This window comes from Saccoglossus kowalevskii, chromosome 4 (genome assembly GCF_978046115.1).
Source record: "Saccoglossus kowalevskii chromosome 4, keSacKowa6.1, whole genome shotgun sequence".
Taxonomy (NCBI): domain Eukaryota; kingdom Metazoa; phylum Hemichordata; class Enteropneusta; family Harrimaniidae; genus Saccoglossus; species Saccoglossus kowalevskii.
Window position 1 is genome coordinate 4,947,700 of NC_140644.1, and position 285,827 is coordinate 5,233,526.

The 285,827-nt window shown below is 34.7% G+C and overlaps 3 protein-coding genes and 5 long non-coding RNA genes across 8 annotated transcripts; 2 read left to right on the top strand and 6 right to left on the bottom strand.

Annotated features, from left to right (window-relative positions):
- Positions 1-487: 487 nt before the first annotated feature.
- LOC146746206 (galactose-3-O-sulfotransferase 3-like) lies at positions 488-1,240 on the bottom strand. The gene has a single exon (XM_085498212.1). It carries the CDS (start codon positions 1,238-1,240, stop codon positions 488-490), a length of 753 nt encoding a protein of 250 aa, XP_085354338.1.
- An 8,748-nt stretch (positions 1,241-9,988) lies between these two features.
- Positions 9,989-11,721, top strand: LOC146746207 (uncharacterized). The gene is made up of 2 exons (XR_014929136.1): positions 9,989-10,100; positions 11,620-11,721. It is a non-coding gene; the product is annotated as an uncharacterized LOC146746207 (long non-coding RNA).
- LOC146746208 (uncharacterized) lies at positions 11,489-27,145 on the bottom strand. The gene is made up of 2 exons (XR_014929135.1): positions 26,911-27,145; positions 11,489-11,822 (listed from the first exon to the last, which is right to left on the bottom strand). It is a non-coding gene; the product is annotated as an uncharacterized LOC146746208 (long non-coding RNA).
- Positions 27,146-33,440: 6,295 nt separating this feature from the next.
- On the bottom strand, positions 33,441-36,906 carry LOC146746209 (uncharacterized). The gene is made up of 2 exons (XR_014929137.1): positions 36,820-36,906; positions 33,441-33,564 (listed from the first exon to the last, which is right to left on the bottom strand). It is a non-coding gene; the product is annotated as an uncharacterized LOC146746209 (long non-coding RNA).
- A 12,371-nt stretch (positions 36,907-49,277) lies between these two features.
- Positions 49,278-233,469, bottom strand: LOC100366978 (uncharacterized). Its single transcript, XM_085497673.1, has 19 exons — positions 232,912-233,469; positions 190,891-191,014; positions 188,778-189,656; positions 162,192-162,254; positions 152,159-152,248; positions 150,365-150,404; positions 140,131-140,188; positions 111,935-111,995; positions 105,919-105,971; positions 67,831-67,987; positions 65,471-66,760; positions 61,244-61,353; positions 60,173-60,559; positions 59,840-59,903; positions 59,329-59,465; positions 58,741-58,812; positions 57,716-57,871; positions 56,763-57,052; positions 49,278-55,722 (listed from the first exon to the last, which is right to left on the bottom strand). Exons 1-19 carry the CDS (start codon positions 232,932-232,934, stop codon positions 55,601-55,603), a joined length of 4,176 nt encoding a protein of 1,391 aa, XP_085353799.1. The 5' UTR covers positions 232,935-233,469; the 3' UTR covers positions 49,278-55,600.
- LOC146746210 (uncharacterized) lies at positions 166,140-166,954 on the top strand. The gene is made up of 2 exons (XR_014929076.1): positions 166,140-166,286; positions 166,781-166,954. It is a non-coding gene; the product is annotated as an uncharacterized LOC146746210 (long non-coding RNA).
- An 8,786-nt stretch (positions 233,470-242,255) lies between the features above and the next one.
- On the bottom strand, positions 242,256-284,284 carry LOC100367134 (uncharacterized). Its single transcript, XM_002737981.4, has 14 exons — positions 284,243-284,284; positions 284,094-284,130; positions 282,865-282,947; positions 272,326-272,467; positions 268,438-268,539; positions 266,215-266,286; positions 264,235-264,428; positions 260,176-260,275; positions 259,413-259,523; positions 258,929-259,030; positions 256,256-256,418; positions 254,205-254,384; positions 247,017-247,141; positions 242,256-246,477 (listed from the first exon to the last, which is right to left on the bottom strand). Exons 1-14 carry the CDS (start codon positions 284,275-284,277, stop codon positions 246,403-246,405), a joined length of 1,521 nt encoding a protein of 506 aa, XP_002738027.1. The 5' UTR covers positions 284,278-284,284; the 3' UTR covers positions 242,256-246,402.
- On the bottom strand, positions 278,563-279,774 carry LOC146746211 (uncharacterized). The gene is made up of 2 exons (XR_014929138.1): positions 279,605-279,774; positions 278,563-278,726 (listed from the first exon to the last, which is right to left on the bottom strand). It is a non-coding gene; the product is annotated as an uncharacterized LOC146746211 (long non-coding RNA).
- Positions 284,285-285,827: the final 1,543 nt, after the last annotated feature.

The window sequence follows — 285,827 nt, forward strand, 5'->3', positions numbered from 1 at the left end:
TGTAAATTTCATTTAGTTTAAACAATTTTGAGTCTAATAAATATGGCTGGAAAATTGTATTAATGAAAGAAAATGGATTTAATTATTTGTTGCCGTTATGGCTTTCTGAATTTAATTTTGAAAGACAATATTTTAATAAAGTGACTCCTTCAATTATATTGGTACTGGCTTATTATGTTGGATGAATCAGACATTGCCGTCAATTAAGCTAAGCTAGAAAGGTTAATCACACAAACATAAGAGTGTTCTAATCCTGGTGTAGATTTGTACTATGATAGCGAAATACCTCGGCTATCATTGTTTCTATATGTCAATATGACAAGGAACTAGCCATTCTGTCATCAGCTAAGCATGCTCAAATACGAGTATATTACAATCTTATTCAAGACTCCCACAAAATTCATCACAAATAACAATGTACTGGTGCATACAACAGATAAATTAACTGTACATGTAGGAATTATTAAAAAACAAAAGATCTGTAAATTCATACAAGTTGGCATTTTTCTGCTAGTTCCTCAATCGCACTTTGCTTTCTTGACTTTTGATTGCGTATTGCCAGTTTTCGCAATTGAGGTGTGTCATTCAACAGTTTCCAACAAAAGCTACCAATATCGTCATCCGTGTTGAGTGAACATTCGCGTGTAGCTTGTTCAGCTGTTTCTCGAAATCTCCTCAAATCTGCATCAAAATCGCCACGATAGTTTCTGATTCTCTCCCATAATGTATTATTGAAATGCTCGTATAAGAGCACGTCCGCTCGATTCCATGCACGTATATTTTTCTCCATACCTGTGGTAACGGTTTTTCTTTTTCTACTTTTCTTTGTAATGTAGTATATAATATCATTGTCATCCCAGCACATCAATTGTTTTAACACGACTAAAGATTCATCATAATGCTCCAAAATTATTGCGAAATCAATCTCTTTGTCTATTCGTTGGATTGCGAGCTTTATACTCGTTTCATTGTCTTGTTCATTCTCCTCGAACCGTGTATTTAAAAACCACATCTGTCCATTTCTGTGTTGGTGGTGTTCATCCGTAAAATGGGTGTAATTATCAATGTGTTCGATGTATTGACGGAATGGATCGGCGTACTCGAGCAAAGGACGGGCAAATTTGAAGTAGTAAAATGCTGAAGGAAGCTGGCTATATGGAGATCTAAGAATAGTTAAATATTTAGCATCTGGTATTATACCATCCATCCAAGTTCTATTATAGCGCAAATGCATTGCCATATAGTCGAGGCCACTTAGATTAGAGCAAATATAATTTTTGATATCGTACGCTGCAGTATATAAATTATTGTTCAGTCCGTATCTTATCAAAATGTTCGCTGTCGTACTACCTCCTGTTTTCATTGTCTTTATGAAAATGTATCGAGACACTGGTTTACACTGAGTATTGCTGTCATTGACATTGAGCTCATTCGTACTTTCAATCAAATGCGTTCCGGCTGTTTCAGTCTGCGAATAGAATTAAATCATGATGTTATCACCAATATAAGAAGAATAGTTCATTTCAGAATTAGCAAAGAATAAGAGTGCCCACAACGAATTAAAGAATGAACGGATATGAATCACGAGAACAAACCAATATACCGGACTAGTTTTATTATAACAATAAATGTGTGATTAACAATACATGGTGCATTTACCAGTGTTGTATAATATAATTAATGAGATCTGCAACACACTATTCAGTTGTATTGATGATGCATGCTTGCGTTTTCAAAAATAATCAGTCTAATAACATCCTATCAATACATTTTGAAATAAAATATGTTATTTATACACATTGAAATATATATCATATACTCACATATTGAGACAGCTGTTGTCCAAACGTCAGGTTTTTATCTAGTAAACCAGGTACATAGAAGCGCATTGAATGTGTATTCGACTGATATATCCACGCCACTTCACAGAAGCAGAAAAGTGATGAGAGAAAAACAACGAACAGAAAAAGGTATCGACGTGACATTGTTAAATAAAACAACAACCCAATTACACACGCTCATGGGTAAGTGATGTGTGGTGATTAAAATAGGCGATGATGTGGAGGACAAATGATGGTGAATTAATCTACATATTAAACTGAATGGAAGTAATTAGTGTGATTTGTATTCACCATGGACACGCTATGTGTGTTTTATTTTGAACGTTTTACACGTCCGTGATATAAGTTTGGACTGTTTGTGTTACTGCACTTATTTTGTTTCAACGTGTCATCAGTGAGTCAACATAGAAATATCTATCGTTTAGTATCGTATTGTGTCTTTTGGTTTACGGGTAAAATAAAAAGAGATTACATAAAACACCTTGAAACCCGTAGGCAGACCGGTGGCACAGGTTTGCGCGTTCTAAGGGACAATTAACTTGAAACACGAAAAAAGTACGTTGTAATGTGTGCACAAATAAGACAAAACCCATGGCTTCTGTGCGTGTTGTAAACTTTATAATTACAATGCACTTGTGTTCTTGAATGTCGATATTGACAAACCAAATTTCTGTTTTAAGGCATTTCGTACTGAGAAGAGATTCTCCCAGTCACTTTTATAATAAAATGCGAAGTTGGTTTTCCTGGATTTTAACAGTGCATTCTCTACCGTCCACATATTCTGAACTTCAGACAATTCGGTTCACATTCAGTTTTAGGCCTCGACTTGATACTGCGTATACAAATTCCCATAAAAAGTCTGGGTGAATCAGTCGCGAGTCGACCTCATGACAAAACGAACACTTATCTAACCTATTCAGACGAGTTTTGAAAAGAAATCTCCTCGTTGAAAAGGCATCATGGGAAATACGGCAATGTACATCCCTATCCTTTTTAATAACTTCGTAACAATTCTTGAAATCTGTTTTACCGTTTTCAGGCAGTCTAAGTATGTCACGCCAGGGGTATCCAGTTTTTGTGGGCGCTGTCTGATGATAAGAGTATGTAGTGGTAAATCCAGCTCGTCAGAAAAGTGCAGCTCAAAACTATGATGTGAAAGAAGCAGATTTTCTGCGCCTTCAGAACTACATCATTGGCGGCACAAGGTTATTAAAAGGCGGGGTCGTCGCGCCACGCATGCGCGAGATATGGGTCTAATATAAACAAAGATGGCGACTTTGACGGTTGCGCAGAAGAACGAATACAAACTGAGAGGTTGACGTAATTTGTTGGTTATTGGGAGGTAATGCAGGAGTCACCGGTTATCAGTGCACGTCGCACCCTTGTGGCGCGATGATTACCGCCCTTTAAAGCGGTAAATAAAAGCGGGGGAGTCTGCGCATGCGTCAGATGACCATAGCGTGTCATTGTTTACAAACAGGCGTCTACACATGAGCCTTTGCGTTTTCAGCGTGTGTTGTTATTGTCGGTTGGGGGCTCAATTCCCGCGCGTGCGCAGGTGACGACCCACCCGCTTTAACTGCGATGAATCCAGACTATTACAGCGGGCGCAAAATATTTACAAACACCAAACTCCTGCATCAAAGTGGGCAATTACCGTGGGAATTTGAAACATCCTCAGACGTTTTCCTAGACGTTCCAGTGAACGTCGTAGACGCAATAAACAATGGTGGCGGAACGGTCGGCCCTTCGAAAAAAAATTGGAGGCCCTCGAAAATCAAGCTGAAACCCTTTGTGTTACAAAATTTGTCCCTCAAATTGCAGAAAATAACGTTTCTGGTGGTCTAGATTTCAAAATTTTTAAGCGGGGGGGGGCATGCCCGAACCCTAAGGTCGCACCTTCGGCGGGAAGTTGGCGAGCAGATCTCCCCCCCCCCCCCCCAAGCAAAATTTCGTGCCGCCGCCTCTGATAAAGCATGGAGGTAAAAGAGAATCTGGGTAAAGTTACATACACGCCTACGTGACAGCTAATCAAAACACCGGATCACACTTTCAGATGGGTTCAACTATTACATTTAGTAAGCGTTCAATATCAAGATTTGTTGAAGGGATAGTGGCTAGGACCATAATATTGATGATGCATTTGAGCATCGCCATGGCACGCGTAGAACCCTCACAGCCTAAAAGCGGATTTCGTAGCAAGTAGATATCGCGGGGAGTAAGACTTTGTCACAGTAACTTGTTGAGAATTAAAGTTGTATATGTCTGTAACAACTGGTGCTATTCTGGGAATACCATCTTTAGGGGCTGTTAATTTGCCCTTATGATTTATGCAGTTGCTCTGGCAGGGGTTCCTAAATAAGACCCATGCTCTGATAAAAGCCCCTGTTTTCTTAAACCAAGAAACATTTTACCATCATGCCATACTTATATACAGCTAAGTTAGTGACATATTGTAAGTAATGATCTTATTGGTGTTGCATAGTTGAATATTGTTTATTGAAACAATTTTACAATATAGATAAGGAATTATAATACAAAACAAATAGCTCCCACCACCAATTATATATAATGTGTACATATTTTAATACATTAAAATATTAATTAGAGAATTAGAGAATATTAATTAGAGAATTTATTATATAATCTGGACAAAAGAAATCAATATTTTTCCTTGCCATAATGATACATTTTTCCCTATCCGTGTAACTTCAATCCTAATAATTGAGAACGGAGAGCCATTTATTGGAGGAACAGAGCATGTTTTAGCATATTCTATATTCACCAAAAAACAAGGTTGCCACATGTTTCTAGGCACAACGAACTTGAAACAAAAGAAACATGCCAATCCAAACGACCTGTGTCTTATCGCCTTTGCCTTTCCGAGCAAAAAACGTCGTGGCCAAAAATAGGATAGATTATTTATTAGAGGCGCCCGGCGAACCCACTCAGTGATAATAACCCAGGGGTGAGAAATCATTTACGGCGATAGCGACGGTAATTGCGACCCAATCGATATTGGCAAGATTCCGGGAAACGTTATGACCAGTGAGGAACAAAACCGTTGTGCTTTCTTTTATGGAGGACATGCTCCCGGGGAACAATTCTTCTTGATGTGATTCACTCCGACGTGGCAAAAGTCAAGGATAATTAAAATTGGCGACAAAGGGGAAAAACATTGTTATACTAATTACTTTTTCCGCCAACGTTTTGTTTTAATTTACCCGGCGATAGCTACGTAAATTGGGATCAAAACAATCACCAATACGTAATTGAAGGTAAATAAACACGCGAGGCATAAAAAACTGTTTCAAGTCGTAGCATGAAGTAGGGGACTAAATCATTAACTTTTGAGGGGAATGGAAGTTACTCACTTTTGAGGGTGTCATAACAATCTTGGATGAAAACCGTATTTATGTTATGAAAAAGTGACCCCTTGAACGTACTTTAGTACAAATTAATTATTTGTTTGATTGCTTAACGCTTTTAGGTTCATGTGTGGCAATTTTGAGTGCATATACCTAAGCGGCCGTTCCTCAGCAAATAATTTAGACTAGGCATGTTCCGTGCCAAAATCGCAAATATTATCACATCCTTACTTAGTCTTACTTAATATCCATTCTGACACGTTCGCTGTCTATTTTGGATGGCTAAAGTTCATCAAAAGCAACTCCGAAAGCAACAATGGCCGGGACAGCACCAGCCTAGTGTACCAGATGACAATTCATGCGCAGTGTCGTTGCGCAACAGTTTCAGTGACGTCGTCCATGTGATATACCATGTAATATCCGTTTTCCGAGTCTCAACCAGTCACATCATGCGTAACAAAAGTGAGATGTGGTAATATTTAATTGTTATCGGACAATTTATTATTTCATGTATACATACATATGCTCGTTCATTTATTAAATAATATTTTGAACGTTTCAAACAAAAATAAACCTTGTTTAAAAAATCATCTCTAACATATAATGAAATTACCCTCGGGAGAACAGTTTAGATTTAAATGCAGTTTTTTGATTCTGAGCTCATCGTTGACTACAATTATTGATTATTCGCCTTTTCGTAGGTGAAAATGTGTGCGAATGATCGCCAAGGAAGTTGGACTAGCGATGGCAACGGATTGGGCGGCATTTCTTCATGGTTGGATACGTTCCGACAGGAGTAGTGGCCGTCGTCGATTGAAGTCTACACAAGAAACCGTGGCTGCAAGGTCCCTAACTTACCAGCTGAGAGAATTAGGTATATGTAAAAAATCTTGCGCTCGTGGTAATGAAAAAACGCCTCAGCTATAAAACATTTTGTGAACAAAGTGATTCCATGTTGTTCCATGCAACAAGTTCAGTCCAGTTCTGTCAAGTGTAAGTTACATTATTCCCAAAATAAAAATCCAATAGTTTCAGCTGCACACACTGTTCCGTTCGATATTTGGAGTTAGATGTACGCTCGTAAACACGAAGCCAACTAGTAAGTGATCTAACATCTTGCTCGCGAAATATTCCATGTCGCATAATCAGTGATTAGAGTGTTGAGTCTGCTGTAAGTTATGACTAATCTTTCAATTTTGAAGTAGTGGTTTAATAGCTATGACGTAGAGAACAGTGGACATAAAACAACCTATCAAATGCCTTTTTTGACAAATGTCCTTTGACAACATCGGCAACTTGAAGTTGCGACGAATCAATGCTGCGACGAATAAGATTATTTTAAATTAAGATCGTTTAGACACTGATGTCGCACATGCGTAGCGAGTCTTTGATTTTGTGTTGAACAAGGCGTGCAACAGTAGCTGCCTAAGAGCGGTGTATCATGGGCAGTACAACCTTCAATGGCTTGGATTTCATTTCCAAGTATTATTATGCATTTATCTTGTTTGAGCGCGCTATATTGTGTAAATAATTTAATAACATCATTGCGCAAAATCGCAAGATCCATACACGACACAGGACTTTTGTTATTACTACTGCAAATGGCGATGTTGATGTGAACAGGGGAATGATCAGATTTTTTACGTGGCGATTGAATATCAACAAGCATCGGTGTATGGTGGATTTTGGCATTTGGTCTTGATGCGATAGCCATCTTTGTGGACGATAAACGTCACTTTCATAAAACGGGCGTTATCCCCGTTCGTGTTTTCTGGTTGGTCAGAGAGATCGAAACTTAATTAGATCTCACAGTTTTGTCAGTTTGACTTGAAATTATTTTAATTATTTCTTTACGACCAAAAGGATGTCTGGGCTTATTTCTAAAGCTTTGCATTCTCGGATAATTACATCCTTAGTGAGAAATACTGACTGTGATTGAATATATGTGCCGTACTCATCCTGCTTGACATCGTTGTAATATGAAAACAAAACTTACTATCTATACGCCTCGGCACATTTGTTAATAAACAACTGATAAACGTAGTGTGAAAGTTTCACTTGGATTAAACAACAATTGTGAGAGCTATTTAGATTTGAACTTCCCTGAAAAACTGAAAAAAACAAGTGAAGATAATGGTTAATTTGCATAACCATTCACTCCGAAAGAATCGTGCTAATGCTCAAAATTAGAATGTAACAGTCCCAAATGTAAACCTATTATCGTTTTGTAAAATGTTAAATATAGTGCATAATATGGAGATTCCGGCTTTACTTTGTTTCACCGTGTTTCTTTCTTATTATTTATGTACAGCCTTGCTAAATCTCGCTAAGCATTCAAAAGAGAGAATAATTGTAACTCTGTTTTTTATATGTTAAAATCGTTTTTGAGTATGCTCCACTATTGACAATGCTGCGAAATATTAACAGTCTATAGCTGAGACTGCCTGGGTAATAAAAAGCAAAACAAATCGCTTCAAAGTGCCCCCGTTCCTCAGGTGTCTATGTTTATGTTAAAGGGAAAAATTAGAAATACGGGATGGAATTTCATGACCTCCTTGCACGATGTCATGACTTTCGAGGTCACTGGCATCATAGTGGAGCCGCTATTTTCAATTTTATTCATGTTACAAATTTACCAGTCGTATTGGTTTTGGAGCTCACGTGGCGATAAAACAAACACAATATTGAAAAAATATATATATTAATCGAAACTTTAAACAAGGGTCTACCGAAATATATATAGGTTTGGTGGTTTCACGTACGCACTTTTTTTCAATTTGTAGATCGCCAATAATTTGGCTACCTTAAACCATATGACAAGGTTCATTTATTCGGTCATCGCTTCACCATTATTCTCACTATAATTCACTGTCGACGAAAGCACAACGGTGCGTGGTATGTTGCGTTTCCATGCTAAATGGAACATGAATTCAAGTGGTTCAAGTTTCCATCATGGGGAAATCAAACGAGAATTTGCCTGTTTTTTGTTTTCATTTAAGGGATTGGTCAGTTACTTTGGCCTAGGGGGTCGGCAGATTCCATTTTGCCAGCTGTAAATCTCAGTTGACCCACCCCCTATCAAATAAAAAAAAAGTGGGTGACCCCCCCCCCCACACACACACACATTATATTTTAAAACTTAAAACATGCTGACTCCCCTAAAAAAACAAAGAAACATTAACAGTTTTGGCTCTGACATGATTACAAAATGTATTATATGTGCATTGAAAATATCATGGTTTGCCATAATTTTGACATAATTTTTTAGCGTTTGCATTTAATAGACCTTAGGAGGGGAGGGGAAGCATAAAGCCAAAAAATGACTACAGAAAAGGCTGCAGGAAGGAGGGAAATCTATTCTGCTAAAGATAGTAAATAAAAGCAAAGCTGTGGAGTACTTACTCGATAATCGCCCTTATAAGATAGGAAAAGAGGATTTGAATCTAGGCGGTTTGAACTCTTTGAAAACTAAGTTGGATTCAAAATATCTTTCATATCTTATAGACCAGGAAAGCTTTACACCCGAAGCACAGTCTGTGCTTATGAAAACAAAGGAAACTTTGATTTGTGCTTAAATTTGTGTTGGATTTTGGTATTTTACAGAGCAAAATATGCATATTTAAAAGTTAAAAAAACAAAAAAAACTATTTATTTATTTTTTTCATCATTTATTTTAATTTATATATCAGCATTTTCACAAATTTAACTTTTTTGATTTGCTGAACAAAAACTGTCACTGCTCTTTGTACTAATTGCTGTGTTGTCTTTCCGTCTCCTGTTATAATTGGATAAATCCAGTAAATATCTTATACAATAGTGACTTCAGACTTTAAATAAAATCAGCATATCAGCAGCACATGGACTTGGGATGTGTTTAAAACTTAACTGTATAATTGGGGTTCTAGCCGCATTGCATAATCTGCTAGTTATTTGGCAACTTTAACCTCAAAATATTTAGCCTATAACATTTCTTGTATCAACAAATTTATAGGCAATATAGATAATAGTTATTATTAAGAACACATTTGTACGATTAACTTTTTTATTGTTTGTTCTGAAATAAAATTTTTAAAAATATATGCATGAGCGCGTGTGTGAATTCTGGAAAACATGATATCAAAAACAGGGTGACCCCCCTACTCACACAATCAAAAACAGGGTAACCCCTCCTACTGATCCACCGTCCCCCCCCCCTAGGCCGAAGTAACTGACCAATCCCTAAAGGACGGTGGTCCATAGCGACGTACACAACGCGCGTAAAATACATTGTTTGTTTACATGAAATTCGAACACACGCTGCGCGCCCTTTAAAGCGCGTTGGTCATCGCGCAGCGCGTGTTCGAATTTCAAGTAAATAAACAATGTATTTTACACGCTTTGTATACGTCGCTATGAGTCCTAAGAACAGGACGCGGCACGACGACTGCCGCCCTTATGGTCGTCCAAGTGTTTCAAAAATGGCTAGATTAAATCGAGGACGCTATTGTAATTTCATGCACGATAAAACTCATTTGGGTATGCTGAATTTGTATTCGACAACGCTAAATTTTCATTGGTGCACGCTAAATTTTCATTGGTATGAGTTAAAATTATCGAACATGCTAAGTTCCATTGGTAACGTTAATAATATGGCTCCAGCTAAACTTGGATTCGATAGTGCTGACAAAATCGAGATCGCTAACAAAAATCGATAGCGCTAACAAAAATTCGATAGCGATAGAAATTTTCTAGGGAGCTAATTATTGCACACAAAGTTAAGGTGTCTCAATCTTTAACCCAGAAATAATATTTGTAAATCTAGGCCATTGTTTGCAGCGCGCGTTTCTGAATGGAGCCGATTTTGAAAGAACTTGGGATGGGATCCCTTCTATCCCATTTTATTAAGGAAGAGGTAAGGGAATGTCGATTTTTTTACTAGTTATACTTTACGTATCAGGCGTAATTTCGTTTTGGTCACGAGCGAAAGAACTGCGTACAGAAGAAATGTCCGGACATCGGGACAAGATGTACGTTGTTTCTGTTACAGTCACTTGTTACCTATAACATAGAGCTAGAAAGCTTCTAGCTGCGGTTCCGTAGCTCTTTGGTGCGACCTACAATCGAATTTCGCCCTAACAATTTCATTTGGACGTCTTCTTTTTAATTTTGTTGTTGTACGTCGAACATGAGCCGGTCAGAGTCAGTCACGTAAATAATGCGGTCGGCAACATAGGGCTATGATTCCACAGCTAGAAAGCTCCATGCCTATAACAAGTCTTTTATTAACAATCTGAGGTCCGTACCGCCCCTACTACGCATAAAAATAGACTATAGTCCGATTGTTAATAAAAGACTTGTTATAGGAAACAAGTGACTGTGCTTTCTGTGATTTTGAAGCAGACGTGTATAATGCCAATTTTAGTCACGGCGATTCCGATGAGAGTAGAATTATAATCAAAATGTTATTATTTTTACCAGATCTTAACTCACCAAAAACAAATAATTTCTTTAATTTAAAAGTATTAACGACTGACATGGGCACGGTTTTTCTGTAGATTTAGACTTGTTTTTAATTTACATTATCAAACAAGGGGTGTCAACAGTCAATGTCATAAAGCTGGCGATGTTATAAATGCCTCATTAATATACATTTTTATAAATCTGAATGAATGGTAGCAATCATATTCAAAATCAAAATGAGGTGCAGTTAACTCGCTCATTGTAATTGATGAGTGGTTTGATTTTCCATGGTGATTTAACCCTTTCCCTCCAAATAAACTTCTACAGATTTGTTGAGTAATCATGACTTTTGGGGTATTTCAATACTAGTATTTCAATAAACAATATTATAGTTCAACTATATTTATTTACCTCACACAGATACATAAATACAACAAGTCATTGTCAATGGCATAGTCCCTGTCATGTTTTTAGTGACTGTCAAACAATGAAAAGCATAGTCAAATTATGTTTAAATATTGGGATAGTATTTAGCATATTAAAACAATGCTTGATCAATAATCAACGTGCACACTGTGGTGCCATCAGACGTGCCTAAAAAACAGTTGATGACATGTTCAATTTTTGCAATTTTATCCACTGACAAGGCTGGAATGGTTGATTTTAACCAGTAACACATGCAAAAACATATAAATACTTCTTGCATTTCTCAAAAGTTTGCCAACTTTCTTTAAGAAGGAAGATTTCAGGACTTGCACCCATTTGAAGGGAGTCAAAAATTCATCATAAAAATTTTATATACGAAATAAATATATATATGAAATAAAGTCATAAACATCATTCAGTCATGCTCTACTTTAATTTTCAGCTAGTTCACAAAACTAGAAATAAAGAGTACTACTTAGGATGCTGAGATGTTTGATGCAGTTATATTGCAATACATTACGTTTAATACAAAATTTTATTTACAGATAACCCCAGAAATGGTGTCTTGACAGCCGATGACTGGTTAAAGATTGGGGTTACCATCGAAAAAAGATTAAAAATTATTGAGAGGTGTAGAGCTTTTGTAGGTGGGTGATCTTCATTCTTGTCAATCAACTGTGCAAGGACTGTTTACATTGAAACTGGTCTGAATTATGTATTCTTCTCTGACAACTTTGATAATTTTTATCTAGAAAATGAAGAAGAAGGAGAAATTGAAAGAAAAGTTCCAAATATATTTAGAAGACGAGAGTCTGTGTCATGCCGTGCAACAGAAGCAGGTTTGATGGCCAATAAAGCCATTGATAAATTAAAGTGTAGTTTTGAAAGTGGTGTATAAAGAAAGAAAGGCTTCCGTAAAGGCAGAGACAAAATCATCTCAGCCCCCAAAAAGTTTGCATCTGTGAAAGAAGAGCAGAAGCGTCTCATTGCATTAGCATGTCCAGTAGACACAGATGATGATGATGACTATGATAGAAAAGTGACCGAAGACAAAATATTATTTGATGGAATGATGGTGTTTAAACATGATTTTAGTGAATCTGAAATCAGGGAGGAAATAGTTGAGCAACTGAGATTGAAATGTAATTCATTAACAGATTTTTCTTGTGTTGTTTCCTCTGATTTTTCCTTCACACGTGTAATTAACCGCAAAATACGTACTATTGATGGGCACCCAAAGCTAGATGGTAAAGGTATCACCAAAGTATATCCCACTGGCAGTGTGTATGTGCAACTAAAGAAGGATTTCAGGGTTTTCAGTGTAAGGAAATATACCAGTAGTTTTTATAATATATCTCTGTATAGATTAATTTCATGCAGTGTAGATTGTTATGTACCAATTACAATAACAAATACAATGTCATAATGACAATTTGTATTGCCACTGATTTTTCTGTGCATGTGTTTTTTCAGATAAACAGTGATGAGGAAGAACAACCTGATGGGAACAAAAAGATGAATAACGAGCAGATAAATGAGATAGTGGTTAGTGTGTTATATTGGTTTGACATAGTTAATTAATATGTATGCTATTATAAGTTAATAGCATCTAAGATGCAAGAATTCTAAAGTCACTAATTACTTTTGTTCATGTTTATTGGATTTCATCATACATATTTATGTTTGTACCGGTAGAAGCCACATATTCAGTCTAAAACATCTACTATCGACCCATCTACATCTGGTTCTTCTACTACTCCTGGTTCGTCTCTTATACCTCTAGCTGGTCCACATACTGATACTTCTGGTACATCTGTTATCCCTTGTGTTTCTGCCATCCCTGGTCCATCTGTCATTCCTGGTCCATCTGCTATGCCTGGTACACCTACTGTACCTGGTGCATCTGCTATACCTGTCATACCTGGTACATCTGCTCTACCTGGTACATCTGCCATACCTGGTACATCTGCTCTACCTGGTACATCTGCTTTACCTGGTACATCTGCTCTACCTGGTACATCTGCTCTAACATCTGCCCTATCTGCCATACCTGGTACATCTGCTCCAACTGGTACATCTGTCATACCTGGTACATCTGCCATGTTTGGTACATCTGTCATACCTGTTACATCTACCATACCTGGTACATCTGCCATACCTGGTACATCTGCCATACCTTGTACATCTGCCATACCTGGTACATCTGCCATACCTGGTACATCTGCCATACCTGGTACATCTGCTCCACCTGGTACATCTGCTATACCTGGTACAACTGCCATACCTGGTACAACTGCCATACCTGGTACATCTGCCATACCTGGTACATCTGCTCCACCTGGTACATCTGCTATACATGGTACAACTGCCATACCTGGTACTTCTGATATGCCTGATCCATTTATATCGCAGGTATTTGTCTATACTATATTGATATAGTACATAATTTATTTATTGTTAGCCAGTATTTAATTAAGTACATATAAAAACTAATACATGAAAGTATGCATGTATAAAACTAAGTGTCTGATCATGTTGTCCATTTTAGTAGCCTTGGCGATAGAAATTGCTTCCTTGTCCACTTACAATTATCACATGAGAGCCAGCTGTCTACAACTTTTAGAAGAACTATTGTTGGGCTTGACTAACCAATAATCACATAGCTCTTTATTGCTATGTTCACACGGCCATTTTTGCTGGCTCGATAAATGCTGTTATGTGAACGTAGCATATATTGTGATACAATGTGTGTTCATTTCTGCTAAGAAAATTTAGAAATTAAGCCTGTTTTAAAGCTGTAGTTTGTGAGTCAATTTTGGATAAAGCCAGTGGTTGTTACTGGCTACTAGTATATTATTTGCTTGATAACTGGAAGTCAGAAGGTAAATATCCATCTCTTCTTTCTCTCTTCTATCTTAGGAAAAATTGTTGACATTAAATAGTGCATTTCTGGATATGCCAATAATGAAGATCAGGAAATTACTTGAGGATCAACGGGGAGACATGGACAGAGTGGCAAATTTCTTGTTAGATGTGACAAGTAAGTGGATAACCCATTAAAAAAAATCAGGATACTGTAACCTGGCAAACAACATATTGTCAGGTTATAACTTAGGTTGTATTTTCTCTCTGGTCAGTTTGGAAATAATAAATCAAACAACATGTTTATTCATGAGAAGGCCTATAGACCATGTTTATTCATGAGAAGGCCTATAGACCATGTTTATTCATGAGAAGGCCTATAGACCATGTTTATTCATGAGAAGGCCTATAGACCATGTTTATTCATGAGAAGGCCTATAGACCATGTTTATTCATGAGAAGGCCTATAGACCATGTTTACTCATGAGAAGGCCTATAGACCATGTTTATTCATAGAAGGCCTATAGACCATGTTTATTCATGAGAAGGCCTATAGACCATGTTTATTCATGAGAAGGCCTATAGACCATGTTTATTCATGAGAAGGCCTATAGACCATGTTTATTCATGAGAAGGCCTATAGACCATGTTTATTCATGAGAAGGCCTATAGACCATGTTTATTCATGAGAAGGCCTACAGACCATGTTTATTTTGAATTTAGCAACCTAGCTGTGTCTGCTGTAAATTTGAAAGATTATTTCTATTATAAACTCCTGTTGAGAGTCAAGTACTTTTGATCTAAACAAGTGAAGTTGCATCTGCCAACATGCTTTAGTTTTGTTTGTGGGTGTTGTATCATTTACTTCTATTTTGTAGCCTCTGGTGAAGTTCCTGATATTGTAGTTTCAGATAATAGTGATGATGATATTGATCACTATGGGACGGTGAATATGAAACTTGCAGGTATGTTTTTTTGACACACCTATTAAATGCAGTGTTTTATTTGCATGATTCATCAATACTAGTATTTGTTTGTTGAAACATGATTACTAGGTGTTGATTTCTCTAAACCCTTTCAACTGTTGGGATTTATGAATGTAACAGTGCAACATCTGGTTGGAATACACATATGTATATCATGGATTGTGCCTCTGGTGTCAATGAGTGTACTCATGAATGTAACCTGAATGTAATTGAATTTTATTGAAAGTCTGTGATAAGTAACTGTCTTGTCTGCCTTTCTTCATTAGTGGGTTATCTAAACATTCTAAAAATAATTTGCAATGAATTGATAGCTCAAAACTCGGTAGGGAGGATAAGTGAACATGTCAAATTTAGAGCAAGCAGAAATGTCAATATCATGATACTAGTAATACATTTATTTCCAATACATTTATAACATATTTGAGCTTTCTTTAAAATCTAATTTCCAATATTTATCTCAAAATATTGTATCAGCCTTGTTGATGGCCATGTTAGTGTAACACACATTGTAATGGTCACTATCTAAGTTTTGATAGATTGAATGCAGTACATTAGAGTCAACAAAGATCTAAACTAACTGGTGTACATAATACAAAGAAAAAAAATACCTTCTTGATATCACTGATGTTCAACTCCATATGACTTTAACCAGAGTTAGTAATCATTGTTTTAAAATTGAAACAGACATAAACAGATTGCAGTTAATTCTAGAATATGTGATCAATGTACACAAAACAAAAATGAAAATGAAAACACTCTCTTATGAATTGCCCAGCATAGTGTTATTACACATAATATGTTCCTGCAAATATACTAGCACTATGCCACTGTACAGTGACATTTAACAGTATTGGTACATTATTTTATTTATTTCAGATGACCCAATACAGGCATTATCATTTTACAGGCGAATTCAGAAAGATGACAAAGCTAAATCAACCAAATTTTTGATTGAAAGAGATGATGAGGATATTGATATAAACCTAATAAGCCTATACAAAGGATCCATAAATATGTCATCCCCATTGAAGGTTCGGTTTGTAGGTAGGTTAAGATATCCCATGCACTTTTTACTATATTTCAGTTTCAAAAAGGTATTGCAAATTGTGTTGATTGTTTTCATTTCATTTCATTTGTATTTGATATTCACTACATTTTTTGTCTTATATCAATGTTTTTAATAGGTGAATTGGGAGTTGGACTTGGCCCTTTGAGAGAATTGTTTGACATTCTGAGTGATCGATTATCACATGGGTTTCATTTGCCTGATTTATTGACAGGTTAGTTCCACAGTATAGGCACACTGCATAATTAATGATACGTGAAGGGAACAGAAAGTTAATTCTAAGTAATTTACAGACAGGTACAAACAAAGTTCGTAATTGCAATACAAATACAAAATCTTGAAAATGCTTTGGCCATTATTTATATTGGAAAAGGTTTTGGTTCAATTCCATACTCAATTAGGTATTCTTTTCAAATGTTTTAATTAATTTTTAAGGCTTGTTTGGGTAAATTTTGAGACTGGGTCTTTATAAGAAACTCACAATGCACTAGCATACAACATACGATACCGATACAACTGGTCAATTTGGTACTGAGGACCTGACTGATAGATAAAGTGAAAAAATTAATTCAACATTTCAACAAAGATAGCAAAAAGCTGATTTTAATCTAAGATTTGTGACTATGATTCTTGCTGGAAGGGGGACACTATGGTACCAATTTTTCTCAAAATTGGGATTGAACTTTGACCTACTTCTACATGTCTCAGAATCCCAAAAAAATTAGACATAGTGTTTACATGGCCAGATATTTTTATGAAGTTTTCTGAAAAGCCTTTTTAAAGCTTTCTTTGAGATTATAGATTGACAGTTGTACATGTACATGTTGTAATATGTAGATTAATCTGCAATTAGTTTATGGTGTTTCTAAAAGTACTTGTTATAACATAGCACAATGTCTGTAAGTGTAAGTAAGTAAATCTTTATTGCTATCGTATCCCATTTGAGATCTTGACATGAAATACAATAAAGTCAGATACATGTAATAAAAAAGAAAGAAAAAAACAAATAAAAGGAAATACTAATAATACTGTAAATAAATTAAGTAAATACATATCTCAAAATAAGAAATAGTAAATGAATAATTGTAATACAATGCATAATGTAAATAAATTTAAATTTGTGTGTTTTTGAGGCAGCTGGTACTGAAGTTATTTTTTGATTTTCTGCTCTCTAAGCATAAAGCAAGTATAAATGTGTTTTGAAACGTCTTTAATTATGTGATCGTTTTTATTATTCAATATGTTTATTAATGTCTCTCCATGCATTTTATGTTTAGTAAAAAGGCTGGTTCTTTCTTTATCATATAGCTGGCACGTGAAAAGGAAATGTTTCTCATCTTCAATTTCTCCAAGATCACAGACAGGGCATATTCTATCAGAGATGGAGATGTTTTTGTATCTGCCTGATTCAATCTGTAAACGGTGGGCACTTATTCTAAATTTAGTCATTGCAGCACGATATAGTGGATGTTTAATTATTTGGAGGCATTTCTCAAAAGAAAAATCAGTTTTTATTTTTCTGTATGTTCTCAATTTGTTTTTGTGATGCACGCCCTTATCATCATCAAACATGCATTCTTTACTTTTTTTCTGGAATTGCATTTTAAGTTTTTCTGTAATGTTTTCAATAACATTATTTCTGTATTTAATTTCTCCATCTTTCCAGATATTACTTTTCACACCAGATACCCAGTTTTGAGTGCCAGAGTCATGCATCTTTATACCTACATGTAGCTTGTATGCTTCATATACTAATGTATTTTCAGGCATTTCTTGAACCCTCATCCAATATTTGATCAATTGTTTTATACCCTGTATTGTAAGAGGGTACCTCCCTAATTCAATTAAACATGGCAAGTTTGAGGCTCTGCTGTTCACATTCAATAAAAACTTGCAGAATTTGGTATGGAGTTTTTCCATGAGTGTTGTCAAATTCCAGAGCTGTTTTGTGTGTGCAATAATATCACTATCTTTATGGTGATTTCATTCTCTTTTAGGTGTTAGTAAAACACGCCTTTTTGATGGTCAGGACAACCATCTGGTTCCAACGACTAACTCAGCAGTTCTTGAGAATGAAATTATGAAAGTCACTGGCAGGATGATTGGCCATGGAATTTTAAATGGTTTGCCCATTGTATATGGTATATCACCAGCGATAACTAGCTATATGATTAATGGTGATTGTGGTACAAATATATGCATCGATGATGTTCCAGACTTGGATGTTCGTGAAATCATAATTGCGGTATGCAACTTATTCTTTTTTTGTAAAACAAGATGAATTCCTTTTTTCAGCTTCGCTCTGAACGAAGTTGAGCGGAGCTTGTAGTATTACTGATTGCCGGTTGGCGGCGGCGTCGTCATCAACTTTACATTTTCAACTTCTTCTTAAAAACAAAATGTATAGCTGTGAAAATCTCTCAGATTTATTCATGTAAAAATCTTAAATTCTCAATTTTTGGTGAATATTTTTGTTATTTTTGGTAAAAACTGATATTTTCATCTACTTGTTAAAAACCGCAAGTCTGATTGTTTTGATAATATATATATATAGGTACCTCAGGTAGACCTCTCTCAGATTTGTTCATTTTGTGAAGATATATCGTTCTTCAGTTATCTGGTTTTGATAAAAAGTTATATTTTTCGACTTTTTGTTGAAAACAGCAAGTCAGACTGCTTTACTATACATATTGTTCATTTTCTAATGATATCTTCGGTTCTTAAATTGAAATGTTCATTGATAACAGCGGAGCTATCTCAGCCGACAGTTTGCTAGTTTTTGTGAAAAGTTTATAATGATATTATTATGAAAAAATATCTTGTTGTTACCCTTATTAGATGATTGATGAGGCTGACATGCCAACTAAAGTTATACCTGATGAATTAAGAGTGAGATGTCAACCACTGCTTGATCATACTTCTTTGCCGTTTATGTGTAAAAATAATATAGCATGGATTATTCACCGATTGCTTGTTCACCAGGTATGTATGTTGCCAGTTGTTAGTTGGTTTGTCAGTAAATCAGCGATGAATCATTGATCAGTTGTGTGTGTAAAGTATGGATTCAAGTATTATAGTGCCTCTATGTAGTTATTACTTTTGGTGAGTAAACAGTGCAAGTCATGCATTAAGGTAGCGAGACTATTATTTGTGTTGAAAATTACGATTTTCACATTTATTTATTAATTGATGAAATGCACTATAAACTTTCATGTGATAAAGTCAACATAACATAGAATGTCATGTAAGTTAGTTAAAATGTAGATTTTCTGAAGGGAAGCAAGGCAGCCTCAGTAGTGTTTTCCAAAATCAACAACACAGGTTTAATCTGTGTGCCTATAAGTTTCAAAGATAAACTCAAGACAAAGCAATGTTAGGATGTGTTATCAGTAGCTATCTGACACACAATTAGTGTTTCCAAACATTTGAGTGGTTTTTCTCCGCCCCTATTTGTTTCACAGATTAGTCATTTGCATATGAATGTGTCAGACACAAGGTCACACAGCCACTGAAAAAAATCATTGATTTTGGTGTTTTCATATGCCGAATTTATCCAATTATAGATATCCCATTCCTTTATTTTGTTGGTTTCCAATAGCCTTACACATTTGGATGTCCCTACACATGTTAAAACAGACCTTAATGGGAAAACAAATTGATTGTGCCGATAAACAAGCTTGAAAATCTTTGCTGTTACTTCATGGACGTTTTCTAGGAGTTTATGTTTTTCAAAATACAAGGTCTTTAACAAAAAATAACGTACACTTATTGTCGTCGGATTAACACCAAATTTTCACAGCTTTAAGGTGACAGTGAGAGGAACTTGAATGTGTCCAGACAAACTATTTCATCGATTATTTACCAACGAGTTGTGGTTTGAGTTGGGGGCAATGCGACTAAAACAATAATTGAAATTCAGCACACTATTTTTTAAAACTCGTTGCTTGAATAAAACTGACCAGACACATTCAATTTACCAGACTATTGAACAACTAGGAAAAGTGAAAAAGATACTTCTGATCGCCAGTATAAATGCGTAATTATTTTTTTTTACAGAAAAAGTAATTTTTCACCTTTGGTTGAGTAACGCTTCGTAGAATGCAGATACGGACATGCAAAATACACTTGTAAAAACCTTGAAGTCTGGCGATTCTAAAAATATATACTTTCCTGGGTCTATTTGTAGTCATTTAGTCACAATTAAAGGATGAAAACAAGTATGCAAATAATAGTCCCGCTACCTTAAGCGAGTATGATGATGGACAGAACTCAAATATACATGGACTAATAAGCAGATCTGACATTCTTTCTACTAAGTTCTGTATACAAACATTGGTGAAGAAATAAACTTGAAATAAAAAAATGCTACATAATATTCCTAATCTAATCAGCAATACGTTATGTTTTTAAGGTAATTGACAGCAGATTGGTTTCCATAAATCAACTAAAAGATGGAATGCAAGAAGTACAGTTGATTACATTTAAAAAAAAACAATTCATCAGCCTTAAAACTGGTATTTCCATCAATTTCTTGTAAAGTTGTAAATACAGATGATATTTTGGCCTTGATAAAGTATGAAGAAGAAGAACTAGAAATGAAGAAGATCTTTGAGAAGTTTTTAAGAGGTTTGTTCTTCAATTGTTGAATTTTTTACTCCCATGTGTGTTGTGTCTGTATGTATGTATGTATGTATGTGTGTGTGTGCATGTATGTGTGTCTGCTGTTCTACTAATATCTCAAGAACCATACACCGGTTTTTGATGAAACTTGGTATATAAATGCCCTGAAATTATGCACAGATTTTATTACTTTGGGGTGAAAATCCCTGCACATTAATTACATAATTTGCATGATAATTAACTAATTTTTAGCTCTCCCATGACTGTTCCACTGATATTTTGAGTACTGATCATCACATTTCAATGAATCTAGAATTATGCAGACACCAATTAGTTTTTGGTAAATATTTATGCATAATAATCATTTAATTTGCATAATTAATATATTTTCAACTTTCATACTAATTATTCCATCCCAATGCCACATGGTACAATGATGCTCTATACAGAAACCTGATTAGTTTTGGGCTCAAATCTGTTCATATTAATTCTCTAATTAGCAGAATAATTCATAATTTTTTGGTTCTCATCACATTTCAATAAAACTTGGTTACATTGTGCAGACCTTGTTAGTTTTACACTCAAATCATTTCATATTAATTTTCTGATGTGCATAATTAGTTTTTCAGCTTTTCCATCAACATCTCAAGTACAGGTAATTTCAAATTCATTTTTAATGTGCCTCTAATGCTCTCAGCATGTGAGTTTTTTCAAAGATTTCTTTGATTTCATGTACGGCATCATGCAGTTTGGGCCAAATAAAAGCCAAATAATATATATCAAAAATATATCCCAAACTTGATGGTTTGAAATTTTGGAGCTGATAGACATGACTTTCATATTGGTTGGGATGGCCATACAGATTCAAATGAGTGAAAAATAGATTTGTCATGTAACTTGCATGTAATAGTCTTTTTGTCGAACTGTTCACAACCCCATGTTTATTAATGTTGTAATTTACTGACATTGTGTGTATCCTTGTTTGTTGTTGCAGACAAGAATTGCGATTTGAAGCAACTTGTACGATTTTGGACAGGCTGGTCCATGCTACCATTGGATGATTCATTATATGTCAACTTCCATAAAGAACGATTTCCAAAGTCAGCAACATGTCTAAATACATTGACATTGCCAGTTACATCAGATTATGAGCAATTCAAATCGATTATGTTGTTGGCCATAAGAGAGACCAATTTTGGTTTAATTTAACTTAGTGTTGCAAAATTATTCGGGATATTCAATTGTTTTCTGTCAGTTACTATCAATTTCACTTACACATCATTTTTTGTGACTTGAATAAATAATATGGCTGATTAGTTACCATGTTAAAAGTTGTGTTAAATAAAATTGAGATAAATATATTTCACATGTCTTTGTTTTTGTTTGACTGTGTGTATACATACAAGCATGCCTGAAGCTATGAGACTCCTTTCACAGAAAGAAATTAAAAGTTATGTAATACAGAAAATAACAGTACTAGTGATTCTGTTTATAATAAAACATCTGTTAAAAAAAAACAAATAAAAACTTTAAAACTACCATACTAGTATATAAATATAAAAGGCATGAAGCTCCAAAAATGAAGAAATACAATACCAGTACTATTTGGGAAATACTGTTCCACTGGTCACGAGAAAAGAAAGACTGCTGAAACACCTAATTACAATACAAAGACCACATGCAAATGTGTTGAAGAGGTCATTATTATGACGATGTATCGTCAAGTGGGGCTAAATCCGAATAAACTTGATTAGTTTCTGGTTGAATTCAATGCATATAAATTAACTGAATTTAATTGTCTTCACTTTTCACAGATTTCAATGAAACTTGGTATATAGATGTTTTGGGATAATAGTGTTAATTAGTTTTTGTTTAAAACCCATGTATAATAATGACCATTTTTTTTAATATACTATTAAATAGATTTCAATGAAGCTTGGTACATGGATTTAATGGGATAATGCACAGACCTGATTAGTTTTGGGTTGAAATACATGAATATAAACCTAATTGGCATATAAATTAGCCAGTATTAAAATTAATTTTTTAACCAACCACTCGTCAGATTCAATGAAACTTGATACATGTAGAAGCTTAAGGATAAGCCATATAAATGTTCAGTTTAGGGTTAAATTTTGTCCTTACTAATTACCTAATTTGCTTAAATTAACCAATTTAGTGGTGCTCCAAATATTTCGAGTACCTTTCATCAAATTTTATTAAAACTAGGTACATAGATGCTTTTAGTTAATCCACAGATCTGATTGAAACCATGAATATTAATAATTATTTACCTGTTATTAGTTTCCTGTTTGTTTCTTAATATGTACAACTGTAATGTACTGTTGTAGATAGGGACATGCAAACAGTGCTATTATTCTGACAAGATATATAACCAAAATATTAAGTCATCATATATGGTCATTTTTTCATTAAATATTCATAATTGTTAAACCATGGTAATTGGCAGCCGTTTTCTCTATGAGAAGCACATAAATAATGGGCAAAGACAAATTTTTGGTAAAAATAAATATATTTCAATGATTTCATGCAATAAACACAATGCTTTATGTGTTATGAAAATGTGTTTCTAATATAGTAATAAATACAGTAATCTTTATTCATGCCTCCCAATACCTTCAAAGCTACCTTTGATTTTATATGCACATGAGAAGCACCAAATGCAAAGTATAGAAACCCTAAGGTTGAAAATATTTCCAACAGAAGTTCACTACAGAATGGTGAGCAAATGGTTCTTCACTCTCAAATATATATCTTTTCCATAACAGTCACTGACATCAGTTGGATCAAAATTGTCAGTTAGATCATTAATTTGTTCTTCTGTAAGTGGCAGGTCTATTTCCGGTATTGCAACATCTCCCTCATCAAATGTATTTGGCCCTGGTTCGTTTCGATCTACTCCATACATGCATCCATCAGCATCGTGATCAATATTCCAAAATGAAGAAACGCCAGTCTGCTGAGAGTTAGCTGATGACACCATACCTGCAGACCACATCTGATTTGGAGAAAGATTATGTTCAGTACGTAAAGCATGACAGTTCCAACCAGCTGCCCATTCACTCAACATGTTGTTAATTCTGGGTAAATAAACATAGTGTAGAGCATAGACATCAATCTGGGAAGCTGGATCCAAGTCATGGGTTCCTTCCATATCATAAAATAACCAATAAAATGTGTGTACAACATGGGTAAATACGTCCCGTCATAATCTCTCAATTCTTTGGTTGTGTACACTACGGCCAGCAATGTGGCTACCTCTACCAACACCTCTCTCTCTTACCATCATTCGTGCAACTTCAACATTTTCCAGACCTTTGTCTGATCGAACATGTGATGGCATTCCATACTTGTCAATCGATTCTCTGAAAAGATTAGCAACAGTTTCTGCTCTATTGTTGGAAGCACAGCTTAAATAGGTTATCATCCTTGAATACCCATCAATGCCACCATGAATGACTAACCTCCATCGAATAAGTGCATAGTCGCCATCAATATGCCACAGCGCATTAGGCCCAGGCACAGAATATTGTCTTCTACAAATTACAGTCATTCGTCTAAGTGCAACATTAACTGGACTGACTGTAACCATGGCATGTCTGATCCTTTCCCTCTGTATATGTAGCCCTCTGCTTTTGAGAACACCTTTCAGCATAACCAGTCCAGAGTTTGAATAATCGTGCACCAGTTCTTCCATTACATCCTCTAACTCAGCATCTGTAATGTTACTGTATTTCAACTGACATATGCCAAACTCTTGACATCTTCGCCACAGCGTGGTACGACTACAAAGCAACATTTTTGAAATTGTACTCAGGGAAAAACCAATTCCAAACAAGCTTTCTATCTGGGCTTTATCAATATCTAGCCTTGGTCTTCCCCTGTCTCTTTGGTTTGAACTTTCATCCAAAACTACATTAACTGGACCAATTGCATTTTGATTGGCATATGTCATCTTCTGAAAACTATTTTCCCAGAATTCTACAAAATACAGCAAGCTTCTAGATAAGGTTTCCCATGATGGTAATATATCAGGACTAGATTCAATGGGTAGTCGTTGAATTATTAGATCACAAGTCTCCAGCATGCAATACAACCTATTTAGAATAAAAAATTGAAAACACAATATTTCATTGACAATTGATCTGCTTATAAATGCATAACATACATGTATGTAATCCAGTGATAATTAGTGTATTATTTAATATAAGTTATGTGATATAAGGATCTGTGCTCTAAACATCTATTGCGATCATTAGAATTGAAGCAAGTCTACTGTGTTTACAATACAACTCACTGTACCAAGATTGATATCAGTTTGACATACAAACCAAACATGTAGGGAATAGTTCTGACATAATTATTTTGGTTAGTTGATACAACAAAAAAACACATTGTGGTTCCTATGAAACACTTTTCAAAAATATAATTGAACTCTGGTGATCTTGCCCTTTATCATAGTTTGTTTCAATATGAATATGCATTTTCATAATTAATTTTGAATACAAACAAGTTTTAGGATTGAAACAGCAGTGGGGAATCAGTCTACAAAATCATGTTGATTGATGTAAATATCTTACAAAAACATTGGTGTCTGATTTAATTAATTATTTTAAGAGACATCATTTCTAGCTTTATTCAAAGTAATTCAAATGCCTCATCTGAGTCTCAGAAAAAAGTGCTGCATTTAGACATGAATAGATTTGTAAAACATGCAAGATAACAGAAAGTCTTAGCTGGCTTTCGCTCAAGTATTTTGTACAAGCGTCTGTCAAAAATTCACTGAGACAAATATGAACTGCCTTATTATATTTATTATGTGACTACTGTATTATTTGAAAAGTAAAAAAAAAAAACCTACAGGAATAACTATCATGTTGCAAGCTCTGCTTTGTATGCAAATCAACTATAATAGTTATAGTGATTGGATTACTAGTACATAGAAAGTATATGGTTAATCAGAGTTGACATCGTATATGACAATGGACAGATGTTGAATTGCCAAGGAATGGTGTCCAGTGGAGAGAAAAGTCAACAGTACTGTCGCCTCCTGAGAATCTATATCTTCAAACACTGCAATTTTTGTTTATGAAGTGCGTTCTTAAATCAGTATTATAAAAGCTCTATCATTCTGTTCTAATAGCTGAAACAAATTCCTGTGAATTTTGATTTTCAAAATGTATATACTATATTTATATACAAAAAAATGTTTTGTTGAATGAACTGTAACAGAATATATATATTTTTGAGTACAATTTTCTTTTCAAGATGTGGATGCAACGTTCTGCTTTTTATGTGTTTTTATGTATTGTTTTTGTTTTGATAACTTTGGACTAAACAGATTTTTTGTTGGCTTCAGATCTTGATCAAAATTTTGGCACCCAATTCATAGGAGTGGTTATATCGATTATCTGACATCTTGTTTCTGTTAAAATTTTACTGGTAGATTTTCAAATGTGTATCACTATGGCATTGAAACTTAGTCTAGTATTCCATGAGATTTGGGAGATACATTACCAATGATATTATTACAAGATAAATGATTTGCTTCATTGAGCACATACAACAATGCATATCTCCTACTTGGAACACTGACCTTTGACCTTTGGTAAAATCTGATGATATTTAATTTGTTGTGATCAGCAGAAACAAAGCGACTGTAGTTCCACTTTAATGGATCATATATAGAGAATAACAATTAGCTAATTAAAAACACTGAAATCCTTGAAATGTGATTTGTAATGAAAACGCATAATGATAATGCATGAAACCATCAGCGACAATATTCAAAAAAAAGTTTTTTTTCAAAAATAATTTATTTGGTCTTTAAACCAGCCTATGTGTTGGAATTTTAGGAGGTGACTAGATGGAAAAGTCAAAATTCTCAACAAGGACCAATCAGATTTGCAGATCAAGGATGTAATATGGAAAATATGATGATTAAATGTCACTGCAAGATGCATGTGATAACAAAAGTCATCCAATAATTATTCACTGGACCTTTAGTTTAGATATAAACAGCTTTTATTATATAATAGGCATCTATTATCTAAATTGAGTCTGTAAGTTCATGGCTAAGTTGTTTTATAAACCTTTGTGAATCATTGTCATCTTTAGTCACCATCTGGAAAATAGATCTGTCTTTTTCTTCCAATAACTGGATTAGTCATACTTTACATCGTACACACATAAATGATATTAGTGTAAGAGTTCTGCACGGTACTGTATCCAAGTGAGGGTACGATAATATACTGTTATTATTACATGAACATCTTCTCTACCTTGAAATTTGCTGGAGTTTATGCAGCTCTCTTGGTCGTGTTATACGTTGCAACCTTGAAGTATGGTTTTCAACCACCATTGCATCTACTTCTCCTTCATGCGAGTTCATTAACCTCAATGTTTCGGCGACAATGGACGACATTTCGTCAAGCAGTCTTTCATCTGCCATGATATTGAAATCGATCGTTTTGATAAAAAGTAGTTTTCCCCGATCTCTTCATTATACTTCCGGGTTAAAGATTGAGACACCTTAACTTTGTGCGCAATATTTAGCTCCCTAGAAAATTTCTATCGCTATCGAATTTTTGTTATCGCTATCGATTTTTGTTAGCGCTCTCGATTTTTTCAGCACTATCGAATCCAAGTTTAGCTGGCGCTATATTATTAACGTTACCAATGGAACTTAGCATGTTCGATAATTTTAACTCATACCAATGAAAATTTAGCGTTGTCGAATACAAATTCAGCATACCCAAATGAGTTTTAACGTGCACGAAATAAAAATAGCGTCCTCGATTTAATCTAGCCATTTTTGAAACACTTGGACGACCATACGCCCTTAAAGCTATGATGTGATGTTGGAGGACAAAATCTATTGGTTTAATCTTGAAATTGTTAGGCTCGTCTGTGTAGGAACGCTGATTGCCGCGCCCAATCAAATTATTCAACTTAACTTAGGCCAAATAGTACAAAAGTACAAAAACGCCGTGCATGTTGAGTTTTGCATAAAAGACGGTCGATACAAGTGTCGGGTGGATTAATCGCAATGTGACACTAGCCATGTTGTTGCACACATTGTCATCAGAATAATTGTGTTATGCGAGTGATGCCCACTTCTGTCACCCTGCAATGGGGAGTTATAATACGTATTACTGACACGGGTGAATGTCGTAATTATTTGTTTTAGTCAGATAATAGTCACTGGATTTTGGACTGCCTCTATCCACATTTACTGCAAAAGTCGGTAAAAAAAGTTCGATCATGATAATTGATTGTACTAGATTGAGCCAAGTGACTCGATTACACAGTTAAAGCAGTTCGCATCACTGTTAAGCACCGAAGACGACCGCAAAGCAATACTAATTTATATTATAAGCATAACAGGCTGGTATTAAGGCTTACTAGATTAACACAGACAGGATATCTTGATTTTGGAGGTAGCAGAACATGAGTGGACAATTCCAGAAATGGTGGGACTCTGAACTGTTTTTTTCCCATGTCAACCTTGACATTGCACACAAAAGATTTTTAGGTTGACTCATACATTATGTAGATCGAGGAATAAACAAATGTAGATTCAGAAATTGATTTTTATTTTGTAATGCGTATAGTTAACTTATTTATAACATCCAATCAAATGCAACATAAATTATATTAATTGTGACTAACAATTGATTGAGACACAAAACAATACGCCATACATAAGTATTATTAAATCTTTCTTGCAGTATACCATATTTAGAAAAACAACAAGAAATGACATATGAATTCAAGACACTAGAATAGCTTCGGCGTATAAGTTTAGAGAACATAACATGATAACTTAAAATACAGATATGTGTAAGATGATAAAATTACTACAATGATCCTGTTGTTACTTATACAAAGACGAGTATAGTGCAAAAAGGGCTTGTTTCGCGTCAAATTTCAATGACATGTTGTGTGTTCCTTCCTAGAGTCGCAGTAACCTCTCTTACCCGGAGTAGGACACGTTTTATGTGATTGTTAGTTCTGGAAATGGTTGATGTGGTAATTGAGTGATCACATTTTTTTTTCAGGCGGATCACGTGATTTGTACCGATCACTATTTCAAAATTGTGTGGATCAGAAGGAAACTCAAGAGTGTTGATTGCGTCGATCGAATTTCGTTTTTGGTTGGTGATAGATATCAATATCCTGGCGATGTTTTTGCACTTTCAAACCATAGACCATCATCAATAGCTGATACGCGTCAGAGATATTCGCATAGTAATATTAATTATTGTTTTGTTGAAAGTGTTAAAATTAATTGTAGCTGGTCCCATGACACTATCGATTAAAGTAAACTAACTCAGTTGCAGCATGGAGCCATTAAACATGGTATTTCCACTATTCACATTTACCTTTATATTATCATAGCTCATATCAAAACATGTATCTAAAATGAAAACAGAGTTAAAAAGAGATTCTTTGGTGAAAATAGACTGTGGCATTTTTGTTTATAATTGTCTGATAGAACACTTCTGACATAGACTTATACGTCACAAATATGAACAGAGAGTAAGAACGATGTCAATGGCAAAAAAAGCAGTTGACCTTTTCCCAGTTCACTCAAACGTTCCATTCTGCCGTGTGAGGGCGTTGCAAATATGTCAATCACGCTTCTCGAACTTATATCGGGAATTTGCGCATCGTGGGCACAAAAATCAATATGGCGACTACCGCGATGTGAGTGCATTAACAGAATCGCAACTCTATCACTTAAACTCGTTCATTTGACACATTTTTCTGACATTTGTCAAAATAATGTCATTATTTGAAAAATGAAAAAAATTCACAAAATATGGGGGAAATATGACAAAGAATGTCGTGATTTCACATCCCTAAGAAGGGGGCAAGGGGGTAGCTAGTACAGTTTTACGGGAAATAAAAAGGGCTTTTTAGAATTTACAAGGAAGAAAAGACGTTTTTCTACAGTTTACAGTGAAAATTGAATTTTGCGGTAAATTGTGTCACTTCTAGTCGTTTTACATTTTTGAAAATGTAATTTCCCTGGGTTATTTTTTACGACTTTTTTTATTTGGATGTAAATTCTTGTACGTACCGGGGAAAATGACACATTTTTACAGTGTACGAAAAAATATATTTGTTTGATTACGTTGTACGTCTAACCTGTGATTACAGAATTACGAAATTTATTTTTTTCAATTTACGTTGTACGAACAAAAAAATATTGCAATTACGTTGAACGAAAATAACCTATGACCCCCCCCCCCTCAAGAAGACGCGTAGTGTTAAGGGGCATTGATATTCCAGTCAAAGTAGATTACAAATGTTACCGCTCTTCAATTCACGTGGATGATGACAGTTATTGGCGGATTACGAAATGTAGCAAAGTCACAGCATTTACTTTGATCGATACTCGTTTACTATCTATTGGTCTCCGAGTAGGTGCGAGAATTTGTACGCAAATACACGAAAACTATAAAACAGTGATGTCTATTTCTGAGAAAAATACGAAAACAAGCAAATTTTCACTTGTTGGGTGAAAACAATAAAAATCAAGCGAAGAAATTAGATAATTCATTGTTAATTACTTTTTGGCTAAGAATTTGATTATGAATACTCAGTGTGGAATGATACAGATTTGTTAAATATGTTTCTCTATATCGTGTCCCGTACGTTCTGATGAATGGCCGAAAGTCAGTGTATACAACGATCGTATTTTCACGAGCGAGACGAGTGAAAATACAGAATGGAAAATACACCGCGTCACTCATGAAAATAACTTCAATACCCCCCCCCCCCATATACACACACACACACACATACTTGTATTGCAAAATGTTCCGAGGACTTCATTGGATTAACTTTTAATATAGTTGAATTAACTTTTAATATAGTTGCGATATGAACTCGATTAAAACGCGTTCCTATATAGGGTTGCGTTTTAATTGGAGTTTAATTAAACTCAATTACAATGCAATACAATGGAGAATTGCATTTTAATTAGGTTTAATTAAACAAGAGTTGAATATCCCGTGACTGAACATAGAAATGTTTGCGAAGCTTAGGTTTAGTATCGGGGTAAGGTATGGTACAATTATATTAATATTAATATAACGTGAACCATACCTTCCCCCGATACTAAACCTAAGCTACGCAAAACGTATTAATAATCGAATTAACTATTAATATAAATTATGTTTTCCGAGGACTATGAAAAAGGTCCTCGGAAGGTGTGTATGTCCTCGGAAGTAGCTATATATATGTATTTTTGTCCTCGCAACATATAGCAATCCAAGTACACACACACACACACACACACACACACACACACACACACACACACACACACACACACACACACACACACACACACACACACAAATGCCAGGACGAAGCCATGAAGTTCTGCTATTAATAATATGTTCAGACGCGCCCGCCCACAGTGTCAACGGTAATTATACCGACTGATAAAGGCAGTAAACAGAAAAAAAATCAATAGCTTTTCAAAATCAAAACACAATAATTCATCGCAATTGCGTGATACATGGTGACCATAGTTAAGACTAATTTAACATCGGCACCAAAGACTATAATTGCATCCACAGGTTTGGATCATGTGATTTGTATATCGATCATTAAATAATATACTAATTTGCATATCGCAGTTTCCGATGTTGTATAATATTCATTAAGAAGTATTTTCAGCGCACACCCCGTCGAATATTACACAAATACTAAAGAATTTGCACATCGACAGTGAAAATACCGAGTATATTTTCAAAAGTGCAATAAAGCAAACTGCAGTACTTATGAAATAATAAACATAGTAAGTCGTATTAACGGAAATTATTATACATCTGTCACCGTAACGCCATAAGTTGCAGCGTGCCGTAATTTTGCGGTATTTTACGGGGTATTTTCATACTACCATATTTGGAAATGCGAATTCCAAATATGGAATGATTACGCGCGTAAGCGTCCTCGAATAATAAAAACAAACATGGCTGCCACCAGGATTTGACCGGACTCCATACAAAGAAGTTCGGTGATTCTGTTCAAAACTTTTTGGATTTCGGCATTTCCATGATGTATCCTTGAAGGGAAAAGATGTATAATAATAAGGTTATTACTCAGACAGTACACTGTCGCATCGACCTCCGCTACGCGTCGGTCGATACTGCAGCTGTACTGTCTTCGTGCATACTTTGAGGTATCTTCGTAATAACCTTATATTAATGTGAAATATTTTCAGTTAGCAATTAAATGCCTGCAAATTAGCTAGGTAGTTTTGAACTTATTTTGAGTATGTTGCCCTGAAGAGAGAATGTTTGAGGCAATATACAATTCATGTGTGATCTTCTAAAAATCCAGGAAACCTTTTTTAAAAGATGGTTCAAACAACAATAATGACTCGTTCTATTTTATTAAAAAAATGTTTATTCAGTTGCAGTGGTTGGTTGCAATATATGCAACAACCGCCCTAACTACAATTCTGTTATCGGATTGAGTGTTATCTAAGTTTGTCAGTTTGAGTGTGTGCATCCCAGGACGCACACCCATAGTTGTTATGGTAACCAGACCACATTGTTTATTCAATGCATTGATGTCTCTCTTTATAATTACTGGTGGTTGGTTGTCTATCTGAGCAATTGCCGTGCAAGACGCACAATTTGCTGTGATACCGACAGAAAAATTTGAGTTCTTGTGATGATTGATATGAAAAGGGAAACTGAATGATGCATTCACGTGTCTACATTCCCAGTAGCCCTTTACGTCAGCTCGGTCAAAGCCTGATGTGTCCATTTCATTGTATTTACATCCGTCATTCCACTCAGGTTTGATGTTATGATCGTCACCATACTTTTCACGGGAAAATCTCGATTTTACGGTCGTCCAACACTGGGAATGTTCAAACCCTAAGGAATCCAAAATTGGAGCCACGGACAATATGTCAATTGTAGTATTTGATTTGGTATGTGAGCTAGTTACAACTTTCTGTAATGTTTCCAAAATTAGATAACTTGTGAATATACCAATCATTTCGTGAGATTTTTTATTGGGGTGTTTACGTGTGTCATTTTGATTCCATAGATCATCAGCTTTACCATTCAATATCATTGGACATACTGCAATACGCTGACTTATTGATGGGATATCGTAGTGTTTACTGAGGGGAACACTCCCAGCAGTCTCAGCGCTCGCACAGCTTCGGTCAACAATCATTCTACCACTCACGAAATTGATGTAAATTAATTGGGGGTTTTGAGGTAAAGAATATATAAATCGTGTCAATGCTTCCTGTCCAACTGGAGATTCGTCATTAATTGCAAACTCCCAAAGAAATAGATCAATGTCATTACCATCTATAAAAGTGTCGAAACATAGTAAACACTCTATACTGGTCAGTGCACCCACTGCTCCGTTAATGACCTCGACATCGATTCCGATGAGCCTCTGTAATGAATCTGCTATTGTATATGCGTAAACATCGCGCCAACGTGAAAGACCCCCTCCAGCTGATATCGATCCCCCAATAACACCAATTTTCAACGTTCTACCCGTAGTCAGTACGTTTTCAATTAATGCAACAAATCTGTCCATAGAAGTGTTGTGTGAAAGTGACTTTCTCAGCATGTCATCTGAAATTCGCAATGATTTCTTTTTAGCTTCAAGTACCAATCGTTCCTCGGAAAAGCGACCACTATGTTGGAGCAATTCTCGAATTCGTGTTTTGTCATATGATAAATGGTCGTGCGTTTTATGTCCTACTTGAACGTTGTTATTATTTTTTTTATTATGGCCAAAATAATCGGCACTCGTATTTCTATTCCTTGTCAACATTTGTGTCCTCGCCAATTTGAAGTGATAATACGGCATCAATGAATAAATTATGATACTGGCGCTTGCACATATCAAAAGCGTTAACCGAATCCTGCGGTTCATGTCTGCAAATTGAAGGAGAATTTCGATTATCAGTAATGACTATAATAAACGATCGTAACAAACAGTTGACATACGAATGACGTGCATAGGACAACTTCAGTGTGCATATAGAAACAATGTTTTGTTCGATGTACTGGTAATATTATCATTTTGTTTTAGCTCGGTGGCATAACACAGAGGTGGCGGCACGATATGTTGCATGGTGGGGGGGTGGTCTGCTCACCAACCTTACAAGGGTGTCCAGGGCATATTCCTGCTTAACAATTTTGAAATCTAGACCCCCTGAAATGATCTTTGTTGCATTTTGAGAGGCAAATTTTGCTGACACAAAGAGTTTCAGCTTGATTTTGGAAGGGCGACGCCCCCTCAACCTTTTTTTTTCGAGGAGGCTGTCCCCCTGTGCCGCCACCACAGTAGCACGGATACTAGCAATTATTGGCCCATTGCAATTGCTATCAGTATTTCTAAATTATGTGAAGTTATCCTTTTGACTAGATGTGATAAGTATTTGGAAACTAGTGTTCAACAATTTGGGTTTAAAGAATGTCACTCAACTGAAATATGTATGTTTATTTTAAAAGAAATTATTAATTTCTATAAATGTCATAACAGCCCAATTTTTATGTGATTTTTAGATGCGTCAAAAACCTTTGATAGGGTTAATCATTGCTCAAAAGCTTCTTAATATGATAATGTCTATTTCTATAGTTACAGTATTGGTGTTCTGGTACAGAAATCAATCATTTTCTGTCAATGGGGTCCACTACGTTTGCACTATTTCATGTTTTGAACGGCGTCAGACAAGGTGATATTGTGTTGCCCCGTTTATTCAATATGTATATGGATGGCTTGAACGATCGCTTAGTAAATCGACAAGTTGTTTGTTATTTGGACGGTCAGTGTATGAACCATCTAGAATAAGCAGACGACATTGTGATGATCTGTCCTTTAGTTGAAGGGCTCAACTTTCTGGTTGATGAATGTTGCATGTATGCAACTACCCATCGCGTTATTTTCAAACCTAAAAAGTCAGTTTGTATTTCTGTATTTCCACCACAATTTAGAATTCATCGTCTTTCTAAGTATTTTAAATGGATCTGTAGTAGAATGTGTAGAGTGGCACTCATATTTGGATGTTGTCGTAAACAATCGCAATGAAGACTCTGATGATATTAATTCACAGATAAAATGTTTTTACGCCAGGGCGGACAGTCTTATTCGCAAATTTGCCCACAGCTCATCATCTGTCAAACTGAAATGTTATGTGAAATTATCTAATCTCATTTGTAGTCTGCTCATACCAAATGACAATATAATAGTGTTTGTGTGGTATACAATTATGCACTCAAAATCTTGGTCACGATTCCAGTGTGACTCAAACCTACTTTTATAATTAAATGAGGCGAAGAGAAGAAAGACAATGGCTAACCTTTACCTAAGAACTATGACTAGTAGAAAAACGTTGGTTGTAACTATATTAAGCACAAATGTGATGATATTTAGCAGAAACTTGCATAGTTGATTGGGGAATGTTTTTTTAAATCATGTTTGTATCTGTACTTATTTATTCACTGCGTTGACGATGTACTTGCTTTAATTTTAAATTGTATCAGCTGGCTCTCGAATGATAATAATAATAATATCAGAATATTGTTTTAGTTGGTTATATTCCATAATATATCGGAATTTGACTAATTTACTAACGCTTCATTAACATTGGACACCCCTTTACTCGGTATAACTTACCTGATTCTTTTGCAGATATATGTGTTTAAAAAACATGTTAAAGAAAATACTTCATTTCAATTTAAATTATACAATTTAGATTAGAAACAATATATATGATAGGGTACTAGTAGGTTATCATACGAACGCATATCTGATAACACATTTGAACACCATTTGAAAACCGTTTGAGAAACACAATATTTTATTGAGTTAAAACAACACGAGTTGATTATGTTAATCCCCATAAATATGCGACAAAAAAGCCACCTACAAAATAAATACACATTATACGCAATGAGCACGTACCAACGCCATGTACAACCATGTATATAAGTATATTACAGAATTTAGTCTACTCGCGAACTAAGTGGTTAATAAAGTTTATTAAACAGGCTGGTATTCGGTGAATAATGAGGTGAGGACAGAGCGGGGTTCATGTTAATACACTCCACGCACACTACAAATTAACAGTTATTGCGTCGGTGACATTTCGTGACGTTCTAGGTATAGATTTGGTGACAATCTCGGACAAGAAAAGACGAGATATTTGTACTCCTCAGAATAAACCAAGTTTACATCAAACGCATGCCTTCTGAGATCAACTATGACATTTCTACAAGAAATATCTGCAAAACAACTTTACACTAAATATTGTCTTTAGACTTGTCTTTACTCATATGAATATTTATAACCATAGACTTGTCAAGCGGAATGTTTCTGTAAAATGTAGAAGGTTTTACCTGGTAAATTGAGAATGTCTTACTTTCATTTACAGTTGACAGCAAATTATCATATGTGAACTATACTTTTGTAGTTATGTCAATATCATTCGAGGGTAAAATTGAAAAAAAGCTTCTTTAACTAAATTTGATTTAAACACTGATCGGAGTGTTTGCTGAAGCAAACCAGTTGGTGTGTTGGGTGTCGCAACAAGAAACAAGTTGCACCCGTACATTTAATCTATTCGAACATGCAAGGTCGCCAGACATGTCTCGATTAACACAGAAAGGAAATATCTTTCTCAACAAAAGTGAAAACTGAAGAAGACCTAAATAAGGATAGTTCATTTATTTTCTCAGTAGTTAAATTCTTTCCTTCATTCATAACCACAATGACATTTAGAATAATAGGATGGTGCGACCTAATATAAATTGCCGCTTTAACCACTGTATTGGATGGCGGCTTGTGACACAACGAATCGCGATATGTGACACGTTGCAATCAGACAAAAAAAAAACATATTAATTCAATCGAATATAATTGATTTTTTTTTTGTAAAAATGTTGTGAAAATAATATTACTTTCGCATATACGTAAATATTGTATATATGTGTTATATGACCTTTTTAAGGACACGGTCATACAAAATATGGCAACGAACGCTAACAGTCGAGATATTTCGAATTTATATTTATATTTATAATAAAAATATTTAGATACTGTATTCTGCGTAATTTATTGATAAAATTATAATATGCATCATAATGGTTATTTCACACAAGTAATAAATCTGGAACAATGATACTCACCTGCAACTTTGTTAGGACAATATATTTGACGTACGTTGTATGCGGTGAGCTGAAGAGAAAATTCACTTGCCTGTAAACTAGCATGTTGTTCGGCTTAACTCGAGCAGATGTCGTACCCCCCTAGCGAGGAGTTAAATATGTACATACATTACAGCCAAATCGTATACATACAGTACTCATTCCGCCCAACCTCCCGCTTTTATCGCTTTTTTTCCGACCGCTTATCGCTTAATTTCCGACCGCTCGCTGCTTTCCGACCGGAAACCGACCGCTTTTTTTCCGCTCGCTCGCGTTCGCTTTTGTTCGCTCGCTCGCTTGCTTTTGTTCGCTCGCTCGCTCGCTCCTGCTATGGCTGGCTTCAGAAACATCGTCCGCTTGCCAACCGACCGCTGGAGTAACAATGATCGTACATTGTATGTATAAACTTAAGTTTTTATTCGTAATAAATTTAGGTTTTAATGACGATTCAAAACACAACGCCTATTGCTTCTCTGTTTTGGAACAAAGACGCCTTCAAATCACTTGACACATTGTAACGTTTGCTACGCAAGTCGAACTGTGACCTGTATTTACATATTTACGTCCTAGTGTGTGTAGTTCAAGCAGCTATATAACTGGTCAATCGCGATATGTATTGAGTACTAGTATTTGTGTGTTGTGTGTATGTTTCTGTGTGTGATTTTGACTAAATTTATTCCGAGCGGCGCTCAAAATAATTTGACACTTTATTTGCGAACGCAACTCACACTATGACCCTTACTCAATTTGCATAAGTAATACGAATGCTGTAGTTCAGAAAAACTATTGGTTAACTTTTGTTCGTGTCTGGGTGCGCAAAACAAAACTGCACATATAATTATCGCATAGCTGAATTCTACAAATCAATTGAACTTAAACTACTAGTATAATGACTGTGACGATTAATCGCCTGTCTGAGTACATGCGGCGACGAATTATTGGATTGGCAGCAGCCGGACGAAAAATGAAAAAGATCTCGGAACAGTTAATTTGTTGAGGAAAACAAAACAAGCGCAGCCAGTGATACATTTTGAAAACAAAAAAATACAAAATAAACGCAATCAGAGGCGCCGACCACGCGCGTTGGAAATAAATAAAACGTGTTGTGACAGTCTCACCAAACTCTTTCACTCGCGCAATATAATTATGTTATTTCCCAAAGCACTTATATTTAATACATTGACGACACCGCAAGATAAATGTAAATCAGACTTGTAATTACTAGTAACTCTACTCGAACGCAATGTTGATCACTGTAAAAGTGGATAAATTCGAACCGTCATCAAATTCAAAATTCAAGCGATCTCGTTGAATGTCAAAAATAAACTCGATGTTTAGAAAGACAAAAACACCAACATATTAGAGTGCAAAAAAAGTTAGCAGCAAAGAACGAGAAGTGCATGTGGGAAAGCGATGAGTGAACTCGAGGAAAATTATGCTGATGTGAGAACAAGCCATGTACCCGCGGAGTACTCGCTAAAACATCGAGAAAATGTGCCATTTCAAAGGGCACCCTTACAAATAATGTCTGCGATTGTGTGAACATGATAACGTGCAAACAAGGAACAGATCTCGTGGTCCACCAAGGAAACTTAGCGATGACGCAGTTTTAGATGTATACGGCTGTTGAAAACAGAGACTCCTTCGATCTCATATAAGCAGGTTCACGTTGATGTATCATTTTCAACTATTACCAACAACGCTATGATAATAAAGACATTGTGAAATTCTTTTGTTTTTGTAATATTCGTGTGTAATCAGTAATTATGAAAAAAAATTATGGGTACATATGGAATACATTTCGTTATGAAATATTCCTAATATCAATTTCTAAATTATCTTGTCAAAATCAGTTTTTTTTCCAGGGTTTTTCCCCCAAAACGAAAGAATTTCATAATGTCGGGACCGAGAAGTTTTTTTTATTATTTATTGGGAACGGAAAGTCTTTATCGTAGTGCTTCGCCTCGGTTGACAATGAGCTCTTCGGGTTGCTAAAACTGTTTGTCCACCTTTGTTGGGGTGAACATTTGTATTATTATACTGAATAAATCTTAGAACAGAATTGGTGGCACTCAATCATGGCAATCTTCCAGGTCATCGTTAGAAAGATTTTCGGAGGCAAATTTAATCTTGAAGGATTGCAGGAAATTGACCCTTACCGATTCATATTTATGAATTAATCGGGATTCAGGTACCATAGTGTTTGTAACAGAAAAAAAAAACGCTTTCGCGTGGGATTTTTCATGCAAACATTGTGAATGGTTCCCCGACACTGATTCCTTTTTAACTTTCAATTGTTCTAAGTCGCGGCAAACCCTGCTCATGACCGGAGACGTCGTCGAGACGCAGGTGCGATTCCTCTTAGCAACGCGTTCTATTTATTTCCAAAGCGTGTGGTCGGCGCCTTTGATTGCGTTTATTTTGTTTTTTTATTCACGTAATCTATCACTGGCAGCGTTTGTTTTGTCGCGTCTCACAACTTAATGTCCAAGCTGACTTTGTTTTGGCTGTAAGTGAACTACGTACAGCTCATGAAAGTATTTCGCCCAGAGTTCGCAAAAAACGGAATACTCTGCAAAATTTGAATCTTTTATTTTATAACGAGACATTGGGCGCAAAAATAAAAACCATAATTGTAATTCAACAAGTTTATGTAACGTGTTAGTCCGCTTGCCAGCCGCCTAGTTAAAAAACGCGATCTCCATTGATGTCGGCTTCGACAACTTCGGACAAGTAAGGTGGGCGCTGGCTGACATTGCATTTGCAAGTATTGTATTTGTTTGACAAATTGTACACTACTGTCATTCTATAACAATCGATTGGTCGTTTTTTTCACAGTCTTACTATTCCTGCAGATATTCTTCAATTGTTATAGGTGCCATAGATTTACATAACTACAACTTGACCCGTGTTAAACCCAAACCATGCGTGCATGACAACCGTCACCCTACACACGGTTACCGTACTCTACAGTAGACAATTTTCGCTCTCCACCAAAAATTGAATGGTTTTATTTCATATTAGTTGTGTCTGTGTCAGTGTCGTATTTGATTTCACATCTTTGGTTCGATCTTGTTTATGGTGGACATTATTACTACGCTTATGTATTATTACCAATTTTATATGGCCGTGTGATCCACCGTATTTTTTCAACGGTCGTTCTATAAATTTTTGATTAACATCATAAAAACAAAAATGACACACTTGTACATGAAACAGTAGGTAATGAACTGTAAATGCGGGCGGTTGCGCTGTCAGGCGAGCGATTGCGCGAGCGAGCGATTGCGCGAGCGGATACTTCCGGATTTGCGCGGTCGAAAAAAAAGCGGAAATTGCGCGGTCGAATTGAACAAAGCGAGCGAAAAAAAAGCGATCGAAATCCGGAAGCGGGCGGGAGGTTGGGCGAAATGTGTACTGTATGACGGGTTTACGTAAAGCGTGGTTTCCATTTGGCAATGAATATAAAATTGGTATTTTAATCCGTACATGTTTATGTTGAGACTTACATGTTCGCTGGCCGATTTAGATGCTAGCAAAATAACCCAGGGTTTGCCGTTGAAACTGACATTGCATAGCAACGGAATCACGGCAAACACTTCGCCACTGCAGGAAAACGCGATACTTAGCATATCACACTGAAAAACATAAAGAACATACGAAACCGCATGGCAATGGTGGCGCTATTTATACTTGCTGGATATATACTGATTGACGTCAACATTGAGGGACATCCGGTCGTGTGTTTTTTTTTACACTGAAAAATATTAATCTACAAATACACGTCAGTAAACGTGTTATACCCTGAATTTGACAAGGTTATAGAATTTTCTACAAACCCTCCATTGCGGTTTCGCTGAATCGTGTTACGAAAAGCTGTATTTCACTGCAGTTAAATTGAGTCATTTGATTGGGCGTGCCGAGGAGCTGGCGCCACCAATCAGCGTTGCTGTATCATAAATGTGAACGTCTGGGGTTCTCACATATTAAAACAATGGCGGCGTGTAGGCTTTGCGCTGATTCACCCAGAGTCAAGAACAGAAGGGTCTATATTCGTTGACACGTTTCCAAAATGTTTTATTCCAACGTTGAAAATTGTTTGTGGGCAAGTGAATGACGATGGAATGTCTAAATGTTTGTGCAAACATATCGATTTGCCCGATTCGATTTCGTTGCAACAAATACATCATTTGCCTAAGATACAGCACTAAGCGCTTTCTTTTGATCGTCAGAAAACTCGTCCACAGCGCAAAAAGCTAGCAACACGTTGATTTCTATATTCCAAGATTTTAATTTTACCAAGTAGTGTGTAGTTTCTATCATGAGTTCTGATTGGGTAATGCAAATGAGCCCAAGTGAATCTTATAATCGTTTGAGGGCGTGCGACATACAGTCAATCGTGGTGAAATCTGCCAAGGGTTAATGTTGAGGCTTCGGCCGAATAAATGGTCCTTGGCTGACGAAGATGACATATCAAAAGAAAAATGCCAACTATCACAGTCAAACGATCCGTTGGAGGTAATATTAAGCCAACCGCTAACAGAATTCACGAGGTATTAGAAACCGAAATTATCATCTAACTGCAAGGCCGTCATTCGTTGCCTCCATATACTGAATACAATCCATCGGTTCCAGGCCTATATACAGAATTCACTAAACCAAATGTGAGACAACAGACAGAGAATGCTTTTAAAATTAATAAAAAAATCCTTACTACTCTTATGAAATAATTATTACACTAAATCAATTAAGCACTTCACATGTGTTGTCTCAGCGATATGTTCTATTTAGGGTTTCGATATAAACAAAAACCTAACCTAGGTGGTAACCCAGGATTAAATACATAATAATAGTATATCATATGGGCACAAAATAATACTCCTCATCTAATATATTTAATATAGCACTGTTTACTATGGTCAGGCAATTATCAGTCGTTAACACTTTCAATAACACTGAATATTGATTATAATAAGTACACTGTAGACAGTATTTCGTGAAACATTCCAATGTCATTATTTATACTGTAAATGTATTAGAATATGTTATCTACAGAAATCTGTAGACAGAACATGATAAATAACAATTGTACAATATTGTTATCTTGGAAATTCCAAACCAAAACATACACCATGTTTTTTTTTCTGAAATGTAAACTAACATCATGTGTAATTTACTTCAAATATATATGGTGTTAGTGATATACAATAAAGCGCATCTGTATTGTCTCTGTGTCTTCGGACTAGATCTTTACATCACCTTACTACTATTGGTAATTGTCTAACTGCGTCTGGAAAGCCAGGTAATCTCCATGACATGATAGAGGTTTTGTTATAAGATGTTCGAAAAAACTTGACAAAAAAAGACCATCTCGAAGTTGCGCTACCTATAAAATAATCAGCTCCTGAAATGAATGAATGAATGAATGAATGAGTAAATAAGTAAGGAAGCACGCGACCAAACAAAAGCACGAGTGAATAAACAAACAAACAAACCAATGTCCAGTATATTACTTACTTTGTGCTATTTCTTGTTCTATCAACGACCAAACATAATTGTCCTCTTTGTATTTGGCCGGTAATTTGATATCATTTTCAGTTTTCACATTGGAAAATATTTCCTTTAATATTGTAACCATTTCCTAAGAAAATAAGTCATTAGATAATTTGATCTTTGTGTGTTTATTTATTAATATAATCTGCTTACAATAAAATAAAATAATATTTAAATCGATTAGAACGATTCGCACTTTTAAAACATAAATATTTTTAATTACATACGTGTTTGTACTCTGGTGTGGCAATATACAAGTTGGTGATATTTTTCTGCTTGAGATAATTTTTTACAGCGACAGCAATATCCATGCTCATTTCAGAAAGTATATTCAAACTCTTCTGTGTTCCTTCAGAGCAATGTAAATCATACATAGTTTCGCTGCAACTAACAACAGATTAAGTTGTGAGTATTAGATACTTAAAATAAATCGTCCCTACAATGGGTCTATGTGCGGTGGTAGTTCTGTGAACGGACATTCCTGAATTGTTATTACCGACATTACAAACTGTTATATATATATAGTGTCAATTACTTACTATTCAGCAGTTTTGTTCCGCCAATGAAACACAGCGAATTGTAATTTTCCAAATAACTGATTGATAGCAGTAACAGCCATTTCTTTGATATAAGACGCCTTCATCATATTATGACCAATTTTTTGGATTATGTTGTTATAAACGGGCTCTTGAAAATCTGTAGGAAATTTCGTCGTTTGTATGGTTGTAAGATAAATTATACATCTTACATTGTTGGAAATATTGAGTGGATGTTCACTTAGACCTTCCTGATAAGCTCGTACCTTGACCCCTGATGGGAATCGTATTCCGGGAACGTACCTCTGCATTAATTGTGCATTTCGATCATATATCTTTATTTTGTAATCGGCGTTCGACGCGTTGATATCCGTGTATCCAAGTAACACACTTTCTGGCGAAATGTTTCTACCACAGTTATCAATGAACTCTTCTATTGTAGCTAACCCTACAATCCGTTTAAGACGTCTATAATCAAATGTTTCATTGATGTTTCGTTTAACGGAGGCATCTTGTAAATGGTTGTTATGGAACGGTACTGTCACAATAGACCGATTCTGATGCATCGCAAAAACAAGACCGCTGGCAAATGGCAAATACTGACCGCCACAAGGACCACCACCATAGAAGATTAGTGGGAATAGATACCTCCGAGATAATCTGTCATTTGAGCCTCTTAGTTTTGGAATTATATTAGGTTCATTTAAGTATGTATCCTGTATACGATTTGACAAATTTTGTGCTTTGCTGGAGTCATTAAGTCTTGAACGAGTGTTAGATGTTCTGGTTGCTTCTGGTGAATGTAATTGAATCATCTGCTTATTATATGACGTCCTGGTTGGATATTTCCATTTTGGGAATGATGACTGATTTGAAACAGAAACAAAAACATTATGTTTATTTACAGTTTTGCTGTTACAGTTAGGCGCAAATTCTCAGTAGTTTAGGACACTGCACAGTAACATCTAGGCAATTTACTTTCTAAACACTACAGTACAGCGACTGACAATTCAAGGGCGGTGGTCTTCGCGCCGCGTCCTGTTCGATGTGGGACTCGAAGCGACGTCACACAGCACGTGTAAAATATACATGGTTTGTTTACGCGAAAACGTTTTGATTTAACTTGATATCCGAAGCAGTTCAAAGCAATAATAGGAAAGACTAACACTACATATACTTACAGTTGACTTAAACATTGTAGCGCCCGTGTAAACCAATAATATATATATTCCGAGAAAGGAAAGAGATGGAATAAGCATAACCTTGTAATTCATTGTGTTTTGAGATCGCTGGTAATACATTCTAGAGCGGAGACAAATCAAAGTGGGAGTGACAGCAAATACCGTGTTGCCACGTGTTACCCACTACAAATCGAGAACTAATTATAAGCTGTGCAAACCGAAGTAGATAATCCCAACTGCTCATCGTAGCATGGGTAACATACTGTGGTAAACGTTTTAATCTTGAATTTAGGCCTTTTCAGACAAATACGAAAATAAATAGAAGAAAAGAAAAAACAATTTAGTGATAATGATAGTGAGAATAGGGGGAGCCATGGAGAAGAAAAAACTGAAACAAATAACCTAAAGTAAATAACACCATGTCATATATTACGTCAGTTATCAGAAGCAATTAGTTCATAAAATACTATATAATCAATGCATATATTCACAATGCAATGACATAACTCAATAAAATACATATGTGTGTGTGTGTGTGTGTGTGTGTGTGTGTGTGTGTGTGTGTGTGTGTGTGTGTGTAAATTCATTGTGGTAAAAGAAAATAGTGTTTGTTTATAAGTTTCAAAAATCTTGAGCAAGTGATGCAGATTTTTAAAATATAGTCCAATGGTGGTATAACATCAGGTATGAATTGTGATATTCGGTTGTGAGTCGCGAGTTAATATGTTCTATGTAAGCGATAATTAGTATCACCTGATACATGATAAGTCAAGCTGGCAATTGTTAATTAATTACAAAATAAACGGGGTGGAAATTGGACTACATAATCTCAATTTGAGTGGATTAAACCTGGTGCTAACTTAATCTTATAATATTTAATTACGTTTAATCACGTAGGGGACATGTTCGTGATACGTTCTTTCATATAAATACATATTTTCTAGTTGTACTGTTTAGTCAAATGATTCAAGTAAAATATAATGCGTGATTAGCAAATACACAAAATATATTCTTGGTTACATAGATCATATTTATTTTACTGTTTTAAATTATACATACAGTTTGCGATGTTCGAATACACAGCATCTTACGACAGTATGCTCGGTAGAAGAATTAAAAGACCGCAACATCTTTTGCGATGTATAATAATATCATATACAAAATACAATTTGAAAAATGATATTCTTGTATAGCTTCTATTCCATTATTACTAGCTTATGTTAACATTTTAGTCAGTGTTTTTATCATTGCATGAATAATATACGTGACTAAGTGTTGTTTTGATTCACATTACATGCAATTATAATCTTTCGAAGTTGGTCCTCGAAGTTGGTCCACTTATATCTAAATTTAAATCGTCCTTAACCACCTTATCACTGTTCAAACTTTGCAATCATTAAGGGCGATTTGAATTATTGCGGTTAAATTAACAAAACCTGAAATATCTTGGGGGGAAAAATAAGTGGGCACTGAAAAAATTCATCTTTGGCGCAATTCAATTTACTATGAAGAAGAAAATCATGACAATTTTGCGAATTTTCATATGCCCGATGCTACCCTGAATTGGCCTTAATATATATGTCCTCTAATAGTGTAAATTGGCGATGTAGAATACAATACTAACATATGGAACACACTATGGCGATGGATTAGGAAATAAAACAAAAACAAGCCACCATGGAATGTAGAAAAATTACTGTTTTAGGTGAATATGCATTCTTACAATGACATTGCACATGCATTTTCCACAACAATGGATATGATGTCATATTTTACCCATAACTCATTATGATATGAACTATTGTAAAGTGCAATGCATGAATGTGTGAAGATTTTACATCCGGGGGCGTAAAACTTTACCCTTTTAAAACAATGACAGTTGAAAGCAGCATTAGTTCTGTTGATTAATGTATTGATATTGGATAATAGTCAATAGTTTACAAAAGTGAACAACTCGGAGTAATTATTTATATATGATAATGCAACAAATAAATAAAAACAAAAAATGGGAAAGATAAAAGTGAAAATTATGTTATGTTTCGCGAGCAAATGAAAATGTGATTCTATTCGTTGCTACCTATTACAAACTTTCGTTCGGGCAAAAAAAAAATGAATGTGGAATAAATAATGTATGGGCAATTTAAAACATAAATGCACGCCATTTCCCGGTAACAAGAGTTCGTGGCCATTTTCATTTTGCCTAAAACACATGTTGCAAAGTGTGGTTACGGATGCGCGTCATTGGATTTGTCCAGCAGCTGAGCTTATAAAGTAACACGAATACACATCCTGGTGACAGTTGTTTCAGTGTTTAAGTCGTCATTTTTGACAACTGGTAACTGTTATTATCTTGCATTTATAACAGCATAGCATAGACACTATATATATGGTCGTGTGTATCGTGATATTACATGGAAATACGCGCTATTTTTTCCCTAACAAAGGTTTATTGCCTTTGTCATTAATGCTTTCATTTCAGGATTTGTTCAGGTCTAGACATGCACGAAAACACATGCATAGTTCATATGAGGTCATCATAGCTAACCTCAATTCCGAATGCCGACAACTCATGCAGTGTTCGTTGTAATTTGCGATAATTGCCTTATCTCTGTCAGAAATACCCGTATTAAAATGATTGTCAGTTATTTTATTGCTTCTCCATCACTACGGCGTTAGTTTATAATTTGAACTCTGCTTTTTAATGGTCTACTTTTTATAATATATAGCCAGTTTTCAATTGAGTCCAGCCTTTAAATGACCTACTTTGCATAATATTTAGTCAGTTTTTAATTTAACTCTGTTTTTAATGGCCTACTTTTTATAATATATAGCCAGTTTCCAATTTAACTCTGCCTTTAAATGACCTACTCTTTATAATATATAGCAAGTTTTCAATTGAGCCCAGCCTTTAAATTATATACTTTTTATAATATATAGCCAGTTTCCAATTTAACTCTACCTTTAAATGACCTACTTTTTATAGTATATAGCCAGTTTTCAATTGAACTCTGCCTTTAAATGACCTACTTTTCATAATATATAGCCAGTTTTCAATTGAACCCTGCCTTTAAATGACCTACTTTTTATAATATATAGCCAGTTTTCAATTGAGCCCAGCCTTTAAATGACCTACTTTTTATAATATATAGCTAGTTTTCAATTGAACCCTGCCTTTAAATGACCTACTTTACATAATATATAGCCAGTTTTCAATTGAACTTTGCATAATATTTAATCGATTTATAATTGAACTCTGCATTTTAATGGCCTACTTTGCATAATATGCTCCACATTCAAACGCCGAAATGCTAAGCATTTCACGCGAGGGACTCCATACTTTCTGTCCCGGCGTTCGCGACCGACTGTTGACAGTCTATTCAGTTTTCAATTGAACTATGCCTTGTAATGAACTACTTTGCATAATATTTAGCCAGCGGACCAGATTGCTGTTAAATGGCGACAATCATCGCTTAATTAAATGAACTATTTGGGGAACATTGAAACATGAAATAAAACTGTGACACAAACTAGACCAACTTGATTCACCTGATACGATACATTATGTATGTATGTACAAATGTCTAAATTAATGTTGTATATGTATACGTTTTGAATATTTAATAAAGAATATTTAACAGTGTATAAATCACAAATTTATGCCAAAATAGCTTATACATCTCCGCATTTGATATTTTGCCATTCGTTTCTTTTCAGTCTTTGTGTTTGTGTACTTGATTGATTAGACTGGAGGTTTGAATTAATTGCAACTCTGAGGACCGATGCTACAAAAGCAGTCAGGATTTATCGACGTTAGCTCACAGGTAGGTGAAGAGCTGCCAAAATGGTGTATTGGTAAAGTGTGAACATCGACTCTGAATCTTCTGCAGAACGAACTTTGGATCATTAAAATCTATTATGATATCAAATCTAATATGGCCGACATAGATGAGACACAGGGATGCCTATTGAATCTATCTGTATTAAGGAAACAATTACTTCTAAATATTTGAGATACCGATCTATAGAGAAATGATTCTGAATTAAAGTAGAGTAGTGATACGATTTGTGAATGTTCAAAAAATAAGTACATTCCATTTGTCCATGTAGTGTATTCAAAGTTATGAATGTGAATGAAGTTGTTTCAAAAAGTAAGAACAAGTTTTTACAGTAACTCTAGACTTTATTTACCGACTGTCAACGTTACGTTCCAGACATTGCACGACTTTACTGACTTTCCATTCTTCATTATCCAGATTCCACGCGAATTTACCGACTTTACAGGCATCGTTTCCGATTTGGAAAGTTCTTTGCGACTATGCACACAACTTTGGTAACACATTTAATCGACCATGCAAGTAACATTACTGGCTTTCTACATTCCTTACTTTTCACGCAAATTTACCGATTGTGCAAGTAATTTTACCAACTTTCCAGGCAACTTCATTCTTTTCACACAGATTTACCTAATTTCGACACAACTTTACTGACTTTCCATGCATAATCACACATTTATCAACTGTTCAAGCAAGATTATCTACTTTCAAAGCAACTTTAACAGCTTTCATGAAACTTCACACCAATTTTGGATGTTATTTTCGGACACTGCATGCCACACTACTTTAGTGACTTGCTGCACAACTTGACAGACCTCGCCATTTCTTACTTTCTACAGAACTTTTCTGACTTTTCATGCAACTTTACCGAATTTACCAGTTAAAAGGCAGAGTTCAATTGGAAAAAACTAAATATTATGTAAAGTAGTTCAATCCAAAACTCATGGGGTATATAGATTATCTGAAAAGCCATGTACAAATATCAATTCCTCAGGCCCTGTACGAGGACATTATTCAAAGAAATCTGCTTAGTGGTCCATGAAAGATCAACTAAAAATAAATATATTTATTTATTTATAAATATATAATTATGTAATTAAGCATAGATTTAAACAGAAAAGGTCTGTGGATTTTCACAGAGCACTATGTACCAAGTTTTAATTGAAATCTGATAAGTGGTTATTGAACTATCAGGGGAACATACACAGACACAGACACACTCGCACACAGACAAAGAGCCAACAGCAAAGACAGACAGAGAGCCAACAGTTAAGATAGACCGGAAAAAGTCCTTTTGTGTGACTTGGCACATTGAAGTAAAGAATTACTCGTACAATGTATTTATGAAAAATTCACACACTTTGAAGTGTTCTGTTTAATAATAATAATAATAATAGTAATAATAATAATAATAATGAACAAATTTGAAGTTATTAGAATATTCAACAATTTATATTCATATTGCATTTGTATAGTAACCTAACCTCCTCGGAAATACACGAGAAGGGGAAACAATAAAAAAAAAATACTTATGCTCTGTACACAGATAGGGAAAGAGCCCAGATAAAGAATCTAATAGTAGTTTACATAGAAATAATGAAAACACAACAGAGAAAACATTCAGTACATTTTGAATCATTTACATTGAATAGGGAATTGTAAAAAATGTACAAAAAAAGACATCGAACAACATATACACATCTTATTAAATTGAATCTGCTGAACAGAATAATATAAGAAAAAATTATCAGAAATAATAATGTACAATTCTAAAGATAATGATGAAAGAGATTTCAGACATAAATCTGTGTAGGCAACATTGATGAAAGGCAGTTACAGCCCCCTTGGCAGCAGGTAAACTTTTAAGAAAATAGTTTCTGGCAGGATTTTTTTTTCATAAAAATAAATAAATCTGTGATATGGAAAGTTAGTTGTGAGAATAGTCAATTTATTATAACTGGGAAGGGTTAGCCATCAAAACAGGGCAGGTTCATTTGAGCAATTAGTTCAAATAAATATTTTTAAAAAAATATCTCATTACAATATACCCCCATAAAATGCAACTTTTTTTGAAGCAAATAATGATGAGTGCAATGATCAGACTCTTGGGTACAGAAAACCAACTAACCATCAAGGGGTAATAGCTTTGGTCAAATAGTGTAACCATGGAAACTAACATGCGATTGCTGTACCATTGCTTACATAAAAAATAGAGGGCACTGCTTTGACAGAAAGACGTGTAATTCTGATTGGTATAGCCTCTTCAATGATCAACCAAACCTATCATATGATTACATACAAAACGAATCTCTCTTAAATAAGAAATAAACAGTGAAGATACAAGCACATAGATGAAAGGTCACAGAATTAAGTCAGGCAATAGCACTGCATAGATGTGGCCAATAAAGTTATTTGATCAGCAAAGTGAATTTAAATTTACATTATTTGCAAAGCACATAAAGCCCCATGTCTGTACACTATTGAATTTGGTTGGACAGGTCCAGGAAATAATTTGTACAATTATGCTGAATTCGCCAAATATGATCAGTTAGAATTTCCCCATAATTCAACGACAATCATCTACATATCATGTGATAATGTTTAGCCAATCACAGTTAAGAATACTAACTGATAGGCACTACATGGTAAAAATTAAACAGTTCATTTTGTGATGCAGACCTGTGTATACATAAAGAAAAGTGTATATTATTGAGAAAATGTGGTTTGTACAGTCACTACAGTTGATTGCAATTGAATCAAAATATGGCAGTATTCAGAGAAACAGATGTAATTGATTTAAGCAGAAGTAACAGGACCATATTTGGAAATAGTTAAGTCACATGACCTACAATAATTACAGCAGCTGGATTTATTTAGTGTTCTGAACAAGTTTCTAGTAGCTGCTTAAAAAAGGCAGACTTGTATAAAGTAAGTAAGTTAGGGGGTGCATTTGTTTTTTTCTCTCACACTCAAGAAAACTTAAGATGACATGATAGAAACCTATGTGCCATTCCACTTGTTACATGCCAGTCCACTTATGCCTAGGTACAATGCTAGTAATATCTCATTACACATTCAGATTTATGCAAATATTAACACATTATGGGATATGAAATAAAATATTCTATGTTCATTTGCTGTGCCTAGTCATCTGGTCTGTTTTCATTTAACCTATCATCTAGCCAGTAGAACATCAAGTTGATTCGCAACTAAAGTGGTGTATAGTAAGTTCCAAGCATCACATCAATTCAACATTACATGTACCATGTATTGTATTGATTCTAGGCTAGAGTGGCGTATCACAAGTACAGTGGAACATCAGCAGGTCACATTCATGACCTCTAAAGGTCATGCACCCTGGTACTTTCATTAATATGAAAATCAAAATTTTAAATGTTATTGATATTTCAGCAAGATTTCCTTGATTTGACTGTTCCTTTCAACTATTGAGTAGAATGTTAGGAACAAAAAAACACATTAAAATGACCAAATTATGCAAGTTTGTGATGTCATACCAATGAAAGTACCAGGATGTTTGAACTTTAGGGGTCATGAAAAGTACCAGGATGTTTGACCTTTAGGGGTCATGAAAAGTACCAGGATGTTTGACCTTTATAGGTTAATATAGCCTATTCTGGACAAGATAGTAAGTGAATACAACATATTTATATATCACTTGGCTGGTAATGCTAAACAGAAATGTAAATGTTACTTCACAGGGAGATGAATCCTAAAAGTGATACAAATTTTAATCTGAACATTTTCACAAAACAGTTATTCCATACAGAATTGTGTGATGAAATGAATTTCAAGTAGTTATATAAACATCTACAAGTGGTATTCTTTTTTTACTATCTGTTTTCACCTTTCTAGTGGTTTCCATAATACAAATAAATAACTGTTCAACTTTGTATGCATATTTTGTCCAAAATGTTCATATTAACGAAAACTAGGCCAGGCCCATAAACAATTGCTCTAGGAATTTTTCAAAAAGTGGTTTGTTTGTTTTTTGGAGATTGCAGGATTTTGGTAAAACTAGGCATTGGTGGCAATGCTGAACATTCATGGGGTTTTCACTGGAAAAATCTGCCAAGCAATACTACCAATAAAGTTTCTAGTTCTCTGGTTGCTAGGAACTGTATAAGTGTTTTAGTTACACCATTTTGATGCTTTGAGCAATTTCACTAGATTTCACTGCCAGGAAAACCCAAAAAATTTTTTTTGCAATTTGACATGTTCATATGAATTTGATTATGTGGATGTTACTTGTTTGTTTGTTATTCATTTATACAGGTTTTCTGGTTGACTTTAAAAATTATCTATATTTTATCCACATCGCTGATGCCAGACATAATATACTTTGTGATATCTCAGAAATTCACATGTAAATTGTAAAATACCCAGTTCTGAAGTTCTGAGGGTCAATAGTCAAGTAAATCTATCTTGATTGATTGATTGATTATGAAACCAATAAAAAAATCAATCAGTGTATGCAGTAACTTTGCAACCAGAGAATTCAAAAACTTGTCTATTGATTAACGCATTTCTGTAACAAAGAAAGATTTACCTACATAGAATATAGCAAAACTGCAATAGGAAAAAGATCATGAATAAAACCTTGTATCAAAATGAATAACAATTTGAGACTTGAAAAGACTCGCAATCCAACGCATACATTAATTACAGTTTGTTGTTAATTCAAGAATGCAAGAAATCATTTGTTTTTATTTTCTGGAAAATGCTTGCATTGTTTGATGCAAAATAAAATAAATAAAAAGTGAGATGGTTTGATGTAAATGTCACGAATGATTGAACAAAATAGTAGCAATTACTAGGTGGAATTAGTCAACCTGCTGCAGGTAAATGATTACTGTTATGGTGCCTTATAAACGAAAACTAAAATTTATAGAAAAAACATACTCATAATTCAACTAAATCTTATTATAGAGACAATTTGTGAATAAATGAAAATACCCATTATGACAAATCTGTTCATTTTATGTTTAATTTTTTAAATATAACCGCAAAAAGGAAGAATAGTGTAGAAGAAGCAATATGTGTATGGTTCAGCAATAAGAATTATGGAATGTGGACAGATGCTGAGATGTATATTATTTGGCAGAAAGTGCAAACAAAAGTAAAGCCTATCATTTGTGTAATAGTTTCAAAGTGTAATTTATAGTAAACATCCTGTGAGATGTGATACTGTACTCAAAGTTTTTTGCATTTAATCTGTTCCTAATGGTTTATTAAAATCACTTATTTTCACATCACCTTGATTCTGTGTTTATGTCAATGTTAATTTTAGGCTTATCACCACCAGTTTCCACTTTCCTTCAGAAGACTGGGGAAAAAATAGCCACTTTTTTGGAGTAAAAACAAAAAATTGACTGAAATTTTGTCTGTTGGCTCAAAAATTAGGGTTCATTTCCAGAAATATTGAAGAATATAAGAAAAAGTGCAGAATAATTTGGGCGAGAAAGTTTGGTGAAGAAAAGGCTAAGTGTTAGACTTATCATTTGTGGTAGTCTGTGTTTTCAGACAAATCCTGGCAAAACAGAAACAGCAGGATTTAACATAGACAGGTTGTGGTCAACCAAACATACCAACAAGTAAAACATGAATAAATAACATGATTTTCAGTTTCATCCCATTCACTGAAGTTTTCCTGGTTCAACCATTTGAATGCAATCATTTTTCCAGCCAAATTGTAGATACAACATTTTACAAATTATTTAATAATTTCTTGGCTGATTCTATATAGACCAAATGAACATAATTTTCCATTGCTTAAAAAGTGTCAATTGAATTTTCTCTTGTGTGAAAAGGGAAAACAGACGATTTAGGCACTCAAATGGCTCAGAATAATTCAGAGATGGTTTTTACAATGATTATATTTGTTGAGTTGCCAAATAGACCATTAAGAAGCGGAAATAAGTTTATGGTAACAGTTACAGTACCAACTTCTGGAGCTGCAACAAGTTCTGATTTCAGTTCAGCTATAGCCAATGGTAATACATGTATGGACATGTAATGCGCATAATTTAGGTCAAAGGTGATTCTATTTTGCATATTATAAATATCTTGAAACTTCTTTAATTTTCATAAAATACTAATTTATGCAAGTTTTGTTGAGTCTGAGAAAATTGTATAATGTCGCCGCATTGTTGTCTTTTAGACACAGCGACTTTTGCAAGAATTTGTCACCATAAACGTCTCTCAAATTACAGTTCACAGTTTCTTCCATGTGGTTTCAAAATACTTCTCTGATTTAAAACAAAAAGTTATCTAGCTTGTACCCTCATGTTAGAGTTTTATAGTATAAAGGATGATCTGAGTAAGGGTAACCATGATATAATTGTAAATTTATAAGTGCATAGAAAAGAAAATATGTCGTCTCAAAATGAAATGCAGCAAAAGAGATGAACTTCTATGTAGTGATAAAGGGTAAGTGAGTGCACATAACAAGCTGAGTTAACAAATCACATTTAGCAATCCCTCTCATTCAGTATAAAACAAATTCTATTCCCCTACTAGTAATTTTTGAAAAAATTTGTTTTTCCTAGAAAAAGTTCATATTTGATAGTAGGCAAATTTCTTTAAAAATAGATTTTGCTTTCTTTGTATGCAGTGCAAACACTTTACATGACTTATCATAATAAATAGTAAAAGACATTTGACCTTGGCAATCAAGCATTGTGTCCAACTGTTACACAATTTTGGCGGACTGATATCAATTTATTTGCATTCATAATTACATACTTTAAATGAAGAAAAAAAAGCTTTTCTTGTTTATCTTTTCAAGCTTTTTTTCTTATTATAGTTTTTTTGTTTTCTTTTTTACAAAATAAAATATCAGTTGATATAGGACTTAAAGTCAAGTACACAAAAATCTTATCAACTTTTTTTTCACAAAAATACATAAACAAATTGCAGACATATTTAATCTTTCTACGTCGGATTTAAGAAAAGTATCCCAGAAAAAAAAAACATATATTATTTTTTATAATAATATTAATTATGCAAACAATGTCCTTGTGCATGTAAGGAGTACAGTATATTTAATATAACAAAATGATTTTTTCTCTGTATTTTTTCAAAAAAAACTAAAAAACTGTAGCCATACTTAGTAGGCAAGGTATTAATAAGTGATGTCATGTGGTCGCAGAAATGGAATCCATTGTGAAGAGATCTTATTTAGTATTCCATGGCAAGTATTTCAGTGAGTGAGTACAGACACAGTTGTTCAAGAATATATGCATACACAATTTGCATTGTTCGCACTATGTCAACTTTCATGTACATTTTTTCTGATTGTGTCAACATCCCAATGCTAGATTATGATTGCACTGGAATGAAATAGGACACACCAAGGAACATGTTTACAGAGATCTCTCCCTCCCCTCATTAGGTGTTTTCCAATGCAAGGGAGAGGATTCATGTGACCTACTCATGCATATTTCATTGGCTGGGGAGTTTGGCAGGCATAAAATTGGTCATTTAAAGGGGGGGTCATGTGACCATGCATATTCACTTGTGATTGGTAGCATGACCGGTCAGAAACAACTGAATAAAAATCTCCATAAATATTAAATAGAAATATCTGTAATGACAGTGGATTCATTAAACTCTCTTGCTTGAAACATTGGAGAACGACACATCACTAGAGACCTGTCGCTATTGAGCGAAGCCGATGAAGCCCAAGGCGGACATATCGAACCAGATCCAAAATACTGCTATGAAAAGTGAGATGTCCACACTCAATGTCCAACCCTCTGAAGAACTCTGTTGGAAGGAGAAATGATGAAATGGAATTAACAAGAGCTAACACCGATGAAAAGGCTTAATATATAATAAATAAAATATGTAATAGATGTGGATCTAAACCGGGGGAGGGGTGATTGGCACGAGATAGTGCCATCTGATCTGAATGGAACGTTTCGAAGTCAGTCGTTCATAGCCCATTGTAAAAGCAACATCGCCCATTTTACGAACAAATGAAATAATTTCAGCGATTTCTTTACAAAATAATTCTCAACAGAAACATTTCATAGAAAAATACAGGCTCTAAAATTCTGTCTATTGCAATACAATTCAATCGACAACCAGTTTGACGTCACAATATTTTGCTGGAGCCCGAGTTCTACGCGTGATTTTATTGCGTTCTATTTCAAACTGCACATGCACACACACACACTGTGATTTCTCGAAATGCATACTAATTAGGTAACTTGTCACTGATAAAAGCCATTGAAAACATTTTGCGCAATTTTGAGCAATAGTGAAATATAAACGTGCATCAGTATTCTCTATGAATTTCGTAATTTGCTATGATCAGGGTAAAGAATAAACCTGTGGTTACTTTCAACAGTTTGCTGGAGTCTGATCAAAAACATGTCTCAAAATAACGTCTTTACATTAGTATTTCGGTTATTTTTTAACGATAGAATCAGTCAATTTAAAACTGTCATGTATGTTATCGGAAAGCATTTTGGCACAATTTTACTGAAAAGACCAGTTTGTCAATGTCATGAATATTAATTTATGCAAATGAGACAATTATTTCAACCAATCGTGTCATGCAACTCCAACCCCCCCCCCCACCCCACCCCACCCCCTGATCTAAACATAAAATTACATTTACTGAACTCTTAAAACATTAAAATAGTACTAAGCTGATTACAGACACACCAGTCTTTACATGGTTCAAATATTACATAAATAAAACTGTGCCTCAGAACATCTCATGGAAAAAATACCTCTTAGGGATATTTTTAATCACATATGCCTGAACAGTGCATGGAAAAAAACTCAAATAAATATACCTTCATTCTCTTTCTGAAGTTCATCAGCTTGTTCCCAAAGGTCATGACTTGATAATAAATAATTTGTATAAACCGTCTGTTGCTGCATAATGGTGTGAATTCGTTGTGGAATGGTGACCGTTGCATGTGCTGCAGACGGGGTGGCCATACCATTGGTCATACGAGCAGAAGAGGCTTGCGTGACTGAGAGGTACCCGTCTCCATTATTACTACTAAGGCTACCAACAGAACCGATACTACCAGCAGGGGATGGTGTCGGTGACATTGGTGACGGTGTCCCAGTAGTACTCCTAACAACAACAATATAGTTCTAATTTAATATTTTGATGAAGTACCATTAAAAAAAAAACTTCCGATACAACTCGATGTAAATTTGTAAATTAATTTTCACTGATAGACACCAATACTTGAATGTTTTCGGCAATAATAACTGACACTCATTTATCAGTTAATTAATATGTCTAAACAAAAACTGTTCATAAACAAGCTGCTCTCTGATTGGTCTGACTTTTAAGTGTCAGAGTTAAATACCCAATCAGACACAATCTTATAAGCAGCTTTGAATTTTGATGACAGATTGCACTATTTAGAGATGTATTTTTCCCAATTGGAAGTATAGAAAACTTCTTTTCTTCAGATGTATGCAATATCTAAGCAATATATTACACTTTCTGAATACATAATTTCATAATTCAACTAAACTTTTCAAAATTTATAACCAAGTCATTTATTTAGGTTTGTCTTGCACGTCATGAAGTATATAAGTTAAATAACCCTGGATAAAAAATCCACTTTCTACAAAACTGTCATATAAGCATAACAAATGAAAGAAAATATGACAAAGTGACTTTGACGGTTATTATGATATGTACACTTCTAGAAAATGAAAAATGTATTTAATAATGTATACTGCGACTGGTAAATGAATATAGACAAAAGAATAATTAACATACTTGGCATTCCAATTAGGTTGATATGGTGATGGTGCCTGTGCATTTGTAGGCTTGGTAGGTGTCTTGAAGTGGTCCGTTAAAATCTTGGAAAATTTCATTGCATTGTCCTTTTTTAATTTAAACATTTTGTTGCAGAGTAAGGCTTGGCATCTCATGCTGCAATACAGTAGTAACATGTTATAATGTGAGTGAAGACATTCTATGTGTTACTGTAAAGGGGGTAATTATTCACTGGGTTTTAATTTACCTTATTTCGCTGACTGGAAAAATGCGCTAAATTAAAACACAGTGAATATGTAAAATTTAGCATAGAACACATTATCTAAATGACGAAACCGTGAATTTACATGTAAAACCTACTGAATATGCCTGAAATGGTAAATCAGTGAAATTTAAACCCAGTTAAAATTAGTCATTTTACAGTATTTCATTGGTTTATTAAAGATACTTACAAAAATAACTGTAGCAACAGGATGTAGTCATAATGCAGCACATAAATTTCATGTTAACAATGTATGTTTAAAGCGTGCGAGGGAGGGGGGGGGTCCTCACCTGCGCATGTGTGTCATTGTCATTGTTTACAAACAAGCATCTACCCATGAGCTTTTGCATTTTTAGTGTGTCTAGTTATCATCGCTTGGGACCCAATTCTTGCGTGTGTGCAGGTGACGACTCTCCCACTTTAATATACACACATTGTATATATTTTATGTGGGGTTGTGTTGTCATCAATAATTCTGGTATACCAAATTATATCATATGATAATCATGGTAACAATGGGTAGTACTCTTAGCATTTTGGTGTTAATAATTTCCAAATTCGCTCTATTAGAAGCGCATCCCCATTAGAGGTGAATTTAAGGCAACAGTACTATATACTGAATTATTAAAATACAACATTTTGACCAAAGACACACCTCTGCTGTTTATGTGAGCGCATGAACCACTAATAGAGCTAATAATGTACATTTAGATGAGACACTATTATGGCCATATATAACATGAGAAGTAAAGCCTATACATACCATAGGACTGCTAGTTTTTTATCTATCCCGCCAGTGTCTAAGCCATGGTTTACTGTGTATCTCATAATATATCTGAAAATCAACAAATCATGCTTAGATTTGAGACAATGAGAGCAGCCACTTTGGGGATAATCAGTGAACATCGATCAAATAGTGATAAAACAACGAGCTTCTTGAAAGATATAATTCTGTTATTTGCGATGCAAATCAAATATATCCAATCAATTAGCCATTTTAAGATAACATAAGTATTCACTAGAATTAGAATTGCCAGCACTGTATGAAATAGTCTGATAGCTGTTTTATCACCATGTCATAATAATCATATAACAAAATCAGCTTGCAATCACGAGGGGCCTCTTATGACAGAATGACCCTCCATTTCACACCACGAGGGGCCTCTTATGACAGAATGACCCTCCATTTCACATCACGAGGGGCCTCTTATGACAGAATGACCCTCCATTTCACATCAGATTTGAATTCAACTTACCATTTTGATATTCACATTATACATTATGCGAATGGGATTGGGGAACCAAACTTTCTTTTTAAATTACAGTTTAGAACATCAGAAATAAAACTTACTTTATGAGATCTGACGTCTCTGAGTACATGTTAAACGGTGATGATCTGCTCTCTGAGTCCGTCTCTATAGCATTACTGCACTTAATAAATGATAGGACTGCATCTACATAAGTCAAGGCTTTGGCAATCTTGTCAACCTAGAATGCAATATCATGATGGCATGAACACATGAAGAAGTCTGGGCTAACAATATGATCCTCCCAGATTATACTGTAAAGCATTAATTATTCACTGGGTGTTAATTTCCCTATTTTAGCTGCTAATTAAAATCAACCAAATTAAATCAACTTGAACCTGTAAAGTAACAATAAAACTCATTGTTTCCTAGATAAAATCATGAAATTAAAACACAGTGAATATGCTCAATACTTCAAATTCGTGAAATTAAATTTCAGTGAAAATAAATGGTTTTACAGTAGTGCTCCACAAATGCAGGTCTATCATTGACATACATTATCCTGTTGCGTAAATGGATCGTCCTCAAAATTATACCGATTATAAAATATCTTACCTGTACGTCAGCTGCATGCTTCAATTCTTTGGCCTCAGCACAATAATGATCGGCAGGATATTGTCTACAGAAAATATTTAACATTTAATATTCAAGCATGTCAATACAAGGACGATTCCGCTAAATGAATATACATGTAATCATTGACTGTGTATGAGGTAGCAGTAAGCAACCATTTAGCTCTTTCTCACTACAACTGTGAGGGCGCTAATCAGCTACAAATTACTTTGAGTCAAGCTGATAACTTCTCAAATCCATGAATCAAACCAACACTTGCAGGATTATTAAAAAAACAATTATCGCTATAAATACGATTCAGATCAACAGACGTACGTCTCATCAAACTCTGTTTTGATAGGTTTCCTTTCCTGGTGCCTCCTCTCAGGACCATCAAGATGAACTCCACCAGCGATGGCACTCCAATCATTGCCTGCTTTATGTCCATTACTTTGGTGTGCAGACGTCAGACCCACAGCTTTGGGACTTTCACTTGTTATAGTCCTAATTTCAGGTGTGTCCCAGTCTCTGCGTTTAAGTTTATTATCATGTTTAGTGTCACCTATACTGTGGTCACGTTTAGTTTTTTTCCTTGGCGGACTGTCTTTTTCTTTTTTCACACTATTTGTACTTTGAATGCTTGTATTACTTGATCGTCTTTCTGATAACCTTCTTGGGTGTTTACGATCCCATTCGTGACTATCCTCCGCTTTCACACCAATCCTATAAAAACATAAGTTTATAAACTTTAAATACAATCAACATTTTCCATACATAGTTCAAACAAGTCCAGTTTCTCAAAGCAGCCCGGCCAATTTCTTTACAGGTGCTTAGGAAGTCTCAAAAAGCTCAATCAATTTAGAAATGATCAACTCCAGATGCAAGTTGTGGCCATAACAATTATTTATCATGGCTCTTTAAGAACTAAAATCAATTCAAAACAATGTCTTCTTGGATTCTTGCTGTTGTCTATACTGTTTTGCATTAACAATTTCTCACTTAAAATACATGTACCTATTACTTGTGCATTAAGGGAAAAACACTAAGACTCTGTTTTTTTTTAGATTCTTTTGGCTCATCTATGGAGGCTCTCAGCAGAAGAAATGTTAATGTACAAGTAAAATAATTTATTTTAGCTGAAATTAATTTTCACTGAAAAGACGTTTTTTGTATTGAATTTATTTTTCACTGATTTAATGAGTTGAATGTAAAATATAGGAAAAAAGGTATATTCGCTGGATTTTATTTTAACTGAATCAGTTCCTTCAGTGAAAATAGCAAAAATTTATTCCAAGCGAAAATAAAGTATTTTACAGTAAAGTTAGTTTATTCAGTAGCAATAAACAAATGAGTGGTGTATTTTTTTTGTATACAGTGTCATACAATCAAATTACTAGAGTGACTTACTCCTTATTCTCTGGTTCAGGCTTCTCTATTGTTGGTGATTTAGAGATGATATCATGCTCTTTCTTGATTTTCTTTGTTTCAGTAGCACAATCAGGTTTATCATCTTTTCTCTACCCAAAGAGAAAAAAAATCATTTTAACTTTGAGTCTAATCCAGTTGATATGACAGAAGCTAAAAGTATACATTGTCATTGCAGTGCGCCCTCACCAGTTACTAAATAATGATCTTCCTTGTTATTGTGAATTGCCTGATTTATAAATGATGGTTAAATAGCGCCCTCATAGAGTCCCAAGAAGAAATGTAGATATTTGTTTATACAATGTATATTATCTAAAATACAATACAGCAGGATTCACTCAATGATTAAAAGGAATTCAGCTATTAAAACAGAAGGAAATAACTGCAAGCAGCATTGGTTAAAGTTGTCAACAGAGGGTGCACTATCTGATGTCCAACATAACAATTCTCTGTGAAAACATGCTTTCTCATTATTTATTCACAATAAACATTCTGTTTGACGAGAAACAACACTGAGGTCAGATATGGTTTCAAATGATTCATTGGGTCTATATAAACATTTTGACATTTGAAGATACATATAAATTGTGACACCCCCCCCCCCCCCAATTTTTTTCTTCTGGTGCACTGGTATATTTCTCACACAAAAAAATGGTGAAATAAAATGCTGGATCTCCTAACCTTGAATATAGAATATAAAATGCTCCCAATTTAAAAATAAACTAGAAAACCTGATTCTATATAGGACAAAACACAGTATAGATTAAGAAGACTTTGGGTAACTTTGATCTAAGAACCAGATTCAATAGGAAATGTATGTATCAGCGGATACAGAAACAAACATACAAGAGACAAATACACTGCACCACTGAAACCTGCACTGAAAAACTCATCAAATATTAATAATCCAGCATTTATGAATGCAAACAATATAAAATATCTTTTTTTACAAGCTAAGTTAATTAGGGTTAACAAGAAGAGATAAAAGAAACCTGTGCCATTAAACAAGTGAGCATCTTAAAGTCAAGCAGGGTTTGCGCTAGTGTCTCGGCAAGACGAGTCCCACTTACAGAATTTTAAGAAATAGAAATTTGACCCTGGATAACTTTATTAGAAATTGGACCCCAGCTTGCCTGAAAAACTGGGTCCCTCTTCAATAATTGGAGTCTGGGAAGCAAAATATGGGGTTAACGCAATCCCTACAAGGTAATTATTAATTAATTACATATGGAAAATGATTAGAAGAATAGTTTGAACGATGTATAGTCAATTTTTTCTGCATTTTTTTCAAAAACTCTGATTAACCTTTTCACCACCAGTTTCCCTTTTTTTCATCACAAATTCACAAAGTAGTCCTGTTTATAGTTTGCACTTTCCTTCGGAAAATTGAGACAAAAATAGCCAAATTTTGAAATAAAAACTGAAAATTTACTCAAATTTTCTGTGTTGGCTCCAAAATTAGGGTTCATTTCTAGAAATAATGTAGAATATAAGAAAATAGAACAGAAAAATTTGGCTGAGAAAGTCAGGTGGTGAAAATGTTAAGACCTTGTTAAGACGATGAGAGATTGTATCAATTTGATGAATTAAATAAAAAAAACACAAAAATAACAAAATAATGTCAAGAGAGAAATAGCGGTGTTATCAAAGTAAATAAGAAAAAGAAGCTTTGTTTAAATAGGAAAGTACAACAATTTAGTTTTCAAAATTATTATTAGATGCAATTTTACTCAATGCTCATAACAGGTTTAGCTCTTTATTCAGGGTGCTTTCGACACTAAAGCAACGGGTGCATAAGAAAAGAAATAAACAGGAGTGACAATGCTTAGAAAAGGCTGCAGTTTGTTAGGTATTCCGTCTGATACTAATCAGGGCTAATGGAATGTTATAGTATATATGAATGTAGTGAGGGCAATTTCTCATGAAAGCACTTGTGAAGCTATTATCCCCTGTTAGGATTTACTTAATAGGTCCATTAAAGGGTAGTGACTGTCATAAAGACATAGGGCAGTGAATTTTTATATTGACATATTTAATGGCATATGGACAGAGACAATCATACATGTTGATAACTGAGGTACAATATATACCGGGGTAGCACATAATAATACAGGCTTGTAAGGGAAGGAGGAATGGAGAAAAAATTTTATACATTGTTTTATTTATTGATACAGATTAGAATTCCAAAATAATATTGTAGATTCGATTTCATGATAATAAATAATTTGTTAGCAGGAAAGGGCAAGGTATTGATGTTACGAGATTCACAGTCAGTGATGGTGATATTAGTAATTACCTGTACATTAACTATGCCATGTATGGGTAAAGCAATATAAAGTAAATTGAGTGTTTTCCCAATGAGATATACTCATAGGTAATTGTTAGAACATAATCACTCTTTTACAACAGATGTGAAAAATTATATCTAAATTAATTTTAACATATACTTCAATCAAACAAAAGTAAGTGCCCCCAATAACGAAATAGAATTACTGGTAAATGAAATAATTTGCATATACCAGTAAATAAATAAATTTGAACTAATTTGCATAAAATAAACATGTACATGAAACACAAGATTGATTTTTTTTGCCTAATTGAAAAACAGAGTTCTGTACACCAATGGAAAGCTTCAAGGTACGTCTCATTGTTTAAACTGACCTAGCACAGATTGAGGGCAAAGCTGCATTCATATTGTTAGGCTACCCTTTCAACCCCATGTAGTATTGCAAATGAAATAACCCACAAGCAATAAAACAAATAGATCAATCATTTTTCAATGCCAGAGGTCCGTGCAGTATCTCGAATAAAATGTCACTGATTGCATGAGAAAAAAAAACAAAAAAAACAACGCATGTACCAGTATATTTATATTATAAAAATCACTCTTCGCTTTTTCTTTTTCTTTTTCAAATTTACAAAAAATACAAATATATTTATAAACTTTATGTATATTATTTTTACTTTTAGTTTATTTTTGCTATATTATTAACAAACGTAACTACAGAGCTTATGACAAATCAGTAACAATTTGTAAACCCTGATTGAATTTTCTGCACAAAATAAATTCCAGTAAACAAAAACATTATAAATATGCAAGAATGACACATCATTAAATTCTATTAAATTTGGTTGCCTTGGCAATTTGAACACTCCCAAAATAAACTTGCATTATTTTTTAGAGACATATACTCAATATGAAATTACGTCCATTTGGTCTACAATATATATATATTTGATGGCAGGGAATCACAGATTGAGGGCGATGTACATGTTTTCCACAAAACCTGAACTGAAATAAATTGTAATAATTCTTCTAAACACAGAGAGGTGTTTTTTTAGGTATGTAATTAGATTTAACATATGTACATGCCTAAATGCATAACTATGAAACAATAATCACAGGGCCACTTAACATGGTAACCTCCATTTCAAACAAAATACTAGTAACTATGAAATATTGTCCACTTATTCTACCTATCTCTTTTGCAAGAGCATTTCAAATTACCAATGTTAAGCTTGAGTAAGATTAGAAATAAATGATTGGCACAGATCTCTAGGCAAGCCAAAGTCTAGCATGGCAGCATTAAATTGATTGTGAAGACAGTCGGTGAAGCGAGAAATTCTCAAAGTTCTCCAGGTTTGCACAGTAATGAATTGTGACTGGAGGAAAGCAATCAGCGAGTGTGGCATCTATATACAAAATGCCATTACATCATTAAAACTCAGACTACTCTTCATTTGACCCCCAATCTATATTTGTATTAGTTGTGTAACAATATTTTGAAAAAATCGTTAAGCGAATATAATTTACAATTGATTAGGAAAGATTTAAACTTCATTAAATGCATGACGCATAGATTTTCTATTTTCGCATGTCTTTTGCCTGAACATTGAACACAAGGTAAAAAAGAGTTCATTGATTTTAGAGTGGCATGAAACAGTTGACGCAAGCAAAAACTATATCATATTTGCCTCGTTTAGAAACCAATAGAAGTGCACGCAAGTCAACAGTTGCATTATTGCAAACTGGATCATTAAAATATAACGTTTTCTTAACGTGGTAGTGTATGTGCTTACATAAATAGCCGAAACGAACCTATGTTAAAATAAGTCATAATTTAATGATCTAATGTGCAATTGATGCAACTATTGACTTGCATGACAAATATAATATATTTGAAGTCAAGGTCTTTGATATGTACTCACCTGTTCCTGTTTGCGTTTCGGAATCTTCTTCAGCTTTGGCGGTTTCTCCTCCACAGCACTTGAAGTTATAATTGGAGGGTTTCCACTGAAACTCGTAGACTCCTCTATCTCTTTTTTCACCGAGACTTTAGTGGGAACTTTAGCAATAAGTGAGAGATCAAGCTTGACAACAAGCGATGGAATCCCATTAACATACTCAATCTTGGAAAGTTGCTGACAAGCAGATGATGAAAGGAATGGTTTAGTTGGCGTCAAGGTAGGCATATGCCGGAAGTCCTCATTTTGAATTGGTGATAGCAATGGCTCTGGAAGTGCAACGTCTTTGCCAATTTCGCTGATCACCACTTTAAGTCCAGTATTAATTTCAACTTTTGCTTTCTCGGATGATTTCTTACCACTGCTACTTTTGTCTTTCGTTTTGGTCTTACTGGGAGTTGTTGATTTTGAGCATTTCGTATGACTTGGGGTCATAGTCAGTGAGGATGAGGATGAAGATGACAGACTTTTAATGCTTGTATTTTGTAATGATTTGTCAGGAGAACTTGTATTGACCACATCAATACTCGCATCAGAGTCTGAATCACTGTCGTCACTGACAAACGCTTTTGACTTGTAATATTTCTCCCCTTTCGTACTACTAGCTGTAGGTTTCTTGCTTTTTTTGTCACTTTGTTTGGGAGTTGAGGGCTTGTCAGACCTCGGAGTTGATTGTTTTGGAGTCTTTGGTTTCACATCAGTCTTTTTCTCATGAGACTTAGTGGTTTGTTTGTTTGTTTTACCCTTAGAGTCTTTCGTTTTTCCTTTCACAGGAGTAGTTTTTGAACCACACCCACCCTCAGCTGCTTTTTCAACACTTGATTTCTTAATTGAACTCATTTTCTTACCAGACTTATTTGCCGCTGATTTAACATTACTTTTACTTGTGGATGCCTTTCCCGGTGATTTCCCCTTGGATATTGTTTTGGATGGCACCTTCACTTTCAACTTAATCAACCCATTTGGTTTGTTCTTTTCAACTTGGTCCAAATCATTCAACCCACCACCAGGATCAAAACCTTGTTGCTCTGTGTCGCTAAAGTCCCTAGTGTCGAAGCCGTTGCTGCTGTCCCCACATTCCAACAGCTTACTCGGAGAATTCCTAGGAGCGCTGACAGCTTCACGGTTTGAAGAATTTGAACTGATGATTCCAGGTTTTGGGTGGTATTTATTGTTTTGGGAAGCACTTCCAGGAGATGCCTTTGTTTTCTGTACTGCAGCAGCACTAAAAAATGGCGCCAAACACCATTTACGCTGCAGGAAGAAGAAAAAAGTAAGATCCAGAATATATTGCACAAAAGGCCTGTCTGAGTGGCACCACAAGAGGTTAAGAATAGCAGCCAATTTGAATTTAAATTGAGGCAAACACTTTTTACCTTTCCAAGATTTTTGTTCAAGGAGGGTTGGATCGAATTCAATATTATTTCAATTATCAGGCCATTACAATACAGAACATGAAAACAATTGTCAGGTGACCAAATAAAAGACTCCACTTTCTGGGGTTAGATGTTATATTAATTTCTCTTAACAAAATGTTTTACTCAAGGAAGACAAAACAAAATACTGAAAAAAAATCATATATTATATATGAATTGAAATATTGCATTGCCATATACTTAATAGCTACAAAACTTGAATTTATATACCATAATGCATTGCTACATTTTCTATCCCACAATTCATTGCCATATACTCAATAGCTACAAAGCTTGAATTTATATACCATAATGCATTGCTACATTTTCTATCCCACAATGCATTGCCATATACTCCATAGCTACAAAACTTGAATTTATATACCATAATGCATTGCTACATTTTCTATCCCACAATGCATTGCCATATACTCAATAGCTACAAAACTTAAATTTATATACCATAATGCATTGCTACATTTTCTATCCCACAATGCATTGCCATATACTCAATAGCTACAAAACTTGAATTTATATACCATAATGCATTGCTACATTTTCTATCCCACAATTCATTGCCATATACTCAATAGCTACAAAACTTGAATTTATATACCATAATGCATTGCTACATTTTCTATCCCACAATGCATTGCCATATACTCAATAGCTACAAAACTTGAATTTATATACCATAATGCATTGCTACATTTTCTATCCCACAATGCATTGCCATATACTCAATAGCTACAGAACTTGAATTTATATACCATAATGCATTGCTACAGTTTCTATCCCACAATGCATTGCCATACAGTACAGCTCAAAACTCAGTACGCTCAGTAGATGTAAAACTGGAATTTGTATCCCACACCTCATTGTTCAAAAACAAATTCAGGCGATTCTTACCTCTTTTTGTAAAGGCGAAGGAGAGGGAGAAGCATTATCACTTGAGCTGCTTTCACTATCTGAATCACTTCCCGAACTACTCTCATCTTCAGACTCGCTGGATGAGCTACCACTATTACTTGATGAGGGACTTCGCGGTCTAGTTGCTGGCGAGTGCCTGAAAGATAATTATTATTGTTTTGTAAATATACTTAGTCTTAGGAATGTTTTTTTTATAGTCCCTCACAACAATTTGGTACATACACAAAGCTATATTTAAACATGCTTGCTCTCACCCATGGTACCCAGAATACATCCCATACTGCATTTCATTTCACACAGACATGCTCAGACAATTGCACAAAAACTCACAGCACACGTACAGTTTCTAAAGACATATACAACGAGCGAAATGCAATGCACACTTTTACAGCATATGGAAATTCCTTTCTGTTTCTTTTCTTGAAGAAACCAATAAAGGTTACCATGAAAATACGAGCCGGTATTGTTGAGAAAAACAACATTTCCGCCTCAATGGCTTTAACTCTTCTAACAGGGCAAGGGACGCAGCCAATGGAACAAAAAGCAAACAAAGTAAATGTACGAATCACCAAATTTGTGTGCTGAGAAAAGCAGGATGAAACGTGAGGGTGAAACATGTGTGCCTAATTTACTCTATTCTACACACAATTTGTACATTCAAAATTTAGTATATGAACATAGACATTTATTTACATTGCCTAGAATTGCAAACATAATTTTTGGGAAATTATCATCTCTGACATTGTGTCTCAGTTGTTTGCTATACAACAACCCGGATGTCATATGGACGAGAATATAACCAGATGTTTTAGAAGAGAATATAACCAGATGTTTTAGAAGAGACATAAGTGAAGCAGGAAATCAGATGCTATACTATAAATAGATCTAGTGTAATCGATCAAATAAGATTATTTACTATAAGACTATTAATATTCACTAAAAGTCAACATGACAGGTACTATTGTATGCTACAAAACCTGGTATATTTGAGGGCAATCCAAGGAAAAAAATCCTCTAAATTTTCTGACTCTCTAAATAAAGTACCACAGTGACAAGTTTTTACCTGAAATTTTGTATCATTCTAAGCACTGTTGAAAGATTATTGTAAAATACATTATTTTCACTTGGAATTAATTTTTACTGAAGGGGTTATTCAGTGAAACTAAAATCCAGCAAATATACGAAAGACTTCAGAATAGTCGCGTTTTGTTCAACTAATGTCTGAATTACATGCAGCATAACCCTAAAGCTAGTCACGCACCATCACACCATCACGTTTGATATGGTACCCTGTTCGTTAACGAAATTCAACACTTGGTGACCATGGCAATTTAAGGCTCTGTTAAATACAAACAAAATTAATTCTTTTACATACGTTTTGGATTTTATATTTAAAACAGAATTCAGTTTAAAAATACCCGAGCTGTAAGACATGGTTGACAACTGTAACTTGCATGTAACAAGTGGTGGGATACATACACTTATTGACACCAAAAGTTGTGTGCATATCAGCGATAAATGACGATTGTAATAAGGAAGCCTTTGCACAGGAGTAACAATTACCCTTTATACTGTACACAGTTTGTATAGATAGCTGCAGGGCTTGTAAACTAATACTTTACAGAGTGGTACCAGTGTATTCACCCCATGTAGCCAGCAGCACTGTGCTATACTTGTCAAATACAGACACACTATCAATGCAGCCAGTCACCCGAAAAGTTTCACTCATTGTCACAGAGAAATTGAAGTTTGTAATTTGTACACAAACTTAATACTTAATAGTAGTATATAATTCCTGCAATATAATCTGTCAGGTTTAATCAGCTAGGATTCATTATCAAAAAATAGCGATATTTTATCTGACAATAAATAAGAAAATTGAAAATATTATACTTGCTACCGATATAGTAGAAATATAGAGCTTTGTTTTGGTTTTTCTTTTGCCTGCTTTCTTTATTGTGCAGCTTTATGGAGAATTAAACAAGGAAATGATTCAATAAATATTATTATTAATAATATTATTATCTGTCACCGTAACAACCTAAATTTCAGCGTATTTTACGAGATATTTTCATCCTACCATATTAGGAAATGCGAATTCCAAATAAGGAATGATTACACGCGTAAGCGTCCTCTAATAATAAAAACAAACATGGCTGCCACCAAGGTTTGCCCGGACTCCATACAAAGAAGTTCGCTGATTCTGTTCTAAACTTTTTGGATTTCGGCATTCCCATGATGTATCCTTGGAAGGAAAAGATGTATAATAATAAGGTTATTATCAATTATTCATAAGATTTATATTACTACAAATTATTACTACTGAAAGAGTAGATTGCAATTGTGGGAAACAAAACAAAACATTTGTTAGGAACAACCCTAGAGTAACAGAATACAGTAGCATTGCATCCCTGTATTAGCCACACATCTGGATAAAAACAACATAGATTGGCAACTGTAAAGAGCAAAAAAATAAAATAAACAAAAAGAAGCATAACTACCTAGAGGGGAAACAGCAAAGTAAAATGTCAAACATACAGACTGATGTAGTATTTTCTTTAATGTACAAAGATGCTGCGAGCACTTAAATCTTAAACTCCTGTCGTCTGGCTTATTCAATTTGCTACAACTTTCCCAAATTGAAGAATCACGTATAGTAGAGCACAAAGATACATAATAGTAGGTTTTCAGCCTGGTAAAAGTAATATCATTATTTTAAATTACATTTGTACTCAACAACCCAACAAGTATGATATGTAAACTATTTTACTAGTGGGGTCTGAAAAGCAACATGCAAATTTAATTTGTAATTTATGATTTTTTTTCGTTATTGATATATATATTTTATTATGTATATTATACACATAATTGTTTTTTTCTTCTTCAATATTTGCCATTTCAACAACTGACATAAATAGCATGAATGAAACGTCGATTAATAATAAAAAAAACAATGATCCGTATAGAGTCAATACTGTGTGTGCAGATAGGTGGCTGAATGTATTATCAGGGTGGCACAGCTATTACAGGAGACAAAAGCACCATTGCTGGTACCCGGATACATTGCTTCAGGTACACTCAATATTGTAGAAAGCAATCAGGTATTATATAGAAAATCAATTTCCAAAAATGCAAAACCTGATTGCCCTCAACCTCAGTTTATTCAGGTATGTATAAAAAAAAAAAACTTTCAAGATAAGCAACTTACATGTATTATTTTCAGAGTACATTTGTGTATGTATATCCTTTCATTGAATTGTGTAATTTATTTGAATACGAGCTGAAAACATCAATGATAAAGCAATATTTTTGCATTTATTTTTCTTATAATAAAAGAAACAAATGAAGTTGTAGAAACACAAAATTTAAATTCACATATTCTCAATATCATTATCACAATACAGCATGAAAGAATAAAACAATTGAAGATAATCCAAGAAACCAAAATATAGAGTGAATATAAATCTACAGATTAAAGTTTTCTCAATGCGGAGAATTTTTTTCCTCCCAACAGAGTGAATCTCTTCCAAAAATGATTTCATGCACTACTAGCGCAACCTCGTCATTTACTTAGAAATTGCCAACAATCTAACTTAATATCAAAGGGCAGATAGGGATTAGACACATGAAATACCGCCACAAAACTCACTTTCACGCACCAATGATACCACCCAGCACTACCATTATAAAGCCAGTGAGTGTAATTCACTCAATTTTAAAGTCATGCAGTCAGACAAAGAATTCAGAATTCACCATGTTCTAAACTGTTGAGGTCAGAGGCAGGGAAGTGACCTCTGTATCGTGCTACATAGAGAAGAATGCCCAGTAGAACCACTATGTCTGCATTCTGACAAATCTTTTTTTTTTAAAAGGCCAGCAACATGTTTCTGCAGAAACACTGGTTCAAAGGCGGGAGGGGACAGACACTCTTGTGTTAGTGTGGATATAACTCATCTGGTATGCACTACCTAGAGACAAGTGAATAGCTGCTGAGTTGACATACCAACGACTATGTCAGGGCAGTGTCTTACCAGGGATACCACAATGGAATGCTTACATACTATTATTAAGGTTTATCGGGAAAAGAGCACAATGTTAACTGTATACAATATATCACAAACTCTGGTCACACCTAGAACAATAATTAAAAGCATAGGGTTGCTTGAATAGATGGAAAAGCCAGATGCTGTTTAATACTGTATACAACAAATATCTTAGTTTTTAATTTGGCAAAATTTGTGGTTGTTTTTTCTTCCAAAGATTTTAGGTGTAATTGTTTAAGGTTACCCATAGATGTGGTAAAAAATAAATGTTTTTGTAAAAGTTTATATTCAAAATAGTTGAATGGTGCTCAGATCTTGCTTATCTGCAATTATGACATTTAATTCACAGCGGCTGGGATTGGTCAGACAACTATTTTGATTTTCTGAATAAACTTTTTTGTTTTGTAACACGCATCCATGAGCATTGTTACCAGCAAATGTTTGATTTAAGATTTTCCTATTAAATTAGGATTATGATTATGTTTGTTTTAAAGTGCGCTCGCCCTCTTATTCATTTTTTTGTTGTATTGTTGCAGCAAATCTGAAGGGGGCATATGTATTAGGAATGTTCACTAAGATCTATGTATTTTATGACATAAAATATGTAACATGTTGTATAATTGCACATGGATTTTTCGAAGGAGTATGTTGACATGGAGTTTGTGAAACTGTTATCTGAACAATGATTCATGGGTAATTTGAAACTATAGTGAACAGAGGGGGGAGGGTCAATGATTAACACATCGCCTGAAAGCAGAATATCTAAAATGAATGAGAAAACAACGGGTCAGGAAATGTGTTAACCATTTGAAAAATATATTACTTTCCCTCCCCTAATGTAAACTGCTATAATATTGCAAGAGTCAAATTTATTGCAAATTTCACGACAGTGTCTTCACAAATGCCACAATATCCTTGAATAACAAAAATTTCTAGCAGTGAAATACTCTGGGGTCCAACGACATGGAGCATCAGTGACGTCAGCAAAACATTGTATTCACTATAACAATAAAATCATCAAATAATGAACGTTCCGAGCAGAAACAAATTAATGGATTACAGTATTCACCACATATGGAACAGGGGGAAACATTTTATTTAAAGGAGTTAATAATTTTTTCTAACACAATCATATACATAGCTGTATAGTATAATTATAGCTGATCCGGGATCCGGGATCCAGTCACCATAGTCTCATTGTTAAGTGGTTAACGAGCACTAAACGCCATATTTTAAGATCTGACATTTATATTACTAAAAGAAACACAGTTGATAAATGTATCATGTTGAAAATTTGACAAGTATGATGTAAAAATTCAATAACTGGTATCCCTCCTGGTGATGGTAATGGTCACATAATTACGTTAATGATTTATACTTAGGGAACAACCAATTATTCTAATGTGGGGAAAAGATGCATTTTGTATATTCACCTAGGTGACAGTTTATATCATAAACAATACGTACATAACTGGCGCATAAATGGATTCTATTTGTAGAGTAAAATTAATTAAATATATTTTAACATACTGGAGCAAAAAATGCTGGAGCATCTGTTCTCTAATTTAATGATTTCATAGCAAAGCCTTTAATTCTCTGATGTAAATCAGATTTAGAAGCTGAATATTAATGACCGTTTACTTTATATAAAACTGCCATAGTACTGTAAAATACTTTATTTTCGCTTGGAATTAATTTTCGCTGAAGGGATGACTCAGTGAAAATAAAATCCAGCGAATATACCTTTTTTTCTATATTTTACATTCAACTTGTAAAAAATTAGTGAAAATTAATTCCATACAAAACACCCGAAATGTCTTTTCAGCAAAAATTTATTCCAGCTAAAATAAAGTATTTTACAGTATCTAGTTGTACAAAAAGGTGGGAGCTACCTGGGTAGTTCTGAATTTGATTCCTGGAGTTGACTGTTTACTCAGCCGGATAAATCCTGCCATCAAAACATGTGATATTTGGTGAGAGAGACTGGTCTGCACACATGCGCTTACAATTAGCGCATAGAAAAAAAAAATGTCAGGGGAAACAGATGTCGCTTGGAACAAAAATATTTTTAAAAAAGTAAGAAGTGCACATGGCTGAAAAACAATGATTTTAATCGGGCAGCCGCAAGATATATATCGTAATATGTAACTAATTCCTGCTATTTCCTAATACATTTCAATAACTGTAGTGAAAAACGAGAAACTGCCAATCAGAAATCATCAATCTGTTCATGTGACTAAACAGGGATGACAGCTTGAATAGAAACACAGCAACCAGCACGTCACTTTCTCTTCATCTCAAATTTGGGTCATCTCATTTGCAACGCAGGTTATTAAAATACATCAGCACTTATCTAACGCATCTTTCTGCAGCCGGCAGTTTATCTAATGTTAGCTGAAAATAGAATGCAAATGTGTGATCCTAGTAGCGGCTGCCAGATGGATGCTAACACATAACACCAATTCTCGGCTCGGCAGTCATGCTGCTTTCAAACCGTTGTACAAATAATAATAGCTGGATCAGATGGCAGATAATTAGAGTGAAATATCCTTGCATACTATATTCTTGATATTATAAATTCCTGTGAAGGTTAACAAGGTCAATTTTATAAATATACTATATCAAAGTGATTGCAAACATGTGAAAAATGTTTTGTTTTTTTGATAATGTAAAATAAATTTATGAGTTAAGTTAAAATTCAAATAAACTGCCATGTAATAATATTTTGAATAATCATATATATAGCGGCAGAAATAGTAATGAAATGTTCAATTAAAATACTATATACAGAATGAGAACAAATAATTTGGTTAGTAGGTCATTTTTATTTTGTAGATTAGAATCTAAAAATTAATCAGTCAAAATTATTACTGTTCACACTAGCTACTTGCCAATTCTGCAAATATGACTCAATACATGAATTAACAAAATGTTAACTTAGCTAAAGTGTTAACAATCTCTTTGTGAAAATATAATTAGGGAAATTACAGATTAGTTAAATTATCTAATTTAGAATACTAACTGAAAATACATGTCTTATAGTAATTAGTATCTAACCTGGTTGGGCTGGTGAGATCCCTGATCTATCCACACAAATTGTAAAAAAATACAAGAATGTATGAATTAACAGTAGATTAACTAAGGGCTAGTTCTGTAATCAGTAATGCTCTTTCAAGGTAGTTATTTAAGTATTAAATACAACAAGTACTACTAACCACCTACTTGTGTCACCATTGACACCTGGAACAATAATTTGACTGTCATATACATTTGTAACTTTGACATTTCCGCCTGCATATCACTCACACATCATTATTTACTATGCATTAATTTTGTACTCAACACAGACAATTTTAAATCATTTAAGATACCATTATTCTACCCTAAATTGCTTTAATTTTACCCAAAAAATTCTGGAATTAGTGAAAATCAAGAAACTTTCAGGCACTGAAAATCTTTCTTAGGTTCCAAAACACCCAGTGTCAGTGACTTTTACAACATTTTGACTTCAATAATGCCATAAAATCCTGAAATGGCAATTATTTCTATTAATTAAAATTAAACTGTTTACAGTACATATTAGCAGTGGACCATTTTCTTTTTTCTGTTCAAGAAATCAGTTTTCTAGTCTTAGCCAAATAATTCTAAATGTCCCCCATTTCCCCCAGAGTAGATCATAGACCATAGCAAGCAGATTACTCCCTGGGAAATTATTCTTAGAAAGTGGTATATCACACCAACTATTTCCATAGTAAAGATATACTGGTAGTCTCTGTTATATTTATTATTGAGTATTTTAGCCATGCATTTCTGACAGGTCGAGGCAAAGGTTACATGCACACCAGTACAATCAAATTGATGTCAACCGTTTTTAATTAGATCAAGGGAATCATACAAGTATATGTTAACAATTATGGCTTACAGACATTTTCAGGCATTGGGTTTCATCAGCCATATTTGACTAACAAGCAATAACAAACTGATAGACTATCTAATGTCTTTGTTGGACTAAATCACTTTGGATACATCATTAAAGCAACACAAAATGGCAGCCAGTCTGCCATTTACCACTGAATCAAATAAACTACAGGTTTTCTTAAAGTAAATTCATCTTTTTTTAGAACAAATGACAAATAGTCAGATAAAAAAGATTCCATCACCTCCGAAACAAGTTTGTATGTGCATGAATACAGACAGAAATACAAGATGGTTACAACTGTCACTGTTTTTAACCCTTATTCTGCCAGTCCCTTGTACTTGTACATTGACTTGACCAGTTGAGGGTTATCCTATACATTTCGCACAAATGATTTAACTTTTAGAATAAACGAACAAATGAACAAATATATGAAAGTGGAATTTTCCAATTAGCATGCCCCTGTCAAAACAGTTTGCAATCAATTATCTACCTGAGTCAATAACACAGCTATTAAAGTCAAGTTGTTAGTATCCACATGAGTAATCTTGGTTATATTATAACAATCTCACTTGGATAGTCAATCTCATTATCTCTACACTGTCACATGTATTGTACTATAGGTTAGAGGCAATTCAAGCTTTAATGATATGAGATTAGATTGCCATTGATTACACAGCCAATGTAATATGCCTCAACACAAGATAGTTTTCTTTTTTTTCAAAATTAATTTGAACCATACTTGATATGATACATTACTGTCATATCACTGGAGGGCCAGGTTACCTTTATTATAAATAGTAGTTAATCACTAGATATTTTGTATCATTGTATAGCCTTAATGTAACAAAATACATCTAATTAATGACTCCCATTCTTAGTTTTTATTTGATCACAAAAAAACAAGGTAAATTAATTTATAATCAGCTACATTTGGCTTAAGCACAAACAAGTTTTAACTTTGCTTTATTTACTGTATTTGTATTACTTCCCAATTTATTTGTAGTTATTAGACCTTTTAAATTTGTAGTTATTTTTAGTTGTTTGTCTTGTCTTACATTTTATTTTATTATTACCTTATTGCATCATAGACCTTGTTTTCTAAGTTAGGTAATAAACTATTAATATAGTATATTTTATTTTAACTGAAATTTACTCAATCAAATGAACATGAATATATAAAATTGCAATTTTTTAACAGACAAATTTGTGAAAAATAAAAAAAAGTGATAATAACCCTTTGAGCGTCAGTGACAACTTCCGGCACCATCTAGAAAATGATTTTGTAAGGTCTGCTTCACCCCACATGAAATGTTGATAAAAATAGAAAAACCTTTTGATCAAAAACTAAAAGTAATAATATGTGAAACTGTCTGTATAATCCAAAATGATGATGAAATTTTAATGACAATGACAATGTTTGGGACAAATTTCAATAAAAGTCAAAGTTATATATACTGTTACAGTAGTAGATTTAAGGTAGCAGAATAGTTTTTTTGGCACTTTTCACATTTTTTTTTGAAAATCACACAAATAGCTCCCTAAGGCATGCTACATGCATTGGTGTATTTATTTTATTGAAAGAAAAATATCTTGTACAAGTAAAGTGGTTTTTTTCTTGTTTGCAAACAAATTGCCAAGTTTTTGTTTATCCAGTGTACACCCAACTAGTGCATCTCATTAATATGCATGGTTTACAAACATAACTGAACTGAGGGTAAATAGTTTTAAGTTGGGCCACTTTCTTTATTTGCTATTTACAAACAACTGATAAGATATCTGTTTGTAGTTTACACACAGCTGATAAGATGTGTGCACTGCTGCTTTTCTAGATGAGGAAGTATAGCAAAGACAAAACAATCGCTTTTGAAACACAACAAATTTTGAATAAACAAAAAAGTACATGAATGTACCACTTCAATGTAATTATGTCTTAACAGAATAAAAACTTACAATAAATTTCTGTAATATTTTTTCTTGGCTTTGTCATTGAAAGGTGTCTGACCACAGGGTTACTTTATTACAGTCCAGAAGTAGTTACATTTGGGGGGGGGGGCTCCCTTTGCATTGCATGAAAATTCTGATAACAGGCCACAAACTACATGTAAAGGTTGATCAATGATAAGAATATGCTTGGACCTGGTTTATACGATCCCCATGTCAGAAGAGTTTTAACCAAGTAGGCATACATGCATGCTTTGGTTTTTCTAAATTCCTAAATTATGTTACATGTAATAAATCTGTCTGATAAATACTTGGTTGTTTTATCTAATGTACTCATGCGAACAAAATGCACGGCAACGAAATAGTAGCGTGCCAACCCCCCCCCCCCCCCCCCCCCCCCCAGGCCAACGTCTTGACATAGGATATGGGCCAGTGTTTCACGCACGGCAAGGGTTGACTTTTTGGTACGACTTTGGTAAAAAATAAAAGTATCATCTAAAATCTAGTTAGTTTTTATAGATGATAACAGTGAGTCCGGTTACAATTAAATTTTGAAGAGATTTATCTACAAGTATAAGACCCGAGGTTACTGCGACGGTAAAACTCTGTTTTGCGGGATTTAATTGTTAATAGCACAGGAAATGCTACATGCCGGCATACACCACTGGGTCACATTTTACAATTATTTCATTCACACCAATTAAAAAGCAGGGCAGCTTCCTTCATTAATGTGCAAAATATGCAAAGAAGGAGAGGGTCATCAGTATTCATTAGTTTAGTTTAGTTGTCATTCACTAATTATGAACGAGATAGTAAGCACGCGAAAATTTCCAAAAAAAAAAAAAGAAAGCGAGGAAGAAAGAAGAAAAACGTCAACAGAATGATCACTCCTGTCAAAAAGATGTTGAAAGAGACGATGCTGGGTTCGTACAGAACAGATTTCCCCGTCGAAACCAGTGTCAGCCATGAAGTGGGCGAAGAAAGTTTTACCATGAATCAGACTTCAATATAGTGGGTGATACTCCTGTTCAAAACGTTCGAGAGATGTCTGTATCTCGCAGGAAAATATTGTTACCTTCGGACGTAGAAGAAGAAAACAAGAGTGAATGTCACGACCGTTTGTTTGAAGACAGAGAGATTCGACTCGTTGACATGGCACTGTTGAATGGTGCCCTAGATAAAGCGATTTGTCAATTTTGCAAAGTAGGCAATATCTCAATAGTGGAGCACAGGCGTCACGGTCTGGACAATCAGCTTGAAATCCTTTGCACGCAAGGCGATTGTATTCGATCAAAACTGAGCCCGCCTAGCTTCCCGTCATCCCGAAAGAAGGGAGCAGTATTCAAAATAAATAGAAAGGCTGCCATTGAAATGTGAGCGATTACCCCACAGCCGCCATTTCATTTGCTATCGTATGCTGCGCAAGTTGGCGTCGGAGACTTCGAAACTCGTGGCATGCTTGAACTAATAAGTTTACAAACACAACGGCCCAAAAATAAATTTAATTTATTTGCAAACACTTCAACTGCCAAGTGTAGTGTCTGTATTGTTTGTTACTCGCAAACAGAACCGCCCACTTTGCATAATCCAAGCTTTAATGAATGACGTCACCGTTCGTTATCAGAACAGACCATCACAAAACTCCATAGCGTGAAAGAAAATGGTCAAAAAACAAAGTTTTTCACATATATAAATGTCGGTTCATGATTTTTCTCAAAAACAACTTTCAAAGTATTTCATTTACAATTAGCCCATGTAAATTTTGCTGCTAAAACGGGAGTTAACGTTGATTTAAGTTTGAAATCATAAAAGTGCCGATTTCTCGGTGTTTGGTTTCTGACAATTACTGTTGACCTAATTTTAAATAGCGTTTCAGTGAATAGCGCTACGATGTCGCCATTTAGTTTTTCTTACTCTTGGATATGTTGGCTTCATATCCGTATTTACATTTTTGCGAAATTCTATTGCGTTTTTTCACAAACCTCGCGCAAACCATCGATATACACAAACTTTAACACCAAAAAACGTGCTTGCAATTTGTGATTTTCGGAAAGGAAAAAAATACTTAATGCAAAAATAGAAATACGGATTTAAACTTCATGACCTTTGCTTCAAAACAGTGTAAAGTTTTTGATCGCATGAATGACTGTAGAGATGACAATTAAAATTGTATTCACGTTAGTTAAATTATCAGCCCCGCTGATTTTCAGAACCATGTGACGCTAAAACAAACACAATGTTCACAAAATATTAATAATAGGAAAATACAAGTCAAGAGCTTTCCAAACATATATAGATTGTATGGTTTCTTGTACAATTTATTCCGATTATAGGTGTTTACATTTTTCATGCAAAAAAACTATCCTCCTACCTTAAGGTGTTTTCTGTCTAATTATTGGCATTTGAAATGAAAAAAAAATGGTCCAACAGATAGATGTTGAAGAAAACAGCCAGATAAGCAATGTCATGGTGTGGTACATGTTGAAAGGGAAGCTGTCATTCCCTGGGATAGCACTAAATGCAATTGTTGATGTATGTACACGTGTATTGGATAGGCACTTCTAAAGCATGTGGAACAAATACAGTATATGATCCTCAAGTTGAATAATTGAGCTCAGGCTTTCTACCTGCTATTGTATTTGTAAAATTGTATATAGCCAGTTTATCTTGAATAAAGCTACAAGTGTCTCTAACCTGTCAACACAAGGTGATAGCGAATACTGATTTCTTATCTCAGTACAGGGTTTCCCTGTAAATACACTGTGCTACATTAGAACAGTCTTTAGTGTTGGGGTGGTCTATATTTCTGTCAGCACTTTAATTATTTGATATTAAGTCAAGCAATATGTGTGAAAGCAATTTCTGTGACAGATTTCTAGCACCTGAGTACCTCTGCATTTCAATTTACTGCAACTATAAATTAATATCATAGGAATTTATTCATGAAAGCAGTAGGTGAGCACCCTTTGACCACAAAGACCACCTATGATCATATTTCACAAGATAAGCATCATTAATTTATTTCCATGTTTTTTTTGTGTTTTTTTACACAGTTATATAATCACGAACCTATTGTAGGTTGATGGGAAATTATGATCGAAAAAAAAAAAAAAAAAAAATTTTATAATAATACACACAAATGTGTAAAATATTGCACCAAATTTCGGCAATGATAAATACTGTATCCAAAATTAACAACTCGTATCATACTTGCTCTACCATATATTTTCTACCTGTATTAGTTGCACATGCAGATGGTAAAAATAATTAATATTTTAATAATTTAGTATTGAACCAATGTGATTTTGGGGTTTTTATATAGTCTTGGGATTATTATGTGAAATGATAATGAATATGAATATGCATGAATTGAATTGTTGTAAACATTTTAGGATTTGTTCTGATTTGATTTGGGAATTACATTAATTTGAAATGAATCTTTGTCAATTACACAAGCTAGTATTCAAGTGATGGCAAATCAAATTTACACAAACAATCAAATGGGGAACCAAAACAATTGTCAACACTTGCATGGCTGAAAGTAATTAATACTTTGATGTTTACTAAACATTTTTCAGACTATCTAATATTTTAAATAATAATCAACAACATTTAGGATTGATTTCAGAGAGCAACAGCAGCAGATTACATTTTTAATAATATCATGATTGATAATTTATCCCCAGATTGTTTTCAGTCTTTCTGTCAGTTTTTAAGATTTACCTAAAAATGTTAAACATTTATATTTAATAAGTGAATAAAGTGAGGTATGTTTTATTCCAATTATTGTACTCTTAAAAAGCTATCTAATTATCATGCTTGTTATAGGTGAGCACCGTGGGATGATTTGTTTACATTTTTGACAAACCAGCATGCTCGGTGATTAGCACTAGATTGCGTTCTGCTGCGACAACACAGCCTGTAAGTTGTTTTATAACCAGGGACAGGGACACTCACGTACGTGTAATTGATAACAGAAGAAAATAATATTTTATTTTTGTGTGAACTAGTTTTTGTCAACCAGCCACTGCCAATACGCATGCAAAACATAAACAACTATAAATTAGAGCTCAAGTTGTCTGGTTTTTAAAAACAAGGCAATTAATACCATGTGCAAATGTTATGTAGTTACGTTATCAGTTTAATTCTTTCTGGGAAATTTTACATGTTTTGGCAGAAGCCAGTTAGTTTCAATGTTGAATTGCATCAATCGGTTCTGAACCTTGCACAGTAGTTACGTATTAAGGAAAACTATTCAAGTTACGTTTTACATAAATCAAGCATTTAAGTTACTGGTATGTGATTACGTAAATGATAGAGGTGTATAAAGTACACTTCTATTCTATGATTGGAGATGTGCTTTTGATATAGAAAATACAGTAATCTTAAAAAAAATACAACTCTAAAAATATTACAAATACATTGTCTACCAATACCCTAATAGTAATTTCATGATGGAAATAAACCGGTCAATAACCTTCTTGATCTACGTATTATTTTCTTATAATAGAGCAGAATGTCTAACTGTTATTGAATACAACTGTAAATGATTCAGTGAAAACAAAATCAAGCGAAAATTCTTTTTTTCCAATATTTTACATTTAACTCGTCAAAAATCAGTGAAAATAAAATCCATACAAAACACCCAAAAAGTCTTTTCAGTGCAAATTAATTCCAGCTAAAATAAATTATTTTATAGTATTTTGAGAATTTAAAGTGGGCGTCACAAAAATTTTTGTCAAAAAAAAAAGAAAAAAAGAAAGAAATTCGGTGTTGTAATGCATCTCTCATGTTCTTATTCAAAAATAAAAACAATATAGCATTTCAAATATAAGCGTTGGTATTTTAAATATTAAAAAATAATATATGGGGGGGGGGGGCAAATATCAACATAAAAACCAACAAGCTGGGAACAGGGTAAAATGTAAATAAACAATAAAACCAGAGTTGTACAAAGTAACTGATAGCAAGAGGAGGGCAAAGGTCAGAGAGTTAAATTTAGTTTGTATCATGGTAATGTTTTGACAACTCAATTTTAACACTACAACACGCACACAGCAAACTATAGTGCTACAGGACACCAAATTAGATAAATAAATAATTAATAAGTAATAAATTAAGACTATACCTTCATTCAAGTGTGACACTTTGAGTTAATCTTGCTATTGAACTTACAGTACACTGATCAACAGTAATCACATCCAATATATTCTAAAGACTAATTTTAATAGTTATATTTTAATACTTTCCCTGTCTCTATGCCTGTATGTGAATCCCTTGAAGGGACAATTATTGTCTGCACATATGACTTGTTCTTTGCTGGCGAGGTTAGTAGTACTAAGGTAAATCACTTACTATGTTGACCTAATCAGATTAGTATTTATTTGTGAAGACCTGAACAGTCATCAAATAGAAGATAAGATACCATCCTCTATTTACAGAAACCCACACACTGAGTTGACACCGCAATATTGCTGAATCTGTTAAGGTAGCACAGAATCAACTCCTGTTATACACTATTCAATAGGCAGTAAAAGAAAAAAAGCAATAAGATGAGCGGCACATATACAGCACAATAATAGTCTCGCTGCCTTTGTTTGTCTGCTATATTTATAAGAAACTGATGAAAAACCTGTGACCACCCGGCAGTCAAGTACTTTGATGTATGTAGCTAGTAATGTATATAATGAATGCATCCCGGTGGAAGCACTTAGCTGTACACATATATACATTCACCTACACTATGTCTGCCAGCCTGCCTGGCAAGCCGTCTCATCAATGTCCTCACAGCCAGCAATGCTGCCGACTATCGTTTACTTACTGGTAGTGGAGATAGGTCTTCAAGTACAGCGAAGTCGGCTTTTTATCCTGGCCATTCATTCTATTCACAAATAACGATCCCCTTTACTACCAAGTGAAGGCACACAATGAAGTCCGCTGCATTCATTTACTACTTAACTCATTCTCCTTTACACAGGATAAAATAAAAGCAGTCTCTTGAGCATGCTCAGTAGCACCACATTGGGTGTACTGCATTATGGGATAGGAATGGCTGATGTCAATATCTGTGGCAGCACCAAGATTTATGACTACTCCAGTAGGACTGACGGTTGCCATAGCAACATGACATAGTGACTAGGAAACCGGGAAGCATAGAAAGAATTTGTGGGGCAGTGAAATTGTCAAATTTGACACCCATTACTGTAATGGATTGTACAAAAACCACCCAGAAGTTGTGTTTATTTATGGATCTGGATAGAAACTGAACTAATGACATCATACAAACTACATGGAATCTATTACATAGTGTCTACTATTTCTACATAAAAAACAAATCTGACTTGAAGGAAAACAAAATTTAATTCTGCATAACAGCAATTTTTTTTTAACACTCCTCATAAGCCTAGCCATTTTTAATTCAACATAACAATATTTTCAAAAAGGCCAATTTAATTTTCAGAATCTCACTGATAATAAAATACAATATATTATACTATAAGCTAAAATGTCTCACAATGATAAAAAAAAAACAATTTTGTTGTAAGAGAAACGTGACCTTTTTCTCTTGCTGCAATGCAGAATATTTTTTTTCAAAGGAAACCAAGTTTAAAATTAAAATTACATTATGCAATTTTAAAACAAAGAATTTAGTAATAAAAGGTTACAACCTGTTAAAACTCAAGGTTAAATAATTTCCAAGGAAGTAAAAGCTACCAAAGTAAAGCAATAAACCACAATGTAATTAGATTATAGGCCGGATGTATAGATTTTCAGACAAGCTCAACCAACCAGGCGGTAATCATCTAGGCATTCGGCATTCCTATATAGTCTCAATGTAGCAGGTCATAAAAATTCATGAGAGTTCGCGATCTGTCCACAAAACAGGAAACCACACAAGACCGTACAAATATTAAGCAATCTAGCTGCAACTCCAGCTGATGTACAGTTACTGTGCTTGTCATATTTTCATTATATTGCTGCTTGGAGTGATTGCACAAGATAGCAACTGTGACAAGCAGATGAACTACTTAATTGAAACAAAGCTACATCTTGGTCAGGTTGACAGATGAACACCATTACAAATAAGACAGAGACAATCAAACTATTTGGGTGACTTTTAATAACATGAACACCGGCACCTAACCATGAATGAACAACAAAAAAAAGATGACTAAACAGGAACCACAAAAAGAGACCGACAAACAAAACAACTGAGGGCCAAAATAAAATTGGACCAGGTGTTGCAACGCATAGCTGAGAAAAGTCATTCGCTGAATGGAAATCTAGTTAAAGTAAACTGGCAGTTACTTGAGATTGCTTAGCTTATCAGGTTCTGTATAGACTAATGACAATTAAGACTTGGATCAAATGGACTCATTGCATATTAGGAGACAAGTGTAAGACACCCGAGACATTAATAAGTCATTTCACTTATTTTGTCCAATATTATTAACCTCTCTTTTCAACAGATCTGATTAAATAAATTATGTTTATAAAATCAATGTCTGACATTTTAATGTACATGTAGTCAGACTAGCTGCTAACTCTGTATATTAGAGTAACACCAGGTGTTATTTTTATACATGTACAGGTTTTTAAGCCCAAGATGAGAATTTGTTGTACTAAATTAAAACCGACTGAAAATCCAGCATATGTGTAGTTGCATCTGAGTTCAAGTTATGCCATGATAGTGATCAATTTTCAATAAGCGGGGTTGAGCATTAAAAATGGCTTTAATACCAGGAGTCAATCGGAAGATATCAGGGGGGGGGGTGATAGGTCAAGTCAGATCAACTGATATTAAATGCAACATATTTCAGAAACAGTTTTGTTAAATTAGTTAAAAAAAAAAAAAAAAAACAGTTATCAAATGATTGATCACATCTAAGGTCAAGCAAATATGATTTATTTATTTACTTGCAATAAATCAATCAAGTATAATTATTATCAAATCCAACATGGATGTCGAATCATAAATCAATCAAGCATAATTATTATCAAATGCAAAATGGCTGTCAAATCATAAATCAATCATGTATAATTACGAGTATTATCAAATCTAACATGGCTATCTCATCATAGGGAAATTTAGTAGATAGAGAATACCTCCTGAGTGATGCTTCAATATCAAATTTATCAAACGAGTGTCGTATCAAAGTAAAGGGTAGTAAAGGGGATTGTTATTTGTGAATAGAATGAATGGCCAGGAAAAAGCCAACTTTGCTAAACGTGTTTAATACATCTGATAGGGTCACTAATTTCATATCCTATATCACCACCCATATAAACATTAGGCAACTTTTGAAGACGAAACACTAACACAGTGATCACAAATTTAAGACATCCCAGAGCGTTTTGGCTCAAGTACATAAACGGTCACAGTTTACGAACGAGACTACTACCAGTATACCTATTGTTAGAAGAAATATATTTATTTTTGAGTCATCACTATAATTACAGTTAATTACTAATTTTGGAGTCAATTGTAACTGTGGCCTTGGAAATCGCCACTAGACACCAGTTTAACAAATTTCTGCGCACAGTGAAGTTGAGTCTGCATTTGAAATGACATCGGAAACCAGAAATAATATGATTCATAATAATAATTCAATAAATATTGAGATTGTCAGACTTGATGTCAAAAGTTCAATCCGCTTGCATCAACCAATTTTTATTACATAAAATTACATAAAATTTTATTACACTGCTGTATTACATGGAACAGACATGATATATAGGATAAAAAATATCATCAAATCCAACATGGCTGCCTTTACGCCCTCTTTGACAAAAATGACAGCTGGGTCTTATTTTTTTTTAAATATAATGCAATTGATGATGTAATACCAGCAATTTTCCATTGAAGCCAATTTATAAAAACAGATGTAAAACTTACAGCTGTCATTCATATTCATAAAAATATAAAATATTAAAATATATTTGGGTGAGAACCAGCCACAGATGTTAATTGTTTATTATTATTTAGCAGAGAGGAGGACAGAAGCAAAAAAAAATTATTAATTTTATAATTCTACAAATAATTTTAGTAAACCTTATGACTGGTATTCAATATGGTAATCCTTTTAATTTTTAATGCTGGCTATTTTTGCGACATCAGGATTTTATGGCATTTGTGAAGAGAAAATGTTGTCACTGTCATGTTGTAGAAGCCCAGAGCAATTTTCACCACGTCAAAATTTCGCCAGATTTTGTCTCTTGCGAAATAAAAGCAATTTATAGAAACCTAATGTTGGCATTTTTAGAGCCTCATTCATTTTCAAAGTATGAGGTGAAGAAAAAAATATATTACTTGAATGTGACAATTCTGAGAAAATATTACAAGGTGAGTGGAAATAGTTTGAAGTAAAACATGGTAACTAAAACAAATTGACAGAAGTGAATGTGTTCCCAAGTATCTGCGTTACAGATAAACTCATTACGCTGTACATTAGATAAAGTACAAATGACAGTGTTTTTGCCACCATGAGGCCTAATCCATTTTCATTTGCACTGCTGGCTATGTTCTATTACATTCAGTGTATAACCATTCATATTCCTGCAATCTGTGAAATGGCCACATCTGCTATCGGGAAATTAAAAACTTGCACAGACTTGTGTCTTTTCTTTAGCAGTATTATGCCCGAGGGCTGCTAATGTGTTACAAGAAATACTTTCTATATGTTATCTGGAATCTTATTATAGAGCAGAATCTAGTGTAATATATATAGAGCCTCAATTTGATATGTAAGTGCTCCAGGATTGTCCACTTCTTGCATAATATCGCCTTTTTTCTGGGTACATATCAAACATAGGTACAACATCATACAATAATATCAATATTCCAGAAGAATTGAAAAGTGATGTCCAGATATTTGAAATAATATGAGTTCAAGAGAAGACATACTAATAAAACAAGTTGGTGAATAGTTATACAAAATATTCAAAATCAGAAATAACAATAACTGACATTTTACTTATACTTTAGTTTTATATGTATTGTACTTTATTACAAACATTTCATTGCTGTCAACCAATGGAAACTATTTCTAAGGGATTGGTCAGTTACTTCGGCCTAGGGGGGGTCGGTGGATCAGTAGGGGGGTTACCCTGTTTTTGATTGTGCGAATAGGAGGGGGGGTCACCCTGTTTTTGATATCATATTTTACAGAGTTCACACACACTCATGCATATATTTTTAAAAATTTAATTTCAGAACAAACGATAAAAAGTTAATCGTACAAATGTGTTCTTAATAATAACTATTACCTATATTGCCTATAAATTTGTTGATGCAAAAAATGTTATAGGCTAAATATTTTGAGGTTAAAGTTGCCAAATAACTAACAGATTATGCAATGCGGCTAGAACCCCAATTATACAGTTAAGTTTTAAACACATCCCAAGTCCATGTGCTGCTGATATCAGATTATTTTATTTAAAGTCTGAAGTCACTCACCATTGCATAAGATATTTACTGGATTTATCCAATTATAACAGGAGACAGAAAGACAACACAGCAATTAGTACAAAGAGCAGTGACAGTTAAAAGTTAAATTTGTGAAAATGCTGATATATAAATAAAAATATAAGGGCGTATATCAAGCAAGTACTCCACAGCTTTGCTTTTATTTACTATCTTTAGCAACATAGATTTCCCTCCTTCCTGCAGCCTTTTCTGTAGTCATTTTTTGGCTTTATGCTTCCCCTCCCCTCCTAAGGTCTATTAAATACAAACGTTAAAAATTATGTCAAAATTATGGCAAACCATGATATTTTCAATGCACATATAATACATTTTGTAATTATGTTAAAGCCAAAACTGTTAATGTTTCTTCGTTTTTTTAGGGGGGGTGTCAGCATGTTTTAAGTTTTAAAATATACCGGGTAATGTTTTTTTTGGGGGGGGGGGGGGGGTCATCCACTTTTTTTTGTTTGATAGGGGGTGGGTCAACTGAGATTTACAGCTGGCAAAATGGAATCTGCCCCCCCCCCCCCCAGGCCTAAGTAACTGACCAATCCCTAAGGATGCAATAATTTCTTTATTATTTTATATTTTATATACAGCCATGAATATGATCAACATGTACCTAACCTACATGTACCAGGTACACTGGTGATTTATAAACCTATAATCTGTGGTACCCTAAGAAAATAAAGGATGACTCGAAGATGTAATGTAGAGTCTCAAATTATTTCAAGTTTTATGAGTTTCAAAATTATCTTTGATACAGACAGTGTATTTTTGATTGTTTTTTTTTTTTTAAAACTACGATGAAATAAGCAAATAATGAAATTATCAGTAATACTTTCATCACCATGGTTACTTTGTCTTCCGCATATTGTTGAAATCTGGTTAATACAAGTTTTGAATATGAAACTTTTTGAATAAGAGTAAATTTTGAGTGGGAAATTGAAACTGCATTTGAAATAATATTGGAAAAGAGGGTAGACAAATTTTACTTTTCAAATACAGTTTTGGGGCAGAATTAAACAATGTAGGAAAGCTGGTGAATTGCACTGCCTCATCTCTTTACGCTAATATCGGTGTTGAATCAAAAAAATGTCCAACACTCAGACTATTTCAATTATAAACTTCACACCTTGCTCCACCACTAATAAGATATAATTGCAGACAAATTTAACACAAAGCAGTAGAAACTTTAAGTTGATTTGATTTATTAATATTGATCTAGACGCCGTACTTGAATCGCAGGTGTACCATATTACCTGACTGAATAAACATAGCATTAATTAAAGAATGGCAGGGAGAGTACAATTAATCACAGCCTCCAAGCATGCAAACCTACAAAATGCAAAATTACCTTTGGTTTTCCCAAGAAAAGATATTTACTAAAGCCTACAGATGTTGATTGACCTTTTTCAGCTTGGGTTTCTTTCCTTTTGTTACTTTGGTCACACATTAATCTTGTTGTGTGCGTAGATTAAGGCTGAGGAAAGCGCAAATTATATAACATCCTTGCAGTATTGTAAAGAGAGCTTTGGGGGCAATTGTTTCTTTGTTAGGCGGGCTCTTGAGAGCAACAAAGCAAAGGACCCGACAAAGTAAATGCTAGCAGCAAGGCAATCTATAAGCCAAATACTAATAGTGAAGTGGTCAGCTTTTTCAACAAAACAAGGTGTCTAATGATTTGACTAACTTGACATCACCCTGACTTGTTAGCTTTCTTTTTCTTTTTCTTTACAGATGCTTCGTTTAAGCATTTTGTTGGCTGAATGAATGCAAACGCTTGAAAACAAACTATTTGAAGAACTAACTTACTTGTAGTTATTGTGCTGATAAACACGCGTGTCACAATTAAAATAATTATTTTCACCTGGAATCTATTTTTATTTGAGTAAATCAATAACAATATTATTAGTGAATATGCATTCCACTTGCAAATTACTATTTATAGGAACAACAATAATGCACTAGAAGAAAGCCAGAGATGAAATTTCATTCAATGCTTTTATGCAAAATTCTAAATAAATTCATATATTCAGCCTAAACAGATTAAAACAGTGATTCTCACACAAGAAAATGTTTTATGTATACAACTTTTGAAAGTCTGCAAGGAATAAGTAGATAAGATTATATACCAATCTTGAATTAAACCGATAAACCAATTGAAAGCCCTTTAGCAAATAAAAACTTGAGCTGCAATGTCAACTGACTTCTAGTAAAATCATTCAGCATTTAGGATTTACAAATGATTATTTATCAATTACAACTCACTTATAAATTACCTTTTTTATTGAAATCAAAACCAATGACGAAAATAGCATCTTCATATTTTCTCTTATTCTTATTGAAACCAGTGGATTTAGCCTTCCAATTGAGTCTATAGCACACACATACACATACCCAGGGTCCCTACCAACCCATTTTTAGTGTTCAATCCCCGGTAGGATTTAATCTACCCCGGTAAGATCTGTTAATCATGAGTCTGATGCTACAACCACTACCTGTCAACATTTGAAGTTAAAGATAGACGAAATAGAAACCAGCAAACTCTGTTTCAATTCAATTCTTATATTCACTTTGGCTACATGTGACTAGCAGCCGGCAGTCGTGTTTTAATGATTGCGCACGAAAGACAAGCTGACAACTGACAAGAAAAAGAAGAAATCACTAAAGACTGAGTGAAGTTGATAAACACCGTTATATTGTTGAAACATCACATACATTACAGCTGACACTTGACACAGTGTCTAGAAAGCAAATTGCTAAAATCATTCATTCAAATCACACATGTCACTTGCAGCAATTGCACCAATAACTAATTACCTGTAAGTTATACATTCCATCAAATTAGGAAAAAACACACACATGTATGGATAGTGTCATGCAAGCTAACGCTTTCTTAAATAATGAAAATTTATTAATATATTTTGGTTGAAAATGAATGTAACTTTGTTCGGGAATGTGTAAAATATAAATACCTGGAAGAACAACTTATATGGCAACAATGTATAAACAAAGATGGAGCTCCATCTCAATTCTCCCATGAAGGAAGTAATGGATTATTAAATAATAATATTTTTATAATAAGGTATACATTGTATAATGAATAGTTCTCCACACACATCTGAAAAAACCTACAAAATAAATTTAGCATAAAGAAAAGACATTGCTTTTAGCCATACTCCCCCCCTTCCTTGTTTCCCATCATTGTTACCATGGCAACTGCATGTTTCTACCTCATCAAGCACAACGCCCAGAGGCTTGTATGTAAATATCACTATCAGATTTTAGGACAAGAGTAATTTTGATTACTAATACAGGCATTCTGGAAAGAGGGGGAAAAAAAAGAACAACGGCAGAATTGCCATGTATTGCGGCATGGTAGAAAGATTTAATGAAGATGTCATTAAAAAATGCATTGAATGTTGAAATGTCAAAAGGTGATCGAGAGAGATAAATATTAGATCTATTCTCCTAATAATAGTAATATTATCTGGAAGTGATACACTTTATATCCAATATTGTTTACACTCTATAACCAAAGGCTTTCCTCTCTCTCCCACTTACCAAGATTAATTTGTATACCTAAACATCAAATCTCAACAACTACAGCATCCTTTGATTTTTCAAACCAAGGCCACACAAATCAGTTATAAATAGTATGGAAACATTAGTACTTTTATTACCAAACTTCCTGTATCAAAAGCATGCATCAAAAACTGTGAAATACTTTATTTTCGCTGAAATTAATTTTCGCTGAAAAGGCTTTTTGGGCGTTTTATATGGAATTTATTTTCACTGATTTTTGATGAGTTTAATGTGAAATATAGGGGAAAAAAGTATATTCGCTGGATTTCATTTTCACGGAATCATCCTTTCAGCGAAAATGGTGAAAATAAATTCCAAGCGAAAATAAAGTATGTATTCTACAGTACTAGTAGTAACATATGTAACTTATCACCTCCAGAAACTTACACATGTGAATCCGTTAATTTACAATTTGTATCTAATCCATGATAGTCTATAGCCACAATGACTCAAAATGAGTCTTCAATCAATATCAATCTAAGAAGTATTAAACAAGCACACAATTCAATTTTCTTCGCAAAAAACATGTTATTATACATCATCTGTCATCGTAATGCCATAAGTTACAGTGTGCCGTAATTTTGCGATATTTTACGGGGGTATTTTCATTCTAATATATTAGGAAATGCGAATTCCAAATATAGAATGATTACGCACGTAATTCTAATAATAAAAACAAACATGGCTGCCACCAGGGTTTTGATCGGACTCCATACAGATTATGTTCTAAACGTTTTTGATTTTGATACCTCAAAGTATGTACTCAGACAGTACGCCCGTCGCATGGACATCCGCTGTGCGTCGGCCGATACTGTCGCTGTACTTTCGTTGTGCATACTTTGAGGCACATTGTATCTTCATAATAACCTTATAATACAATCAATCCCATAAGCATGTGCAATGTTATGGTACATTATGTTGATTTAGTTGCAATAATAATAATAAATACTTTATGAAATCATATCTTCATTTGGAATTTAGATGAAAATACAATCAAGTTGGAGCATTTGAAAAAATGTTCGTTTGTTTTAAGGCTTGTAGTTTTACTTCTTAAAGTGAAGCTCTTTTATTTACCCCCCCCCCCCCCCCCGAGAATAATTCAAGCAATACAGGATAATATGATCATTGCTATGGCATCTAGATAAGAATTGTAAACATTCCAACACATGTAGGAATCCCTTGTTGGGCTCTACTGATGTAAAGACTGTTGACTCAGCTCATGAATATTCATGATGATCAGAGTGATGGAACATTTTATTTTAAAGGAGGGGGATTAAGCATTACAGACAGTGAGACGGTCGTTTGTATCACAGATTCTACAATATTGTAGAGACTATGTTCTATTTTGTGCAATATCATGTATTACCTAAATAAACTAAATTAAAATGCTTAGTTGAGAAGATAATTTCAATTGAGTATAAACATTCTGTATTATATCAAAATTACAGAGGTAAAAATACTAAGTATGCCAGAAACAGTATTAATTTGATATTCTAGACAGAACAGAAAGACGAAATTGACCCGAGGTATGGACTAGTGATTCATGATACATTGTATCAATTAAGTTACATTGGAAAACAAATCATGATGACAAATAGTGTCGACGAGCAATAAAGATCTGAATGCTCTATTTTCAGTTTACAAGAACGTTGAGAGTACGATTATGTAAGGTCAGTCGCGGGGTGAACTACTAAATGATTTTAGAATTTACTATCATACCGCCATTTTGTTTCTGACAACAAAACAGCAAAATTAGCTGTTAATGTTGCTGTTTCGGTGTGCAAAACAGTATGGCGGTGACAGAATATTTATTTATAATTGATGACAGATTCATTATATACATTATCAGCATGGTTTCAAACGATTACATATTACTAGTAAACAGATAGGTCAAGATTTAGATATTTGAGTAGTTAAATGTGGAAAAGATGTGCCACTTCTTCCCATTGGCTCTCACTGCCAAATATAAAAGTACTGATCCAATCACAAAACTTCTTTTATACATGTAAGACGATTGAGTGAATAATCCATCTTTTTATTGGCTAATGAGAGTATGTATTTCAATTGATTTAGCCAATGAAAGATGCTCATATTGCATCCCTAGTGGTGGCAGTCCAAACAGAATGTTTGAAATTTTTATTCCCAAGTTATGACCAAAGGGAACAAGAAATTTAAGTAGAAATGGGAATTCAATTACCCAAATAAAAGCACCCCATTACAAAAACTCCCTATTTATCAAAACACTACAAAAAAATAAACAGACCCCAACCAGACCACTTTCACCCAACACACATTAAATGCACTAAGCATATGGCACCATATTTATTCACATTTGGCACCATGTCACACAGAGCGTTGAATGATTACAAATATTGATAAATGATGTTCATAATTGTTTTACCACACTAGACTCAGATTTATAGCAAATTTAGTTATCACAAGCATAAGTATGTGGCATGTAGTAATTAAAGCCTGTGTGATTTACAAGTTCCTGACAGGGTATTGGTCAGAGGCTATAAATACATCACCCTCCAATTACACCCTTGAGATTGACCATAAAGCAATTTACAAGTGGATGACCTTTCTCACTTGACCTTTAAGGCTATCTCTCTGTGTGAAGTGATTTGAACTTTGAGGACATAAACCCCTATAAAGTATATTTTTGAAAACTTGAAAATGGCCATAATTTGCAGAGGCTGTATTTTCCAGTAAATTTACAAGACTTGTAATTCTGGGTTATATTACACAGTATCAATAAAGAAACCAAAAAAACAAATTTTTATTATTATTTTGAACAAAAAACCTTGTATAGTATGCATAGCCAATGTAAAATTTATAGTCAGTCCTTTTAGAATTAATTATTGATTAGAAAGTAGCAATAAATTTGAACAGTCTTTAATAGGTAAAAATTGATTAATTATTAAAGCGCCAGACATTGAAAGTAGTTTGTAAAACAAACCTACAGGTCATATGATTTTGTTTTATAATTAGATACCATTAAACAAGTATACTGCAAACTGCTTTTATTTTCGCGGAAGACAAATTTTCTCAGAACAAAAATTATGGAGCAGTGACAATTTCTCTGGGGGATTCTATTCAATTTCTCTGACTTCCGTTGAATTTTGTCTTCACAAATGCCATAAAATTATCAAATTGCTAATACTTCCGAAGTGAAAGTAATACAGTTGTACCTTCAATCTTTATCACTTAACAATGCATGTTATATGATTGGCCACGTGGAAGATATGAATATATTATTTCAAAGTAAATTCGCTATTAAAACTACATCTATTTCATTAATTACCTTATACTCTAAGTCCACTTGAAATTTTGCCAAAATAACAAGGAGTATTTTAAATATTATCATGTCATTTTATTTTCTGAAAGTAATGCTTTGTATGATGGAAATCTTCAATACTTGTACGTGTAAAGAACAGAGGCCATGCTTCAGTTTGGAACCTACACACTATGACAATTATTGTCTATGGTAGACCGAGCATGAAAACTGTACCAGCTTTTTACCTGGTCAACAGACACCGGCAGTATTTCTATTTCACACTGCTCTGCACTTATATTCATTGACAGTAAATAAACGTTTTTTGGACTCCTTAGGGTGGCCATTCACTCTACTTAAAAACTGCAACCAACAGGGGTACTGAACAGTAGATGAAACAGCCAGCTGACTGCTAACCAGTAAAAAAAATTGTCATAATTTTTAATGAAAAAATCACGAACGAAGCTCGATTGAAAACAGCAAATTTGTAAAATTGAAAAAACGTAAGAAAATATTATTAATGAATGATGAAATATTGATAGTTTAAGAGGATAACAAATGGGTGATGGATTAAGTTTTTTCAATTTTTACACATGATTGGTCAAGTGTTAGCCACCTGCTCTCTTTAATGAAGTAACAAACAAATAAACACATAATATTAGTAATACAGTTAACCGCTCAAACTTTTTTAGACAAATTTTAAAAAATTTGCAGCAGTGAAAACTACTATGGGGTTTTGAAACAAATAATGTCAGTGATATTGGCCAATTTTGTTAAAACCTAAAAACTAAAAACTAAACCTAAAATAGACAAATTTTGTAGCAGTGAAAAATTATTTGGGTGTCCTAGAAAGTGAAAATTAGATGATTTACAATATGCATATGTACTGGTACAAGCAATCAGGATATATTAGTTGGTTAATTAAGGAGATTATTTTCAGTCAGGTTGTTCAAACAAGACAATAAAAATATCTATAAATTAACATACAAATTGGTACGCATCAGCAATATACACTGAAACTCACAAAAAATAGCTCACAGTGTGAAATGGAACGTTATCAAGTAAACACGAATACATAAATAAATGAGAGGAATTAAATTATATAGACCAGCAGGGCAATTGTGGAAGGCAGGTATCAACTCATTTCAAGTTAATGATATAGATTATATCATGTACTAGTAGCAGATGCAAGTATAAAACTATAAATTCACTCATGTGGCATCTACGAGTAAATTAACATGATTAAGAAAGAACTATTGTAGTCTCTGTAAATCAGGCGTGATTATTGCGCTGTAATAAAATACAACTGATCAAACGACCACACATACATAACTGCAACAACCATAAACTATAATAACCTAGAATATAACTCATAGATTCTTGTATACAGTCATGTAAGCTACAATAGAGTAACATTCAATTTTAAAATTTCTTTGTAGACAGTTTCTATTTTCCAGAGTAGAAAACTAGAAATTGATCATGTCGGTACTAAATGAGAAGTGTACAACTATTACCAAAGTGTCAGGTTTCTTGTACACCATATAATGGGGTGATTAACAAGGATATGTACAATGACAAATGTGCTTGTTGATATTCAGCATACACTACATGTATAATATGAGGAGGGGGGGGGGTGAAATGTAATGTTATGTAATTGACAACTACCAAATAATGGTCCCTATTCCCCAGCAGCAGTATATCAATTTCCCTAGATCACCCACAGGCAAGGAGAAAAATAGACAATTGCATTTTTTTTCTACAGAGCTTTGCTTGGCAATACTACCTTTCTAACTGCTGCAGGAAAACCTTTAAATAATTAAACTTTTCAGTTACATAATATAAGTTGATTACTTTTAAAGAAATTCAGTTACATTACATGTACATGACAAAAAAAAAATGCACAAGATAATCAAATTCCTTGATTCAATATTTAGTTCCAGTAAAATTGGAAAATATCCGAGAATAAAAGATAAAGAAAAAAATGAAATGTAATCTCACGGTATGGTCGTTACACAGCATAGTAGATATTAATAAAAGCCTCTATTGTCAAGATTACATAACACAAAAAACGTACTACTCACTACATTCTAGAAACATCATTTCAATCTACTCTATAAAGCAGACATATTTTAGCTACAATCCATCTCTTTCGTTCTAATAATCACTGGGATGAAAAAATTATTAATTCTATTATTTAACAATTTATTTTGTATGAAACCAAAGATTGGAATGGGGAAGGCTACATGTAGTTAGTTTAGCAATAGGTTTCAGTATGAAGTTTTCAAGTGATTCATTTAAAGCTGAGGTAGATAAAGAAATCTTGCATACAGCAAAGGATGTTTTATTTTAATGTTGTGTTTGTAACATGAAATATAGACATACCGAGTACTTTACAAAACAAAATAGATATACATGTAGGCAGTCATATAACAATATAGTAAATAAAGTATGATTGCCCCCTCAAACTCTCTAAGAGCACCCCCTTCCATTCCGCATGAACAAACTCCACCACACCCTTCGTGTGTAACCCCTCCACATTCTCCAAGTGCAGCCCCTCCACATTCTCCAAGTAAACCCACCCCCAAATTATCTATGAGTAACAGCTCCGCATTTTCTATAAGTAAACCGCCTACCCATCAGTATTCTCCAAGAGTAAAATCCCAGTTATTCAAAAATACAACGCTTACAGAGCTACAAAATAATGTATAGCTTATGGATGTAAACATGTGCAGGCCAGTTGGCAACAATGTGAACAAGTGACACCTACATTGACAGAATACACAGGTGAGTGGGGTATAATCTATGGTATTCTGCAGCACTAACTCAAACACTTGCAAGATCAAATCTAGCATCAGTGGACAACATCTGGAAGAGATCACTGAGAGTCTTAGGATAAGTGAAGACCAGTAAGAAGTTGAATATGATTTATTGGTCTGCATTCACTAAGATTCCCTGCTTAGCGCCTAGTATAATGCAGATCAACTGCCATAAAAAGGACTATTCATTGCGTTTACTGCCAACCCCTTGTATTGTATAAGGCCAATTTCCATGTCCCAAGGGGAAAATTTCATAGCAGTCAAACTGCAACAAGGTGTCTTCCAGACAGGAAGTGGACTTTCAGTAACTGAAATTTAAACTTCGTAAAAAGCAAAATTATTAAATCATTTTTCTGGTGAAAACAATTTTTGGAAGACTCTCAGAAAAGCACTTTTTGTAAAATATAAAACTTCAACTAGTATTGAGAATTAGCTAAAAATGCCCAAGTAAAATCTAACTTACAAAAAAAAATATGTTTACAATGTTGAGTCTCTATTACAAATACTGTACAAATTAATTCAGTCTATTAATTTGTGCACTTATTCATTTAAAAAGAACAATTAATATATGTATCCTTTCAATTTACTGTGTTAAAAAAATCAAATTAGCGGTGACCTAGTTTTTGCTTTATCAGGGCGATGTACCCAAAATTTTTATCAAATTACTTAAAAACATATTTTTCAATAGAGTAATATTCCACAAGTAGTTTTTTTTTTTTTCTTCAAATTAATCTCAGTTCAGATTTGTTTTTTAAACCCCTGGGGTTAATATTGTAAAATCTGTATTAGAAGCCGCATCCTTATTAGAAGTCGCATCCTTATTAGAAGTCGCATCCTTATTAGAAGTCGCATCCTTATTAGAAGTCGCATCCTTATTAGAAGTCGCATCCTTATTAGAAGCCGCATCCTTATTAGAAGTCGCATCCTTATTAGAAGCCGCATCCTTATTAGAAGTCGCATCCTTATTAGAAGCCGCATCCTTATTAGAAGCCGCATCCTTATTAGAAGTCGCATCCTTATTAGAAGTCGCATCCTTATTAGAAGTCGCATCCTTATTAGAAGTCGCATCCTTATTAGAAGCAGCATCCTTATTAGAAGCCGCATCCTTATTAGAAGCCGCATCCTTATTAGAAGCCGCATCCTTATTAGAAGCCGCATCCTTATTAGAAGTCGCACCAATTCTTTTTGAATAACTAAGAACCAAAAATTCACCATTTCTCATACATGTATGTGTAGATGCTCTAATAGAAGCCACATCCTATCTGTTGCATTGTACACTTTTAATAGAAATTGCAGCTTCTAATTTTACAGTAATAGTCAACAGCAGATCAGTGTTAAAATAAGTTTTTTTTTTTTTTTTTTTTTGTTTTTTTAAATATTTTTGTGCCAGGCAACAGTTCTGGACATTGAATGTCACTGTTGTCTTTCCTGACTTTTTTTTTGTATGTGCAAATTGCAAGTGTTAAAAAAAGTTTGTGGGAGTCAGTCATGTGGTATTTGAACATGTTGAAATTACAGTCAGAATTCTATCAACATGCCCACTTCACTATGGTGATACATTTACGATAACCTTACAGAATTTCAAGTAAAATACTGATTTATGTGAACCTGATATGTTCACAGGAAATCAAAAGTGAATATATCCCATGATCATAACATTGACAATATCCATATACATAACAACTTCAATATCCCTATCAGCACTGTGTAACCATGGCAACTACTCACGTTTAGGATGAAGCAACTTAAAACAGTTTTAATCTCGCAAGAAAGGAATTTCGCACAGTGACATTCTGACCCCAATGACGCCATTAAATCATCAAATTACGACAATTCAAAGCGGTTTACAATATTCTCGGTAGCAAAGTTGTGACGCCGCCGTATGGGTTTAGAGTTTGCCAGTCACAATTCTGTCTCCTGCCATGGTTAAACATCTAGTTACTCAAATTATTATTGAACAGGGAGTCGTTACACCCAGCTGAGTCTGCAGAACATATCATATCACTTATAACGAACATAAGTTATTGATAATTCATACTATTTAAAATAATAATTAGAGGGCACACTGCCAGTCAATGATTGTAACAACTGAAGGGTAAACATGCCAATGCTATATTTCTCAGGAAACGTGACTCAGGATGACAGAGACTGACCAATATCCTGACTCCTCCCTTAAACAAAGTTGGTTGAAGAGTTACACACACATAAGTATATTGTACAGGTTTGATAATTTGTTAACTGCTGTGTTTAGTTTCTAATTCATTGCTGGATTCCATCCATAATTATAAACATGATGCCTAGTGTACAATATGGTGTGTCATATCAATTAGTCTTTAAATGCAGTAAAGCCAAATGATGATCAATGCACCATGCTGTCTTCAGGGGTCAAAGGGCACACTGGGCTTGTGCAAAACAGTCCTAAACATGTTTGATCAATCATGGTAAAATTAGAACAAGACTTCATCCTTGCTTACATCTGACCTAAGATGTTCATATATTTGACAATTTTGGTAGCTCAAGCTGAAATTATAATAATATTTTAGTCTGAATCTAGCAATCTGATTGGGTGAAGTATGGTCTTATATCAACTGTATATTTATTTTTATCTCTTCTTTTTTGTAGTTTTTGTTTTGTTTCTAAGAATTTGACTATGTTCTATTCAAAATGAATGTCAATAAAGTTATTATTATTACTGTATTATATCTGGCACTAAACTAAATATCAATCTGAATGAAGATCGCACAACTGTGAGCAGTGTTCATAGCCATTACTGGTGAGCAAAAGTGAAACCAGGTACAAGCAATAATACAAAATAGTATTTCCAACACTCTGTTAGTATCTCCCTCCAAATATGCTAACTTTGCCATTTACAACCTCTAAATACATACTCATAGTGCCTTAAAAACAACACACAGTGATTGACTTAGGCAATATATCAATTCTTTATTTCTTATTTACTGTAAACTACTTTAACTTGACCAAAGATAAATATCATGGGGCAAAACTTTTGTAGAATCATAAAAATCTTAATGAAAGGACCACCAGCTGATTTTTTTTTTCTTTTTTTGGATTCCCTACATCATTCCTATAAATCGCGCTCTCTAGTGACAGAAGACCGCCCTCTAAGACAGAACACCGCCTTCTAATGATGTCAAAATGGTGTACAAGAAAGCAATTGTCATTTAAATTGACAATTCTATTTAGATTATTTGTTCTTTGCACTTTCGCTATCTACAATATAGTAACATTCCTTAAAACATATCTCCCCTTTTGGGGAAAATATAAATGAAAGATGTATGTCAGTGAGTGAAACAAGTCATATTAAATCAAGAATACAATATAAGCAATTTTCAGTTGATGTCGCTTCTATTGGAGATAAGTTTCTATTATTTTACCCCAAATGAGTAAAATAACACGTTTAATTTTCGCTGCTGAGAATTTTCACAATTTGAAAATTCTATGGCATTTATTGAGACAAAATTTCGTGAAATTCATTGACAGTGTCTTATGATCCTCAGACAAATATTTGATGCAAGAAAGTGTAATAATTTTACTGCCTCAAGAAATTAAAAAAAAAAATTCTTTATTGAAATTAAATCAATTTACAGTATATCACATGATGCGTTTTAATTATAATTTCACGCTAAATGACCATTTGCATGTTCGGTATTTTGAATGCTATTGTTAAGATATTGGCAACCATATTGGTGGTCTTTCAACTGTTTTTATAACATGTAGAAGATCACAAGGCAGAGCACTAATTACAATCCATAACGGGAAATTAATTTTGCTTCCAAATAACCAGATAAGATTGCAGTGATGTTCTAAGGCCTTATGTATAATATAACTATCACATTAATATCTGAGAAATTACAATTCACTATACCCATTACTTACAGTTAAGATCACCGCAAAAATCTAATTTGTACACTCTGTGGTATGTCTATACGCAAAAAATGCAATGTTTTCACAAGATTATAACAGTGCAACAGTATGGAGGTATTGTTAACTAATAGTATATTCAATAATCAATGTATATATGGATGGACTATAGCTTAATAGTTCAGTTAATTGTCAATATTGTAAAAGCTAAGGCGTTTTTGTATGACATCACTGTTATAAATAGAGGGAGAAATAAAGGCCGCAAGCTACAAGATAGCTGTGTTGCCTATACACCTATTGAAGGTGTTCAACAGAATTGTTGACGAAAAAGCCAGTGGATTTAAATAGAGAACCGATGTCCTTTGTATAATCAGTCAGATGAGACTGAAAGCAATGAACAAACCAATTTACTTGCACATTATTTCCACTCACTGCGCAGTGGGTGTTAATTTAAGTTCAAAGGTTGTGACAAGGCTACATAACAATCAAGTGATTGTACACAAAGATTTATGTAAATGTTATACCCTAAGAAAATCTGCTTTTCAATTCAACTATCTTGTCTTAATTGCAAAAGAAAAAAAAAAATGTAAATTAAAGCTCTTTTAAAATATTAAAAAAAAAAAAAAATATTGTACTGTTTTATGAAAGGAGAAATAAATATATAAAGCAGGTTTTTTTTTAGATGATAGCTAATAATGAAAATAAAAAAGATTTTTCTGGGAAATGTAAAAATGGTATGTTCAGTAAAAAGCTAAACATGTAGAATATTACATTACAGGGTACGTCATGGATTAACCAGAAACTGAGATGATACAAAAAAATCATGCAAATTATTTTTGTCCCTTCAATGATTTTTTAGCTAGACCCCCCACCCCCACAAGGAAGTACATTTAGCTGTAAGAATTTTTTTTCTATCCAGTATAATATGTAGATGCCCTTTTTATGAATATTTTTTTTTTTTGGAGGATTTTTTTTTTTTTTTTTTCTCTGCGCACATTTGTTTTCCCTAAATTTAGCCTACTTCTAGAGTTTTAATGATCAGCCCCTTATCGGCAGAATAAATCAAGTATCCGGTGGGAAGAGGATAACAACAGTAAACAAGAAGCCATGGGAATTTAGTAATATCTAATCAAAATTGTGCTTAATGACTATGAAAATAACCTGTCTGCACTGAAGATACAAATATATTCATTAAATAACTAAACACCGCTATCATAATATTTTAATGAAGGTTTCATTGATTTCAGCCCAGATACAGTCTAGCAAGGGGATTTGTACAAGTGTCATACTGCAAGGCAATAATGTTTTCATTAATAATTTAAAACACTACAGAGTGAGTGCAAATGAATGTACACTCAGATAAATCAACAGACATTACTTTGATCTTTATAACAATTCTGTATTCAAAATTGATGGCTTAGCAAGGGCAGTTGTTTTCTCAGGTTATAAATCACCTACTATCAATTTATCAAAGGAGTACATTTACTAAAATATTACCTGTAATATTAGCATAACCTGTGTAAAACGGTAATCTTTTACTAGCTTAAAGTACACATAAAATCGAATGCACTCCGACTGGGTTGGGAAAATAATTATATTGATATTTTTAAAAATTGTGAATAATTAAGCTTATGTTTTCACAGAGAATAAAACTGTTTCACAAACCATGTAAAAAAATAGAGGCCAAAACAACAGGAAATCATTTTTTGCATCATTTCTATTATTAATAATAATCTTTATTATATTTTTTTGCCTGAATACACTGATGTAATAAAATTTATCTTTATCTCCTTCTGATTATTAATAATAGTGACAATCCTATGCATTAAATGACAAATTTTCAGAATTCAATTTTAAATATTACATCCACCCGATATAGTCAATTCATTATTTCCTTCATGTAATTTCCTGAATTTACATAAACACGGCTAAATTTACATAAACACGACCCCTAAAATGTTTACAGGACTACACATAAATACCACTACTATCGGTATATGCTGAATCAGTTTTGATTTTGTAAGGAACAAAATTTTGTAAAATTCGCTAGTCAGTAAAAATCACAACATTGTGTGAAATTCGCTAGTCAGTAAAAATCACAACATTTTGTGAAATTCGCTAGTCAGTAAAAATCACAACATTTTGTGAAATTCGCTAGTCAGTAAAAATCACAACATTTTGTAGCAGAGAAAATTTGTCTGGAGTCTGTGAAGTATCAGAGACTTTCATGAAATTTTCTTCTCAACAAATGTTATAAAATCCTGAAATTGCAAATTTTATAGCAGTAAAAATTAAACAGTTTACAAGAGTGCCCCTCTTATTTACTTGAAATGTGAAGCTGAAATAATAAAGCAGCCTCAATTGAATTCAGTTTATAGATGAGACAATTACTGAGCAACACTGAGGGAATTCCTGACCTTGACACCAGAGAACATACAGTACACTGTTTATTTGTTTTGCTTACACTCTATAGGTATCAAATTATTTCTCAAAAAGAGACTAGAATATTTTATTTTAATGCTTGTATTAAAACTGCTTTAAAAAATAAGAATATATTGCTTTCATTTCATAGCTTTGGTTGATTTTACTGAGCAATTTTAAGTCTTTTATAGAGTAGACACAGATGTAACGAAATGACCTGCCAACCATTGTTGTTATGTACAGTTTAACTCACCTCATGGAAGGCATTACAGAACACTTGGTAAATGACTAAGGTAGTACAAACAAATCTGAATAATATTAAAACTGACATAGTTACTATAGAAGGGCTCTGCTCAACAGGGACAACTGGTTGTAAGTCCGGTATACTATAAACGAAGCCAAACAAAGCAGAGTCTGGTATTTGCATACATAATGAACTTTCCTTGGTACAGCACAGTGCTGTCCAGTCCTTCTCCGGTGGGCGGATTGTCTTACAGGGGATAAAAAGCCAGTGCAAGCTAAAACATCCCGCCATTGTGAACAACATGTCGGCTTTCACCAGACAGAATGAGGTGCACGTAAAACGATACAATATGCGAGTAAATACTCTAATGACAACACAACCTGGTACAGAACAACAACATTCACATGATAAACACCATTGGAACCACTCGGTTTTGGTACACGTCTGCTACAAATGGAGTCACCTACTCCTATTTAGTGAAGAAGCACTCCTCATAAACTCATTGATTTTTTTTAACAAACATAATAACTAGTAAGCATAAAAATCAAGATAGGTTTTCACTCTCGTTTAGACAGAGTATACTTTTACACGCTTACTAATTACTATACACACAGAGACGTTAAATCATTCACACCACAGACAAAGCCGATATAATGACATAAAAAGTGTGTGGACTTTTAAACACACTAAACATAACAAAAGACGTGTCATTAAAATATATGTGGTGACACAATACCATGCGTATGGTCACACACTTATACATTGATTGTCCCTTCGATCTGCATGCACACAAACATACACAGTACAAGTAGTTGCGTTTACGTGCTTCACATCACATGTATGACACTATGAAATTGAAATATACTAGAAAACATGTAAAAGGGAGAAATTGATCATTGATCAAATTACATTGCTAGTTATTACATGTTCATGATGCATTACTGTCTATTTTATGATTATGCATTCCTGTGTCAATTTGTAACTCCTTAGCTCATACAAAACAGGGGGGCCCAAAACAGACAGTATCCCACACAGTAGGATGGTACGTGACAGACAGCATACTTATAAATATATGCACAAAGAGGGAGAGGGGTGGTGCATGTTTGCGCAACCACAACATGAGATACAATGTCAGAAATCACCCACAAATATTTGCGTAACCATAGTACAGAGAAAGAAGAGAACACAATCCAATTATTAAAATCAAAATGGGTTTTCCACTATTCCCTCCTACACACACACATTTTCATACAGTATAAATCAACACCAGTCATCCTGCTATAAACAGTAGACCACACTATCCAGGCTTAAATACCAGACATCCCAGGGGGTTGGGTCATTACCAATAGGCAATCCAGATTGGTAGTGACCAACTGCTGTATTTTTAGCAGACTAAGAGACTGATATACAGTGTTGATACTGTGGCACAACAGGGAAGGGGGATTAAACACATAACAGAAGCAGGCCATCCTACCTCATTGCTGTAGTGGTGGTCTCAGTTACAGTGTGACGACCTTCAACTGCTTTCTGTGTGAATAAAAAAAAAAAAAAATCAAAAAGCTGAAGAAAGCATACAACTGTTAGTGAGTAATGAGTGTACTGACAGAGCCACACAGCAAGTAATTTGTCAGACATAGAATGGTGTAGGGGCAACTCACCAGCATAATACAGTCCTATTCATTTCCACTGATTGTTGTTGTTCATTTATCGAGCACTCGCCACTGCAGATAAGGTCCATGGACGTTTTGCCAGACAAACTGTTACAAGCCAGCAGTTTAATTCAGATTTTTTTTTGTAGCTGTATGTTGTCTTATGCATAACAAAGCTTTATTCAGGGATCAGATTACCTTACAATGCAAATGAATCCATTCTGACTTGGCAGCCAATTGAAAAGACACCCCAAAAGTGGGACATACCAACAACAAAAAATATGTAGGGTAGGGTGGGTCACTAATTGAGGGGCAGTGCACAATTTGCATCAAACCGCAAAAACATAATAAAGTTTGAACTTGCAAAATATTACAGCAGCAAATCAATGCATATCAGAACACATACAAGCTACATCTTTTGAAGATATTGTTAGTTGTCTGACAAAATGCCTGTAGACTAATTTTTTATTTATAATAAATCCCAATATTATTCTAATAATTTTTCTGATAGTAACATCTCAACACACAGTACCACCCACCCCCCATCAACAATTATTGAGCATAGCTAACAAAATAACTGTCTGCAGTGAGGTGTATAAACATAGTCAGGCGTAGAGTTTCAGCCACAATTAAGATATGTAGGGCTTTTGAATTGAATACACATTTTTCTATTCACTTAGAAATTTAATACTTTACACTTCCCTGGTCTATTTGTCTACATTTTTTTTACAGAATGCAAAATCCTTTCTGAGATGTAAACAACTTATCGACAAAAATATATGACTTCATACATTTCGCTGTTTATGCAGAGAGAGGGACAGATGACATGGCAAGGGAAGACATGTGAAGGAAATACAGAAGAAAATCCAAACAATTTAATAAACATTATTTCAATTTCTAAATTTTAAAATAATCTTAGACATGTATTTATTTATTTATTTATTTATTTATTTATTTATCTATTTATCTAAACCTTTAAATCAAGAACACAGGGATATTGTATTTCATTCTCTGCAGAATAAACTAATAAGATGAATGTTATCTGGTCTTCAGTCAAGCTTATATTTAATGACTGTAGAGGGAGTGCTCTATCATATTACATGACATGAATAAAGCAAAGCAATCAGTGCAAATGAAATATATCTCATATATACAACCATTCAGTAAGCATTATTGGGCAAAACCCACCCGCTGTTATTTGGAGATATAACAGTTTTAATCAAGCCAGAGATTTCCGCAATATTCAATGCATTGCTATTGCAATACCTTTTCAGAATAGAAAAAAAAATATCGGCATTTCCAGATGTGTGTGTTTAACTTATCATTATTATTTATTTATTAAAAAAATCGAGTAATATTTCATCTGATAATAATTTTGTGCTCTATTTTTTTGACAAACACAGATGTACTGCATGTGCTCTAATAATTTGGTATAGTCTGTAAAGTACTTTGTTTTCACTTGGAATTTAATTCGCAATTTTCGCTGAAAGGGTGATTGAGTGAAAATAAAATCCAGTGAATATACCTTTTCAACCTATATTTTACAAATCGAAAGTCTTTTCAGCAAAAATAAAATGCAGCTCAAATTAAGTATTTTACAGTACTTTAAAACCGCAAAATGTCTTTGCTACAGAAGAAATATAGAATTTGTTGCTATATTATGAGAATTCACTTAGATATTTAAGTGTTTTGTACCTAACAACAGTAAAACATTCAAAGATTAGTACCATTTTGGCGTTAAAATAACTACAGTTAAGAAAAGAAATTACCACTAACAAAAGTTGTTGAATTTTATGCCTATAATTATTTTTTTTAAATGAAGAATAAGACATGGGAAAATGCAATTGAAGACACTTGGCTACATTTTAATAATTGAAATCCAGGCAGATTCAAAATAAAGTGGCAAATATTCTCAACACATAATTAAGACTACATTGATTAAGTAAACAATTATTTGTTCTCAATCTCAAATGTATTTTATTTATTTTTGTTAAACACCAGAAAGAAGCAAATTAATATCGGAATCCTTGGGCTATATTATGTCAGTAAATAAATGATATAATACATGACCTTAAGACTAAAAAGGTCACAATGCTGTTATGTACAGAATAGATATCAATACATCAACTACATGTATATACATAATAATAAAAATATTTATCAATAGTTTATGCAATTCACATCCTTAACTGAATTTTTTTTTTTTACATATTGTTAGTTAATCGTTAATTTAATAGTTTGTTTCTAAATGCCCTTAGTAAAAAAAAAATTAATCAAATTTTAAAATGATACATTTTTGTTTTAATTCAGTCAGCAGAGATCAACGTTCATTGGAAGTATTTTAGAACTGTTTTGCATACAAAATAGCAATAATAATAGTTCAAATGAAACAGTTTGTAATGATAAACTGATAGCAATGTTTTTTAGCAAGTGATCCCCTGGAATACATCATGATATGATTTTGAGGGGATGTCTACTGGGAGGAGGTGGCATTGACATGCTGGACCATGACTACTGGGAGGAGGTGGCATTGAAATGCTGGACCATGACTACTGGGAGGAGGTGGCATTGACATGCTGGACCATGACTACTGGGAGGAGGTGGCATTGACATGCTGGACCATGACTACTGGGAGGAGGTGGCATTGACATGCTGGACCATGACTACTGGGAGGAGGTGGCATTGACATGCTGGACCATGACTACTGGGAGGAGGTGGCATTGACATGCTGGACCATGACTACTGGGAGGAGGTGGCATTGACATGCTAGACCATGACTACTGGGAGGAGGTGGCATTGACATGCTAGACCATGACTACTGGGAGGAGGTGGCATTGACATGCTAGACCATGACTACTGGGAGGAGGTGGCATTGACATGCTGGACCATGACTACTGGGAGGAGGTGGCATTGACACGCTGGACCATGACTACTGGGAGGAGGTGGCATTGACATGCTAGACCATGACTACTGGGAGGAGGTGGCATTGACATGCTGAACCATGACTACTGGGAGGAGGTGGCATTGACATGCTGAACCATGACTACTGGGAGGAGGTGGCATTGACATGTTGGACCATGACTACTGGGAGGAGGTGGCATTGACATGCTGGACCATGACTACTGGGAGGAGGTGGTATTGACATGCTGAACCATGACTACTGGGAGGAGGTGGCATTGACATGTTGGACCATGACTACTGGGAGGAGGTGGTATTGACATGCTGAACCATGACTACTGGGAGGAGGTGGTATTGACATGCTGAACCATGACTACTGGGAGGAGGTGGCATTGACATGCTGGACCATGACTACTGGGAGGAGGTGGCATTGACATGCTGGACCATGACTACTGGGAGGAGGTGGCATTGACACGCTGGACCATGACTACTGGGAGGAGGTGGCATTGACATACTGGACCATGACTACTGGGAGGAGGTGGTATTGACATGCTGAACCATGACTACTGGGAGGAGGTGGCATTGACACGCTGGACCATGACTACTGGGAGGAGGTGGCATTGACATGCTGGACCATGACTACTGGGAGGAGGTGGCATTGACAGGCTGAAGCATGACTACTGGGAGGAGGTGGCATTGACATGCTGGACCATGACTACTGGGAGGAGGTGGCATTGAAATGCTGGACCATGACTACTGGGAGGAGGTGGTATTGACATGCTGAACCATGACTACTGGGAGGAGGTGGCATTGACATGTTGGACCATGACTACTGGGAGGAGGTGACATTGACATGCTGGACCATGACTACTGGGAGGAGGTGGCATTGACATGCTGAAGCATGACTACTGGGAGGAGGTGGCATTGACATGCTGGACCATGACTACTGGGAGGAGGTGGCATTGACATGTTGGACCATGACTACTGGGAGGAGGTGGCATTGACATGCTGAACCATGACTACTGGGAGGAGGTGGCATTGACATGCTGAACCATGACTACTAAGAGGAGGTGGTGGTATTGACATGCTGGACCATGACTACTGGGAGGAGGTGGCATTGACACGCTGGACCATGACTACTGGGAGGAGGTGGCATTAACATGATAGACCATGACTACTGGGAGGAGGTGGCATTGACATGCTGAACCATGACTACTGGGAGGAGGTGGCATTGACATGCTGAACCATGACTACTGGGAGGAGGTGGCATTGACATGTTGGACCATGACTACTGGGAGGAGGTGGCATTGACATGTTGGACCATGACTACTGGGAGGAGGTGGCATTGACACGCTGTACCATGACTACTGGGAGGAAGTGGCATTGACATGTTGGACCATGACTACTGGGAGGAGGTGGCATTGACATGCTGGACCATGACTACTGGGAGGAGGTGGCATTGACATGCTGAACCATGACTACTGGGAGGAGGTGGCATTGACATGCTGGACCATGACTACTGGGAGGAGGTGGCATTGACATGCTGAACCATGACTACTGGGAGGAGGTGGCATTGACATGCTGGACCATGACTACTGGGAGGAGGTGGCATTGCCATGCTGGACCATGATTACTGGGAGGAGGTGGCATTGACATGCTGGACCATGACTACTGGGAGGAGGTGGCATTGACATGTTGGACCATGACTACTGGGAGGAGGTGGCATTGACATGCTAGACCATGATAGATTGGTATAATATTGCAATAATGATGGATGGGTCGTTTTTTTTTCACAGTAAAACCCAGTAATAATGTAGACAGACAACAAGCATTGGTGTTAAGCTCACAATGGCCGTGAAGCTTAAATTGTAAAAACAATGCCCTATTGCCCAATACTTATTATTTCTACAGCTACAATTCAGTGGACAGAAAAAATGCATAATGAGCCCACAATCATAGAATGAAAACTCGATGATGAGTTATTTATATCATTGATAAACTTCTACTGGTACTTGGATACATAAATATAAAATTCCCCAGGAATACATCCTGATATGATTTTGAGGTGATGTCCACCAAGAGGGGGTGATGTCTACTGAGAGGAGGTGGCGTTGACATGCTGGACCATAATAGATTGGTAGATAGGAAAAGTAGGATAATTGCATACCTCGGATCTAGTGGGAACCTAATTTGCAGTTGTTTGTATTCACTGTGAATAGCCATGAATTAAGATTTCATCCCTCTCAATCAATAATGGAATGTCCCATACTAAAAGTCCAACAGCAGGATTACACCACTGTACGAGGTGAATAGGGGGGTTTAGAGTTATGGGCTAATTAGCTAACCAAGGTGTTTTGATATTCTAATTGCTAGACACTTGAAGTTCACTAAAAAATGGCACACATGAATAGCAAGCTTATTTATTTGATATCCAGTCAGAGATGTATAATACATAAAGCCTGGGGCAATAAAAAGACTTTAAGTGGGGTTGGCAGAACTAAAGATAGGAGGGGACAAACCAGTTTAGTAGGCAGACCCTTATGGTACAAATACAATGGGGGTGTGGAATCTGGTTAAAATCAAAGGCCCAAAGCTGTATTGAAGTTAGTCAAATGCTTCTAAAATGTCCAAATACTCACAGAATAGAGTAATACAATTAGGTAAATATTCTGCAGCCCCTTCTCTATCCATATATACACACACAATTCTACTGCAGATATTTTCATTTCCAAATGCATTATTATTATTTATTGTGCTAAAATACAGTTTCCTCACTTCTCTAGATACACTTGTATACCAGGGCTTGGACTTCATGAAGGCTTAGATGCCCAATGATGCCTTTGTAGTGTTTGCCTCCAAATGGCATAGCTACAGGAATATTGTTCCTCAGAAATTCAAACCCTGCTATATATATTACTGGTACATATATTATCTAAATCTCACCTCATCCTCGCTGTCATCATCACTAATGAGTAGGTCAGCACTCAAGTCATGGGCTTGTGTTCTACAAAATAAAAAGAGAACATCATATGATAGTATACAAGCTTTTTTGCATGCAATATACCAGAGTACAAAACCAGCAGTTGTATGGCTGCCTGAGCAACTCTTTATGTGACAACCAAATCCTGAAACTGGTTACGCATTTTTTTTCTCTAGAAATCACAATTTGTATATGCCATATTGATAGTCCTGAACAGCATCATCATTTCGATGGAAAAATCTTCAGTTTTAAAATTAGTTCTTGTCTCCAGATACATGTAGATAAACTAGTAAACCAGAAATTTGAAATTTGTTTTGATTAAGAACCAATAAAAATTATTGTACAATTACATTTTCATGTGGATAACCAGTTTTTCCAGAGTGGTTGTATGTTTTTTAATTTCAACCTATTTATATTTGAGAATACCTGTAAGTACCCATATATGTACATAGCATATTCACAGGTGAACATTCAGACAATAAACATCATGTATACATGTATACCATTCCCTTTGTCAAAACGTATTATGATGTAGACAGATTTTATACATCAAACCGTCAATAAAAGCTATTTTCGGTTTACATGTGTATGTGAACTATGGACAGTACTGTTATGTATAACACAATTTAGTTTAAAAAGCTGAATGACAAAATTATAAAATATTTCCAAAAACAAGTTGAATCAGAACAGAAGAAAATCAATGGATCACAAGAACATTTCAACAACAGCAATAACAACATTAACACCACCACCACCACCAACAACAACAACCTCCTCCTTATCTCACTGTTCTTACCCACTCTGATAAGTAATGGTTTATTCCAAAAGTTGGCCTCCTCATAGAAATGAAACAGTGGAACATGTAAAATTACCTGGAATAGCAATTTCTGAATAAATAGTATTTACAGGACAAACAACATCGGGATTCACACTGATCATATACTTGGAAAGAGCTGATAATGCAGATTACAGCACCATTAATTCAAACAGCAGACATACTTGGACACAACAAGCCAATTGAAAAGAAGAAATGGCATACGATAACAAAGTCTATGTTCACAAACCCCTGCCATTATTGAAACGCAAGCAAGCGGAACAAGGCATATTTTACTCTAATAACAGTGGACCAGGCCAATAGTAACGGCACTAAAACAACAAACGATAAAGTGCGGTCAGAGAACAATCACTATGGAATGGCGTTGGTTTCAGCTGATCTACATCACCGAAAAGACACATGTTTCGTTCACGTGTGCATAGCTATAACTACACCCATGAATAGAGGCGCCACTCTTGACCGATCAGCTAAATACGTTCTAAAGTTGGTCAATAGAAATTTGTAAACACAGGTAAACAAATTGAGTGTCAGATAAACACAGATAAGGTTAGCCAACTATTTAACAATTGATTGGGGATGTTAACCCACCAAAAGTGGGGAAAGTAGTATAGATAAAGTGGATAAGAATGTGGACATGTTGACTAGTAACCTAGTAAATTATGGCTTCCATTAAGGGGTTGACCCATAAGAAACTTGGGGGGGGGGGGGGGTTCCACAGGTAAACAAAATGACAAAAATTTATATAAAAAGAAAATCTTACTCAAAACTTACTGAGAGAAGAAATAAAATAATTTACACAGATTTTGCACAATCTCCTCTCCCGCAAATTATAATGGTTTAAAACATAGTCGGCAGAAATGCCTGAACAGGAACAAAATTGAACTAAAATTTAATCATCACCTTTTCAACCATACTATATAATTACAATTCAATTTTCCCTTTCAAAATTTGGGTTCCTGTTACATCATAATTTTTTTTTTAAATACATACAATAGCACAGATATTGGTGAACATCACTGTAAATGTAGCGATTAAAAGGTGAAGACATTGGACTTCCATAACATACCCATACTAATCATGCACAGATCAGCGAGTCTGTGCAAGGTATTGTGTTAAACACAATTGACTATTTTTACACCACGAAATACCAGAAAAAGTCTGTGTTTGACTTTGTTAATATTATAATCATTTTGTTTCTTCAGCTAACATTATCCTTTGACTAAATACTTTACTTTCATTGAATGTTCTGGGGCCACACCATGACATATTAATTCACCTATATTATAATTGATCACCATTGGTCTCAAAACATTCACTGTTTCAGAAAATCAGCAGTGCACCAAAACATTTCTCAACCGGCAATTTGAGCACTGGGATATTTCTGCTAGATTCATATAATACCGGGTGGTCTCTTCATTAACAGTGTTTAGATAGGACAAGGATTTGCTAGGATTGTACTACTTTAAAGCACAGACATATGGGTGACATACTGGAAACTTTATACTCAGTTGGTATGCATTTATTGGTTGTAGCAACTAAACAAACACTGTACTTGATCCTTTCCTAAGAAAGGTACTTTACTTTTAATACATATATATATATGGAGACAAGATGTTAACCACAATCTATCGGTAGTATTTAAAGAATTAGAAATTACCAGTTATTGCTGAAATGCTGAGACATTGGTGTGAGTAAAAAGGGGGGGGGGGTGTAAAAGGGGGAATCAAGGAAGTAAGGGAAAATTGGCGCAGGGGTTTGGGCGAAGAAAGCCTTTGGCTCAAGTGAGAATCAGTGCACCCTCTGTAGTCCATTTGATGAACTGTACGCAATTCATTACACTAATTCACTGACATGTCATTGACACAAAAGAAAATAGTACATTGATATAGTGGTCTTGAAAAACATCTTACGAAAGTTACATAATTAGTGACTTGGAAAAACAAAATCCATCCTGTTAGAAGACAGACAGACAGATAGATCGATAGATAGATTTACATGTCAAATCGGAACTGTTTTTATCTTTGATAACAATAAATCTAATCTACCTACATCAGACATTCCAAAATTCAGGTATCAACTTATAAACAATAATTATAATGAATTAAATTTGTCAGCTAAATTAACTCAAAGATTGAGTTTAAATCAATTGAGGAAATCAGTGAACACTGCGCTTCCACAAGATGGTTATCACATAGAATGTGACCTCAGTGGCTCCGTACTCCACTGAAAGCTCAAATGTCTACATTGGACATTCTCTGCGCACATATGCCACCTTTCATGCTTTTTTTATATTTATTTACCAATTTCCCATCATTTTGTCCAGGGAATGTGGTTGCCATGACAACCAAAATCAATCTGCATGCAATTATTTCCAATTCATTGGTTTTGAGAGCGGGAAAACATTACCTGTGAAACCTGCAATTAAATCAAGGTAGTCCATAACAAAGTGGTCTGACTAGCACTATTTTTCTTCTCATTAAAAAATACATCAATTTGATGTCCACACGCAAATATCAGAACCACAAGGCTTCCATTAGCACCTTCATTATAGCTTACTACATTAAAGCCATTCTGTTATTGACAGAGTTTTTAAATTTCAATGAGTGCTGATTTGAAATAGAAGATTTAATATAACGAAGCAAAAACCTACAAAGAGTATCGATAATAGATTGCCAGCATGGAAATCTTCTGCGAGGGCTGCTTGTAATACAACAAACACACACACATTTTGGTTTCAGTTTAAAACACGCTTCCTGTCGGGATGTATCGTCAACCGTGTGATCTTGACGTCATACAACCAGAGGGAGAACGCAAGTAGTTCTGATTTATTCTGAATAATCACAAAAGCTATTCATCAAATTCAGCATAGATTGGAAAGCAATTTTCCCTTCTCCTATTTATATCTATTTTTAGGCTCTTTTCTCACACAAAAGAGCTCTTCAAAATGCATAGCAATGTAATACTTACAACTCAACTTTACAACAGGCAACACCTATATAATTATTTATATGAGCATTACCTATAGCCTAAACCAAAAATCCTGATTTTATAGCTACCAGGGATGAATCAATTTATAAAAAAAAAAAAAAAAACTACAAATCACATTTTCTGCCCGATTTTAAAAGCCGATGGCTGTCACGCCACATATGCACAACATATATATGAACAAAGATGGCGACTTTAACTGTTGCGCAGAACAACAAGTACAAATATGTTACCAAGCTTTAACAATTAAGGTGGTTGGAAGGTATCGAAGAGTCACGGGTGGTAATTCGTTCTTGTCGTACCCAGCTCAAAACTCGTACTTGTGATTTCCTTTAGAAGAGTGCATTGAATTGTGGGAAAATTAATGTTTATCAACACAAATGTTGTACATGTGTGGCACGGCAACCATCAACCTTTAAAACAAGGCTTCTTTTATTTTCTGAGTTCTAATTTCCATGTCTCCATTTGTGAAAGTTCATGTTATGAATTTACATCACTTTGTGAGATGGCTGACATGTATTAGGATTTGGAAGCTAACAATTTAATTATTATCTTGGTTTCCATGGCAACAATTAATGGTATTATTTGTTTTACAATTCTCCTTTGAGTGGCTATCATTTTTCCTGCCAAAATCTTAGATATTTTTTTTTTTAAATTTCAATAATTTTTTTTTGAAATCAGCATTTTTAAAACGATTATGTAGGTTCATTTTGTGAAATAAGACATTAGGGTTCTAGGTCAATGTTGTCTGCAGATATTGAAATGCAACTGTCCTAGCCATCCTGTGATTTGAATTGATTTGATTTGATTTGATTTGATTTGATTTGATTTGATTTGGGAAGAAAAACAAATGTTTCATATTTTAAATTCAAAGACAACTAATCAATCTTGTGGTGGTGACTAATGCCGTCTGAGGAAACTTTCAACACTCATCTCAAAAGAATTATGTAAATACATTTTTACTAACAAATGGTAAATATTTTGGTAGTTTGGGACACGAGTTTAACATGTGTTGAATGCCGGTCTTAGTGATAGATCATTGCAAGACATTCTTATATACAGTTACAGTATATAAACAGTAAATGCCTTCTCAACAGTACCAAGATTATTTATTTTCATTCCAGAAAGAAATAAAAATGTTTACAGTTACCGAGAACTGAACAATTTTCATTCTCAGATTCTAAATGCAATGGCTCGTGGAGATGGATTAAAACAACACAATTTATCAGTCATTATTTTGACTTCTAGCTATCATGGCAACTGGCCTCTATTGACTTAGGTACCATATTGTCCAGGTCACAACTACAATCAGAGAGTTGGATCAGCTGCTACTAAGTCTGTATGTGAGGTTGGTGCGACATTGCTCACACACATGTTTACAGACATACTTGTCTGTGTAATTTTTTTACCCCCTACACTTATTCTCAAAACTGTTAAACTTATATTATGCTGATGTAAAATAGAGTTACCGTAGTTCAGGTGTATATGAAAGTATAAAGTAATAAAGTAACATTGTTACCAAGGGAAGTCATATGCATAACCATAATCCATTGTGGGTAAATAATAATTGCAAGGATTTCACCACCTGGGGTTGAGGCTACAAAGCATGGATTGTGGATGCATTGTGGGTAATTACCAGAATCCTGCCACTTGGGGTTGCGGCTACTAAGCATAGATTGTGGGTGCATTGTGGGTAATTACCAGAATCCTGCCACCTGGGGTTGCGGCTACTAAGCATAGATTGTGGATGCATTGTGGGTAATTACTAGAATCTTTCCACCCAGGGTTGCGGCTACTAAGCATGGATTTCAGATTTGTTTATTCTTTTCAACTTATAAAAGATCTTTCAAGTTTACTCAAAAACAATCTCGGTAGGTATCAACTTTCTGCTACTTTTCACAGTCATGCTATTTCTCAGGATAATTTGACAAATTTACTTTCATTTTACAAATTTGGATTTTCAGTTACCTATGCTTAAAAACATTTTAATCCATACTATACAAAATCAAGAATTCTGTCAGCAATTTAAATATACAGATCACTGCAGAAAGGTAAACACTTTGATAGCTTCCTGCAATGCAATATGTCTAAGACACACACCGCCATGCAGGAGATCCGAGAGTAATCAGCGACAAGGCAAAATATAGAGATACATCAAGTAACCTAGAATCACCTTTGATTAGCCTACACTTCAGGCAAACAATCAAGACCAATGACACTAATAACTTGGAAACCATATCAAGATTTTTAAACACACATAGCCTGGCAAGATACTGTATTGGTTCGATGCACCACTGCTTTACTAACGGTGTGTAAAGGACTAGATTTCCTACTAGACTACGCTTCACTGCTTGGAATGATCATTTTATTTTTATTGATATGCTTCAGTGGGCTCATATTTCATTTAATACTTTAATTCTATTTGTATATATTATAGCTAATTAGACTGCACTATAGGTAATTAAGTACACAATTCAGTGAGGTTTTTTTTAATGAAGATGACACTCTGAATTCAACCTTAAGATTGAGTTGTAGGTTCATACATCTTCTTACAAACCCATTATAATTATATTGCAGTAGTACATTAAGTTTATTTATATAGTTTTCAATCCTTCTTTGCTATGAATATCCGGATTTTTCACATTGATGGCGCTTTAATTTCTAGTGCCAGAATGAGGCTGGGATTTAGTCGACATCTCAAAAAAACATGCAATTGTTCATTGCTATGGTGATAACTATTTGTCAAAGATGCAAAATGTTTGGCAAATTGTGGTTATTATTTTGTTGTCTAAGTTTCCAAAAAGCTACTTTTTCATTTCAAGAACTTATCAGCAGTCTAGTAGACCTTACAGAATTGTCCGTACAATTGTCAAAATGAATAGCCTATACTACTATTCAGTTAGTGGGACATGTGATCAGCATTGTATGGCATATTTATTGCACAGATAAGCATTACATGCCATATTCATCAGCTAATAGACTGTAATTTTTATAGCTACTGAAAACTGGATAGTTTTGTATATTATCTTTATTACTCTGTGTGTACCATTGTATAATGTAACATGTAAGTAGTATCAGTGCATCCATTACCTGAAATGTACCTATGGCATTATCAATCAATTCAAAATATAACTGGCTGCAAATAATAGCCAATGTTTTGTTTTTAGCTTTTTTTTTTGTAAACTACCATGATCAAAAGGTACATAAATTATAATGTAATCAAAATTACTCTTCTTTGGTAACTATGATTGGTTTCCATGGCAACCAAAGTGTACAATGTTTCCAAGGTAAACAGTTTATGCATGGCTGTAGCAACCATTATTTCCGCATACCAACGGGTGCCATGGCTACATTCCATGAACAATGCAGAATGATAAGACACGCACAGCTGGGAATATACATTTTCTTTGAAAACAAGTTTGTAAAACAAGTCCTGTCATGAAAGAGTCCCTCTTGTTCAATAGTAAACAAAACTGAATTACGGTATGTCAGCCATTTTAAATGAGAACAAATAACAAAATTTGACTCCAATCTGAAATTAATTTATCAAGGTCCCATCATGTTCAATGTATGTACCAAAGCTTGAATGATAGTTGTCCCTGTATGACAGAGATCCAAGTACTGAAATTCTTGATTTTAATGCATTTGGCCATCTTGAATCAGATCATGAAACAAGCACATGTCTTTCAAGATGTATGTGCATAATTTGAAAACTACGTCTGCAGGCATGTCCCAAGATACAGATGGTTGTGTATGAAAATGCATGCATACAGACACATGCACACAGAGGTCAATTTAGAAGTTTTCATTTTGGTCTGGTTCACTCATTGGGAAGCCATTTTGTTGATACACATAAACAACTTAAAGGGCGGTAGTCGTAGCGCTGCACATGCACGAGATATGGATCGCGATTATGATTGTAGCCCGCACCAACTTGAACAACTTGAGAGGTTACCAAGCTTTAATTAAGTACTTTATTTTGATGTTTGGAAGGTATCGAAAGAGTCGCCAGCGGTAATTAGTGCAAGTGACGCCTAGGGCAAAACTCGTACTCGCGATTTCATTAGAAAAGCGCATTGGATTATGGGAAAGCAATGTTTATCAAAACAAATGTCGCACATGCGCGGTGCGAGGACTATCACCTTGTAAGAAGAACAATCTACTTCTGCACTGGAGAAGATCAGTACTCTATTATGATAAATAGATAAATAGGTTTTTGTAATGAGATGGAATAATAGTGATTCTAAGTATGTAAATAATTTGAAATCGTCCAAAAAAATTGTTTCTAGCAATAATTGGATTACCTAATTGCGAGTTGTATTAAGTTACATAGCAGATGAGATATGAATAAAACTCGACGAGACACAAAGTACGGGGGGGGGGGAGCAATGCCAATTGATGGTACTGATATCAATGTGGTCAGTATGAATAGAGCTATTTCATAATTATATAGTCAATCAACATATTATTGTAATATCTGAAGATAGTAAGTTTACACAAGGTAGTTTAATATTCATCGTTGCTCAAGGCAGACTGTGTCTCAATGTAAATTCTGACAGGAATTACAAATTATTGATTTTTTTTGTATAAAATTGATTTTATTTCTCTCACTAGCATACTAACTGGTTAAAATGTCTGGGTGCATGAAGAATACATCAAAACTGTTGGAGGACAAGAGGCTATATTTTCTAGTGTTGTCAATGAATTAAAACCATTGTAAAAATTAAATTTGATGGTAAGTAGGTCAATTTCTTAAAATGAAAAATGAGGTTATGAAGAAACAGATGTCTGTGAATAAAGAGTAAACGCTCTGTGAAATATTCATAAATTTATAATACAGTTTATCCCGATTTTACCAAACAATTTCTACATCAATTGCTTATTACCACGATTATCAATTGTATAAGTGATTGTACATATGTTCAGTGACCTGATTTTATTTAATATGTACATGTGGTTTGTAGCGGTTTCTATAATCTATGAAAATGCTACATATTTTTTCCCCCATAAAAGATCAGTAATCGTAATACTTTCTGACATATTACATTAATCTACTGTACAGACGTACCTACCGGTGTGTATATGTGTATATATATATATATATATATATATATATATATATCATATTTTTAATTTTAATTGTTTTATGCTTGTTATATAGAAATGATTTTAGAAATAATTTTATGAAAGAGAAAGTTATGTCATGACATGACACAGTCCCACATTGTTCAAATACCTGCCAGTCAGACAATTTTAATTTGATCTGAAAAAAATTATTTACTTGAAGTCACATCTATACTACGTCTCAAAGAACAGAGCTCCAAGTAATAACAGACACCAAGCATTGAAGCAAGTAATTAATCCTTTTTACCTGGCTTGATCAATACTAATGTATTAGTGACCAAAGAACTGCTTTTTAGATTTTTGTCAATAATATTGATCAGTTTAGCAAGATGTTGGCACTTAGAAGCGTAACAAGCGCATGAAACAGAAAAAGTTTCTTTATATGATTTATTTTTCTCCTACAGGTGTTTTATTTCACATGGTTTACAGCCATGACACACAAAGATAACACTGTCTTTAATATTTATCTTCCAGTGATTTACAAGACATGTAACAACCAACGTATTCATTTGTATGTTCTTAGTGTTGTATCATTCATGATTGAAGCTCAAACATTTTGCATTATTTACATTGTTTTCTCATCTGTGACATGGTAATCTGGTATTTTTACTGCACACTGCACCCAACACAGAAGAAACTGTTAGTGACCACCTCTATACAAGGACCACTTGCCTATAATGACCAATTTCAGGCAACATATAGCAACACACACACACACAGTCAGAATGCCGTGAATATTTTAAAGCATGACTTCATGTATACGGTATAAGATTAGGACACCTGCAGCTAAATGCTTTACTTTGCAAGACGGTAATCTCTCAGTTAAAGAATCTCATCACTTACGGCCCTATCACCATGGAAATACATCTTATCACCATGGAAATAATACCAAATGATGAGCTACAATCTTCAGTTTACTCTGACAACTTCTCCAGGGTAAAGACGTTTGTTATCATTAATTATTAATAAAATAGCATCCACCTAGCACCTTGTGCTGATTTCCACTACACCTTCTTATAGAATTTAACATCTGTGGCTCATAGAAACACAGCCATTAATACTGCATGGTAGGCACATTCAAGTTAATATCACCAATACAGCTGTCACATGACAATACCATAGAATAGTAAAATTATTCTAACAGATGATTGGTCACTCTTGTGTATATTATTATTCTTTTCACCACCAGTTCCCTCTTTATATCACAAATTCACAAAATAGTCCTGTTTATAGTCTGGACTTTCCTTCAGAAGATTTGGACAAAAATAGACATTTTTTTTTTGAGTAAAAACTGAAAATTAACTCAAATTTTGTCTGTTGGCTTCAAAATTAGGGCTTATTTCCAGAAAAATTGAAGAACATAAGAAATAAGAGCAGGAAAATGTGGGAGAGAAAGTCTGGTGGCATATTCACTACATTACAACAGCTATTTAAATAGATGCAACCAGTAATTTTGTATTACCAGCAACCTGACGGTTGAAATAATAAGAACATTGTGGTAGCCAAGTCAAAAACAAATTGTTCAAAAAAATAATGTACAACTCTAATATCAAAGCAATCAGGTTGGTAGTGTTCAAGAAGAATTCTAAAATCCACCCAAGGTACATACATACCAAATATCAAATCAATTGCATACAAATTCACCCAACTTCAAATATATATTTATTTATTCATATATGATTCATCTGCTCATTCATTCAGGTATGATCTTATTGATAAAAAAAATCAATGTAATATATTCAGCAGCAATAACATTGTATTTATTCTATGAAACATATCCGTACACAACAGGATTCAGTTTTAGTAAAAGTATTAAATTTTCATCATTGATATATACTATGCTGAAGTGAAACTGAAAAAGATGACAAGGAAATGCCCATGAGCTATTCAGATCAGACATGAGGTACTAAAATAATAATTTTAGTTTTAAAAATAAATAAACTAGCTGTTTTATACATATGGTTGTAATACACAGCAGATACAGGTACATGTTTTCTAATTGGTTATTTACTTTGGTTGAGTAAGCAATCAGTAATACTTAATTTAATTGCAAACCCTCCATCTGATTTTTACAAACAAGTGGGAATAAGAAAAAAAATTTAATTATCAGATCTTTTGACCTTCCAATTATAATTTTTCTCACCAAAACATTGGTGTCACTTATTGCCAATTTGTGCATTATTTTCTGCAATTCTATGATATTTTTATAGACCAAATAGATTTCTAATAGTACAGGTCTTATAACAATTTTGGAAAACAAAATTATCTTGGTTTTATTTTGTGAATTATGACAAACCAAAGTTTACTTCGGTGCTCAAAAGATTTAACTAAAATGATAAATCAGGAAAGCATCTGATAACTGAAGAGACATTTCCAGTTATTATTACATTACCAATTATTTTTGTTCATGGATAATGGATATCATGAATAGATAAGTTATTGAACTTTATTAATTATTGAAAGAATCATATGAACCTTTTACAGGCCAATTTATGTCCTTACATAGATTAGGACGGAATATTATTGGTACATCTGTACTTTCAGTAGAGGTAGTTTTTATTATCGCAAAAATACATGACACGCTAAAAACACATTAGGTAATTGGAATTTTCACATGAAATATTACAGATAATCATTTATTTAATTCATATAATGCCAAATTACGAGTTGGGTGTTGATCAGAGTGTTGTACCTAGCTAGCAAAGCAGCCACATTGCTGTGATCTATATTGAAAGTAGACCTGTTGGATACTTCTATTACTCATATGAAGAAGATACAAACAAACTCAGAATAGATAGGTTACACACTTGCACATCATATTAGTGTATCCAATACCAGATATAAATGTCAATATATTAATGACGTATATATCACCAAGCTTATACCTACATCGGATTTCATTCAGATTTATCATACACATGCATACAAGCAGCTAAATAAAACACTAATCAGAAAAATGTTACAAAAAACTGTATATTTAGACTGTCAAGCACTCCCTCAGTCATACGTCCACCTTCACCTGGTTTATGTCTGCCAATAGACTTGCTCGCAGTCTGTTGCGTTCCCGATGAAAAATTCTTGAAAAATAAATATAAATTGCGTAAACGAATGGTGAACGCGAAAGTCATGTGACCGCAAAATCCCAACAAACTTGTCATCAGTGTAAGCGCCCTCACATTACTGGCCAGATTTGTGATTTTCCACTACCTGTAGGCACGTACACGAAAACGTCTTGGCCATCTGAGTAGGCCTCCACGACCTCTCGCTGTTATCGATGAAGGCTTTGGTATCCTAATACTTTTAAGGCTCGCTCCAAATATTCTCCTGATAACATTGCACGTTTTTCTAAAATAATGGCATATGTGATTCGGATATGAGAAAGTAGGTAAAGTTTATCCAAGAAAGTGTGTATGGTTTCCGGGGTCTCAGTTGATATGTTAATTACCATGTCTTCTGATTGGTTGAAACATATTAGACATGTCAAGCCTGAATCTGGTCGGTAATGTGAGGGCGCTTACACTGATGGCAAGTCTGTTGAGATTCCGTGGTCACATGACACTCCTTGTTTACGCAATTTATATTTATTTTTCAAGAATTTTTCATCGGAATCGCAACAGACTGCAAGCAAGTCTAGTGAAGACAATAGCAAAATATTATTTTTTAGATATGTGGGTATTAGACCAACCTGTTTTGAAATGACGGATCAAATCATCTACAGTGGTACCGGGGTATTCATGCAGCTGGGTTAGCTATTGCGATGCTGCCAGTATCTCAGTGTCGTTGATTCACAGTTTCAGTTTTGGGATAGTTTCTTTTAAGGTGAAATCAAAAGTTTCGAGCCAAGTCGAATGTACACTCAACGACACTGTCAGTAATTACAAATAGTGTCTCAATCATCTTGCAGAACAATATATGATTTACATTGAGTTCTCCATAAAATTGTATCTCTGAATTTAAATTATGGAGACACATTTGGCAAATATTGGTGTTCTATTACACAAATGTTACAGAAAGTGCATAATAATAATAAAGAAGCGTAAAGCATATAAATTAATAATCCAGATGACTGCATCTGTGTTTATACGGAGTGATGGAGATGAGTACAGTGCGTAGTAACAACTGGATAAACACTCACTACAACCAGCTATAAAAATTTCAGATTTTTTTTAGTAAATAAAATTTTAAAAATATAATGTAATTATAATTGTCTTCATAATTGTCTTCATAATTCGTCACATTAAATTTCTGATATTAAGGTCATGGCAATTATTGAAAAGGTGTCAGTCATAAATCATTTCACGGGATTTGATCAAAAGACAGTTTTTGAGCATAACAACCAAATTTGTCACATCATCACAGATTATGTAATTTCTAAATCAGACATTCTATTATTCAATAACCATTGAAGAATCTCACAAATATCAAAGGTGCAACCTTTCAACAAAGCCAAGCATGGGTAATACAAGCAGTGATACACATGCTGGTCATAAAAGTAAAACGATGATGAAAAAATAGATTGTGTGCACCATATGGCTGTCAGTTTTGGATTACCATTTTATATTAAATTGAACGGTAAACGAGTGTAAGATGGAAATGAACACTATTATGTTGAGGAAAATTAAAAGCAGAGTTCAGTATGGTAATTATGTTAACTGTAAATTGCCCAAATAAGGTCAGGCCATTTTAGTAAATCAGTTTGAATTTAATAACACTTTGAAGTGTATTTAATTTACACTACGCAATAGGTATGATATATCAATATTCGTATATTGTTGATTTTATATATAATAATGGTATTTGACATTCAGTCTTGGGCTTATGAGATGATTTCCATTTTTTTTTTTTAACACTTTTAAATGTCTTAAATCTATTGCCTAAGGTAGCAAAATGTGCTTAATGTACATAGCTAGTTTTTTAAAGTTGTTATATGTTTTGACGAGAAAATATATACCCTGATAATGTATAAGAGTCTAACCTAGACAAGAGTTATAACTAAAGCAAAAAGAATCATTGTACTTACAATCCACTGAACTGAATCATTGTATTGATGGTAAACAATGATTGGAACAAAGAGACAGCTGTGACAAAACAAAATGATTAATCCCTGTGTACAGCTTGTATTTGTTACAAAACACCTCGATATCAGACTGATAGACTTGTTGCAATAACACCACACATTTAGTAACATACAGGTATTGTTTTCCAAGTTTAATTGGTAATGACAACCCTCTTCTAGAGCTAACACTAACATTATCTTTCATAAGGATATAATGAATACCGTACCTCATCAGGCTACCAGAGTGTAACATATTCACCCAAAAGCTCTATTTTAATGAATTTTAAAAATTAAAATGCCCACCATTCAGCCATATTGAAATGTATCATAAAACAAATAAATGCGCGTAAGTGATATTATGTGTGATATATGAACAAAGTTTGACTGGTCATGGTGTGTCAGGTGTCCTCTGGAATTGCAAGTTTGAACAAAATCTGTTTGTACAAAGATGTGGTTCTGAAATTGCAGAAATGCTTGATTTTTTTTTTTTTTACTTTGCCTCACCGAATGAATAATCGTGCATATGTGCATGTCAGAGATTTAGATCTGGAACAGCATTTGTTAAAACAATTGATGAATTTAAATGACTGCCATTCGGCCATCTTGAATCGGATCATGAAATCACTGGACGTGCATATGGACTCAAAGATGTATGAAGTTTTTATGTAATTGGTCCCAGATACAGATGAGCACAAAACAGTTTGTGTTTTCAGACTTTGTCTGAACGGGAACTAAAACAAAATTATGTTATACGTGCAATATATAACACACCCAGGAAGCAGGTCTATTTTGTAAAACCATTTAATTTCACTATTTTGATGTTTTGAGCAATTTCACTGGGTTTTAAGTTCACAAACCTGGCTCGGAAACAATGAGTTCTATTGTTATTTTACATATTCACATTAATTTAATTCAGTGGATTTTACTTTTAAAAAAAGTGAAATTAAAAACCAGCGAATAATGCATTTTCAGCATTAAATATGCTACATTTATATTTTCACTCAATTCTATTATCAACACTTAACAGAAATAAAATGTTATAGAAAATTTTCACATTTAAATGATATAACATAATTTCCTGCAAAAATAAAGTACTCTGCTGTATCTTTCAAGTGGTTGCCATGGCAACTGCTTCTGAATCTATCTGCACATTATACATAGAGGGCAGTATTTTGTTTTAATGATTTATCCAAATTGTTAAAACACTATATTTACAATAAATGATTGTGCACGAATAACATCAGGTGTACATTATCCATTCTGTACACTCGGGTCGTGCTATGATAACTTTGAGAAGAATTTAATCTTTGGAGTGTCGTTAGTTTTCATTTTATCTAATTATTCAGTCACCTCACATCTGTAGTTTAATTCATTGAAAACTGTAACGTAATTGGTTTTCATTCTGCCGTGATTCTCAAATCGTGATACATGTAATTTGACACTTGCATCGTAATATCGATCGTTGTTTGAGCACATCACTCAATCGTACATTTAAATTTACTGCAGATATCCAACGTTAAATTTCACGATATTGTTGTTTCCCCCCCTTCTCTTCCTAATACAGGTTATAAATTTGATGATTCAGGGATCACCCAACTGAGACATTCAGGATATTTTTACTTATCATACTAAACACCTTTTAATAGAATGAGACAATTCAGCAACAAACATATTTGCAACGGAAATGGTGAATTTCCAGCAATCTGAAAGTTTTTACCAAATCAAACAACAGATTATGGTACTATTCAAATTATTGTATGAAACAAGCCAAAAAAAATAATAAATAAATACTCATAAATATAAATAATCAACATTAATTTGTTTATCTCTATTTGATATTGTGAAAGATTTTTGCCTATAGATGAATGAGCCAAGATGGTACGAATAGATGGGTTGTTAACAGGCAGTGTTTTCTATAGACAGACAGACTGCGATACAAGATGACAAGTAGTGGCTATCAGCAGTCAGGGCTTAGTGGTAAGATTTACTCTAGGATAGCAAAAGAGATTGAAGTAGCTACATTGTATATATTCACTAGTGGCCAGTTAAATCAACTTCCAGCATACTGTAGCAGTTTTATCAGCGTCAAGACAAGCATGAAATCAAAAGACATGCACAGAATAACCAAACAGACCATTAAGGGGCGGAACAACTATTATTGGAGCAGGGTGTCTGCTTCTCTGCATTATAAGGATTTACTGCATAATGAAAGTAATTCTGACTGATTCAAGAGAGATTAAAAACAGATTTGAAATAAATATATATTTCATACACGCTTTTGATATACTCTTTAATATATAATTACGCGATATTTGAAGTATGTATTTTATCACAAGGTAGTTATGGAATCATTAAGATTAAAGAGTTTTCATATTTTGTTTGTTTGTGCCATATTGGAAAATTCTGGGACATTTTTCATGGTAACTGATATCAAAACACATTGTGACCATATTTTCAAGTTTATAGTTTGGGGTCTATTGCGACCTAAGGCAATAAGACACGTCACTGACGCACATAGATTTTTCGCAATGTAGTAAGTTACGCTCAATCTGTGGTATGTCATTGACTCTATGGCCACAATGCATTTTGATAAAACTGTCAAGTGAGAAATATTCTTTCCGCAGTGCAGGGTGTGAATAAAAAATCAACTTGGAATTGCCCCCAATGAATAGTTTGAAGATGACAGCAGTGATCTAATTTGATAAGGCGACTAATATTCAGTCTTCTTATGAGCCATCACAACCTAGGTAATTGAATTGACCAGACTGTGATCATATCTCTTCGTCCCTCTTATCCCCCGACAGGAGAAAGAAACACATCAATAAAAACATTGCTAATAAATAATTTAGCACTAAGGTGATACACACACAAATACATTAATTTCATATGTAATTGTATTTAGTCTTAGACTGTGTGCTTATGATACTCTAGGAAATTACCCCCCCCCCCCCCTACCACCACCACCACCACCACATTGACATAAAATGTTAATTTCAATTCCATGTATTCATGCATGACTGATGATGTGAATCGTGATCTGGAACCAAGGAGTCGTGATCTAAAGCATTAATCAATTTTCGTAGATGGATTTTTTTTTCTCGGTTTAATAATACATCATTATAAGTGAGTTTTAATATTTCAAATCTACCGGCAGGTTGAAATCTCTTTGTTTAGGCTAAGCAGCGAGTAAAATGGTAATCTATCTTTACACCTAAACCAGCCCTAAACACTGCATTTGATAAAATATCAATTATATAATGTTATTTTATGAGCATTCATCTACAGAATGATGCAACACAACCTAACACAATCTAGTGAAACACTAAATACCAGGTAATATAAATCATTGATGTAAACAGTTCAAAGATCAATACATAGCTAATAATAAATTGAGTAATTTTAAATACAGCTGGAAAGCTCACTAGACTATTTAATTGAATATACACCAAGTTACCATACTCATCAAATTTAGCGCCCATGGGTATCATTGCGTCTCAGAGAGATGGGAGCTGAACTTAGCCGAGCACTCACCCACCCACTGACCCAAACACCCACCCTATAAATCCACCCACCCTATAAACCCCCTCACCCAACCCTCGAAACCCACCCACGAATGCGAATGACAATTTTAGTTCACCATGTGCCAGAAAATAAAATTGCGAAATTAATTGCATCATCATTAATTTCTACAACTCAAAATAAGCACATTTCAATATTAATTATGCACCACCAGAATTACAAGGTTAAAAGGTATTAGGGTCTGAGGAAACACATTATAAGAATTTTTATCATTGTCAAGTGAGTTTGATCACACACAAACTCTTCTCTCTTGACCAGATAGGTCTGATCTGCTAAAAAACAATCAGAATGCTGTTTTGTACATGTACTAACAAAATTCTCTGGGAATTCCCACAGTCATCCTGGCATTGCAATGCAAAAGTGAGTTCTCTATGTCGAAGTATAATCAATTCCGATAAAAAAAGGGGCATTTGGAAAAGTCGAATAATGATCAAAGAGCATGTTTTTATGACAAGACAGTCCAATTTGGGGCATTTTGGAAGGGATGGACGCTTAGCCAAACATGAAATATCCTAAAAGTGGGGCCTAGGCACTTGAACAAGTATGTTAAAACTATTTTATATTTATTTGTTGGTGCTTTGAGCAATTTCACTGGATTTTAGGAAAGCAAATGTAGTACGGACAAAGAGTTCTATTGTTATTTCACATGTTCATGCGATTTTAATTTACCTGATTTTACTTCTCAACAAAAATAGCAAAATTAATAAACCAGTGAATAATAAATGTATTTTACAGTACATGTGTACATGGAGGAATAAACGTCAGACAAGAACACTATAAACACAGAATAGCTTTACACGAGAATGAAAAAACACAATTATAAAGCAAAGAATCTAATACTTGTACTAGAGCAAGCAACTTTTTTTATACCAATATCCTTTTTTTACAAAATCATCGATCATAGTACACTGGAAAATGTCAGGATACCTGGAAGGACGATTTGAAGACATACTACAGCTACTTACGTTTGGGAAATCCTGATTAATGTACATGTAAGCACACACAGGATGAGCAGATTGACTATTCAACTGTGTGATGATGTGACGGTGATTAAGACGGAAGGCAGGTACTCGTGCACTAAATACATAATAATAATTTATCATTTTTGATTTGATGAAATATAACATTTAATAGATAATGAGTTTTGATTTCTTTTAAATTAGGCAGCAATTGTCAGAAATTGTAAATCCATGTGTGTGAAAGAAGGCATTGAAGTGACACAGCTTTCATTATTACTTTTTCAAAGTGATTTCTCACGAGGTGAACACCAGACATCCCAAAGAAAAGAGTGGATTACATGTATGTGTAAAAGAAAAACAACATCATGCAGTTGCAGATGAAAGAAATGACTTATTCAAATATATCAATTAGAGTAATGATTAGTATGATGGTTGATTGCATTAGTAGATACAATTCTTGGTATGACGAAAGATACAAGATTTATTTCTTTATTATCTATTATGACAGACAGATATGATACAAACTGGAGAAAGATTACTTAAGCATTTTTAGGGGAGTGTTGTGTTGAATGTGATTGGTCAAGAGATGTTAGAGATGAGGCTCTAGAAGTTGGAGATGCATCAAGGACACAAGTCCGAATGTGTTATGCCCATGCAAGACTGAGTTCCGAAATGGTAGATTTACTGAATTTTGATGAAACTTGAAATGAATAATGAAACATGTACGTATGTTATTATGTGACCTATTTGTGAAGTTGAATGTAATTGACTAAATATGTCTGAATTACAGGTTCAGATTGACGGACGCACACACACTGGCGGGCAGACAGATGCATAGATGAACAGATAATCATAAGTTTTATTAACATACGAACAAACAAACACACAAACAAACACACAAACAAACAAACAAACAAACAAACGGATAAATCAAATCTAATGTTCAACAGAGTTGCAAGTACATGTACCAGTAAGCTTATCTTTCTATTAATACATTATGAGCTAGTATATACCTGGTAAAGCACGAGTCAGCCTTAAGGATTCATGTCCAATCATTGTCTGAAGCCACAGCACATCACTTTTTTTTATTTCAAAGATCAGTGCTCTCCAGGGCAAGATGGATCATCAAATATGACCACAAACACTTTTTCAAGTCATTTCAAATTGATGCTGTTAAATTGACTCCGCGGTGCATGCAATTAGTTCTACATTTTAATACTCTGCAGAAGATATGCCTGCTGTACAAGTCTATTCAATGCGTGTTTTCTAGCATGTCATAACAATGGCCACATATCAACACTAATTTTCACAGGGACAAAGAAACAGCAGGGTAGCTGGCGAAGCCTTACCAGTATGCCTGTTCCCTGTCTGTAAAATTCTCTGGGTATTAATAGCTTTGGCACAATCTCTTTATTAATCTTCCATTTATTGATACACTGTAATATATCATTCTAGCTGCAATCAAAATCTAACAAGTAACTGCCTTATTTATAAACACCCCCCCCCTCCCCATGCACTAGTAGGTGGAAGATACCATACAAAATAACATAATTCCAATCACAAATCATGCCATTTGGCAAGACCTTAACCTGTATATTTTACAATTCCAATTTATTTATTTTCAAATTACAAAGTGACACAGAAATTTGTGCAAATTATAATGACACCAAAATGTCACATGAACAAATTAGTTTCGATATCATGTTTTTTTTTAATATCTTAATAATCCACTATGAATCGTTCTCACCTTGACCTCAGAAAAGTGCACGTATTACATATATAATATGTCCAGGCACCAAAGCATGCGCATTGGGTTACCGATTCCCTATAATTATACATAGTTTTTTATTTCAATCATGCTATTTAGCTACAGATTGAAGAACAACAACTCGTTAGTGTTTCAGAATTATAAGTTTGTATGTGTGTATACTGTGAACCGCTTTAATTTTTTGAGAGACATAATTTTGCAAATTTCTTGAGTCATTGAAAATCATTAATTTATTGGTAGTGACTTCTATGACACAGTGTCAATAAATTTAACAATTTTTTTTCTCATTATTGCCATAAAATCCTGAACTAGTGGAAATTTCTAGCAGTGAAAAATTAAACGAAAGTGGACGAATGAATTAACGAACATTGCATCAAAAGTGTCATCATAATTTGGTTTCTACATTTTCTCACTTTATTTTTTGGAAATTTCACAAGCTCCAGTAAAAAACATCATGTATAATTGCAGAACAGACTTGTATCAGAACCGAAACATTTATGCTTTCTTGAAAATATACAACAGTCCAATTCCAGTTTTTTTTTTAAATTCCCTTTTTTTTTTTGCATTCTTCCACACCACTAGTTAGTTAAATAGTTAGTTTGGCACAACCGGAAAACTGGAATTCAGGTTAAGCTACATAAATTATGTTGGTTGCCATGGAAACACTTGGTGAGGGCGCCCTTCAAACAAATTAAAGCCCTTGTTTACTCACCCTGAGCTGTTGAACAATGCATCGGTTAAATTCAATGGAATGAGGAAATATTCTATCTTTATATTATCTGGGAAATCAACACTAAAACCTGGCATAACAATCTACCACAAAATATTTACGCTGAACAAGCTTTAAATTGCCGTTTGTTTGCAATTCTAAACAAGCAGCCTATCGGCTGAGATAGCTCCGCTGTTAGCAATGCACATTTCAATTAAAGAACAGAAGATATCATTAGAAAATGAACAATATGTATAGTATCAAAGCAATGGGACTTGCTGTTTTTAACAAGAATTCAAAAATATAATTTTTAACCATAAATGATTGTGGTTTTTAACAAGAAGAAAATATCACTTTTTACCAAAAATGACAAAAATATTCACCAAAATTAGAGAATTAAAGATATCATTACAAAATGAACAAATCTGAGAGAGGTCTATACACATACATATACACCAAGTATCAAAGCATTCAGGCTTGTAGTTTTCAAGAAGAAGTCGAAAAAGTAAAACATTGACACGGACGACGAAGGACAATCACTCAAAGTCGACAGCGGAGCTAAAAAGTGCATAACACTGACACGAACTATTAAATAAAACATGGCCATATGAATGAGCAACCAACTAGAACTCAGATGTGGACGAGTTAAAAGACAATTATTTCGGGAGGTGTAAACACTGCCACGTTTGGTATTTAATTTTGCAACAAAACAAACACGTCCGTTCTATTCTTATAAATCTTAAAATCTCAAATACTTGCTGGGAATGTGTTTGGTGTAGACTTTTACAGGTGAACCGAGTGATAAGTGTTAAAGCAGCCATAAAAGGATCATTGTAGAATAAGATTAATGATTGTATTCTTCTCATCTATCATAGTTACACTTTTACATGTACATGCCAATTTATTCTAAACAGTAAAAATACCGTAATGCATTTAATTTGTCGCTACTACATGTCCCAATTTTTACTGTATGTTAAGTCAACTGCTTCTGTGGGGACGAAATTTCTTGATAACCACCATTACTTAAAGATAGCAATGAAAAGTCCACTGATGTATTTCATTTCAGGCCAAAATTCTAGTATCACAGGTAATCGTGAAGACACAGGAATGTGACGAGTCAGAAAATTTTGTTTTTCCCAGACTCAGGAAATTCATGAAAATCACCGAAATATAACTGTTTACAGAACGTTTGCAGCAAGAATATGACACATGAAAATAAACCCTGGTAAAATGGATGGATGGAGGCAATTAATCCAATCACAGTATATATTAGATCTAATTTTGACTGTTATAGAGACTGCTTGACAATACCTACAGTAAAATCTAACCCCTCAGGCTGCCAAATAATGAAACCTTAACACATACATACTGGTAAACAAGTACAAACGAGAGATTTAGTACCCCTAGACCAACTACTCTGAGGCAAGCTGCATTATAGTAAATCTCTGTAATAGCGAAGAAATCTGCTGAAGATGTTGGTAATCCAATGAAACACCTAGGGCTAGTCATATTTGATTGGAAAGCGTGGATGTTGAAAGTTTAATGATAAAAGCAACCCTGGGGGGTAAGGGATGCAGATTGCAGAGATTTCACTATCACCATTATGTTGTCTGGATTTGTCAAATTGTTGATTCACAAATAGCACATCGAGATGAAATTTTTATACACAGCGTTAAGGGGGGTTAAATATTAATAATTTTTATTTCTGAAAATAAAATCCTTTCTAGATGTGGATAATAAAGTATGGAAAGTTCTTATAATTTCATACAATCATAAATCAAAACATTTTCTGCTGACTCATTTCCATGACAACAATTTTATTTTATTATTATCTCCCCACCCCCAACAATAGGCTAATCTTCCCACAATAAAGGAATTCCTCAGAAATTTGATGATTTAGTTGAAAACTTGGTGAAAATTTCTGTTCATTTAACTCTTTGCAAACATGTATTAATTACAGCAGTTATACTTTTATCATTAATGATTTTATAATTGTGGCAAATGCTATCACATTTTAATTGTGTCCAAGTTTTTGAACTATAATACCAGGATGTGTGACCCTTAGGAGTCAGAAAGTACCAGGATGTGTGACCTTTAGGAGTCACATAGAACCAGGATGTGTGACCTTTAGGAGTCACATAGAACCAGGATGTGTGACCCTTAGGAGTCAGAAAGTACCAGGATGTGTGACCTTTAGGAGTCACATAGAACCAGGATGTGTGACCCTTAGGAGTCAGAATATACCAGAATGAGTAACCTTTTTGTAAACCTTTCAAATTTGACAGGGATAAATTCAGCAGTAATAAGAAAATTGTGTAGTGGTGAAGAAGTTACTTTGGGTTTTACGGAAGGAGTCACAGCGACTTCCACTGAATTCAGTCATTAAGAAAACCTCAAATAGCAAAATTTCTGGCAGCCAAAATTCTAGTATCACAGGTAATTGTGAAGACATAGAAATGTGATGAGTCAGAAAATTACAGATTTAATACGTTTCAATAAAGGTGTAAGGATTCGTATTTACAACATTTTTTTTTTATTATATTCAGAAGCCCCAAATACATTAGAGCCACAATACGATTACTCGTTTAGAATACAGAGACCTATATTGTAAAATTTTAGGGGTCAAATAAGTGGGGACTTTCAACACATTGGTTAGATTCACTTTACAAAATACCACCACTTGTATGTCTAATGGAAAAGGTCACGACGCGTTTACAAAAAAAAGCACTTAAGTCAATTTGGCTGCTCTTATGTAATAAATGAAATGTGCTTTTCAATGGAGTTGCTTTGTCACAGAGTGGATGGGAGGAAATATGTGGATATTGTTTATCATCATTCATTCGACAAGTTAATACAAGTTGAGAGAATTTAGCTTCACTGAAGAAAAGAACTGACAACAATATTAATAATATTTAGTTATTTGTAAAATGAATGATAAATGTCTTTAATGCATCCCTTTTGACTATCATTTCTAAGCTTTCAATATAGACCTAAACGTGCTGTCAACTGAAAAGCATTGACAGAATGAATGACATACCATGCAATCAATACATAACCCTCAAATACAGTGTAAAAACATGTAGGTTGCATTTCTTGAGATTGCTCATGATCAGTAAGCAATACAATATTAATATTAATTTTCCCTGCTCATATTCACTCTATCAAAAATTTATCCACCCAGCAGTTTTCAAGAAGAGGTTGAAAAAATATTATCATTTGATAACAATATTCACTAAACACTGAATTTTATATATTTATAACAATTAATTAGGTAAATTACAGGGATTTTTCTATGGTAAAAATAAGTAATATTTTAATAATTTAGTAAAAAGCCATTGCAATTTTCTATTTATTTCTTTTTATTTATTTCTATACCATATTTAATAGAGTTAATAAGGTATATAGAATTATAGGAATCCCCTTGAAATAAACAAATCTACCAAAAGTATATATATAATACACACCAAAAATCAGAATGATCGTCCCAGTGGCTTAGAAAATCAGGACGACACTGAACAACATCGGGTCACAAAAGTTCATAGGCATGATGGGAAATTGAGGTATCCTTCTAGTATAGCACTAGTTGATGAACCAAATCCTCAAGTCATAGCCATTAGCTGCCTGATATAATTTAACAATGCAACAAGCAGTGGATACAGATTTATTACGGATATCGATAGGAGATTGTCTCGGGGCATGCAAGTTAAATATGCCACTACCTATCATGCACAATTATCTGATAAAACGGAAAAACTCATTAGATCCTTTCAAATAGAAATCCTGGGGGAAGGGGAATTTGACAATTAATGTACGAGAATTACTTTCAAAGATATTAGTCGGTAAATCATAGGTGCTCGTCCTTGTAGAATTTTTTTAAATATTGAACAGTAAAACAAATGAAGGTTGAACACATGGGGCCTAAATGTTTGTATCTGAACTAAGCGATGCGCAACACTGCATATGCAACGAGTTACCCAGATAAAACAACAGTGAGATAAACAGACAGTCTATCAACTACAGGTATGACAGAATATCTTCACACACTCCAAGAAGCAAAGTGCAAGTAGTTCCTTACTCATAAATTTCTGATACAAGTACAGGCGACATGATGGATCACACGAACACCTAAGGAACACAGCTACATATGTCTGATATAAGGCGAAAAAAAAAGAAGATATATTGCGAGTTTTCTATCACAACTAATGATACATATACTAGGGGGGGCTTACTAAAGACTTGGATTATTCCAATTGAAATTGGGTGAGGGGGGAGAACAGGAGGAGGAATTAGTTCCCGACAGGTGTCTGTGTCGGAGCACTACAAAATTTGTAATTTCATCATTCAGGAAAACTAAATAACGATGGCTACTAAAAGATTTAACACTGACTGTTAATTGTGATTGATCAAATGCCCAAGATATTAGAGTAATGCATATTTACAACTTACACAAGCATATGTAGTAATACTGCACACAAATGCTATTACTAACAATAATATCTCTCATCTACTAATCCATTTATTTAATATCCTAGTCAGTCAGTTGCCAGTCATTTCCACCAGAGACATATAAATTACAGTAATACTATTAAAAGTAGGTACTGACAATGCATACTATATCAGAGCATAAGCAAACACATAGCGTATTGTAAAAAGCCAGGTTTACATGGTTTCAATGTAGACTGGCGTTCAAATCACCATCAATGCCTATATCAGTTTAATGTTCAGCTAATCTCAATACGCATCTGCTGAAATAGGACATCAAGCAGAAATTAGTGATACTTGCTATGAAAGCAATCTTGAATACAGATATTATCTCAAATTGAAAAGATATGACTGTATTCATCAGACTGTAAAATATAATTTTTGACCAAATATGAAAAAAATATTGACTAATAAATACCAAAATAAACTGTGGGAAATGCCTTGAAATCAACAACCTAAGAAATAAAGTGAAAATTCAGTGAAAATTTGTCAAAATGTGGAAATATTTGCACTGAATTTGGGCAGGAAAATATCTGCCACTCAAAGTTTTATTCATGTAAGTTTAATTGCCATGCATTAGCTGCATGCTATAATTATGTCTTAGTTGCCCACTGACTATCGAGGTGAGCACCAATAGATGATTTTCAGTTTCAATACAAGATCTTGCATATTGCATGAAAGGCGCAGAATGAATGTATACTGCGAAAATCAAACAATTGATTTTGAATTTCTGCAGCTCAATGTTGAAATGTCGTTCTTAAAAAAATATTGCGTCAAGATACCCTTACTTCATCAAAATTGACTATCATCAAATGTATATACGGTAGCAAATTATAATTCATGGATATGCCCTCCAAAATACTTCAGATAAAGATATTCCTCCAAAATAATGTTTCGATGCAACTATGAGGCTATGACCTTTGTTTGTCCTGTTTTTATATTTGACTTCATGAATCTCGGGGGATCTCACGGAGAACAGAAAATAGTCAATTTCAGTTGTCTTTAGAGATGGGGTACCCAGTGAAACTGACATCCAGGCTAAGAACAACTGTTTTGGGTCTAGTTTTCATTACAATACTGAACACAAATCAATATTGATCTGATAACCCAAGTACATGAACATTTATTTCATCTTTTCATCAAAACTAACAAATCGGATACTACAAAACAATCTGATATTTCTTTAATGTCAGTGACAGTATCTCTACACTACCAATCACTTGTATTCAGCATTCTAGACGACACATTTCATTTGTTATCATGTCTAGCATCCTGACACCTGAGGCTCAAACTCATTGAATGGTTTCAATCAATACGATAGCAATCCTACAATTGTGTAACAAGTGCTTTTTTGTTGTGTAACATTGATTATTCGGCTCCGTGCCATGAAAGTGACAAGCAATCAGTTCCATTATGGCTATAATTAAATTCAAGATTTTTTTTTTTCAGTTCATCACAGTTTCTACTTGAACAATTCAATAATGTCGGCTGAGATTCTCTACAATAATGTATAGAGAATGAGGTAATGGAAAATTATATTAAGTCACATATACCAGCATGACTCTAATTGGTTTGAAAGGAACAGTGCACAAGTGATGGCACGATCCATATTTTAAATTTTCCAAAGGTGGATAAAACATATATTGACTTGTTATGAATAATAGAGGAAATATGGTAGCACATTCACTTGATTATATAATATGCAAACTGATCACATTTGAGAATGCCCAAAAACATTTTTTTGAAACCCAATATGAAATTTTTGAGTGAAAACAATAAATTTCGGATCAGATATTAAAATGCCAGCCAAGATAGTTGTTGTTTATCACCAAAACAACTAGCCTCAGACTAGACAGCCTTATCTTTATGATAATTTTTGGGTCACAGTTGCATCGATTGTTATTATTAGATTTGTGCATGTAGTAAGACATGTATTGCAATCAGTTTTGCAAAAAAAAAAAAAAAAAGAGTATGCAGAAAATGTTTAAAGGACTATGTTGACCTAAGTACCAGCCTAGTCCTGATCAGCTATGTGATTGTATTGCTTTCTGACCAAATTTCTCAAATTCTCAAACTTGGTTCAGTTTGCCCATTTATTATGCCACTTTGCCACTGTATTTACGTCAAGTGAAGTTAGGGAAAGTTTTTCACATTAGATTAGACTGGGTTTATTGCAACCCTGTTTGGTCAAAAATAAAAAAATAAAAATCACAAAGGGAGAATAACATTATTCAGGAATGACGTTTAACCTTATTACCATCAGACTTTCTCGCCCAACATTTTTTTGCATGTTTTTTTTTTCTGATATTCTACAATATTTCTTGAAATAAACCCTAATTTTGGAGCCAAAAGACAAAATTTGAGTCAATTTTTACTCAAACAATTTGGCTATATTTGTCACAATCTTCTGAAGAAACATGCAGACTATAATGAGACTATTTTGTGATAAGAGGGAACCGATGGTGTAAAGGTTAAAACAAACTCTTTAAAGAAAAACATTACAGGACATGACTAATTTACAGCACACACAACACATTTACTTTTCATCTGATATCCTAAACACTGAATTAACACACAGATTATAAATAATCACAGCAAATAAAAGAAGAAGAGAGTCAGAAGTGAAAGATGACAAACAAACTACAAGTGGGATAGTACTTACTCAGTGGATGGCACCATTTTGTTCGGCTTCACAGCGATGCTATGTTCTGTTGTTTTGGCTGTGAAATAAGATAGAAAAAATGAATACAATTAGTACTGATAGCATTTATTCTGTTTACAAAACGCAGACAGACACATAAACACACACACCGACACCAAAAGATATGTCTTCGCAGATAGACACATAAACACACACACCGACACCAAAAGATATGTCTTCGCAGATAGACACATAAACACACACACCGACACCAAAAGATATGTCTTCGCAGATAGACACATAAACACACACACCGACACCAAAAGATATGTCTTCGCAGATAGACACATAAACACACACACCGACACCAAAAGATATGTCTTCGCAGACAGACACATAAACACACACACCGACACCAAAAGATATGTCTTCGCAGATAGACACATAAACACACACACCGACACCAAAAGATATGTCTTCGCAGATAGACACATAAACACACACACCGACACCAAAAGATATGTCTTCGCAGATAGACACATAAACACACACACCGACACCAAAAGATATGTCTTCGCAGATAGACACATAAACACACACACCGACACCAAAAGATATGTCTTCGCAGACAGACACATAAACACACACACCGACACCAAAAGATATGTCTTCGCAGATAGACACATAAACACACACACCGACACCAAAAGATATGTCTTCGCAGATAGACACATAAACACACACACCGACACCAAAAGATATGTCTTCGCAGACAGACACATAAACACACACACCGACACCAAAAGATATGTCTTCGCAGATAGACACATAAACACACACACCGACACCAAAAGATATGTCTTCGCAGACAGACACATAAACACACACACCGACACCAAAAGATATGTCTTCGCAGATAGACACATAAACACACACACCGACACCAAAAGATATGTCTTCGCAGATAGACACATAAACACACACACCGACACCAAAAGATATGTCTTCGCAGATAGACACATAAACACACACACCGACACCAAAAGATATGTCTTCGCAGACAGACACATAAACACACACACCGACACCAAAAGATATGTCTTCGCAGATAGACACATAAACACACACACCGACACCAAAAGATATGTCTTCGCAGATAGACACATAAACACACACACCGACACCAAAAGATATGTCTTCGCAGATAGACACATAAACACACACACCGACACCAAAAGATATGTCTTCGCAGATAGACACATAAACACACACACCGACACCAAAAGATATGTCTTCGCAGATAGACACATAAACACACACACCGACACCAAAAGATATGTCTTCGCAGATAGACACATAAACACACACACCGACACCAAAAGATATGTCTTCGCAGATAGACACATAAACACACACACCGACACCAAAAGATATGTCTTCGCAGATAGACACATAAACACACACACCGACACCAAAAGATATGTCTTCGCAGACAGACACATAAACACACACACCGACACCAAAAGATATGTCTTCGCAGATAGACACATAAACACACACACCGACACCAAAAGATATGTCTTCGCAGATAGACACATAAACACACACACCGACACCAAAAGATATGTCTTCGCAGATAGACACATAAACACACACACCGACACCAAAAGATATGTCTTCGCAGATAGACACATAAACACACACACCGACACCAAAAGATATGTCTTCGCAGACAGACACATAAACACACACACCGACACCAAAAGATATGTCTTCGCAGATAGACACATAAACACACACACCGACACCAAAAGATATGTCTTCGCAGATAGACACATAAACACACACACCGACACCAAAAGATATGTCTTCGCAGATAGACACATAAACACACACACCGACACCAAAAGATATGTCTTCGCAGATAGACACATAAACACACACACCGACACCAAAAGATATGTCTTCGCAGATAGACACATAAACACACACACCAACACCAAAAGATATGTCTTCGCAGATAGACACATAAACACACACACCGACACCAAAAGATATGTCTTCGCAGATAGACACATAAACACACACACCGACACCAAAAGATATGTCTTCGCAGATAGACACATAAACACACACACCGACACCAAAAGATATGTCTTCGCAGATAGACACATAAACACACACACCGACACCAAAAGATATGTCTTCGCAGATAGACACATAAACACACACACCGACACCAAAAGATATGTCTTCGCAGATAGACACATAAACACACACACCGACACCAAAAGATATGTCTTCGCAGATAGACACATAAACACACACACCGACACCAAAAGATATGTCTTCGCAGACAGACACATAAACACACACACCGACACCAAAAGATATGTCTTCGCAGACAGACACATAAACACACACACCGACACCAAAAGATATGTCTTCGCAGATAGACACATAAACACACACACCGACACCAAAAGATATGTCTTCGCAGATAGACACATAAACACACACACCGACACCAAAAGATATGTCTTCGCAGATAGACACATAAACACACACACCGACACCAAAAGATATGTCTTCGCAGATAGACACATAAACACACACACCGACACCAAAAGATATGTCTTCGCAGATAGACACATAAACACACACACCGACACCAAAAGATATGTCTTCGCAGATAGACACATAAACACACACACCGACACCAAAAGATATGTCTTCGCAGACAGACACATAAACACACACACCGACACCAAAAGATATGTCTTCGCAGATAGACACATAAACACACACACCGACACCAAAAGATATGTCTTCGCAGATAGACACATAAACACACACACCGACACCAAAAGATATGTCTTCGCAGATAGACACATAAACACACACACCGACACCAAAAGATATGTCTTCGCAGATAGACACATAAACACACACACCGACACCAAAAGATATGTCTTCGCAGATAGACACATAAACACACACACCAACACCAAAAGATATGTCTTCGCAGATAGACACATAAACACACACACCGACACCAAAAGATATGTCTTCGCAGATAGACACATAAACACACACACCGACACCAAAAGATATGTCTTCGCAGATAGACACATAAACACACACACCGACACCAAAAGATATGTCTTCGCAGATAGACACATAAACACACACACCGACACCAAAAGATATGTCTTCGCAGATAGACACATAAACACACACACCGACACCAAAAGATATGTCTTCGCAGATAGACACATAAACACACACACCGACACCAAAAGATATGTCTTCGCAGATAGACACATAAACACACACACCGACACCAAAAGATATGTCTTCGCAGACAGACACATAAACACACACACCGACACCAAAAGATATGTCTTCGCAGACAGACACATAAACACACACACCGACACCAAAAGATATGTCTTCGCAGATAGACACATAAACACACACACCGACACCAAAAGATATGTCTTCGCAGATAGACACATAAACACACACACCGACACCAAAAGATATGTCTTCGCAGATAGACACATAAACACACACACCGACACCAAAAGATATGTCTTCGCAGATAGACACATAAACACACACACCGACACCAAAAGATATGTCTTCGCAGATAGACACATAAACACACACACCGACACCAAAAGATATGTCTTCGCAGATAGACACATAAACACACACACCGACACCAAAAGATATGTCTTCGCAGATAGACACATAAACACACACACCGACACCAAAAGATATGTCTTCGCAGACAGACACATAAACACACACACCGACACCAAAAGATATGTCTTCGCAGACAGACACATAAACACACACACCGACACCAAAAGATATGTCTTCGCAGATAGACACATAAACACACACACCGACACCAAAAGATATGTCTTCGCAGATAGACACATAAACACACACACCGACACCAAAAGATATGTCTTCGCAGACAGACACATAAACACACACACCGACACCAAAAGATATGTCTTCGCAGATAGACACATAAACACACACACCGACACCAAAAGATATGTCTTCGCAGATAGACACATAAACACACACACCGACACCAAAAGATATGTCTTCGCAGATAGACACATAAACACACACACCGACACCAAAAGATATGTCTTCGCAGACAGACACATAAACACACACACCGACACCAAAAGATATGTCTTCGCAGATAGACACATAAACACACACACCGACACCAAAAGATATGTCTTCGCAGATAGACACATAAACACACACACCGACACCAAAAGATATGTCTTCGCAGATAGACACATAAACACACACACCGACACCAAAAGATATGTCTTCGCAGATAGACACATAAACACACACACCGACACCAAAAGATATGTCTTCGCAGATAGACACATAAACACACACACCGACACCAAAAGATATGTCTTCGCAGATAGACACATAAACACACACACCGACACCAAAAGATATGTCTTCGCAGATAGACACATAAACACACACACCGACACCAAAAGATATGTCTTCGCAGATAGACACATAAACACACACACCGACACCAAAAGATATGTCTTCGCAGATAGACACATAAACACACACACCGACACCAAAAGATATGTCTTCGCAGATAGACACATAAACACACACACCGACACCAAAAGATATGTCTTCGCAGATAGACACATAAACACACACACCGACACCAAAAGATATGTCTTCGCAGATAGACACATAAACACACACACCGACACCAAAAGATATGTCTTCGCAGACAGACACATAAACACACACACCGACACCAAAAGATATGTCTTCGCAGATAGACACATAAACACACACACCGACACCAAAAGATATGTCTTCGCAGATAGACACATAAACACACACACCGACACCAAAAGATATGTCTTCGCAGATAGACACATAAACACACACACCGACACCAAAAGATATGTCTTCGCAGACAGACACATAAACACACACACCGACACCAAAAGACATGTCTTCGCAGATAGACACATAAACACACACACTGACACCAAAAGATATGTCTTCGCAGACAGACACATAAACACACACACCGACACCAAAAGATATGTCTTCACAGATAGACATGTGTGCTATGACAAACTTTTGTGCAAAAGCAACTTTTTTAATCGTAAAATAATAATAAAATTTTTTTTTAAATTAGTCAACTTGGTCAATCACTGTTTTAAATATAAGATCTCTTATACAACAATGCAATTTGGGAATGAAGAATTTTTTGTCTCAGGTACGGATCTAAATAAATCCAATCCTTTCACTTGTTTTAACAAGTTCAGTGGATCAAAAATATTACTACACTATAACCTACAGCATATGAATGCCAATTATGTATAACAAATCATTTATTGGGGCAATTATGATAATAATTTACCACAACTCATAAATTAATTAGTTGCTATGTGTCATTAATTAGCATGTGATGATACTTCTGCATCATTAAATGCCTCCTGCCACCTTTACAGTGTTCTAATAAGCTTAATTGTAAACTAACTGCAAGTATTTTAGAGTTCATTTAGATAGAATGTCATTGTAGCATAAGCCTCTTATTAGTACACCCAGTCATTGGTGGAATAATTGATAAAAATAACCATTATAGTAAACGACAGATGGCATGACATACTGGACACTATACAAACAATGCCAAATAAAAGATTGTGTAAAAAAAAAAAACTTTTTTTTTAAATATTATCAATCATTTATAATTAATGAAATAAAATTCATATATTAAACATACATCAGACAACAACAAATAAATAAAGCTCAGACAACAACAAATAAATAAACTCATAAAAATAAATTAATGTTAATGCAGACAGACGTACAAAACGTGTGGCAGCAGAAAAAATATAATAGGGCAGCTGAAATACTTAAAGGTCTCCACTAAAAGCAATCTAAAAATAAATATAAAATAAACCCAGTCTTCATAAGGTGTAATGTTTAAACATCGCACACTAACATGACAGAACCAATCACCTGTTTGTTAAAGTAACACATTGGGAAATTGGATTGGGGAGGGGGGAGGGTGTTGACAACTGAAACAACATAATTACATGACATTTAATAAGTAAATATAAACAGGCGTATAATCAATTCAGTCTATATTTTAGTTTGCATATGTTTTGAAATCATAGTCAGAAGGGTCATATCATGTCATAACAGTCACACCTCCACATACTGTGATCGTGTGTAAATTGAACACCTATCATGATCTGAACAAACATAGGCACACACACTATTTAACCTAAACAGGGGATGGCAACCGCAACCCACTGGAGACGGATGTTATCAAGATATTTTAAATAGAAATTCTCTTTTTTTTATGGCTAGCTATCAACCCATTTTTACATATCCGCAAGACTTTATGCTACAAGACAAACAGTGGGCCTCTAATTATTACAATGCAAGTAATAAAACGAACATATAGCTGAACATTGTTTACGAGTTAATAGATGGCAGGTATTCGTGATAATGGGAATGTTATTAGCACAGAAACTCATTCTGATGTAATATTAATCGTGACACTTACATCCATCTTGCACAAAGGCTTGTGATAATGTGAAATGGCATGCTGAGATCCCCATATGCATTATCAAATTAAACTCCCCGTTTTGAAACTATCGCAATTGAAAATGGCCAGCCAAGTGCCCAGTGAAGCACACATCCGTGTGTTTTTTTCAATTCTCCATCCACTTGTTGTAACTCTAGTTGTGAGTGAGTATGTTTCTCAGCTTGTCTGTCACTCGAAGTAGCAATACTACTTTATACTATTCTACCTCAAACCAGCCAAGCATACATATAGTGACAAGTTTTCAAAACTACTTGCACAGGATAGTGCAATGAACTACCAGAACAAGTAACACAGGAGTTAAACGTGGAAAAACGATATGTAATATAAAATCAACTTTTACCTCTAATGAATACATTTAGAATAATAATAAACCAGGTAATAAACTATTGTTTTCTATTGATTATCGTTAAAAGTTCCTCGAGACTTTACTAAATTTTTTGTGATTGACGGTTTTAAATTCTTCAGAAAAAAACTGTTGGTATTCAAACTACCGGTATAAGCAGTTTTGGATTATTAATTGTGTGATTTTGCTGATTGTCCAAATTCAAATGGCCACCAAGAAATTGACGAAGACTATAGCAAAATAACAGCAAAAAGTCATTGTTTCCATGGAAACAGGTTCTGGTACCCCCGATTTTAATTTTCTCTATATCACCTATCACTACAAAAAATAACATGAATTTTTAAATTCCCACATTACTAACTGAAATGTTTATTAACAATAGTTTGCAATGAATACAAAAGTAAACCACCACCCACACCCCACACCCCACCCACCACAAACGCCAAAATTACAGAACCAGGTATATTAGCAATGTCAATTCTTAAACAAGTTTCAGCGAACTCAAACAATGGAATTGTTAGATATTAGTCAATTTGATAATCGAAAATAGAAAACACGAAATAGCAAATATTTTAATATAAATTTCTCAGATAATGTAATTTTAATAATATATTTTGAGATTTTTAGTAAAACTAAATTTACTGCTAAAGAAATACAGCAGAGAGAAGTGAAATATTGTAGAATCCAAACTTGCAAATTTAAAATAAAAAACAATATTATTGGTTGATGTTTATTGCATCCGCTGATCACAATTCAATGGTTATCCGGTGATTGACAGGGAGGAAATACAGTCAGGATAAGCTGAGGAAATGAGACTTAGAAAGAAACATGAATAAATAAACTAACCCACGTCTTACAGTTTGTAGCTGTATATGTATTCCTTGAGGGCAAGTTTACCTCGCATAAAAATTTACAATACTTTTTCTTTTATATAGAACATGACAGCGAAGTGCTGTTTTCCAAAGGGTTTATTTTTTTTTTTTTTTTTTGTGCACGTGTGTGTTGAATTCAAACAATCATCTGATGTATTTTTATGTTTACGAGTAATAAAAAAAAATGTCCAAACAATCATCGCTAATGAGAAGAGGAATGAAGATTAGATAGTTTTGGTTGAGAGTACATGCTGCGAGCAATGTGCCGAGTCCAAAGGGTTAGGGTTAATCCAAGACTGAAATGGTAATGACTACACTATACATCCGTTATTTTACATCTATCCTGTACAGGTCGTGATCTCGACAATCAAAGCCAGATGACAGTGAAATTGTCAAAGTGCTTTGATTGTCATGAAGCAGTCAATAAAGGTGTTCTGCTTTCAGCTGTGATAACTGACGTTCACAGTACATTGTACGAATAAAAAAGATTGCCAGATATGATAGGTTGAAATTATTTGATTTTTAATAAATTAGTTAAAAAATTAACTTATTTTTTTTAATTTAATTTTTTCAGAATCATTATTTTCAGTAAATTTGAAATAATATAATTTTGAAATTTGTGATAGTCATGCAGAGGAACCTCATGGTGACAGAGAGCACCAAGGGAATATACTCCAAAAAGGGGTTACATAAGAGGCGACACAGAGAGAACCAGAGAAACCCCATAAAAGCCAGGTAAAGCCCATAAGAGATGACAATGAGAACTCCATGAGAGAGAGCCAGAGTAATCCCTTAAGGGACGGGTGACACTGAGGCAGCCAGAGGAATCCCATAAGGGGCAAGTGACACTGAGGGAGCCGGGGACTCCCCATAAGGGTTAGGTGACACAGAGATAGCACAGAGCAAAGGTAACCAGCATATGAGGGATCACGAAGAGAGAGCCCCCCCCCCCCCATAATGACTGAAACATAGCCGAGTCAATTTCTATATGTACACATACTGTTGCCATGACATGTGGATGATCCTCAACAAAGCATATAAATTAGTCCAGATATAAGAGAACATAAACCCTAAATGTAAAATATACACCAATAAATAATTGAGATATGAAATAATATATTTCCAGTATATTTGTTATTTTGTAGTCTCCCATATCTTCAATATTTTCTGATATTTCTAACCTTATACAAATATTTCTAGGTCATGTCCCAGGAGGATACAATGATTTTTACATTGCCTTGCAGTCTGATAAGTTGTCAGTCTGCATTTATTCAACTAATAGGGGTGTAGAGGTATGGGAGAGGGAGAGCCCTGACATACACTATCCAGCTTTAACAATATTTCATCTATCCCTACATGTGTTTAAATTTCAAACTACTTTTAAATTCTACTGGGACGTGCATACCATTTTTTTTTTTTTTCATTTTTGAATATAATTTATCTAATTATGAAAACAAACCATCGATTATGTTAGGATTTTTTATTTCTGAATGTACTTGAAAAAAATTATTGTTCAGACAAAGCAATAGAAAATTTAGTCATAACAGTAATTACTACATAATTAATGATCCATGTTTATACAAAAAAAAAACACTTAGATGTCCCTCACAAAACTAACCTGACACCACCCACAAGTATAATCATCTAACCCGTTTTAAAAAAAAAAACACACACATAAGACAAGATGACAAATGAAATCATGCTGCGCATACAAATGTCAGGCAAGCATGAAGTGCATTGTGGGTATTTGTAGTAAAACTTGCATAATGATTGAGTTAACTATTAGAAGCCGTCAATGTCATTGATGACATATTATTGATAATAATTAATATCCCTTAGTGGTAAGATACATTAAGTGTACAATTAGTTTAAACATACCCACAATATAATATAATAGACATATAAAGTATAATTAAACATGAAAAGAATTAATACATATCATGAATTCTACTAATCAGCAAATTAATTTTTATTTTTAATTTTTTAAGTACCAAACATAATCTAAATGAATTACCCTCTTAACAGTGATCGCCAATCCAGGGTAGGTTTAATTTATTTATTTGTTTATTTAATTGGTTATCGATGCGTTTTATTCGCACTGATTACCGCAGTGTAGCTATTGTACATGTCCCCAGCAGCAGATTATAAACGTTGATCCCAGTGGAGAGAAGAGCGTCATTGCCAGCATGCCAATAGCTATAGCTTTGATATCACTCACCGGCTGCATTTTATATACATCACTAACAACCAGAGTGATATAAAGAAAATCTCTTGCACGGTAATCCACACAAACACACACACACACACACATCCAAATCACTCAAACAACGTCAGAATAATGGATTCGCAATGTATCTATTATTCACCTTATTGACGAGAAAAGTATGTACTTACTGTGAGTGAACAACTGGGACACGTGTGATTCCTTGCCCTGCTGTTGAGACAACATTGTGTACAATTATTCTCTATGCTATAATAGTATAAATATAATATTGAGTATGGTGATAAATTACCACGTTACATTCCGTGGAGATCTCATCAGAGACGTCATCGCAAACTCCGCACTGAGATAAGTGTCCGTTTTTAAGCTGATTTTGATAATGGATTATATTTGACTAGAAATATCGGCAATACACACAGTGTCATTTCTACAGCATCATTTCAAAGACAATTAACCCTGTGTGGCTGAATTGTACCCATATGTACTATCAAATTTATGCCATTTAGAGAGAAGCCAATATCACAGCAATGCCTGAGCAATTCACTGTCCATGGAGGGATAAGTGAGGATATTACTGACAGGGAGAAATGCTGGTTATTGTTAGCATGACACAAAATTGTCAAAATAATTATTTATTATTTTGTAGTTTTTAAAATTTCATTTGTTTCGATGTCTGGGAAAAGCCCCGCTTTGTTTAAAATCACGACCCCCATGTTGCATGTTGCCTCCCACTCCCACAATCAAATGGTTTGGGCCTCATTATAGAAGCTAGTCATCCAGAGCAGCCATGACAGATATAATAGAATAAATTATGTCAAAACTGACACAGGAAAAGAGAAACAGTAGGATTCCAGCTTTTCCATGGGCTATCCTATTAAAGTCTAAGGGGTGGAAGGCCTCAAACTGAGGGCAGTATGCCGTATCAGGTCATGTAAATATGACAATATAATACTATGGATAACATCGCTTATTTGGGTAGATTTTATCCTAAAACACAGATTGATTTAACAACGTATATATATCAACTCCAAATGACATCATTACACCAGAATGATAAAATATTAAAGCTGTTCCCTCACAGATAGGACTCTAATTACATCACATCAGATTAGAGATGCATAATTGAAGAAGACAAAGCTGAGCATGTTGATGAATTCTACAAAAAAAGCATCATCTGCCTCAATGATTTCAAAGACCTCATCTTAAGCCAGAAAATCAAAAAAATATTTAATCTATATTTAGTTATCAATGTACAGATGAAATGACATGGAATGAATTGGATTATATCATTAAGTCTACTGCTATGATGCTAGTATAACGTATTGTTATGACTAATTAACCCAATGGGATATACTACAATTTGTCCCACCAAAACTTTGATGCAATACTTTGCCCTTTTTTTTTTATACTTTTTCTTAATTTGTTTCTGAATAAACATCTAAACGATTAGAAAGTTTTACTTATTTTTTTTTTTTTAATTTGACAGCAGAGCTTGTATTTGGCAATCAGCGGGTGGTTAAACCAGTCTAACCCTGTAAATCTCTAAATAAAGACTTGGAATAATTTTATGCAGAAAACAGCATTTTTGAGTGTCTAATATCTCCAGTTAATTGATTCCAAATAAAGTATCATAAAATACATATTCTAGATGTTTTAATCACAGTTGAATACCCAGGAAATAAATAATAGAAACTGAACATCAAGGATTTGTCTTTTTTGATTCAAGTACACAACTGCAAAATTCGTTTGGCGTTTTCAGATTTAAAAGTACAGAATTGTGTTAACCTAAATAGAATGGTTTTATTTGGGACAAGAATCTGCAGATATATCACCAATGATCTGCGAGCTGCTGTTTTAAAAAAATAAACATGTTTCAGCGTTTTAAATAACAGTTTGCAAATCAATGGCAATGCTTCAATAAATGACACAATACAATGATGAAAATAATTTAAGATGCAAGTACAGTACCTGAGCTGGAAATGGAAATTTTGCTGGTTCACCGCCTTTACTTGGTGTCTGTATAGCTGTCAGCAGTGGATCTATTGGATTGGTCATCTCCTACAAGTTGAGAAAAGAAAAAAATATGAAATTAAAAAAAATGACAGCTGCTGCAAGATACGACAGGAAATGATAATCATACTTGTGGTTAACACAATTGTTAACTTGAAAGCTTCATAAAATGTTGAGGTCTACAACACCTGTCAACATGATTAAAACAACAATTTCCTGCATCACTTAACCCAGAATCAAGCAATCTATCAATTTTTTTTATACAATATTTCCGAGTAGATATTCCAAACAAGCCAAATAGTAAAACCTTCTCTGGTTGGTCAAATGAATGTACTGTTTGCTGTGGTTGGTCGAATGAATGTACTGTTTGCTGTGGTTGGTCGAATGAATGTACTGTTTGCTGTGGTTGTTTGAATGAATGAATGTACTGTTTGCTGTGGTTGGTCGAATGAATGTACTGTTTGCTGTGGTTGGTTGAATGAATGTATTGTTTGCTGTGGTTGGTCGAATGAATGTACTGTTTGCTGTGGTTGGTTAAATGAATGTACTGTTTGCTGTGGTTGGTTGAATGAATGTACTGTTTGCTGTGGTTGGTTGAATGAATGTACTGTTTGCTGTGGTTGGTTAAATGAATGTATTGTTTGCTGTGGTTGGTTAAATGAATGTACTGTTTGCTGTGGTTGGTTGAATGAATGTATTGTTTGCTGTGGTTGGTTAAATGAATGTACTGTTTGCTGTGGTTGGTTGGTTGAACTATTGTATTGTTTGCTGTGGTTGGTTGAATGAATGTACTGTTTGCTGTGGTTGTTTGAATGAATGTACTGTTTGCTGTGGTTGGTTGGTTGAATGATTGTATTGTTTGCTGTGGTTGGTTGAATCATGGAGCTAAAAAAAGCTCCATGGTTGAATGAATGTACTGTTTGCTGTGGTTGGTTAAATGAATGTACTGTTTGCTGTGGTTGGTTGAATGAATGTATTGTTTGCTGTGGTTGGTCGAATGAATGTACTGTTTGCTGTGGTTGGTCGAATGAATGTACTGTTTGCTGTGCTTGGTTAAATGAATGTACTGTTTGCTGTGGTTGGTCGAATGAATGTACTGTTTGCTGTGGTTGTTTGAATGAATGAATGTACTGTTTGCTGTGGTTGGTTAAATGAATGTACTGTTTGCTGTGGTTGGTTGAATGAATGTACTGTTTGCTGTGGTTGGTTGAATGAATGTACTGTTTGCTGTGGTTGGTTGGTTGAATGATTGTATTGTTTGCTGTGGTTGGTTGAATGAATGTACTGTTTGCTGTGGTTGGTTGGTTGAATGATTGTATTGTTTGCTGTGGTTGGTTGAATGAATGTACTGTTTGCTGTGGTTGTTTGAATGAATGTACTGTTTGCTGTGGTTGGTTGGTTGAATGATTGTATTGTTTGCTGTGGTTGGTTGAATGAATGTACTGTTTGCTGTGGTTGTTTGAATGAATGTACTGTTTGCTGTGGTTGGTTGGTTGAATGATTGTACTGTTTGCTGTGGTTGGTCGAATGAATGTACTGTTTGCTGTGGTTGTTTGAATGAATGAATGTACTGTTTGCTGTGGTTGGTTAAATGAATGTACTGTTTGCTGTGGTTGGTTGAATGAATGTACTGTTTGCTGTGGTTGGTTGAATGAATGTACTGTTTGCTGTGGTTGGTTGGTTGAATGATTGTATTGTTTGCTGTGGTTGGTTGAATGAATGTACTGTTTGCTGTGGTTGTTTGAATGAATGTACTGTTTGCTGTGGTTGGTTGGTTAAATGAATGTATTGTTTGCTGTGGTTGGTTAAATGAATGTACTGTTTGCTGTGGTTGGTTGAATGAATGTATTGTTTGTTGTGGTTGGTTAAATGAATGTACTGTTTGCTGTGGTTGGTTGGTTGAATGATTGTATTGTTTGCTGTGGTTGGTTGAATGAATGTACTGTTTGCTGTGGTTGTTTTAATGAATGTACTGTTTGCTGTGGTTGGTTGGTTGAATGATTGTATTGTTTGCTGTGGTTGGTTAAATCATGGAGCTAAAAAAAGCTCCATGGTTGAATGAATGTACTGTTTGCTGTGGCTGGTTAAATGAATGTACTGTCTGCTGTGGGTGGTTGGTTGAATGAATGTACTGTTTGCTGTGTTTGGTTAAATGCCTTCACCTTTTACAGTAATTAATAATTACAATTTGAATAATGTTTTAATCCAACAAGTTCTGGAGAAGCATATTCTCTATAATTTGAACCAAGTACACATACAGCTACACTTTGTTTTAGAGGTCCACTGTAAGTATTATTAATTATAATTTTAAAACTTTCATTGCATGAGCTAGATTAAATAGGTAATATAGCTCGAGCATAAATAGGTAATATCAAAATCAGCAGCAATTTTAATCTGAAAACGAAGAAATGAAATTCTATATTCATATACCAGTAATTTTATGCTATACATATTTCTTAATATATAATATTTATTCACACTGATGATCTCGCAGACCTGACATAATTTAATACCAAGATGATTCTCTTGGTAAACACAACAGTAGGGGATGATTTACAATCATCAGCACAGTAGGTTTTTCATGAAAAAAATAATAAATTAATAATACAATTCCCTGAAATAATCAAATTGGTATAAAATATCATTAAAAAAAAAAATCAACATTAAAAATTCAAAACACACCTACCGGTACTTCATGTGAAAAGACTAAAAGCCGTTAAAATACAACACTACAAGCACATCATTAATATTTAATATCATATTTTTGTTTCTTTATTATTTGGTTTGTATGGATAAAACGCATATTAATTATGAAACTCTTTTAATACAATCATCTTTTTAATCATTTTTCCATTCAAAACATTGCAGCAACAATTTTTTTTTTTGTATTTCTATAATTTCTTTGTTAATTTTGACAATTGAACATGATTTCCAATTGACTAATCTTGAGCAAAATTTTGAAAGAAAAATAAGTCATGTAGATTTATTTTGTGAAAAGTGCTAAAAACTGACTAGGTGACAGAATTATCACAGAAACCTGATTTTGAAACAAGAAATAATAATTTTACAAACGAAGTTGGTTGCTACAGGTCAGTTTGATTTAAAAATCATCATAAATTTGATGAACCAGACACACTTGAGGAGACTGTAATAAACAACCAAAGAATGACTTCTTGTCATTTACGATGTATTCATACACAAACTATATTCTATCCCTTCGGGGTGGTTTACTTCTTCTTGGATTGTCATGGCAAATCAATTTCTACGACAAGGTTTTTAATTATGCATAAATGCCTCCTCTGGCAAGATGCCGGTGTGTCTTTGTAAATGTATATATACGAGTGCCTGGTCGTGTGATAGCGTTTTCAATTAATACAAAATCCCATCCCTGTTGGATTAATTTCATAGCAACAAAGAGTGGAGTACACAACGAAGATGCCGCTATCATTAAAGCTGTATGGAGGTAACCACACTAATGCATTTCACAGCTAAAATATAATTATTTAACTTTTAAAAGATCAAACAAGAATACATTACATCATAATAAATTCTTCAAAATAAATACCTGCATTAGAAAAGATGTTTACTTCAGATGTAACTTTGTAAGTTGCAGGAACTTTGACCTTTCAACTCTGACCTCAGCACAATCTGAATATTGTATATTTCAGTATAGTTTTCCACTTTCATTTATGTTTTTACTTATTTTTTAATGTGAAAGATGTACATAGATCTGACCAATGCCCGTACAGGGTCTTTCTTTAAATCTTTCAACAATATGATGGTGCTTGTAATGCGAAAGCAAAACATTCTCTGATCGGTTGAGTAATTTACCCCAAAGCAATTTACGAATGGCATCTCTCGCAAACGAGTAACCATCAAAGCGCTCTTACATCATATTGTAAAGACTGGCCTAAACCCACGCGCAGTATTTACGTAACTTCACAAAAACCTGATTTGCTTGCAAATAATTTGAGTCAACAGAATACCAGATGAGTTAGATGGTAGCTGTGACACCCACTTTGTGCTAATCATGTCAAAATATATTTACACACATACCAAGTGTGATTTATTGATGTATACAAGCGTGTATTCCTTACACCATCTTTACAATAGGCTAATCACTGGTACATATTTCAAGCCATTTAACACAATACAAGCATGGATATACAATCACTTGATTGTACAATACCATATTTTACCTAATACACATTAGGCATCAAAAGATACCATGGAAACAGCAGCATCATTGGTATGTTTTAAGCATACCATATTTGGAAGTATGCAGGTCTGTTTAACACGCACTTTCAAAGAGCAGAGCACTAAAGGAAACATATTGTGTTGTGTTTACACTATATAGTCCAATATTTTTTACTTATAATATTGGGGTAAATCAAACAAAATGTTTAGCAATTCCATGTCATACTGTTATCTGAAATATTCTATGAATAAATAAATAATACAATGTTTAACAAGATTTTGCACATTTTAATGTACTTTTTTAATGTAGTTTTTACCAAACAAGTCATTGTCAATGACACGTCCCCGTTCCGTTCATATTTGAGTGACATATACATTCAAAGCAGATCATGACCGAAATGCACCTGCATATGTACAACACATTGTGCTAAATCTGAACAAAATCCATCCATGCATGACTGAGATCCGGTTCTGGAATTGTGAAAATACGTGATTTTGATGCATTTTCGGCCTTAAAATGGCCATCATTTCGCTATTGTTAAGCAGATCATGAAACAAAGGCACATATCTATTTGTGACATGATGTACCATGTGTGTGTGAAGTTTGAACTTGATCAATCCAGACATGTCTTGGATACGGATCCAGAACTGAATTCTTTAACAAAATGGCCGCCAGTCGGCCATTTCGAACTTGATCCGAAAAAAAAAAAGACGTGCATCAAGGTCCTATTATGTTTAATGTATGTACCAAATTTGAACAAAATCCATCCATGCATAACTGAGATACGGGTCCGGAATGGTGAAAATGTGCGATTTCAATGCATTTTCGGCCTTAAAGCTGCCGCCATTTGGCTATCGTTAATGAGATCATGATACAAATGCACATACATATTTGTGACATGATGTACCTTGTGTGTGTGAAGTTTGAACTCGATCAATCCAAGCATGTCTCGGATACGGATCCAGAACTGAATTCTTTAAAACAAAATGGCCGCCAGTCGGCTATTTCGAACTTGATCCGAAAAAAAAAATGACGTGCATCAAGGTCCTATTATGTTTAATGTATGTACCAAGTTTGAATGAAATCCGTCCATGCATAACTGAGATCCGGGTCCGGAATGGTGAAAATGTGCGATTTCAATGCAGTTTCGGCCTTAAAGCGGCCGCCATTTGGCTATCGTTAATGAGATCATGAAACAAATACACATTTGTGACATGATGTACCTTGTGTGTGTGAAGTTTGAACTTGATCAATCCAGACATGTCTCGGATACGGATCCAGAACTGAATTCTTTAAAACAAAATGGCCGCCAGTCGGCTATTTCGAACTTGATCCGAAAAAAAAAATGACGTGCATCAAGGTCCTATTATGTTTAATGTATGTACCAAATTTGAATGAAATCCGTCCATGCATAACTGAGATCCGGGTCCGGAATGGTGAAAATGTGCGATTTCAATGCAATTTCGGCCTTAAAGCGGCCGCCATTTGGCTATCGTTAATGAGATCATGAAACAAATGCACATACATATTTGTGACATGATGTACCTTGTGTGTGTGAAGTTTGAACTCGATCAATCCAAGCATGTCTCAGATACGGATCCAGAACTGAATTCTTTAAAACAAAATGGCCGCCAGTCGGCCATTTCGAACCCGATCCAAAAAAAAAAATGACGTGCATCAAGGTCCTATTATGTTTAATGTATGTACCAAATTTGAACAAAATCCGTCCATGCATAACTGAGATCCGGGTCCGGAATGGTGAAAATGTGCGATTTTGATGCATTTTCGGCCTTAAAATGGCCGCTATTCGGCTATCGTTAATCGGATCATGAAAAAAATGCATGTGCATATGTCCCATATAATGTGTGATGTATGAGTGAAGTTTGAACTCAATCGGTCCATGCATGTTCGAGATACAGGTGATCACGGACGCACGGACGCACGGACGCACGGACGCACGGACGCACACAGGGCAAAACATAAGTCCCCGTTTTCGGACTGCATCCGAACGGGGACTAATAAATATATTTTTTCATTGCCTACAGGAAATGACCAGATATACACGTCTTCTTTCATTTTAGTATTTGACAAATTGTATGTTTTGAGAGAACAAACAAACAAACAAAACAAGCAACAAATAAATTGGCTTAGTGAAAACAAAGTTCCTGGTCTCTCCAGTGCTCCAAATAAGTCAAAACAAGCAGATGGGATTATTGATTACACATGCGACACCAGCATGGTATGTATTAGTACAATCAATAAAACTTAATTAACATTTTTGGGCATAGTATAAAACCAAACCAGAAGCGACAATGAAGTTAGATGGATTTTCACCTCAGTTAACATGACTTGACAAAAGATTGTATACACAGCTGGAGGGATACAATGATTAAAGCCTTGACCGAGAAACCATTCAAAGTAACATTACGCCAGAGAAAGACATAAAAGCTGCATCTAATGTTACATATATTGTAATCTCAATATTTGTTTGATCATCTGATTTGTTCTTAATCAATAATTTGTTGTTTTGCTCTAGCAATTCAAATAATATTTCTTATTATTGATAACAAATTATTTAATTTACTAGTTAGTGATGTAGTATAAATCAAATAGTAGCCAGTCAAAACAATAATAAATCAAAGAAAGCTTAGAAAGAACTCCCATGTGCTGAGAGTATTGGAGACACATTAAATATAATTTGAAATTACTTAGCTGAAAACTAATTATGCAAATCAGAAAATAACATGAACAGATTTGATTGTAAAACTAATGAGGTCTGCGCAATGTAACAAAAACTCTATGTACCAAGTTTAATTGAAATGTGATTAGAACCAAAAAATTATGAATTATTATGCTAATTGGGGAAATAATATGAACAGAGTTTTACCCCAAACTAATTAGGTTTGTACATTGTCCTAGAGCATCTTTGTACTAAGTTTCATTAAAATGGAAATTAGTACTTTAGATATCAGTGTGAAAGCTTAAAATTGGTTAATTATGCAAATTGGGTAATTAATATGTACAGATTTTAACCCACAATTATCCAGGTCTGTCTATTGTCCTACAGCATCCATGTATAAACATTCATTGATATGTGATGATTACTGGTAGTACCTGAGATATTAGTGTGAAAGTTGGAAATTGGTTAATTATGCAAATTAGGTGATTAATATGCACAAATATTTACCAAAAACTAATTGGGTCTCTGCATAATTTTAGATTCATTGAAATGTGATGATTAGTACTTTAGATATCAGTAGAAAAGCTGAAAATTAATTATGCAAATTAGGTAATTAATATGCACAATTATTTACCCTGAAACTAATCAGGTCTCTGCATAGTCCTAAAGGATCTATGTACCAAGTTTCATTGAAATGCGATGATTAGTACTTGAGATACCCGTGGAAAAGCTGAAAATTAACTAATTATGCAAATTAGGTGATTAATATGCACAAATATTTATCCGAAACAATCAATCTCTGCATAGTCCTCGAGTATGTAAGTACCAAGTTTCATTGAAATGTGATGATTAGTACTTGAGATATCAGTGGAAAAACCGAAAATTGACTAATCATTATGCAAATTAGGTAATTAGTATCCACGGATTATTACCAAAAACTAATCAAAACCTAGCATTAGTTCAGAAAATCTATGTACCAAGTTTCATCAAAATCCAATGAGTGGTTGTTTAGATATCAGTGGAACAGTCATGGAACCACTAAAAAATAGCTAATTGTCATGCAAATTAGGTAATTAATATGCACTGATTTTTACCAAAAACTAATCAAATCTGCGCATATGTTCAGAGCATCTATGTACCAAGTTTCATCAAAATCCAATGAGTGGTTCTTTAGATATCAGTGAAACAGTCATAGAACAGCTAAAAATTAGCTAATTATCATGCAAATTAGGTAATTAACGAGCATGGATTTTAACCAAAACCTAACCAAAACCTAGCATTAGTTCAGAGCATCTATGTACCAAGTTTCATCAAAAACTGATGTATGGTTCTTGAGATAGCAGTGGAACAGTCGCGCGCACGCGTACGCACACACGCGCACGCACGCACACGCGCACGCACACGCACACGCACACGCGCACGCACACGCACACACGCACACACACACACACACACACACACACACACTTCATACTACTACTAGTTACAGTGGGTTTTTCTTGCCAAAATTTGTATGTATTTGGGACAAAGTGTAACTAATCTACTACTGGCTTTTCATCAATATATATATATATATATTGATAAACAAACAATAATAAACATGATTATTTTGTGAAAAATGATGAAAGTTGATTTTGCTGTTTAGAAGGTTAAGCCCACTCTATAATTCAACCACTCAAAACACACAATTTCAATTTTTCATTGACAATTCATCTACCTTCAAAAATAATTATTTGTTCATGGATTGATTAAAATAACCACATTTTTGTAAACACAAACTAAAAAATAGATTAAAGTAGAAACATTATTACCATCCTCATACACATACATGATTTCCTCTTATATAAAAACAGAATTTGAATTTCCAGGAAATCCACCGATCTAACAATTTTTTGTTTGATCAATAAGTCACAAAACACAGAAAATTCCCAAACATCCATTCCACAGGAAAACCGTAAAAAAAAGATACGTGAAAAAAGTTTGTGAGCAAGATGTCCCTAGGGGTGACAATCTATCAACATTGAAACAATCCCATTAAGAAGAATGTCACAATAGTATTACCAACTACACTTGATGTATCAGATAGGGAGTGTTAAATAAAGACCAATAAACAGGCACAGAGTGATGTGACAGGAAAAAAAAAAAGAAATCAAAAATGTACTGATATTCTTCCAAACCCAACTCTATGATTAAAATTTCAGCTTTAGCTTCTCTTCACTTGGTAATAATCTTGTATTATTTTATTTTACTTTTATTTTAAGAATAATTCTTCACTTAAGATAACTGTAAGAACTTTTGGGTAAGTTTACTGAAAATATTATTGAAGATACACATATGCTACTAATAGTGAGAATACAGTATTGGCAGTACATCTTTTTAAAACCCCTGAAGGCTAGGTCCCTTATGAATGAAACAAATTACTGCGCGATTACAAAATAATCCACCACCGTTACCTAGGGAATGTTTCAGCAACTGTTCAATAGTATCAGTATGGAATGACAGCACAAACAAATGTGTAATATGATTAATTTTTTGTGAAGTCATTCAATTTGATGGACAGAAAAAATGTATTTGATTTCACATGTGGTTAAAAAATTAGAGATTTTTCTAAGGTCAAAGTAAGCAATTTTTTAATTATCTAGTAAACAGACAATATGATAATACTAGTGTTTTTTAAAATGATGCCATCAGTAAACATCGTTCAATTTGTTTTTAATTTTGCTTTCATTTCAGTCCATCAAAGATAATTCAGAATTTTTTGGGGGATGTATGAACATTCAAGGAAAACTTGAACTTGGTGTCAAAGCTACACATGATAACAAATTGATTTTTAAAATATTGTTGTCAATTCCATCACATCATTTAAACACATAACACATGATGTCAGAGCAGAGATGACAAGTCTGGTGGTGACATTTCAAAACATATTAGCCATGACTGCATTCAAGAAATGAATTTTCTTTTGGTATCGCGGGACGCAATCAATAGTACAATATGGTTTAAAAACGTCTTTGTCACCTGTGAACAGCACTTAACTTTTTTAAGTGACATTTTATAGTTATCTTATTTATATTAATAATAAACAGACAAAACACCGAATCATCAGCACTTACTTTAAGAATAGTCTCCACTTCACACTGGATTCCTTCAATTTGATGGTTATTCAGGCTGTCATCCTGAAATTAAACAAAATATACGTCAGCCAAAAAGAGATCAATTTTGACGACAGCTGCCGAGATTACGATGCGAATTAAAACAAAAATATTGTCTTTTTCAAGTCACCTTTGACAAAACGCTATAGAAAAAGCACAGTGACAAGAGATGAGAAAACACCAAGTGAAATGTTATAATCAGGAAATAAGATGACAGATGGATCATTTGAGAATTAAGCATAATCAGGAAATTTACATTGAAAAGCAATATCAAGGATTAAGAGCTAGGAAATCATGACAATAGTGAAAATATACACACCACAGTCTGTGGGACATTTTGTTCAGTCTGAAAAGTATTTTCATATCAATGTGTTGTAATAAAATAATATTTATTTCTACTGTTTAGCACCCAATATTTTTTACTTTATGATTTTATGATTCACATGGCTTTATGAATCACGAAAAAATTGTGGAACACATATTTTGATTTATATATGGGTAAATCTTGTTGACAATGATCATGTTGATTTTTTACTGAAATCATTCATAAGATTATACAAGAAATAAGTTGAAAAAAGGCCAATGACCGTCAAAGACTGACAATAATGAAACAAAGATTGATGATAAATATGCAATGGTGCAACAAACAGTAGGGAATTCAACATCACCACAACACTGCCTATATATTACGATACCTAATATCAGTGTTCATGATTTCCCCAAAGTAGCATACATCTAAAATTTACGAATCAGAGAATGCCAGTGTAAGACCTGAACATCAATCTCCTGCTTAGAAACAACTACAGGAATTGCAAAAATAATAGGATACAGCATAATAATGAATGTCTCAAAGCAAATTATCAATATCTCATCATGAAATCAACGTTTTACAGCTTAACGTAAGCCACTCATTTCGTTCCAATTCCTTCACTCAAACCATGAATAAATTAAATTGTTTATTCAAATTAGAGGCATGCGTGACTGGCGGATGTAATGCTCATGGAATGAGATGTCTTATGCTAGCTGCTGTAGTAGTATATGTTGTGTGGGTGAACAGAGAGGAATGCCACTAGTGATTATTACGTGATAAAGTGAATCTCACTTCATTTCAATACGACACGCATGATACCAAAAATCAATTACTCAATCTTCACTATTATCCACCACTAGAGGGCGTACACTAGATTACAGTTTTTCATTTGCTTTGCATAATTTTCTCCATGAGTGGCAATCAAACAATAAAAATACTTGCCTTTAAATAAACTAATAAACATAATAAATTAAAGTATCATAGTGGTTACCTTGGGTATAATATAGCCTCCAATGAGACCAACTGTATTTGCGCTATTAGAAGCGCATTTCCAAAAAAGTACATGTAAAACAAGTTACAAGTATTGTATAATGAATCATTAAAATACAACTTATTTTGACCGTAAACCAGACTTTTATTACAAGCCAGTAACTGGGCAAATTGTCTAGCTACTACAACAATTTTTCTCCAGGTACTTTTTTGCACCTAAATACTGTAGAATACTTTATTTTAGCTGGAATTAATTTCACTGAAAACACTTTTTAAGTGTTTTGTATGGAATTTATTCTCACTGATTTTTGACAAGTTGAATGTAAAACAAAGGAAAAAATGTATATTTGCTGGAATTTATTTTCATTGAATAATCCTTTCAGCGAAAATAGCGAAAATTGATTCCAAGCAAAAATAGAGTATTCTACAGTAATCTTGTAAATGGAAAGTATCGTGAAATCTGCATTAGAAGACACATCCCTTTGGAACAGAACTCATACCCATTTGTTTTGAACAATTGAGAACCAAAAATTCACTATTTCTCATATGTGTGACTGCTCTAATAGAAGCCGCATTCCCTCTATTGCATTGTACCATTTTAATAGAAGCCACAACTTCTAATACAGATTTTACAGTAGTTGTAAATCTCCACTTACAATCTGCCATTAAAACATAATTTTTCCAACAGTTTATTAATCACATACAGACTGCATCCACTGAGAGGCAGAAATCAACAAATGGGGATTAAAATGTTTACTATTCAAAGTTTCCGGGGTTTTTTACTCTACACACAAAAAAGACAGATGTGTATCATATAATATCTATCACAATGTTTCAGCAATCCGTGTCGAACACAATTTGACAAACAAAATGTCTATCCAGGTTAATTGCAGGGGTCAATGGTGAATAGACCTTCAATGTGAATGTCCACAAAGATCTCGTTAAGAGCAAGGCAGCCATAAGACGCGATTCCCACCCCTTATATAGTGTTCCATTCTCTATCATTATCGTGTCAATTGTTGCAATGATTTATTTTGATATTTAATGATTTTATGTTTTTTATGTTTGTGAAATGGCCAAACAACCTATTAACTTGCAAAGAATAACATTAGAATGGTTTTAGTCACTGTGGCTAAAACTATTTCACCTTTAGTGAAAGTTCAGCCAATTTAAAATATTGTTTTTCTCTCCGATTCACAATTCATCTTTTATTTTATTTTACAGAGTGTACAACAAGCAATAATTACACTAGCCCAAACATTCCATGGTACTCAAAGATTCCGACCTGAGAAGCATATGAGTTACCAATAGCTAGCTTAACATAATAGATATTGCTACAGCTAGAAATGTGGACTGAGACACATAACACAACGGTGATACCTGTGAGAGATGACTTCCTTTATTTCGTTACTGATTCAATCACTATGAAAAAACTAGAAAGCCCCTGACACTACAAGACACTTACAACCATTACCAAATCACTGTATTCACAGTGATAGTACGCTGACTTAGCGGTGCCGTCAACACACCCACTCGCAACCTTTACCAAATCACTGTATTCACAGTGATAGTACGCTGACTTAGCGGTGCCGTCAACACACCCACTTACAACCATTACCAAATCACTGTATTCACAGTGATAGTACGCTGACTTAGCGGTGCCGTCAACACACCTACTCGCAACCTTTACCAAATCACTGTATTCACAGTGATAGTACGCTGACTTAGCGGTGCCGTCAACACACCCACTCGCAACCTTTACGAAATCACTGTATTCACAGTGATAGTACGCTGACTTAGCGGTGCCGTCAACACACCCACTCGCAACCTTTACCAAATCACTGTATTCACAGTGATAGTACGCTGACTTAGCGGTGCCGTCAACACACCCCCTCGCAACCTTTACCAAATCACTGTATTCACAGTGATAGTACGCTGACTTAGCGGTGCCGTCAACACACCCACTCGCAACCTTTACCAAATCACTGTATTCACAGTGATAGTACGCTGACTTAGCGGTGCCTTCAACACACCCACTCGCAACCTTTACCAAATCACTGTATTCACAGTGATAGTACGCTGACTTAGCGGTGCCGTCAACACACCCACTCGCAACCTTTACCAAATCACTGTATTCACAGTGATAGTACGCTGACTTAGCGGTGCCGTCAACACACCCACTCGCAACCTTTACCAAATCACTGTATTCACAGTGATAGTACGCTGACTTAGCGGTGCCGTCAACACACCCACTCGCAACCTTTACCAAATCACTGTATTCACAGTGATAGTACGCTGACTTAGCGGTGCCGTCAACACACCCACTCGCAACCTTTACCAAATCACTGTATTCACAGTGATATTACGCTGACTTAGCGGTGCCGTCAACACACCCACTCGCAACCTTTACCAAATCACTGTATTCACAGTGATAGTACGCTGATTTAGCGGTGCCGTCAACACACCCACTCGCAAACTTTACCAAATCACTGTATTCAGTGATAGTACAGTGACTTAGCGATGTTGTCAACACACCCACTCGGAACCATTACGAAATCAGGGTGCACACAGTGATAGTACACTGACTTAGCGATGCCGTCAACACGAGACCCACTATCGACGATTTTAGTCAACGAATCACAGACCTCCTTCTATAGCGCACATGATGACGTCACCGGGCGGAGTCGGGTGGCAAACACTAAAATAAAATGGCGGATTATACCGACGTTAGCGACCGAGAATAACACGGCTTTACGGTAAGTTTATCATTGTCAAATGCAACGAAAGTCATTTTTATGTTAATATTGTGGCTCGAATGGTTCGACTTTAGATCGTTATTTTGCATAGTTATTCTGGGAGTGACGATTTTGTTTCCACCGTTTCAACCGAATACCAGTGTCTTTTTCCAGTCGCCTGCCCTGGAGACGGGTGATGTTTTGTTGACGATCAGGCCAACATCGTCTACGGTATTGAAGACGTAGCTGTAAATATTCATCAAATTGTATCAACATTTTGTACATTATAAATAACTCTTTATTAAAGTAATTGAGCTGATTTGGACTGGAATAAAATATTTTTAATTTGGAACACATTGAAATTGATCAGGAAATATTTGTTTGCTCCAATTTTCTGCGTCGATGCCGTGGGCCGGTGACCGCTATACAATTTAAAATCAGTTTGCATTGTTTACTATAGCTGTTTACAGTATTCTAATCATTACAATTTACTTATTTTTTTGCTTTCATTCTAGATAATTATGCTCAGTGATGTAAAATTGAAGCGATGACTGAATGAACGAACCTTGGCTGGCGAAGATGTATCTGGAAGTGTACACATTTGTTGGAAGTGAAAAAAATATTCAATGTAATGACAAAAATTGTAAAATGCTGAGGAATTTCTTTTGCAAATAAAAATATACTAGCAATTTTCTATTAATGGTTTATTCAAGTGGGCAAAATATAATGTACAGAAAGATTGCCCGTAGAGTATCGCTACACTGAAAAGTAAGCAACCGACAGCCTGTATAAAAGGGGGCTGTGATTGGCTGTTACTTACGCGAGATTTGAACGGGACTTACATAGGCGTCGAATCAGATGTAGATAGGGCAGAACTAAAAAAAAATCACAAAATCAAAATCAAAGTAAAATAATAAAATAAAAGGGCATTAATAACAAAAGTAATAAAAAATAAAATTAAAATAAGTTTATAGCCAAAATAATTAAAGCCCGTACACTACATCAGATTTTAATCAGATTGGGTGCACACAGTGATAGTACATTGACTTAGCGATGCCGAACACACCCACTTGGAACCATTACCAAATCAGGGTGCACACAGTGATAGTACACTGACTTAGCGATGCCGTCAACACACCCACTCAGAACCATTACCAAACAAGCCACGCATGGCACAGTCCCAGTTAGTTATCAAATTTAAGATATATAGTTTTGTTTATAGTAATATAGCTGGAATATAACCATGTCAGGAATATGATTTTTTAACATTAAAATGATTGACATTTGTATCTGATCGTCAAACAAGTACTTGTCCATATTGAGAGATATTGCTCTGGAACAGCATTCAAAATCAGCCATTTTGAATACATGTACCGGTATATATATATATATACATGTACGGTATATATAACATGATGTATAGCATATACATGTATATAAAATTTGAATATAATCAGTCAAAGCATTAAAGAGATATGGCTCTAGAAGCCCAATCATTAAAACAAAATGGCCGCTAGACAGCCATTTTTAACCTGATCTGGAAAAAAAAATGACGTGCATTAGGAACCCGTAATGTCCAATGTATGTACGAAGTTTGAAAGAAATCCATCCATAAATGCCAGAAATGCTTGATATTTGATGATTTTTTAGCACAAAAATGGCCACCATTCGGCCAAACTAATATATCTGTCTATCTATGACATGATGTATAATGAATATTTAAAATTTGAACATAATCAGTCAAAGCAAGTCAGAAATATGACACAAGAACCACATTCATTAAAACAAAATGGCCCCCAGTCGGCCATTTTGAATCTTATCTGAAAAACAAAATTAGTTGCATCAAGGTCTCATAATGTCTAATGTATAAATGTATATAAGTTTGAACAAAATCCATCTGTAAACAGCCGAGAAATGCTTGCTTTTTATGATTTTTTAGCACAAAAATGGCCGCCATTCTGCCATCTTGAATCAGATCATAAAACAAAATGATGTGCATCAAGGTCATATAATGTTCAACGTATGTACAAGGTTTGAACAAAATTCATTTGTAAACAGCCGAAAAATGCATGATTTTGATGATTTTTAGCACAAAAAAGGCATTTCTAAAATACAAGTCTGGACGCAACACACGGATGTACGCATGCACGGACGCATGCACGGACACACGGAGGTCAAAACACAAGTCCTCATTTTCGGACTGCATCCAAACAGGGACTAATCAGGGTGCACACAGTGATAGTACAGTGACTCAGCATTTTTGGAATGGTGGGAATTATTGACTTAGCATTTTAAGTTTTAAATCAATATCATTGGTTATCTTGAATTTGATCTTGAAAGAATTGCATATGCAACCCAAGCTGTAGGATATGTATTGAGTTCCCAGGCATGTGGAGACACAGGTACAGATCAAGGACACATGGATACACAGAGACAAAATTAGTCCAAAAAGTCCAAAATTGATGAGCATGAACCTAAACCTTTCAAAAAAACTGTGACAAACAAACAAACAAACAAACGAACAGGCAAGCAAGCAAGCAAGCAAATAAATAAATAAATATAAGGATAAAAATACATAAGTAGTACTAGTAAATGCAAGTACAACATCCATAGGTTTCGTTTAATAGTATTATCACGTAAGCAACTCACTATGACGTCAAACAAAAACACTCAATTCAATGCAACTACTACTATTATTGTTACACTGATGTCACACAGATACAAGCTGTCATAACTTAACGATTGAAGACTGACAGTTTTAAAAAGCTGAGGGTCATGCATGCTACATACGTCATCAAGATATTTACTCACACTCCTTGTATGGGCATAGTGTATGTACTAACGTCTTCATATGCGTAATGTGTGCGGCAGAGCAAACAGTGATTGTTATCAGCAAACATTTTTAGTTTTTGAATGGAAAATTCAATTTTTATTTTTAAATTAGGTCATAAGCGAAACGGAAGCAGGAAGCTGTTAAAAAGGCACGTCACTTTAGATAATTGAGTTTCAATGATGACATTACGCAAAACAATACAACTAGCTGTTGGTTAAATTGACTGAATCTTGTTAACACGGATAACACTGACTAAAATCAGCTAAAATTAACATGGGAACTGTAAACTAATCAGAGACCACGCAGCACTGGCAGTCTCAGTAGCATCAACAGATGACATGATACTAGTATAAGGATTTATAAAGAAGATTATACAGCTGGGAGCCCATCTTGAAAGATACAAATTGCACTGGAAGCATTCATCACAGAAGCTCTCGTACAAATGTACAACACTTTGAATAAAATCAAAACTCCAGTGTACATGTTACTTAAGAATATACATTACATTGAATAATTTATCAATGAGCAAAAAAAAAAAAAATATATAAAAGTTTTAACAGTAGAGATACAAACAAAGTAATACCATGCTGAAAAAAAAATCTTTTAAATATAACATTTTGTATAAATATTATAATAAAATCCATATTTGCTCTCTTAATACCGTGTACACTTTGAAAATGACTAAGGTGTATCTATGATTAAAATCAATCATATTTGAATGACCCATCATCATACAATAACTGTAATTTTAGGTTGGAGCGAACACAAATGCAAGATGTATTAATCAGAACTTATTATGTACACGCTACTATATATACCAATGTAAGCAAAAAAATAAATTGTCTCTCTTCTCTGATTTTTGTGGGTATCTTAAATTTTGTTTGGAAATAGACAAATATTTGGTCAGAGATAGTAAAGTAATTTTTAATAAAAAATGGCGTAAATTGGCAGAGCAAATCGTTCTAAGCCATTGATTTTGTAATATTTAAATGTAATACAGTGACCCCTCGCTAAGTCGCGATTCGGCTAAGTCGCGGATACTTGGATGGCTCCCAAAATTTCTATTGTGTTTTGACAGCAGTTTTGAAGTACAAAGACTAATGTTTCGTGGCATAGTGTTTTTAACTAACCGTTAAAGAGACAACTTAACACCCACTGTCCGTCAATTGCTGAGATGCAATGGGTGATGGCGGCCTTACTCAAGGTGTCAACGGGGGTGTCGAGTAGTGACCGTACGTACTTCTCGACCGGTTCCATTTTGGTATACCTCTAAAAAACTTGCTACAATGGGTTGAATTCATTATCTGATCTCTATTTCTTAATTGAGCAGCATGTCAAAGCGAAAGCTATCCAGCCTGTTCGTACGCCATAAACTCACATCGATTGACTGTGTCAAGAAGAGGTGAAACCAAGTTAAGGGTTGCGCGTGATCTAGCAGTGGTTGAGCCCACTATTCATGGATGGGTAAAAAATGAAAAGTAAATTTGTTTTCAAAGTTGACAATAAGGCGGGACTGAACAGAAAAACGTGCGAAATTGTCCGACAATGATGACATCGATAAAGCTGTTTACATTTCTTCAAGAACGGTCTGCCAGAACTCCACTCTCTGGTCCCATCACCCAATGCAAAGGCACACAACTCAGATATGACGACTTTGAATTTGAGGCCAGTTCAGGGTGGTTCTTGCGATGGCAAAGAAGACACGCTATACACGCAGTCTCAATCTAAGGCGAAGCTCGATTTGCGAACATGGACGCTGTCAGAACTTTTCCCGAAAAACTGAGAGAAATTATCTATGAAGGTGGTTATTTTGACCAACAAGTTTATAATTGCGACGAAACTGGTTTATTTTGGAAGCTGTTACCGTCGAAGTCACAAGCAACAGCAAACGACCCACATAATATCAGACACAAACAAAATAAACAACGCAATGTTTACAGCAAACACAGTCATGATTTTATTCGAATACTGTCTGACACATGTGATGATACATCAATTAACTAAACCGAGGGTTTATATGTGCTTTTTATATGTTTTTCAATGCTCGACTTCCCTTCTTCACAATGTCCCTCGGCAAGTCGCAGCCCTCGATAAGTCACGGTTTTTGATTGGATCCCGACACCCGCGACTTAGCGAGGGATCACTGTAGTTCTAAAAACAGTGGAGAGTTTGTTTAATAAGAGTACATTATTGGATTATCATCCTTGGTACTCATCCACTTTTCTTTTTCTTTCTTGTACATGCAGTCTTTTTTTCTTGTGTTGTATATGTATTTTGTAATGGAAAATAAAACAGGTAATAATGATAGAGACGATTTATAAAAATATAAACTTTTCCAGCATGGCAAAATAGCCTACTATATAAAATGCGCTGTTATCAATAATTACATACATACAACAACATAAGATTATTGTACCTTCAATACAGCCATAACAAATATTATTATACATCTGTCACCGTAACGCCATAAGTTACAACATGCCGTAATTTAGCAGTATTGCACTGGGTATTTTCATGCTACCATATTAGGAAATGTGATTTCTAAATATGAAATGATCAGGCACGTAAGCGTCCTCTAATAATAAAAAAAACAAAACATGGCTGCCCCCAGAGTTTGACCAGATCCCACACAAAGAAGTTTGCTAAATCCGTTCTAAACATTTTGGATTTCCATGATTTATTCCTGGGAGGAAAAGATGTATAATAATAAGGTTATTACGATACCTCAAGATATGCCCTAAGACAGTACGCATTTGAATCGAGCTCGATCTGCTGCACTGTCTTCGTGCATACTTTCCAGTATCCTCGTAATAACCTCATATTATTCAGATTATCACTATTGGGAATAGTATTAAATACGTGGTACAATATACTTGATATCAGCTTGGTATTATGTTGAGACTTTGACAAAAAAAAAAGTCACTTTCATGCCAGCTGCCATACTAATCTGGCAGAAAATGTGCTTACTGAATTGTAAAAAAAATGTCTACATTTACTCGAAGATTAGATAATAGAAATAATTACCATTAACCCAGGATAAATGTTATATACGATACACAACCATTTTGAATGAGCACTATCCATGATTCCTAAATCTTTTTATAAAAGGTACAAATTTTCCAACAACAAAAAATAAGTTACTGCAATTTCTTAGTTCAGAATATAGATTATTGTAAATACTGTTATTCTCACAATGAGATTGTAGGCACTTTAGCTAATTTAAGATTCATGTAGTGACTACAATTCACTAAAATGAAATGTAAGGCAATACCCCTGAAAATGCCAGGATGTGTGACCTCTAGGGAAGAGGGGCATGATGGGAAATTCTGCATATAGCTAGTACTTTACTGTCATCAATTATGGCGCAATTGTAATACACTACACATGTAGATGTTATTACAAGACATGGAAGATGTTAGCATATGTACAACAAACCTAGGTCATTGATAATCATATTTGCATACCTAAAGGAAATGCAATAAAGAGTGATAAATTTATTTGCATATTACAGTTTAAATTTGCATACTATATTACCTTATATGGGATTTGCATATATTACCTTATAAGGATTGATAAGAAACACATTTGCATTTATTATCTTATAAACAAAAATTTGAATATTTGTTACACTTACACAGGATAAGAAACATTGCAGTATTAAATTTTATAAATTTATGTAGGCGTAAAATCAAATTTCAGAAACTCTGTCTATGCTTCACATAACTAATGGAAAATGTGTCTCAGGATAATTACTACAATTGAGTCTAACTGCAATGAGGTTACACAGACTACACAAACTGACAGATTTACAATCAGTAATGGGTAATATCCAAACGTAATAAGGTCAACTCAGATCACATAATGGAGGTTATGAATACAGGCATCCGGTGCCAGATCTGATTGCTAATTGCACACAATATAAAAAATGCAGACCATGGCAGGTTAGTGTATGACGTCAATGCATTACAGTGAAATGAACAAGACACCAATTAAGTGCTCCTCTATGTAATTAATCGCACACTGTTACTACCAGCCATGTTTGCTGAAGTAATTTAAACTCTATATTAAGGAGAGTCTGCTGGCTTAACCTAGATCATTGTTACATCACAGAATTGTATAAAAACAAACTGGAATGAACTTGTTTGCTAATATGGGTCTATATTATTTTTCCCAACCAACTGTCAGAGTTTTAATCAGGATTTGTGAGAACTAATTCAAGTGTTTTTCATTAACTCTATGTTGGGCTAAATAATTTGGCATTTTAATTGCCAATATTTGTCACACTATCACAAAGTAAATCTGCAGGATATTTTTGCTACATTTCTTCTAAAAGCCAGAATTTGGGTCTAAAATAAAAAATAATAATAGTCCTGCTTATATTCTGCATTTTTTTTCATAAGATTGAAACAAAACTAGCCAAATTTTTTGAGTAAAATACTGAAAATTGATTGAAAGTTTGTCTGTTGGCTCCATTAATATTGAAGAATATAAGAAAAAGTTACAAAACAGTTTTTGGGTGAGAAAGTCTATATCACATAATGTTGAAAATCTGAATTTTGTAACCATCAAACCATCCTTGTCGTACAGTATAAAATACAAAACAATTATCTATTCCATTCCAAACCTGTTGACACGAAGGCTGTAAATAAGACATCGCTCAATCTTTATTTCTTTTTAGCGACTTCCCAGTGTGCCTATTCGTCTTCATTTCATGGGTATTACTCCTTTGGGTATAAAATAGTTTCAACTGTAATTTCAATCTGTTATTACCTAGTTATGCATTAGTGCTTTTGCAAACACTGATTAATATTTGAATACACCTCACAGCTAGTAATCGCAACAGTTCAGGAATTCAACAACATTTATCCAATGTCCGATTTCTCAAACACATGTACGCAATAAATCATTGTAAAGTAAAAATTAATTACAAATCTACTGATATTCAGGAAATACTCATTTGGTTGAAATTTAGAAGATTTTGTAGATTTGTTGGGACATTCATTATGTTTTGAATTCACTGGTTGAATTTTGCTTAACCTTTTCACTACCAATCTTTCTTGTTCAAATTATTCTGCACTTTTTTTTCTATATTCTTAAATATTTCTGAAAATAAACCCTATTTTTGGAGCCAACAGACAAAATTTGAGTCAATTTTCAGTTTTTTCTCAAAAAAATTGGCTTTTTTTTATCCCAACATTTTTTTTGAGTTTGTGATGAAAATACGGAACTGGTGGTGAAAAGGTTAATTTTGTATATTTACTGGGTTTCATGCTTTTATCTATGAGGGTAAATAAACCTCAGCTATGAGAAGCGCATATACACCAACAAATCTATTGACCACCTATATGATTTATGTAAGCACATTGCACTATGAATTAAGCAAATACGATAAATATTTGTTGGAAACTGCAATTGATGACATACACACAATTTGACAGTGATGTGCCCAAGGTAATAAATAAATTATAGATACAGTGAATTTTTAATTCAAAATATTGAATTGCAACTTTTTTTATAATTCATCAATTAAGAGCACAATATATAGTAAGATGACCAATGTTTAATACTTAGGACTACATAATTGTGGGACTCTTCCTAACATGATGATTTTTAGAGCAATTTAGAATATTTTAATGACATCAACTACGTGCTGTCAACAAGGATGCTTGGTACATGCTTTTTAGCCTAGCTTTCAAGTGACACCCACTCACTCAACAAACACATTGAGATTTGAACTACGATATCTCTCACCAAATGTCAAAACCTTTGTCACTGCATTAACTACACTACACTTGATCACTTCCAATCACTACACTGAATATACAAAATAACTGCATAACAGTATAATGTGACAACAAACATTTAGGTCACGATCTTGCTCTAAGAATTTTTCTTCAAAACCAGCAATTGCGAGTGAATTGTTTTTTTTTTGTTAAGTTTTAGAAATGAAAATTTTTGTTATATGCTAAACAAGATCAACGATGACACTGATTAAATCAGCTCTGGAAAAGCGTTATCAACTACACAAATTCATATCCTGCACTTCTATATGCTATAATCACCAGATTTTAGATACATGTACTAGTGGTAAGTGTCATTCCCAAACAAACAAAAATTTTAAAACTATTTCACAAGCTGAGCTGGTTATTTTTGAACCTGGTTCTACTGCAGGATAATTTCCACAAAATTATTAGATATGATAGGCTGACCCTCAAAACTGACAAATGGCCCTCCTGTGGCATAATGAACTATTCCGTGATGTAAATGAATAATAAATGAGATACTAATTATAAGACTGGTAGCCGAGGTTAATGTCGAAATCACCAGGGGATGTAGTAAGGAGAAATGAGTGGCGCCATACTATCATCATAACACACTTACTTCAATATATCAATTTATATTCGGCTTTAATTTGGCGTAAGGTTTAACCATTGAGATGTCATCAGCTGCAAAGGCCACCCTCTGTAGTGTATCACTATGACGGCAGCAATCATGGGTCATTTTTTCCTGATTTCAACTCTAATTGCTATTTGTTTGCTGCCTCAAGCTACAAGTCAGGTTCTCATTTCTTTGTAATTGAGTTGTTCTTATTTATAAGGCAAAAATCAACACCACACTTGAGAGTTCGCATTCAATGCTGCTTCAATTATTTTTATTTGGGTTGACCGACTGATAAAAATTTGATTTAACCAGTATTGGCGAATACTAGAGTTGTAGCAAAGTCTATGAATACATACATTTGGGATATACAATGTACGACTCTGGAACAGCATTTATTACAAAAATGGCCACCAGTTGGCCATTTTGAATTTTATCAGAAAAACCGAATGACATGCATCAATGTATAAATTTGTGTATGCATGACCATAATCCAGTTCTGGTACGAATTATTTTGATAAATTTTTAACACTAAAATGAAGTGCCACGAAATGATGTGCATGTGAATCTCAAGAAGCAAGATGTATGTGTGAAATTTGAACACAAGATATGGATCCATTCATTAAAAGAAAATGGCTGCTAGTAAGCCATATTGAAACTGATTTGCAACTTGAAAAGAAAGTGAAATGCATCGACACCCATTGAATCCAATGTATGTACCAAGTTTGAAAGAAATTGCTTCCAATACTGAATTGGGTCATTGAATGTATCACAAAATGTTCACGTATGATTGTATGTGTGAAAATTTGTCAGAGATACACATATGGAAAAACACATGGACACACAATAGCACTGCAATGACCTTGTCCAAACATGGGCTGATAACAAAAATGAGCCATTAAATCTAAATTTTGAATCAACTTCCCACAATTCATTGCAACTACTATGCCTAACTCAGGACTAACTCTGCAATAAACCAGACCTTAACCAGGATTCCACTAATGTTACAGTCATTAGGTAATGAATCTGCACCAGTAATTTTGGCTTTGCCGTTAAGTCTGTGGCACACTAACCCAGGTTACAGTGGCTTTGGTCTCCCAATTGCGCATATGACACTTACCCAGGGCAAAGTGAGATTGAGTCTATGACACACTTACCCAGGGTAAAAGCGAGTTCGGCCTGCCATTGAGTCAGTGGCATATTCGCCCAAGGTACAGTGGCAATGACCTCCCCAAATTGAGTCTACTGCACAATTACCGGTACCCCAGGGTACAGCGGCATTTGTTTCCCCTTTGAGTTTTTGGAACACTTACCAAGGGTACAGTGGCAATGACCTGCCCATTGAGTATGTGGCACACTCTCCCAGGGTACAGTGGCAATGGTCTCCCCATTGAGTATGTGGCACACTTACCCAGGGTACAGTGACATTGTCCTCTCCATTGAGTATGTGGCACACTTACCCAGGGTACAGTGGCAATGGTCTCCCCATTGAGTCTGTGGCACACTTACACCTGGGTACAGTGGCAATGGTCTCCCCATTGAGTCTGTGGCACACTTACCCAGGGTACAGTGGCAATGGTCTCCCAATTGAGTCTGTGGCACACTTACCCAGGGTACAGTGGCAATGGTCTCCCCATTGAGTCTGTGGCACACTTACCCAGGGTACAGTGGCAATGGTCTCCCCATTGAGTCTGTGGCACACTTACCCCTGGGTACAGTGGCAATGGTCTCCCCATTGAGTCTGTGGTGCACTCACCCAGGGTACAGTGGCATTGGTCTTTCGATTGAGTCTGTGGCACACTTACCCAGGGTACAGTGGCACTGTCCTCTCCATTGAGTCTATTGCACACTTACCCAGGGTACAGTGGCATTGACCTGCCCATTGGGTCTGTCGCACACTCACCTAGGGTACAGTGGCTTTATTTTCCCCATTGAGTCTGTGGCACACTTACCCTTGGTACAGTGGCAATGACCTCCCCATTGAGTCTGTGGCACACTTACCCAGGGTACATCCTAGTAGGGTCAGAGTAAGAGTCAGTAAAACCATCAGGAAGGTAAGTTACCCAGTCACGAGTCTGATGCAACATCAAATGGATTACCCATTATTGGTCTGTCACTTTGACATATTACTTGAAACCTTATTAAAACCAATTGTCATTTGCTATATTTTGAATAGCCTATGCTTTAATACATGCAATAATATGTTTTGTCATAATACCTGCTATGTTACGTTTACTAACACATGAATAAAATACGGTACTGGAAGAGTAAGTAGTAAAAAAAATAAACTATACACACCTCTAGTGAAAGTAGCAACTAATATGCATACAAGACATACGCTTTGACACCAGCATTCAATAAGCAGAGATGGCACACACCACAACATTAGCATAGCCAATAATAATCTGACCTCTTAAGAGATTGAACAGTCTGAGAGCTATTTGAAAATCATGAGTGAGTATAGTAAGTAAAGTTGTTGCCAATCTCATCGGCGATGCAGTGAAATGAACATGTGATCTGAGGGAAGACAAATTTGCAAGCCAGAATAATCAGAGTGAAATGCACAGTAGAAAAGCTTATACCTCAGGGGATGAGTGAGATGGGAAGAGAAGGAAATTAAACCTGCGGTGTATTATTAAGGGTCATCAGTACAGGTTACTGGAGCCGTCATACTGAATACAAATCCCAGCAAATCTTTCACCCGATTAGGGATATTCATACTCCCAAAAGCGGAATACTGTAAACCATTAAACTTTGGCTACCGGAAATGTTTGGGATTTGATGATGACTTTGGCAGAAAATAAACGGTGTAAAGCAGTACATGTTACATCACATCATATTGTCTAATTTTGGCAAAATAAACCACACAAGAACCAATATGTTATTGTTCATAAGTTTGATGACAACCGAATAAACAAGCCATGCATGGCACAGTCCCTGTTAGTTATCGAATTTAAGATATATAGTTTTGTTTATAGTAATATAGTTGGAATATAACCATGTCAGGAGTATGATTATGATGATTGTTTAATATTAAAATGATTGACATTTGTATCTGATCATCAAAAAAGTACTTGTCCACATATTGAGAGATATTGCACTGGAACAGCATTAATTATAACAAAATCAGCCATTTGGAATACATGTATATATCTATAACATGATGTATAACTAATATATAAAATTTGAACATAATCAGTCAAAGCATGTCAGAGATATGGCCCAATCATTACAAGCCATGCATGGCATAGTCCCCGTTAGTTATCAAATTTAAGATATATAGTTTTGTTTATAGTAATATAGCTGGAATATAACCATGTCAGGAATATGATTTTTTAACTTTAAAATGATAGACATTTGTATCTGATCGTCAAACAAGTACTTGTCCATATTGAGAGATATTTCTCTGGAACAGCATTCAAAATCAGCCATTTTGAATACATGTATATATATAACATGATGTATAATGAATATATAAAATTTAAATATAATAAGTCAAAGCATTTAAGAGATATGGCTCTATAAGCCCAATCATTAAAACAAAATGGCCATCAGTCAGCCATTTTGAATTCGATCTGAAAAATAAAATGTGCATCAAGAACCCATAATGTCTAATGTATGTACCAAGTTTGAACGAAATCCGTCCATAAATTCCAGAAATGCTCGATATTTGAAGATTTTTTAGCAAATAAATGGCCATCATTTGGTCATTTTAAATAGAATTGTTAAACCAATATATCTGTATATCTATGACATGATGTATAATGAATATTTAAAATTTGAACATAATCAGTCAAAGCAAGTCAGAGATATGGGTCTAGAAGCCCATTCATTAAAACAAAATGGCGGCCAGCCAGCCATTTTGAATCCGATCTGAAAAATAAAATGACGTGCATCGGTAACCCGTAAAGTCCAATGTATGTACCAAGTTTGAACAAAATCCATCCATAAATGCTTGATATTTGATGATTTTTTTAGCACAAAAATGGCCACCATTCAGTCATTTTGAATAGGATCGTCAAACCAATATATCTGTATATCTATGACACGATGTATAATGAATATTTAAAATTTGTACATAATCAGTCAAAGCAAGTCAGAGATATGGCACAAGAACCACATTCTTTGAAACAAATCTTATCTGAAAAACAAAATTATTTGCATCAATAATTATATCCCATAATGTCTAATGTATATACCAAGTTTGAACAAAATCCATCTGTAAACAGCCGAGAAATGGTTGATTTTGATGATTTTTTAGCACAGAAATAGCCGCCATTCAACCAACTTGAATCAGATCGTGAAACAAAGTGATGTGCATATGTATAATATGATGTATGTGTGAAGTTTAATTATGATTGACCCAGGCAATTCTAAGATACAGGTCCAACAATTAAGTCCCTGTTTTCGGACTGCTTCCGAACGGGGACTAAAAAAAATCCCTGATTATTGTAGAGCCAAACAAAAAAAATCACACTAAAACTAGATCTGCATTGTTAATTTCATTTTTAGTAATTTTTCATTTTTCTGTCAATGTTACATTTACAGTGACTTCAGTAAAAACGTTCACAGAAAGTATTCACGTATGCAAGGTTAACTCTTTGGGTGCCATATTTGTTTCCTCCAAAATGTTGAAGCAACATTTTGCAGATTTTTATGTATATTTTGGACTGAATGAAAAAAATTTCCTATAGTTACATGTCTTGAATAATATTTTTGAGGAAATGTTTTAAAAATTAGGTACATTGTAGGTTTCATTTTGTGGAATGAGGCAACATTTGGCACTAAAAATAACAAATATTGTTTGCAGAACTCTGATATTAATTTCCAAGAAATAAGTCATTTTATTCTGTCATCGTAAATCAGTACTGGGGGAGTAACGGGACTTTGATCAGAAACATAAAGCACTATTAATTATAAAGTTTATTACCTGTATGTAGCACCAAATAAAAAGAGTCATAACATTAAATATAATGTGGGCAGGTGTCAAGGATACGAGGGATAATTTAAGTACGATACAATGCTGCGCAGGAAAACAGTAAAAGTTACAGAATATAAAATCACTTGATTCACCGTTCAGTTCACGATACTGAATCCATACTTGCTCTATAAGTAATACATTACAAAGCTTTAGTGAAATATTTAAACGACCACCAGAACTGTTCATACTACTGTTAGATTATTCTTCTGTTCCTTGGTGCTTTATATGCATATGTGAAGTACTGATGGCAGTGACTCTTTAAAGTGACACAGTCAACACGATGTTTGATAAATGACATATTGCACACGACTTGGTGCGACAATTAAAATGAGTTCCCTCGCATTACCTAAAGTACTTGCGTGCAAACTGTCAACTGAATCAGAGATATACATGTAGAGTAGTGAGGAATCATAAGCATAAGACATAAATAAAAAATAAATCAGCTGTCATTTTTGTTCAAATAAAAACAAATTATGACAAGGACCTACAATCCAATATGTATGCTAATCGCTGAAAAAACAATTCTGAACATATCTAAGCATTAAAGTTAAAGACCAAATTTAAGGACCAAAATGGCTGTCAGTCAGCCATATTTAAGCAAATGCTAAAGAAAATGATTTGCATACGTGTCTTTGTGTTAAAATGTGATCAGTCACACAACTGTAATTAATAATAAAAGCATAGCTTTAGTGAAAATTTCATTCATAAAAATAATAAATTGACAAAAAACTTTCGCCCCCAAGTCTACCTACCATAATTTGAGCAAGATTTGTGTACTTCAGATACAACAAAAACTTGCATTTTAAGTTACACATGTCTCATAGATCCGCTTCTAAGAGAAAATACATTACAATGCTATATGACAATTGGATAAGTAATTCTTTTCTAATAAATAAAGCTTGTCAACCATTTTCTTTAACTGACACAGAGGGCAGGCATCAACCTAAATGTTTCAAAACTTGAATCCATGATAATTTTTTCATTTCACTTGTTAGAACAAGTCCCAACAGCCATCAGACAAATATGTAATATGTGAATAAAAGAACATCATATTAGAGTATACAGTTACATAAAATCAAAGGTAAACATTTCAAGTTTTGAAAAAAAAAAAAAGTATATTTATACTCTCAGCTGTAATTCAGTTCGGGAAGTGTGTCTAAAAATAGAACTATGCAACATAAGAAAGCCAATCCATGAAGCAGCAAATATCCAGCGTTCAAGATGTCTTGAATTTTCTTTTAAATTACTTTTCAGAGCAAATTACTCGCAACAGAGTAAAGGTTTTGAGAAGTGTTGTAGCATATCCAATCAATAACAATAGAACTTGCAGTGCTAAATCTGAGCTGCAATCAAAGACTTACAGTTTAACCTATATCAGTGACCACTTTTAAATAAAGACAAACCTACCCACTGTGACCAAATTTGTTTTAATCCAAATGCAATTCACATGGAAAGTACCCTGTATATAAAGACCACCTACTTAATGTGACCAGCAACTACCCTTTTGACACTGGTTTGGTCGAATAACAAAAATAACTAAAGAAAATTGCATGTTTGGTATATTACATTAGTCTCTAAACTGCCATTTTCAATTAAGACAATCAAGCATTTATTAACCTTGAAACAAATTAATTAGATGAATTCCTGACTTTGGATGGATGGGCGCTAAATAATTGACTGTACATATATTTGCATTTATTTCTATTTTACTTTCATAGATGGTATGTAAATGGTCGTAGTATATGCAAGTCATACAAAACGCCATTAAGTCGCGACACATAGCCTTGAGTGATGGGGAATACACGATAATCAGATTGCACAAGTCAGAATAAAAAATGGAGACAGTACTTGGTTAGGGTGATAAAGTTAGTAGACATAGAGCCCCCAGTTTAAGTTCCTGTAATCGAAACATTGATGCAACAGACGAATTGCAAATATTTTTCTATTACCTTAGAGTGGCTCGGTATCAATTGATACACACAAATAATGGTATGGTCATGGCGGTTTCAGGTGACCTTAGAGCTTTCTATTTGATTGATTTTCAGGTAAACCAAGGCAGATGGGGTGAGCAATGAAATTTTGATGCAGACGGACGGCTGGAAAAACATTAATTCGGTATAATGAGTAGTGATTAAACTGGTGGGGCACACACAATTTATTTGGATGAAAAATTGTATACTGTAGAATACTTTATTTTCGCTTGGAATTTATTTTCACTGAATGGAAGATTCCGTGAAAATAAAATCCAGCGAATATACTTTTTTACCTATATTTCACATTAAATCAGTGAAAATAAATTTCACACAAAACGCCCAAAAAGCCTTTTCAGCGAAAATTAATTCCAGCAAAAAGAAAGTATTTCACAGTATTTGTCACAGTGTTCAGGTGTCCTCTACACCGAATTTAAACATTGCATGTCTTTATTCTCACACCAAGCATTTTCCTTGATACTGTTAACAGGAGTACATAACCCTTTTGTAATTTGTGGTAACGAATACTATAAACTATTTTTTTTTTAATTGAGAGTAATAAAACAGAAACTGAAATAAAATTAGGAAAGTAGCACAATTGCTGCAAATTCTTAATGAAAGCTTATACCATATTTGTTCTATTAGAAGAGCATTTCTAATGGAAATGCATATACGTTGTCAATTGCATTAATTATATACATGATCGTTCAAATATTACTTCTTTTTGCCATAAACACGCCACTATCATGCAAGCATCTAAAAGCTTCTAAAAGCAGTTTTTAACACATACACATAGCGTGGGAATTTTCACAGTCAAGTAAAACATTACATACAGAGTTTTATGAGGTTACTGACATATCACTCCCTTCTCTTATAAAGCAGGTATTTCAAGCAAATGTGGTTTATTTTCTTTGGTTAAACACTTTCTGTTTTAACCTATAACATACACAGCATTCATTTAAACACAACCAATGAACAGACCATTATGATATCAGACCCTGGCAGGATAATAAAGTTAATGCTTTATTTTTTTATTCACTGCAAATCCCTTACTAAAATAGATGATTAATCTCAATTTAGTCTTATATGCATTACTAATGTATGTTTAGTAACAAACAAGGTTTACATATTCATTAGTAATTCAGACCTTATCCTGCCAGCCCCATGTACTTTTACTATGACATGACTGGTTAAGGGTTAAAGGACTAGACCTGGATGAATAGTTGCATGCACATAATTGCAACAACACAGCTACTGTTAACAGGGAACAGAATAGATAGACTTGTACATGTAGAGTAAAGAAGGCTACCTTGTAATTGACCACTTCAATTTACTCCAATTGCCACGCATTCACTCCCCCATGTGTAGGTTAGATCAACTGGAAGGTGAATAACCTCAACAAAAGTAGTAATCAAAATAAACACTTCCTGCAACCTCAGACACGCATTGCATCAATGGAAAGAGATCAATCAGTGAATGAGATGCTGTCTCCACTCGTAAGACATGACCATTCACCTTAAAAGTTAAAAAAAAAATGCTTTCATAGTTACACCCAGAACACGACTCAGACCACTTGAAAACATTTGTACAGGAAGATTACAGAGCAGACGTGCAATCATCCGATAGCAGACCATCAAAGATGAGGATCAAGATAAATCTGAATCTTGCTTATAAATCACACTATTCAATCATATATTTCAGATGTGAACTAAAAGTAAACAAAATAATGGAATAAAGAGTATAACCATATGGTGGTAATCTCTGATTGTGACAGCTATAAGAAGCAAACAACCTACCTAATGGGAATGAGCTGTTACCACACCACTGTAGTCTGTAATGTATTTGACTAACTTGCACATGACCATAAAATCTCCGTACCAACCCCTGGATGCCCTGTCTCAGTAAGTCGTCCATATTTTTTTTTTTAGACACAATAAACTTACATGTTTCATAACAAGTAATACCTTGTCACACAGTTTGAATATAACAGAAAGGACATGAACTAACTCCAAAATCACCAATGGCAGGGAAGGATAGAGAGACTCTGCAAATATTTGCTCTTGGATCAAGTAAGGAACCTCCACTTAGAACCAAATGCAGTGAGTAGAAGAATCAAAGATGCAAGATTTACATTGTCAGTGAATTCTTTGAAATATACATAATATAAAAATGCATATATACCTCAGCCACACTTTATATTATATGTTGTTTCTATTTTTATTTCATTTTAAATGCCAAAGTAGATATGTAAAACTTCTTTATGGGGAAAAAAAGTTTTTAATTATCTATATAACTATTCAATTGAAATAAAAATGGTAATAAATAGTCCCCTTGATTCAAACTTTCAACTTTTAATCATTTTTCAGGACTAATTTCAATCAGTTTGTGACAATATCATCATATTTATATATAGCAAAATATGTATGTATGCAAGAAAAAAATGTTACAATACAAAGCTGTTCTTTGATTGGTCAAACTGTGAGGTGTTGGGCTGAGCAGCCAATCAGGCACAAAGTAGCTAAAATGCATTAACCTAGAATCTTTGTGATTTCCAAAATCTGTGAAGGTTAAATATTCAATGGACACAATCAGTAATTGACAGTATATAAAAAATGGCATCAAAATCAGCAGAGTATGAATTATCAGAGAATTGGGTGATGTGGTCGGAAATCGCTGACTGAAGCAAATAATTGATTTACCGTACTGATGAAACCTACCAATAACAAATAGTAGGATTTCTGATAAGATAAAACCATTATGCTAATATACCTTGCTACAAATGGAAGCTGTGCAAGTTTTTATGCTTTTTGTACTTATTATATGTCTCAGGAATTTTGTCATATTTTTCAATCATAATGAATTTCAGGGTAAAATTACAGAAAAAAAATGCAATGCATCTGAAGATGACCAGTATAACATTTTATTTTAATATTGCAGCATTGACATTAGGTTTCAGTAGAAAGTTCCAGTACAAAAGGTTATGTGCGGTCAACATAGTTGTTTATATAAACCTCTCTTTGGGAAACAGAAAATTAAAGCAAAGAATATTAAAGCATCTCACAGCGTTCCGATATGAAATAAACAAATTTTAAAAAATATACAACAAATCACTGTTAATGACATATTTTCTGTATATTTTTATAAATAAAATTACGAGTTGAGTATGGTACAACAAGTGTGAACAAATTTCCATAAGAAAATGATTCAAATCAAATTTCAGTTTCCATAAGAAAATGATTCAAATCAAATTTCAGTTTCCATAAGAAAATGATTCAAATACCAATGTAGTTAGTATTTATGTAGCCAAGTTAGTCTAATAGATATTCAAGCAAATGAACTGTTTGCTGGAGGTAATATACCACAAGATTTTGTACAGAGAAGCATGCAAGTAATGCATCAATATTTAATATTCATATTAATAAGAACAAGCAACCATAAACTAGCTACTGCAAATGGGAGACATACTAATCCCAAAACACCTTTAGAAAATAGAATTTGTGGTAAATGCTCATTTCAGGAAATCAAAGATGAAACCACACTTTTTCATGGAATGCCCCAAATATCTATCACTTTGGAAATATTTGTCGACAGCAAGGTTTCCCATCAAAATACAAACCAATCTCCAAACAATTTATTCATTTATTGCAAAGCATAGATAAAAATATTATCAAATCTGTAAGAGAATTTGTACACAATGCGTTCTTACTTAGAAATGAAAAATGTAAGTAATCTTATCCACAAATGATTTCAAACACAAAAAGAAAATTACTGCATCTCCAAAGTACTAGTACATCACGATGTAATAAATAGTGTAATGTAGAAATAGTTTGGCGTACCATCCAGATAGCAGGGGGTAAGCTGTTTAACGGGTAATATCAAAAGGAGAGGTCTGATTACTGACGAGAATAAGGGTATCGATGATAATGGAGATACGAAAGTTAATATCTGTTGAGCAAATTTGTTGCGATAAACTGTAAACTCGATGCGCCATTAAATAATGCATAGAGTGAGAACTTTGGAATCAGTACGACACTCAATTTCAAAAACTGTTTGCAGGTTACGTATAGTAAGAAAAAAACTATAGGCCCCTTTATATCCATGTTCCTCTCCCCAGACAAGTAGGATAAACACACGTATAACCTTGCATCTCTGCAGTAAGATGGTGTAACATTCTTTTCATAGAGTAGGGTAAGGATTTACAAGAGGTTCACAGCATGGTGTCGTGACCTATAGGGTCAACAGACAGCTAGCATCACATAGCTATAAACAAAGACATACAACATGCATGTACTCTTTTCTCTAGTCTACCGAATTCATTCTTACTCAGGTTACATCATCAGAAACATGAGTCGGGTAGCCTGTGACCAAATATGTGGATTGTTAGACAGTGTGATTACGCTTGTTACATGTATGTTGAGTGCTAGACTGATTACACTTGTTACATGTATGTTGAGTGCTAGACTGATTACACTTGTTACATGTATGTTGAGTGCTAGACTGATTACACTTGTTACAGATATGTTGAGTGCTAGACTGTGATTACACTTGTTACATGTATGTGGATTGTTAGACAGTGTGATTACACTTGTTACATGTATGTTGAATGCTAGACTGATTACACCTGTTACAGGTATGTTGAGTGCTAGATTGATTACACTTGTTACAGGTATGTTGAGTGCTAGACTGATTACACTTGTTACATGTATGTGGATTGTTAGACCGTGTGATTACACTTGTTACATGTATGTTGAATGCTAGACTGATTACACCTGTTACAGGTATGTTGAGTGTTGGACTGATTACACTTGTTACATGTATGTGGATTGTTAGACAGTGTGATTACACTTGTTACATGTATGTTGAATGCTAGACTGATTACACCTGTTACAGGTATGTTGAGTGCTAGAATGATTACACTTGTTACATGTATGTGGATTGTTAGACAGTGTGATTACACTTGTTACATGTATGTTGAGTGCTAGACTGATTACACTTGTTACATGTATGTTGAGTGCTAGACTGATTACACTTGTTACATGTATGTTGATTGCTAGACTGATTACACTTGTTACATGTATGTTGAGTGCTAGACTGATTACACTTGTTACAGGTATGTTGAGTGCTAGACAGTGATTACGCTTGTTACATGTATATCGAGTGATAGACTGATTATGCTTGTTACAGGTATGTTGAGTGCTAGACAGTGATTACGCTTGTTACATATATGTTGAGTGCTAGATGGTGTGATTATGCTTGTTACATGAATGTTGAGTGCTAGGCAGTGTGATTACGCTTGTTACATGTATGTTGAGTGCTAGGCAGTGTGACTACGCTTACATGTATGTGAATTGTTAGACAGTGTGATTACGATTGTTACATGTATGTTGAGTACTAGACGTTGTGATTACGCTTGTTACATGCATGTTGAGTGCTAGGCAGTGATTACGCTTGTTACATGTATGTTGAGTGATAGACTGATTACACTTGTTACATGTATGTTGAGTGCTAGACTGATTACACTTGTTACAGGTATGTTGAGTGCTAGACTGATTACACTTGTTACATGTATGTAGAGTGCTAGACAGTGTGATTACGCCTAATTGGTGCATGCAGAGTGCTAGACTGTGATTACGCTTGTTACATGTAAGGTGCTAGACGATGTGATTACGCTTGTTACATGTATGTTGAGTGCTAGACTGTGATTACGTTTGTTACATGTATGTTAAGTGCTAGACTGTGATTACGCTTGTTACATGTATGTTAAGTGCTAGACTGTGATTACGCTTGTTACATGTATGTTGAGTGCAAGACTGTGATTACGCTTGTTACATGTATGTTGAGTGCTAGGCAGTGATTATGCTTGTTACATGTATATCAAGTGATAGACTGATTATGCTTGTTACAGGTATGTTGAGTGCTAGACAGTGATTACGCTTGTTACATATATGTTGAGTGCTAGACTGTGATTATGTCTGTTACATGTATGTTGAGTGCTAGGCAGTGTGATTACGCTTGTTACATGTATGTTGAGTGCTAGACGATGATTACGCTTGTTACATGTATGTAGAGTGCTAGACGGTGCGATTACATCTGTTACGTGTTTGTAGAGTGCTAGACTGTGATTATGTCTGTTACATGTATGTTGAGTGCTAGACGGTGATTACGCTTGTTACATGTATGTCGAGTGCTAGACGGTGCGATTACATCTGTTACGTGTATGTAGAGTGCTAGACTGTGATTATGTCTGATACATGCTTGGAAGTCACATATTCTATATACCTGCATACAATGTCCACAACCTGCAATCCAACAAAATCCTGATCAAATAATATTAAAAATATTCTACTCACCAACTGAGGCAGTTTGAGAGGAGGCAGCGTTTTTTTGATAGAAGCCTTGTCCGTTCTACCTTGCCTATAATTAATATCTGATTTGCGACTCTCGGACTCCACGATCACACCATTGAATGTTGTTTTAGTGGTTGATTCGGATGGCTTGGCAGTGTTAGCTGGCGATGGTGTTGAGAGTTTACTACTGTCATTATCACAATTCACCAAATCCTTCAGCGGAGATATAACCTTGGCCATTTCAGGTGTCATCTGGGCAAACAAGGATGGCCTGGGATATGGAGGGGGAAAACCATCTTCCTTTTTAATTGGGGTAGACTCTTTTGGGGATTTCATGAAAGGTTCAGTGTCTAGTCTATTGCCACTTGAGTGAGAATGTTCAGTTCTGGGAGGGCTAACAGTATGTGAGGACAACAATGACGATGACTTATCATCTTTTCTTTTCGCGCTGTCAGATGAATGTTTGTTATCAATGTGAGCTAGAGTAGTATTGGTCTCGGACGCGGAGGAGATATGATGTGAAGCGTTATGTTTTTTCACCTTGTTCTTGTCTACGGACAACTTCCTCTCACTTGGTCGGTGAGACTTTTTGCGGCTGGCTTTGTGATCTGCCGTTTTGGGCTTGGTTTCTGTTTTCATTTTAACAGAAGTAGCGGCACTACAATGACCAGGCATCATGGCCTTGTCAGTACCATTGTGAGTAACCCCACTTGGAACAGTGAAGATTTCGTCATTACCCTTGCCTACAACAGGTGTCGGAGGTTGTTTAGGGATTCCAAGCAACAGATAATTACTCCGTTCAGTCAACTGGTCCTTCACAGTCTCATAGCTTCCAAGTGTGTTGTGTATCATTTTGCTCATATCATCGATAGGTTTGGCTACCTGTGAATGCAACAAAAATAGACTGAGTACTCATTATTCTCAGACTAACACATGTGATTGTATGCCACAAAGCACAGTCAAACTTTTGCCAACAGCAAATTTTATGGTATATTTTGTGGGAATATATATAAATGGATGCTGAGATTTTGTTGAGAGTGAGAGAGAGTGAGCACTCGTCTTCCCCCTCAAATAGTGGTCCATTCTCTCTCACGTAGTTCCACTGAATACATGACCTACTCAATCATAGTATTTGGAACAGCAGATCTATGCTCTCTCTGTCTCTGTAGTAAATTTAGATTTTTTTTTAATTTATTAAAAATCTCAAGACGAATTATTAAAAATTACATTATGATTTATGTTCTCAATTATCCTATTTGCAGACAGAAAATCTAGAGCGCACCAATGAGATGCGATGATAAGAGATAAGAGAACTCCGTAGTGATGCATCTGGTCAGAGAGCTCCCTTGAATTAATATTTTTGACAAGCAGAATAGAGTATTTTTAATTTGTAGAATTTGATTTTGACAGCTAAAAGTTGACAAGAAGGCATAGTTTCAAACATCCATGCTAGTCTTTAAAACGACTTGCAAACAGATTTACTCAAATCAAAGTGTTAATCCAAACTGTTAGTGACATTACTGTTTTTTTCACGGCATGCAATCATGTGGTAACGCTTGTTTTCATACCAAGTAAAGGGTTGGTTATTTACATTACATGTCCCAAGATGCATTGGTACAATACCAGGCAACGCAAAGCCGTATTTTCAGCCACATGAAAAGACACTCTGCTCAAAAAGCTTCTAAAAATTTCACTGCTTAAAATTCTCTTTGCAAATTTTTTGAAAATTAATTTTTTACAGAAATAAAGTGGTTTGCAGTACATAAAGTAAGAATAAAGTATTTTACAGTACTAGGCAGAATTTGATACATCAAAAAACCTGTCAACAAACAAGCTGCTCTGTGATTGGTCTGACTGTCAGGTGTTTGAATTGGATAGCCAATCAGGCACAATCTTGCATTGACTTCAAATTTGTTCAAACAAACGTACACGTAAGTTGAAGGGTTACTAATATGATGTGTTTTTTTGTCATTATCACTCAGTTAGATGAAAAAAAATTGTCAGGCCAGAGTGACTGGAAATGCTGTGTAGTTATGTCATTTAGACAAGAGTTATTTGGATAAGCCTAAGAAAAAGAAAACTCCACAGACAGCAATACTGAAACACATTACCGTACCTTAACTGGGTTACCAAACAAAGGAGCATTATCAATTGGCTCCTTTTTCATGGTTGTGTGCATTTCATGCCGTCTCATTCGGTCCAACTCCTTCATTCTTTCCCTGTCCTTGTCAGGAGTAGATCTGGAATAACAACAATCACATGTTTAGCAAAAAGCTAATGTACTGACATTGTGCTGAAGGCTGCCCATATCATATCATATGGAGTGATATTTATGTGACATTTCAAGTATGAAACAAACAGCCTGTCGGCTGAGATAGCTCCGCTGTTAGCAATGCACATGGCAATTAAAGAACAGAAGATATCATTAGAAAATGAACAAATCTGAGAGAGGTCCACATGTAGTACCTATATGTATAATATATCAAAGCAATTGGACTTGCGGTTTTCAACAAGAAGTCGAAAATATCACTTTTTACCAAAAATTACAAAAATATTCACCGAAATTAGAGAATTAAAGATATCATTACAAAATGAACAAATCTGAGAGAGGTCCACATGTAGTACCTATATATGTAATATCAAAGCAATTGGACTTGCGGTTTTCAACAAGAAGTCGAAAATATCACTTTTTACCAAAAAGTACAAAAATATTCACCAAAATTAGAGAATTAAAGATATCATTACAAAATGAACAAATCTGAGAGAGGTCCACATGTAGTACCTATATATGTAATATCAAAGCAATTGGACTTGCGGTTTTCAACAAGAGGTCGAAAATATCACTTTTTACCCAAAATTACAAAAATATTCACCAAAATTAGAGAATTGAAGATATCATTACAAAATGAACAAATCTGAGAGAGGTCGACATGTAGTACCTATATATGTAAATATCAAAGCAATTGGACTTGCGGTTTTCAACAAGAAGTCGAAAATATCACTTTTTACCAAAAATGACAAAAATATTCACCAAAATTAGAGAATTAAAGATATCATTACAAAATGAACAAATCTGAGAGAGGTCCACATGTAGTACCTATATATGTAATATCAAAGCAATTGCACTTGCGGTTTTCAACAAGAAGTCGAAAATATCACTTTTTACTAAAAATGACAAAAATATTCACCAAAATTAGAGAATTGAAGATATCATCATGAAATGAACAAATCTGAGAGAGGTCTACCCAAGGTACATATACACCAAGTATCAAAACATTCAGGCTTGTAGTTTTCAAGAAGAAGTCGAAAAAGTAAAACATTGACACGAACGACGACGGACGACGACGACGACGACGGACAATCACTCATATGATAAGCTCCGCTCGACAAAGTCGACAGCGGAGCTAATAAAGCCTACGGCTCTGTAAATATTCTTTCAAACAGGAAACATGTTTATTCGTTACATTCTTCTTTTATTTCTGAATGCTGATTTTTTTAATCATTTTTTAGTGTAATTCTTTTCTCTCTTTTTTTTCCTGTGGAATGAATGATTGTTTTTCTGACAAATCCCTTGGTGTGATAAGAATACGAATGTTGACACACTTGACGAAGGCTTTCTGATCCCATAATCAATCAATTAAACAATTGACTGACTGCACAATTGCAGTACACCGTGCATGCCGCAGCAAGACTATATATCAAGCCCTCATAATAACTAAAAAATCAGATGTTTTAATTGACACGATAGAAGGGGTATGGATACAATATCATGCTTTGAGTTTATCAGTGATGATGGTCTTTGATTAGAATTTTTTTTTTATTTTAAATACTCATTTATGTATTTGATAAGACACCGATACATTAGTTCAGCAGTATAAACACAAATATCTACAACTATCATTTACTATTTTTAAAAATAATCTTCATATTCAAAGTATTTTATTGAATGAATATCTACAGCACAGTACAGTTTATTTTATCAAATTCAGGAAATGAGCTATTTTGAAATGAATAAAAAAAAAATTTAACTAGATCTAGTTCAGTAAGTATATAAAGTGCCACAGTCAACTTCTGTTATCTTATACAAATTGGATCCTCATAATTGTTTTGACATTTTTCAAATATTTGAATAAAAAATTGTGGCCAATGAGAAATTATGTTGATTTCAGTTTAAAATTAACTGAGAAATTAGAAGGGAATTACTGAAAAATAAGCAAAATGTTGCAATCCAATTTTGACATGGAAAAACTGGGATGTTCAAATCTGTACAATTTTTCCATATTTAGTTCAAAAATTCTCCCAAATTATGGCCATTTTGTTCAAAATGACCAATTCTGGTATAAAATTTAGTTTGCTGCAGATAATAATGCACTAAAGTTTTGACAACAAGAATTACAGCAATAATTATAAACCCTTTTATAATGATTGGTGATCCTCAACAGCAATGTACGGTGTCAATAAAACAGCGCCCTCATTAGTCCAAGTTTGTACTCATCAGCTTCAATATACACTGAAAAAGTAGACACCTTATTCAATGCAATACAAGAATCCCTCAGGGATTTATGTAAAAATAATTGCTGGTAAAACTCTACAGCCTGGGGTAAATACAGTGAAGCTAGTCACCCAGTCGACATGACAACAATGATCTGGACATTGAGGCCAGTAAGGGAATCCCAGTAGATAGGTATATGATTGATGAGGAAATCCACCTAACAAACTATTAAGCATGCATTGAGAGCGGGTACAGCTGTCTGAGTTTTATTTTTAGTTTTTATTAACATTAAGCTGTCACGACTTATTCTAGGAATTTTGAGCTAAAATAAAAAAAAATACTGATTTACATATAAAATGAAGAAATGCAGATATTTTCGATTGCTTGAATTGTGATTCATGATTCAAATGCTGGAATCCGAGTTTAGTCTGATATAAGAGGGGTAAGGTATGGAGGTAGCTGGGATGACATTTGTGGTACTGAAGAGAGTGTAACGCTGTGTAAAATGAAAGAGTAAATGAAAGATACTGTAAATCACATAGAATTTAATACAGTAAATATCAGTCAATACTTTTGAATGTAACCCTACAAGTAAGGTGTAAATGAAAGCTACTCTAAATCAGATAGAATTTAATACAGTAAATGTCAGTTAATAATTTTGAATCCATCGATCCGAAAAATAATTATGAGATTTCTGATTTAAAACAATATTTAAAAGGTAATAACAAACACAAGACTACTATACATTTTGACCTTTAGAAAGTAGGTCACCATCTTGAAGCAATCCATTAACAATTGATGCTGCCTAATGGTTTTGACATTGTATTCAATATTTTAATTGTTAAACTGACAGTCCGGTTGATGTTATAACAACAAAGCCAATAACTTGGCTACTGTATCTGGGTTAGTTTATCAACCTACAAGCCCCAGTAATGTGCTTTATACATCAGCATGCCTTCTAACAGACCTGATTTTGTAGGGATCTCAAGTCAAAAAGGAACCCTCAAAATTATTGGGTATGCTTACTGATTGCAGTGTAGAGGGGTTTTCCAGATAAAGACTGTATATGGTTGTATAGGTGACTTGAGGTGAAAAGAAAATGGGTGGCTGCTCATTTCCTTCGTCTTGCATGTAATATTTATTTTGTTTACAAAATGTATTTTTCATTTTACTAAATTACAAATTCTGTTTTCATATATCACTTTATATCGATACAATATATTCTGTTGCGTTAATGAGGTGCCAAGAAAGGAGCACTAGTTGTGTCACAACAAATATATTCACATCAGTGTCATATCAGCTTTAATAGAGGGCATACTGTCAAATCTGATGTTTTTATATCTCTTGGTTTAACATATATTTTTAGACATGACCATTTCAGACTGCTGGCATAAATACATTTTGCATTAATGACCATGATGTGTAATTTGCATATAATAGAAAAATATTATCACTCTGAAACTAAACTACCGGTATATGTTAAAATTTCAACAATTTGCAACAGTAATATTAGGTTTCATATCAATAAAAAATATACAACATGTTCAGTCAATGTCACTAAAAAAAATTTCTAAACTATGTGATTTTTTCCATGACATTTTATTTCACACTTATAAAATATTTTCTGTTGAACCCAGATCTTATTTTATTTCCTACATTTGTTTCAAAATTACCGGTACCTTTTAACATTTCGAGATGCAACAATTTTTATTTATTTGTTATTTTTGTGATGTAAATAGTAAATTTAACAGAAAACACTTTCACAATCATTAAATAAAAATCAGACATTTTGAGGGAAAAAAAAGACTGATTGCTGATGTTCGATGAAAATCAGGTAAGATCCCATTTGTGTCTATTTTTGCACTCCTATCTGAAGCCTAACAATAGGTACACACTACAAGGTTATCATATGTTTGTAGAGCTGATTGATAGAACTGACAGACTCAAGTTGAGTGGATAATACAGACCATGACACCATGGGTATCAATGAGATCTTCAAATCAGTGATATCAGATGATAACCTTTTTATCACATGACCAATTTCGAGAACCAAAAAAAAAAAGAGAAATTTGACAGAACTACCAGTCATATGCTAATAAGGCACAACAAGTAAGCATATAACACACCATGCGCTCAGTTATAATAAACTAATCAGAGGTAAACATGTAATTGCATTACATAGTCCCTGTGAGGTATTAAATATACATAGTTTGAACACAAACAAACAGCCTATGTCAGAGATGTGGCTTTGGAAGAGCATTCATTAAAACAAAATAGCAGCAGTCATCTATTTTTATTCTGATTTAAAAAACAAAATGAAATGCATCAAGATCCCATAATGTCCTATAGTGTATACATGGCCAAGATGGCACAGATCCTTGATTTTGATGAATTTCAAGCACAAAAATGGCCACCATTTGGCCATTTTAATTGGATTGTGAAACAAATTGATGTGCATATGTCTCATATACATGTACATTGTATGTATGTTTGAATTTGGAATGTGATCCGGTACACACACACACAATCCATAAGTTTTTTCATTTTGGGCATTGTCACAGGCAACAGGCACTAGTTAACAGCAGCTAGGACATGCAGCTAGTTTCTTGGGAATATGCTGTCATAGCAACGTCAGATAGGAAACCAGGTTGCCAAGAAAGATGCACACAATTAGTGGGTTTGTGTTGACACATGCCTGGTTTGTAAAGACACAGCAGTATATATTATTGTTAAGTTTGTTCATATGATATCACAGCTGGAGATATTAATATTACAATTAGTAACAAATTATTCGCATGACTTATTTATAGCTCGGCAATCATGTATATTAATTCATTTTGAGCATTACATTTAGCGCCTTATTCAGCTTACTAACTTTGACAAATGCTCATTAAAATCCAACTTAACTAAATTTTATTTATAGCCACAATGGCAGACTAAATTATAAAAATGCTTATTTTAAAATAAATTTGTTTTATTTGCAAATTATAATTTTCTTTATCACTCAATATACAATGTGTCATATAACATTTTATAAATATGTTACTTTGATTCTAGAATAGATGTTATGATTATTATGCATAAGGTAAAGCATGTGGTTAACCATTTCACCACTAGTATTTATAGTCCACACTTTCCTTCAGAAGATTGGGACAAAAATAACCAAAAAGTAAAAACAGAAAATTGACTGAAATTTTGTTTGTTGGCTTTAAAATTAGGGTTCATTTCTAGAAATATTGAAGAATATGTGAAAAGGTTGCAGAAAAATTTGGGTGAGAAAGTCTAGTGGTGAAAAAGTTAATGTAAAAAACCTGTTAAAAGATATACTGTGGAAAAAAAATGAAGCAAATGCAATAAGAACCGTACCTACCCAATATTTTGTTAGATTAGATGATTTAAACTCACTCATAAGTATGCAAACATTCAACTATGGCATTATTCAATACATATTCACATTTATTTATCACTATCATGAAGAAAGCTGTTTAAAAATATCTCTTGTGTTGTATTATGTTACGAGAATGAGCACCTAGGCAGTCTAACATCCACCTGTTGTTTCTCACAAAACCATTGCTTTTCCAGCAAAAATGTTGGAGCAGAATTTTGCACATTTTTATGAATTTTCAACAATTTTTTGTTAATTTCATACCAAAGAAACACAATTTCTATTGACATTCAAGTTGATTGGTAAACAAAATGAGAATACATGTCCATTGTTATACAGTTTAACATCCTTAACACCCCAACCCTGTCAACCACCAATATATAATATAAAAACATTTTTGTGAAAGAATCGTTAGTTACAATATTTAGTTACATTGCTTACATTCGTCTTAATAAACATTTTGTACAAAGTAATTACGTCTACTATGAACCATGTTTAGCACTTATAACATTTCTTTGAAAGGTGATTCTAAAAAAAAAGCTACATGTACAAGCAAAAAAAAAAAGATGGCCGCCCTCAATAATTGAGGTCAGTGACCTTCGGTCATTGTTGTATCTTATAAAAAGATAATTCTAGTGGCTCATTATAAGTTTGGTGAGTTGTTGACAAAATTTTAGCTTGCAAGAATATTTAATGTATTGACTTTCAGGTAATCACAATAAACAAAGCAACAAACAAACAAAAATATGTTTTTATGCAAGCTGCATAATAAGCTGCATGTTTACTAGCAATGTATGTCGTTCTATTTTTCAAAAATGAAAAAAGATTATTAATATAATTCATTCTTGCTTATTTTTAATTGATTATTTCAGCCAATAAAATAATTGTCATCACCTGAAAGTGAATGAAGGTAGATATTTAAATTGATATTTATATTAATTCAATATGTTTTAAATTTATGCACCTAACACAACCAGAGATTGGTATAACTCTAATCCCATACATAAAAGCTGAACCGTTATTTGGGAAGGAGTAGGAGGTTGTATCTTAGAATGAGATACTTGGAATAAAAATTACAGAGTTTCAGATTGCCTGGTTGCTTAGTTACCTTGAGCACAGTGTTGAGTCAAGGTTGAGTCGCTTCCAGGCAGCAGGAAATACTGCAAAACAATTCACTGGCATTCAATTTCATTTAATATTTCACTATTTTGATGTTTTCAGCTATTTCACAAACTTGTCAGGGAAACAATGAGTTCTATTGTTATTTCCACATTTCATGTTACCAGTGAAAATAGTAAAATTAAAACCCAGTGAATAATTAATGCACTACAGTATTACTCAGCATTGTTGGTATCCACCTTTCATTTGGAATACACAAAATGTGTTTTCCATTTGTACACACATTGGAGTTTATAAATATAATATAATTAATTCATGTTTTGGTTGTTACTGACATGTATTTTTTTCTGCCTTTTCTTTCTGTATTCTTAAACCATTTCCAACCCCCAACTCCATACATACACACTTGGCAGCATAACACCCAGGAGAATTAGAAACTCTTCAATACCCTAAGCACGTTCTCATTGCTACACAACCCCCGACACTTGTTAATATACATACAGGATCTAGATATCAGATGACAGAACACAGATGCACCAAGTAATTCAATTCATTCAATACCAAAATACTGCAATGCATTGAAGATCAGTAATCTGAAATTGAAATCTGAGATACTGACTGGAGCATATTGTTGGAATACAGTTAACAGACAGTTATACGCGCGACACTGACTGAAGCATATTGTTGGAACACAGGTAACAGACAGTTGTACTCAAAGACATTCTAATCCCAGTTCAATGCACATACCCCTGGGTAACTTCTTTCTAGTGCTTTAAGCACTGTGAAATATATGTATGTTAGAATCCTACAAAAACGTATTCAATAAATCATGGTTACATACGGCTTACTATATAATCTAGACCACAAATCGCCCCGAGTGCGAGTGTGTGTGCCAAAATGCAATTGCTTATTCCATCAGCACTACAACCTTTACAGAGTTCTCTTAACCAGGGTATGAATTTTAACAAAATTTATTGGAAGCCTGCTGGGCTACCAGTTTTATGAGTTGCTAGTCAAATAACAATATTGGGTAATCCATTATGTCTAGTAGGTACTTAGAGCCATGCAAAATAGTGTGAAGATAAATAAATGATGTATTGCTCAATTTGTGTAAAAAAAACACATACCTTTGAAGACAGACAGATTCATTTAAAATCAAATTATATTTATTTTTTTTGGTAAATTTCATTAGAAGTCCAATTGTGCGACTAATTTTGAAAAATGGTAAGCCCAGTACAAAAATTGGTAGTCTTGTGCTATTGTTACTTTCAGGCACTGATAACCATACAAGTATAATAATATAATAATAATAATAATAATAATGAATTTATTGCATCCTTAGAAATAATTTCCATTGGTTGAACAGCAATAAAATTTTAGTAATAAAGTACAATACATATAAAATTAAAGTAAAAGTAAAATGTCAGTTATTGATATTTCTGATTTCAAATATTTTGTATAAGTATTCACCAACTTGTCTTATTAGTACGTCTTCTCTTGAACTCATAATATATTTAAATATCTGGTTATCACTTTTCAATTCTTCTGGAATACTGATATTATTAAATAGCTTTTGTCTTTCTGTTTGGTACCTAAGACATTCCATGAAGAAATGTTCTTCATTTTCAATTTTGATCTGGGAACATTGCTTACAGATTCTGTCTTCTAAAGGTATTTTGGGTTGGGTATGTCTACCCTTCTCAATTTCTAATACATGACTGCTTATTCTGAAACGAGTCAATAAGATTTTATGTTTCAGATTACATAAAAGCAAATATGGTTCAAAAGTGTATGAGTCTTTAAACTTTATATACGTTCTCAGTTTTCTATTATCATTTGTTACACTCAACTTCCAGAACTCTACATACCTTTGTTGGATGTTGTTTCGTATGTTTTTTATTTTACTGTGTGGTAATTTTTGAGGTATGACAGACGAGGACAAGTTTGTAATATTTTCGGAGACCATGTTTTTTACTGATGTAAACCAATTTAAATTTTGTTGTTTTTGTTCTTCAAAGGCTTGTTTTGTAATATTACTGTCTGGTAAGGCATTAATACGATACCAGTATTTAATAAGATTTTCCTGAATATCTATAAGTAATGGGAATTCACCAAGTTCAGCTCTGCATGCTGCGTTTGACGAGAATTTACACACACCTAGTATTTGTTTGCAGAATTTCAAATGTAACTGTTCAATTGGTGTTTTGTCCCATCTATTATTGTCTAGTATGTCATGTCCCCAAGTTGTTGATCCATATAACAAAATTGGTTTAATACATATCTGAAAAAGGTGCATAAATGTTCTACAGTCAGTCTCTCTTGGCATTGCTTTCAACAGTGCATACATTGCTCTAGTAGCTTTGTTTGTTAAACATTGTCTTGTTTCTTGGAACTTTCCATTTGATTGTAAAGTTATACCTAAATAAATATAAGAATTGACACAACTTATATTTTGTTCTTGGAATTGAAATAACTCTCTCTTTCTCATTGTTCCCTTTTTGAAAATCATAACTTTGGTTTTATTAAGATTTACCTGGAGTTTCCATTTGTGGCAGTATTCAGATAGCTTATTTAATGCATTTTGCAAACCTAATTGTGTTGTTGAAATCAATACTAGGTCATCTGCATAAAATAGAGAGTTAATTTTATAATTATTTAATGTTACCTGGTTTACTGAATCTTTTAATGTGTCGTTCAAGTCATTAACATAATTTATATGAATAGTATATGAATTTCAACACAGCTCTTATCCAAAGTTTTTTCACACAATACCTCGTAAGTTTAAGAAGTTTGAAATCTTTGTAGAACCCCAATCTAGCCACTACTTGTGGTCGGTTAGAAACTCCTTGGGTTATGATCACAAAAATTAAACATACTAGTGTGAAAAATTATTTTTCTTAGGTCTCCATTGAATCAAAAGTACCAGAGGGTCTCATTTTTTTATTGCACATTTTTGTTGATTCTGTTGACAGAAGAACTCTTCTGTATGCTATTCACATTTTGGGAATTCTTCTAAACAAAGAGCATAGTTAAACTACACATGGTTTGCCCATCAATTCTGGCAATTCATAGCATTCCATTTCCTCAATTTTGCACAACAATTGATATGATGTCAAACTTTATCTATAATCCTTTGCTGAAGAATCGAGATGGTAAAAAGTTGAATATCTAAGGAATGAAAAATGATATAAAATTAACTATAACTGAATTCTCCTATATTTGTGGAGCTCTTTCATCTGGAAGTTTTATGTTGTTTGCCTAGACAGCCCCTTTAAGCAATTAAAATGTTGGTATGATTATGTAAAAAAAACATTAGTAACTATAGAAACCATTCTTGAAGTACACAGACCCTATCAAATAACTGAAATTTTGTAACATAATGATACCATAAAGCAGAATAGCTAAATAAATAACATTAGAAGTCACCCTGTTTAATGTATGTTGATATAAATTAAGATTTAAGCGGTCAGGTCAAACCACTTTACTATGGCAGCAGGTATGGTAATTACTAAAGGTCGCTAGGAGTTTCACAAAACTTATAGACATCCAGTGAATAGCAAACCGAAACCTGATGGCCTGTATACCGTATTTGCTCTATTAGAAGTACATATACTCACGTAAATCACACAGGTATGCCTATCCATGGTTAAAATAAGTTTAATATTTTAACAAATCACAAATCAGTTATTTTTTCAAAATGTCCGTATTTGGTTCAATCATTTAAGACAAAGAACCTAAGCATTTTCTGTTGAATTTATTATTTTACATCTAGAATATAGTGAATAATTAGAAATGTCCAATGTCGCTAGTTGTCATTTTGGACAAAAAGTCCTAAGCCACTTTTGAGACAACTAAACTTCTTAGTATACTACTTCTGAAACCCCCATCCACACACCCATTATAATATCTAAATCAAACCTATCTTATTTGTGATTATGTTATCAGAAGAAGTGAATGTGACCTTTATAATCTGAAGTATTTTTAAAGGACAACTGTTCAGTATACATTTCAACTTATTTAAGGACAGAAAGTGAAGACATTATAAATATTGTAGTCTAACCCAAGCTGAAAAAGCAGGGTGTGAATTAACTGTAGCCCAAGGCACACAGACTACCAAATCTTGTTTCGGGGCTGCCATTCTCCAAAAACAGTGACCAAACCAGACATTTATGTAGTTACAAAATATTAGTATTTCGTTTTAACACAATTTTAGCAAAATGACATTTATTTATTTTTTATTCACACTTGCATGGCTATAGGCACAATGTACCTACTAATCCTGAGGGAATACCAAATAATCCCAAACTTCACAGTAACCTTTGAGAAATCTTTGTAGTTCATAAATAAACACTGACTGGTTGTTATTACTAAAATGGCTGCCAGTCGGCCATCTTGAATCAGATCATGAAACAAATGCATGTCTGATATGATGTAACGTGTACCCAAGTTTAAAAATTGATTGGTTCAGGCATTTAGATCTATAGATAATCAAAACAAAATGGCTACAAGTGGCCATTTTTAACCTGATCCGAAAAGGTCCTATTATGTTCAATGTATGTACATAGTTCAAACCAAATCTGCCAACACATGGCGGAGATTTGATTCAGGAATGATGAAAATGTGTGATTTTAATATACTTTTGGCCTCAAAATGGCTACCATTTGACTGTCAGGAAATGGAATCATGTAACAAATGTATATGCGTATATCTGATATAATAATGTCTTATGCATGTGTAGGTCTGAATTTGATCGGTCCAAGCATTTGTGAGATACTGATTATATCACACACACAAACCATACAGACACACTATCTGTCATTTCCATACCAAGTTCAATTTAAATTTGTTAAAGCATGCCAGGGCAAAGGTAATACATCAAACTGACAATCACACGTCTCCCAAATATGTTGCCATTTCCACCAACTGTGGCAATAAACATGTCTGAAAAATGACACACATACAGATGGATTCATATGAACGGATCTAAATTATCATCCCTATTTTCAAGCATATCTGAGACTAAAAACAACTAGAACCAGTTTGAAAACTGCCTTTTGTTTTTTAACAATAAACAGTCAAAACTATTTCATTTTACTCTTAGCAAAAATTCAAATCTTCCTGATATTTCTGTTTCTATTTTCTGTCTGTGTGCCAACCACCCCCACCCCACCCCCCTCAATCATGTTGATGACAACAGCATCCATTGACAAATGAAATATTGGGTTAGAGAATAAAAATGATCAGTTGTATCATGGTAATGGTATCCACTGAAATACACACATCTGCAATTAGAGAAAAATAAATACCTGAATTTGTGTTTCAATAACATCTTCACTCCAGACAATACACAATCAGAGAGTTAATGTACAAATACAGGGTTGCCTTACAAGGTCAACTTGAACTGTAGGTGGTGAATTTGCACTAATTTTGTATCATTTGATGCACTGATAACAGACAGGTAGAAAGAAAATACCGATAGCAGACAGTTAATTTTCCCCTTGTCATCCTTCTGGCAAAAAACCTGTAACTTTACATACAGCAAGAAATTGTATTCAACTATCCAATTTTTGTAGTGGAAAAGACAGGAGGGAATCACCCCACACGCAGTTCTGCTGACGAAATGTCAATTGTTATCATAGTATCAATGTAATCAGTATAATAATTAACTTTAGGTTTTCAATAACAAAAAGCGGCTGACTATGCTGTCCATACCGAACACGAAGTACTGACAAGAATAACACTTTTAACCCTTATTATGAGCCATAGATTTCCATATACGGTATAACACCTATTTTGAGGCATAGATTTCCACATATGTTTTAACACCTATTTTGAGCCATAGATTTCCACATACGTTTTAACACCTATTTTGATCCATAGAATTCCACATATGTTTTAACACCTATTTTGAGGCATAGATTTCCACATATGTTTTAACACCTATTTTGAGCCATAGATTTCCACATACGTTTTAACACCTATTTTGATCCATAGAATTCCACATATGTTTTAACACCTATTTTGAGGCATAGATTTCCACATATGTTTTAACACCTATTTTGAGGCATAGATTTCCACATACGTTTTAACACCTATTTTGAGCCATAGATTTCCACATACGGTATAACACCTATTTTGAGGCATAGATTTCCACATATGTTTTAACACCTATTTTGAGCCATAGATTTCCACATACGTTTTAACACCTATTTTGATCCATAGAATTCCACATACGTTTTAACACCTATTTTGAGCCATAGATTTCCACATACGGTATAACACCTATTTTGAGCCATAGATTTTTACATACGTTTCAACACAGCCATAAATTTCCACATATGTTTTAACACCTATTTTGATCCATAGATTTCCACATACGGTATATAACACCTATTTTGAGCCATAGATTTCCACATACGGTATAACACCTATTTTGAGCCATAGATTTTTACATACGTTTCAACACAGCCATAGATTTCCACATACGTTTTAACACCATTTTGATCCATAGATTTCCACATACGTTTTAACACCTATTTTGAGGCATAGATTTCCACATATGTTTTAACACCTATTTTGAGCCATAGATTTCCACATACGTTTTAATACCTATTTTGAGCCATATAATTCTACATACGGTTTAACACCTATATTAAGCCATAGATTTCCACATACGTTTTCGCGCCTATTTTGAGCTATAGATTTCCACATACCTTTTAACTCCTATTATACGTTTTGAGCCATAAGACTATATATTTGGACTATATTGTCTTAAATTTATAAGAGACAATTTTCCAAAAATTGTTGGAGAAACCGGTTACCAGTACCTAACGATACATTAAAACATGTCTGAAAATGAGAATGAGGTGCAAAAACAAATATGCCAAGATATATAGCGTTTGAAATTGAATACTTGGGTCAATGCCTTCAAAACACTAAATAAATCCAAATAACATTCAAGTGATTGGGAAATAAATCAAAATGAAAAAATGATTTATATTATAAAAGCAGAGTGTCAATGGTTCAAGGTAGAACCAGTAATATAGTCAAATATTGATTGTCAATTAACACCTTATTATACCTCATCGCCAAGCTGATAGATAGTGTTGACCAATGGTCAATATTTGATCATAGAAACTGGTATGAGAACGCTTATTCTTTTTCACAGCTGCACACACCTGACAAATGTGTGTGTTTACAATATAAATATGGCAGGAAAAGCATTAGAATTCAGTTCAAGATACACTCGTATGTTACTGAGCACATGTGCAATGCATTATGTGAGTAAATTAGATTAATATAATAGGAAAATATTACTGGAAAGTTAATAAATTACAATTTTTTCTTTTTTTTAATTTGGATTCAAATCAAAAACAATATTTGAGTTGTGTAACTAATTTTGAGATAACCAGTTGCCGTGATGGAGAGAATTTAAATTATAATAAATACAGTTTCTGAGTATATTTATGTCTGTGATGTCAGAAATCTTAGTATTCTGTAATATATTTGAAACTGAGCAACTTGCAATGTTCTGAATCAAACTAATTCAGCGGTACCGGTACATTATCTTACCGCATGTGGCTCCTGTGTGGCAAATACATTCATTAAATAAAATTCATTCATATGTGCATGACAAATATCACATATATTTAAAGCAAAGGCAGACACTATTTGTTATATTTTCACAAAATGATGCATTAGATAATTATAAAAGACAAAGAGGACAATGTCTGTTATTTTTATACGCGAAACGATAAAATATATAGACATCGACTATTGGCAATAATTAGATATATTCATGAACTATAGAAATTATGAAAGAAAAATTCCCACAGAAAAATTCCACCATTTTCCTTTTTAAGCGTTAATTGGCCATAGAGACAAAAAAGAAAGTGCCAATAAAGTAAACATTCTATTTCATTATTTCAGCACTGATTTGTTAACGTAAAATTAAGACAAAAAATGAATTTCACAACATCCAAATCAGTGATACCACTTCAGGAGCATGTTGTTGAACAAAACTATTTTTCAAAAGTCCACCTCGCTATACTATACAGTATGCCCCAAAACATAAATTGTAAGGTTCCAATATAACATGCACTTCAAAAACCAATTGGGTAGGTCGGATTTTTTTCCCCTTCTATTTATGAGATTATTTTTATGTATTTTGCTTATTAGTTAAGTGACAAGTTTGATGATGTTTTACAGTAAAATATCACCAATTTGAACAAAATTCTGGACATTAAGGTTATTTCATTCACATCTCATTCAAATCTCAAATTTGTCACACTTTGTATCATTTTTCATGTTTGGGCAAAACTTTAGGGAAGGAAATAAACTTTAGATTAAAGTAGGATTATCGGAACCACACTTATTTTCATTTGACCTTATGGTGATGATCAATGACCTCTTTATGCATCTAAAACAACTGAAGTATGGCAACTTATAACTAGCACTTCAGCAAAATTACACATTTAAACCAAAAGACTCTTCAAATTCAGTAAATAAAAGTAATAAAATTACACATAAAAGGCAAATATTAATTCTTTTTGAATTAGAGGCATTGTCAACAATTACAGACAAACCAAAGAACAACTACAAACTGTTGAAGTAACCAAAGTTCTTAGAATCTTACTTTCTGTGAAATCCTATATCAAAAAACATGCTTGGGAGCAAGACAGAAAGGTCAAGGCAACCTGAGTATTAAATAAACCAATATAATAGATCTGGACAGAATATTCAGTAAGTGCAGGTCAAAAGTCATATACATACTTAAAATGCCATAGATCACCATAGCAGAGAAGCATCACATACTGAACACCCATAATAATGAACAAAAGTTTTTCTGTAGATATGGTTAGCTATTTTTGGAAAATCGGATGCTGTTTTTAGTTTCATCCAGTCAAGATATTCAGATTTACAATACTTTAAGCAGCCAAATTACAATTTTGCACTACTGAGCAAGGTTACTGCACATATTTGCAAAGCATTATTGGAGATAACATCCCACTAACTCAAATATTAATTTTTTTAAATGTTTTAACAATATTAGAATTCATTTCAATAATTATATACATTTTCTTTTCATTTCACCAAACAAAATTTTGAGAAATTAAGAAATAATTTCACCATAGAAACCAATGCAAAAATGCACGTTTTGACCATTTTCAATGAGAATAGAGTTAATTTTTTTTTTCAATTTTCGGTATCCTTATGGCATGAATCCACAACAATGAGCGCATGACAAAAGTGACAAATATTCATCAATTTGCCTAGAACCTCCTAAACTGATAGATACCATATACCTGTACATATTTCATGAAACAATGTACCATATGTTAGTACTATGCATTATTTATGAACCCTTAACTTCACACTGTCACATTTATAGATACTTTTCTGAAAGTATTGTTACATCCATAACAGCAATAATTAGTTTTAATATTCATTGCTTACATATTTTTAGAAAAATAATTGAGAAACTTCTCAAGCATTCATGCACACTTCATTCGCCAATGCTAAGGGTCTGGATCGGGTCTTAAAAACGAGTCAGATTTAGCTTGTACTTACCTGTTTCCAATCATTCGCGCACGTTTTCTTAGCATGGCCTAACACTAAAGCTTGTGCTAAGGAATGTAACTATTTGTAGAAAAAAAAACTTCCAGAAAGTTACTTATATGACCATGTTTTGTTTTTGTTTTAATTCCAACACCACATTTTAAATTTTATTTTTTTTAATTGTTTTTGTTCCAGGCGACAGTTCCGAACATTGAATGTCACTGTTGTCTCTCCTGACTTTTTTTTTTGTATGTGCTGTTAGTGCTGACACATAGAGCATTTTTGCCACAGAACTCATATTCATGTTTGGGAATACATGAAAGGGCTGATCAGCCATCTTCATATCCAATGAACCTTAATCAAGGTTCCTCCAAAGTCGCATTCGTTAGTGAATGAATCTCGGCCAGTGGAATTGGCCTTCTGATTGAGTCTGTGGCACACTCACCAAGGGTAGGGGTCGACACTTTTTGATATTCAGCCTAAGATAGGATTTGAACTTGGGTCTATCGATCACGAGTCTGATGCCACAACTATGCTACCAGTGACTGGTGAAGTTGAGAACAGATGTTCAAGATTTCAATAACAAAAAGAGGCTGACTATGCCGTCCATACAGAACAGGAAGTACTGACAAGAATAACACCTATTTTGAGCCATAGATTTCCACATAGGTCATGCAAATACAATATAAGCTTTGATTGTTTTCTGCTATGCTATTAGTCAGAGTAAAGTGACTGACTTGTAGGGAATTATGACAGCTATAGGAATTCCACTGTGCTCACAAAGTATGCATTACATTTGAAAGATCATTACATATCACCATGCATGGTTAGGAGTCGTACGCTATCATCTATCCTTCCTTGGTAGTGACAGCATTTGAAACAAAGACAGAATTCAATACTCTCCTCCACGGATTCCGTGCCTAGAATTTTACAGTGGAACTGACAAGTTTAGAACATTCTGACCCAACAATTTTGATGGCTGTAAAAATGATAAAATACTGTTTGCGATGGCAATTATGGTGGGGAATTTCCTTGTCAGTCATCAAAACAACATATTACTTCCACTTTCATTTGTGGTCATATATTGGGGAGGGCAGCATTTAAGCAGGGCCAAACACTTATTCAACTTGCAGACCCTGCAGACCACTTTGATATTTCACTGAGTAGAGATCTCAATCCCAACAATATGGTGCACGTTCAATGTACCACTTTATATCAATCACATATACACATACTTTAATTAACAGAACCACAAATACAACTCTGTATGCTGCCACCATAACATATGGAGTGTAATTTACGCTGCCTCTCATGCATTGGCAAACCACAGCAACGTATGCGGCCTCCCTAATGGATGGAATAAAATTTACATGGCCTCCAATTGAAAAAGGATTCAAATAAAAATGACCACACACTTTATATTCCACCAATGGTCCATAATTATTTTTTTGGACACATTAATTTGAAAATACTCCATTGGGAAATTTGCTCAATGGTGCTAACTCACAGACAAGGTAAGGTTGACCTTATATATCTGTTTTTAGGTATTTTTTCAAAATCAGGCAATAACAGTTGACAATTTTGGGCAAGGTAAAATGTCATAATAATATACATGCATGTAAACTGATAAATTTAAATACATTTTTTTTAAATTTTTTTTTCTTTTTCTTTTATATTTTTTTTTTGTGCCAGGCGACAGTTCCGGACATTGAGTGTCACTGTTGTCTCTCCTGACTTTTTTTTGGTATGTGCAAATTGCAAGTGCTGGTGCTGACACATAGTGCATTTTTGACACAGAAGTCATATTCATGTTTGGGACTACATGACAGGGCTGTGCGGCCATCTTCCTATCAAATGGCAGTTTAATGCGCTATGCTGGCGTCAACCAGGCTCGGTCGAACACAAGCACCTGCAGACCTTAACCAAGGATCCCCCAAAGTCGCATTCGTTAAGTGAATGAATCTTGGCCAGTGGAATTGGCCTTCCCATTGAGTCTGTGGCACACTCACCCAAGGTAGGGGGTCGACCCTTTTTGATATTCAGCCTGAGGTAGAAATTGAATAAATAAATACAGTTGACTTTTGCACTCAAATTCAGTTCAGTATGTCAATACACTTGCAACACTTGTTGCAAATAGTCGCTAGTGTTTCCCCCTTCCAATAGAACACACACACTCAACCATCCCGTTACACTGGTATAACATGTACACATCAGCTTATTCTTGTGTCAGCATAAAATGGATGCAAAAAACAGATATGAGCATGATAAATATATATTTCGTAGATATGTTAGGATACATTATAATATAATAGTATATTAAATCCAAATGAAAAAGGAGTAATTGAAAAATCATTAGAAATATGCAGGTGAAGCGAATACATGTATCCTATTGTTCCCCTTGCACAGGAAGTGTTATGTTAATATCTCTGACTATTCAATTCCACATTTATTGAAGGAGTCCGGATATACGACTATACAGTTAGTGCGCCTTTAGCTAAAGGATATTGGGATGTGAGCCCACATTTGTTAACACATGTACACACATTCTATTTTCTTCAGGCCAATATTAAAACACCCATGACAATCTTACGAATCAATGACCTAATATGTGTTTAAATGTGTTTAAAGAGAAAATGAAACACGGAAAGCTGAACGAACATAGATGCACTTCAAAGTTTTACCAAGAAATTCCCCAAAACAAACCACAAAATAACGGGGGAATCCCCAGAAATGATGTTAATTGCACTTCCTAGACGAGATTCGTCAAACCAATATATCTGTATATCTATGACATGATGTATAATGAATATTTAAAATTTGAACATAATCAGTCACAGCAAGTCAGATATATGGCACTAGAACCACATGCATTAAAACAAAATGGCCGCCAGTCGGCCATTTTGAATCTTATCTGAAAAACAAAATGATGTGCATCAAGGTCCTATAATGTCCAACGTACAAACCAAGTTTGAACAAAATCTGCGTCCGAACGGGAACTAAAAATTATGACATCAATACCTTGGCTTGAAATTCGTGTTGACCATGAACCTGATTACTTTAGTGCCAATTAACAAATATTTTCCTTGAATATTATTCAATCAATTGGCTTCAGAAAAGATCAAGACCGGGAATACCTGAACAAGCATTCATCAATCCCACACCATGGAATTATGAGACACTGTTGTTATTAAGGCTGTAATATGTTTCCATCAGTTGTACCATTAATCCAGTCTATAAATTTATTGAGAGATTAGTTTATAGCAACCTGTCACTGTTTGTCTGAGATAAGGAACTAAGCATGCAATAAGTGTGACCATTTATGACACCAAGAAAGAAAAATGAAATTTTCAAGAGAAGCATGAATGTAGTTTTCTGAATCAACAACGATAAAGTAAGTTTTTTTTGCAATCCTTGTGGTATTTAGTTGTTACGTTTTTTTACAGTCATTGTGGAATTTAGTTGTTACCAGTACTTTTTTTACAGTCATTGTGGAATTTAGCTATGTTTTTTGCAGCTGTTGTGGAATTGAGTTGTTACACTTTTTCCAGTCATTGTGGAATTTAGTTGTCACTTTTTTTCCAGTCGTTATGGAATAGAGTTTGTACTTTTCTTGCAGCTATTTTGGAATTTAGTTGATACACTTTTTCCAGTTGTTGAGGAATTGAGTAGTCACGTTTTTTCCCATCACGTTTTTTGCAGCGATTGTGGAATTGAGTAGTCACGTTTTTTCCTGTCACGTTTTTTGCAAGCAATTGTGAAATTGAATTGTCATCCTGCATCATCAGCCACACTATCAGAAAATACCCAGCAGTCATGTTTTTATTTTAGGAAGCATCGGTTAGCACAAACTGGCAAATTATTTTATTCAGTCGGTTGATTTTAAGCTTTGATGATGTGGTTTGACAACTATATATTATTCATGCATAACAGCTTCACAAAAATAAAGACAAATCACAATGAGGGTATTTGTATTTTCTTATGAGCTGAATACAAAAACAAGCAGCCCGTCGGCTGAGATAGCTCCACTGTTAGCAATGCACATGGCAATTAAAGAACAGAAGATATCATTAGAAAATGAACAAATCTGAGAGAGGTCCACATGTAGTACCTATATATGTAATATCAAAGCAATTGGACTTGCGGTTTTCAACAAGAAGTCGAAAATATCACTTTTTACCAAAAATTACAAAAATATTCACCAAAATTAGAGAATTAAAGATATCATTACAAAATAAACAAATCTGAGAGAGGTCCACATGTAGTATCTATATATGTAATATCAAAGCAATTGGACTTGCGGTTTTCAACAAGAAGTCAAAAATATCACTTTTTACCAAAAATGACAAAAATATTCACCAAAATTAGAGAATTAAAGATATCATTACAAAATGAACAAATCTGAGAGAGGTCCACATGTAGTACCTATATATGTAATATCAAAGCAATTGAACTTGCGGTTTTTAACAAGAAGTTGAAAATATCACTTTTTACTAAAAATGACAAAAATATTCACCAAAATTAGAGAATTGAAGATATCATCATGAAAAGAACAAATCTGAGAGAGGTCTACCCAAGGTACATATACACCAAGTATCAAAGCATTCAGGCTTGTAGTTTTCAAGAAGAAGTCGAAAAAGTAAAACATTGACACGGACGACGACAGACAATCACTCATATGATAAGCTCCGCTCGACAAAGTCGACAGAGGAGCTAATAAAAAAAAAATTATAAAAATGAAACCATCAGCCAGATTATGACAATATTTAGATAAAACGTATCACTACAAATTAAATGAGAGTGATGATTAAAGAAACATTGACATCGGTCAAATCATCGCAAATGTTTCCCTATAAGAAATGTTCACAAGCAGTTGCTGTCAAGATTGTTGGAACGTAAAGCGATTGAAAAAAAAAAAAATATATATATATATATATATATATAATATGCGTAGATGTTTGCAATTTGATAATTTACGGGCATTTACAATGACAAAATTGTCACTCTGCATATCATTATATTTTTACTGGAAAATTTTCTCACAAAATTAAAGCTAGATATAATTCTCTTCACAAACAACAAATTTAAATGGAGAACCAACCAATCACAGGCGGCAGACATAGTTGTTCAACCAATCACAATAGACCTTATTAGAATATTCTTAAATCCAGAACTAAATTCATGAGCATTATGTTTTTGATATCTATTGATTTGAAATTCCTAATTTATATACATATCCTGATTCAATAGATACTATGGTTCACCACGGAGTAAATCAATAAATTGGTCTGACACAGTCAGACTAGCAGTGGGAATGATTCAGATCTGATAAGGATATGTGCACTAATATGAGGTTGACATGAGAATATAGCTATGTATGCTTGAAGGTAGTATCGATGTACAACAACAAAAAAACAGAAAATTTTTTTCCCAGTGCAAACATTTGTGTTTCATCATAATGCTCATTCTCAATTTCCAATGTGTTTAAATGTGATGCCAATAACATGGAAAGTGTTTCATGTTGGTAACGTAGTAATCCCATATAGAGAAAATGCAACTTTGGAAGGAGCCCAGATATATGTTTTTGAACGAATGCAGATACAGTTTTTAACAGAACTAATCGTCTTAGTGCTGAATATATTATAAAGGAAATATGTATAAGAAAAGAAAAAAAAGAAAAACAAAGAAAGAAAAAAAATTATGAGCATTGTGAGTTGCCAATTTTAAATTAAAAAATGCCTCTACCATAAAAACGAACGGCATTATGAGATTAGAGTTACAGCAAGGTTTGGTGAAATGATCAAAAAATTATATACCGGTACTGATGATTGACAATATGAAATGATAATGCATACATTTTTATTTTAATGATACTTGTACATGTATAACTTTGTAATTCTTGATATCTATAAATGTATGAGAGAAATGTACTCTATCTAAAGATGCAATAACATTTTACTCATTCTGTTAGTAATATAGAGCTTGGTGCATGTTTCTACAGACTAGTCCATTATAGAAGGGCAAGAGCAGTCACTTTCACTGGTCACCCTAGCTACTGAGAAAATAGGCATACAACACCCCCTTGTATTCTGAGGAGACCACCTACCTATACCTCTTCCCATTCCTTGCATTCTTAAAGTTATTGCTATAAAGCAGGCAGCTCAGGGTACAATTTATAAATCACCAGGTGTACCACACATAAATGTCATTATTTAGTTTAGCTGAAATCTAATATGATCAAAATGAAACGGATATGTACAGAATGCCCCAATAATTGGGTGCCTAATAGTTTGACAAGTAGGTTAGTTTCTTGTAAAGATTGTAAAGAGAAAAAAAGAATACAAGCATTTCCCGGTTAACACCCCCCCCCCCCTCCCGAAAAAAAGATATACATGTCCCTCTCCCCTCTGGTACATATAATATTTTACTATTGATAGATACCAGCGAGAAAGTAAGTTTTCTGTTTCCATCTTAACACCCAATTAAAAGTGTGTTTTTTTCAAATGATAACAGTTTTAATCTTGAAATAGTACGGAGACATTGTGACCCAGTTCCCATCACTTAGAGCTAAGGAGTTTGAAACATGCATTGTGTCACATATAGAAAACTATGTTTGCGCATGAACACCAAAGCCTGACACGAGATATGCTAGCTCAACACTGAATTCTATAAACGCTGCGTTAAAGACAGTAGTAGAAAAGGCCTCACGAGTTTAACCAATTTGCTGCTTGCCATGAAAAGACACTAGACACTGAATATTATTAAAATCATAACATGATATATTGTGATGAAACAAGCAGCCTCTCGGCTGAGATAGCTTCGCTGTTAGCAATGCACATTACAATTAAAGAACTGAAGATATCATTAGAAAATGAACAATATATATATAAAAAGCAACGGGACAAATCTGAAAGAAGTCCACACGTAGTACGTATATATGTAATATAAAAGCAATCGGACTTGCGGTTTTCAACAAGAAGTCAAAAATATCACTTTTCACCAAAAATGACAAAAATAATCATCAAAATTAAATAATTGAAGATTTCACAACAAAATTAAAAAATCTGAAAGCAATTGAAGCACTTTTTACCAAAAATGACAAAAATATTCACCAAAATTAGAGAATTGAAGATATCATCATGAAATGAAAAAAATCTGAGAGAGGTCTACCCAAGGTACATATACACCAAGTATCAAAGCATTCAGGCTTGTAGTTTTAAAGAAGAAGTCGAAAAAATAAAACATTGACACGGACGACGACGGCGGACGCCGACAACGGACAATCACTCATATGATAAGCTCCGCTCGACAAAGTCGACAGCGGAGCTAAAAAAGTTTATCATTACTAATTTATTCCAGACTGAAGATAATAAATATTATTTCATGATTTAATTATAAGGCACCCCAAGGTGTGCAGACAAGTGACAAATAACATGTGTGTAGACAAGAGATAGACATGCACATTACGGTGTGCAGACAGGTAATATAAATGCACAGCACAGTCAAGCAGGCAGACACAGCACAGAGATACACTGACAGAGCATACAAATGATAGAAGTATGCAGGAGAGTTTTTGTAAATGAACATTTCTAAGTATTGACAACACTTGTAGGTGAAGTATCATTTCCTCTACCCATTGAGGCTATATAGTGTGTAATCCTTCTACACACTGAGTTTCATTTATACACTAATGGCTACACACTCCAAGATGGGTACGAGTCTAGACGTCTGGCCTCAATGAAAAATTTCACTTGTATTACTAACATGTTTCCAAAATCATGCTTTCTTACAGTGTCATCAAAAGCGTGAATCAAAGTTAAACTCTTGGTTATCCAGCTGTGCTCTCTGTGACTGCTTCAATCCAGTTACGAAAAGAAGAAACACTTTTGTGTGATTCATAGTTGAATTGAAGCATGTGAAAAAGACGCCATGGAGTGCCTAGACTCATGTGGTGGTGCCTTAACAAATTTACAGCCACCAATATGTGCTCCAATGAAAATAACATTATTTTTATAAATAAAAAAGTTAGTAATTTACAATAGTAGTAATTTACAAGTGAGATAGGGATGAAATTAACATTACAGGTGGTCACCCAAGGGACATAGCAATGTAACAATGTTAATATTTCATTATTCTCTATCGTTACAGACTCCTTTGAGAATTGCATGTCATTATCAATTTACGAACATAAGCAAGATTCATGGGATGGGCTTGTTGTCATCTTGTGCTTATTGCTTTTTAGTTAATTTTTAGTTAATTAATTTGCAATTTATCTTTGCTGATTGTGAAAAACATCAAAAATAAAGCCAAAAGTGGAGCAATAATTTTTTCCAATATCTTGCATGTAACTAATCATAAATTTCTGAAAATAAATTTTTTCCACTAAATTCTGTAGTCAAATAATTCTACACTAACAGAATTAACCATCAAGGTCCTGGTTTGGGATCTCTGTAATCATTCCAACTATGAAATAAAATTGTCTGTCTGTCAGCACAACTTTCACTTAAACCTGTCATCGACAGGCACGAGTCAGGTCAACAGATAATGTGAACAATGACAGGGTTTTCTAATGGTGATAGAAAGAGGAATGATCTTTAGACAATACATGACGATTTATTAAATAGAGATCTACGAGAAGCCATTGTTGTGATAAAAACATCCAGCCGACGAATACTCCATTGTATGCAAAGATAAGTAAACAACTGGTGAATAGCCAAACTATGATTGACCTATGATCAACAATGGTAAGAAATCACTGGATGTTGAACTGTTCTGGAGAGAAAAACAATTCCTTTAAATTAAATGCAAGTTTTGAATCAAATATGTCATAGTGATATAAATAACTACTATCAAAAGTATCCGCCATTTTGATCATTTGAGATTGAGTTGTTTACAATAATCAATGATTTACAAATTTAATTTCCTCAATAAGAAAAAAAAAAAATCTGCCTCTGCTTTTGTTGATATTGCATACATATTGCTAAATATTAATATGATTCAAACATAAATTGATTTTTTTTTTGCATCCTCACAGGGGGATATGGAAGCGTATATAAAAAAAAATAATAAACAAACAAATTTCAGTGACCTATGCTTTGTGTGCATTCATATATGTTATGTATGTGTGTGTGTATATAAATAATTAGATACCACAAGGGTCATTTTGGCTCAGTATTCAATACCTATATATCAATTAAAGTCAATGACTTTCAGTTGTCAGTTAGTGGCAATTGTTTGTATGACCCTGTATTGATGTGCAGTCTGTGGCAATTAAAAAAACCTGCCCTGATTGACACCATTCTAGACATTTGTCTGGGGAAAGTACTAGCCATTACTGTAAACCATTTCAAGGGAGACAAAATTCTATGAAAATATTGAAATTTTGTAGCGCAGGCATCTTCTGCTAAATGTTGTCTTCACTAGTTCCTTAAAGTCAATTGCAAAAATTTAGGGCAACAAAAATTTAATGGTACAGCAAATCATAGAGCAAATATAGTATATTGTAATCGTGGATTTAGCAAACTACTACAGACAATAGTGGGATTAATTACAGGGATTAAATTTTATTGGATTATTAGTGGTGATTGTCCAGATGTCCAAGCAGTTTACCTTGATGACCCTTAACCTGTTAACCACCTGACTTTCTCGTCAAAATTTGTCTGCAAGTTTTTTTTTACTATTCTTCAATATTTCTGGAAATAAACCCTAATTTAGAAGCCAACAGACAATATTTGATTTTTGTCCCAATCTTCTGAAAGAAAGTACAGACTATAAACCGAACTATTTTGCGGTGAAAAAAGGGAACTGGTGGTGAAAAGGTTAAAACATATAGATTTTCCTTATACAATTCATCATCGTCTGATGTGCACGGTTTCGCTGAAGCCGACCCAGTCAACAGTCATCCCTACAACCCATGTGTGATTGGGTGTGTCAAAGGGCTGGGTCCATCAATCAGTGTTTTTGTAACAACTCGCATTAATTTCAAATTTGAACCAACAGATTTTGTCATCTTTTATCACATCTCGTTTGATTCCCCATGGAAACACATCGCATCACAACACTTGATGTGGGAATTCTGCCAAAGTATAATGGTAAGTCAACGGCTAACTAAATGAACCTTGGCTGATGTTGAAGCACTAAAATGTTGAAGCGCAGAGTAATATGAATGTCATGAATTCAAAATGGAAACCAGAATCAAACACGTCGCTATTGGCAGACTCATGGACAGTTTCTCATCCGCTTCAAGGTTCATAATAGGTCGTGTTTTCTGCAGCGTCCTTGGATTCACAAGAAATGCACTACAAATTAGTCATTGTATCTTATACAGAGGTTGTTGACTTCTTAGCAGGAGAATAAACTGCTAGATTATTAGTAGCCTAATCAACAAATGCGATTTGCTAGAAAAATCTAATGATGTTATGTGATTACAATTATATTTTTTTGTGGGTCATTAACCTCAAAATTAATGCCATCCATTATTTCACATCAAGGCTGTAAGCAAGATATCAACCCATGGAATGATATGATATCCAATGAGTCATTTATTTCTCTGATCAAAATACTGTGAATTCAATTTTGTGAGAAGGAATTTTTATGTTTGCCAGTTTTCTACATCGGGCTTTCTCGCCCAATTTTGTCTGCACTTTTTTCTCTCATATTCTTCAATATTTATGTTAATGAACCCTAATTTTGGAATCAATTTTGGTCAATTTTCAGTTTTTACTCAAAAAAATTGATTATTTTTGTCCCAATCTTCTGTTGAAAAGTGCAGATAAACGAGACTATTTGATGAATTGGTGGTAAAAAGGCTAATATGCAATATGGATTACAGACCATATATTCACTTAATTCTGTCCTTGGGAACACTGCTTTTTTCCTTACAACTTTTTTACTGCCATTTGAAAAATTACTTCAAGGATGAGATTACATTTATAACAAAACTGCAAAAATGAATCACTACTTCCATTTTTAAAAGAATTTTTAAATTAATTTTCATGTTTTATAAAGATTTATAGTCATTCATGAGCATTCAACATGTGTGTTTTTTTGTTTAAAAAGTATTTATATATATGTTTATTAAAACAAGTCCTCTATTTTTGGACGTTTTTTTTTCAGTACAATATAGAAAAAAACACTATGGAACTACCGTAAAATCTGTATTAGAAGCCGCATCCCTAATAGAAGTCGCACCCATTTTTTTCGAATAATTGAGAACCAAAAATTCATCATTTCTCATATGTGTAGATGCTCTATTGGAAGCCGCATCCCCTCTGTTGCATTGTACTATTTTAATAGAAGCCGCAGCTTCTAATACAGATTTTACAGTATTTCCATATGAATCCATGTTAAAGTATAATCTTATTAAAAATTATTTAATATTCAACAGAATGTTCCCCTAATTTGTGTAGTACATAAGTACTCATCTTATAACTACATATGATTGTTTCACCATACGCACTCAAATATTATTTTTTACATATGATAAAACTTTTTTACAGCATTTTTATAAGTATTTGACATATTTTTTTGGCAAATGATAATTCAGAGACGACACATTTTTATTATGAGCAACTGGATGAAATAAAGCCAAAGGATAAGAGTCAAGAAAATCTAATTACAAGTTACAATGGTAGCAAACCAACTTGAGGGCATCTGAACTAAAACCTTTTACTCAGATTATCATGATGGATTAGATAGATAACTGTCGATTTAATTTCAAGTAAGTAAAAAGTTAGGCTATTATTAACATAGCACGAGATATTTATTTTTGTGTTAACACTGTACCTAGTACACCTGATTAACTTGAGACCACCAGCTCTTACAACTAGTAGCCATAGCGACAAATAAATTTCGTCAACTTTGATCTTTTTCATGCGTGGTTCATAATGCCCAAGAGGAAGACCTGGTCACTATGTCAGACAGACACATGCCTGGCTGGTTATCCCATAGGAAGACCTGGTCACTATGTCAGACAGACACATGCCTGGCTGGTTATGCCATGAGGAAGACCTGGTATCTATGTCAGACAGTCACATGCCTGGCTGGTTATCCCAATGAGGAAGACCTGGTTACTATGTCAGACAGACACATGCCTGGCTAGTTATGCCATGAGGAAGACCTGCTTACTAGGTCAGACAGTCACATGCCTGGCTGGTTATCCCATAAGGAAGACCTGATTACTATGTCAGACAGACACATGCCTGGCTGGTTATGCCATGAGGAAGACCTGGTTACTATGTCAGACAGACACATGCCTGGCTGGTTATGCCATGAGGAAGACCTGGTTACTATGTCAGACAGTCACATGACTGGCTGGTTATGCCATGAGGAAGACCTGGTCTCTATGTCAGACAGTCACATGACTGGCTGGTTATGCCATGAGGAAGACCTGGTATCTATGTCAGACAGTCACATGCCTGGCTGGTTATGCCATGAGGAAGACCTGGTTACTATGTCAGACAGACACATGTCTGGCTGGTTATGCCATGAGGAAGACCTGGTTACTATGTCAGACAGACACATGCCTGGCTGGTTATGCCATGAGGAAGACCTGGTTACTATGTCAGACAGTCACATGACTGGCTGGTTATGCCATGAGGAAGACCTGGTCTCTATGTCAGACAGTCACATGACTGGCTGGTTATGCCATGAGGAAGACCTGGTTACTATGTCAGACAGACACATGCCTGGCTGGTTATGCCATGAGGAAGACCTGGTTACTATGTCAGACAGTCAAATGCCTGGCTGGTTATCCCATGAAGAAGACCTGGTATCTATGTCAGACAGACACATGCCTGGCTGGTTATCCCATAGGAAGACCTGGTCACTATGTCAGACTGTCACATGACTGGCTGGTTATGCCATGAAGAAGACCTGGTATCTATGTCAGACAGTCACATGCCTGGCTAGTTATCCCATGAGGAAGACCTGCTTACTAGGTCAGACAGTCACATGCCTGGCTGGTTATGCCATGAGGAAGACCTGCTTACTAGGTCAGACAGTCACATGCCTGGCTGGTTATCCCATGAAGAAGACCTGGTATCTATATCAGACAGTCAAATGCCTGGCTGGTAATGCTCAAGAGAAATACTTGGTAACTATGTCAGATAGTCACATGGCTGGCTGGTCATCCCATGAGGAAGACCTGGTCTCTATGTCAGACAGTCTCACGCCTGCCAGGTTATCCCATGAGGAAGACCTGGTTACTATGTCAGTCACATACCTGGCTGGTTATCCCATGAGGAAGACCTGGTTACTATGTCAGACAGTCAAATGCCTGGCTGGTAATGCCCAACAGAAATACTTGGTAACTATGTCAGATAGTCACATGGCTGGCTGGTCATCCCATGAGGAAGACCTGGTCTGGAACATAGAGATTTGCCTGGCTGGTAATGGCTTTCATAAATGGCATAATTATGAGACAGAGATCAAATTATCAGAAGCATGTCAGTACAGTGTTAGTAGGAAATGTTATACAAATTAATACTGACAATGCAGCAGTTCCCAGTTGTACACTTGGTAAACTTGATGATGAAAGTGATAAATTCCTGAACAAGATACAACCTGTCAGACATTGCAGCAGTCAATTATAAAACTGAATTCAAATATCATTTGAATCTAACTATAGATATACAGGCTAATATTTTTTTTTAAAAACTCGTGTTGTGACATGATACAGTCCCTGTATATTTTTGCTGAAAGATAATCACTATAAGAATGCATGTGTACACGAGTCCAATGTATTTACACAAGATACATGTAAATGCAATCTGTCTAGGCTTGTGGCAGATCAAATCCTGCACCACTACTGGTTCCAAAATTACTAATTCAGAATTCCTGCTATGTTAAATAAATTGAGCCTATGTGCCTTGTGCAAGTGTTCCAAAACTAATCAGATCTATTGTCCGAGAGCATCTATTTACCAAGTTTCATTGAAATGTGATGATTAGTACATCAGATATCAGTGGAAAAGCTGAAAATTAACTAATTATACAAAATAGGTGCAATGTCATGATGCAAACCTTGCCGAGCTAATGTAGTAAAAATATTTGTTACAGAATACTAAAATCTAAATAAATAATAAATAACGTAAAAGTCTCAGGTCAGAGGCAGCAGCTACAGTTAGGTCAGTGGTTAAGTCATAGGTCAGTTGATGAGGTCAAAGATAGGAGTATTCACTAAAAATAAGCATGTCTTCTATCAGAGGTTAGACTTGCATACAGTCTCTTGTTTATTTGTTGGTGTTTTCTTTTCAATGAAATATGGGAGTATATAAATGGCAAAAACCAGGTTACAAAACGCTAAAATAAACAAGAGTCCAGAGACAGGCAATTTGTACATGTACCTGTCCCAGATAAAATCTGTCTGTCTGTCTGGGACAGGTGAACAGGTCTCAATTTTGATCCCTGCATGTGTTCCAAAAACAGAAAATACACACCCTATCCATTGTTTGATCATGGAAGGTACTAACGGAAGGAGCCACGACGCCTATCAAGTGGCCACTTAAGCCACTTAATTGGCTTATTTCCTTTTGTTTCAACCCAGGTTAATCCTGATAAGGACATTGTCTAGCTCATCTTTGATGTCAATGATAGTTTGCGATTGTTTACACAAGTAACGAGTTAGCGGAGTATGATACAACCCCGCCATTTTTTTAATGTGACTATGGAATATATGCGCATTAAGAAACTACAGTCATCACACATGCGCACTGGGTTTGTTGAGGTGTAAAAGGTCAAAATACGTATTTTACAACCGGAAATTCAACAGATGAACATTTGACTTCACAAATTTCCCATGTTTTAAATATTAGCAACTGTAACTAGAACAAGATTTCGAGTGCATACAAAAACAATTCCTAAGGACTCCTAAGAAATATTATCACAGAGAACGTGTCGAGGCATGCTCTTCTTTCGATATTATCTTTTCTGTTGGTGTTCACCGATGTCCGGTGGTCAAAAATTTCGACAATTTCGACAATTTCGACAGTTTCGGGCGCCAAACCCACGCACTGACAATGGTACCATTGAATAATGCAATCGTCACAAGCAATCATTGATTAAGTATCATTACCATTACAAATACAAAATTCACGTTATTTCATCAGTTCATCTTCAATCAATGTTATATCTGACAATTTTCCATTAAAGTTCGCCATTTTCAATATTGTACATGCGAGGTACGACTATCGCTTCCAAACATGCTCTGAATGTTACCGAATGCTCGAGATTAGCATAACCCATTGTACGAAGGTGTCAAAAGCTAAAAAGAACAATGTTTGTGAACAAACATTGACAAACGATCATGGGGTAAAGCTAAAACAATAGCGTCGTGGCTCCTTCCGTTATATCTATCCTGTTGGAGCATGTCACATCTTAGTTTTTTTCATATTTGTTTGTATCAGACATTGACATATAATTTTATTTATCCTGGTTTTATCAATATAATAAATTATCTAGCTATTGTAAAAGTATTAATTTTTACTGGCATTTAATTTTACTATTTTGATATTTGGTCATACGAATTCTGATAATTTTACACATTCATAAAGATTTAATTCTGCAGATTTCATAAATGAGCGAACATAACAAAATTTGAAATCCTGAATAATTAATACATTTACAGTATTACACTTTATATTGTCCTTGTTTTGTCCAGCGTTTTGACTAATAATTTATTTTTTCAATTCTGTTTTTTAAGTAAATCCAAATATATATATATATTTGTTCATGTTCAGTTGTGTTGCTAAGTATTTTCTTTCTAACGTTTACAGAATATCAATAAGTAAAAAAATGAAATTCACAGCAAATGAAAAATCAAAAAAAAAAAACACTGAAAAATAAATTATGTTTAATGAGCTTCTATAACAATACAAGACTATCCCTAAGCAGTTGTTAAAGAATACTACAGCCATAAAAATGTCTGCTAGTCGCGGATATCGACTGATGTCTATGAGTATTTAGGAGAGAGAAACTTGATGCATTGTATCACCAGAAGGCTATCTCAGATATGGTGGTTTGTTCTCTCGCATAAGGAGAGTCATCCTCCTAAAGTTGAGAAAATAATCCCATGAACTCTAGCATCAGCATGGTTCCACTGACAAATTAAGTAAACACGCATATCAAATTTGTCAACACTTGCACACCAGAAACAGGATTTGTATTCCCTAGCCTACTAGATGAGTTATGTAAATATATCTCAAAACAGACCATAAAATACTTAACTCATGCAAGTATTGTTCAAATACAAGAGACAACAGGTGACACATTTTCTGTTGTGCCTCCTTACAAATAAATTTAATGCAGTCTGTTTTCATCTGCTTTGTAAAAATTACAAGCTTTGTCATTGATAGATGGCATCAGATGGCACTAGAATATGGTACTCATTTTAATACAACTACTGTAGAATACTTTATTTTAGCTGGAATTAATTTTCGCTGAAAAGGCTTTTTGGATGTTTTGTTTGAAATTTATTTTCATTGATTTTTGACAAGTTGAATGTGAAATATAGAAAAAAAAGTATATTCGCTGGATTTTATTTTCACTAAAGCATCCCTTCAGCAATAATAGTGAAATAAATTCCAAGCGAAAATAAAGTATTCTACAGTATCACCCACAGCCACATTATGTGAATATACATATATGATAACACAGCACCACACCAACCACAAAAAAACTTGTTTTTTCCTCCAGTGAAATTAGATCCCTGGGTAAGATCATAAAGCACATACAAGCCATACATCACATCAAATGCTTGACCTTGAAATCAAGCCCTCCATAGATACCAGATGGAAAGTAAAGATAACTGGGAAGTAGATTGACACATGCTGTCTTCACCAATTAACACCCCTAGATACAGAGGTTCTTTATGCAAGTTGCAATCAATTATCACCTATTCAGACAGCTAGTCAAGGGGGTGATAGTTAATGTAATGTAATGTAATGTAATGTAATGTAATGTAATGTAATGTAATTTTATGCATACTATGAAGTATCACTACCTATATCAGGTTCTTCATTAGTGGGGCCACTGAGTATTGTTTTGGGAGAATTCTAAAATCAACAATGACAACAGGTGACAGCTTAGTTGACCTTTAGTGGAAGTGATAATTATTTAGGGCCAAGACGAATTCCGTCCATTTTCTCCTAACAGAACACGCTTCACAATAACATTTTCAACATAGTAACATTGCCCATACATTGTATGTTCATAAATATGTATAGTTCACTTGGTTCAGGACCCAGAAGCAGCAAGAAATCAGGGAAGAAACTAAATGTTCCTCACTAAATATTAATCTACAAGAATCTGCAAGGATTACCTAAACAGTTCATTATACACCTTGGATCTATGCATAAAGCTAAAAATAAAAAATAAATTTTGCTCCATGATTATACAGAGCAGTTTTTTTTCATTTAATCCATGTTTAATTTGGCAAATGGAGTGCCATTTTTTAACTTGCTAGTCATGTTCAAGATACCTAGAAAATGATATGGGCCTTTAAATGAGAGAGTCCTTTAAATGAAAGGGGCCTTCAAATGACAGAGGCCTTTAAATTACATGAGCCTTTAAATGACAGAGGCCTTTGATATACATGGGCCTTTAAATGTGAAAACATTGCAATGCTAGAATTTTTAGGTGAAACATGCATATGTAAATTAGTCACTAGGAGGAGGGATAGCTTGCACTAGTTTTTGTATGATCAGTCAAGCATACAGCTCACACAGTCTACATGTATATTGATGAGATGCAGGGAAGCCTGGAAAGACTATTGACAATTAAATAGTGATAATTCAATTTGTCTCTAAGTAGCAGCTAAATAATTAAACCGCACAAAGTTAAAAAACAAAGAACGCAAAATGAAGTTATAAAACTGACGAAGTGGTTACTGTACAATGACTAATTTTCACTGGGTTTAACTTTTGCTGATTTACCATTTCAGGCATATTCAGTTGGTTTTAAATTCACGGTTTTATCATTTAGATAATGTGTTCTATGCTAAATTTTACATATTCAGTGGGTTTTAATTTAGCGCATTTTCCAGTGAAATAAGCAAAATTTAAACCCAGTGAATAATTAACCCTTTTACAGTATCTTCTGGCCATGTATGAACACACTTGGGTATGTGTTGTTGTTTTTTTTAAATGGTAGAAGAATTTGTATGTATGTTAGACTAAATATAGTATAGTATAGTATAGTATATTTTATTTGGCACGAAATAATGCATTGAATTACATTATCAATGGTCAATAAACATACAACAACAAGTAACAAACATCAATAACAAATAAAACAATAAGTAAGCAAAGAAATATAAAATATCAGTAGTACATGTAATAAGAAACAAAAGTAAAGTTCAGATATTGTTAGACATTATAATTTGATGGACAAATTTTCCGAGGCTGTTAACAATGAAACTATCATTTGAGGTAAATAATTTTTTAAGAAAGTTATCCTTGGATAATTCTTGAATTTTTTCATCATAAACCGAAACCATATTTAAAAATTCTAAACGACTATTCTTAATTTCAATATTTTCACAGTCCATGAATGCATGAGTTTCACTGCCAACAGCCCCTAGATCACATAGTGTAGAAATTCTTTCTTCTGGAAGTATTCCTTGATATCTCAACTTTTCAATTGGAAGTGAATGAGCTGAAATTCTAAATCTAGTTAAGCTGGTTCGATGTTTTATATTTTTCATAAGATCCAGGTATGGCTCAAATTTGAATACTAATTTTATTTTGTTGTATGTTCGTAATTTTTGATTTTCTATTTTTTGTAGACTTTGCAACCACATTTTTTCTACATACAATTGTTTTAACTTTGTTTTAAAATTTGAAATATCAATCCCAGTTACACTAGTTTCAGTAATTTCAAGCAGTTTATTAATAAATGCTGTCCAAGTATTACTGGTACTATTTTTTTCTTGGTTGAAAGCAGAACACACCAATTCATTACATTTATAATTCTTAAGTCTATACGATCCATATTGTTAAGGTAGATCGTAGGCAGTTGACTCAATAAATATGGGCGAATTCATCACAATTTTTTTACTTATCAGATCAGCACATAGGCCATCACCTTACAGCAGGCTAGAAAGACAATCTGATTAGATACGACACTGTCAGAAGCAAACACTACAGCATATTTAAGACAACACATGTTTCAGACAGATATCGTCCACCTGATATTTTAATCACCATATCTAGCATTTTTATAATACCGATTTCCTGCATTATAAAAAATAAAACTATTGCTGAAAACTTAATGGTACATGTCCAGAATACAAAATAAGCTATTGTTATTGAATATTTGATATATGATTAACTGTCTATACAAAAAAATGATTTCCATGAACACAATATATGTGAAGGGATCAGATGACCAAGATAAACTACCAAATTTTTAACTAATTTTAGAATCAACAAATATTGATCAATAATTGCTGGTGTAACTGGTATTAAAGTTTAGCTATTTTTAAACATGGTGTTTTGAACACTGACAAACTGTCAATACCGTATATGCTTTATTAGTAGCATGTGCAAAAAATTACAGACGTATTGATCCAGTGTAAAATAAATCATGATGCATTTTCTTTTTATGTGTGCTTTTGTTGAAGATGCCCATGTAATGTATAATACGGTAATTAGTTTGAATGAAAAGGGGGTTGGGGTGTGCATGGCAAGATGCTGCAGTTTTTCGCCAGGTACCCCTTATAGACTAGAACCAACGTGTGGAAACAAAGATTACAGTACACGAATTGTTCATTCATTGGTTATGAATGAAAAAAGATTTTTTACTAATCATTAGAACATCTTGCATCCTCCCCACGTTTCAAAGACAACCTGGATGACAACAATAAAAAACAGCGTATTCGTGATGCCCAGAATTATAGCAAACCATTTGCATAGAAAATAGACACTATTGCACACATGGTAGCTTAGCAACCAGGGAACCCAAAACTTGTCTATTATGGCGCTGGACAAAATGCACTGGGATCTGAATAAAAAAGGGTAATCAGAAAGTCATCACATGGCAACCTTCCTCTGGGATGAGATTACCATTCATGTTGTTATGAAATGGACTTCCCAAGTGGTGAAAACTGTGAATACAGCACAAAAACATGGCATTAAACAAAGTTGGATGTATATCATACCCCCCCCCCCCCCCCCCAAAGGTTTTGCATTATGTCAATGTGCAGATCAGTTAGAAACTTACAGCTCATGCATTTTCTTTCTTTTTTTTCCAAATTTTGTCCATCTTTTTCTCTGATTCAGAGGATGTTTTGTTAATCAGAATGATAACTCATTCACTGAATGTATTTGTAAGCACTATTTATTAAAACTCTAAGTGTATAAGTTTTTGTTTTGGCAATCTTAATATCAACAAAATAAATAAATTAAAACCCTATCTGCACATCATTTTTTAATTTTATCTAGGAAGAAAAGCGAAATTTTTTAAGCGTTTCGTAAATTACAAAGATTTTTCCATTAAGTCAAAATAAGTAATATTTATAATGCTTCCATATACAACCATTTAAATTGTTGATCTAGACGTGCTGTAAAATCTGTATTAGGAACCGCATCTTCTACTAAAATGGTACAATGCAACAGAAGGGATGCGGCTTAAATTAGAGCATCTACACATATGAGAAATGGTGAATTTTTGGTTCTCAATTGTTCAAAAAAAATGGGTGTGACATCTATTAGGAATGCGGCTTCTAATACAGATTTTATGGTATAGTATTATTGAAGATGCATTTTTAATAGAGCAAATATGGTATTTCAATAAATATAAATGACATTTCTACTCTCTACAACATCCAATGACACAACAACAACAACAACAAACAACTACGAAACGCCTAACCAAGATTGTACAACATTTTTCATGTCAACAAATGAATCATTCAACAAATCTTATTTGTTCATAAAACATAATTTATACATCACACAATTCCTAATCACTGAATAAATCAGCCACTAGAGTGTAATTCTGTAAAATTGACTAGCATAAACAAAGGGACATATTACCTACTTTTGATTCACATCACCTAATTTCAGTATGTATTAGGCGTTGTTCATCCACAAACTCAAAACACAGGTTTATTATTCTACTTGCAGCACAAAACCTCACAAAACATGATTATGTAAATTCAAATTCACCAAATTTAGGGTTAGGGTTTTTAAAAATGATCACAAAGTTCTACTCCAAGCAACACAATAAAACTTACTAGCAGTAATAGTATGATTTGGTATCAAGTATTTGAACTGCGGACTTGCGCAATAACACTTGTACAAGTTAGAAACACTATAAAGAATGATTTGAAGAAATTATTGAGAAAAATGATTAAAAATATACAGGTAGCATTCTACCCAGATATTAGACAGTTAACTATGCATCTGAGCTAACCTGGTCAGGTGGGATGAAAAAAGAAAATAAATCAGAAACATGAATCATTTTCAAGAAAATTTAAGGTTCTGAAAGTCTGTAAATTATTAAGTTGGCCAATAACACTTTTTTTACCTGGTAGCCAGCTAGAGAAACGTATCAGTCACTGAAAAACTTTGAAAGCAAAACAGAGTCTCATTTTTTGCTAATACAGATAAAATGTTCTTTTAATCTGTTATTTTGAGATGAAGAATAAAATTAATTAAAAGTTGATTGAACTGAAGTCAGTAATATAGATGACTGATAAAATTAAGTCTTACTAGGTCATTTCAAAGCAGCAGATGATGAGTATTAAACACAGATAACCCAACCTGCCATATTATTGATGTCCCTTTTATAAGCATATAAAGGTTATTTTGAGGTGTACTACATTGTAGACTTGGAATGCATCCAACAAGGCCAAGCCATGCAGCTGCAAGAATTTATGCATCAGCTGTTTACCGAGAATGCCATCTTCTCACCCTGAGGACTATAATTTCCTGGTTTCAAAGTCCAAAACTGGAGTTAAAGCCCGGCAAAAAAGACAAGATTGTTATTTGAAGGTAAATTTCAATCAATGAGCACAAACAGTTGCTGAATAATGTCCTCAATAGAGGATACAATGAGCTATTGTAATTATGATTGAGCTAGGCAGCTATTCATAAGAACCCATCAGTTGGCACAAAATATGCCATTATTGAATATGTGGCCATTCATGAAATAAAACGATTTCCATTCATGAAAATCCCTCTACCAAAGCAACTCAAGGTGCATTACTATTGAAATCTTAAAGGCCTAAATATTAGCTAACAGTTTTTGCATAATACAAATAATCATGAACAAATTTCACACAACTTGGACTTTTAAATGCAAATTTAATTTGAAAGCTGGAATGCTGCTCCAAAATCCACAGTCTTGTCAATCAAACGTAATATATTTGGTATATAAATTGCATCAGGTTGTAGTTCTCAATTATTTGGTATATGATGTCTTTTAGCTAGCATGTTATTTTAGTTAATTAAAGCTAATCTGTAATTTCCCTAATTCAAGACGTCGCTAATTTCAAATATACAATAGTATATTCTCACAATGAGATTGTTAAAGGGGAACCGCTCAATCCCATGGATTGCACTAAAGAATCATGGGACACTATTGTTTATGTTGTTTACAATGTTAATCTATCTTTTGTTATCCATTGTTATTTTAATCCAGAAAGTAAATTTGTTGTGAGATTAGACTTAACTGGAAGGTGCCCCTTTAAGCATCTGTTAATTCATATATTGAGTCAAACTCACTAAAATGGCATGAAGCTATATTTCAACGTGTTTTACAGCAAACTGTATAAGCTGTAGTTCTCAATTGATAATATTTTGGTATATATACTGTAATCTGTATCAAGCTGTAATCTTTGGTGCACGACAGGGAAACGAGTGACAATTCTCAATTATCAATATAATAATGGTTTTATCATTAAGGCAGAACATTTAACTAGCACTTCTCAGAAGCTACATTCCTATACAAACTTCAAACTGATGAAAAAGATTATCTGCATTTAAAAAAAATAGCAGGTGTGTGTGTCTAAAAGTGTGTGAATATTTCCTGCATCTTTCCTGTATGTTTGATTAAAACTTAAGCACTACGTGATGGCGATGATGGCTTCATGATAGGGTTCATCCTACCGATGGACTGGATATAATCTTTAAACCCTAAACCATGTGTTACTCAGACCAGATTAACTACCAGTGATTATTAACAGGTAAATATAGCTCACAGCCCTTACTTTGACCTGACACAATACGATTCAATGTGAATGTGTTCTTATTACTGCTCTATGAATTGAGTAAATGATTAAAATCCAGCGCAAGTATGATGTTTTCTTTACTTTTGATTTGTACCATATAAAAAGTAAACAAAACATTATATTTGTGCTGGATTTTAATTAATCTTCCCATCTTTTATATTTCGCAGAATTATAATAAACAAAGGGGGAAAATAGCACTGTTATATCCAAACACTCTTTAATATATGGCTAAAGATCACAAGTAATATATTTTGCAAAAAATTTAAATATTATATAATAAACAATATATAAATAAAATATAATGAAATCATTCATTCATTCATTTTAACATATGGTCACCTTATGAAATTGAGCATATCTACATGTATATCAATTCAATCTCACTCATGACAAATATTCAAAATACTAAATGGATTTAGAATTTATTTTTTTCATAATATGATCTTTTTCTGCTTATATTGATTCAACTACACAGCAACTTTAAGGGTGTACTTGTAATATATCAATCAGTGTCAATTATTGTTAATACCACTGTTCATTTTGGTTCATACATCCAATCGGGATTTAAACAATTGAAAGTAAATTAACATAAGCAACACTTTATTAGCGATATAATTATTTATACAAGTCATAAAAGATGCAAATCAAATACGATGATCTGCCTATAATAATGTTCAACACAGTTTAACTTTGGCATTTTGCCCACCAAAAGGGTACACAAACCCAGCTAGTTTGAATCTAGGCTCATACAACAGCAAACTCCAATTTGTAGAAATTACATCTCATCTCATATTTCCTTCTTATTTGTAACAACTGCACAAATATCTGTGCAAAACGATAAAAAATCTCAATGTTTTTAGGAAACATTCAATCTACTGTGAGTATGGTTATATCACAAACTCTTCTAAATGAGAGCAATTTCAAGTGAAAAAGTGTCCTATCGCACACATACATGTACATGAATAGTATTGTGCTAACTATTACAACTTGAATATGATCAGTGAGCCAGAGTTTGAAAAAAATGACAATACTTTTTACATTTAAAAGTCTTGTGTTTACTTTTTTCTCTTATAAGAGCCAGTGTAATATAAACATACGATTTTCTCTTAAACGACATCAGTGAACAGTTTTTTTTTTTTTTATTATTTCTAATAGATTATAATAAAATAATATCCAGGTGTACCAAAAATGATAAAATATTCTTTTGTAAAACCGTATTGATCAGTCTTAATATGATACCTATTTCTATATATTCAAAATCCACTGATGAATTTTGGACAATTTAATTTTACCTTACAATATTAGATATTTAGAGTTAATTAATCGTACCATGGTATTCACCTGCAAACAATTGCAGTCTGGTTAAAAACTGGTTTTAGCAAATACACTCAATTTTAGTGTTTGGTATCACACACCCCTCCTACTTCATTTAAATTTCTTTGTTCTATATGTTTATTTTAATTTGATTTTAAGTTGAAGAGGTAGTATTATAACGCCTGTTAACTACATGTGGAGGAACTTCTGACAATAAACTATGAACTTTACTGAGTTACATCAGCTGCAACGATGAACAAAAGCTAGTAAACTTTCTAAATCTAACCTTTGCCATCAAATGGGTTATTTAACCATGTTTAAATAATATGTGAGAAGCTTCTGAATAAATATTAACTAGATGTGACGGATTTTCGCCGACCAACTGATCACAGTAGTAAGTGTCTAGTCACGACAACGTCCAGTAAGCTCAAAACAAAAACAGATGGTTACGATTTTTATTAAAAACATTACAGCTTTGACCAACCAGTCAGCATGTTTTTTTCTGCTGACACAAGAGAAAATGAATGAGATCACTGTCACATCCGTCCCTGCAATATGGCGACGGGACGCCATTGCGCCTGTGTTCACATAAACGTTATTTATACTTAAATTAGCCAAACTTTAAACCAAATATCAATTTGGATAACAGTTATGAAAAATATTTAAAGCGCTGGAAGCATTTGACCGAGTGTATTTCCGTTGAGCGGAAGAGGGGAGGTAGTAATCTCGCAAGTAAACAATGGGCAGTGTGATTTTCAATCGTGAAGGTCCACTGAACATGAAGTGCTTCAAATTCAACGACCGATAGCGTCAACGTCAATCGCATGAAAAATGAAATATTTACACATGCTGTCGGGAAATGACAAAATCTGAGATGTTCAATTTTTCAGTGGACGAGCATATAGTCCTCTGATACGAGGACAAGTAACTCGACTGTTCGACAGGGTTTCGTCGACATGGCGCCCAACAGCTGCAATGCTTGCCACATTTTCGCCATTTCACGATCGCCTGAATAGTCTATTTTAATAAATTGTGACACTTACCTTTTATTGTGGATGGCAGACATGATGTTTAACGTCTAATACTGATATAATATCCAAAAATCTCTCTGTATGAGAATGATAAAAGCCTTGTTAGTTTTCGTTAGAACCCTATATAGGGTTCGAACAGGTTATTTTACATCTTCGGAATCCAATCAGGCTGACACTTTTTCCACGGCGCCTTTCCCGGCGTTATTTCACAATAATCCGCACAATTTGCAACGTTTGTCTACTGAGTCAGACCCACAGAATTAGAAACAAGATATAGTAGGTAGAACCAGTCCGATGTCAGGAGAAAAACACGTGAATTTCCCTGTGAGTGTGAGTTGTCTTCAGATGCGAAGTCGTCAACCATTGGAACTGGACAACATTCGTACACGGAGTTGACCGGATTTGAAACACCAACACCGTCTTCTGCAGGTCAATTCGATAGATTTTTAGTCAGTTAAAAAGAATCCCAACACCACCCGATTAAAATCCAAGAGTTCGTGAAGATAAAATGCTAAAAATTGGCTTCGAAAGCAGACGTCCTAGAGAAAATCAGAGACATTTGGAGAATGGAAACCTCTACTGAGTTCAACACAATTCATTTGCATAAATTATGATAATTTGGCAACATTGTTTAACTCAACTTTGAGAGATATTCAGCAAGATTATTGACGGAAATTTCACGAGATGAAAACCCACCAAGTAACACAAATCATCAATAGAAATGGGGAATAACAAATTACAATTTAATTCTAACCGTTAAACTACAATTTGGCGGCGCTCTACATGACAGTGCTGAGTACTGTCGAAACTGCGACCTCAACAACATAATAAACAGTCTACTTCGTATTGGACTAATGTAATATACGCGGGGTGTTTGTCTGATTACATATGCCATGAAGATAACACTGACATCGTGCATATATATATTTATACATATATATTTTCATCTTACTTTGTTACTATAAAATAAAATAAAACCCACATATGGCTCGTGAAACTGCGATAAAGAACCACACCAGGTATATAGAATTAAAAACACCCCCTAAAAATAGTGGTATGTCCAAACATGCACTTTGACCCATTGAACCGATGGGTTCAATTTTTCAGTTTAAACATTTTTTTTTCTCTTTTTTTTTCGAAAGAGTGGGTTGGACTGCTTCGGTGAAGACGTCAGAAAGCGCCCCACATAATGAACTACGTCAACAAATCATTGTTAGTCATTGGAAGGCTGTTGTTTGTGATATTATTTTAAAGCAATATTTTAGTGATATCAGAGGTACACGTACCTCTATACTAGTATATAGTGAACGCACAAGTTGTTCCAAGACGTAGGTACTCAATAAAAGTAAAAAAAAAATACATATTGTGTGAGTGGGTAAGTTCTGACACAGATGAAAATACCCAAATAAATTGTACTCGGGGTCAATAGAATGTTGACTTTAAAAACAAATAGGAGGTTACCAGCATATTTTTTGAAGCGAGCGATGGTTGTATTTTAGTGATAAAAAGGGGATTTTAAAAGGTATCAAAAGTGATTTTTTTTTAAATTGTTATAAAAATCAGGATTAAAAAAAAATAATATGAATTTTATCAAAATAAGGTGTATATTATTTGTAACACTTGAGTATGCAGTCACATCCACCCATGGTACCTACCTATTAAGACGGGTGTACGTAATACCAACAATTACACGTTGAATGTACTGTGTATGACTGCATTGTCGTACCGCAGACTTTGATTTCAACACAGATAAGGAGTATATATATATTTTATCATGTGTGGCTGCGTTGCCATACCGCAGACTTTGATTACAAGCACAGTTAAGGAGTATTTAAATATTTTCTCACACTTCTTAGACTTGGCTGTGATCTTTAACCGTGCATTGTTTGCCGAATGAATTCTTTTACAATTACATGTAGTTCAAAAAGACAGTTGACCGAGTCTTCTGTCAACTTGTGAAAAGTTCCAGGGCAATGCTTAATAATATTTGTCATTAGTTGTTAGAAAATTAAAAAAATTAGTTTTCACATTGTAAGGAAATCGGAAAGTTCGAATTTTATCTCTTTATGGGCTGCACATTATTCGATATAAACTTTCACTCACCTAAATATCAATAGTTCGTACAGTTTGAACACACCACGCACTTGGGATGGGGCTGCTTTGGTGTTACTAAAAATGTTGGCTGATGTGGAGTTTGGAGGTACTGTGATGTTATTACAGGGTGGGTGCCGTGAGGGGTGCTGTGGCATTACTGTGGGTGCTATATTTTACGTAGGTACTGTGGTGTTACTGTGGATTTGGGACTCGGATACTGTGATGTACTGTGGTGTTACTATGGATTTGGGATACTGTGATGTTACAGGGCGGGTGCTGTGGTGTTACTGTGGGTGCTGTATTTTTACGTAGGTACTGTGGTGTTACTAGGGTTTGGGGATACTGTGGTGTTACAGGGCGGGGGTACTGTGGTGTTACAGGACGGGGTACTGTGGTGTTACTAGGGATTTGGGGTACTGTGTTACAACACGGGGCACTGTAGTGTTACTAGGGATTTAGGGCCGAGGGTACTGTGTTACAGGGCGGGGTACTGTGGTGTTACTAGGGATTTGGGATACAGTGGTGTTACAGGACGTGATACTGTGGTGTTACTAGGGATTTAGAGTACTGTGTTACAACACGGGGCACTGTGGTGTTACTAGGGATTTAGGGTACTGTGTTACAGGGCGGGGTACTGTGGTGTTACTAGGGATTTGGGATACTGTGGTGTTACAGGACGTGATACTGTAGTGTTACTAGGGATTTAGAGTACTGTGTTACAGGGCGGGGTACTGTGGTGTTACTAGGGATTTGGGATACTGTGGTGTTACAGGACGTGATACTGTGGTGTTACTAGGGATTTAGGGTACTGTGTTACAGGGTGGGGTACTGTGGTGTTACAAGGGATTTGGGGTACTGTGATGTTACAGGGCGGGGTACTGTGGTGTTACTGGGTGGAGTGATGTGGTTTTACATGGGCGCTGTATTGTTACGTAGGTACTGTGGTGTTTTGGGGATTTGGGGCACTGTGATGTTACATGGTAGGATGATGTGGTGGGTGGTGTGGTGTTACTGAGGGTGCTGTATTGTTACGTAGGTACTGTGGTATTTTGGGGATTTGGGGCACTGTGTTACAGGGCGGGGTACCGTGGTGTTACAGGGCGGGGTACTGTGGTGTTTTGGGGATTTGGGGCACTGTGAAGTTACATGGCAGGATGATGTGGTGAATGATGTGGTGTTACTGAGGGTGTTTTGGGGATTTGGGCCACTGTGATATTACATGGTAGGATGATGTGGTGGATGGTGTGGTGTTACTGAGAATACTGTTATGTTATGTAGATACTGTGGTGTTTGGGGGTACTGTGCTGTTACAGGGTGGGGTGCTGTGGTGTTACTGGGTGGAGTGATGCGGTTTTACATGGGCACTGTATAGGCACTGTGGTGTTTTGGGGCACTGTGATGTTACATGGTAGGATGATGTTGTGTTACTGAGGGTGCTGTATTGTTACGTAGGTACTGTGGTGTTTTGGGGATTTGGGGTACTGTGCTGTTACAGGGTGGGGTGCTGTGGTGTTTCTGGGTGGAATGATGTGGTTTTACATAGCCGCTGTATTGTTATGTAGGTACTGTGGTGTTTTGGGGATTTGGGGTACTTTGGTCTTACTGGGGTGCTATGTTGTTACGGGAAGATAGGATGATGTGGCATTACTCAGATTACTTGGAGAGATGGGTTTGGTGCTGTGCGTCGGGGGATGGGTGCTGTGGCGTTGCTTGGAGAGATGGGGTTACTGTGGTGTTATGGGGTCGGGTACTATGATGTTTTCCGAAGTGATTTGCGGGGTTGGGGTTGTGGTTTACGTACGTTAGTGTGGTGTTGTTACCACATTTATTAACTTTTCAGTGCCATAATTGTGTAAAAATGTCTGTACAGTTTCGTCGTTGGAGGATCGCAGGTTGTATTGACGGGTCGCCGCTTCACTCAAAACCTCTTCCCAGTTACTGTATTTTAAAGCGGGAGGGTCGTCACCTGTGCACGCGCGGGAATTGAGTCCCAAGCGACGATAACAACACACGCTAAAAACGCAAAGTAGATGCTTGTTTGTAAACAATAACACGCCATGGCCACCTGACGCATGCGCAGGTGACGACCCCCCCCCCCCCGCTTTAACTGTAAATCATTTTCGCTGGAAAGACTTCTTGGCTGTTTTTTATGAAGTTTATTTTCACTGAAAGGTATATTAGCTGGATTTTATTTTCACTGTGGACCATCTCTTCAGCGAAAAATAATTTAAAGAGAAAATGGTACATTATACAATTATTTTTCTTTACCTATCCCATATATGAGTGTGTAGATTATTTATTGCTTACGTCTAATCAATTTGAGCAGGAAGACTCAATGGATTCCCTCAGCATACCTTGCCCTCGCAATAATAATAATAATAATAATAATAATAATAATAATAATAATAATAATAATAATAATAATAATAATAATAATAATAATAATAATAATAATAATATTACATCTTCCGCAAGCTTTTATTATTGGAAAACAGACGGATATATTTCGTAACTTTTTCTTAATGAATAGAGATTCGTGGAAACAATGTTTGAGAAAACGTTTTTTTAATTATGTGTTAATTTAATTAAGTGACATTTATTGCAGCTTGCTAACCTTTTCACTCAATAGGTTCCCAATGTTATGAACTTCAACAAAATTACATTCAAGTTGTAAATAACATTGCCTGCTGCATTTATTTTCGATAATCGACACAACATTTGAAAGAACATTTATAATTTCGAGACAATCGCTCGTAGACAATCGCTCGTAGACTGTAATTTGAACGCGAATACAAATTCTAATTCTGAGACTTTGATATTAATTTATTTTCAATGTAATGATAATTGCAGATAATAAGAAGAAGAAGAAAAAGAGGAAGAAAAAATAAGATATTATAAAAGTGGGTGATAGTTGTGTAACAGCGAATCGAGTCTAGCATCTCGGTTTCAATTATCGATATTGGTAAGTTGCGTGCGGGCTACTTCTCTGGAATATAACGAAACGAAATAATAAATTGGAAGAATTGACTCATAAAATATTATTTTAATATGTGCGTGAGAAATTCAAACAAACTACAAGTAGACATTTATTTGATTTATTAATGGGTTTCTGTTTGAGTCATTTGTCTTGCGAAACCACTGTGTAAGGCTCCTGGATCCCGTGTTACTTATAAGTGTAGGTCATGGGATGACATAAACAGTGGACTTCTTTCTGTTTCTCACTTCGTGTGTTCACGAGACACCCCGTCGCACAATCCGCTAAGCAAACAATGTTACAACCCATGCCCGCCTATGTTATCTCATATCAAATTTAAAGTTGAACACAGAATCTGTACATGATGCAACACAGTCTTAATTGAGGATGAATTCCATTATGTTATGAAATGCCCACAACATATTACAATCAGAAGCAAATTGTTTGACTCAATTAGAAATAAAACTGTTAATTTCAATTTGATGGACGAAAAGTCAAAATTTAAATACATTATGGGCAACACTTTCTCATTAATACAGCTCGGCATTTTTAAAAAAAAAATACGGTAATGTGTTACAGTAATTATTACTGTCATGTCTATTACAAAATATGTATACGTTGTCAAAGTTACATGGACAGAAACTTACAGAGTTTGTGTGTCCCCCTAAATCCAAGCGTTCTGAATATGTATACAATAGTTCACAGTCCCTCTATGATAGAGGGACTGGGAATAGTTCTTCTATAGAGGGACTGTGCCTAGTTAAATCTGGATTTCACATTGATCCTCTTCAAGTTTCGTCAATTTTTCACAAAATGTCCACCATTTTGGAATATAAAACTACTGTATGTGGGAACGGAGACTAATATTGAAACATGCCTGGTGCAATTTGGCTATTTGGTGCAATCCATTAGCCACCAAGTTGACACAGCAGTTCAAAACAAAAATTGTGGTCGATGTGAACGAGAAAAAAATAAACCCAGAAACGTGGCATAGTTTCTTATAGGAGATGTGGATAAAAAAAAACATATTTGGCATGCAAACTTCAACGAGGTTTTCAATCCAAACCCTGTTTGCTAAATGCAATTTGGGTAAAAGTAACTTGAAATGTTATGAAGTAAATCCTCGATATTTGTTTTAAGCTTAGATGACTAAAAGCATCATTTTCAGTTGTCTGAGTTTTAAAGCAAAGAGCAGCAGATTTACGGGATGGTAACGTTTCCGCATGTCAGCCTTTGCAGGCGCAAGGGCTGCCATATCTGTATCTCGATCAGCGATCATAATAAAAAAAAAATGTTCACAGATTTTACCGTGAAATGTGCAATTCACATAGTTGTTTTCAATCACAATTTAGAAGATTTGTTATTATATTTATTTCGAGAGAAAATATGAACTAACGATGAGAATCTGTACCACTTTCTGTTATTCTACAATATGCACTATCTGGATTTGCTTTGGTATTGTTTTATAACTGTAGAACTAACATGTATACCATAGTTAGGGACTCGAGTTTATATATTCTTTACAAGTTTGGGCATTCTTTAGCATGCACAGATTCCTCCCGTGTGTGAACTTTTAAATTTTAGCCCACACGCCTGCACGGACATTCCCCCCTCTACCGGAGTGCTTCGCCGGAACATTCACCGTCAATATTCAAGATGCTTGGTGTAGCCTGAACACGAATAATATGAATATCTAATTATGCGTTTGTTCCCCTAGGTTATGTATCCAAGCACAGTGCAAACCGGCATTCAAGCAGGAAAACAAGTACTGCAACATATATATTGATTGTTGAATTTGTCCAATGGTGCGATAAGCCTTTTCCGGAGGGATAGTATGGTAAACATTTTAGTGTAATAACTAACTGGATTCGCATAGTGTGAGACATATTTATAAATGATGATGATTTGGACAATATTTCAACTGAAGATTGGTGGAAGAATAATTTATCCAATATTATGGTAAATGTTTTAGTGTAACAACTAACTGGATTCATATAGTATGAGACATATTTATAAATGATGATTTGGACAATATTTCAACTGATCGTGATTAGTGGAAGAATAATTTATCCAATATTATGGTAAATGTTTTAGTGTAATAACTAACTGGATTCGTATAGTATGAGACATATCTATAAATGATGATGATTTGGACAATATTTCAACTGATGGTGATTAGCGGACGAATAACTTATCCAATAATATGGTAAATGTTTTAGTGTAATAACTAACTGGATTCATATAGTATGAGACATATCTATAAATGATGATGATTTGGACAATATTTCAACTGATCGTGATTAGTGGAAGAATAATTTATCCAATATTATTGTAATTGTTTTAGTATAATAACTAACTGGATTCGTAGTGTGAGACATATTTATAAATGATGGTAATTTGGACAATATTTCAACTGATGGTGATTGGTGGAAGAATAATTTATCCAATATTATGGTAATTGTTTTAGTATAATAACTAACTGGATTCGTAGTGTGAGACATATTTATAAATGATGGTAATTTGGACAATATTTCAACTGATGGCGATTGGTGGAAGAATAATTTATCCAATATTATGGTAATTGTTTTAGTATAACTGGATTCGTAGTGTGAGACATATTTATAAATGATGGTGATTTGGACAATATTTCAACTGATGGTGATTGGTGGAAGAATAATTTATCTAATATTACGGTAAATGTTTTAGTGTAATAACTAACTGGATTCGTACAGTGTGAGACATATTTATAAATGATGATGATTTGGACAATATTTCAACTGATGGTGATTGGTGGAAGAATAATTTATCCAATATTATGGTAATTGTTTTAGTGTAATAACTAACTGGATTCGTATAGTATGATCCACATTTATAAATGATGATTTGGACAATATTTCAACTGATCGTGATTGGTGGAAGAATAATTTATCCAATATTACGGTAAATGTTTTAGTGTAATAACTAACTGGATTCATATAGTGTGAGACATATTTATAAATGATGATTTGGACAATATTTCAACTGAAGATTGGTGGACGAATAATTTATCCAATATTATGGTAATTGTTTTAGTGTAATAACTAACTGGATTCATATAGTGTGAGACATATTTATAAATGATGATTTGGACAATATTTCAACTGAAGATTGGTGGACGAATAATTTATCCAATATTATGGTAATTGTTTTAGTGTAATAACTAACTGGATTCATATAGTATGAGACATATTTATAAATGATGATGATTTGGACAATATTTCAACTGATGGTGATTAGTGGACGAATAATTTATCCAATATTATGGTAAATGTTTTAGTGTAATAACTAACTGGATTCATATAGTATGAGACATATCTATAAATGATGATGATTTGGACAATATTTCAACTGATGGTGATTTGTGGACGAATAATTTATCTAATATTATGGTAAATGTTTTAGTGTAATAACTAACTGGATTCATATAGTATGAGACATATCTATAAATGATGATGATTTGGACAATATTTCAACTGATGGTGATTGGTGGACGAATAATTTAATATTATGGTAAATGTTTTAGTGTAATAACTAACTGGATTCATATAGTATGAGACATATCTATAAATGATGATGATTTGGACAATATTTCAACTGATGGTGATTGGTGGACGAATAATTTATCCAATATTATGGTAAATGTTTTAATGTAATAACTAACTGGATTCGTATAGTGGGAGACATATTTATAAATGATGATTTGGACAACTGATGGTGATTGGTGGAAGAGAATTGCTATGACTATGATGCACTAAGGAAGTACATCATTATGTCATGTCATTTCATCTTGAATTGCTGCCACGTCATGTGGCTGTACCCAATTTCCTGATAATTTTTAACCAATTTGTTGCCAAGGTATTATAAAGACAAGACACAATATTATACACAAGCACACAGTTTCGTTTTCCTGTCATCAATCACGTCTTAGACACGACTGCATCAACCAGACGGCTTCTGTGAATGTAGAATTCCTTCATGACGGAGCATTGTATGCAACTTTTTAAGCAAGGTAATTGACCAAGAACACAACAAACTGATTAAACAATATTCTGTTTAACTTGCATCTACATCTTTCATCCCCATCTCTAAAGTGTCAACGCAATATTTCATAAATTGGAATTAGCAGCAATGAACAACACTACCCGAATTGGAAAGGATGAAAGGAGTCTTCTAGAGGGAAGTACAGTACATACTGAATTTAAACAATAAATGACTTTCACCAACTTCAAAAAAAAAAGAAAAAAAAGAGTATTCTAATCATGACTTTTATAAATCAACATTTAAAACTATTTATAATATAACAAAATAAAATATGCTAAATGCAATGTACATGACATATTTAATACAACACTACAGAATTATTACAAATGGGTATGCATATCACACAAATATATGGACTATAATCTGTGCGGGGAAGGGGGAACATCAGTAGTCAAACAGTAGGGGGGGGGGGTAGGAACCCCAATTATTGACTTGGGTTACACAAGGTTTTATCTGATTGACAGGAAATACAAATTTAAAAGGTAGCAGACTTGGCGGTAGTCTACATGTATAACTAACCTGGAAAAACTTGTCCTGCATGACCTCTACAAGAAATATATAGAATGGTTGGATGGCCGATTCATTTTGCAGTCAAGCAAATGTATTGAAACACCATGTACTATGGGCAAGTCCAATACAAACCAGGCAAAGACACACTGCCCAGTTGAAATACAGAATGTGGAAAATTTCACCTGCTCTATTCCACATGATTAATGCTTACTTTTTTAAATGTATGGTCAAACTAACCAGTGATTGTCGTCAATGATTTACTGCAGAGGTCCAGAGGATTTTTGAAAGTGCACTGACTCTAGGCTTGTCCGTAATCTATGTACCCAGTTTACTTTGTTGACAATACATGTTATGGAGTGAAATTAAGTTTTGAGAAATTTAGAAGAAAAATAATGCCCAAGTCATTTCTCAAAATAGTATCATCAGATAATTACTACAGCACCTCAGACCAAATCGTGTGTGGCTTTGCAGTCTACTCTCAATATATATAATGATAAACATACACATGGCATGTAAATAGGTGAAAAATGTTCAAAACATGATCAATACTTTTGAAGTGGAACAGCACATATGACAGGGCGTACTGAGTAAATTCCACAGTAATTAAATAATACAATCCACATATTTTGTATATAGTCTATTGGAAGCACATCTTTAACATCAACCCACAATTTTATGTATACAGGGCTCATTAAATTAAGACTTGTTTATTTAGACTATACTGTGAAATACTTTATTTCTGCTTGGAATTTATTTTCGCTGAAGAGATGATTCAGTGAAAATAAAATCCAGCAAATATTTTTTTTTTTATATTTCACATTCAACTCATCAAAAATCAGTTCCATAAATTCTATACAAAACACACAACCTTTTCAGCGAAAATTAATTCTTGCTAAAATAAAGTATTTCACAGTATATGTAACTCATAGAATTCATATAAATGCTTCTAATAGACCAAATACAGTAATGTAATTTTTTTTTATTTTTGAAAATTGTGAAATTTTACACCAATTAACATCATGCTTAGCCCATCGAAAATAACACGCAAACTGAATACAAGTATCTTTACTGACAACCACCGATACTATGTAGCACATATCTTCATCTGACAAGTCCATACAAGTTTAGAGACATATGGCTGTATTTTATGGTGTCACAGATATAAAACAATGTATTGTTATACTATTTAAAAAAAAATACCTCAGAGATTAATGTTACTTCAACCATGGATGTACTAAGTACTTCTTAGTACATCCATGCTTCAACCAACACAATTTGTTTATATTTTAGAAATCACAATTATCTGTGAAGAGCCAATGAAAAGTTTACACAGAAGACCTAAATATGAACTCAAAACATTTAGGAGTTGGGGGTTCAGTCTTAATTCAACTGCTGAACTGTTAATGAAGTTGGTATCAATATAACTTATAATTACGCCAAAAATAACATTGAACAGCATACGAACAAAGATATTCGTTGTTCACAAAATACACTTGCTGCTTCTAATGATTAAGCATATTAGCAATAAATCATTTTGAAATGTATCAATTTTGATGCAAATGTGACACAATCCCAACATGGATAGCTTTGAAAATAGAACAGCCAATAGATGCTTCTGTTGGTTTGGTTATAAATAGCAACCAATAGATGCTTCTGTTGTTTGGCTAAAAATAGTAACCAATAGATGCTTCTGTTGTTTTGGTTATAAATAGCAACCAATAGATGCTTCTGTTGTTTTGGTTATAAATAGCAACCAATAGATGCTTCTGTTGTTTGGCTAAAAATAGTAACCAATAGATGCTTCTGTTGTTCGGTTATTAATAGCAGCCAATGGATGCTTCTGTTGTTTGACTATAAATAGAAGATAATGGATGCCTCAATTGTTTGGCTATTCATAGCAGCCAATGGATGCTTCTGTTGTTTGGCTATAAATAGCAGCCAATGGATGCTTCTGTTGTTTGCCTATTAATAACAGCCAATAGATGCTTATGTTGTTTGGTTATTAATAGCAGCCAATGGATGATTTAGTTATTTGACTATAAACAACAGACTCTGAACAGAAGTATGTCTACATGAGGGTGAGAAAGATACATATGAAAACCAGAAAAACCATGTGAGATGCAACTGTACACACACCCCATTCTTCATTATCCTTGACAGAAACTGAAATTCTACCTCCATGATTAGCATAAACCCAAGAAACACACATTACAGTGCCAGTAAATACATTCAAAAAACTGCTTTAAAATAAAAAGTAATATAAAATACAACTCCTACATTATTAATCTACCTAAATATAAAACATTAAGATATGATACAGTAAACATGACAATGGAATGACTCAGTTTTGGCAAACAGTTTCTAGGTACTATTGTACATACATTGGTACTTTCCACACACAAGGAGAGCCGAGTAATTTCAGAGAGGTGATACAGTGAGATGTATTTTGCCAGATGTAGCAGTTGGAGATTACTACATAAGCACTTAAGGTAAATTGAGCAGATTGGTTGTACTGAGGTTATCGTGTGAGAATGAAATCAATCAAGGTTTTACAAATGAAATACCTGTAGTTTCTTTCCACTTAATATTATACATTTAAACAATGTACAAGAAAATACCCTGATGGTTACGAGCAAATCACAGTTATTGACGTAACCAAGAAAAACGCAATATATTATCTCCCATACATAAAATTATTACATATGCTGCTCATTAAAAATGGTCGACTTTTACCATTTATATTCAATGAAGAGAAAAAAAATTACTTTGAACAAAGAGGAAGCAGTACTTGTGTGAATTTTAAAAACTGCCTGAGATTCTGTCTATAGAGGGGATGGTACCCGGAATATGGAGGGCATATATACACTATGTAACCTAGGCAGAGGGGATGAATGGAGGTAAACACTGAAACTGCAGGGTCAAAGTAAAGTTTCCTGTCAACTATCCTGTGAAATTTTTAGAAAGACAGATTATACAGTATCACAGTAGCTGGCAAATTAATGTAAGTCTCTTATCATCATCAGAAACTATATCTGACATTAGCTTAAGCTGAAACACTGTAATAGGCTGCTTATGGACCCCTAAAGATCACACATCCTGGTACTTTTGTTGGCATGCCAACATAAACACTTGGGTAATTTTAATGTGTCTTTTTGTTCCGAACAGAAAACATTTTACTCAAGTAGCTAAAAAGAAACGTTACTGAAATATCACTAAAAAAAATCCATTTTTGATTTTCATACTAATGACAGTACCAGGATGGGTGACATGAAAGTGACCTATTAACCCTTTTGAACACCAGAGCCAACTTGTGTCACCTTTCACAAAATAAACTGATATTTTAAATCAAGACCAGCAGCCAATGGTAAACTATGTCTATTTGGTCCAAAATTACCCCAAAAAATGATGGAAAAGAATATAAAAATGTGTAAAATGTAGCACTAAAATGTTGAGAGAGAAAATGAGTGTGTTCAAAAAAGGTAAAGGCAACACAAGCATAAGCCATTGATAGAACGACCCATGAGTTCATTAATCACTGTCCATTTACATCAAACTACATTTCATTCTTCCCTCTTTAGTTCTAAGTCTAAATAAATTCCTGTACGACTAAACAATTATATGTATACATAAATATCTCCATAGGAAAAAAGTTTCCAACAAACCAATCTCTGCACTGAGCAGTATTAACATTCACTTGATTGATTTCTACATCTGAGCAAATACAGCAAACATGCATACCGGTAAGTCACATGATGCATTTCAACCAATCAGCAGCAACTTCCCATGGCAGAGAGTTTTAAGGCAGTTTTTTTTCAGACAGTTCTAGATAGAGCTCTGACTGTTTCTCACTGAGAATATGCTTTGTAGATTGCAGACATGTCTTCATCTCCGTGACCCAGAGATTTGGCTTTTTTGTACATCTAAGAATATTAAAATCATTCAACAGAATCAGTGTTAGAAAATCTCAATAATAAATATATAAATTCTATAATTTTATAAGATTCTCACTAGTAAATGTTGGAAAATATTTTCATGAAATAAAAGATATTGAGTCAAATCAATGTTACATCAGGACAAGCTGAGACAAATATATGCATGGCTCCAAATTTAGGAAAGGATTTTCCATGCATGTACAAAATAAGAATGGAATCTGTCCAAGCAGACGTAAAATCTGGTTCTGTGATGTTAAAAATGCTTGAATTGGGTACATTTGTGCATTTAAAATGGCCGCCAGTCAGCTATAATGGCCACTCAATGAATATCTTGAAAACCAAAAATTATATAAAAAAAATTTCAAATCATGAATATTTTCACTACAAACAAGAAGGTTACCATCCCTGACCTTTAACTGTACACCGGCACATGTCATTGACCGGGTACATACAGGTAATATGAGGGGACAAGCTTGAATGGCCAGGGTCATGGTATGGAGAATGATGGAAAACATTGTCATACTTACTTCATTTACGGCCGCTGCAACAGGTAATTGTTGTGAATATTCATCTCCCATTGATAAAACTAATCTCATATCTTTCTGCATGTTATTAAGACATGCTGTCAACGGGTAGTCATCATTTAACATGGCTGTAAACAAATCAATAGATTGGTTAGTTTTTATTCATACCCCCAAAGGTCACACATCCTGGTAGTTTAGGGTAGGGGGGTTGGGGGTTGGTACACTGTCATGATGACAACAATAATTTGTTCTATTCTGAGTCACATTTCTCATATTAAACATGTTTAAGTTAATATTAAGACTTTCTTTTTTCGTTTTTTATTTTCAATAGGGAATTGAACAATCAATGTTTTCACACAAGTTATTTTAATAATCATCATTTCAAGGATAAAACAGAGGTCATGAGCATATAGCTTCAACTGAAGACATTCTCACAACAGATGCATAGTCCCTGTTAAGTATTGGTAGTCGATGTAAATGTTCAGTGACAAGTAGAAATGAAAGATGAATGTTTTTTTAACACTAACACAGATTATAGATTGTGTTACTGTTAGTATAGTACCTACGTAGAAACTTAGAACTGTATTGGACTATATCTTACAGAGGAAGAAGCATGAAAGAAAAACGCAGCCAATGGAGTATTGTTGTTCAAGTATCTCCAAAAGAATATGGCTTGCACCATAACCTAATATGTAAGGTCATCATACAAAGTTTGATTGAAAATGCCCTGTTTACCTTTCAACTGAATCAGGTCATATCGCCACCCTGTTCAGCTCCAAGAAACAGTTCCAGACAGTTTTTGACAAAATGGCCACCATTTCGACAAATTTGATCAAATCTCGAAACAAAACATGGTGTTGTGTTATCTTGAAGTATAGTACCTATTGTACACACTTTCAAGTAAATCAGGTCATATCTTTTAGAGGAATCGGCACAATAAAGGAAAAAAACAGAATGGCCGCCAGTCAGCCTATTTCTCCAAGGTTTGAAAAAAATATGATGTGCATGTGTAACCCAATATACATGATCAGCATACAAAGTTTGATTGAAATCACCCTATTCTGAGAAACAGTGTCGGACACGTTACAGAAAGTGATTTTAAGATATTAAACAAAATGGCCGCCATTTCAACAAATTTGATCAAATCTCAAAACAAAACATGTTGTTGTGTTATCTTGAAGTATAGTACCTATGTACAAACTTTGAACTAAATCAGGCTATAATCTTATGAAGGAATCAGCATGAAAATGCAAAAAAACAAGATGGCCGCCAGTCGGCTAACTTGTACTGAATCTCGGAAAAAGTGACATGCACCTATAACCCAATATGCATCATCACCATACAAAGTTTGATTGAAATCACCCTGTTCAGCTCCGAGAAACAGTTCCGGACAAGTTTGAATATCAGAATTTAGCAAATTTGCCATATTTAATCCAATCATAACAAAAATTGTGGGGCAAATGTAGGTCATCATACATTGTCTGTACGCCAAGTTTGATCAGTTAGAGGGTGTCCGAGAAATGGCTCCGGACAGACGCACGGACGGACAGAATTCAGATTAATATTTTTTGTTTTCGGACTTCATCCAAACGGGGACTAAAAACTGATGATGAAAATTAACGGAATTTAGCCAAACTGGGGGATGGGTGATTTTCTAGTGTGGTTTTTAAAACACAACACAATTTTCAAAAACAAAAAAACTTTTGGTTAAAGTGACACTGGATTAATCCTGCTTATCATACTTTTACAGTAAAAACAAAAAAAAACATGACAACTTTACGCACTATTAGAGCTATTGTAACAAAGATGCTGACATGCAGGTCACAATTTCAGTAATTCACTACATCTAGTACAGTATAGTTTATGGTACTGTACAAGTACTCAGATGAACAAATACATAAGGTCACAAGTTGAAACGACTCTGACCGCATAGATTATTGATAATGACAGAGCCACACAATGTAACTATGCTAACTACTCCACAGTACAGATTACAGGGTACTTGTCCAGTATATATATCATACTGACAGACAGTAGGTCACACATTGACAGATTGTGTTGCACACACCATAAAGTAACCTCTGTCACTTAACAACCAGGTATGATAGACTACTGCTGATGTGATAAATGACATTATGCCGAACAGTAACTGATTCAATGTGAAATTCCCATCAGAGACTAAGCAAAAATCAAAGAAAGCTTAGAAAGAACTCCCATGTGCTGAGAGTATTGGAGACACATTAAATATAATTCGAAATTACTTAGCTGAAAAGTAATTATGCAAATCAGAAAATTAATATGACCAGATTTGAGTGTAAAACTAATGAGGTCTGCGCAATGTAACAGAAAATCTATGTCTCCAAGTTTAATTGAAATGTGATTAGAACCAAAAAATTATGAATTATTATGCTTATTAGGGAATTAATATGAACAGATTTTTACCCCAAACTATTTAGGTTTGTACATTGTCCTAGAGCATCTTTGTACTAGGTTTCATTGAAATGGAATAATTAGTACCGTGAAAACTCCAAAATTTCGACCCCTCTAAAAATTCGACCGCCTATTTATTTGCCGGGTTTCGGTGTTTTATTTACCTCCAAATTTTCAACTCCACTAAAAATTGCCGACTCATTCTTATTCGAAAATTGCGACCAGTTTTAGTTTTCCCCCAAACGAAAAAAAAACCGATGTGAGCATTCAAACGGGACCTTCCTCAAAGGCATGAATCCGGGTTTCTGATTGACTGAGAGATTTTTATTTTATTGGTAACGAAAATATATTCTAAATAAACGAAGTTTCAAATAAAAACGAACACAAAAACCTCGGCATGCTGCGTTTCTGAATTGTTGATTATTACTGTACTCAGTAGTGATTATAATAATGTACACAAAATAAATTTGTTGAATGGTTATGAAATACAAATAAAAGTCAACTTAGTTTCATCGTAAGCGAATGATTCCGGTCTCGTATAAACGTTTGATGCTGTAGGATATCCGCCATGTTCTCTTAGGTCAAATACGTCAAATCGCTAATTAACCAATCAGAAAGCTGGATGATGCCAACGTGTTCAAATTACCATAGCTTATTTAAATATGTTAATGTTATTGAACGCAATGCGGAAGAGATTGATGTTGTAGTACGATATTTTGGCTTGGATTTTGATGCGAAAACGGCATGATTTTTTTTAAATAAAAAAATTAGTTGTTTTTAAAAAATAAACTGGTCATCTGAAGAATAATTTAACATTGTTCACAGTGATAACAGCTCATTCTCGAAAGGAAGCTTACCTGCTCACGCTAGTCACGATAAAAATCATACACGTGTACTCTTGAATAGACAGACGTCAATGACTACGGTAAAACTTAGACTCTATTTTAGCCGGCAGGATTGATTGAAATGTCCGAAAAATGACGCCAAAATACACCTTAAAAGTCCCATTTTATTTTCTTAAATCCCATTTTATTTTTTAATCCAAGGGCGAATTTACGGCAGAATTTGGTCCCTCAAATAAGGGACACGTGAGCTTTGATTCTAACCGGATACATTGCACTGGGTCGGGGAGATCGTTTGCTAAACTTCCATGTATCTTTTGTCCAATGGGTACCTGTACTTCGAACATTCGCAAGTTTTCCTAGGTAGTGCGAGACAGCTTTGTCTTTTGACCTATTAGTTTTGTGCTGACCTCTTCTCCGCATCTTGATGTTTTGTTTTGCTTGTCATAATACTCACTGATTGATGACTTTGTTTAGATTTTGAGTTACAACTCGGCCACGACCTTTGCTTTTACCGTGAAACATGAGGAAGTTTACGTCAATTGACGGACATTGCATTTTTTAAAAACTAATGAAGCACACTGTCTATCATCCCCATTTTTTTTTGCTGATTTCTATTCTGAAAAATTCGACCATCCGAAAATGCACCTTAATTTTGACTCTAAAAACACGTCACATTTCTAACACCAATTATTTAAAACCGGTCGAAATTTTGGAGTTTTTACGGTACTTTAGATATCAGTGTGAAAGCTTAAAATTGGTTAATTATGCAAATTAGGTAATTAATATGTACAGATTTTAACCCACAATTATTCAGGTCTGTCTATTGTCCTACAGCATCCATGTACATTCATTGATATGTGATGTATAGTACCTGAGATATCAGTGTGAAAGTTGGTTAATTATGCAAATTAGGTGATTAATATGCACAAATATTTACCGGAAACTAATTGGGTCTGCATAATTCTAGATTCATTGAAATGTGATGATTAGTACTTTAGATATCAGTAGAAAAGCTGAAAATTAATTATGCAAATTAGGTAATTAATATGCACAATTATTTACCCTAAAACTAATCAGGTCTCTGCATAGTCCTAAAGGATCTATGTACCAAGTTTCATTGAAATGCGATGATTAGTACTTGAGATACCTGTGGAAAAGCTGAAAATTAACTAATTATGCAAATTAGGTGATTAATATGCACAAATATTTATCGAAAACAATCAATCTCTGCATAGTCCTTGAGTATGTAAGTACCAAGTTTCATTGAAATGTAATGCTAACTACTTATATCAAATGCTGAAAATTAATTAATTATGCAAATTAGGTAATTAATATGTACTGATATTACCATAAAAACTATCAGGTCTGTGCAGTGTCGTATGACATCTATGTACCAAGTTTCATTGAAATGTGATGATTAGTACTTGAGATATCAGTGGAAAAACCGAAAATTGACTAATCATTATGCAAATTAGGTAATTAATATGCACGGATTTTTACCAAAAATTAATCAAATCTGCGCATATGTTCAGAGCATCTATGTACCAAGTTTCATCAAAATCCAATGAGTGGTTCTTTAGATATCAGTGGAACAGTCATAGAACAGCTAAAAATTAGCTAATTATCATGCAAATTAGGTAATTAACGAGCATGGATTTTTACCAAAACCTAATCAAATCTGCGCATTGGCCCAGAGCATCTATGCACCAAGTTTCATCATAAACCGATGTATGGTTCTTGAGATAGCAGTGGAACAGTCGGACACACATACACACACACACACATACACACATACACACATACACACACATACAGACACACTAACTGCAAAGACTCCCATTTTGTGCTTCGCACATGGGAGTCAAAAATGAAGAGTGTTCCAGGCAGACGGAAATATGGAGTACCCATTATAGACCAGGCAGAGGGAAATGGAGAGTACCCATTAGAGACCAGGCTGAGGGAAATGGAGAGTACCCATTAGAGACCAGGCTGAGGGAAATGGAGAGTACCCATTAGAAACCAGGCTGAGAGAAATGGAGAGTACCCATTAGAGACCAGGCTGAGAGAAATGGAGAGTACCCATTAGAGACCAGGCTGAGTAAAAATGGAGAATAAATATCAGAGGCCAGGCAGAGGAAAATGTAGAGTACCAATTAGGGACCAGGGAGAAAATGACGTATGGTTGATATATAAAGTTGATGTATGAAATATATGACTGGGATGGAATTTGTCAAAAACAAAATGAGTGTCGTCAGTCATCTTGAATAGAATTTACAAATTAAAGAGACGTGCATCAACTATCCATAGTGGTTATTCCTTTCACCAGATTCTAAGAAAATCTGACAACACATGCCTGAGATCCAGTCCCAGACATGTCAAAGTATTTGATTAATGAGGTTTTTCACAACTTAAATGCCCACCAGTTGACCAACTTTGACCGAATCACGAAATCAAAACATGTACATATGTATCAGATAAGGTATTAAATATGTGTGAGGTTTGAAGTGAATTGGTCCAGCTGTGTTTGAGACTAAAATACTAAACATATGTAACAAAATATGTGAACAAGTTTACTGCAAATCACTTCATGAGAGATACATATAAACAGTGATCACAAAATCACAAAAATTCTCAATTGTAAAAATGAATAAAACAGTTTATAATATTTATTGATGTGCTTTTTTATCATTCTGTAAAACATGCATTTTTCACAAACAAGTTATTTTAGATGCCCTGTATTTTCACTAATCCACCTATTTTATCACAAAAATGTTTTTTTTTTAAATATTACTTTAGTGCCAGGGGTCAAATATTGAAGTCACTGCTGTCTCTACTGTTTTTTTTGTCTCAAGTGCCAATTGCACCTGCAAACCAATCTCCCAAAGTTAATATCGCCAGTTTGAAAGACGGGGCAGTGTGCATGTGATTTATACTTATGAGTGAGCAGTCGGCACAGTGAATCATACCCAGAGCCTCGCTGGTATGAGGCTAACACACTAACCAATGTACCATCGCCTAGGTCTGTAATGTGAATAATTGTTGACACTTCAGCTATTGAGACTCAGATAATATAAGCATTGGGCCAATTTCGCTAACATCTCGTAGGATTTTATTAAGTGTTTTATAGTTATGAATACAATTCATAAAGTGATTGACACATTTGTATGATTTGGTTTAAAGAGAAATTTTATTTTGACCCTCAATCATCAAACTGATTTGAACTAAAATTATATTGAACATTCTTTATATCATGCAGTGTTCTCACCAAGGTCTTTTCAGCACAATGGAATTTTTCAGGAAAACAATAAACATTATTGATATGCAAATTATCCACCATTTATATTCAAATTAGGCACCATATTTGGACACAAAGCTGATCAGAACATGGTTGTGTGCATACTTTCAAAACAATCTTCTGTTTGTCATTGTTCTCTTAAATAAAACGAGTCAACTTTTGCTACTTCTTACAAAATAATAACCTTCAAAACTGGTCTTTATTATTTTTATTTAAATTTTGATCAAGACCTGTTATCTAATTAGAAATTATGTCCGCTTGGTCAAAAATTAACCGAAATAAAAAATATAAATATAAACAAGTGCATTTAAAATGATCATTTTAATGAGTTTACTGTATATGACAATACAAAGCTCACTGCTGACAGCTCAGACTGCATTACAACATTCATGGCAGATAAACAATAACAAATAAAGCAAAAGTACCTGAACCAACAGCATAGCCATAGCAAATCAGAATTCCATAGATTCTTGCTAATAATAAACTACAAACAGTCCCTGACTATAATATAAACCAGCTCATCCGCAAATAATGCTATCTATGAAGTGCGCCCTCATTGTTTTCTAATCTACCACTAGAGGGCGAGATACTAAGATGTAACCGTGTGTTTTAGAAGCTCACCTTTTCCCTGTGCTTTCACCATTGGGTCTAGAATCAATCCAGTTGTCAATATATCCATGAGGGCGCTGCAGTCTAAGCCAGCTTTCTCTGCAAGTGCCATGCTTTCAGCTAATGAGGCAGTCACTGAACCAAATAATAAATTCAATGCTATTTTCATTTGAGTTGCTGAGCCCACATTACCTAGAAAAATACAAGAACAAATAAAACCAACAATGAATGTATTTAAAATCAACGAAAATAGTTTTCCAATGACAACTCAATTTATTCCATGGTACTGTAGTAGAAGGCAACATACATAGTGTCTACTGCCCTCTATTGGTGAGTGTATAAGTAGGGTGTCTCCTTGTTTATCATATATTAATAATGTGTTATTGCTCTGGGCAACATATCTAATTCTAAAAGAGCAATCACAGGAATGATATTCACAGACAGAACCCCGATTTGTTTTATTCACAGTCCAGGACAAACAAAAGACCGTCTGACACCAGAATCTAACTACATTTGGAATATCTCCAGTGTTCAAAATAAATATCTCATTATAATTGTCTTAACAGCTAAGGATGTATGTCTGGATATAATATCATTTGTGTGTCAAATTACACAGCAGACTGTGAAATATAAATTGTATTTTTGATGACTGTGACAAATGTGTGGTAAGAAATACGGTTTAGGTTTTAGACTGAATGAGATATGGATTAAGTTTTAACTCGAATTAAATACAGATCAAGTTTTAGTTCAAGCAAAAACAATCTTCTAGTGTACTCATAACAAATATTGTGTTATTTTGCTCGAAAGTTCCCTCAGCAATAGTGAATGTATATAATGAAAACAAGAAAGCTAACAGAGATGGCAGATCCCTCTGGCATCTTATTACAAGCACTGGTTCAACGTATATTTCTGCAATACTTACGCATTATTAATAAGGTCACATGACCACCTATGGTTATTAAAGAAGTTGATCAGACCTAGTGTGCAATGTCTACAATAGTACTTCTGATATGTGACTCTGTACAAACATACATACAGACACTACTGTAAAAGTCCTAACCGCGGTTTATATTACAATGTATCAATTTAAAAATTGGGGTCAAAAGCTCAAGTTCAGGGTGTGGTTTATATTACGTACATATTGCAATCACTAAATGGGCGTGGTCATTTTTAACCACAACACATGCACAAAACAAACAATATATCGAATAATCTTTTGAATAGACTCTAATTTAGGCATCAGGGAAGAGTGAATAGCCTTAATTTGGTTCTAAAATAGGTGTCACGAAATGTTGAAAAATTACAGTCAAACAAAAAAACACATGATAAAAAAAAAAAATATTCATTATATTTAATGTAATATGCTCTTTCTTTTTTTAATGTTGTTGGTAATGAAAAGTGTATTCTAAAAGAAGTTTCAAATAAAAACAAACACGAATGCATTGCTTAGTAGCAAATGATCAAGGTATGGTAGCACAATCCAGTCATGCTGCGTTTCACAAGTGAATAACTTACTTGATTTCATGACTTCATGGTGAACGCAACACAGAAGAGATTTACCAATGTTATAGTGCAATCGTTTGGCTTTTTCGATGGGAAATTAGTTGTTTTCGAAAGACAAACTGAGCATTGAAGAAGAATTTAACACTTTTACGGTGATAACAGCTCATTGTTGAATCAACGAAACACGAACATATTTAAGAGGTGTGATGACAAAGAGGTTGCCGCCAGAACAAATGCACTTTCACTGCCTGCATAAGGAACAATGCCGTTTTGTACCAGGTGGTTAAAACAATGAAGTCAGTTACTGTCTTGTTGAATTGGGGGTGCAGTTATTAATAGATGCTTTCCATATTTCAATTTCTGTCAAGAACTCTTTAACCCTGAAGCCAGAATTGGGGGTGTGGTTATATTCTGTATGCGATTTATATTAGGACTTTTATGATAGTAACCACTATATCTGCCACCTGCATAATGGAATAATGAAAGATTCCCTGGAGTTGACATTGCAAGACATTGTACGTTCTACATACTACATATAAGAGATCTAACAGAAGTCTCACCGAGATGAAGAAATTTCTTGGACATGGCAGAAAAACTTGATTCACAATCTTGGAATAACGTTTTATCGCCCGCTGAGAGTATAATAAGAGTTCCATCAATGGATTGTTTCTTACTTCCTAAAACTGGTGCTTCTAAAAATCTACCGCCTCTAGCGGTAACAGCCTGTAAAAAAAGACATAGTAAATGTGTCTCTGTCAGTTTTTCATATTTTACTAATATTTACATAAACATTCAAAGGCAACCTGGATGACAACAATAGAGATTGTACCATGGGAAACTGTTCTTGATGTTTAGTGATTGTTTCCCTTTTATTTTACAGCCGTTCTGAGAATTATTTGGACAGTCAGTTAGCAATATATCTTGGAACTTTGCAAAACACTTGGGTCTTTTCCAATCTAGACTTGATGGCGCCGTTGTATTGGCACGCCCACAATTGGAGTCATTCCATTATTTTGCAAGATGCGGGTAAAACGCTGATTTCAAAACGATACGCCTTGGTTACCATATATTAACAGGTTATATGTTGTATATGCATTCAAAGTGTTATTTTAAATTGTTATAACCATCCGAGTCCACCTGACATAGCGCAATTTACAAAACAACTCCCGAATGTTGAGTAACCCCAGGTATTAATGAACTCGTCGTTGGCGGGAAGGCTAAAAATAAACTTGTGATTTTCAAAATTACTGAAAATAATTACAATATAATTATAAAAAAATAAAGAATGGTTGCTGTAAACGCACACTAGATAATCAGTGTTCTCCCCAGGCCAAAACAGCGTCCTGGGACGCGACGTGATCGGATTTGCTCGCGACGCTATGTGTTTCCTCCGCGATGCTATTATTTATCCCGTGATCTGATTTCTTCAGTCTCTCACAGACTGTAAAGTTTCCTGGCCATGTAGTTAAATCTACAAATGCATTGTATTAATGCCAATTTCCCGGGATAATCCCCTGTTGTTTCTCATTGGTTGGATATCGTTTAAAAAAAAACAAAAAAACAGTTCTATAAAGACAAAGCCATAAGCCCCGGTGTCAAACGCTTTTTGCCAAACGTATATTCATATGCAAATGATATAGTCACACTTGGGGTTAAAAGCCACATGTTTCCGGTGTGTACGAAACGTATTTTCATTATTATTTTTAGAAATGTAGTCTTACTATTATTCTAAGTTTTGATTTTTATTAGTATTTTTGATATTGTATTTGTTTTTTGAGATCAAATTGTGAAAAAATATATATTTATGATGTAAACAATTTTGACCTTCCCACTCGGATCGCATATCGTGCTCAGATCCGGATGAATTAAGTGAAGCAAATGGAAAATAATATATTTATCAAGAAATCAGGAATTCTAACCAAGAAACGTGTGGAAATTGGAGTGACACTTGTGTTATTTCTATGAGGAAAAGCCTCAATTTTACGAGGTACATGTATAACAATGACGACAATTCATAATTCAGACCTCCGTTGTCTCGACTTGTTCACAATTGTGTTGAATAGACAACATCGATGATTAAAAAAAATACATAAAGATGGATAATTTCAGCTAGAAATACTATTATTCCTCGAACATAGTAGTGTAAGTATCGTAACTCGTAACAGTTGTTGTACTTAACTGGAAAACAACAGAAATAGAAGATAAGCACTGAGAATCATCAATCCAATGTTTAATTTACCAGGACCGAAGAGGGTTTTATCATAGACCTTAGAAAACATGGTTTTATAAAGTTGCTGATTGCTGGGCCAAGCAAAGAAACAGGAAACACTGCGGGACATTTGCAATACTAAACATGCAGTGCACTTTTATTGTATACAATAATTGTATACAGATTGTACAAAAAATAAATAGAAAAAAAACAGGAAAAAAACTGGTCTTGTTTTATTTCCCCATATGACAAACAATATGTTAATTTATGCTAATTGTATGTTAATTATTATGCAAATTAGCCTCGGCTCTATGGAAAATTTCTGGGGAAAACACTGTAATACTTGCAATTCACCAAGCCGACAACCCCTATGAAATAGTAATCCCAAACCACGCGCCTGTCACTCAAGTGGCGGCGACAAGTCTAGATTGGGCAAAGACCAAAGTGTTTTGGAAAGTTGCAAGTCATTTTGCTAACTGACTGTCTAAATAATTCTCAGAACAGCTGTAATCCCGGAATTAAACTGAGAATTAATCCGATAAACATCTGCACACTATAAACTAACCCTAGTATTGTGAAATCTCAACAAAATTGCATACTGTATTTAGTGGTACATGTAATTATGGAATTGACAAAAGTTGTCTATGGTCAAAATAAGTCAAGTTGTATTATAAATCACGACTATCGGAAAAGGGTTTTTTTATGCCATAACTTTAAATTATCACATGATAATTGAAACTCCAAGGGCAAGTAAATTGATTTCAACAAAAGGGCCTCAAATTTAACTAAATTTGTTTAATTCAGATGGTGGTGGTGGTGGTGGATGAATCGGTGAATAGCCTTATACATACCCTTTATCTTATCCAATATGGACCAGTGGGGGATTCATTATTGCTTAAATACCTCAGTTTAGAGATCATGGAATTTAGTTTTTTAGTTTTTAGTAAAATTATATTTAAAAATAGTGAACCATTGTAAGTATCCCAGACCACTACATAACGGTGAAAGGAATGTTAAAACTTACCTCATTCACATCCTTACTTGTTTCTGCATCTACCGTAGACATACTAACAAATCCTTTACCAGACTTAATACCTTCTAAGACACCACCTAAGTTAAATACAACCTGTAACCAAACCATCAACATGCTGTCATAAATCAATAATACACAAACCAAGTATATCTCAAACAAAAAAAACAAGCTATTACAAAATCCTTACTGTCTCTGCACAGAGCAGTCAGTTATCAATAACAATACTTACAGCATCAAATTAATGTTTCCCCTTTTTCATGTCTCAGTTTTGAAAGAGGACCACATGTTATAATATGGAGCTTGAGTAGTTAAAATAAACGTAAAATAAACAGGATATTTCACAATGCAGGTACATTTCCTTCCTTATAATTGGTTGATAAAACAACAGAGCAAAACACCAAGGGATGGTTGAGAAATAAGGCAGGTGAGGAAACAGTGTAACAGTGCCAACAGATCAGACTTGTAAATTACTTACATCACGGAGGGCTTCTGGGTCAGCTACAGAACAAAATGTAATGTCTGATGTTTGTACAACTTCTGCAGCACTCGCTGCTTTACTTGCTCCAAGTGTAACTATGTCATTACACTGCCAAAGAATTAAAATAATTATTAGTAACAATATAATACAAAATTTTTTAGCACAAAAATAGCCGCCATTCGGCCATCTTGAATCAGATCCTAAAACAAAATGATGTGCATCAAGGTCCTATAATGTCTAATGTATATACCAAGTTTGAACAAAATCCATCTGTAAACAGCCGAGAAATGCTTGATTATGATTATTTTTAGCACAAAAATGGCCGCCATTCGGCCATCTTGAATCAGATTGTGAAACAAATTGACGTGCATATGTATAATATCATGTATGATGTATGTGTGAAGTTTGATTGTGATTGGTCCAGGCATTTCTAAGATACAGGTCCGGACGCACGCACGCACGCACGCACGGACACATGGAGGTCAAAACATAAGTCCCTGTTTTCGGACTGCGTCAAAATGGGGACTAACAACAATGTTTACATAGCACCCAATTTTAACATTTTTACATTGGCAGAGAAGTTTTACCACACTTGGTAACAGAAATGAGAGCGTTTCATTTTGTCAACAAAGCTTGTAATCATGATTAGGATCTTTTCAATCATAGTTGCGCATGACGATGTACACTGTAGGACAACTGAGTATTCACATGTGCGGTTATAGCAACACTGATCAAATATATAAAAATTAATGATATTTACTTTATCATCTGTTCTGTTCCATACTGTTAATGTGTGACCTGAGTTGATGAGGGATGTTGCCATACCATGTCCCATGGTACCTAAACCTATAAAACCCACCCTGAAATCAAAGAGAAGAAAGTCAATTATCATAGTTCAGTTTCATATATGATTCATGCAGATACTACATGGTTACTGTCATATAGTATGATCACCTTCATCAAGTCCTCCTTTAAAGCTCCATTAGAGAAGATATTTACTGTAACCTTTGGTATTTTGCCATTTATTTAAGATTCATGTAATTCTTTAGTGCACTGAGAACTGGAAATAGAGATAGGATTCACAGCTCATGTCCCTACCCGACTGGACGCTATCCTCTAAACTTTGAATGAAGGATTGCTGTGAACTTGCGAGGGAAGCTGATAGGGCCACTGCCCAGGGGGAAATGAACCTGCAATATCCCTGATGCTTGGTGAATGAGCTATCCACTCCACCACACAATTATTTTACTCTTGAGTTACTTACATGTAAGGTGTCAATTTTGTTGCCTATTTTCTGAAACTAACCATATATCAGATCAATTATCTTGGTCAAAGCAGTTGATAGAGAAAGCAAACATTTATAAGAGTCTCAATATTATTCCTTAGTGCATCTACAATTACATTTAATGGCAACAGAAAGAAGAAGGGAAGCCAATTTTATGGACAGAAGTAATACAACAATGTCAGGAATATTGTCTTTGTGAACACAAAAAGTTACACCTTGAAAACTGTTCTAAAGCTTCATTTAAGAAATATACAACGTGAATTTCATTTTACCAAATTATAGATCATGTAACTAATGACCGAATTTTATCATGATTACTGTATCAATCTATGATTTACTGTTGTGTCATTGAGGCATAACTATCGTTAAAATCCTATTATAAACCGAATAGCTAATAGTAACAGTACCCCCGATTTCAGCTTCGGTGTAAAAGAATTCTCAACAAAAATTGAAAACATGAAAAGTACCCATTACTAACCGCACCCCCAATTCAACAAGACCGTGACTGACTTTGTTTCAACCAGCTGGTACATTGTTCCTAATCCTATTCATTTGTTTCGACAACGTGCCTTAAAATATTCACACCTCTTTATTGTTCAGTAGTGTTAGGATGTCAAACACGCAGTGAAACTGCTTTTGTTCTTGCGACAACTTTTGTCAATACTCCTCAGGAATACGTCCGTGTGTCGCAAGTTTTCGACAATGAGCTGTTATCACCGAAAAACTGTTAAATTCTTTTTCAATGCTTAGTTTATCTTTCGAAAACAACTAATTTCTTGATTTAAAAAAAAAGTCATGTCGTTTTCCCATGGAAATCGAAGCCAACAGATCGCACTACATTATCGGTAAATCGCTTCCATGTTTCGTTCACCATGAAGTCGGTGACCTGTCATTAACATATTTAAATGAACTAAAGTAATTTGAACACGTGGACACCATCCAGCATTTTGATTGGTTAATTAGCAACATGACCTATCTGGTCAAGTAACGTCTCGTGTGCATTCAAACTTCATGGCAGATGTTGTATCGCATCGATCGTTTACATGTGACCGAAAAATGAATTTTACTTGCATTTGATAACAATTCAACAAATATATTTTTCGTCCGTTATTATAATCATTACTCAGTAATAATCAACAATTTCAACACTTCGAAAACAAGTAAGTTATTCACTTGTGAGTCGAAGCATGGCCGGATTGCGTCACCGTACCCAGGGTACCGTACTTTTTTAGTGCCGTACCATGATCATATTCTACTAAGCAATGCATTAATGTTTGGTGAGAGATCACATTTACGTGAACAAGAACATGCACTAAGGAGGAAAAACAAGTCAAAGTCGAAACGGGATGCATCATGGACATGACACAACACACGCTGCGACAACTGGGTGATCAGTGACATCATTTTGGGACGCAATTGAACTTCAAGTACTTTGCGAAACTTGCTGCGCGGCGATGCTGGCATCAAGTGTGTGTTGACCGAAGTTCGACCCCAAGTCACGCACTGAACCGGCGAGTTACCTTAGCAACCTTTTTCTTTTGTGGTCCGCGCGCGCTAGTAAAATTGTTATTATATCCCACGGTACTGTAATTATGCAAATTGTATGCAACTCTGTACTGGCTTTCAATATATCAACATCGTTTATTTAGTGCACTGCTTTTCTAATTACGCAAATTTGTTTACAATATTGTACCAGCTCTGAATATTTCAACTTTGTAATGTATTGCTTTCATGATAATTACGCAAACTCAAGTTAATTTTTACTATTGTTAGGATGCTGACCCGGGGTATTGGGTCTGTGAATATTTCAATATTACCAACTTGACTTGCATTGCAATCGTAATAATTATGCAAACATAAACATGGGCGCATTTAAATCATTAAAAATTATACTAGTCGGGTATCTACGGAAAGTCGAGAAAATATTTTAAATACTTGTGATTCATTGATGTTCCAATGGTGATTTTTTTATTCAAAATGAGGTGAACATGTAATATAAACCATACCATGTGTCAAGTAAAATTTTACTATAATATAATAAACTCTGGACAGCGCACTTTGATTGCAATATTCACATACATTTCAACTGAACTCTAATAACCACGCGTTTGAATTATGTGCGGCATTGGGCAATGACCTTAAAAGTTCACGCACTGATATTTAAATTCGGGCCATCCAGCTTGACGTCAATCAATATAGTTACTTGTCATGTGTTCAAAAAATCTGTCAACTCTCACAAATACCATGAACACGAAGAGTTAACTGGGGTTAACTGAAAGGGAACGTCTTTTTTGGACAAAAACACAAGGTACAAGGTTAGATTTATAGAACGTACATGACTGCTTAACTCTGTGTTTTAATAATCAGAGGAGACATTTTAGTTCGCCCATTTCTTGTTTACCGAATTTTTGTCTGGAATGCGATACAGACAAAAATTAAACATTACTGATAACAACCAAGAGGCTCAAATCAGGAAAGCTTGGATATTTGAAACTTCGTAAATAACATTCTTTTCAAGCGTACCGGTAGACTTTATTCCAGTGTAATAAACGTAAGTGAAATGTATTTTAACGAGTCATAATACGCAACAACAATTCGTATACAGCATTGGTTTTATTGGAGTTTTATGCTTTGCGACTTCACAGTGAATTATTTTAACGGCATATTTGAAATAGCGCCGCGCTCGATACAAGATGTCGGACAGGAAAATTGGGGTCTGTAAAAATGTTTGTTGGTTCAGTCAGGCAATGTGTGGACCAAAACATCGCCCACTATTTGAAACATCGCCCATGGGCGGGGTTTAGGATGGGCGGGGTATCAGCCGAATTCGATGAATTGCAGTTACGCTTATATTCAAAAGATTGTATGATGTATTGTTTGTTTTGTGCAAGTGATGTGGGGAAAAAATGACTACGCCCATTTAGTGATTTCAATATGTATGTAATAGAAACCACACCCCGAACTTGAGCTGTTGATCCCAATTTTATATTTGATACATTGTAATATAAACCGCGGTTTATAATAGGATTTTAACGGTAATCAACATTGTTAGCAATCAAATGGGGAGCTGAATGAACGTTTAGACAGGTCAAAAGTCACCGAAATATGAACATATATACAGCAATTTCAAACCATTCAATACAGCAGTAGGATTGGTATTGGAGTTCAACTGTCATCATTCATATTGTTTCTGACACCAAAACAGCAATATTGGTAATATTTACAAACTGGGTTGGTATGCACATGTCAAGATTGTTGCACGACTGTAACAAGTTTAGCCTGTCAGGCGATTGTCGTGTTCATTCTAGTGATTAGAAAGTCTTCTTTTCCCAGTATTAGTTTGACATCTTCTGTTGAAATTGGTTTGATCGAACCTGTTTCATTCGCATAACATGCTTGAGACGTTTATAGCAAACCAGCCAGAAACTGGTATTTTGGTGATCAAAACAATATGGCTATGACAGTAAGGATATGATACAGTGAATTCTTAAAATCGCTGTAACATTTCTGTTAATGATATTCTGAAAAACTCACCTTGCTATTGTGGGACTTATCCTGTCTTTCACAACTTTAGGTTCGGACACTATTTCTTTGCTGCTCGGCACGGCTGCCGCAGGTGAAGATGATAGAGGTGTGACATGATTCACTTGTGTCCTGGATCGTTTTGTTGCTAACCCTGTACTCCCACTACTTTCACTACTTCTTCGTGATGAAATGGCTTCTGAAGTCTGTAATTATAAGGGTGAATCTTCATTTCAAGGGTACATAATCTAAAAATGTCATTTATTGTATAACAATATCTTTAAAATATGACTTATTTTGATCATAAAAACACAAAGTCCAAGTCATTTGCATTCTCTATTAATATTACAGAATTTTGGATTGCATCAGGCAGACAGCAGGGACATTCTAGGGATGGCTTTTATGGTGATTGTAAATTTCAAGTCAAGTGATGTAACCCTCTAGTTTCTGTAGGACCATTGCAACATATCTGCATATGTATAGTGATTGCAGCAAGTCAGAGAAGTAACAGACTTGCTCACTTAATTATGGGCAACATTGGTCTTGCAGATGACCTAGCAGAATTGCTGATGCCGACAAGTGGGCACACCCATTCTACAACGAATCAATAAGTGAACCAACTGCAATCAGTCTTGAAAACTATAATACAACACAAAATTTTTATCTAGCATGTTATTTTAGCTAATTTAGCTATTCTTTAATTTTGCTAAATTCAAGATGTAGCTAACTTAAAATAAAGTATATTATTACATATGTACTGCAGTTTATTTTGATTCATCCCTGAAATCAAAATCGGTATATCCACACCTCATATGCGAACAAACAGTGACACTCGTTCTTCGAGCGCGTTCTACACTGACACGCGCTGCTGGGGCGTAACACTATATTAGAACATATGAGCAATGGGATTCTCCGACCTAAATTCCATCCCGGTTTGTTGCACGTTCTTTCTTTAATATGAAATAATCAAATATGGAACATATGTAATAATAACAGAACCCCACACCCTGCTCGTGGCTTTCGTTGCGTATGGAAGTTATTTTCACTCAAGATGCGGTGTATTCTGCTGTACTTTCACTCGCTTCGCCCGTGAAAGTACGGCCACAGGATACACCGCATCACTTGTGAAAATAACTTCCGTATGCAACGAAAGCCACAGGCAGGGTGTGGGGTTCTGTCATATTCTCACAATGATATTGTTGGCACATCGATAAATTAAGATTGTTAATTCATGCATGGAGTCAAATTCGCTAAAATGGCATGTAGCTATTTAAACATATTTCTTTAGAGATTAATTGATGACAGAATAGAAGCCCAGCACTGTATCTCTGAACAAAATGAGTTTCTGTATATTAGTATATAATTCTAAAGCAAAGATGTTGACAAATTAGTGGGAGAGTTTGCTACCCGAATACAACTGTGAATTGTTGAAATTTACAAAAAAAAATTTATATTATAGTTTATATATTTTTACTTTTAAATCAGCCCCAGGGAAGATTTGACTTGATTTGATCCTGAGGAGACTATACTTGACAATTGAAGTCCTAAAAAGACTGGATTGGTCACTATCAGTGCTGGAAACATTGAACTAGACACTAGCAATCACTGGAAGACTTGTGCACCCAAGTACACAAGGGTTCTTTCCATGTATGATTAGAGATGACATAAACAATTAATTATGCCATGACATATATAAATATCATTGAGGGTGATAGGGATAGATGGGGAGATCCCAGATGCAATACCAGTAATTTACACACACTATCTGAAGTTGTTGACAAACACTGCTTAATGGTTATCATATTTCTTCTATTAGTAGTAACTATGCTTCTAATAACAGAGGCGTATCTATGATCTATGACCAAGTACACAATAAGTGCATATTTCGGAGCAAATACAATATTCTGAACACCATTTAGACAACAAACCGATGAACTCCCACACACTTGCACACTTTATCAAATGTTTACATTTAACCATATGTTTACATACCCTTTTGGATGCATAACTTGTTTTATTTGAAATTGGATTCTGTGGAGGCAGTGTAGTTTTTGTCACTTCACCCTGCAATAAGCAATGTAATAACAATTATTAAGTCAATGATGAAGTGTGTCTTGACTCTCAATCAGCCATCAATCGTGTGAAATCGTTATCAAACAAGCAGAATCTCGGCTGAGACAGCTCTGCTGTTAGCAATGCACGTTTCAATTAAAGATATCATTAGAAAATGAATAAATCTGAGAGAGGTCTACTGGAGGTACCCATACGTATAGTATTAAAGCAATCAGACATGCGGTTTTCAACAAGAAGTCGAAAATATCACTTTTTACAAAAAATTACAAAAATATTCATCAAAATTAGAAAATTGAAGATATCATCAAGAAATGAACAATCTAAGAGAGGTCTGCCCAAGGTACATATACTACAAGTATTAAGGCAATAAGAATTGTAGTTTTCAAAAAGAAGTCGAAAAAGTAAAAAGTTGACATAAACTACAGACAATCATTCATGTGATAAGCTCTGCTGGACAAAGTCGACAGCGGAGCTAAAAAACGACAGAATTGATAGTCATATTATGCTAATTCATGCACACTAGTCAATGATATCATTCACAATTCCTTGGGTATTCTCCCACACATAACTTTGTGAAGTTGAAACACACAAACTTTACATGTATTTTTACTGGTTTGTGTTAATTCATCTGAAATTGAATACATAGACCAATAAATAGTTTTAGTTATGTGTTGAAGCATAGTAAGATCATTTGTTAGGCTTTGGACTTCAGCTGAAAACATGCTTTGGCACAGCTTAACCCAGACTAGTCATCACATGGACACCTGCTAGTCACAGGAAGAGAGGCAGAAGATGGATATGAAGATGAAGTCAAGAAGCAGGGATGGACATGGGGGTTACCTAGAGTGAATTGCTATCATAATGACATACTGGCGACACGCACAAGATTATGTAAGGTAAATAAGATTGCAATACAAAGCTGATGAAATTGGCGATAACACTATGGCTATCAATATGCGCACCATTTTAGTTGATATAAGTAACAATTCAATGCTGTAAACCTCTTAACTGCCAGTAATGTTTGCGATTAGATAATTTTATGGCATTGGTGAAGACAAAATATCAAGAAAGTCTCTGATACTCTGAGTCATTAGAACCGCAGAGAAATTATCACTGTTAAACAATTTTACAATTTTGAAAGACTCACAACATTTTTTTTCTCACAAAATTAAAGAGATTTACAGTATTCCAGTATATCCTCAACCGATGGCACTGAGGGATGTCTATAAATGGATACCATATAGTTTGTCTTATTTCATCCATGTGTATGAATAAAATAATTAAGTTTCACTGATTTTTACATACATTTCATCAATATTCAAAGGCAACCTAGATGCCTACAATACAAAATCAATGGTCGGTTCATAACTGAAACTGGCATATTAAAATATCATATATGGGTGTAAAACGGGATAATCTTGATGACTAGAAGTAGTACCGGGTAACATATTCTGCTTGTGAGATTGACATTGTCACAAGCTCGTAAGCAAACAGAGTGCACAAAACTCAATTCCTGCCATATATGTACTGTAAATGCATTAATTATCCGCTGGGTTATAAATTTCGCTATTTTCGCTGATAAGTATATATAATCAACTAAATTAAATCTACGTCAATATGTAAAATAACAATAAAACTTAAAAACACAGAGAATAAGCTTAAAACATGTCAGTGAAAATAAATGGTTTTACGGTATACAAACAGACAATCCATACTATTAATGTGATGTGTTAGTTCATTGTGCAAGACAATCACATGTCAACAAAATTTCAAATGATATAACGTGAATCATTTAAGTTAATGAAATCACTAAATTTTGTTGCAGTAAAAATTTCTCTACTGTCCTTACAACATAGAGTGACTTTCGTGAAATGTTGTCTTTAAGAATGTCATGAAATCCACAAATTGCTAAAATTTATGGCAGTGAAAATTAAATGGTTAACAGTACAAGAGTGACAAGTTGAGATTATCTTACACAAAACATGATAATAATGAGATGACTTCACATCAGTGAGAAATGCAACCTCAAACCTGATTGGGTGAACTTCTTTAGTAAGGTTCTGAATACCCAATCATGAATTAGCTTACATATGACACACCGATGGTGGCTTGATATGATGAATACCACAATGGTGTACTTACTTTAGGTTTACCGAGAAATCGGGAATAATCTTTTTTAGACCTCGCCTTGGGAAAGATGTCATCCTCTTGGCCTTCTGGTGGTGGTCTTTGTCGATCCAAAGCCTACGTCACGAAATGCAGAAATGGTTTCAAAGGGGAGAGCCAAAAAATAAAACTCAAAAGAATAGCTTCTTTTGTCAATAATTATTTACCAAAGTTTAAAAAAAGTGGAACGCAAAAATTGATAATGCCAATTAAAACGGTAGACGATAATGATGATTTTTCAAGTCTGTGTACAAAATGAATGCTGAAAGAAGGTTTCGATATTAAACGAATATTTTACAGATAATATTATATCTTGATTTGGGACAAAATCAAGTATATTTGAAAATTGAAATCATTTGCATTTCAGCTTAGAAATGGAGCAATGCATGAATGTAACTGAGTCCCTATGTCATCATAGCCTACAATGCTCCTTCAGTATCAACTATTTACGGAGGTAATGCAGCATGTTAATGGTATAATTTATTCATTTTTATATCTCAAATTAAACTTGGGTTCTCACAATCAGTTTGAAAAGTTGCACATATCCTACTTAATTGCTAATTTTAGGTAGTATTTAAAACTACTGATCGAATCTCATCCCAAACTATATCCAAAAATGAAAATATTTAATATAAATTATAATGATGACAACAGGACCAAGTATCTATCTGAAGTGAAATTAATGATGCCATGAATAATTAACAAAGTTAGTAATCAATATTGCTTACTGTATTACGCTAAGTTAATATTATACATGACAGTGATCTCAACTATCTAAGTTACAACATGCTGTAAATATGGCTACAAATTGTGTTTTGTGTCATCACTTGCTACAATGTACATGATTGCAGGCAATTCACAGTTTGCAAAGTGGTTAAACAGACACATGCCTGCACTTTCTGTTAATTAATCAAGTAGTGACTAGGATATTACGAGGCATAATCAGGTCAACCTGAATGTAGCATATGGTATACAATAACATGCAATGATGTAAAGTTGTGATAAATAATGAAACAAAGCCCATAATACAGATAATTCAACTATTCTAGTGCTGGCAATTTAGGTTTCTGTTTTCTCTTTATGAACATCACATTAATGATTTACTAGTAATTGGTCGTACCTACATGCACCTTTGATCTGATGACATATTTACACCTACACTTGATCTGTCTGATGACATATTTATACCTACACATACCCTTGATCTGTCTGCTTATATTTACACCTATATGTACCCTTGAACTGTCTGATGACATATTTATACCTACACTTGATCTGTCTGATGACATATTTCCACCAACATGTACCCTTGATCTGTCTGATGACATATTTGCACCTACATGTATATGTACCCTTGATCTGTCTGATGACATATTTACACCTATATGTACCCTTGATCTGTCTGATGACATATTTACACCTATATGTACTCTTGATCTGTCTGATGACATATTTATACCTACACTTGATCTGTCTGATGACATACATGTATTTCCACCAACATGTACCCTTGAACTGTCTGATGACATATTTATACCTACACTTGATCTGTCTGATGACATATTTCCACCAACATGTACCCTTGAACTGTCTGATGACATATTTATACCTACACTTGATCTGTCTGATGACATATTTACACCTATATGTACCCTTGATCTGTCTGATGACATATTTACACCTATATGTACTCTTGATCTGTCTGATGACATATTTATACCTACACTTGATCTGTCTGTTGACATATTTATACCTACATGTACCCTTGATCTGTCTGATGACATATTTCCACCAACATGTACCCTTGAACTGTCTGATGACATATTTATACCTACACTTGATCTGTCTGATGACATATTTCCAACATGTACCCTTGAACTGTCTGATGACATATTTATACTTACACTTGATCTGTCTGTTGACATATTTATACCTACATGTACCCTTGATCTGTCTGATGACATATTTACACCTATATGTACCCTTGATCTGTCTGATGACATATTTAAAGCTACATGTACCCTTGATCTGTCTGATGACATATTTAAAGCTACATGTACCCTTGATCTGTCTGATAACATATTTACACCTACATGTACCCTTGATCTGTCTGATGACATATTTACACCTACATGTACCCTTGATCTGTCTGATGACATATTTACACCTATATGTACCCTTGATCTGTCTGATGACATATTTAAAGCTACATGTACCCTTGATCTGTCTGATGACATATTTACACCTATATGTACCCTTGATCTGTCTGATGACATATTTACACCTACATGTACCCTTGATCTGTCTGATGACATATTTACACCTATATGTACCCTTGATCTGTCTGATGACATATTTAAAGCTACATGTACCCTTGATCTGTCTGAGGACATATTTACACCTACATGTACCCTTGATCTGTCTGATGACATATTTACACCTACTTGCACCTTTGATCTGTCTGCTGATATTTACACCTACACACTTGATCTGTCTGATGACATATTTACACCTACACACTTGATCTGTCTGATGACATATTTAAAACTACATGTACCCTTGATCTGTCTGATGACATATTTACACCTACACACTTGATCTGTCTGATGACATATTTACACCTACACACTTGATCTGTCTGATGACATATTTAAAACTACATGTACCCTTGATCTGTCTGCTGATATTTACACCTACACACTTGATCTGTCTGATGACATATTTACACCTACACACTTGATCTGTCTGATGACATATTTAAAACTACATGTACCCTTGATCTGTCTGATGACATATTTACACCTACACACTTGATCTGTCTGATGACATATTTACACCTACACACTTGATCTGTCTGATGACATATTTACACCTACACACTTGATCTGTCTGATGACATATTTACACCTATATGTACCCTTGATCTGTCTGATGACATATTTAAAGCTACATGTACCCTTGATCTGTCTGATGACATATTTACACCTATATGTACCCTTGATCTGTCTGATGACATATTTACACCTACATGTACCCTTGATCTGTCTGATGACATATTTACACCTATATGTACCCTTGATCTGTCTGATGACATATTTAAAGCTACATGTACCCTTGATCTGTCTGAGGACATATTTACACCTACATGTACCCTTGATCTGTCTGATGACATATTTACACCTACTTGCACCTTTGATCTGTCTGCTGATATTTACACCTACACACTTGATCTGTCTGATGACATATTTACACCTACACACTTGATCTGTCTGATGACATATTTAAAACTACATGTACCCTTGATCTGTCTGATGACATATTTACACCTACACACTTGATCTGTCTGATGACATATTTACACCTACACACTTGATCTGTCTGATGACATATTTAAAACTACATGTACCCTTGATCTGTCTGCTGATATTTACACCTACACACTTGATCTGTCTGATGACATATTTACACCTACACACTTGATCTGTCTGATGACATATTTAAAACTACATGTACCCTTGATCTGTCTGCTGATATTTACACCTACACACTTGATCTGTCTGATGACATATTTACACCTACCCTTGATCTGTCTGATGACATATTTATACCTACATGTACCCTTGGTCTGTCTTAACATATTACTAATGACATATTTACACCTACACTTTAACTGTCTGATGACATATCATGACATATTACATCTACCCCTGATTTGCCTGACATATCAGATATTTAGAGCTACGGGTATATAATCATATCATATGTTCCACCTATTCGTGATCTGTCTGATGACATAATTACATTTACTGACAGACATGTACTCTTCATCTGACAGTCGTATCATTAATGACACATTACACCTACCCTTGATCTGTCTGATGACATATTACTAATGACATCTTCTATGGCTTCTATGGCACGCTGAAACCGAATACCTTTGGCAGCTTTAGATAACTTCTCTTTATATTCCACATAAGGCTTTAAATTGTCGTCTTTCACCCACGCACTAAACAAGAGAATAATAAAATTACGCGATTAAAATGAAGCAGCACAAACATGAAATAGAAAGTATTATATTTTGTATTTGAGAGTGAACTGATTAGTTGAATCATCAAATGTCCAATCATATTTACTTTATACATATGTACCAATATGCATGAAAGTCGGGAGTCTGTGACTAGTACTAAAATCAATGATCACATCAACTTCAGAATTGATACCGGCATACCGTAGTTGTTTGAGTATAAACCCCTCCGGGAAAACGGCAAATTGACGAAAAATTGGAGGGGGGGCTTATAAACGGAAAACCTTTCACGAACGATAATTTATGCTAATTTATTCATAAACAAATCGCCGTGTGTATGATACTAGAGTGTCTTCATCGATTACGGTAGCATCGTCCAAATTAACTTGAGGATCGACCGTTACGCCCCAGGGTCACTAATCTCTCTTGGGTGCGTTTACTAAGTGGAACAGCATTCGACCCTGCGTTTCATGTGAACATTGGTCTGTACGTTTTGGGGAAACAACTTCGGTCGGGGTATGTATGGGTACCTCAAAAGCGTATTTGCGAGTGCGTTTTGCGTGTTGATCTGCGTGTTGGTTCTGCGAGCACGCAGATGCCGTATTGATCAAGTCTACATGTGCTACTGATATAAATGCAATCTGTTACCTAGCAATAAAACTTGTTTTCAGTGATGAATATATGAAGGTCACGACAGAAAGAACTTAAGCAAGAAGGCAGGCCCATGTTCAAAGTTAACCAAGCCATTATTTATTGTTTTGTTCTTACGAACGATACAAGTATACCGAAAGTACTCAATTTAATGTGGTACGATGGGAAATGACTCAATAGTTAATTTAGTAACCAATTATTATAGTCAGGAAAAATTTGTAAAAGTGGAAATTTTGTATACATTTTGTTAAATCGTGGTCAACAAGAGAGGTTCTATGAAATGCGAAGGAATTATCGTATAAAACAAAAAATGCCATGTCAGTCAACTGGGACAGTCTACGTTTAATGCTGAGGATATAAATCTAAATAAGTTTGATTGTGATCGGTATTTAAAAAAAACACAAATCATTTCTTGGCGTGATTTAGGTGTTGTTGAAAGACCACAATCTAAAGTTTGCATCTTGAACCTGTTGTCTATTTTTGATTGACAGGCATGGGTGTCAACAACACGTTGACACTTTCGTTCAGCAACTAATTCGTGAATCTGAATTTTAAAAACGACAGGTGATGTAATGGTCACCGGCGTAATAGATACCGAATTCAGTGTACGCCATAATAAACACAGACTTTACTTATCTGTCACTAGTCACAAAAGAAAAAACATTTTTTTTTACTAATACACAAGTTACAGACGGCATTCACGCTACATGCTTTTTCAACAGATTATTTAAAATGATAAAAGGTCAAAATGATGCAAATTTATCTACACACAGTGCATTTATTGTACAAACGAATATAAAACAGTATCGCAATATGAAAATCACAAGTTGGCTACAGGCACAGTCGCTTTCACATGGTTGCGGGGTTTCATAATTTTGACATCGCAGCGCGGTGCCATTCAACCAATGTCGGTAAGCATTGCCTGCACTGTATCATTCAACCAGTGTGGGTAAGCATTGCCTGCACTGTATCATTCAACCAGTGTGAGTAAGCATTGCCTGCACTGTATCATTCAACCAGTGTGAGTAAGCATTGCCTGTACTGTATCATTCAACCAGTGTGAGTAAGCATTGCCTGCACTGTATCATTCAACCAGTGTGGGTAAGCATTACCTGTACTGTATCATTCAACCAGTGTGGGTAAGCATTGCCTGCACTGTATCATTCAACCAGTGTGAGTAAGCATTGCCTGCACTGTATCATTCAACCAGTGTGAGTAAGCATTGCCTGCACTGTATCATTCAACCACTGTCGGTAAGCATTGCCTGCACTGTATCATTCAACCAGTGTGAGTAAGCATTGCCTGCACTGTATCATTCAACCAGTGTGAGTAAGCATTGCCTGCATTGTATCATTCAACCAGTGTGGGTAAGCATTGCCTGCACTGTATCATTCAACCAGTGTGGGTAAGCATTGCCTGCACTGTATCATTCAACCAATGTCGGTAAGCATTGCCTGCACTGTATCATTCAACCAGTGTGAGTAAGCATTGCCTGCACTGTATCATTCAACCAGTGTGGGTAAGCATTGCCTGTACTGTATCATTCAACCAATGTCGGTAAGCATTGCCTGCACTGTATCATTCAACCAGTGTGAGTAAGCATTGCCTGTACTGTATCATTCAACCAATGTCGGTAAGCATTGCCTGCACTGTATCATTCAACCAGTGTGAGTAAGCATTGCCTGTACTGTATCATTCAACCAGTGTGGGTAAGCATTGCCTGCACTGTATCATTCAACCAGTGTGAGTAAGCATTGCCTGCACTGTATCATTCAACCAGTGTGAGTAAGCATTGCCTGCACTGTATCATTCAACCAGTGTGGGTAAGCATTGCCTGCACTGTATCATTCAACCAGTGTGAGTAAGCATTGCCTGTACTGTATCATTCAACCAGTGTGGGTAAGCATTGCCTGTACTGTATCATTCAACCAGTGTGGGTAAGCATTGCCTGTACTGTATCATTCAACCAGTGTCGGTAAGCATTGCCTGTACTACCGTATTACCCCGGGCACGCGCCCAGGGGCCTGAACATACAAAATCGGGAAAAATTGGGGGTGGGCGCTTACGCGAGGACCACCCCAAAAAAGATTTTAAAAATTTGTTTTTGTGATCGTATGATAAGGTCAAATAAAGGAATGCTTTCGTACACTTTGTACACGAACTTATTTCTTGATTTATGCGAGGTTTCAATAAACGTGAGCACTCGGTCAAGAACTGTGGGAACACTAAGACACAGGGTCGAATTTCAAGAATAAAACTTGTTTTATGTTAGCGAATGAAGTTGTATTACTCACTGAAATTGTCTACAAAGTATGGTAAGTATTGTAATCAATGCACGGTTACTTTTTTAGTACCGGTAACCGTGATCAGTGCAAGTCGAAACGGCCGGGAAAAACTACCGCTTGTAATCCAAGATGGCGATGACCTCATTAGCATAATTTTGTTCACGCACGTATTGATACATCGCATCGTAATTACTGAAGAATAGCAGACAGGGTTATGAAACAAATAAACCTTTTATTACTGATGTGAAATGTTTACAAACTATTGTGAATACATAAACATATCCAAATGGCGATACATAAAAAACTGAAAATAAACTCTGGTCGACCTCATTAACATGATTTATTCACGCACCCACACTCGTGACAAAATTACAAAAATAACGATGATGCAACAAGTTCCCATCGTCGGCATGCCTCATTATGGTTATAGTAATGAACTTGAGGTCGGCAAAATGTTTTTTCTTCAACGACAGAAAAATAATCCACATGCTGTGATGAAGGATGGAAAGAAAGTAGCAAGTTTACGACGTGATGTCTCAAAAGTGCTAGCTCCTGTTATGGATTCACAGTCAGCGAAATGCTACGTTTTGAAACCAAAGCTAAGTGCTTCAAACCCCCGGTTCAAACCACTCACCAAGGTATGGATCGTTGCAATATTGCAATATTGGATTCATCGTGAATGAAGAGAAAGCAGAACGTGTGCGCCACATGCTGCGTGGTTCATCTTACGTCGTTAAGTTCCAATGAGTTTTTACGTAAAAACACAAACAAAACAGCCCTTTTCAGGGCCACCACACATTCCAAAAAGAGAACTACCGTAACAAACACACTATTTAAATAAATCGAACGCGTTCGTTTTTGACTAATAAAACTTTATTGTTGACCCCGTTCTTGGCTAAAAATCACCCTGGGCGTTTAACCGAGGATGTCCCCAACATGTAACTTTTGTGAAAACAGGGGGTGGGCGCTTGCCCAGGGAGGGGCGCGTGCTCGGGGTAATACGGTATATCATTCAACCAGTGTGGGGAAGCATTACCTGTACACGGTACGAGGTTTTACCCAGAATTCAACACGTTCTGTACCAACGCATATTGCTATGCGCAGAACTGAAATTCTGGCATCGTTCTGCGCAAAAACCGTTTTTAGCGCTTGAGTTGTTTCCGGGTTCGCCTTCCATGTGCTTATCGTGCGATTTATTGTACCAATATCACATTTTCTGGACGTATTCCTACACAATCATGCTAAGAGTATCCAAAAGAGTCAAGCAGGCAAGTTTAGTCGCAAAATTACGTGGGAAATTGGCTTCAACTGCTCACTCGATCGCCGATGTTGTCCGTCGGCACACAAGGTCGTTCGCTTTCTGAGCTTTCTTCCGAGATTTTGACTCGAATATTCGGGTTTTGTTGCTTTTTTAATGACAGTGATGACTATAGTTCACAGTTCGAGAAAGTTAAAACGATGTGCTCACTTCGAGTGGTTTGTAGGCGATTTTATGCTATCACGCCGAATGATTTGTTCGTTATGGGAATGACGGCAAGCTCTATTGCCAGCCGTGCTTTTCACAGATTTAAGCTGATGAAGGCGAGATCGCTCGTTGCTAATGAAATAGGGCAACTTTCCGATTTGATCATTCAAAAAGGGCCATCTCAAGTAAGACAAGTGGTGAGAAATTTGCTGGAAAATTTAAAGGGTCACGAATGGGATGATTGAAAGAAATATTTGGAAGTCTCTCTTGCAGTTCTATTTAGCACGAAAAGATCAGCAATTTCTAAGAAAGCCACTGGGAGTCGAGCCTACATCAGTAAAATCTTAAATCAGCACCAGGCAGTAGGTGAAAAGTTGTCTGGATTTGATGAGAGTGCCCTTTGGCAATTACGATTAAATAAAGATAAAACATTTGCCAAATCAGTATTATCTGTATCATTTTTCAAGGAAGCCATTACATCAGATATTCTGCCTCCTTCTGTTAAATTGGCTTTATTAGCAGCACCATCTTCCCAGAAATTAGATCAGACTACAAATGACACTAAATTATGGAATGATTCTGAAGCAGAACACATATTTATCCATCTAGGGGGCGGTCTATCTGAATCTGACAATGATGGTTTAGAGAAATCTCTGAGAACACAAGAAAATGTTTCAAGAATTCTCAAATTAACCACTTTGTGAAATAATTTGAAACGGTTCCACACTATGGTGTCAGAAACTGCCTCTCAAAATAAAAAGGGCTGGTTTGTTCATGATATTGAAGGCCTGGTTTGGAGAAGTGTCCTCAACATATTGACTGAAAAGAAATTGGATTATGACCTTGATGATGAAAATGAGAGACAGAAGTTAGAAATAGTTGTAGGTGAGGGTGGCCACACTTTCCAAGATTTCAAGGGAGTGTCCCAAAATTTTAAAGTATTTGCCATCAGTGGTGCTATAAAATATAATGGTAATGAAGTATAGAAATCCAAATCCAGTCTTCTGATGCAGGCCGCATTCCATTTGCCATTATAAATGCCCCAGAGAGTGATGCACTGATAGAAGTTGATATTCTTCCTGTTCTGGCATGCACTGAAAAATTTGCCCAACATGGTATAAAGGGGATGAAATACTGTAGAAAACTGGAACAAGATGAAAAGTATAAAAGTTTGGTCTTGCAGTGAAAGAATACCAGTTTTTTCTGCAATTTATGTTTGGCTACAGTTCATAAATGTCACAATCCAAATCATGAATGGGATATGTCTATCACTCTTGCGGATATGAATTCATGGGCAGAAGAAAAAAGTAATGGTCAGAGTAATCATCCTCTTATAAAGTATGACCCCATAAATGAATACACTATGGATCACCTTCATGTTAAATTGAGAAACGTGGGTAAACTAATTGACAAGCTCTTCAACGAGGCTCAAAAGATCGACCAACAACTGGAATTTATACAAAAGTTTGCAAGATTATCTGAAGATCAAAAACATGATGTGAAGCAATATGAAACAAAACTGGTCGACCAATTTGATACCAAGGTTGAAATTAATGAAGCAAATCATTCAGCAAAGTTACTTCAAGTTACTAAAAAGGATGATCTTAACAAACTTGATAAGAAACTTGAAGCAGCTTCACTAGCATTTGAAATAAAATACACTGAACACACTGAAGTGAATTTGTTGGATTCTGCTGAATCACATTTTGAAATTTTATTTGGCACACACAAGGAATACAAATGCACACTATGTGCATCACATCTCCATGTTGTATATAAAATCAAGCCAGGTATCACTCGTCACATGCAAACTGTCCATGGTAAGTTCAGCACAAAAAATCTGAAACAAAACACAAGATGCATTACTAATCTCAATATTTAATATCAAAAATCTGTCATAATAATAAATTATTATTTACACTTGGTAAAACTATTCCAAAGTCAGCCTAAATTGTCAAATTTGTAATGACACTATTTTCTATGAAGTCTTTGACTGTAAAAAATGGGGCATGTGGAGGGGGCCTGGCACATTTTCTTTGAAAATCATTTGTTATTAAACTAATCTCAATATTTAATATAAAAAATCTGTCATAATAATAAATTATTATTTACACTTGGTAAAACTATTCTAAAGTCAGCCTAAATTGTCAAATTTGTAATGACACTATTTTCTAGGTATTAATTCTTCAACTTCAAACACATCAATGTGTGTCAAGTTTACTGGAGAAATGGGGCAAGTGGAGGTGGCGTGGCACATTTTTTTTGAAAATCATTTGTTATTAACTATATTTAGTATATTCTCACTTTAATATTACATAATTTATTATGAATAATATGTCAGAAAATAATATTGAGAGAAACGAATGAAATGCATTGGTATCAAAAACAGATACATGGAAAATGTTCATTTTATCCCTATACCCATAGTATCTCAATAGTGTATATATTATCTCAATAGTGAATATATGGTATGCAAATTAATGACAAAATACATTATGACACTTTATTCACTACTCCTATGAGGGACATAACGTGTATATGGTTGATCTACAATGTACATATCGTTGTAAAGCTCTCGAAATCCCCAACAAAATTACGTTTTTCATTTTCACGACCAGCATTTTTGCAACAAAAAAGGCGCCAACAATTGAAGAAATCGAACGTTATTTTCTAAAAATTGCTTTTTTTTTGTGTAAAACGTAAAAAAAAAGGACTTACCGAACGTAACTTTGTGAGCGGCCATGTTGACAATCCATAGGAGGCACTCTCGCGGTAATTCTAACATAACAGTGAGAGGAGTAGGCCAAAAACCACCAAAAATGCAGTAATTTCGCATAATCAATTATAGTCTATAACTATTTATTGAAATGGTTAAAACGATCCGGGTAAAAAACTTTAAATACATAAAAAAAATGAGAATTCCAGTATCAAGTTGGGAATGAGGCTGGTGGGTCAATTGAGGTCATAGAATGGTAATAGCGTGTATGCTAGTTTTTCTTTCAATTTGAAATTGCGCCCTCGTTCGGAGATAAAGTGTATATTGGATGGTACAAAACGCATTGAACTCTGGGATATCACATTTGCCGTGCTGTAGTGTATGATTCAACCAGTGTGAGTAAGCATTGCCTGTACTGTATCATTCAACCAGTGTGGGTAAGCATTGCCTGTACTGTATCATTCAACCAGTGTGGGTAAGCATTGCCTGTACTGTATCATTCAACCAGTGTGGGTAAGCATTACCTGTACTGTATCATTCAACCAGTGTGGGTAAGCATTGCCTGTACTGTATCTTTCAACCAGTGTGGGTAAGCATTACCTGTACTGTATCATTCAACCAGTGTGGGTAAGCATTGCCTGTGCTATATCATTCAACCAGTGTGGGTAAGCATTGCCTGTACTGTATCATTCAACCAGTGTGAGTAAGCATTGCCTGCACTGTATCATTCAACCAGTGTGGGTAAGCATTATCTGCACTGTATCAGTCAACCAGTGTGGGTAAGCATTGTCTGCACTGTATCATTCAACCAGTGTGGGTAAGCATTGCCTGCCCTGTATCATTCAACCAGTGTGGGTAAGCATTACCTGTACTGTATCATTCAACCAGTGTGAGTAAGCATTGCCTGCACTGTATCATTCAACCAGTGTGGGTAAGCATTGCCTGTACTGTATCATTCAACCAGTGTGGGTAAGCATTACCTGTACTGTATCATTCAACCAGTATGAGTAAGCATTGCCTGTACTGTATCATTCAACCAGTGTCGGTAAGCATTGCCTGCACTGTATCATTCAACCAGTGTGAGTAAGCATTGCCTGTACTGTATCATTCAACCAGTGTGAGTAAGCATTGCCTGCACTGTATCATTCAACCAGTGTGGGTAAGCATTGCCTGTACTGTATCATTCAACCAGTGTGAGTAAGCATTACCTGCACTGTATCATTCAACCAGTGTGAGTAAGCATTGCCTGCCCTGTATCATTCAACCAGTGTGGGTAAGCATTGTCTGCACTGTATCATTCAACCAGTGTGGGTAAGCATTGCCTGTACTGTATCATTCAACCAGTGTGGGTAAGCATTGCCTGTACTGTATCATTCAACCAGTGTGAGTAAGCATTGCCTGCACTGTATCATTCAACCCATGTGGGTAAGCATTGCCTACACTGTATCATTCAACTAGTGTGGATAAGCATTGCCTGTACTGTATCATTCAACCAGTGTGAGTAAGCATTGCCTGCCCTGTATCATTCAACCAGTGTGGGTAAGCATTGTCTGCACTGTATCATTCAACCAGTGTGGGTAAGCATTGCCTGTACTGTATCATTCAACCAGTGTGAGTAAGCATTGCCTGCACTGTATCATTCAACCCATGTGGGTAAGCATTGCCTACACTGTATCATTCAACTAGTGTGGGTAAGCATTGCCTGTACTGTATCATTCAACCAGTGTGGGTAAGCATTGTCTGCACTGTATCATTCAACCAGTGTGGGTAAGCATTACCTGTACTGTATCATTCAACCAGTGTGGGTAAGCATTGCCTGTACTGTATCATTCAACCAGTGTGGGTAAGCATTACCTGTACTGTATCATTCAACCAGTGTGGGTAAGCATTACCTGTACTGTATCATTCAACCAGTGTGGGTAAGCATTGCCTGCACTGTATCATTCAACCAGTGTGAGTAAGCATTGCCTGTACTGTATCATTCAACCAGTGCGGGTAAGCATTACCTGTACTGTATCATTCAACCAGTGTGGGTAAGCATTGCCTGCACTGTATCATTCAACCAGTGTGGGTAAGCATTGCCTGCACTGTATCATTCAACCAGTGTGGGTAAGCATTGCCTGCACTGTATCATTCAACCCATGTGAGTAAGCATTGCCTGTACTGTATCATTCAACCAGTGTGGGTAAGCATTGCCTGCACTGTATCATTCAACCAATGTCGGTAAGCATTGCCTGCACTGTATCATTCAACCAGTGTGAGTAAGCATTGCCTGCACTGTATCATTCAACCAGTGTGAGTAAGCATTGCCTGCACTGTATCATTCAACCCATGTGAGTAAGCATTACCTGCACTGTATCATTCAACCAGTGTGAGTAAGCATTGCCTGCACTGTATCATTCAACCAGTGTGAGTAAGCATTGCCTGCACTGTATCATTCAACCAGTGTGGGTAAGCATTGCCTGTACTGTATCATTCAACCAGTGTGGGTAAGCATTGCCTGCACTGTATCATTCAACCAGTGTGGATAAGCATTGCCTGCACTGTATCATTCAACCAGTGTGAGTAAGCATTGCCTGCACTGTATCATTCAACCAGTGTGGGTAAGCATTACCTGTACTGTATCATTCAACCAATGTCCGTAAGCATTGCCTGCACTGTATCATTCAACCAGTGTGAGTAAGCATTGCCTGTACTGTATCATTCAACCAGTGTGGGTAAGCATTGCCTGCACTGTATCATTCAACCAGTGTGGGTAAGCATTGCCTGTACTGTATCATTCAACCAGTGTGAGTAAGCATTGCCTGCACTGTATCATTCAACCAGTGTGAGTAAGCATTGCCTGCACAGTATCATTCAACCAGTGTGAGTAAGCATTGCCTGCACTGTATCATTCAACCAGTGTGAGAAAGCATTGCCTGCACTGTATCATTCACCCAGTGTGGGTAAGCATTGCCTGCCCTGTATCATTCAACCAGTGTGGGTAAGCATTATCTGCACTGTATCATTCAACCAGTGTGGGTAAGCATTGCCTGTACTGTATCATTCAACCAGTGTGAGTAAGCATTGCCTGCACTGTATCATTCAACCAGTGTGAGAAAGCATTGCCTGCACTGTATCATTTTATATAAGGCAATAGGTTGAGATATAGGTTAGATTTCAACTTCAATTCACACATGTTTTTCCCAATCATTTGTGCCACTGCATACAGCACTCCTTATAAAATACAAAAATTAAGAATACATGTAAAAGAAAAACTTACTAGTCTTGTGTGCCAAAGAAGAAAATGAAATGTACAGGCTTCTTGCCAGTAGGTTTTTTGACATTCTTCATGGGTCGTACAACCTTCAGATGCAATAAAAAAAAAGATACAAATATTACATAGCGGTGAGCACAGAATAATAGAAGACATCTACTGTAAATCCCTTAATTTTGCATGAGTGAAATATTTCAGATTCACCGAAAATTGAGAAATTTAGCAGCAGAGAACATTTCCATAATCACTGAGACAAAAAGTGAACACAATTTGAATGACTTTACTGTTATCGTAACATTGCGAGCTTGCTGTATTTGCTGACTGGTTAGCTCTGAGTGTTAACTGATTTGAATGGCTTATTGATAATTAAAACATGCACACAGTAAACATCATTTTTTCTTTCTTCAAAGGTGACTGCAAATACAAAATAATAAAAATGCATTGTGCTGTTTATAACATTTTGCATTTGAACTTGAGTTTTGTCTAGTGGAAGGGGTTTGTTTACGTCAATCAACACTGCCTTTTCATTATTTTTCATCAAAGAAATACTGTACAATGTGCTGCAAAACAATAATTTATGACAAATCATAATTTAATTTGATATGTATCAAACAAGAATAATGAAACCTCATCGAAAATGCATATGCAAGTTTTCACTAATGGCAATGTCTAGTACAATGCAACAAGACGTCAGTTTAGATTTCAAAACAATTATACCTTCAGTAGGTAGCTTTTGGGTGTTTTTGCAAAATGCTTCGTTTAGTAATGGATTTAGTTGAAGAATCTCTCTCGTTCAAAGCAATAATTTGTGCTTGTACAGATAGAAGGATTAAAAATTATACTGAAATTAGACACCAAATGTACGTTTAGGTTTATTATACACACAATGTGTTAAAATAATTCCAGACTAATTAATAAATCGTGTTCAATGGAAAAGACCGCAAAATGACACCGTGTGTTTCTTACTATCTTTGTTTTGCAAAGTGATCATTGTTTATAATCAAATGACCCATCATTTATTTTCGACGCTACTGGTTCGGTTAACGGCTGCATTCAACTCCTTTGCAAAAACAAACGACTAACGAAACAGGGCTATATATTGTGTCGAAATCGATTCGCACATACGCAATAAAAACTAAAAACTGGACGTTTGATGAGTACAAAAACATGCAGACACACGCTTCAAAGAATTATGTAAACGCGCGGCATGTGCATATTGTTGTTGTTCTGCTTACCTTGCCAGGCCAGGCCGGAAAACTGCTCAATTTAGCCCTGAAATAGAAACATTATAGTTAATAAATATCCTGAATCCAGTCCGGTATTTTTTTTATTCCCGGTAATGCGAATACAATAAGAGATACCGTTTAAAATTGTCAAAACTCACCACACAAGATCACCCAGATTGAACTTGGCCGCCATTTTGGACGCTAGTGAAGAGCGCCCTCATTCGACTACTACGAGTTTACGTTTACGTCATTTTGAATTTCAGACTCGTTCACTTGTTAAATAGGGGTGCGAAGGTTTGTCATAGCTGCGCATTTATGAACAAAAATTTCAAATTTGCTTACATGGGAACGTACCGAAAATGAAAGTTAATATAAATAAATAATAGAAATATTAAAACTGCACAGCTTTATCAAAAATATCCTTTTATTAGCTTAAAATTAAAAAGATTATCAATTTGAGAACAAATCATTTAAATATGACTTATTTTACTGTAACCATAGACATAGCCCTGTCATTTACATACACATATACACTACTAATTGAACAAATACTGTAACTTTATTTTCACCAGAATAATATTAAAATCAGGGAAAAAAGACTCTCAATCAAGTAAGCTGGCAGATGCATTCTGTTCACACAGCAATTATATATAAGTAAGCAGGTAAGTGTTAGCTAATTAGTGCACAGCTGCCCTCTTAATAAATCCATGGAAACCAAAACTTAGAATTGTTCAGACTTCTAGTAAATAAAGTATTCTACAGTAGATCTCATTTCGGGGAAGGCATCATTCATAGCCTTGTATCCAGCCATTCAGAATTACTTTCCCAATGCACTCAAAAAAGCCCTGGTGAGTCCCGATATAAATGCATAGATGACACTGGATTATGTGTCATTATTCAGTACATTACAATGGGAACTCACATGTGCAGACTGACCCGTATGTCGTATATAACGCCCACCTGCAGCCCCCAGATCGATTCACTAGTCTATTATTATTTGTAGACTTTTTTCAAAGTCTCACAATAATAGAGGGCATATAGTCATTCTGGGATCGACACTGCACATAACTATATGCAGCATATATGTAGTTTCTCCAGGAAATTTTGTTATGTGCAGTCTTCACTTGGATCACAGTCATTATAGATATTTGATCTATTGCATTCCTAGTAGCACATACACCCGAATTCACCTTTATGTTAAACTGAACTTATTTCCACAGAATAACTTCGGTTATTTACATATTATTAATTAATCAATAATTAATTATTTACATATTGCATTATTAATAGTACAAATATGGTATCCTAGCACATCTAGCAGAATACTGTATATAATATACCGGTTACGGTAGTAATAATAATTTATTCCCAGTGAAAAAAAATTTTTAGTTCATAAAATGTGAAGGGAATCCAGGTCCATGAACATCTGGATCATCATCATCCATATTGTCCGCCATGTTGTCTTGATTTATTCTATCACTTTAGCACAATAGAGGGGAGGGAGAGGGAGGAAGTTTACTAACATTGATCAATATAGGGTCTGCAGGGACAGGCAGTATAAAGGCAGGTTTTTCAGTATATCAGCTTCACTTTTGTTCTGAGCATGTTACCGGTAATATTACATTGTAGGAATCCATGTTACCTAAGTTTGTGAAATACATGTATGGAAATCATGTTTTTTACAATGAAGTAGAACAACATATATAACAATTTGTAACTACGTTTGTAAGATATCTCTGATGT

What these genes read in the sequence shown, in the direction of transcription:
- LOC146746206 (XM_085498212.1), bottom strand. Translation starts at nt 1,240, where the DNA reads ATGGCAATGCATTTGCGCTATAATAGAACTTGGATGGATGGTATAATA.
- LOC100366978 (XM_085497673.1), bottom strand. Translation starts at nt 232,934, where the DNA reads ATGTCTGCCATCCACAATAAAAG. An exon ending in AAGTGGAGACTATTCTTAAA is followed by an intron (nt 152,249 to 162,191) that starts GTAAGTGCTGAT and finishes CTCAACTTGTAG; the next exon opens with GAGATGACCAATCCAATAGA. An exon ending in GAGACGTCAGATCTCATAAA is followed by an intron (nt 58,813 to 59,328) that starts GTAAGTTTTATT and finishes GTTGATTTTCAG; the next exon opens with ATATATTATGAGATACACAG.
- LOC100367134 (XM_002737981.4), bottom strand. Translation starts at nt 284,277, where the DNA reads ATGGCGGCCAAGTTCAATCTGGGTGATCTTGTGTG. An exon ending in TGTCATCAGACAGATCAAGG is followed by an intron (nt 268,540 to 272,325) that starts GTAGGTGTAATG and finishes TTCGTGACGTAG; the next exon opens with GCTTTGGATCGACAAAGACC. An exon ending in GGAACAGAACAGATGATAAA is followed by an intron (nt 259,524 to 260,175) that starts GTAAATATCATT and finishes ATTCTTTGGCAG; the next exon opens with TGTAATGACATAGTTACACT.